The 288,358-nt window shown below is 35.3% G+C and overlaps 5 protein-coding genes across 5 annotated transcripts; 4 read left to right on the forward strand and 1 right to left on the reverse strand.

Annotated features, from left to right (window-relative positions):
- Positions 1–5,923: 5,923 nt before the first annotated feature.
- Cdc45 (cell division cycle protein 45) lies at positions 5,924–68,679 on the forward strand. The gene is made up of 14 exons (XM_081768619.1): positions 5,924–6,146; positions 17,670–17,822; positions 23,752–23,889; positions 26,109–26,180; positions 26,741–26,926; positions 28,431–28,492; positions 35,126–35,293; positions 36,444–36,575; positions 40,491–40,695; positions 44,459–44,514; positions 48,042–48,180; positions 52,472–52,677; positions 61,027–61,103; positions 68,454–68,679. Exons 1-14 carry the CDS (start codon positions 6,096–6,098, stop codon positions 68,516–68,518), a joined length of 1,710 nt encoding a protein of 569 aa, XP_081624745.1. The 5' UTR covers positions 5,924–6,095; the 3' UTR covers positions 68,519–68,679.
- Positions 68,680–78,396: 9,717 nt separating this feature from the next.
- Positions 78,397–179,145, reverse strand: LOC145691764 (potassium channel subfamily K member 15-like). Its single transcript, XM_081767078.1, has 3 exons — positions 178,843–179,145; positions 92,598–92,748; positions 78,397–79,675 (listed from the first exon to the last, which is right to left on the reverse strand). The coding sequence occupies exons 1-3, from the start codon at positions 179,120–179,122 to the stop codon at positions 79,141–79,143; spliced, it is 966 nt and encodes a 321-aa protein (XP_081623204.1). The 5' UTR covers positions 179,123–179,145; the 3' UTR covers positions 78,397–79,140.
- Positions 179,146–206,118: 26,973 nt separating this feature from the next.
- LOC145692155 (uncharacterized) lies at positions 206,119–207,669 on the forward strand. Its single transcript, XM_081767454.1, has one exon. The coding sequence runs from the start codon at positions 206,119–206,121 to the stop codon at positions 207,667–207,669; it is 1,551 nt and encodes a 516-aa protein (XP_081623580.1).
- A 998-nt stretch (positions 207,670–208,667) lies between these two features.
- On the forward strand, positions 208,668–209,879 carry LOC145692156 (uncharacterized). Its single transcript, XM_081767455.1, has 2 exons — positions 208,668–209,277; positions 209,335–209,879. Exons 1-2 carry the CDS (start codon positions 208,668–208,670, stop codon positions 209,877–209,879), a joined length of 1,155 nt encoding a protein of 384 aa, XP_081623581.1.
- Positions 209,880–210,050: 171 nt separating this feature from the next.
- Positions 210,051–211,460, forward strand: LOC145692157 (uncharacterized). The gene has a single exon (XM_081767456.1). The coding sequence runs from the start codon at positions 210,051–210,053 to the stop codon at positions 211,458–211,460; it is 1,410 nt and encodes a 469-aa protein (XP_081623582.1).
- Positions 211,461–288,358: the final 76,898 nt, after the last annotated feature.

Consider the following 288,358-nt stretch of genomic DNA (forward strand, 5'->3'; position numbering starts at 1 on the left):
CACAACCCACACGGAACATGCCCTGTACAGCCTTATGTGGCATCATTCCAAGGTGAAAAGTGCTATTCGTAATATCGCACCCATGCGGTATTTGGAACATATGCAGGGTGCGATATTCCGCACAAGTGGGCACGCTAACATGGCGCCTACTTCTACCAACACATTGATATCCACTTCGCAATAAACACGTTACACTATAACTACGTAGTTACACATACCATTTATGCACTAATTATATGATTATATGATACCTTTGACTGCAGAATATATCGTTAACGACAACCATGCAAAATATTTTGGCCTTCATCAAAATTACAACAGCTCGTGCTTTTCTTCCACCTGCACACAGCGCGGCGAAACTCCGTCTGCTGGAGTAGTTACCTCAGCCGATTATAGTACAAGCGTTGACACCAGAGTGCAGCACTTCCCGGTCGAAATCCAATGGGGTACGGAATTAGGAAGGGGTGTGATAATCGGCACTTCTCCCCTAGTAGAAAATTTCCTCGTCTTCACATTTTTTACGTTCATTTTCTCTCAAAGCTGTGTTTTCAGATGTTAAAGAAAGTATTATTTTAATGAGACGCGCCAAAAGTTCTCTCCAAGACACACTTTCTTCTGATATTTGATGTCGAAACCCTTATCAATTGTTTCATTTATCATCGAATTAACTCTGATCTTCATAGCATCTACGTGAATCACACTTCCCTCATGAACAGTTATTTTGTGAGAAAGATGATTCCAATCATCAATATCGTCAATCCATTCTGTCTTAAAATGATTTGCACTTTTATCACCAAACAATCAACAACTTTCACAGAACACTTTATATATGAAAGAGAATAACTCAACCATAGTCCAGGAATTTTAGTCCCTGATTTTGTTCTCATAAAGTATTAATCTTCAGAAAAACTTGCATTTTGTAATTTCATTGACAGAAAAGTTAATGTATGGTCGGGAAGGTCCTAACACAAAATGCTCCGCTTCAATCTGCCTTCAATCTGTTTTTCCTGAAGTGCCTTCTACTGTCCATATGTATCTTCATCCTATTAAATCGATAAAGCCAAAAACAACCGAGCATCGGCACGTCTGATTGGCTACTCCCGTTTCTGCCATTGTCTAATTGGATACTTTCGTTTCCGCCATGATTGTTGGCTCAAAACATTGCGATCCTATTGGGCGGAGTGGGCAGAGTAGGGTTGGCGAAACTGTGACGTATGGCTTCAAGATTTTGTTGTAAGGGCAGATCCTCTATTTTATAAGATCCTTGGTCAATGTTTACAATCAGCTGTTATATTCTTTTTAACTTTATCAGAACACAATGCAAGTCAGCGAAATCTGTTTTACTTTTTAACATAAGTTGCAATCAATTTGATATAGAAAGGATTTTTTTAAAAACTGTTATATCAAAGTTGCAATAGTAACCTAAAATTTTACAACGATTATTTCTTCTACATAGGAAATAAATAACAGAATATAGGTATTCAGTAATAAACGGGTTAGAGGAGCCACTGGGCTTAGGTGCCCCAAAACAGAAAATAATGTTACTAAAATTGTTAGTAATGTAGCATTTCATAATGATTAATTCTCACACATGAGAAATGAATAATAGAATATAAGTACCTATTCAATACTCTGAGTAATAAACGAGTTTAGTGGGTCCCTAGGAATGGGGGGCCAGAAACAGATTTTTTTAGAATCAAAATTATTCATAATCTAAACTTTTACAATGATTATTCTTCCACTTAAGAAATAAATCTTATATATAAAAGAGAACGTACAAATCCTTTGTTTCCTCATCACGCTAATACGGCTGAACCAATTTCTTTCATTTTTGGGGGGTTATTAGGATTTGGACCCTAGATGGTTTTTATCATATCACTTTAATTTTTAATTACCAGTGTCTTGAGATAATTGACCATTCAAGTGTCCATAACGTACAAATCCTTTGTTAGTTCATCATAGGTAAAAATAAACGTATTTATATGCAACCCGCATGACCGTGTCACTCGGCGGGTTAACATAAATGACAGGCGATATAATGTTAACATTTACTGCCACTTGAAAGCGAAAAAGTAAAAATTATCTAAGTAACAAAGTTTATTGCGTTCCGGGGTGACCGCAGCGAAGCGGGGCGGGTTAACATAAATGACAGGCGATATAATGTTAACATTTACTGCAATCTTCTATGGTTTTTATCATATCACTTGAAAGCGAAAAAGTAAAAATTATCTAAGTAACAAAGTTTATTGCGTTCCGGGGTGACCGCAGCGAAGCGGGGTGAACGCTGCTAGTAACAGAATATAAGTATTCAGTACCGAGTAATAAATGGGTTTAGTGGGGCCCACTGAGTTTAGGGACCCCCCCCCAAAAAAAAGTGACGAAAGCTACTAGTAATCTAGAATTTCATCACAATATTTACTTCTTACACATAAGAAATGACCCTATAGCAGTGCATTTTTTAAAGAAATCTCTACTGGGTATCCAGGAACAAAAAGGGCCCTTGACACCATAACAAAATTCAAACGCTATAGAACATGAGAAAAGTTTACAATTTGTTACGCCTTGTGACATAAAGGGTTCTTTTTAACAATGGAGGGGGTGAGCGCAACAGTGGTTTAACCCACATTTTTAAAAATGGAGAAAAATCAAGTTAAACATGAACATATGTGATTTTTTTGTACAATATGTACAATGTATGACACATTCAACTACTTGTGGTTGCTTTTGGTATATTGTACAAAAAGCACATGTGTTTAACTTTAACTTGATTTTTCTCCACTTTTTGAAAATGTGAGTTAGACCACTGTTGCGCTCACCCCCTCAATTTAACCATCGCAAACTTTCAATCATTTTGTAGCATCTCACTAATAGTAAAATTACCAAAGAAATTTAAACATTTCTGGCAATATTTAAGAAGCTGAAGAAGAAACGGAAAAATAGACAGTGATCTATAATCTGAGTATTAGAGCTTCTAATATCTGAGTATTAGAGAATAAGGAGATGGGTACAAAAGTAAACAGCCACAGATTTAGAAAAAAAAAAAATATTTTGGTAGGAGCTTCTCTAAGGAATATTTCGTGTTTAGAAATCCCAGAATTTTAGGTGGAGGGGTTTGAAGGTTTATGAGTAACATTTGATTCGTTTTCTATAGAAATCCTAAAATTTTGGAGAAGTTCAGGCCCCTTGCCCGGCGGCGTAAATCCGCCACTGAAACAAAGAGTTAAAAATTGTTAAAAATAGCGCTTTGTACTTAATGCATAATCCCTTACTTTCTTACATGTTTGTGCCATCTATTAATTATGTCAGAAAATGTGCCTGAAGAAATCTCAATTACCAATATTGCCCATAACAGACACGATTGTTTGGTTGCCAGGAAGTGTTAGGCCAGGATAAACCAGGTTAGGTTAAAGAGAACACTATTTGAGAAGGCTGGAATTGGGCGATAATGAGAATTGGGAATCTCTGGAAGGCGAACCAAATTACGAATGCACGAGTCTAGCTCAGGAATAGCTGAAAGCTAATCTCAACAGTCCTCTAAAATAACGACTCAAAATTATGTATGTATAATCAATGCACTCAATACAACCCTATCTAAGTAAACAATCAAAAGTAGTTTTATCAAAGTTTATAACTTAATATACATCGCATCAAATGAATATCAGCAAAATAGTGCATAGCAGATCGGTATGATGGTAGGATGTGTGTAACAATCATGTGCTGGTAAAGAATAAAAGGCAATCTGACTTTAAAGGAAAAATCGTCTGTGGTAGCTTCTCAATAAAACGGAAATGGATTCTAGGAAACTCGATATTCAATTGTCCCCAGAAAACATACAAGCTGCAAAAGAAAACAAACATGGCAAGCCTAACTAATTTGGTCGCTCTAGTTTCTTCCTATTTACCATAACCTCCTCTTCAAGAGACAGGTTAGCTTAGCCTCAAATATATTCCAACACGTGGGCCTCCCGTATACATGACAGACAACAGGCCTGGCTTTGACTTCACGTAGCTACATTAATTATTCGCCGTGAGAGATTAAAAAAAAAAAGGCTTCTACACTCTGAATCAGCTGCTCCTTCTTGCTCTACGTATCGCCGTTTTTGATCGAAGGTTGCCACGTCAGAAACACAACTGGCCAGCATCGTAAATCAGAAATAATCAGCCCGGCTTTAGGATTTTAATTTTGGGTCGGCTCGCACCCTCGCTTATGAATATATATACACATTTGATTGATTAATGAGAGTAGGAAATTATTTTTACAATAGTGGTTGATGCTATTTCTTAAATAATTTTCTACCATTAATATAAATACTGGAAAACATATTTACTCTTTATTGTATCTTTTAGCATTTACTGTATATATTTATCAAAATTTTTGGTTAGGCCCGTGCCTACCCGGCCTACTCGCTAAAGCCGCCACTGGAAATAATGCCTTAATTGTAACGAACCAAAACAATGTTGTAAGCTAAAGATAAGTAAAAATTCCATTTCATATAAATTAAATATACGAATAGCAAGTTGTTTTCTTCTGTTATTTTCCGTTATTTTATCTCAGAGACTATTCAAAAGGTATATAAGCCAAACGTCATTTAGAACGTCACATGCGAGAATTCGGCTTCAATCTTTCTACTATTTTAGTTGGTCTATTAACTTTCTCTGCATTAGAGTAGAATGAAAGTGCTAGCATCTAGAGGTAGACAAATGAGTACGCGAAACGAAGAACAGAGGAATATCTGAAATTTCAAGAATGAAGCTCTCCAATTTTATACTTACAAGCTAATGCATATAGTAACAAAACCAACATATATTGGAGTAATTTTAAATTTACAGTAATTCAAGTAATTTATTGTTGAAGTACTCTTCCAGTAATTTAAAGATTTATGAAGTGCACTGGGTATCCAAATTGGTGGACCTGAGTATCCAAGTGCTGGGCCTGGGTATCCATTTGGATACAAAAAGGTAGCTTAAAAAATGCCCTGCCCTATTGGCTTTTTTTTTTGGGGGGGGGGGGGGAACAACAACAACAAAAAATGCAGGCAATTTTAAAATTGAGAATGCTTTTTTCTCACACATAAGAAACAAATAATAAAATATAAATATCAGTAGCCTTAATTAACGGGCTCGATGAAAGCACAAGGCCCAGGGTGTCCCGGTGCGTTGCGCCGCCCATTGTTACAGCACTGTATATGCATAGACGCAACAAATAGGGTGCCAATCTATTGTGGAATACCGCTGTCCCTCTATTCGGGCCTATTACTTAACGGTTTGCGTCAACACAAATTCGCTTTATTTCGCGATATTAGGCATAAAAGTAATAGTAGTTTTTTCACGTTTTACTTTGTGTTACACTCTGCAATTTCTTGTGAAGGTAGGTACGGCACAGCTTGTTTGATTGTTCTTTGTTTCCCACTAAAATGAAGGGTAGAATAAAAGCTGGCAACAGTGGCTAGCAGAACCACATAATGCCACAAATTAAACATCAACCTATACTTTAAATCTACATCCACAGGAAAAACTCATTTAATCAAGTTTACTTAAATAAAATATGTTTTTTTATTAAGTTTACAATTACCAAAGTTTTAATTAAATTAGTTTACGCTTTATACATCTCAACCTGTCTAACAATGTTATCTTGACAGTGGTATTCACTGGCAATAAAGAAGAAAATGAAATGAAGAATCAAACTAGTGTTGCTAATTAATGCATTTTGTCGCTAAATCTTTTGATTTGCTATTATATTTTAGAGACAAGATCTGTTTCACTTACCGTTGTTAAACCTACCGTTGTTAAATACCGCCGTTATTTAGCGACTTTTGAAACCTCGTACAGCGAATAAACTAGCACTATTTCTACTACAATTAAGGTTTCTAGCGACTTTTTGCAGTACGTTTAGTAACATTATTTTTAACGTCATTGGCAACACTGAATTGCACTCCATATGTTGTGAGTTGTGGCGGGAAAGTGAAAAAAACTTTTATAAGCATTTATGTTTATGTGATAAGTACAAACTATATTTGTATATACAGTTAATTATATATGGATGAGTTCAACTTTATTATTTAAGCAATGTGTAAGTGTTAAACATATTGTTTGAAGATGTTTATAGAGGATATACGAAAAGACTTCTACAATCCTCTGATTGGAAAGGTAAGATACAAATATAACGAAACTTATGTAAAAGAGTACGAATTATTCTTCCGACGAGAGAATAAATATTGTCAATTATCATTGTAATGTGAGGGAAAGAAAACTAAAGATCTTAGAATATATATTAGCCACATGAAAATAAGTACAAGGGAGAGTCTGTGTGGTTGTGTAGAATTTGAAATCAGTGTGACGTCATGATGAAGTATTTACGTGAACTAAATCTTGTTTGTTAATTGCTTCGTAGTTGACTTTTCATTTCAGTGTCTGTATTTATTATACTTTGATAATTGTACATTTTGTTACTTTTTCAATCAGGAAATTGTCTTAATTCTGGGTATTACTTAGTTTCTCCCTCTGATCACTTGGTAGTGATTATGGTTCGTTATTTGTAATTGTGATGTAGTCTTGAGTATAAATATAGGTGGACGTATAACATAAATATAATGCATAAAACACATGACCACACGAATGCTTTCTAACCGAGTCAGAACAGGCGCGCAGTAGGGGACCCGAGTGTCAACTGTAGGATGCATCTGTATGGAACAGGCACGTGAACGACGGTAGGTATACGCGGTAACGGAACTAATATGGAAACTAATAATTACATAAATAGATAAATGTTGATGTGGGCTAGGTGGCATGTCATTATTTTACTAGTTGTGCAAATAAGTAAACATTACAGATAGCATAGCGCGTTATCAAGTAAAATCTATCCTCTTTTTTTTAAGTGTGTTTTTATGGATTTCATATGATTTCAACTGACCAAGGTGGTGAACCCTTGTATCATAAATCGAGAAGATTCACGATTATGTATCACACCAGTTTCACTATGATGTCCGGTCTTCTTCCTGGACAGATATGCATTCTACCAGTTTCCTTGACATGCATTGTGGAAACATCTGTTTCATGAACCCTGTTTTCGCCATCCTCAGAAATGTCCTTTACAGTTGTGCTATACTATTTACTTATGCTTTGCATTTGTTTGAGGAAATTTTATACTTATTAACACATCATACACTACATATAGATTGACCAATTCATTTTAGATTAATTTGTGATGAACCAGAACCTCAGAACAGTTTAGAGAAGAATATTTATTTGTTAGGATGTTACAATCGCTGACGAAGGATAAATTACAATAGGTTTCGTCCACATCTGCAGCTTTCTTGTTGCGATTCTCTGTTAAAAGCCTTCACCAAATCGATAAAGATTAAAGACAGTTCCTTATTTTTCTCTAGATATTTTTTCCCCATAAGTCCTATTGCAAAAATTCCATCTGTGTCCTCATCCGGATGTATATCTAATTTGTTCATTTCCTATTGCTGTTTCTTTTTAAATTTGCCTTTCAATATATATATTTTTTTTTCCAAATTCTTCATTATTAAAACTGCATACCGTACCGCGAAGTCCATATATTGCAATTTTAAGGGAAGAGTACGATTTCAGAGTTCAGTAACTATTTGCTGCCCTCTTCCGTTTTCCCTTCCTGCACTACGCTTTTTTCATGCGCAGGGTTTGCCCAAGTGCTCCCAGCCTGGAAAAAAAAAGAAAAAAAAAAACAGCTCGGTTTTTGAGTTTTTTGTTATTATTGGTACAACTAAGAATATTTTGTGAGTATATTATTTATACAACTAAGGTGATCAAATTGAAAGTTATTTTTATCAGATTTTGAACTTGTCTTGAGTGAATTAGATGCTTTCATGTTAAAGTATACAACAACATTTAACGTAAGACCTTTATAAAGTTCTGAATGCACTGAATGAATAAAAGAAACTTAGCTTGAGATAATTGTAGAACAATTTAATGTATGGATTATGCTTATAGCCTATTTAAAGTAAAATATGCAATTTTATATTTAAAAAAAAAATACTTTCCGTGAATAGTGTGCTCGACGACGCCGAGGGACGTTATCCTTCATACATTTGATGGTTTTAAGTCCATAAGTGCCGATACTACCAGTAAATATGTAACTATTGTACTGCCAAAATGTCTTGAGCCGTGGCAAAAAATGCGAACTAAAGCTAACACCCTGACACACCCACGCGTTGAGCCAATAAGGGTTCAGCAGTTGCTAAGCGAGGGAGCCTTAGCGAAAGGGAGTGGAATTCCTTCAACCGATAGCAGCGCCTGAAACGGAAGACTAAATGTCAAGTCTTCTATACATTAGCATATCTATACATTGGTATATCTATACATTAGTAAAACTATTAGTATTATTTCTTATCTTTGATATTAACAAAAGTATTCTTCAGTAAAATTTGGTTTTCCAACAACAACAGTTTAGTTCAGTCATTAGTTGCTACTCTTCAAATAAGATTTTGTAGAATCAACACCAGAATAGCTTAAAAATTCTTGTCAAATTTAAGAAACTTAATGTTCGGAGTTCCGTAGACTACGTAACGCTACTGTTTCAATTACTGAATTCAAACTTCCATACTAGTGGAAATTTCTATGTATAGTAAAGAAAGCTGTATTAGGAAAAGCCTGTCTTAAAAGAAGTGCTCGAGAAATTCCCACAATTGAACGCACAAAGCATCGGAAATGAACTTCAAGAATAGAACCATTTATTTTACGCTGGAAAATATTTATTTCATGTAAGACATTTTGAACCTTTACTTTATAAATTACACTGTTCAACAAATTTTGATCGAAAGTATGTAAATTCTTTGAAATTGCGATTTTTACATTCATTTAAGCATAATATGAAAGGAAATGATAATAGAAAAATTTTCTTAGCTCAGGTTGTGAAAAAAAAAAACACCCTTGTACAACAGTAGCTGTATATATACAAATGTATTAATATTTATAGAACATTTAAGCAAAATCCTTGTAAAAACCTACATTTAACTTTTTTTTTTTTATCTATTTCACTGTGATATGATAAGCTGGGGAGTTAAGAAGTACCCTAACCTATAGCTTTCTATACCCTTGTACTTCCTTTTTCAAAATTGCGCAAATACCAGTTTCACAGCGGTACAGAAAATAAAGTAACCTTGGTCAAGTTAAACATTAACAATTCCGTAATAAAAATCAGTATTAACATCAAAACATGAAAAATATGTACAAATACCTTTTTGTGCAAGAACTACACTGCAATGTAGACAAAAGTTTCAAGTGATCCCTTGTACAGGATTATGTTTATTTTATTTTGAGCGTCTTCGCTTGGCTTGCCTTTTGTAGGTTACATCTAGAGCATCCCTTGCAATAGTCCAACAGTAGTCGGCCAATATGTTAGAACTCCACTTTCCCTCTTATCTCTTCTCCATGGCTGCAATATCTTGCTGGAAACGCTCACCATGTTCGTCACTTACTGCTCCACAATCTTCGGGAAAGAAGTCTAGATGTGAATGAAGAAAGTGGAGTTTCAGAGACATATTGCAACCAAGATTTTCGTAGCACAATAACAACTTTGATACCAGTTGTTTGTAATTTGTTGCTCGGTGTCTTCCCAAGAACTGTGAACAAACACTCTTCAAGATTTCCCACGCAGCTTTCTCCTCACCTTGGAGAATTTCGTCGAACTTGTGATCTTTGAATAGTTGCCTAATCTGTGGCCCTATGAAAACACCCTTTTTAACTTTGGCATCACTTAATCGAGGGAATTTCCTCTTAGGTACTTATAGGCCTCATCCTCTTGGTTCATGCTCTTAACAAAACTTTTCATAAGACCTAATTTAATATGTAGAGGAGGAAGCAAAATACGGTTACGATCTACCAGTGGTTCATGCTGCACATTTTTCACTCCCGGCTGAAGTGTTTCTCTGGTACTCCAATCGCTTTTGCGGTAATGAGATCTACGATCTCTACTGTCCCATTCACATATAAAGCAACAATACTTTGTATACCCTAACTGCATACCTAACAACAGTGCTATTACTTTAAGGTCACCACAAATGAGCCACTGAAAATCGTAATATTTAATGGCTTGAAGTAAACGTTTCAATTTTTCATAAGGTTCCTTCATATGAACTGCGTAACCTACAGGAATTGAAGGAAATTCATTTCCAATGTGTAAAAAACACAGCTTTTAAACTCACCTTGGACGAATCTATAATGAGCCTGCACTCCGTAGGTTCGTAATTAATTTTAAGTGTCCTCATGAGACCATTTACATCTGTACATGCCACAAGTGTGTCTTCCATAGTAAAAAATGAAGTGAACATCTCCCTATTCCGATAAACTGAAATTTTTACTTTTTCCTGCAATAAGTGCCATTGCTTTAAGTGTGACGCTAAAATTTTGGCTTTGCTTTTCGAGAGGTCCAAGTCTCTGATTAGATCACTTAGTTCCTTTTGAGTAAGTCTATGTGGTTTACATGGAGGTTCTTCTACAACAAACGTAGGGTCCTTCGAAATACTTGATTCAGGAGCTTCAACTTCTTGATCATCATCAGAAAAAAGATCGTATTCTTTAGGTGGGTCAGGAACAGGTAGTCCTTCTCCATGTGGAACAGGGCGCATTGCAGAAGCAATGTTAGGATAGATCAAGGCCCGCTTCTTCTTCGTGGAAATTCCCTTCTTGGCGGAAGGAACCATACAAAAATAACAGTCTCTGATGTGCTCGCTTGGCTCCCTCCAAATCATGGGCACTGCAAAAGGCATTGAGCGCCCCTTCCCATTAATCCAATTTAGATTGCTGGCACAAGTGTTACACACAATGTGGGGTGCCCAAGATTTATCTTGGTCTCTAATTTTACAACCAAAGTAATATTGATAGGCTTTTCTTATTAGTGGTGTTATAGTCTGCTTTTGTGAGGAAAATTTCACTTCCCCACACACGTAGCTGAAGCTATCCGCACTATTTACACAATTTCGCGACATTTTTGTTTATTGAAATCCTCAAAACGTCACTTGAAATAGTTCCGACAACTATTTAAAAATATACATTCGAAATACCAGTATTTTTGCGTACTTGTAGTTGTATTTTTATGTCCTGCACTACACAAACGTCACACCCAAAACGCTGATAACTGCACTAAACCTGTCCTTTCTAACAATAGCAGAACACTACTGAGATAAGGAACACAATGAAACCAAGCGTTCATATAGTTTCTCCAGTGTTGCCGGATCAGTGTAACATTTTACCCCAAACGAAGCGAATATATTTATTTCTAAAGCGTTATTATTAGACATGCCTGTAAAACAAAAAGTAGAGCTAATATTCGAAAATAACTTTCAAATTCGTGATCTGCACCACAAAATCAATAAGAATTAGCTGATTTTGTTCAATTTACATTTTCGTTGTTGAACAGTGTTATGACTTATATCTTTGTTTTAAATTAATATATTTAGTATTCATATTTGGTGAACGTCACTAGGGCTCTGAGGCTCTTTGGATGACTCGATCTATATTCGTTGTCTGCTTGTACCACACACACTACAGGATGCAACTTTCGGTCTTTTAAATTTAAATTTTCATGGTACAATCACGAGACATTCTAAATTTCCAGTATAGATTTGGCTTCAAACCAACGCAAAAGTTTCAAAATGACGGTCATTTTTTTTTTCAAAATAACAAATTTCGACGCTATAAAGCGCAATTTTCGGTCTTTTAAGTTGAAATTTTCAAAGTAGAAGCACGAAACCATCTAAATTAACTCTAGTATTTTGACGGCGATCCAACTTAAAATTTCAAAATGACGGCCATTTTTAAAATAGCAAGTATGCACGCTACAAGGTATAATTTTCGGACTTTTAGGTTGAAATTTTGAGGAAAGAAACACGAGATATTCTGAATTTGCTGTAAAGGTTTTCTCGATGATCCAATGTAAAATTTCAAAATGGCCTTTCTTTTCAAAACAGCAGTGAATAGAAATTGTTGTAAGTTGTGACAGTGACATTCTTGATATATAAATCACATTTTAACACTTTTACCCCAGAGACATTGAAATATTTCGAAAAAACCCATATGAGCCCAGGTGGGTTGGGTTTTTTCAAACCCTGTTCATACGTGAATGGGAATATACCAGACAAGACATAGCTGGTTCTTGCCTGTAAACTGAACATTGATCACAATGTCTGATAATAGTTATAAACGGTCTTTTACAGTCAGTTGTAGTTGGAATTTGGCAAGTTCATGGGAACCTGGTATGTATTCAATTCGTGGAATATTAAATGACAAAGAAATATGAGGATGTTAATTTGGAAGGTACAGCCAGGTATCAGTTATTGTGAATCGCTAGCGTGAGTAATACGTAGTTGCTATTAGTGGATTTCAGTTTTTCAATAGGTATGCCTGAAGTAGGCATTTTTAGGAAAAGGAGAACGGAAAATTTTGTGAATGATTAGACGTAGCCAGGGTGTCTATCGGTCATGAAAAAGTCACGAAATCAGAAAACGACTTATGAAAGGCAAGAAATAGTCACGAAATTTAGCTTTTGGGTCACGACTTTTAAAATCTGTACAAATATAAATATAGATTGGAAAATTTTGTTCTATAAAACGTCAAAATTCACCACCAGAAATGTCTGTGGTCGGCTTTAGACGCTACCAAATCGCAAGCAAAGAACGCTTCTATCGCATGCATGAAAATTCTGCCCAATTCGCATCTAAATTCGCTTTTAAGAATGTTACTAAGTTGTATGTTTTGGTAAAGAAAAGATCACGAAAAAAGTCATGAAATTTCATTTTGAAATTTTAGTAGACATCCTGGTAGCGTGTATTCAACGGATTGTTCTGTAAATTGCATAGAACTGTGATTTCCGCGGAAGAATGTCATTAGCATTGCAAAACATAAATCTTCAGGGGCACGCAAATCATATAAATGCAAAGGTTCAGAACCTTCTTCAAACATTCACGAATCTGCATCACGTAGGAATAATAGTTTTGCAAGTGATCTCTCTGTGAAACTTTCATTAATACTGACAATGCTTTACTGAAGTTAAGAAATGCTATTAATTTCGTGTATAATTAGTTCTGTAGAATTGTACTCACATTAAAAAGGGTTTATGAAAAGTTACAGCTGTGTTTGTAAATGTGTAAGATTACATACTTTTTAACTTACTACACATTTACTTAAAATTCCTTTCCTCTTAAGCAGCAGCTTCATACCGCTGAGATTCACGTAGGTTTGCAGTGGCTAACGTTAACGTTCTTGTCTTTGGTGCGAGTTGTCCCAGGTTCGATTCCCGATGTGGACACTTGTTCGAAAAGTGTAAAAGCTTTCTCAGACCATCCATCTTGAGTGAGGTTTTCTTGGTTTTTTTTCATTCGGACTAGGCAAATGCCGATATGCAGCCTAATTTATCTAGGTCCTTGACCGAGGAATTTCATACCTCATACGTGACGGGCTAACATGGCCATAAATGCCGAAGGACCATAAGTCTAATTTCTAATCTTAATCATATAAGTTTGCCAGAGAAATTGACGAAGGCAACAGGGATTGCTGAAACAGTTTAATACAATTAAATTACAGTTGTTTGTTTTTGGTTTGCAGAAGACATTAAAAACCAGAATATTTATTATGTTCAGATCTCTCCACAGTGTTGCAACAGTTGCATTTACAACGTTTCTGTAACTTCATCACGGGAACCAGAAAGAAAGACGATGGAGAATCCTTTATTTTTGATTGTGTCTTTTCATCCTCTTTCTCTCTCCTTTAAGCTCAGCCTGCAAGTCAAAGGAAAGTAATAAATGCAGCTTCCATAATAGTGTGGTTTGGAATCAAGCAACAAAATGAATTTAATAAGTGCTACAATATTAGTTTTAAGCTGCTTTCTAAGTATCTAGTAGATGTGCTAATTTGTCATGAACATTAGTGATGAAAATTTTTTTCTTTGGTGATTCTGATGATTTTTGCATCTATCTGTAAAGTAATATTACAACGAGATACTTTGTATCGGTCGATAATTACTTGTATCTTGGGCAGAAAGTGCTTCTACACAAGCACTATACCTGATATAATGTTAACTAAAAATAACAAAAGAAGAATGTTTTAATATATGTAAGAAATATACATTATTATTGTATAGTTGGTTGCTATGTAGTTTGTTTATAGAGACTCATATATAATTAACATGTATGATTGCAAGACAGTTTGTGTGAATATACGTTAAAAGAGAATCAACAAATAAATTATCTAATACTTATCATGGACTTGTAATTTCAGTATAAAAGGTGATAATACTAGTGAATATAATTACGGAAGATATTTTAAGGTGTAAACGATTACTGCCACTAAAGATATACTTATATTATTAGCCGAACCAGGGTTAACGACTACCTTTGGTGAGTCGTTGTAAAATTTTTGGTTTACCTCACCCGGGATTCTTGTAAATTCATATCCTGAAGTCTAAAGTAAGGGTGAATTTACCTCTGTAAGAAGGTTCATGAATACGAACTCAACTATTCTCAGAAGTGGCAGAGTAATCACAAGAAAAATTATGATCGGTGAAATAGTAGAGAATGAAACTGTTGACAGTGTTAACAACGAGCAAAATATAGCTCCCATTACACCCGAAATGTTGACATTAGAAGACAAAATTTTAATGGCATTACAGCGACAGGAACAAAGCCGAAAAGATGATTTAGAAGCCATGAAACAAAATTTAACTCAGATGTCTAACGAATTAAAACAAACGGTCCAGCAAACGTCAGAAGAATTGAGTAAAGGATTAGAGCACATAGATCAAAAGTCAGAAGAATTGAGTAGAAGATTAGAGCAAATAGATCAAAAATCAGAAGAGACGAAACAATCTGTTATCCAGGCGGTGAGAGACATCACATTACAGTTTGATGAAAAGCTAAAAAGATTATCTGAAGATTGCCAGGATAATTACAACCATGTAATCCAAGAAGTCAATTGTGTAAAAAAGGATTTGGAAGTAATAGAATCTTCTGTTCGTCAGCAAAAGATTCAGGTCACAGATAATTCTAACCAAATACGTGCAAATACTCAATTGATATCTACCTTACAAGAGGAAATTAGGACGTTACAGATTAAGGACAACGCATACCACAACAACGTGGTTAATGATCGTTTGGAGTTCCCTTGTTCACAAGAGATGACCTCGCATTCACCCGCAGCAGATCAACGTGGACCTTACGTTATCTCTTCTTCAAGTAATCCATCCGATGAGGACATTATTTTGGAAAGAATTCATCCAAGGAATACAGATGGGCGGAAAAGAGATGGTGGAACCACGCATAGCGCAGTAGGTAGAAATTGTCATTCAACACGAACACGAAATGGTGAAAGGAATGTAAAGTTAAGTGTAAAGATGAGCGAAATACGTGCTATGAGTAAGTTTAGTGGTAAATGTAATGAAAATGCTACTTCTTTCCTAGAAAAATTTCAGGATGAGTGCAGTATAATGTGTATAGATAAATCGCAATATATGAAACTAATCCCTCATTTATTACTCCCACCATGTTCTTTATGGTTTAAAGCAGTACGGGATCATGTCAATACATATGAGGAATTCAAAGCCGCACTGATTGCAAATTACGAAAACGACTTTTTACTTGCAAACAGAGATGCCACGATTAGAAACCAACCTTTTAATCCTCGTTTGCACAAATCTGTTGTTGATTTTGTTGTAAATACGTATAACGAATTAAAAGTCGTAAATCCACTGCAATCGGAATCTAGAGTGATTGCATCTATTCGAAATCTACTACCGTTTAAATTACAACAAATCCTGTTTTCTACGCAATGCATGAGTTTTAATCACTTATTAATGCTTGTCCAATGTTATGAAACTCAATATCAGGCACTAAATCATCAAGCGGGATTAGGCAAAATTAAAAACAATTCAGATCACCTTGTACCTGTTCGGAATCTAAATATCCGTAATGTAAACGATACGGAACACAACCTAAATCGAGTAAATTTAAACAATCAGAACGAGCAAAATAGGCAAAGATATGTTGGGAATCCACCTAACCTAATTAACCGTGACAATCCTTATGTCAGACCATATAACCAAAGTAGATTCAAAAATAGACGAAATACATGGCGAAATTCCAGAAATACAGTAAACTACATGGATAGACGTAATCGTAATTCAAGAGATGGCACTTCATATCAAAATCAAAACAATGACGCAATTCATGTACAAAATAATGCGGAACATAATCACGATTGTGCAGTACAATGTACTTTATTAGAATCATATGCAAGTACGAATTTAAACTGACTGCAGTTGATGTAGTAAGGGTTAAGCCCATATAAGTTATAGATTCTTATAAATATTTATCTTCAAATTTATGTGTTAATGTCAATAATGAAAACAACCCTTATGACTCGTAGATACTTTATTACGTCTGTTTCAATAAATGATAATTTTCAAATGATTTTAATTCTTTCTTGTTAATGTGAAGAATTATAATTCGCTTCATAATTGATTAAAAGCAAAGGTTATTTATATTATATTGATTTGTGTTGAAACTTAATTATCAAGGATTATGTTAAGTATAAGGTTCATTCTATTAAGCTAGTTATTCGACGACTGTCTTCATGCACCACCTTATATGTTACTCGAATAAGATCCTTTTGTATCATGACGCCTTATTGATATAATGTATATTTTAAAATACCATCTAAAGTAATTACTATATAACGCGCCCTAGAAAGATCAAACATTGTTAACATCACCGTTTTTATTAATGATTGAAACTGTTGATCATTGTAATGTGTTTTAAAATGAAATTATTTCTTACGTTTTTGACTTCGCACCCTTCGTTGATTATATTAGTAAGCGACGACGTTTTTATAATAAAAGATAAATATTAATGAAAAAAAAGACTTATTATAAATGTATTTATATGAAGGAAACTTAATGAAGTTATATACGAGGGGCGATCAAAATGTAAAGGACACAATTAATAGGATACCATTATTATAAACGGACCAGTGGTTCTTAAATATAAAAGTCAAGCTACCGTGTAACTTTTATATTTAGTCCCATTATCGGGCGACATTTTATACAACGAGATACTTTGTATCGGTTGATAATTACTTGTATCTTGGGCAGAAAGTGCTTCTACACAAGCACTATACCTGATATAATGTTAACTAAAAATAACAAAAGAAGAATGTTTTAATATATGTAAGAAATATACATTATTATTGTATAGTTGGTTGCTATGTAGTTTGTTTATAGAGACTCATATATAATTAACATGTATGATTGCAAGACAGTTTGTGTGAATATACGTTAAAAGAGAATCAACGAATAAATTATCTAATACTTATCATGGACTTGTAATTTCAGTATAAAAGGTGATAATACTAGTGAATATAATTACGGAAGATATTTTAAGGTGTAAACGATTACTGCCACTAAAGATATACTTATATTATTAGCCGAACCAGGGTTAACGACTACCTTTGGTGAGTCGTTGTAATATTGTTGGGTGTTAGCATCTTGGTAACTTGATCATTTTAATACTAATTAGAATTTCTTTTATCACTAAATAAAGCCTTCAATATTAATATTTCTTATTTCTGCAATAATGTTCATATTTTTAGATGATAATATGTTATGATTTAAATAATTTTTATTATTTTTTATTTTATATCCAGAGGGTGTTAGTTCTTGTGAATTTTGATCCAGATGCGATATGTGCATGCAAGATTCTTCAGCATTTGTTCAAATGTGACAGTATTGTTTACACTTTAATACCAGTACAAGGAATGAAAGATTTACAGAAAGCTTATGAAGAGAACTGTGAAGAGGTAAGAAAAAGAATTCAGCTTGTATTGTTATAATTTGTGAGGATTATTACGAGATAGATTATTTAAATATGGAAAAGAAAAAAGAAAGAACTTAAGGATTCTTGGTATTTTGGTAATTACAAATAATGTTGGTGCATAGAAATTTAATACAGAAGAGCCTCGAAACAACCGTACGTAAGTGATTAGAATTTGCAACATTGGTTACTCATAATACATATACAAGCCAGTAAGCTTCTCCACTACTATCGAGTTATGTTAGAAGTAGTATCAGGGCAAACGCTAATAGACTGTTACAAAATAAACTTGTAGATTGTCACCCAAAATTTCATTATAAGGTTCCAGAAATTCCAGGTATGGATACTACATGAGAGATGTCAGTTTGAAAACTCGTATCCTTGTCTCTCTCAGTTGTGGCCCCCGCATAGCGTACTCGCTAATGCTATCGCCTTCGGTGCGAGTGGTTCCGGGTTCTATTCCTGGTGGGGGCACGGTCGATAAAGTGTAAAATGCTCTTTCAGGTCATCCATCCTGAATGAGGTTTTCCTAGGTTTTTTTCATTCGTACCAAGCAAATGTCGAGGTGGTACTTAACTTAAAGGTAGAGATGCAAGGGCTCGGAAAAAAACCGGCTTTTTTGGAAAAAAACTCGGTTTTTTCTGCTTTGCTTTTTTGCTTGGGAAATTTTGGGCTTTTTTCAAAATTCTGCTTTAAATCGATAAAGCAGACTTTGTTTCGCTTCTCTATAACACAGAAAGTCATTTAATTAGTGGTTGATGCCGATAAGAATATAAAACCTCGAAAGTAAACCATGAATTTCGAAAAGATATTTTAAACAATTTTACTTCAACATTTTTACATTATGAATTCCAAAGGATTAACCAATGTATATAATAAACACATTTTAACCTCCTATATACAAAAGTAAGCAGAGTTGGCAAGAACCATCGTTGTTTCTGAAACCCGTTTTGGGGGGGCAGTTTAAACTAGGCTTTTTTGGGGTTTAAACCAGGTTTTTTTGATTTAGATATTTTGCTTTATGTATTTGTATTACATATTCACAGAAATAAGTTTGTTTCGCCTTGGTGTTATTATTCAACAACGGGGTTATGCTGGAAGAGGTCCCATAAGCTTAAAGAAGTCCGGTCAGTAAATTTCTTAAATTGAGAAACTCCCGCCCTAGCCATCGGGAAAATCCCGTCATTCTTTTAAATGTAAAACAATAACGGGAAAATCCTGTAAAATTTAATTTGCATGTAAAATTTAAAGGTCAACGTCAGGGTCAGTACGCTAAAACTGAGTGACACACAATCATAGTCAACGTCTTGCGAATAAAATCAGAAAAATAAACACACTGCTGAACAAGACTGCACTTATTTAATATAAAAACACATTTACACGTGACGTTTCGATCTTCTATCCAAGATCCTCATCAGACGTACACTCACGTCTGATGAGGATCTTGGATAGAAGATCGAAACGTCACGTGTAAATGTGTTTTTATATTAAATAAGTGCAGTCTTGTTCAGCAGTGTGTTTATTTTTCTAAAACTGAGGTATTAAATTACAAATTTAGTATGTAGGTATCATTGAAAGTCCAATCCAAGCTAATGTTGGAAGCTAAGTAGGCAATCGATAAATTTTACCAATTTTAATCAATATATTTAAGCAACCTTCGGTTCTTTATAAAACAACAGGCATGCAGAAATATATAATTTGGTTTCGTTTTGTATGTTTAGGTTTAACATCCTTACGTAATACCGAGGTTATCAAGGAGAAGACTTTCGCTTAAAGTGACATCCGAAAGAGTACTTGGTTTACACATGAAAGAAGGGTTGTGGTTCGACCGACAATTGAACATGGGACACCTTGGTTAAAAGGTGAAAAGGAAATAAGACTAATACAGATGGTTTGACATGTGAAACGTCACTATGAAGTTCACACGATTCGCATTTTTGTTCTTTTAATTTTTTTAGTTTAAACCAGTTATTTTTTAAAAAAAACAGCTGGTGTAAACGAGCCAACCCTAAGAATAAAAACTTCTTTCAAAAAATACACAAATAACTAGCAAAATTGTATGTAGTATTTTTACTTCAAAATATTCCATACCCTCTTTTTGAAACAAAATAAAATTAAAATAAAACATAAGAGAAATACTTAGATTTGTATGATACAATTAAAGGCTGCACATGGTTCTGTATATTCTTGAAATTCTACAGTCAAGTTTTTCATAACCACCATCAAGGGCGCCCATCAGGGGGGTTAAGGGGGCGCTTGCCCCCCCTAGAGGAAAATGTACTTCAGAATATTGAAAATCCAATAGGATTTTTACATTAGTTACAGCAAAATTTGAAACTATTTTTGAAACGTCGCTTATACTTCCCCTCCTTGGAAACTACAACATGGGCGCCCTTGACCACCATCACGGTTTACCCAGTCCTCAAGTTTTCTGAATTTTTAACAAGAGGGATTCAACATATCATTACGGAAAAAAAAAAAAAAGACTACGGAATATATTTAAGTTAAGCTAAATACAACTGTACAACAAACGTGACTGACTGGTTGGCTTTTGCGCTTCTATCGGGAAGTCCGGGATTCAACCCAGCATTCGACCATTCTGACAAAGCCTTCCTTCATTCCATCTGAGAATGTAGAAATAGTGCGTGTACTGGCCGACTAGGAGTGTAGGAGTTGGCCGACTTCCTTTCTTATTGTTTTTAAATCGTTATTATTACTAATTACCAGCAGTGACGGTTTTGCGAAGGTTAAAGGATCGGTCTTTCGGACTGAAGCCTGTTCTCCAAAATTGTGGAATGTCTAAAACGAACGAAATATCTATTAGTTATGCCTTTACTCATAAACTTTAAGCTCCCGTCAAATAAAAATTACGAATGTTTAGAAAAACTAAACATTAGTAGTAAGAAAACCCCTCCCAAAACACTTTTTTAAATTCGCCACTGATTCTCAGTATAAAATGATCAAGGTTGTATCCGGAAGATTATTGCTAAACATATAAACGAAACGAAATATTAGTTATGCTTGTACTCATAAACTTCAAGCACCTCCCAAATATAATTAGGACTTTTTAGAAAATGAAACAATCAGAGAAACCCCTCCCAAAGTACTTTTCTAAATCCGCTATTGATTATTTGTATAAATTGGTATTCAAGGTTGTATCTGGAAAATTATTGCTAAATCATTGCACAACTACAGTATAACAGAAATGTGCAAATACGGTTTGACGGACATATTGAAAAACGTATGCTTTGACGGATATATAGAAAAACGAAAGTTTAACTTTCGTGCTAGAAGCTGGAGTACTAAGCTCTTAGAAATGAAACACGGATGACAAACTAAAATGATCTAGAGAAGGAAAAAAATGTCGATAACTTAAAAGTTAAAATAAAGTTAAATAACCTGTAAAATTGCCCTCAAATACTACATTCTTCATGTTAGCTTTAATTCATAAAATATGTGCTCCATCCATCTTGATGGTGAATTACAGAGCTAAATATGGCATTCAGGTCGTGGAAATCTTATCTAACTATAGAATATACTATAAGAAAGCTATTTGGATAGAAAAATCATGAAAATGAAAAAAGCCAAAATTTCCAAAATTCTCGGTTTTTTTCCAAAAAAGCCGGCTTTTTTGCATCTCTACTTAAAGGTCCCAGGCCACTTCCTTCCCTTTCCCCGGATAGTGCGCTCGCCGAGGGACGTCATCCCTCATACGTGACGAGCCATATGGTCAGAGATACCAAAAGCCCAGAAATTTAAAACCTAAATCCTTGTTTCTCACAGAAAGTTATTGCTGGAAACAACCGTGTAGTTATATAATTTCTCGTTTTCTGCTCATTTCAAAACATCTAATACAGTTGTTAGTTTATGCATATGTATTACTGGTAGTTAAGATTTGATGAAGTTAGAAAAAAATCCGTAATTTCAACATGTAAGAAAGTATTTTTTCAGAACCTCAACTGTTGTGAAAAATGGTCATAGCAGAAATTATTGGTGGATAAAAGTCGAAACTATTGAATAATTATGTCAAAATTGGTAAATACTTGTGTAATAGAATGTGTTCCTTCTGTACAATATCAGAACGACAGTTGTCAAAAAAAGCCTTCCTCCAAATATGTAGTTACATGCACTGATACACAGTGAATATACTGTCCTTCCGATCTGCAGGCTTGCTTTGGATTGCACATGTCAGTATAAGGATGATTTCCTTTTTCGGCAGATTTACTACATTTTCTATAGTTGTAGTCTATTATAACTTATTGTAATAATTTTGCCCATTCGTGGCTGAAAGGCATTGCTTTCTGTGTACGTAGTCCGAAGGAGAGGATACTTGTTTCAGACAAAAATCTTAAGAATGATTCGGATCTCACGCTGGCAGTATTCCCTACTATGCGTACAGTCTTAACACTGGAAAGGAATTTTAAATTCCAATTAATCAATAATGAGATGCAAATAATGTCGAGAACGAGAATGCTAGGTTATGATTCTTATAATCCCAGGATTTTGGGAGCATAGAGATGGAGTAGGATTTGGGGATCACATTCCTTAGTTACTGATACTTGTACGACTTCAACAAATTCAAAGAAGAGCACATGATCGGTCTTGAATTCACTTAAGGTGGTGTAGGACAGTCATATTCTGCTGTCCAAACGTATCGCCTGTCACTTTTTTATGGCACTGTCTAGAGGACAGCATCTAGCGGGATTGGCCCATATGCTTCTTTGCTGCAAAATGTTACATGTGGAAGGATTGGTTTAATTAACTTCATCGCGTTAGGAAGGGTTCGAAACGAGGCTCAATATTGTCATTACGGCTGATAATTTGAAACTCATTTGCGGGGCGTGGACCACTGTGTGGTTAGCGTATACCCTTTCAGCACGGGAGACGCGGGTTCGATTCCCAGTGGGAGTTTATGTGGTTCCGATTCCGCGTTAAAGTAAACGTCTCATATAGCTTTGGTACAGAACAGGATGCTAAACTACAAATCAACAACCACTCATTCATTTTCATTTTAACATTCAAATAGGTTAACTAAAGTACCAGGTATGTTACTAGTCTTCCAAAGATGTGTATTTGGTTTCAGTTGTATTTCCTTCTTTTTCTTTGGGAATGCGGAAAATATAGTGCTTATTGAATATGAGAATTGATAGCTAGCAGACTTGGAAAGCAACATTATTGAAATATCCTGATTCTTTGGGGAGATTTCCTTGTGGAGATGCAAAGGTCCGGAAAAAGGCTTTTAAAAAATTCATTTGAAATTACAGAAAATAACAATTTGTCCCATTATTCTTTTTCCATTATAATACGAAAAAATAGAGAAAGATTTAGTTTCTGACTATTTAGAATAAAAATATTGAACAATTTTCAAGAATGAAATAAAAGTAGATCTTTTTATAGGAAATAAATGACAAATCTTGAATGTGATGAGTCTCTCCAGTCAGTATTAACGAATATTTTGTAGCTTCTCTTTTGTAGAGCTGCTGAAGCTAGAGTAATGTTCAACGCTAAGAATCTTTTGGTCTAAAGAGTGATCAGGATTAGCTGTATTGAAAGTAAAATAACCATATTTCGTTACGTACATTTTATAGAATTATCATTTACAATTAAAAATTAAAACTTCACAGGTTTCAAAATTGAAGTCAGACATTTATATGAGAGCATAAACCAGGGACACATTTTGTGTCTTTTTATACGACAGTTAGAAGTTTTGAATTTGAAGGCTAACATATTTGTACATCATTATCAGTTTCCATTTCCTTCATATCGACTTGAAAAATCTTGTATGGCTATAACAATAAAGAGAGAAGTTCTATAATTAAAATAATTTCTACTACTGTGCTAGGCATACGATAAACTTAGAATGGCAGATTTTATGATGGCTAATTATATTGTTTTCTTCTGGGCATTAATTACAGGTGAAGTATGTGATCCTAATCAATTGTGGAGGGACCGTGGATATAGTGGAAATTCTTCAGCCTTCTGAGGATGTGATATTTTTTGTAGCTGATAGCCACAGGCCAACAGACGTTTGTAACGTTTATAGTAGCGGACAGGTAGATAGTGTAACGCTTTCTCTTTCATTATACTCGAGTTACTCAATGTGAGTTCCTTCATGAAATTATATGTAGAACAGAATCTTAATACACACGTAAGTGTGTTTATTTCTTTCGTTACCTTGTGCGAAAACATTTTTTTTTTTCAAAACAATAAAATACTTGTTTTCACATGTTAATTAGGCGTCTACTCGCAGACGAATCCAGAACAGTTCTAAAGGAAAAAGTAAGAATCATTGATTGTAAGTTTTAGAATGAAATACGTATTTACATATCGAATCATATATCTGTACTAGATATATTTTCTGTCTAATGCACATCAAATAGTTTTAACGTTGTATAGCCTAATTTAAAATACAATAAAATCCTTCAAGTTTGACATCATTGGTTTTGTTGAGAAAAAATGAGCAATCGAGAGAGAGATGACCAAGATAAGAGTGAAAACTATAAAATGCTATTCGTATCAATATAGCTGTAATATTCCATGTTTGCTTGGTAACATATAGTATTAACATATAGTATTAATGAAAGCTTTTGAGCATCAAATCGAGCATCTTGTTCGATATACTCATTGACACAAATTCGGGTTCACTGGAGTTCCAAACCCACTTTCGAAAGTATTTCGTCGTGCTTGCATGTATTGAATTCGAAAAAGTAAATGTTATATATTAATACCGAGGATCGAATTTGTACTTCTCAGTTGGCAGGTAGACTTCTTACCGATTACCCATGCTAGCGCGGCTGTGTATATACATATGAAACCACATGTCAAAGTTCGTACATGTGCCGAGCTGCTCAGAAAAATCTTTCATTGAATTCTATCCCGTCTTCAATGCGGAATTTCAAAAAAAAAAAAAAAAAAAAAAAAAAAAAGAGTTGTTATTTGATTATCAAAAGGCTTTACATCATGTTTCATTAATATCGAAATGTTTTGTAGTAGGTAGTCAAATAATGGATTGAGATTTAGCCCTTCACCTATTTTATTATAAAATGATACTTTTTGTGTCTACAAAAGTTCTTATAACAGAGTCTCTATTATGACCCAGGTTGAAGATTATGTCGTCTTCTGCTGAGAACCCTTTCACTTCTTAGCACAAGGGTTATTCAAGGATACGGATCTAGGAGATCTCAGCCCATAGCAGCCTTATTGAGGTACGGTATTATTAAAGGAAAACCCCTTCACTTCATAGCAGTGTCCATGGTTATTAGGATAAGTTTACGATCAGCGGTCAACTTCCCTCCTTTATATGTCCTCTTCGGGTGGCTCGTCTTCTTTCGGTTTCCTTCATGTGGTCGGTTTCCTTCGTGTCTTCCTCTTTAGTATATCGTCTGCTTGTTTGTAAATATCAGCACATGTTGTTATGAGCATGTGCTTGTGTTGTGATGTGGGGATCCTTACAATATATGTTCAACGCAAAAAACAAACATATAGGGCGGCTAGTCCAGTTTGCCCACATCCTTTTGGAGTGAATTGTCTAAAATTCGTTGGAAGGAATGATATATTCTTATCCTGTTGTACTAATGTTAAATCTGATAATCTTGGTAACTGCAAGTTCCAGAAAATTATCAAATTCTCAGGGAAATTGTGGATCAGTTTTTGTGACTTATTTTATGGATGACACGTGGTACCATCATATTGAAAATACAATTCACTCAACTCCATTTCATCCAGTTTATAACAAAATTCGTGAAAATGCGTTGGAATCTACGATGTTCGCCATTTCATCGAAGAAAGAATGTTCATACTTTTGGCTTAGTAGGCGCATCTAGTATACTTTTCGTTGATAAGTAGATACGTAACGAACGAATGATATGTGGATGTTATGTTGCCCAGATACGTATGTTTTATAAATTGAATCAGCGACAATATTGTACTCCAGATGCTTATGAGCAGCTGTCACCCTGTGCGGTTACTTTGGAGAATTTTACGAACACCAAGTTTCGCTGATATGTCTTTTGAGTAGCTGTTACACAATTTGTAATCTCGCAAATTTTTCACAATGAAGCCTATTACTGTGCCATGTACTGAAACATTGCGCGACTGAGACATTATGACTATAATAGCTAGCAGATCTTACACACTTGTGTCATCTCATGAGGAAAAGTGTAGTTATCAAATGTCCTATGTCGTGTGAAAGTAACATGAAATATCATTTTACCGCATTGCTCAAAAATACAACATGTATGTAATTGCATATTTATTGCTTTATGTATTTTAGGTGCGCCTTTTAGCAAAGGCGGCCGACGATGAAGACATTCCAAATTTCGAAGATATATTTAGAGAGGATGAGGTAAGATACGCATCTCTACTTTATATATGCTTGGTTTGACAAATGAAGGGTAAGGGGGAAAAAACAAGGGGTGTCCATGTGTGTACTTTAACGAATGCTTTGGTCTATCTGTTGGTGACTCTTGGTACTGTTTCACTGCGTAAAATAAGGAATGGACAATAAACTTTAACTTTATTAAGTGATCGTTTGTGTAATTCAACCCTATTCATTTTATACGCGCTTTTCAATATTAAAAAGCCGTTTTCTCGAAAATGTAGTTTTGTGACTTCCTTCTTTTTTCCCTTTACCCTTCAAATGTGATCAGTACGACATTTGAGTTATGCATATAGTCACACATATAGCACTGCATTATCAAACATGCTGAGAATCAGCAAAGAAATAATTTGTTTAACAAAATGTCTATTTGAATCAATCTTGTCACATGTGTGGTGTACAGTGACGTTAATTGTTATACATGCGGTGTACATACGCAGTGAAGTTAATTGTTATAAGAACTGTAATTTATTTTCCCTTTTTTTTTTCCTGAACACTTTAATTGTAGGGTGTTTGTGTTGTTTCAGTCTGGTGATGAAGATGAAGCAGAAGATGAGGATGATGACATGGAGGAAAATGAAGAAACACCACAGGAGAAACGGTTGCGATTAGGGGAAGAGGCCATAATGAAGAGAAGAGAACGGAGAATTTGGATGGAAAATAGACACAGAATTCTTTTCGATTATACTCAATTTAGTTACTATGGGCGATCAGTAAGTTTCTATTATTATTGTTATTTAGATCATTTTTATTTATTTTTTATTTGACTTTATCTACGAACGATTTCAAGGCACCCATTACCTCTTCTTCAGTGCATCTAAAGAAAGCTTGTTGTTACATAAAAGACATAATGTATGAAATTCTTTGCTTGTCCATCCTGTAGAGTAAAAGTAATGGGATATGTTTATAGTTCGATGGTAAGATTTCTTTCTCTTCTTAATTTATGAGTAGTGAGAATTCCATAATATGTACTTCTACGTAAGATCACAAGTAATAAACACGCAACTGATGACTTTGAACTAACGTTCAGTTAACAGCCTTAAACTGCGAATTACTTAAACTACTGATGATGTAATATTCATTGACATTTTTGTTTAAAATTAATTTGAAACATTTACACAAGTTCTTTAGATGCGCTGAGAAAGAGGTGAGAAGTTCCTCAAAATTGTTCTCAGAATTTGTCTTTCAGATGTTTTAACGTTTGACAATTTCTGCTTACTTACTGTTTATAATAGATAGACATTCTATCTATCAATTGGAAAAATAGTTTATTTGAACACTAGTTGTAAGCACTAGGACGTTAGTGCCCTACCTTTAGTTAAGGTATCTAACAAAACTAATAGGATTACGAAACAGTGGAAAAATTAAACATTTTGTGAGGGAAAATCAGGGAAGGTCAGAAAAAGAAAACTTCACAAAAATTTGCAGGAACCCTGTATTCCTAATTTTGGGCTAAGTCACTATCAATATTGTGTATTGGCTTTTTAATGTCATAACGAAAGCTTGATTAGTGTATAATTCAGCATCAGTTTCATCTTAATAGGAAGTGTGGTTATTGTACAACATCAATTTTTATGCTTTTCTTTTCGAAGATTGCGCATGAGGATTTACTTTCATATAATTTTTGTTCATCTCAATAAGAATGTTGATAGTATTTGTCTCATCTTTGGACTTTTTTTTTAAAAAAAATAGTTAAACACTACTAATATTGTATAATTGAGCGTCTTTTTAAATTTTGGTTTCTTGATATTGGGTATCAAATCATTGATGTATTATTTTTGATCGGGCATGGTAGCTTCTATTTCTTTGTACAGTCCGCAACAAAAAAAACCTGCAACATGAGCATGTAAGTTTATTGTGAAACGACGAAGTCTTTTGCTCCAAAATAAGTGTGCAGCGGAGGACGCCGAGATTTCTCTGACGTGATTCGTGCCATTTAGACATTATCTTGATTCCCTGCGCTGTTATGGGTAGTTTCATAATAAACTTACATGCTCATGTTGCAGATTTTTTGCTGCGGTTTGTACTTTTGGTTTATCCAAAGTGACCATTTTTTTTTTTTTTGTATTATTGGATTGTGACAGGTGATAATTTTTTTTTTCCCTTCATTTTAAGCCCTTTGTGTTTTAGTTTGATGCTTACTGTGCTTAGTAGTCATTTACTTCATTTACTTACTGTACACGTTCATTTAATTGCATTGGTCATTTTCTTTTATAGACGGCTGCTTTGATGTTCGAGCTAGCATGGAAATTATCCAAAGATAGTATCGATTTATTATGGTATGTGTTCTATTGTACATTTTGTTATTTTCATTCATTTTACTCAAATAATACAATTTAAAATTATTTTAGAAATGATTTCTCTTTTATTTTGTGCAGAGCAATGTTGAAAAATACTGAGAAATGCATGCCTCCCGCTTTTCTAGGGAGTGTTCTACTTAAGCGCTACTGACGTCATCGGCTTTCTTTGTTGGTTACGTTTCGGACTTTAAGTAGCTAGACACTTTCTGGTAAACTGTTCTCTTAAAGCTAGTTAGCCCATTTAAAATAAGTAAGCAGGATATGAATGCGATAGCTCAGTGTTGGAGCATGCATCTCTACCACAAGTCCGAGGCTACACCCTTGCAAATCCAGTGTTTTGCAATATTATGAAGGTACACTCATGTCCAAAATTATTGTCGTATGTCTGTAAATATGTTGTAGGAATATAATTTGATAATGAATTCGCCGGGTATTTCTTACAATGTTAGTATGTGTATAAACGGCAAAGACATGTATGTGGGAAATTTTATGTCAAAAGAGCAGTAAATAAGAACAATAAAATCAAACTAAAACTTTGTTGTCCATTTAGCAACATTTGTTTTACTCAGGGTGGAAAAAATCATGATTTTTTAAAAATCATTTTTGATTATTTTTTTTTTATTTAAATCGATTTTTTTGATTTAAATCAAATCTTTCTCCTCGTATAATGCAAGTCGCGAACTGAAGAAAAAGCATTACGAATTAGTATTAAATGGCAATTATGCCATTTATGTAAAAGTATTGGGGTTGAATTTTGAATTAATCCCCAATCGTTAACCTATATCAATCCCAAACAATGTTTCTTAACAATTTTAAATTATGGCTTTTTTTGGGGGGGGGGGGGGGGGGAAGGTAAATTATAGACTTTCAGTCAAGCATCATCCCCATTTATCCTAGGATCATTGTTCATACCTCATTCTCTTCAGAATAGAACAGTCTTTAAAACAGTAACATTCACATTTTTCCTATCATGTCCCTGAAGCGGAAAATTTTGAGAGAAGTCGGGATTTTTTTCAAATTTTGATCCCTCTGGACTCTTCTGTGTTAACTCACAGATCTCAAAATCAACTGGGAAATAATAAGACTGTACTAAATGTGTGTACAAAATTTCAAGCTTCTATCTTGAATAGTAAGGGCGGGAAAATATTTAACAATAAGCTAAGAACATCCCCACAATATCCCAGATGACCCGGATGTAATATAAAAATTTCCACAGAATCCCTATTTATCCTAGAATCATAATTTGTACATTATTCTCTTCAGAATAAAACAGAGTTTCAAAACGGTACCATTCAAATGTCTCCATCGTGTAGGCTATCTGGGGCTGGAAAATCACGAAAAAAGGGATTTTCTGTTAAGAAATATCCCCTTTTTACTTTTTCCCCCTCTGTACCGCCTCTGTTTAAAGCAGAGATCTGAAACAAATATGAAAAATACTAATGCAGTAAATGAGTGTCCAAATTTCAAACTTCTAGATTGAAAAGTAAGCCCGCGAAAAATAATATCCCTAGATCATTTTTCGTACATCATTCTCTTCAGAATAGAACCGCCTTTCAGATGGTACCATTCATATGTCTCCATCTTAGGAAAATCGCGAAGAAAGCTAATTTTTGTTAAAAATATTCATTTTTTTTTTTTTTTACATTTTTGCCCCTCTGGACCCCCCTGTTTTTACGCAGAGATCTGAAATCATCTGAAAAATACTAAGGGTTTACTGAACGAGTGTGCAGAATTTCAGTCTTCTGAATGCAAAATGTAGGCCCACCAAAAATAATAAAAATAGGCACAAAAAAAAAATGACGTCATCACATCCTATGTCTCGACGCAGAGAGGCGTGAAAGCATATGTAAAGTGTTCTACAATGCCTTCAGTCCTGAAAAAACGAAGTAAAAAGCTTTATTGGTACTTTTTTTTTAATCGAATAATGAAGATTTATCCTATCACCTAAAAATAGGTGAATAATTTAAAAGGTTAAGCGTTAAGGAAAAAATACAGCAACGCTTATCAAAGTGACACTTTTTTCCACAAAAGTTACTGATATTTGGCAGGGGCATATTTTTAAGAAAATTGTAACTAGCTTACGGCACGAAATACATAAATTTTGCCTAAAGTTATAAATTTTCGGAGAGGGGATAGGACACTTCCAAATACGCCCTATTATCTGGGAACAAATATATAGACGCGCACACAAAAGAATCTTCGTCTTAAATGTCGATGGTGATTTCCCCGTTGGAATAGTTAACGATTTACAATATAAACCTTATGTTACGAAGAGAAGAAAACAGGATTGCCCTGTTACCCGTTCAAAACGGGATTTTCCCTAATCATCATCTGCATGACACTTGTTTTCCTACTATGTTGTACATACTGTACATTTGAGTTTCATTGTATTATGATTATCATCTTCATAATCGAAATAACAGAACAGAAACGGGACTTTACTTATTTTCACTTCAAATTATTTCGGAATTTGATTTAAATCAACGATTTTTATTAAAATATCAAGTGATTTAAATCAGACTGATTTAAATCAATCTTCCCTGGTTTTACTCATTCGAATTTTCGCATTTATGATTCTTTTCCTATGAAATTTATCACAATATACATTTCCCGATTATACACACAGTATCAATATTAAAAGTACTCTGTAAAATCATTATCAAATTGTATTCTTACAAGAAGACAGTTATAGGTATGCGAGAATCATTTTGGACATGAGTGTACATTACGAAAGCTTTCGTTTTTAAATTTTAACGAGCAGTAGAAAATCTTTAGTTCAACGTTCCGCAATTATGCCCTATAGGGAAAGGACATCATACTGCAAATGAATAATTATAAAGGAATTGTAGAATGTGAAATCTATGAGGAATAAAGAAAAAAGAAGTGTAAAATCAACCTCAAGAGAGAAGTTTGCGTTCATCCCTGTTACTTCAAATTGAAGTATGACAATGATATAAGAATAGAAGGGTTTCACATATAATACAGTGAAATCTCTGAATAACAGACACCGATGGGATATGATTACTTTGCTGTAAGCGAGAGATGGCCATTACAGGGAGGTTACATAGATTTAAATTATTCACAGCTAAAAATGGAAAAAATGCTGCTTTGTCGGAAAAGAATGAAAATTTTCTCTTTGTTAATCTTTTTGTCTCTGTTTTTGCGACTTTTTCAATTTTGAGCCCTCCATTCGATAGAGCATCAAAAACTATCTGAGACAGTGATAGAATTTTTCGTATCACTCTTACCGTTCCCGAGATATGAGCCAAAACACTTCAGATTTCGAGAGATTTAAGGAGCTATATCTCGGGAACCGTAAGTTATAGAGAGATGATATTGGTGGCCAAAATTAACTGGTGGTCACTGTCCAACTGCTCACTGGTTTGGCCAGCGGTCAGTTGGCCAGTGACCACCAATTAATATCTGTACCAAAATGTTTACCATCCTCTTAGGTATTGATTAACACCAAATCATCTCTCTGTGACTTACCGTTCCCGAGATATTGGCCAAAAAGTTGTTCCGATTTTGGGAGATTTAAGGAGCCATATCTCGGGAACCGGAAGTCATAGAGAGATCATATTGCTGTTGATCAGTGCCTAAAAGGATGTTGAACATTTGGTACCAAATAGTAACCCGTGGCCACGTTCCCCAGATATTGACCAAAAAAGTTCGAATTTCGGGTGATTTAAGGAGCCATATTTCGGGAACCGTAAGTCAAAGAAAGATGATATTTTGCGAGAAACAGAAGAAGTGTGGATAAAAGGATTTACTTTTACATGTAGTAACAATCACAGTTATCCTTCCCGCTCCATATCTTCATTCTTTTAAGTTCGTTCTGTCAAAACTCTTCAAGCATTGAACAACTATTTTATGAATAAGTTACTGAAGTGTTGAAAGGTGCAAGGAGAGACTGCGTCTGTAAAAGGGAGGTTTTATCTCGTAATAATACAATGCCGAGACACTGTTAATTGAGGTTTCACTGTGTAACAAAATTTTCGTGAATATTGTTCGATTTTGATGCTTTTTTTTTTTTTTTTTTAAGCTATAAGATATTTGGGATTGAGTTAGCAGTCAGAGGCAAGCGGGTGCATTCATTCATTTTTTAAGAAAATCGTGTTTAACAATAACTTGCTTTTAAATTACCTGATTTTCATGAAATGTGGGTGTATCTGTTTTGAAGCTCCTTAAAGGGATCCCTTGCTTGAATGTAATTGCTTAAAATGGATAAGATTATTTTTAATTTTAAATTCCTTTCAAAGAAACCATGCTTAATGCTCTCGAAATTAAAGAATGGATTGCAAATGCGTTTGTAGTACATACATTGTCTGGAGTGCATCAAGATTGACCACTAATATTCACTGAAGCTTGAAAGTACAAATTAAGTCAAAATCCCCAGGACACAGTTCTGTCTCCGAAACGGAACTGTCGGCCATCGGCCATTCCGAGTTCGCTGTATATAGAGTTAAGGGTCCCATGTTTGACATACTTCTGATTCATGGGCGCTATCTTGAAACCAGCTATATTGGATCAAGGCCATTTTCTTCAAATGAAAAGGGGTTCATTTCTGGGATCAAATAATACTTGAAATCTCCCCTGAATCCATTTATGTAATCCGGTTTTACATGTCTTGTCATTTGAGAATTATTAGCACGGGCATTCACTAGAACTTTGCTTTCTTATGTGTAAACAACGATAGCACTGACAAGAGACGAGACCGTAATGTCTGGGGAACGGAGCTGTCACGTTATGACTGCTAACTTCTATAACAGCCATGCAAATACGACCCCAATTTCACATAGTACGCTAACATCCTTAATTGCCAAATTCCGTGAAAAGGGAAGTGTTGTAGTCAAGCCTACTAGTAGTGGTAGGGCTGAAATAGCTCCTGATGAGGGAACATCAACAATGTTCTTTATTCATTCTCAGAAAATCCAACGCCAAGTTCATGCAGTCTGTCTGCGCAATTAGTGGTCAGACATACATCAGTAATTGGTAGAGAATAATGAATTTAAATAACGGTAAACACATGTAAAATGTTATTAACGGCCTCCTTCAAGTGCGTTATGACCAACACCTGGCGTTCATTTCGTTTGTATGCTAGTTGCATTACTCGCAACACCGACTCCAAGAATAGAATTTCAAACAGTCGTTCCCCGAGAACAAGGAAATAGTTAGGCTCAAGACTTTAAAGACATAGGTAGAAAACTTTACAGTCAGAATATATCATGGATTTCAAGTCAGTTTTTCTTAAATCAAATATGTTACCATTGAAGTGAAAATAATAACTTTTATATAACAAGTAAGACTTCAAATCAGTTTTCATAGATTTTAGTCTGTTAGCTCTGCAAGATAGAAAAGCTATAGAGGTACAAGAGATATTTTGTTAAAACATTAAGCATTAGTTTTCTTCGGATTGAAGATAATGATGAGCCCTAAGATTTCAAGGGGACAGATTTCAAACTTTATAGATCAGAAGATGTCAAGGTTCTCAAGACAGTTTTAAATTTTGTCAGTTTTTTCTGCCAAGTATGTTCTGGTAAAGGGAAAAGAAACACAGGTGAAGCAAGTGAGGCTTCAAATTGATGTTCCGTTAATTACTAGTCACCAAAGTTACAGGATGTAGGTTAACGCACGGAAATACAAGATGTAGAGGTGCAAGGAGAATTACTACTGGAAGCGCATAAGTTTTTGTGTACAAGAAATGTTAAGCAACAGTATGTAGTTTGTCTAACAACGTTAGTTTTCTGAAAAAATCTGTATCGAGGGTGGCAATAATCTTAACCGAAACGTTCACGATAGAAATTGGTTCTCGGTGTTTTTGGTAAGTAAACTTCAGTTAATGTTTAATAACTGAATTTAACAATGAAAGGAATCACTTATTTCCTAAGGATAATATGCTCAGTGAAGAAGACTGTCAAAACCATAGGTATTAGATTGTCCGTAATATTCACTGGAGGTCGCCGTCAAGTGATTGCTTCAGATTGTGGTGTGGATATGTGACACCTGTCTTACTGGACAACTTTTCATCAACGATGAGCGATATATTTGGAAATGCTACAGGTGACATTGATTTCTTTTCTGCTAAATGAAGATGAGAGCTTTCCCTGGTACTTCCAACAGAATACAATCTCACCACACTATGATACGGTGTAAAAATCCGGGAAGATACTTTCAACAACGCATTTTGCACGCCTCTGACATTTCGTCTGAGATTCAACGACACGTGCAACTTCATTGGATCAAGTTGCGTGCTGTCATCTGCTGCAGCTTTGTTTTACATGACAGACAATACATCGAAAACATCCTTGTAATAGTGCATGTATGTAAACTAGTGTTTGACCAATATATACATATTTTTTTTCAGACTCGAACAACAGTGCAAATTCTGATGAATGTCAGTGCTTATAACTTAAATAGCAACTACGTAAAGCCTGATTACATAAGTAGATTAAATGATAAACTCAAGTTGACTGACATCTCCATTTCGATGTCTTCGAACTTTTGACTCATCCTGTACAATATTTAGTAGAAGCCATAAGTAATTTGTACTGGTGTATAATGTGAAACGTTAAAAATTATAATTTTGTAATAATAATAATCTGTTTTTTTCAGGTGGGCTATTGTTGGTGTTACGGAACAAATGATCATGCAGAAAACCGAAACTCAAAATTATGTGTTGGAGAGTGGAAATCTACAAAGTCATGCGTCTCGATTAAGCCATCAGGCAGAAAGAGATCCAACTCACAGTGCAAGTGGACTGAAAATTACTTTTGAAAAAGAGTATCCTTAAAGTGTTGCTAGAAATTGGCATAGAAAGAAGATAAAAGAAGTAGTGACTGGCATTATTTTCGAACATCTTGTAGCTAAAACGTAAATTGACAAGAGTAATGTGGGTTGTTGTTTTTACTTAACTGTTGGAAGGAATATTTGAATGTACTTCTCTACATGATTGTTTATCAATTCTTTAGGTAGCATATTTTAAATTACTTGAGTATTAATTAATCCAGATTTTTCTAATTGGTGTGACGCGTAATCTCATGGCCAAGGTTCTTACAAATCTGGAACTCAAGGAAATGTCAGGAAAAATGGTACCAGGAAATCAGGAAAAATTGGGAATTTTGCTTAGGAAATGAATTTTATTTTTATTTATTTATCTATTTATTTATTTATTTATTTATTGAGATAAGCCGATTAAGAAATGAAAACGTAGTGAGAAGAAGACATGTAGTTACGTCAGTTTTCTGTTTTTTTTTCTGTCAAATGAATTTACTTCAAGGGGACACGGTGGCTCAGTGGTAGAGCACTTACCTCTGGTGCATGAGGTCCTTGGTTCGATCTCCTGCCCAGTTAATTTGTGCTGGACAGTTGTGTTCATGGGCTTTCTTGGGGTCGTCCGTTGCCTCTTATATTCTTCTTATTCCACCAATTCTTCCATCATTAATTTACCTTAACCATCCATCTCCTTTAGCAGCCTAAAGGGTATATATAACGTGGGTTTAACCTGAAAGATTTCATTTTCAAAGAAAGATGAGTTTGCTTCTTCATAGATTAACTTAATAGAGATTGGTCCTTGACCAGGAATGTAATTTGGGAGCAGAAATAAAGGCAAGTTATTAGCTGTCCGATTATTCGGAGCCTTTTATATTTTCTGATTGTGTATTCAAGTATCCTATTCGATTTTTTGTTTGTTTGTTTTTTAGTAGAACATAGGTTCATTATATAAATAATGCCTGTAGGTTAATCAGAAATATTTTAAACAAAATTCGTAACTGCTACTTTCATGGGAGTAAATAAATTATATCATTTCATAGTTTTCTGCAAATCACTAAGTTAACTTGTTACTGTTAGGACTATAAAATGAAGATGATGTCTTTAACATGTTTGCGTTCAGTTACATTTAGTTCTTGATGTTTCCTTTACTTTAACCAAGCTTACATCTAGCTTTATACCGCCATTGGACGGTTGAAAACAGTATCCGTCATTCAATATATCCAGCATGCAAATTAAAATTATGGACTTTAAAAGGAGAAGGAAGGTTACGAGAGCTTCTCTGTGACATAGGGTAGGTATTTATGCTTTTTCAATTCAAGTATATTTGTAATCAATATAATAAGTATCACGCATCTTTCCACTGCAAAGAAAATTATTTCCGAATACCTTCCGTAGACATTGTCACTTTCAGTAGTCGGTAGTTTGAAAGTTGTGAACAAGTTTCCCTTCTCAGCTTGGTTTCAGAAACATGTGTCTGTCTTATTATTGAAAAGTATTTCCTAAACCTTACTATCTGTATGCTATTCCCCTACTTTAAACTTCATTTAGCAGAGATAGATTATCTTAATACCTATAATGTGCTCTGGGCGTCAAACACGATCTAGAAATATTGTAATTATGTCAATAAAGGAACTTAAATAATTTGTGAATTAATGTATTTATGCTGAATGAAATTTATCTCTAATCTCTTACATTTAAGAATTGAGTTTACAATATACACATGTGTAAGTTACCTCGTTTGATTGATTGTTTATTTCGCATTGAAGGTCCCATTCACAGCAGCGAGGGTTTAGTTCGCCTCATTCAGCATCGATTGTGTAGCATCGAGAATGTTACCATCAGTACTAGTCGTATTAGTTTGTATGGATTATTCTAGCTGTACAGTCGTGCACTAACTGGAATATACGATGGGGGTGCCTGGGGTGGACTTCTATCTGGGGGTGTCTGGGGTGGACCTTTTATAACTCAAAATTCAAGCTCCTTAAAATATTGATATACGTGTTTTTGCGTTTTATCATATTCTTAGTCGTTTCGAAGATTCACGGGGTGGCAACATATTTATGGACACGAAATGTGAACCCCCACCATTTTGGATGGGGTCAACATAGGGACTTCAAACTATCAGGAAAAGATTTCTCTTGTCAAGACCTTCCCAACGATATATTACTCGACCCCCTTTGCCATTTAAAATTTTTAAGTTGACCCCACGTACCCCTATAGGGGGTGTCTGAAATGGACCTTTTATAGCTCAAAATTCAGGCCCCTTTAAAAAATGATGGACTTATTTTTGCGTTTTCTCATATTCGCAGTCATTTCGGTGATACACGGGATGGCAACGAACTTTATGAACACCCTGTATATATATATATATATATATATATATATATATATATATATATATATATATAGATATATATAAGTTGTACCATGTGTTTCCCATTGGTACATATTTTTGAAGAAAATTATCTCGTATCCTACATATTTGGAAGGAAATACTCGCATTCCCACCACTGATATGAAATTCTCGTTTTGTGGGAACTTTTGTGCCACCTGCCAACACTGTTGACATGTTGTAGCATGTTGAGGGATTGAGGAAAGAATAGAAATGATCATTCGGAATGAGAACAATGGCAACAAATCGGACGGTGTGAAGCAGACAAGACAAATAAAATATCCTTCACGTAAACAGCGAAGACCGGGTCATTCAGGACTCAAAGAATTGTTTATTTGTGGTTGATAGTAATAGAGATGTTACTGCATGGTACGGAGGTTAAAAGAAACATACCTAGGCCGATGACCGGAGAAAGGAAGAAGAAATAGGATAAAAGTTAAGTTAAAATATTTATGAGTGAAAAATGACCCGATCTCCGTTGGGCGAGTGTTAGTAGTGTAAAAAGACATATTTTTCACTTTGTGAAATTAAGAAAGAAAGGTAGAAAAATTTGTAAAAGGCCTTGTTTATCGCCTGAAGTAGTACAGAACTTTCGTTTGACAAAGACTACAGTTGCTGTAGAAGATTTCGTTCCGAACAGCAAATAGAGCCCTGTATGTATGTGTGTTGGTTTCCCACTGTAATTCTGCCATACTCCATGCAAGCTGAGAATTTATGCTTTAAAATGTACAAACTGAATTCGATAGCGCAATGTTTGTACTGATTGTGAGTTTATTGCAAATATTCAGTCATTAGTATTGCATGTGAAGATTCGTAGAACTTTTTTTGTGTGTATAACATCATGATAATTACAGTAATTATTTATTTTATGTTTTTACACGAAACAAATATATAATGTAGTTCGATGAAGCTACGAATTTTGTTAAGTCTCAGATTTTACTCAGGTAATTCCGGTAGATATCCTGCTTTCTTTTGCTCTCTTTCGCTCGTACCGACGTACCCACCCGTCTCCAAAGTTCTATCTACTTTCTTTCACTAAACTCTGTTCCGCTTTCAGTCTGGTGATACTATCTAGTAACCATGCATTCAAACATCGTACACACACGCACATTGATACTTAAAATGTGCCTTATTTTCTATACCTTTCGTCCTTCCAGATAATTTAATGGCTGGCGCGTTGCTTGATTATGCGAATTCTGAATTCGATTCCAAGTGGGAAAGCATTGAACGGATTCCGGTAATTCTGATTCGACTTTAAGTTGTAAGTTCACGTCTTATATAGCCTTGGGCGCTGAGAAGTGCTGAGAGAAACATCATTTCTATTTTTTTTCTTTATGTATTATTTTCCTTACCTGATGAAATGTTTTAACGAAATAACTTGTAGAGTATTCTTTTCAGTGTGTTATTGTGTGTTGACTGTTTTCTGGTAATATATTTATTTTACTCATTATTGTGTATTTTACTACTTTAGGTAGTTATGAAAGAACAAACAATATTCTGTATATCATGAATAGGTATATAATGACAAGCCAAGCAGAAAAAAGTGATATGACGTATAATAGTTATATGTAGAAAAAATTACAATAATTTTATGGATGGTCTTTGTGCCCGTATGATTTTTTAATTCTGAGCGTATAATGTGGAGAAATGATGAACTAAAATTACGCAGTGTATTAAGTGAACCTTCAATTCTATGGCAAAAATAATTTTTTTTCTCAAATGTTTATTTCCTAATTCATACTGTAGCGTAGTGCTATGCAAATTCATTTTTTTTTTAATTTCTAAACTAGACTCACTTTTTTGTCGTCATTTCAATAAAAAACAATAGGGCATAGCAGAATATTTCTTCGCCAGTGATGGCCAATATGTATCGTTCCTCAATTCATGATTAGAGATTGAATCAACAGGAAAATGATAGAACAGAGAATCGTCTTTTTCGTGCTGATTTAGGTCCTGGAGAGGAAAATAGACATCTAAAAGTGCGATATGACTGAAGACCATTGAGGCACTTTTCTTCCAGATACAGTAAGGTACCAAGCGCACATGGTCTCTTTGTTGTTACATCAAGTCTCCAGTAGTATGTTGGGTAATGTTGTTGAGAACTAGCAGACACCGAAATTGACAACGTCGGGCTTTCGGGAAGACATATCATTTACTAGATGAGAGATTAAAGGAGAATGCTATATTATTTTCTGTTATAGAAGTAGTTCACATTGGTTGTAAATCATGAGCACAGGTGCATTTCATTTTGTTACCCAATTTTTCATTTTTATCGCACTTCTCTTTTGTAGTCGATGTGATATAATGTTGTTTTCCTGTAGTTAAGTTTATTATATATATATATATATATATATATATATATATATATATATATATATATATATATATTTATTTGTTATCTGCTGATTTGATAGAAAACTGACAGAACTGTTCTGTTTTTACCGTACTACAATCTCAATAGAATCAGTTATGTGAAAAAATTAAAAAAAAAAAAAACTTTTAAGGAACCTGATTTTATTATTATTATTATTATTATTATTATTATTATTATTATTATTATTATTATTATTATTATTATTATTATTATTATTATTATTGTTTCAATTTACATATTGTTAGTTCACAGTATTGAATCCCCATCTATAATCAACATAGTGATCATTATAAGGTACAATTATGTTTTATCGTCGTTCTCTTTGATTTGAAGGAAAATAAATTACGAATATGCTACTAGTCTGCAGTATGCGCTACGTGTTTGCACTTATTCCTTTTATTTATACCAAAATTTGATTACTATATCATATATTTTTATAGGTTTCCATTAACACAATGTCGACAGAAGTTTTCTTCTATGGACTTGGTTTTACGCCAGGAGTTTCGAGATGCAATGGAAACTCATGCTGAAAAATATGGACTTTCGAATGTAATATACGCTTCCTTTCTGTTACAATATGGCTTTAAATATAGATTCAGTGCTTCTGATGTAGTCTATGGCATGATTGGTTTACTGGAATCCAGTGTGAGTATACTCTATTTATGTTGTTAGTTAATTTAAATTATATATGGATAAGGTAACACAGCCCTTGAGTATCTTGTTACGTTGTTGCGTAGATTATTTGCGGGGCGTGTATCCTACTTCGTAGGAAAATGTGAAAGATACGAAAGTTGCAATTAAAGCATCTCATCTTATGATGAAACAAAAGCTTCAAATGATTTTATAAAGCTTCATTTAAGCAATTTTCTTTGTATGAACATACAGATACAAATATTTATATTTGTTCGTTTGTTTTTGTAGGACTAGTCTTATTAAAACATATTTCTGGCTCCCTGGTAAAAGTATTTGTTGTATTTCTGTAATGAATGACGTGGGGACGGAAACAAAATAAATCAATCCTCTCAAGCAAGTATCTGCAAGAATGTTGACTTTGCAGTTGTGCAAAATTAAATAGAAGTATCGCGAACTTCCTATTGAAAATGGAACTTACCTGATTATATGGAATGAGATCCCGTTAGCCTGTACAACAGCTCTAAACTCGTCGTGGAGTGGAGGCATATAAGTTATAGATGAGCTATACCATTCCTCCTCAATTCCGTCAGAGGATGGAGGAGGATATCTGCTTCGGAGTCTAAACTACAGAACTGACCAAAGATGTTAAATATTGTTAAGGTTTCAGAGTTGGGTGGGCCAGGGGAGGTGGTGTAGTTCATTTTGATGTTCATGAAACCATGCCTCCAGAGCTCAGTAGTATGAATTGGCTACTTGTCATCTTGGAAAATTACTATTGGCCGAAAACATCTAGACCATAGAATGCACTTGATCAAATAAAATATCTACATGATCACTGGTAATAGTGCGTCCTGTGAGCGTAATTACAGGATTCACAGAATATCAGGAAATTGTGGCCCACAGCATCACTGAGTCGCTTCCATATTTCACTGTAAGGATGAACAATTCTGAGCGTAAGCTTCTTTGGGCGTCTGCCATACATAAACACTGTCTATTTTTGAAAATAAGATGAAAAAGGGAAGTCGTCGGACTACATTACACATTTCCAGACATATGCGGCGCAATTTGTATGTTCTTAGTATCATTTCCTTCGCGCTAAAGCTTTGTTGCCGAAGATCAGCGATTTGGATTTTGTAACGTAACTGTAGATTTTTCAGGTTATGCAACTCGTATTTGACTGTGATCGTCACAACAGGCTGTTTCAGGTTCTGACTGAGCTCAGCAGTCATTTATGCCAGCGTCAAACTTCTGACTAAGCAAACAACGCAAGATGACTAGAGGCGCACAACTTAAAGGGACTGCAAAAGAAAGAAAAAATTAACATTTGGAATAAAGGAAGTTATGCCTACGCAATCCAAAAAATCATATTTCAGCAATGACGTTCGTTGCAATCATGGAAGTGAAGGGCCACTCAGATTGGTCTTCATCTTTTACACTCTTCCTTTCTTTATTGAACACTACACACCAGCGTCCAACCATTTGACGGTACATAACGCTCTGTAGGCGGCGATAAATATCTGAAACAGTAGTCCGACGTGCCCGTTCATAGCGCACGACAAAACGTACTTCTATTTGTGGCCACGTTTCCAGCACAAGTCTTTCTACCATATTACTTTGCACTCAACTGAGCTCGGGCAAGTCGCTCTGCTGCTTATTTCTACTCTTCGGCACTCTGCGCATGCGCCATTGCTCCTGTGCTCTCGCTCCTCCTGTCGTGACTAGGAAAGATTGTCTTTTGCTATGGCAATGTATTTTTCCACTTTGTAATGTAGCTCCCCTGTGGAACATGTATATGAAATTTATTTTCGAAATGTCTCGTACATCTAAATGTCGTGATTGATGGTAGGTCTCTTTCTTGGGGGATCTGCTTCAACCGCGAGTTATGGCTTACTTTTGAGGTTGGTCACCTTTAATGTAGAGAAAAATAATGTATGAATTTACACATATCGTAGTGTATAAATATTAATGCGTAAAGACCTGTTGAAAGTGTGATAAATGAATTGTTTAATAGTAGTACACATTGGACGTACATGTGCAAGGAAAACACCATGTAGTATGGGACTTTTTTATAATTGTGAACATATTGGTCTAAACGTACGTCTAAACTTGATAGTAACTCGGGAGGGCACTCGGTCGAAAAAATGTAAAACGTTTTTCAGGCCAGCCATCCTGAATGAGGTTTTCCTGGGTTTTCCTCAGGCAGACCAGGCAAATGACGGGATGATATCTAAGTTATAGGTCTCAGGCCACTTCCTCCCTGTCCCAATTCTTTCTTCCCTCCCTTTCCCTGGATAGTGTGCTCGCCGAGGGACGTCATCCCTCCAACATGACAGGCTAAATGGCCATAGATGCCAAAAGCCCAGAAATCTAAATCCTTGATAGTTGCCGTGTTTGAAAAGGTAAGGAGAATAAAAGAAAAAGAAATTTATAATTTTCTAAACTTCGTAAATCTCAATTTGTCGTTGGAAAAATCGGAAGTCAGAATTTTTTTGTTGGATTCATTATTTTAAACGTTATTGAATTGGTCCATTTGTGGCAAATTGGTTTATAGGGTGAGTCAGAGTATATTTTTATGTAGAAAAACCTAATTTTGGATTCGTCGAAATTGACAGTTATAAAACTCCGATTAGTAAATAAATATTTTAAAAGCTATATTCATTTTGCGTTTTGTTTTTAAGTAATGAAAATCAGAAGAGATTTTTAAGCGAGTTTGTTTTTGATTTAGAAAGTTTATTCACATTATAGAATTATTGTATTTGACTATAGGCGGGGTGCTATCTTGACAAGAGTTAATTATATTCCGGATTTGAATCACACAGTAATTAAATAGAACTGTTGCTGAAGAGAGGAGTATGTTTCTTTTCTTTTCTTTTCTTTTTTTTAATTTTTCGTAGTTTAATTTACAAATATTCCTTTCCTGTTATTTGTGTACCGTGTTTTTCTTAATCGAGACTGTATTCCTGAAGGAGAGGAATATTCTGGAGAAAGAAAAAGAAATGCATTTTATGGGCCACCAAAAAGTAGTATCACGTCATTTGTTCGGCGAGGCAGAGTCAAACAGTAGCCATTAGTGATGTTTGCTGGTTTGAATAGGATCGAAAAAAAATATTTACTTTCGAACTTAAAGATGAGGATATCAGTATTATCTCAACTCAGTATTTCATAATTTTAGTAGTGTACAAAAATAACCCTTTCACTGTTGAATCTATACAACATTCACATTCACCACGTCAAGTATAATCAGTCTGTTTTTCTTTGAAATATTAACTTAGACAATTCATATTTCCGGGGAGTAAAAAATAAATATAATTGATTTTACACTGTTTATCGTTGAGTGTTGTTTAGAGGAATAAGTCTGAATTGTGCAAAATCTTTGAAAACGATTGACAGTGTTGTTGTTTTATAACATATGTGGTCCCATAGTACACACTGTTTAGAATCCTTTACTTTTTCAGGTAAGCTTCTGTTTCTAGATCATTTTTTATTTGTTTACAAGTTTGTAACTTGTATTGAAGACCCGGGCTAGCACTGTTCTCCTCAGTATGTTTCAAATTAGACATATAGACGATAAGATAATAATAATATAGAAAATATTATTTGTTGTAGTATATAACTTTACTTATATGTGTATCTTATAAACACCCACTATTTTAAAAGAATAAAAAGATAGACGAATGTAGATATAGGAAATGTTAACCGTTTTCCTTCTGTTCATTTTCTAATAATTATATTGATTTTGCACGAAATATAAAATATTTTTATTCATTTTTTTCAGGGTAAAGACATAACTTCCGAGGACTGCTTTCTAGAAGCGTTAGATTGCCTTTCAAGGTATGCATCTCATTACCTTAATTTTTCTTTAATGTACAGTCCGCAGCAACAAACCTGCAACATGAGCATGCAATTTTATTGTGAAACTACGCCTAACAGAACAGGGAATCAACATAACGTCTAAGTGGCACCAATCACGCCAGGAGAAACCTCGGCGTCCTCCCCTGCACACTTATTTTGGAGCAAAAGACTTCGTCGTTTCACAATAAACTTACATGCTCATGTTGCAGGTTTTTTGCTGCGGACTGTACAAGATTTGTGCTGCGGACTGTACAAGATTTGATAAAGTTTCTGGGCCGATGCTGGTATGCGGTAACTGCTAATGACAGAAAATTGTTTATCGTGTGAGATTAATGATCCATTGCAGATATATAAAGATTTGGTAAAGAGAGCGTCTGTGTCCTTTTAAACATTAGTCATCGACAATACCATGGTATTGTTCCAATTGTTATATTCGACTCCCAACGCTCGAATCTCTGAGCTTTTTGCTCTTTAGTTGAAGAATGAGATGCAGATCTTGCACAGATCTTCCTTTTTCTCAAGATCTTTCAAGAGATTCCGGATCGTTTCGCGGTTGATGTGCAGCACATCTTCTACGACAGTCATGCGACAGTCTGGCTGCAACACGTTCCACATTATCCTTTGATGACTGGTTGATGAACATCCACTTCTGAGGTCGTCAGACATTTCTTCGTGTTCATCACGAAATTAGGCATACCATTCAAATACACAACAACGATGTAGGACATTCTCGAGGGAAACAGTTCTAATCATCTCGTAATTCTCCATTGCTGATTTCTCTGACTTACAGCGAAATGATCGCCCTTTGTTCCATGTAAGAGTTGAAGACAGTGGGGATCAGTGTGTCTTCGATGATGAATATTTCGAAGGGCACAGATGCTGTCTTTGCCAAATCTTCACATTTCCTGCAAAGGAAGAATATCATAGCGTTAGTCTCATGTGATGAACAATTTTGTCATTAGGAGTTACAGAGTAACAGTATTAGTTTTGAAACTGTATTTTCAATCCTTTATGTGTTGCCGACAAAGTCGGAAATTAGGTATTGTTTACAATGTCCTTTCTAAAGTAGAAAATCTATACATTGTATTCAATGTCGTGATAAAATAGGAAGAAATTTTGGTTTAGCTTAAGTTAGTCTGCACTATATTAAGTAAAATAGATAAGCCAAAGCTGTTACAAAAAATAGCGAAGAAAACATTGATTTTACGTAATAATATTGCTGTGAATGTGTTCCAAATCTTTAATAGCGCTTTGTAAGTTTAGAAAGTTGAGGCGGAACTCTTTCTGATATGTTAAGGAAAATGTATAGGAGCAAGTGGTTGCAAGTAAAACATACCTGGTCCTAAGTATAAGAAAACGCTTCCTTACGAAAGGATGGTAATCACATTATAATAGTAATAATGCAATAATAATAATAAAACTTACTCACCGGGAATAAAATGGATGGGAATGAATTACAGTTAATAACTATATATATAAATATAGTATCACTCTTAAACAATTTTCTGTTGCAATTCATGTATTCGGATCATATACAACCATGTCTGATATAGTTTTGGTGCTGAAGAGGGACCTTAAACTCAACCAAAAATTAATTAAACAAACATCTTGAAGTTTTTAGTGCAGATTTTCACTATGTTCGAATCTTAAGCCGTTGTCTACAGTGCTCAACATTCTTTTGTGATTGGTAACGACGGCAAAGATATCAGTGATGTTTTAACATTTGTTCAAAGTGCTCTTTTTAAGTTTAATTTTGATTCCTTCTTTAGAATGTAAAAGATCTCATATGAATGTCTTTCTGTGGGCAATGACAATTTTTTGAAGACTATTAGTGTTCTGTTTTCCATCTTTAAAGTATGGTGAATGACCTGATGCATCATTATATTTATCTTCACGAAGAAGTCTGAGTGTTACATGTTTTGTGTGTCTTTGCACGTGGATAGCTTTGATAGACACATACGGAATTCAGCGGATTAATGAAGATGTTTGTATATCCCTTTAAATTTTTCTCTAATGTTCTTCAGTGACATTAATACCATTTTTAAATTATTCTTTCTGAAAACGAATAAAATAAAGCCACCTATCTATTTGTTATGTTTTGACACTGTCAGGTTTCAGCGATATTTCAGCTTGATGTAACTTTTTTTTAAAAATATTTATATATATATATATATATATATATATATATATATAAAATTTAGTTTGAAGCAAGATACTCTAACCATCATTCTTTCCAATGTTTAATGAAAGGATAAGAAAATGCTCCAATGGTAATGAAGAAATATCTAAAATCAACTTCAGAAAACCGCGGTTGCTCAGTAGTAGAGCCTTACTTGCGTGGGATCGCTGGTTCGATCCCAGCTCGCGCTAAATGAGCTTTGTAGTGAACAAACACCCTGAGTGTAGTGTGGGTTTTCTCGAAGTTCTCCTGCTTTCTTCTACTTCAATTGACTCCACCATTTCGTTCATTCTTCTCGTCACTGTCTCCTGTAGCCTACACAGTAACTCTGAAAGATTCAATGTAATTAATTTTAAAATCAACTTTTTATTGACCATCAGACAGGATAGTTGTCATGGTATTTTTACTTCTTAAAAAAGTTAGGCTGAAACATCGCTCAACAAAAGGAAAGCAGATACTAAAAAATGTCAGAGATTTCAGTCGGTGTCAAAAGAAGTTTTCAGAAAGAGTAACGTCAGTGCACCATATATGCCGAGAGAAAATAGATAAAAACATAACATAATATAAACGTTTCTTCTCTAATCCGGTGAATTCCTTATGTGTCTGTAGAGTCTCGTACACGTACCAAAATACTGTATATAGATGTGACGAAAAGGAGCACATCCATCAGATTGGAGGATCAAATGTGTGGTAACGATGTTCCAATTGCAGATCTTCCAAAACAGCTAAAAGGTACATAAGGCAACAATGATAAAGGAGAAGTTATCATGAAATTCTTCACCATTCATAGAAAAACAGGCATTTGAGACTTTCTCAGTTGAAAGTGGTAATCAGAATTATACTCCGGCAAGGATACTCTGGGTATAACATCTTTGATAATTTTATCGTCGTCACCAACTACAAAAGAAGCAGCACAATTTTTAAGATGTGTAATAATACAGTATGATATTGTGAAAATCCGCACTGGATGCCTCAAGATGTTCATATGTATAAGTGATACGATATGCTATAATTTTTAACAAGGTGAGATGATTTCGAGAACAGCTCGTGCTGACGTGCATTTTTTATTTTATTTTAACACTGTGCTGTACCATTCTATGAAAACGTAGTTGACTAATTAAACATAGCTGGCTAATTTAATACGAAAATTAGTATTTGAATTGATAACTAGATCAGTTCAAACAATGAAAATATATTAGGTTTTTCAAACAAATGTGGTAAGTCAAAGTGAATATTTTGAATGTATTTTTGTGATGTTAGTCCACTTTGATAATTGTTCTAACAATAACTAATAATGGTTTCTCTTATTTCTTTTTATTTTAATTAGATCGAATACAGCTGTTCTGGAGAAAGGTATTGAAAAAGCCAAGAGATTGCTAATGAGCATTTTCAAACAAGTTCAGACTTCTTTAGAAATGAATCAGATAATCTCCGCTGGGCCTTTCGTTTATATAATTTTACAAGAAGTAAGTAATTTATAAAACTTGTAATTAGTTAGGGAGCTGATATTCGAAGTCAATACAATAGTTTGTGTCAGTATGTAACTGATACACTTACATTTCTTCCGTGCATATAATGAATTGCAGACAAAGTAGTAGAACACTTCGCTTATTATTGTTTTAAATTTCATGCCGTAAAAGAAAAGCCAAACTTGTAATTTTGGACTATATGCCAGGGTTCCTACTGATCTGGAGAAATTATTTCTCTGACTTCTCCCTGAGTTTCCGTGACCTTTGCCAGGAAATTCCATTACTTTCGTGACAAGTGTCGGATGACATTGACATATAAATAAGAAATAAATAACGGTGAATATTTATATATGAGTACATTTATTCCATAGAGACAAGTAATAATCAATTGCTCATACGTACATTCCATTTACCACCCATAAAAATCTGAGCAACGTTCCATACTGTGATCATTAATGGTTGGCTAAGCTGAAATTGGTGTACAATTAATGTTAGAAAAAGTATATTTTATAAATCTCCCTGACTTTACCTGATTTCCAGTCTTTTTCCCTGAGTTTCCCTGACCTGCGTCATTTTCCCTGAGTTTTCCCTGATTTCTCTGAACAGTAGGAACATGTATGCACATTCATTTTAGCAAGTACATACTTCAAAATTAAATTATTTGTATTGGGATTTGGAAAAGGTACAACATTTTTTTTTTCGAAGGTTATTTATGTACATAAAGAACAAAGATCAGTCAATGAGATATTACAGTTTTGTTCGATAACCTTTCATCATCGAGCTTGATAATTCCTTGTTCATAGAAAGACCTGTCTATAAACAGGCGAATAACTGAACAAGATACTTATTTATAGTCTCATCTGAATTGAACGTTTTACCACACAAGAAGCTTTGAAGAAAGCGAAACAGGTGGAAGTCTGACGACACAAGGCCAGTAGTGTGCAAGGTGTCTATCGGTCACGAAAGTCACGAAATTTAGCTTTTGGGTCACGATTTTTTTAACTGTGCAAATGTAAGTACAGATTGAAAAAAATTGTTCTATAAAACGTCAAAATTCACCACCAAAAATGTCTATGGTCGGCCTTAGACGCTACCAAATCGCAAGCAAAATACGTTTGTATCGCATAGATGAAAATTCGGCGTAATTCGCACCCAAATTCGCTCTTGAATATGTTAGAAAATTTTATGATTTGGTAAAGAAAAGGTCACGAAAAAGTCACGAAATTTCATTTTGGAATTTTAATAGACACCCTGGTGTGGCACGGCAACACATTCCACCCAAGCTCCAATAGTTTTTGGAAGGTGATCAAATCGGGTGGTTTCACATTGTGATGAAACGTAACTCCTTAACGATTAACAAGCTCTGGACGATTCTGGGTGATGATTTCATTCAAACTGTCGAATTGCTGCGTCGATTTGATTGTTAGGTTCCTTGGTAGGAACTCGAAAAACAGCTTTTAAAATCCCACCATATTGGAAACATATTCCCTTGAATATGTGCGTTTGATGTCGTTTAAGGCGTGTCATTACGTCGGGATCAAGACTGTTTACACACCAAATTGTTGTAAACTATTTACTTCTCTTCACCAGTTAGTCGCTTCAGAAAAGGATACTTTTCCTCATGTTAAATGAGTGTATCTTAGATATTTGTACGCGGTGTCAGATTTATTTCTTTGAGTTCATGAAGGATCTAAACATTGAGCTTACATATCGTAGCTTTTTCAGGTGGTTGTGAACACTTAAATGATTAGTGTTAAATGTTTTGTCATATAACGTGGTTTGATTCTATCAGTATCTTAAGTTTTGTAGTCGTCGACTTCAGTGTGCCTCCCTGATAATCGTATCATTGAGATCAAAATCACCAGCGCGGAATTTCTTGTAACATCGTTGGCGCTGTCGTACCTGTAGATCATTATCATCGTAAACTTTCCACAACTTTCCTCAAGCTTGACAAACATTCTTCGATTTACGGAAGTAAACCAGTAAAATATGGCGAAAATGCGTTTTGGTCTTGTAAAGTCTGCAAAACTTGGCCAAATCACTGAATAAAAAATAAATAAATAAAGGTCAGCTATCAGATTACGAATGACTAGTACTTCCAAAAATAAATATAGCATCTACTGCAAAAGAACCTGATGATTTTCAACAGCTCAAAATTTGAAGTTGTACTTAATGCTCTCGTCTTTTTCACTGTTTTCTACTATTTTAAAATTATTGTGGTAAAACTCTGAATTGCAGTTCCTGTCGCTCTTGGTGCTCGAAGACTGGTAATAGATAAGGAAGAATAGTAGAGTAAAAATTGTTATAATTAAACATTGCAAACGATAAACAATATTTATAGGAGGGATATATTACTTATAGAATATAGATGATTGACGTGTGTCTTTCCAGTCCAGCTGGTAAAATAATTGCGGGTATAAATACAAACTTTCTGAACTATCGAGAACATAGAAAGCAGAACATAATAGTATCGTATTTGCATTGTGTGTAGGATGCACTTTTTTTATCCTTAAAATACACCTAAAATATAGAATGAACCTTACGTGCTAGTAGTCAAAATTTTAAGTTCAAATTTCAATCACAAACTCCTAGTTTGTATTACGTATGTAAACATTCTCTTGCATTTGTCCTTTTGTGATACAGTGGTTTCGAGTGAATTCTTTCCATTTAGTTTTCTCCTGTAAAGTAATGTTACGTGATATATTCTTTGCATCATTACTGAAAGAGAGAGAATTTCAGTGACATAGAATTAAGATTTAATCACATCTCAAGGTTAAGATTGAATCAATGTGCGCATGCATTATCACACTTTAACAATGTACTGTAATTTTTAAATTTTATCTTGCTAGGTTTATCCAAACATTATTGTTGTTCTGTATACGAGGAACCTCCGAAAATAAGTTTCGACATTTTTCCCACAGGGAATCTGTAATACAAAATGAGAAAACACATTACCGTAGCAAAAGACAATCTTTCCTCAAATCACGACGGAAGAAGCGAAAACAAAGGGGCAATGGCGCATGCGCAGAGTGCCAAAAAATAGAAATAAGCAGCAGACCGGTGTGCCCGAGCTTAGTTGAGTTCAAAGCAATATAACAGAAAGACTTGTGCTAGAGACGTGCCCACAAATAGAAGTGCGTTCTGTTATGCGCTATGAATGGGTTTTTGAGACTTGTTTCAGATATTCATCAACGCCTACAGAGCGTTATGTCTCGTAAAGCGGTTGGACAGAGGGTGCAATGTCATGTGAAAGATAAAGAGCAATCTGGGCGCCCCTCCACGTCCACGACTGCCCTGAACGTTGACAAAGTATAGAAAATTGTGTTAATTAACAAGCGCATAATTGTGGCTGAAGTCGCATTCCTGTTACAGGATTATTACAGTCTATGAGATCTGGATGCACAAATTAACTCGAGACCAAGGCCGCGTCAATGACATAGCTGCTTACTCGTCATGAAAAAATTTAGTGTTGCAATCCACAAGGAAGATTATGCTTACTGTTGGGAGTTGGTATCATATTGCTTGATTTTCTCGCTGCAGAGACCATCAATGCGGCACGCTATTGCAACACACTCAGCAAACCGAAGTGCATCATTCTACGCAAGGAACTAGGACTCTTCAGTCGAGGAGATTGTTTTTGCACGACAATGCAAGACCGCACAAAACAAGGGACACTTCAGAACACATTCTTCGTCTGAGATGGGAGAGATTGTATCACCCGACCTAAAACCTGGATCTTGCCCCATCAAACTTTCATCTTTATTTCTGCATTGAAGTTAGCTCTATCGGGACATCATTCTGAAGCAACGAAGCGGTGCAACAAGCTGCGAAGTATGTTCTTAAATCGCTGAACACTGATCTTTTTTATTTCAAGTGGATGTCTTGAAGTTGTTTTCACAATACGACATATGTATCAATGTCACTGACAAGTATGTGGAGAAAAGGCGAAAAGATTTATTTTGTTACGACATTATATTGTATTTGTTTGTAATCAAGTTTCCTTGTGGAAAAAAATGACGAAAATTACTTTCGGAATGTCTCTCATGTTTTGTGTTGAGATTAGTGCAGTAAATCATTATTGAAATTCATGAAAAAAAAAAATGTATTTTTTCTTTAAACTTAGAAATGTATTTAAAAAGCGGATCCGTTTTATACGCCGCTGCGTCCTAAACACCGGAAAATGTGATAACTATACTCTTGATTCTTCGTTTTAGATTTTTCTGCTAATTGTAAGCACGCCTTTAAAATTATTTTGAAATATGTATTTGAATATGATATTTGCTTTTAGTGGTCTCAAGATGCACGACTATTTTCCCGTCCACATTCCCTTACTTTGTTGGCGCATTTTTCACTTCGAGCGTATGCTGCTACTTCTCGGAACAAGAAGGCTCCGAATCTTCCTCTTCTAGCTTCAGCTCCAGCTCCACTAGAACATGGCGAAGGAATGTGTGTAGTTGTAGGAATTCCTCCGGTCAGTGAGGAGTCACCAAGGAAGTAAGTAATGGAATTATACAGATATACATATTTGTGTCAAATACAATTTATTAAATAAAATCTTCAGTGTAGCATTTCCCACAATGCTACCACATAGAATAGTGGATATTGTGTTCCAAATATCGGGTCCGGAACCATTTTGTGTGTTAAAAAAAAGTATGAATGTTTTTTTCGTCCACTGTAAGAAATAATTCCATTACCTTCTAAATATGTGGCTATTTTACGGCTTCGTTTTTACATATTAAATCGATATCCTGGGTTTTGAAAATCTTTAAAAAAAAAAGGTAGAAATCTGTATTTCTTGAGTAAGAGAACATGCTGATTTAGTCATCTGTTGTGCGATCGCTGGGTCGAACTTAAACCATCATGTAAGTTTGCTGCCTGTGGATTACCTCGAAATTTCCTGCTACTATCTTTACTTTACTTTCTTCTTTCATTGTCGTTTATTCATTTGTATTTTTAATCGTCTCCTTGAATCTAAAAGACATAACTGCTGGAATTCCTAAAGATTTATTTTTTCCTAAATCTTGATTGATTGCTAATCCGCAATACCTACGTATACTGTCTTGGAAGAATTTCCGAAACGAGGTGGGAATACGACAATCTTATATTGTCCTTTTACGCTTATGCAGGTTTTTGTATCTTGTATCATATATACAAGACTAACAAGTAGCGTGTACACCACGTGAAGGAGTTTGATTTGTATGATATGATATTTTCTTAATTAATATTGAAACCAAAAGTAGGTTTCTACCACTTCCGGTTTTAGTAGAGAAATTAGTAGATATCTATCATTTCCGGTTTTAGTAGAGAAATTAGAGTGGAGATGGAATATGTTCTTGGGGTACTTAAATTGATAGCAGAAAACCACTTCTCGGTATCTATTACCGTTTTTAGTCTGTAGCAATCAACGTTAAGACCAGAAGTGGTTGATTTCTGCCACTTCCGGTTTTGATAGAGAGATTAGGGTAGGGATAAAGTATATTCTTGGAGCTCTCAATTAATTACAGAAAAGCTGATTTTCGCTATTTATTACAGTTTTTTTTTTCCCCCTATAGTAATCAACGTTAAAACTGTGATTGATTTCTGTCATTTCTGGTTTGAAAAGAACAACAGAAGATAGTACCTATTCTTAGAACGCTAAATCGATTCCAAAAACCAGTTTCTCGCTATCTCATTGATTTTTCTTTATGTAGGTCAATATTGAAACAGGAAGCTGTAGTGGATGTTTATCAGTAGTAGAGAGTTAAGGATGGAAATATATTCCTGATATGCTTAATCGATTATAGAAAACTGCTTCTCGATATTTATTACCGTAGTGATCAGCGCAAGAACTGTAAATGGCTAATTTTTACTACTTTTGGTTTGAGTATCACCCCCATCAACGAAATCGATTTCTAACTTTCGATTGTTTTCATCCTGACCGTAATTGATGGTGATCTATCAAATGTTTTTTTGAGATTTGGGTCAATCCATTTTAAATCGCCCAATTTTAAACAAAATTGTTGCTCAACATTTTTTTATTTTCCTCATCTTTTGTATCATGAGCTCCCTATAGGTAGTCACAAAACATTGAAAAAAATTTATGTGCCATAGTTTTTTTTTCTGGCAGCCATTTTTAAAATGGCGGTTCGGCAAATTTTAATTCCGGAAACTTTAATTGCCAAGCCATCTTTAAAGATATCAGAATAATTAAAAAAAAAAAAAAAAAAAAAAAAGGTGTTCAGCATGAAATGAACTTCAGGTATACATTATTTTAATTTTTGTATCATGCAAGAGAGAGAGTCAAATTCTTTACTGGAGAAACTCGGAAAAAGTGTATAAATCGTTAATTTTGAAGACCATTAGTTTTATGAAGGAAAGGAGACTCACTAATGGTATGTTGTTTCTGTGTTGAATACTTAACCTGCAGTATAAATTTCAGTCCTGAAAATGCACTTTTTTTTTTTTTTTTTTTTTTTTTTTTTATAGCTTTTCCAAAGTGGCCGAAAACCTTAAAACGTCAATTTTCTCAAGTCAATATCTAAAAAGGGACTGAATGATAATAATTGAGAATTTTACAGAATGTTCTTTGTACAAATAGGAATATCTCATAAAAAAAAAAATTATGACTGAGACTCAACTACATTTAGAGTAATAGACCAGTGAATTTCAGTAAAAACGCTACCCTTCTACACGCTCGTGCAGTGCCAAAGTAGCAAACTAGGGCTTGTTTAAATCATTACTTGAAATAGTTTTCTCCAAAAGAATTAACTTACATTTTGTTATTTAGACCTACCTTATATTTATAATTAAAACTGATTTAAAACTAGAAATAATATACAGGGTGGTCCAAAAGTGTGGAAACACCCAAATAAAATCCAAACCCTTCAGAATTGGGAAAGAAAAGAAACAGTTATGATAACAGACGAGGGGAAAATGTTTTGAGACATGTGGCACCATCGGCTGCCATCTTGAAATGGCGGGAACTTTCTTAAATAGAAATCCTATCGTGTGATACATCAAATAGGACTTATCGTGTGATACATCAAATAGGACTGAATTTTTCAGGAGTCCCGTGGTGAAATGCTTTTGGCTCTACTTCCACCCCTTGCAAACTTTTACCCGATTTTCTGCACTTATCTGGAGATAACACTGCGAGCAATGTGTGGCCCACTGATCAATCTTACAGCAATTGTTCAATGTACCATCCCTTCTGAGCAATCGTTAAATGTATCCGCTGCTGCCAGTCATCCATTACCATTCCTATTGTCCTCAGGAATGCTGGCACACGCGTCAATAATCCTGCGTTGAAGTTGGCTAATGTCTCTGATCTTAGTAGAAGAGACAATGGATTTCGACCAGCCCCACAGAAAAAAAAATCCAATGAAATGGGTTCTGAGGAACACGGTGACCATTCCACAGGTCCTCACCGGCCTATCCATTTCTGTGGGAATTTCTTATTGAGGTACTCACGAACACACAATCCGAAATGAGGTGGTGCCCCGTAATGTTGATAGAACAAAGGGAAAGAGCCATCCTCTAATGCAACTGATGGCAAGATTTCCTCCTCAAGCATGTTAAGGTAGGTAATTGCATTTAAATTGCCCTCGATGAAGAATAGACCCACCACACGGGTACCCTACATCCCGCACCGCATCATCATTTTGTCAGATCCAACAACCCGAGAATCGTCGTACCAATGTAGATTGTTGTTACACCAATATCGGTGATTATGCTTGTTCACCTCGCACGACACAAAAAAATTTGCCTCGTTCGAGAATAGTATGCCCCTCGTTCGAGAACAACACATATGCGAATCAAGGATTCTGTCTGATTTGTGCCGCGGCCCACTCACAGAATTAGACTCGGTGATCTGGATCATCCTCAATTAGATGCTGGTATAGCTGTATGGGTGCCACTTATGCACAAATACTATTTTCAGGATGAACGTACGAGATACACTTCATTCTTGGGCTACGCGTTGGGATCTGCGGGTGGAACTTTTCGCGAATGGTGCCAACACAGTAGTGAATGTTGCTTCGTTGCTGTGCGAGGCCTGCCTGCTTTTGGTTTATTTTCCACCGACCTAATTTCCTTAAATTTCGCTAATAACTATTCATACTGCACTATGGGAAATGGGCCCTGGGCTCCCGTTCTTAGTGACAAGTGTTGAAATCGTTTCGATCTGCTGCTGCTATGCTCTCCTGAGATCAACACGATCTCTATCCGCTCATCCCTTGTTAGGGCCATTCCGTCCTACGACTCCTGAAACAAAAGAAAATCGGTTAAAAATTTGCAACGGTTGCTCGTAGAGCTAAAAACATTTCACCACTAGACTCTTGGAAAAAATCAGTCCTATTTGATGTATCACACGATAAGGTTCCCATTTAAAAAGTTCCCGCCATTTCAAGACGGTGGTCGATGGTTCCATATGTCTCAAAAGATTTTCCTCTCGTGTTATCATCACTTTTTCTCCTTTTTCCCCCAATTCTGAAGGGTTTGGATTTTATTTAGGTGTTTCCACACTTTTGGACCACCCTGTATATTATTTCTAGTTTTAAATCAGTTTTAATTATAAATATAAGGTAGGCCTAAATAACAAAATATAAGTTAATTCTTTTGGAGAAAACTATTTCTTCAAGTAATGATTTAAACAAGCCCTAGTTTGCTACCTTGGCACTGCACGAGCGTGTAGAAGGGTAGCGTTTTTACTGAAATTCACTGGTCTATTACTCTAAATGTAGGTTTTTTGAGATATTCCTATTTGTACAAAGAACATTCCGTAAAATTTTAAGTTATTTTCATACAGTGCCCTTTTAGATATTGACGTTTTAAGGTTTTCGGCCACTGGAAAGGCTCTAGAAAAAAAGAAGAAGAAGAAAAAAAAGAAGTGCATTTTCAGGGCTGAAACTTATACTGCAGGTAGTTATATAAGTATTCAACACAGAAACAACATATTAGTAAATCTCCTTTCCTTCATACAGTGAAACTAATGGTCTTCAAAATTAACGACTTGTACATTTTTCGAGTTTTTCTAGTAAAGAATTTGACTGACTCTTTTGCATGATACAAAAATTAAAATAATGTATACCTGAAGTTCATTTCATGCTGAACACACTGTTTTTTTTTTTTTTTTTTTTTTTAATTATTCTGACATCTTTAAAGATAGCTTGGCAATTAAAGTTTCCGGAAACCACGTTTTTTTAATTAAAAGTTCCTAATAAGATAGTGAAATCGGCCCTTGATCGAAATTGGGTCGCTATTGACCCAAAAGATTACCCTTGACCTAAAACTACGTAAAAAAAAAAAAATAACCCTCCACGCCCTCCCTTTACCGAATTATCGTATCATACATGCTCAAAATTGAATATTTTTAAATTTTGGTGGGGGTGATCGATAAATTTTGAAAGTTTCACAGATTGTAGATACTATTTAGATGTAAATGTGTATTTTTTCCAAAACTATCAATGCATATGTTCTTTATGTTTTTGCGTGTTGAAAATTTCAAAAAATTGTAGGAAAAAATTTTGGGGAGGACACGTCGCTGATTTTTTGGTTAAAAAATTGTTATACCCTTAGGTACAACATATATTTTTTTTTCGGGACCTGAAAGTGATGGCAACATTGTCAAAAATAAATAAAACTGAAAACAAACGTGTTTTTTTGCACAGTTTTTCCACCATTTTATTGCCCTCAAGGTGAGGGCCCCTTCAAACAATCCTTTGCCAAAGTTGACAATTTTCCTTTCTTTTGCGTCCCTTCTGCTTCTGTTGTTCTTCGGCTGCTTCGATTGGGTCCATTTCGGAATAGAAACACCAAATATCTCCGTAACAGTGCTTCCACTTCAACGACTCTTGCACGACAAAGTTACACTCAGCTCGCGGTAGAGAGCGCCACTGTGTGCGGCCAGTGAAGCAAGCACTGATAGATACGTTCAGCCGACGCGAGGTTTTTTGAGCCCGAAAAAACACGTTTGTTTTCAGTTTTATTTATTTTTGACAATGTTGCCATCACTTTCAGGCCCCGAAAAAAATATATATTTTGTACCTAAGGGTATAACAAATTTTTAACCAAAAAATCAGCGACGTGTCCCCCCCCCCAAATTTTTTCCTACAATTTTTTGAAATTTTCAACACGCAAAAAATAAAGTACGTACGTATCGATGATTTTGAAAATAAAAAAAATGCACGTTTACATCTAAATAGTATCTACAATCTGTGTACCTTTCCAAATTTTTCGATCACCCCCACCAAAATTAAAAAACATTCAATTTTGAGCATTATGTTACGATAATTCGGTAAGAGGAGGGGTGGGGGTCAAAAATTTTTTTGAGATAGTTTTAGGTCAAGGGTAACCTTTTGGGTCAATAGCGACCCAATTTGGATCAAGGGCCGATTTCACTATCTTACTAGGAAAAACCCTTTGCCTAACCGCCATTTTTAAAATGGCTGCCAGAAAAAGACTATGGCACACATTTTTTTTTTTTTTTTTTTTTGAACAGTGTTTTGTGACTATCTACCTATAGGAAACTCATGATAAAAAAAATCAGGAAAATTAAAAATGTTGCGCAACATTGCCTGGGTGATTTGAAATGGATTGACCCATTTTTTTGCTTCCCGTACGGACGGACATTTCTTCCTGCTGGTCTAGTGACTAGCACGTGGACCTGGGTTCGATTCTCGTTAGAAGAGCACAAAAAAAATAATTTCACAACCATTCACCTTTATTAAGCACTTTCTTAGCCTAAAGCGAGGACGTTGAGCTGAAAATTTCATTTTATTTTCGTTTGGATGGACGGACACACAGAGAGAGTAAATGTATAAAGGAGTTTTAGTAAACCAAACTCCTTAATACATTATGGCAGGATCTAGTAATTCACTTGATTTAGAGCACGATAGTTTAATGACTAAGGATCTGTTTTGTGTGAAATTATTTTTATGCTGATCTATGTACCAGATTGAGTATGAGTATGAGTAAGGGAGATTAATGGGGACGTCAGCAATGAGGCTATATGTCCCCGTCACGATTAATGTACCAGATTGAACCAGCCACTTGTAGCACAGAGTGGTTCGAAGCCCACAGAAATAGTAGATAGTCTTCAAAGATGTAAAGTAAATATAATCAACAAAATACTTACTTTTAGCGTCTAAGGATCAACTTCAAATTATAAATAAAGTTAATAAACGTAAAATAGTCTACAGTTTTATACTATTAAATACTTACACTAAATTAAAGCAAAAGTGTGATTATCTCTCTAACTAACTCTATGATGTATGGCGTGGTGGCTCAGTGGTAGAGCATTCACCTCCAGTGCGTGGGATCCTTCGTTCGATCCCAGCTCGCGCTGAATGATCTTTGTGGTGGACATACATCGTGGCGTGGGTTTACTCGGGGTTCTCCCATTTCCTCTCATTTTCTTAATTCCACCGTTTCATTCATTATTTTAATCATCATTCATTTCTATGACCTATGGAACCCGCAGGTTCAATGTCACGTTCACAAAATCTCTCCATTGACTTCTGTCCTTGGCCAACTGGATCCAATTTCTACTTTGCATTCCTATTTCTGCAAGATTCATCTTAATATTGTCCTCCCATGTGCGCCTAGGTCTTCGTAATGGTCGTTTTTCGATTGCACTTCCAGTCAAAACTCTAAAAGTGATTTTACATTCTTCCATTCTGGCCACCTGACCTGTCAACTCGCCTTCTAGATTTGATGACCTTAACATTGTTTGGTAAATGGTACAAATCATGCAGTTCCTCGTTTTGAAGTTTTCCCTATTCCCGTTCCTCTTTGGTCCAAATATTCGTCTCAGGATTTTATTCTCAAGTACATTCAGTCTGCGTTCTTCCCTCAGACTGCAGAAGCAAATGTGTGATATTAACATGAAGTAAGTTCCTTATATGACCAAAAATTGGCAATTAGAATCTAATTTTAATATACTTTAATGTACGTTAGTTATAATCAGCATAATAGCAATCTTTGAACTTACTGAAGGTTATGGCTGTAAACATGCAGGAACTAGAAAAATGATCGAATATTTACAATCTACACGAACTTACTTTTTAAAAATTAAAGATATAATTAGTTCGGTAAGATTTAAATGAGTCGTATACACACACAGTCGCAAAAATAAGTAAATCTGACAACAATGTACAGCAGCGATCTATAGAATTTTCAGAACATGTATAGAAAAAAAAATAACGTTGGTAATAGTTATAAATTTTTGTGTTTGTTCTCTTTTATAAGTATTTTATAGTAAATTTTCCTTTCGCATTTCGTTCTTTCGTTTTTCTTTGTGATGTATTTTACAGTTACACATATCGAATGTTGTTACACATATCGACCAAAATCACTAATCGAAGTACTAGCAAAAATATTTTTGTAAAAAGGGGCATATATCCAAATATTAAATTGTGTAATTCACTTATTTCATTCTCAATTATTTAATTTTTTTGTCTTAGTTTTGAGTACCATGGTGAAATCCTTAATTTTTATGTTGTAATATTTTTTTTTCTAAAAGAAGTGAGTACCATGGTAAAATCCTTAATACCTATGTTGTAATATTTTTTCTAAAAGAAGTAACAATGTATATGTTTCTGTTGAACAGATAAAATAGAGTATTAAAACATACAAAAGTCTTCAGCATGACAGTAGTTTCATAGCAAACTTTTAAACGAAATCTACAACACACAAGTGGCAACAGAGGTTAGCAATGTGTTAGCTAAATTAATATTGATATTTGCCGGTATTTGTCAGTATTGCTAATATTGGATGTAATGGTTAACTGAGCCTCGCATGTGTGTGTGTTTCTGAATTATACTTTATTTTCAGTCTAAAAATATTTTTTTATTCATTCTTTCGTAGTTTCTTTGGGAAAGCGTTCGAGCAAGCTGCGGAAAAAACACACTCAGTAGCGGTGTTCGATTATTTTGATACATCCGGTAAGTATAAATTGTGTTCTTATTTCTTCTAGCATCAACAAAGATTATTTTAGATTTTTTATTGAATAATATAGAACTATAATTGATTTCAAATTTAAATTAGTAGATCATGCATCTATGGGGTTCCGGTGCTTGTGAAAAGAGTTGCTTTCTTAGAGCTTCGTCGTTTTCCCATGGTGCTCTTTAGTTACAATCAGTGAATACATTTTAATCTTGACATCGATCACAATCAGCTTATATATATTTACCCAGTCTGACAACAAAATAATTAACTTTGAGATATGGTAGAGCAGCAACTTTCTGAGATTAGTTTCAAATGGTATGTTCGCAAGGTAGACCAGGGACTTTCTGAGACTAGTTACAAGTAGTATGTTCGCAAGGTAGACCAGAAACTTTCTGAGATTAGTTACAAGTAGTATGTTCGCAAGGTAGACCAGAAACTTTCTGAGATTAGTTACAAGTAATATGTTCGCAAGGTAGACCAGAAACTTTCTGAGATTAGTTACAAGTAGTATGTTCGCAAGGTAGACCAGAAACTTTCTGAGATTAGTTACAAGTAATATGTTCGCAAGGTAGACCAGAAACTTTCTGAGATTAGTTACAAGTAGTATGTTCGCAAGGTAGACCAGAAACTTTCTGAGATTAGTTACAAGTAGTATGTTCGCAAGGTAGACCAGAAACTTTCTGAGATTAGTTACAAGTTGTATATTCCCAAGGTAGACCAGGAAGTTCCTGAGATTAGTTTCAAATAGTATGTTCGCAAGGTATACCAGGAACTTTCTGAGATAAGTTACAAATAGTATGTTCGCAAGATAGACCAAAAACTTTTTGAGATAGATTACAAGTTGTATGTTCGCAACGTAGTTCAGGAACTCTCTGAGATTATTCTACTTACAGGTTTCTGTAATTCCTGAATCTTTAAATTTCCAAGCTTTCGACTCTCCCGTGGAGTCTTGGTCACGGAGGTTAAAAACAGGAAGAAAAAGAATAGAAACATCAAGAAATAAAAAGGAACGGACTTACCAAGGGAAAGAGCAGTGTGGAAAACACTTTGTGTGTTTTAGTTTGCTTCAAGAACATTTGCAGATCGCTGACGCACTTGACAAAGTGTTTTCCACACAGCTCTTACCCTTGGTAAGTCCATTCCTTTTTATTGCTTGATGTTTCTATTCTTTCTCTTCCTGTTTTTAACCTCCGTGACAAAGACTCCAGGGGAGAGTCGAAAGCTTGGAAATTTAAAGATTCAGGAATTACAGAAACCTGTAAGTAGAATGATAGTTACAATTCCTGAGTGTGGTTTTGCAATTTCTGAGATTACTTACAAGTTGTATGTTCGCAAGGTAGACTAAAAACTTTCTGAGATTAGTTACAAGTAATATGCTCACAAGGTAGACCAGAGACTTTCTGAGATTAGACATTGCAAAACCACGCTGAGGAATTGTAATTATCATTCTTCTTACAAGTTTCTGTAATTCCTGAATCTTTAAATTTCCAAGCTTTCAACTCTCCCCTGGAGTCTTGGTCACGGAGGTTAAAAACAGGAAGAAAAAGAACAGAAACATCACAGAATAGAAGGAACGTACTTACCAAGGGCAATTGCTGTGTGGAAAACACGTTGTCAAGTGCGTCAGCGATCTGCAGATGGTCTTGAAGCAAACTAAAATATGGCGGAGTCAGTTGGTGAGCCTTTTCTGTTTTTGTTGGAAGGTTGTCAACTTATGTTATTTTTATTATCATGCCAACGCTGTGAAAATTTTGTGATAACCGCCTCCCATTCGTCACTCAGCCATCCCTTGTCTAAATTTTTTTAAATAAATAAATAAATTTTCAAAAACCAGTGTCTACTTCATTTTTAGCTGCAAATAAAATTCTTGAATCTTCTACCCTATGTTGGGATCTGTGTAATAACTCTTAAATTTGGTGTTCTTTTCTAAAGTTTAAGGTGGTTTTAAAGCTGTACGTAAACCGTATTCCGTATAAATTCTATTTAATGCAGTTGTCAATCTAGGAGAAATAGACAATCCTATCCATCTTTTATCCTTCATGTCGGTTTCAGGTTTATCGGAACTTAAATTCTTTTCAACTCGATTATACCAATTATTTAATAATGGAGCTGGGTGTCCGTTCAGGTTACCAAGTTTCATCAATATTCAATCTCTCTCTGTAAATCTGTTTTTTAAGGAAGAAAGACGTATGGCTCACAAAAAAATTCTTCCTAATATTTGCTTTGGTACCTGCTGAATGTGTAGATTTATAATGAATGTATTGTGTACCTGTTGTTGGCTTGTGGTGGACACTGGTAATAAATTTGTTGTTATGCCTTTTTATATTAAGGTCTAGATACGTAAGATTGTCGATCTTTTCTTTCTTAACCGTGAATCTGAAATTCCTATGAATATTATTTAATTCTTTTAATAAGTAATCCAGTTGTGTATCGACCTTGTACAAGAAAAGTACATCGTCAATATATCTATAATATCGTATCATACCAAGTTTCCGTTCTTTCAAAATTCTACTTTCAACCATGTGAAGTTCTAGATTAGCTGACAATGGTGATAATGGGTTTCCCATAGCCAAACCTTCAGCTTGATGATATGTATTACTTTCAAATGAGAAAATATTGTATTTAAGGCAACATTCAAGAAGACTAAGAATTTCATTTACTTCGGGAGTACTAAGGTTTTTACTGTACAAGATGTTAGTAACCTATTCAAAAACTAATTGCAAAGGAATAGACGGATACGTGTCAACTACATCAATTGAGGCTAATATAAGAAGGCATAACAACAAATTGATTACCAGTGTCCACCACAAACCAACAACAAGCACACAATACATTCATTATAAATCTACACATTCAGCAGGTACCAAAGCAAATATTTGGAAGAATTTCTTTTTGTGAGCCATACGTCTTACTTCTTTGAAAAACAGATTTACAGACAGAGATTGAATACCTGATGAAACTTTGTAGCCTGGACGGTAGAGACCGGCACGAGCCGAATGTTTCGGCCCGAGCCCAATCCAGCCCGAATGTACCTAGGCCCGGCCCAGCCCGGGCCGGAAAAGGTTTGGAGATTTTCGGCCCGAGCCCGGCCCGGCCCGATAAGTTTTTTAAAATTCTTGGCTCAAGCCCGGCCCGGGCCCGATAAATTTTAAAATTTTTTGGCCCGACCCCGGCCCGATAATTAAAAAAAAAAAATTAGCTCGAGCCCCGATCTTTCTCAAAATTTAGTATTAAACTTGACCTAACCCTCAGAAATATTTTTTAAACTCTGGTTCACAACCTGACGCTTCTCTCCCGAATGGTACCATTGCCTCCTAGAACTTTGCCTGTCATCGAGAGAACAAAAACTCCATTTCCTGTAACAAAAATCTAACTTAATTGATTTTTAGCATAAAGTGAAGATGGCAATATTGTTTAGCGACAGGCAAAATTTTCCCACCCCTTGTCATATTTTGGGTTCAGTGAAAGTCAAGGTCAGAGCTCAATTTACCGCATAATGCCTGCAATCCTCTATAGTGAAAGTGGAGCCGCTAAGCAATACAAACTGTAAATAGCTATTGCATTCATTGTAACATTTTCACGGGCACACTTCTTCAACGTTTGGCTTTATTCCAATTATCCTTTAACGAAAGTCAATAATTGTTAAAGAATTGCAATTAATCGGCCCCAGCCCGGACCGACCTGAAGAGAAATCAGTGTCGGCCCGCCCAAGCCCGCCCGGCCCAAAAGAATAACAAAGAGTCGACCGCCCGTGCAGGTCTCTATTGGACGGACACCCAGCTCCATTATTAAATAATTGGTATGATCGAGTTGAAAAGAATTTAAGTTCCGGTAAACCTGAAACCGACATGAAGGATAAAAGATGGATAGGATTGTCTATTTCTCCTAGATTGACAACTGCGTTAAATAGCATTTCTACACAACACGGTTTACGTACAGCTTTAAAACCACCTAAAACTCTAGAAAAGAACACCCAATTTAAGTTTTATTACACAGATTCCAATGAAAAATCGGATATTTACGAAATAAAATGCAGTTGCCAAGAGAGTTACATAGGCAAAACGAAAAGAAATTTAAAAGTCCGAGTAAAGGAACATATTAGAGATTCGAAAGCGGAAAATCCGGTGTCAGGTTTATCGAAACATTTAGAAGAAACCAACACAGGGTAGAAGATTCAAGAATTTTATTTGCAGCTAGAAATGAAGTAGAGACACTGGTTTTTGAAAGTTTATTTATTCATTAAAAAAAAAAAAAAAATCTAGACAAGAGATGGCTGAGTGACGAATGGGAGGCGATTATCACAAAATTTTCACAGCGTTGGCATAATAATAAAAATAACATGAGTTGACAACCTTCCAACAAAAACAGATAAGGCTCACCAACTGACTCCGCCATATTTTAGTTTGCTTCAAGACGATCTGCAGATCGCTGACGCACTTGAGAACATGTTTTCCACACAGCTCTTGCCCTTGGTAAGTCCGCTCCTTCTATTCTGTGATGTTTCTGTTCTTTTTCTTCCTGTTTTTAACCTCCATGACCAAGACTCCAGGGAAGAGTCGAAAGCTTGGAAATTTAAAGATAATGTTCGCAAGGTAGACCAGGAACTTTTTAAGATTAGTTACAAGTAGTATGTTCACAAAGAACACGTGCCACCATTAGGAAAGACAAATAACAATCTGTTGGTTAACAGTTTACTTTGTTACATATACAGTATGGAAATAAGAATTTCTTCCAGCAAAACAAACTGTCAATTATTATTAACAACGATTGATATTTTTAAAGCATCACGTAAGTTATATTTATTTCCTCTCAAAAACCTTACGTGATAATATACCCTGAAGCATATTATCTTGTTTAGCTTACTTTAATGTATCTACTGATATGTCTTACATTTTAACGATGTTTTAGGTAAACAGAAATTAGAAGTTAAGAATACCTAAAAATTTTAGGCTATATCTCGATAACAATAGTTTGTACTATTGTCTTACGAGTAAAGGGTGTTTCAAAATAAATGTCGGGGTTTAAGACTTTGTAGTATTTAGTAAATTTAACGTACAATTATAAATAATGCATCAAATGAAAGAGCAACTCAAATAGTTTTTGCTACAAGCGTTCAATGTAAGCACCATTCGTCACACGGCACACATCGAGTCGATAAGCGAGAAAGGCCCATCCGCCGAGATATGACAGAAAACACATTTCATTTAGGGGAGTCTTGTTGCAACAGCACTATCTCTTGGGGATTTGCTGACTCCTAGATGTGAACATCATGAGTGTTCACATCGCCACTTAGGTGAAATGTCTATTCATTACTGAAGACGACATGATCTAGAAAAACTTCATCATCATGCAGTAGTATTTCATTTACAAATTTGGCACGTAAAACCGTAGTCTGTAGGCTTTAGAGCTTGTAGCAACTGCAAGCAATAAATTTGTAGTTATAAGCGTCTCCTTAAAATTCTCTACACAGACGGTTGCACTGTAACTATAGACCGAGTCTTTGTAAAATATAAAACACAAAAAGCTTCGTGCTCACTAGTAGCGACCTTTGCTACTAGCGCTTTCTAACGGCAGACAGAGGAAACACTGCATGTGCATGCGTGCGTCCAAAACTGTTTGAGTTGCTCTTTCATTTGATATTATTTATAATTGTAACTTAATTGTAATAAGTACTACAAAGCCTTAAAACTTCGATACTCATTTTAAAATACTCTGTATTTTAATGTATTTCACTATCAGTTTCACCCCAGTAAGTACCATGGATCTCGTACATGATCAGTTTGGAGGTTTACAAAGTAACCGTTTTTTCTGTCTAATCGAAGACTGCATGACCCACGTATATCCCTTTCTTCAGTTTAATAAGGTCTACTGATTGGTTTATGTCTTATCTTTGGACAATTTTTCCCGTTAAATGCTAATAAAATATAGAATTAGAAAGAAAATATACATTATGTGGTCAGTTATGATTAACATTGATACATGCTGTATAGCTTACGCATAGTTGTAGATAATATTCTTAAGTTCATTACTGTTTTTATTTCTTTCAAATAAAAGTTTGTTTTCCGTTTTCATTTACCAAAAACTATATAGGCTGTTAAATGTAAGTATCTGCCTGCTTAAGTGTAGTGACCCACATAAGAGAGCAGTATTGGCATAGTGTTTTGTTAATAACAAGTCATTCGTGAGTTGTGCTGGAATGCATAGTATTTAGTGCATCAGTGAAACTCAAAGGTCAAATTGGCAACATACCTTACTAAAAGATCCGCGTACTTGAGTTCCTAAGAAATCCGTTGTATTTTGATGCACATATTGCGCGCTGATTCCAGACAGTACACAATTCTTCTTTTTCTTTGGAAATAGTCATTTGTGGGTGACCTACTACTTCTGACGTGGCTTCCGCTCTGACTTATGAATAATTTAAAATATATGTAGAGTTATACCAGTCAGAAAACATCGTATATTATTTAGTGGCAACTAAATAGTAATTTAATAGCATGTCTGTTATTGTTTTTGTTAAATATTTTTACATGATTTTTGAGGCTTTTATCAGCCTTGACCATTGACTGTGACTAATCGCAACCAAAGCTGGCACATTACCTAACTAGGGTATCAGTCATCTTCGTGTCATTTATGATCCAGATCAGTCAAGCCACTCCAGAGAAAGAAAAGTATACAGATTGATGACAGGATGGAAGACAGAGTCGCTCACCTTAGGAGTCGCAAAATGTCGGGGCCTATATAATGAGAGTTTAGTTACTCATCACATGTACTTTTAAATGTCACTACTAGATCTTATTAATGTAGGATATGAACATTCCCTCCATGATCCATGACAATGATGCTTCTGCTTCTATAAACTTTTTTAAAGTAGTACTTTTCACTTAAAATTACTTTCTATGGTTTTAAGCTCTACCTAGGTAGTTAACCCCCGTCTTGGATAAGGCATGGTTTAAAGATTTTTTTTTTTTCGTGTAAGTGACAGTTTGTGTGCAAGAGTTTAGTTACTTAGTGGTAGTTTAATGTTTCAGCTATTTTTTCTCGGTTACTTTTTCCCTCCCCTTTATGGTCACCCATGTCATAACATGCCCTTTTTTTTGTGTGTGTGTGTATGTAAATAGGACATATTGTGTTCTAGCATATCTAAAAAGTATCAACGTGTACACTAGTACAAGGTCAGTTCATCATCTTCTAACTTCACATTAACAGGAAGTGTGAGAGTAAGTGTTACTGATACAGATTCTACAGGATCTGCTTCAATGGTTCTAAACTGAGAATTGAGTTGCATTGTTATACAAAAATCGTTATGCTAAGATGTTTTTTTCTTTTCTTTCTTCTTTTCTTTTCAGTTGTCGAGTTGAAAACAGAAGATAGAACAAAGTTCTTTGATGCACTTACGGTACTTTTGAGTTAACAAATTTTAAACACGTTATATGTGAAACATGTCTTTATCAATTTGATTTTAAATTCGCGGAAAAAGAGATGAATTATTTTGTATCATTTATATTTGTATGTATGAAAAGTATTTTACGAAATACATTTTTTGTATAATAAAAGTTATTTGATGGTTAAAAAGTTGTTTTTTTAATTTGTTTATTTTGTATTGTTTGGTTTGCAAGATTCATAAATTAAATAACACATCTATTGAAGTGTGTTAATAAGGTGTTACACAGGGGGCTGGGCCCAGGGTGGAAAATTTTCAGGGTCGGCATATTAAAAAACAAGATTAAAGTATGGTATGCGGAAAAAAGGGGCTGTCCAGGAAATTAAAATTCAAGGGAGACATACCTAATACAATGTAGGTACCACAGCGCAAACTAGTTTTCTCGTTATGATGTTACAGCGTAAGGAGGAGTTGAGGCTATTGCTTATTGGGTGCCAAAGTAATCTGCATTTGGTAACTGAATACGAATAAATAAGGAAAGCGGTGCACAATTTTCTTAGGTCCAGGGTCCTGTAATACCTAAATACGGTCCTGATTATACATATTTAGCCACTGATGTGGATAATATAACCCGTATTTGTTTTTTTAAGGATCTTGGTGTAGTTCTCAGATGAGAATAATTACTTAGTGCTTCTATAGTATGTTTGGAGTGTTTTGCCCACCATATATCACTGACATTATAATTAATTGTGTGTGTAATGTATTTGCTTATTACATACTGCATGCAAGAAGAAAGAAAACACTGATTATACATGAATTAAAAACTCCAACCGGAAGTAGGCTCAAATCTTGCAAAAGGTGCGAGATATTGAAAAAGTAATCGACAAAATCTCCCCTTTATGGCATCTCTTGCCAATTTTTATCAAGACGTCTTTCACTTGTGTCTGTAAAGGGACATGTACAGATGTGAGGAATAACAAGGAGATTCATGCTCATATGTGAATGATGCGCTGTGTAGATAGCACAGGTTCAGCTAGTCTATATATTAAAATGCTAGGTTTGTGTGTTTGTCTCTAATCCTTTCGACAAAGAGATCTCGAAAACCACAAGTGCTAGAAACGTGCCGTTTTCACTGATCGATTCTAAATGTTGTGAAGATTGTCCAGTTCCAATTGAATTTTTAAAAAACATGCCCATTATTTCTATATTACATGTTTTTGGGATACACTGGAAATGTTGAAATTTTATAAAAATAAAGCATTATATCCTACGAGTTATATATTGCAACACTATATAGTTGTATATAGGGGTTGTATTTCTCTCAGGTGTTTGTTTCATGGCTAAATGATAATTAAAAACAAAGGATTTCCATTTCTACAATCTAAAATAGATCTTTATTTGTTTGGAGTGTTTTGCCCAATGAACACTATATATCACTGACATTATAATTGTGTATGTAATGTATTTGCTTATTACATACTGATACAAGAAGAAAGAAAATACTGATCATACATGAATTAGAAACTCCAACCGGAATCAGTCTTCATCTTATACAGCATCGGTGCTGAAAGGGGTGATTAATTCAAATTCAACCAATCAAGTATATTACAGAAATCTTGGTTGCATTTTAATGGTGTTTTAATGAATATTTGGCATTTCTTAACAGTCTAATTTACTTTTTTTAAAAAGACATTTTAAATAAAGATTGTTGCAGGACATACCGAAATTCACAACTGCTTGGAGTTCTGCTTTCGTTAGTTCACGGTAGCCTCTGTTCCTTACATCAGAATTTCAGGATCAATTGAAACTGCGATATGATCAAGAGGTTGTTGATAGATGAAGGTTAAGAAGATAAAACAAACATAAGGTTGGGGTGTCAGTTAGATAGAAGATAAAAACGCAACCTGTTCTATTTTCTTTTTGAATACTAAGTTACATCGTTTGGGTTGTGTTGTTAACTGTTAACTGTATATGAGAAATCAGTACCTCTAATTTTTTTTTTTTTTCACTAACTTAACGAAACAACAGAACACTTAATCTTCGAATATGGAGAAACTTTAAAGCTAAAGAAAACATGAATCTGGTTGGAAAATATGAAGGAAGGAAGGAAATAGACTAAAGCCACCATAGAGGCTAGATTTTAAAGTAAACGGAAGGGAACTAAGTGAAAAGGAAATAGATAAAACGAAAGACTTACTGGAATTTTAGTGGAGAATAACAATGGAAATCAACAGCTAAGAATTTATATAACTATATTTTAACTTAACGATAAGTTAACACTTCCGAAGAGAAGGAAAGAAAATATCGTGATCCTATAAAAAATATTTTTGAAGTGTTCAGGACTTTTTTTAGTATTATTATTAAAGAAACGAAAGAAATTGTTTTAGGAGAAAAATAAAAAACGTAAAATGTAAAACTTAGGGAAAAATGTAAGATCCTGCAACTCTATGTGGAAAGAGAAATTTGACAGCAGTGCCAGCTCTTAAGAGAAGTCACACCATCAAAAATTAAACTTTCTTGCTAGAAGCTAAAGAAAGAAAGCTTCAGACAGTTTCAGAGAGCTACATACAAGAATTAGTACATGAATTTGAAATTTTAACGATGTGATTTCTCCCAAGAGCCACAACTGGAAAGAATTACGTATCTGCTCCTATTTCTAATAATTTAAAACTGTTCTAAGATTTATCCAGCTATTGCAATCTATTGGGTCGATGCATAAGTTCGTGCGGTTCTTATATTTTATATTTTTTTCTGCTGTTAATTCAAATACAAATCAACATTGACATAACATTAACATATTCTGCGACTGTAACAATACATTGCGCTCATTTTACTGCCACTCACATTAACTCACAATCACTAAGCGATGTATTCACCTCCAATATCTATGACCTGCCAACGTTCAGGTAGCAGTTCAATGCCTCGCCTGTAGAATTGTTTTGGCTTTGACTGGAAGAAATCTGTTAGCCATTGGTCAAAAGAAGCTTTTTCTGTGCTGTTATTTTAGCAATTGCTTCATTCCCGTACACTGCACAAATTGTTCTTGCATCTTCTGCTGCACTGGATCCTCGGTTAAACTCGAAGAATAAAAAGTGGCGGAAATTATCACATTTCTCAACTTGACATTCCATATTAGTTTTTCTGAAATATGTACAATAATACGTTCACAATCAAGAAAACCTGTGTATCACAACACACAAACTCCAAACTACGGTAAAACAACGGAATAACGATAAACAATCGCCGCATTGTTGCCAACTCAAAAGAAAACCGCACGAACTTATGTATTGCTTTTTGTCATATTTTCTGATCACTCTCTTAGAATATAGTTTATTTACCTCAGATATCCAGCTATGTGAATTTGGGCCTAATTATAATTTGATACATTATGTTCTGTGTAGGAAATAATGCTTACACTAGTGAATATAATTCCCATCCAAAATGTTGTCATTGTTTTTGCCAAAGATCTTCCCTTCAAGGTGATAATTTGATCTCAGGAAATGTACGATACGATCGTCAAAACTATCATGAAACTTCCACCATGCTTCAGTGTTTGAAGAAGACAAGTAGAATCGTACACCTCTAAAATACATCCTGCTGTCGTAGCAATAGCCTTGTTTATTTTAATATCCTCTTTTATCACTTTTTCTTCTTTCTTTTTATTCCTTATGTTTTGTAGACAAGAATTCGTATAACCATATATATTACACAACGATAGACCAGTCCTGAGTAATTTCTACTTTCGTTAGGATGTGTCAAGTAGCCGGCTCCAATGATTTCTTGAAAATCTGTAAGGTCAGAAATAAAAGCAATCATCATAATACCTAATTTTTTCGTAAATATTGCCAGAGATTTGGTCACAGTTTAACGATGTTAGGTATAAGTGAGTGCTGCCATCTGGATATTGTGCCCCTAAACTGTCTATTCCACGCTGAGACGCGTGGCAGTAGGAACGTGTAACGCTGGAGTAGGACGACTTAGAGAATCGTGTTGCACTTATAGCGCTACACAAGGTGGACATGCCATCACCACGGATTTTTGCCATCCGAAAACGTCTGCAAACAACGTACAGGTCACTTCCTGACTGACTCATTATTCAGCAGAGAATGGTGAAAGCCAAACGTCTCCTACGCAGGAAATGATCACAGGACAATACTGTTTTCTGACAAGAAGCTGCTCAGAGTTTAGTAGTCCAATGCCCAAAATGACCGTACGCGCGCATTACTGTCAGTGAAAGCTGCTGAACGTTGTTCCCACGATACAAAGATCCTATCACCAGCATCAGTAACGGTGTGAGCTTCAACGGCACAATGTGGTTTCATTTTTGTGAACAAAGGGTGAAGACATAAGCTACCATGTACCAGTGTTGGAATCTACTGTAAAATCACTGAATACCAACGGTGGACCTTCGAACAGGATGCTCCCGCGCACAACACACACGGTCAGCATAGGAGTGGCTGCGGGCAAACGCCTCAAACGTCTGGCTCCTTAGCAGCCTGGATCTGGACCCGCTCGGTTACAAACTGGTCAAGCAAGAAACACTAACGTGAACTCCCTGAAACGCACTCTGGTCGAAGCGGCCTGCCAGTTCCCCTTCGACACTGTTCGTAATTCCTTTGATGAGTAGACTTCCCCGCTAGACTTCAGGCCTGTATCCAGGCTCAGGTTGGACATTTTGAAAACTGGTTGATGCTCTTCATGCTCCACACTTGTGTGTATCTTCTTGCAAAGGAATATCAATATATCGTCAACACTGTCTGCGTTTCATTTTCAAACTTCTGACAGTTTTTATGAAATAACTAGGCACTGTTAAATTCCCAAACGTACTGATGGCAGATAATAATTAAACAAGCATCACATGTAACACAAGAAAAAGAGAAGATACCAACATTTTAGATGTATATATATAATAATAATAAAAAAAAAAAAAAACAGGTAAATTAGACATTGCAAATAGGAACTCATCAGTCATCACATTATTGTGTTCAACCCAGGTATTTTGGGAATATTTACAAGATACCACTCAAAACTTTCGAGAATTGTAATATTCCGTCCAAGCCAGTACCAGTATAAGCGCCACCTCTAGTTTCCTCATGGTATGTATTTCAACTCAATTGTGAGTCCACATGTTTCTTACTTTTAGCTGGTTTCATTACACCGTTTTCTATTGTCTCCGAATTTCGAAATGGCTGGAGTAAAGTTTTTGCACTAAATTTTGTATCAAACTAACGAAAACTGCAGCTGAAACCCACCGAATACTGAAAGAGACTTTTGGTGAGTGAGCTTTAAGCTAGGCAAGAATATTTAGGTTGAAGCGTTTCAAAGATGACCGGAAGCCTGTGGAGAATGAGAAACATTCGGTTCAACCATCACCATATACAACTTTGGAGATGATTCGGAAAAGCTCCTGAAATAGTCCTCGAAAGCAGGATGCAGACAATCCATGTTGTTTGTAATAGAGTTGAATTATACGGGACACATGAACTCATTCTAGCGCATGAAATGAATATAAGCTGAATTGCAGCGACATTTGTTCCTCGTGATGGACTTCCTGCGAACTATTGTCTCCCACCCACTCGACTCGTCTGACCTAGCCCATTGCTATTTCTACTTGTTCTTTAAAATGAATTTCCAATTAAAAACTGGCGTTTTAATTATATCGAAGAGATCCAAGCAGAATTGCAACAACTCTTGAATACACTATAGCCAGCCGTCCTCCAGCAATGCTTCAAAAAAATAAATAAAAAAAAAAAAAAATCACTGGAATCGTTGCATACGAATCCAAGGTGAGTACCTTGAAAATGGAGTGAAAATTAGGATTTAAGGCAAGTTTTCTGATTTTTATGGAAAAATCTCAGAATTTTTGGGTAACATCTTGTATCTGTTGGTTCAAAAAAAAATATTTAAAATGCCTACGTTTTTTATATTTAACGTTGTACTTTAGTACACTCGGAGAGATCTAACTTCGATTTTTAACAAAACTCGGTTTGATTTTGCAACTTACTGCCAGTCAAGTTCTCTAAGCACACTTTTCACAGTTCTCTAAGGAATCGAATTTAATTACATGATTGATCATATAATGTGTTTCCATTTATCAATTTAATTTCAACAAATTTTACATAAAATGAAGAGGGTATACATAAGTGTATAGAGTATGCAAGAAATGTAGTCAGTACTATGCGTAGAAATTATTTTCATACGTTTAATAATATTAGAAAACTTTTATAATAAAACATTGTTCATACAAAATCATATTTCCAGGCAACTATTTCTTTTTTTGCTCAGTTTGAAGTATTATTGGAATTTTCAATATTTTTACCCTTATATATACATATATTTTAAATGTTAGTATACATGGAAATTTGTAATTAAGCTTAACATGTTTTGACTACATGATTTTTTCTTTCTTTCTTCTCACCAGAACGAAAACATTGGCCTGTTAATCTGTTTTTGGTAGTTTGTAAACAGAAATTATGTGTGGATTTTAGGAGAAGAAAAGTTTAAAATTAACTTGCCACAAAACTGACAGATTTTTGAGTAAATTCGAAAAATCTTGAATAGAAACTCTTGGATGTCAGTTTATTGAGTAACATGGTTTCCCATGCAAATCATCGCCTCTGTTAAAGATAGTAAGTTTGAACATAATTATTGGTGTTCATAATTCATCTACATCGGAATTTAAAGAGAAATAATGGCCTTAAGGCGATATCATAGAAGACAGTTTGATTCATGCGCAGATGGTCCCCTTGTGATAGATTCTTGTTCTGAGCCTGATAATGTAACTTTCAACTTTGTATATAAACCAAGATCGTCACGTATTTTCGAAGAAATGAGACTTATTAGTTATTATCTGCTTTTAACATTAGTTGTTGCATTGTGTTATTGGTTGTGTTTGTTATGGGCCAGTGATGGCGGAAACGAACTGTATGCAAAATTAAGTCTCCTTGCTTTAGCAGTGCTCTTGGTGCGGTCTATGATTGGTAGCTGTTCGATTATCGTGACTTTTAACCAAAAAGTTGTAGCTTTTGTTTGTATTTTTATTCTACTGTTAGCTGGTTATAGTTTTATGTTATTAGTCACCCGCTACCGTTCCTCTAGGCGGAGCACAGGTTTACAATTTGATTCAGATGGTGGACATGCGGTGACTGAGTCAGAAGGAGGTCAATTGCCAGAGTCAAGTGAAAATGCCCTATTGCCTGAATCAAGTGAGAATAATCAGATGCTTGAATCAGATGAATATGACGAATTGCTCCAGTCAAATGAAAGTGACCAATTGCCTGCGCCGGATGATAATTGAGAGTTGTCTGAGTTGAAAGAAAATAGCCAATGATTTTATTTCTATGAACAAAGCAAACATGATGGTAACTTAAATTGCATTTTGTAAATGAAAACAAAACTCAGAAAGCTTTTCTGTCACTATTTGAAAAATAAATATGACATTTAAAAATAGTTAATGTTTATACACTTGGGAAAATAATATAATCAAATGTATTTTTTTGTAGTTTAATATATATTAAAAGTTGAGAAAGATGAGTTTGTTGTTTCTCGTATTTTTTTTTCTCGTTTGGTTGTAAATTATTTAAATATGAATACAGGTAACTTGCGTAGTCCGATTATTCGATTGTTTACTATAGTAAATACAAGTACAGTTGATTTACTTCTAACAATACCTTCAGAAATGTAACCAAAATTAAGATTTCTAAAATTATCAATTTTTTAAAGTACAATTTTGAAGTTGATAATAAAATAGTAGTGAATCAAGTATACTTGTCCCTGAAGGTTACTTTAAAATAAGTTACATTCATATTTGAATACTCTATGAGAGTAATTTTTTTTTTTTTTTTTTTTTTTTTTTTTTTTTTTTTTAAAGGAGAAAAGTTTGTTGTCCGTAAATGTACAATATATTCGAAGATATTTTTGAACTTCAACAATTCCGACAACGAAGCAAGTTTGCAATATTTTCTGATAATACAATTTGAAACTTTCTATTTTGATCCTTGAACCTTATACTTATTTGAGAAAAAACCCTCAGTCGAAGTATAAGAAAAGAATTTAGATTGCCATCTATATGTGTGTGAGGCAGTAAGACATTGTTTATCCATTTTTATTCGTGACAAACAAAAATTAACTATTAAATTTTATAAATAATAAACAACTGACACTTTATGCTCCGAAAAGGTTACATTCTCTAAAATGCCACTGCTTTTAGATCCTTGCTACGAACAAGAGTAAGTGAGTCAGCTTCACAGGAAATTATTCAGGTTTCATCGGCAACATGGTTATATATATAGTTGTTATGTAATTCATGTAAGAAACGTCGGGAGAGAATTCCTGACACTGAAATAAGCAAACAATGGTCCTATGAACATATAATATATTGGCAGTTAGCGAGGCCCGAAAGCATGGTAACATTAAGTTCGAATCGATAGATATCGAGAACCAATAAGCTTAGATATAGCAGTCTAGAAACTCTTGAGGTGACGTTGGTGTTTAATACCTACCTGCACGGTACATACACCGCTGGCACTTGTGTTCAAGACGCTACCGTACAGGTGTGCGGTCAGTGTGCTGCGAGTATTGAATAGAACAAGTGGCAATGCTCAACTAAAACATGGTGCGTTGTTCAAACCGCGAACAGGAACGCATGCTATTCATGTACGGTCGTACAGAAGGCAGTAGGCGTGAAGCAGCACGACAGGGACCGTACTACCTGCCCATGTGGATGCTGGTCGATTCTGTCGTGTACGAACACCTGTCATGGACGAACGTGTGTTGGAAGTTGTGGACAGTAAGCCAGGTTCGTGTACGATGGAACTTAGCCGTGAAATGCATGTTAGTTACATGACTGTGTGGTGTGCATTACATGAAAATGACTTGTACTCATACTACCTGCAAATGGTACAAGGACTGACAGAAGTGGATTTACAACCACGTGAATCATTCCGCCAGTAGTTCATTCAACAGACCATACACACAGGCATCAGTACTGTTCACTGATGAGGCCACGTTTGGAAGGGATGGTATCGTCAATAATAATAACACACGTAGGCAGATGCACAACCCCATGGTACGATCGTCACTCATCATCATCACCAATTTGGATTCAATATATGATGTGTATTGTCCATGATCAACTGATCGGCCCATATATGCTACTACGAAGACTGAATGGAGTACAGTACTTGACTTTCCTGCAGGATACACTGCCCGAATTACTGGAGAGTGCTCCCCTAGCAATTCGCCGCGGTACATGGGTCTCCCGCGCACTTCAGTGTAAATATTCGCCGGTGGTTGAACGACAACTTCCCAAGGCGTTGGATAGAGCGTGGCGGTCCAGTGAATTGGTCTACCCGGATTTTGGATCTAAATCCACTGGATTTTTATCTGTGGGGACACATGAAAAGTGTGCTCTATGATACTCCTGTCAACGATGTCAACTACTTGAAACAGAGTATCTATTATACCTGTACAACTGTTCGCCATGACACCTTCGAATGGGTTATCCAATCCATGATTGGGCGTTGACATACATGTATTACTGTCCATGGCGGATACTTTGAACTTCTTCTGCGATGTGCCCGTCGAACATATGTTTGTGTCTTTCTGCACGTCTACTTCGAACTTAGTGTTCTCACTTTTCTTCTCTCGCTAACTCTGTCAATATGTCCAATATTCTATATGTTCGCAGGTGCGGATCCATAGGGGTTTCTTATTTTATGTATACATGAAACCCACCCCAGAGTTTGGAGCTTTTAAAAGTAGCTCTACAACCTACCGCTCCCCCAAAAGTCCGTCCTGGATCCATCCCTGCATGTTCGTAGGATCTTTTTTTTTTTTTTTTTTTTTTTTTTTTGCTTATCTTGCATGAAATGTAAGAAATAACATTAAAAATCAATGGAATATTGAGAAAGACATTATGTCTTCACAAATAAGAGGAACCTGAGTAAGTCAAATTCGTATGATCATAGCTGTGACTACAGTTAGGGTTGCTAATGTAACGAAACGAGAAAATTTCGTGACGAGATACAAGAGGAAACAGACTTCTTCCAATATAGACAGATATACTTTCCGAGACGAGACGAAACAACCATGTCTTGGTAACCCTAGCTACAGTGTTATAGATTCATTGTTTGAACACACTACTGCAAACTCGTGTTTCAAAACTTGAAATTCATTTTTGAGTATGGCTGACATTTCAACGATATTTATCATAGTTGATGAAACACACACGTTTAGCCAACATTTATTAAACGGTTAATAAATCGATGTTCTGGAGGTGTTAATTTACAACCGTTAAAGTACAAACTATAAGATCTTAACATTAATAACCCCTATCGGCATGTATGCTATAGAAGTGGTAATAGATGTACGTACGGAAGCCGACAGTTGAGTCAGCTGAATACACTCTCATGAATGTAGGTATGTAACTCACGTGAAGTGTTTTTGATGGTGTTATTCTAGCATATTTAAACTCAAAACATTGAGCATTGAGCTGAGTTGAATTCATGCGTTTTGCTGTTTGGATTATAGCACATACCATATAAATAAACCAAGCAACCAGTCTATTTGCTGTTTTTTTTTTTTTTTTTTGTTTATTTTTTGTCGGTTACTAAAAACACATTTCGTGCATTGGAATTTAGAATTCTGTGTTTTTAAGATAAACTCGCGTCGTCACTTTCCCACAATTGTTTACGGATAAAGCCAATTTTTGAAAATACCATACGGATACTTGTGAGAACTTTTTCCTGCATTAAATGGAAGCACATTGCTAACAAAGCCATGCCCATTAATAGGTATACAGTACAAAAAATCAGTTCACCATCAACAGAGTCCACAATAGTCTCATTTTCTGGTTTATAGGCAGCATACCCAGGAACAATATCTCCAAAACCGATGGTAACAAGACTAATAAAGCAGAAGTAACAAGCGTCCAAGAAACTCCATCCTTCCCAAATAGAGAATAGCATGGCTCCACCTCCGATGAAGAGAGATATAACTGTTAAGCAGGCAACGACGGGGATTTGTCCAATAACTTCTGGAGTTGCTTCGTGTTGACGATGAGGATTGCTGACTAGTTCCAAAGCTCTTGTGGCAGCTGCTGCAACCACTGGTTTGACAGTATCATGTTTTCCATGGATTGAACTCGATGTGGATCTCTTTCCTGAAGTCGACTTATGTTTTGGACGCCTGAAAATAATTAGTACAAATTAAATTAGAACAATAGCCATACTGTAATTATAATAGTCACATTTGTTTTAATTTAAATTTATCTTGTCACAACTACTCTCTCCATTAGACTTGTGTGATTGGGATATCTTATACAGGGTGGCCCATAAGTAGGTATACACCCTTACATTGATCAAGTAAATCATTCTAGCTTATAGGTTTATTTACTTCGGCTGTTCCGAGCTTAAGGTATAAGTAAAAAGACATTAAGAACAAATATTAATGAAACTAACTAGGGAAGTACTAGAAGTGGTACGCGGGAATCTGCATGTATTATATATCGTTGAAAAGGTCACACCGAGTATACCTCACATGTATAATATCTCGCTTGAATGCGGCCTGTAAGGGGTGTGGCGACCACTTTAAGATCAAAACAAGGCACGCTTCGAAACACCAGAAAACGTGGATAAAATAGGAAGCTATGATGTAATTGTTTTGAGACGTGGCATATATAGATATAAAAGATAGCTTAATGTAAATCTGACATTAAATGTTTAAAAATGAAAATGGTGGATCCAACATGGCGGACACAAATTACAAAAAAAAAAAAAACAAGCTATGGATCTGAAATTAGGTATATAGAGATATTCAACTTTGCTATGTACGAGTCGGATACCAAAAGTGTAAAATTCAAAATGGTGGATCCAAAATGGAGGACAAAATGCAAAACCTGCTATGGAACTGAAAGCAGGTACTTTCCAGGTTTTCGTTTCCTAATCGCGGAGTACAAATTCATTGTTAAAAGTGCATAACGCATCCAATATGGTGTGCAAAAATTGCAAAAGTACAGAATGAACATATGTGTATGGATCTCGTCTCGATTTGGAAAAGCACATCTCGGTCTCGCATTAGAGACGAGACTGAGACTAGTCTCGGTGTCATTATCGATACTCATGAGAATGGACATTTGTCATACATATGGCTCACAAGTACACACGGCATAATATGAAACCGGAAAGACAGTTATGGAAGCATAACGATGTTTTAAATTCCAACGCGCACTTTTCATCTGTCATTGTTTGGATCTTGAAATGATATCTGCAAATATAGCAATGTACCCTACAGACGCTATTCAAGCGAGATGTTGCAAATGTAAAATGTACTTGATGCGAGCTTTTCAACTATATATAACGCATGCCGATCCCCGCGTATCTACTCGGGGGCGGGTGAGGGAGTTAGTGTAGTTATTGTCTATACTTGCAATCTGTTCGTATTATAAGACTTTCAGGAGCGCTACAAAACCTGCTCTGCACTCCTTGCCTCAATTTTGGCATAATTATACAGCAAAACGCGCTCCTTGTTTATTGTAAAATATCACCCGCCTCTCCTTGCCCCGTTATGTACTATAGGTATTTTTCTACTACATGTGTAAGTAGATTTTGAATCTCGTTTTGAAACAAAAGGTGATCATATTTTATCCAAGTTTCCTGGTGTTTCAGAGCGTGCCATGTTCTGATTTTTAAATGGTCGCCACGCTCCCTACAAGCCCCATTCAAGCAAGATATTTCATATGTAAGGTGTAGTCGGTGTGACCTTTCCAACGATGTATAACATGCAGATTCCCGCGTACCACTTCTAGTACTTCCCTAGTAAGTCTATCTGATGGATAACAATAAGATATGATATAAAAAGCAATGAGTTGATCAGTACGGGACGGTATACCTATTTTTGGGCCACCCTATATAATGTGAAAAGAAACTCTTCCGATAGTTGTGATTGGTTGATACAGAGAAACTACGTGCTATCACGTCAGAAGATTTTTACGCGACTACCGGATATACCACGATATGCAGTTCATCAGTATATACAAATATCACTATTGAAAATGGAGGCCTTAAAATGAAACACAGTCCACTCTCAACTGGGTAAGAAGTTTTTACCTTATAAATTTAAACATACTTTGCACAACCCAAGTCGAATAACAGTAACACAAGCTGAAATTATGTTTTTTATTTGCATATAGTTTTAAATAATAATGAAATGAAAATTATTTCCTGTTTAATTATGTACTCGGTGGTAAGTGAAATTCCGTATACAGGGGCGTCGTTAAGGGGGGTAAGGAGGGGAGCCTCCTTCCCAAAAGTTACCAATTTCTTTAACAAGTTGACAAATTAAAATACCTAGTTGGAAAATTTGAAGAATGCTGTTTTGTTCAATTGACTTATTCGGTTTAACATTTTTTTTTAGGTTCCCAGTTGCCGTAAATTATTCAGTTCTTTTATAGACTTGGCGTAAATTTTGTGTAGTTTCCTATCTTGAAATAAATTGATTTATTCATTTAAAGCTTCTTTACTTATTGCAAGTGATCACACTTCACTTTTGTTCATTTGATATTCCTCAACATTTTGAAGAATCCTTAATGAAAAATCGGGAAATTGTATGACTGACAAAAGCAAGAGGCCGTGCAAAATGAAAACAAAGTCAGACAGAAGAGACATTTCGGTAGCAGGTAGATCATTGGACCCAAAAGCATTTGATACAAGAGCATATACGAGGGCTGGATAGAAAAAAGTGTAAATACATAAATCATTCACGAACCCTTTATTGGACAATCATGAAACTTCTACAGGCCTTCAATGTAATCCCCTGCAGCATGTTGCACTCGTTGCCAGAAGTGGGAAAGTCGCAGGATACCAGCAGCGGTGCCCTCTTTGTTGATGTCTGCAAGAGAGCGCCCTATAGCTCGAAGTATGGCATCTCTGCTGCGGAAACGCATCCCTCGCAGTGGTTCTTTCATCAAAGGGAACAGATGAAAGTCACATGGATTCATGTCCGGTGAATGGGGTGGGTTCTCTAGAGCCTCCCACCCACATCGTGCAAACAGGTCCCTCACAACACCTGCGTTGTGACAACGGGCGTTGTCATGCAAAACAATGGGTAGATCCCTGATGAAGTTGGGTCGTTTCCTGCGGAGTGCAGGACGAAGATTTTCTTCCAGAAGCCTGCGGTAGTACACTGTATTGACGATCTGTTTCGGAGGAACTGCATGCCGTAAAATGATATCCTGTACATCGTATGCCACTATCAACATTACCTTCACATTCCCAGGTTCCTGACGCAGCTTCTTGGGTCGGGGAGATGATGGGTGGCGCCATTCATTTGATTGGCGCTTCAGTTCTGGCTCATACGAGCGCGCCCATGTTTCGTCAAGTGCGATAATCCTGTCCAGGAACGCGCGACCTTCCCGTCTGTACCGTGCCAAATGATCACCTGCTAGGGCGTATCTCAGCCATTTCTGAATGTCTGTAAGGTGGTACGGTACCCACCGGGATGCAGTTTTTCAGTACCCAAGGACATTGTGCAACACATTCAACACTGTGGTATGGGATGTTCCTACCTAGTTCGCCAATTCCCTCGCAGTCCATCTCCTGTCCACATGCAGCAACGATTGCATCAATTCAATGACTCAGTCGTCGACCACATGGCGTCCTCCACCTGGTTCCTGTTGCACACTGCCAGGTCCTGCACGAAACGCTGCTACCCAACACACTGCCACGTCCTGCTACAGTCCGATACGGCAATGCGTCATTCCCGCATGCTTCATGTAGTCCGGAGTGACATTCCGTGGCGTTTTTACCACGGGCCACTTCGATCTTTATTCATGAACGTTGTTCTAACTTGGAAAACATCACCTTTAGACTGTTGTGCTTTGCAAACCTGGATTCGACACACTTCACTATGATCACTGCCGCGTCTACACCCGCGTTGTATAGCTCCATCCATCCGCTACAAGTGTTGCAAACTGCAGCTCGCTCAAAATTCCCTGTGCGGGGATGGGACAGTGTTGCCACTTTTTTCTTTCCAGCTTATTTCAGCTTTCCAGCAACAATAGCTTATTTCAGTGCACAGATCGTACAAGACAACAAGCAGATTGTGGAGATTAATAAGAAAATAATAAGAATTGATATTAATAACACAAGAACAATGCAGGGACTGGTTAGTATAAACTTTTTACTATGTATATTATATAAATTTGACCAATTTAAGAGTTTTTTCTAATAGTAAAATGTCAAAGGGAAGTAGATTTTGATACCAGAATGAATATATTGTGTAACCGTGTCAGCTTTGTGTGTGAATAGACCTTTCGCTTTGAAACAAAAGGCGATCATATTAATACAGAAGACATCAATACAGAGATGCCAACCCGTGGGAAAATCCCATATTCCATATTGAGAAATATTTGACAATAATTTCTCAAAATGGGATAAAGGGATTTTTTAAATAAAGATTGGCATTATATATTGGCATTATTGGCTTGATGAAATAAAATGAAATATTCAGATTAAGGTCCCTTGATTCTGCACCGAGGCTAAGGGATATGGTGACCATGAGAAATGAATGATATGGTGGAATGAAGAAATTGGGATTAAACAGGAGAACCTCGAGAAAACCCACTACACGGCGTTTCTCCACCACAAAACCTACTTGGCACAAGCTGGGATCGAACCATGGACACCATGCACCAGAGATGAATTCTCTACCACTGAGCCACCGCTGCCCTGCTTGGGCTTGGTCGTCCATATACAATCTTTCTTTTGGCCTTGCTTAAACAACTTCTAGTTTTGTTCTAAATCCAGACTCCATATTGGCGTAGATATTAATATTACAGTCGATTGGTAAAATCAATCTTCCACATTGTAAAATGAAAGTACACACAAGTACAAAAATAAGCATTTACCATAAAAACACTAGCTGCAAGTGTTCAAATTAGTTTTATGGCTTCTATAAAATCAATTGAAAATTGCTATTTTTAATTAGGCAGCTAGTGAAAAACAGCAGCTTTCGACTCCAACCGAGTTTAAGCTCAACCTAAACTCAGTTGACCAAAGTGAATTGACCCGACCCGACCCGAATAATCCGACCCGACTGACCCGACCCGACAACCCGACTCGTTTGAGAGCACTACGTATATCCCATATAACGCTGGAAAATGAACTACCTTTACTAACCGAATTGAAGTTTGAAATGTGCTTTTCCAAGATATTATACACGTGATTTGCGACAAATTCACAAAATGAACCATGTCTATATTATAGCAGCAGCTTTATAACACATGCATGGTTGCTGCAAGAGTTGAAACACGTAAACCACGTCGTTTGAAAATGAGCAATTTAGTTACTATTAAGAATAATTGAGGGCTTTATTCGTACCAGCCATCGCAAACATTGCGGACGAACGCAAAACATGCAAAAATCGGTGGGCCTTGTGCAAAGTCGTTCTGACTCGTAATTAGTGCCATACTAAAGAGTTTGACTAAGATGTTCCCTGCAGTAGTCAGGCTTTTAATATGACACTAATCATACTTCAAAAGGACTCTGTATGTCTATTAAGCCTATTATCGGAAACTGAAACTCAGATTTTGCGATGGGTTGACACAAACCGCTACGGAATATCGTCCTGGGTGTATTGGAATACTCGTGCAAAAGTTACATATTCTACGACAATCGTGGATGATGAGCGCAATGATTAGATAATTTAATTTAAGCCCAGGGTCCTGTCCAAAACAATCTCCTTTGTTGTTCTGATTGCGATCTATAGATGGAGTTACTCATTATGATTTCTTCATCGGAGACAGACTAACATTGGTGATTTATTATTGTGCTGAACTGTAGGAAATGAACTCTTGACTTGCTCTCAAGCATGTGCGTTGGTCAATAGATACTTTAAGATAATGTTGCACAATATTAGGCTATTCATCAGCTCGTCCAAAGAGAGATTGTTCGTACTGGTTATGTTTTATACTATTCAATCATTCCTTAATACTGAGAAAATTCTGTCCAGACCAGTGGCGGATCTACTAGAAGATAAAAAGAGGAGGCCAGCCGGGGACCTAAACTTTGATAGTTGCATCATGTGTTTACTATAAATTTTCAAAAATATATAAATAATATCTTAAATTATTTTTATCCCAAAAACTGGCGGCCCTGGGCTAGATCCTCCACGGGTCTAGACAAAAAGTCTATCTTACTTCTGACCGTTTTAATAATAACAACGTTAGGTAGTTCGCTGCAAGTTTCAACTTGCCCTATGAATGACAAAAATGTGTTGATGCGGAGGCAGACTGTTTTGGCTGCACAAATATTGTTAGCTAGGATTATGCACAAGGGTAGGGAAGGCCTTAGGATTCAGGCCACCTTTTCCGTACTCTATACTTCCAAAAGTGCTGGTCATCCAGTTCTTGAGTATGACTCTGTTCTCGGCATTTACAAATGAGCCATACATATAGGATATTTCAATCATACAAATTCAGTAATCCAACTATAATACACTTCTTTTTAGTTTAACGTTCCACGATTATGCACCGAGGCCAAGGGAGATCGTCATGGTAATGAACGAAATGTTGCAATGAAGAAACCCACGCACATGGTATTTGTCCACCACAAAGCCCATTTAACACGAGCTGGGATCGACCAATGTACACCACTGAACATTCTACAATTACCAGAACTGAACATTCTACAACTAAGCCATCGCAGCCCATACAACCAGGCCGGTAGCCAGCCCAAAACTGTAGGTTGGGGCGGCAGAAGTTAGGGGGGGGGGGGCGATCCGACAATATTATAGTTCATCATTATATTTTAGTTAATTTGCAAGACTATCGTGAAAATTTTAGGAAGGACAGTAAACATTTAGGGGGCCGGTTCTCCCTAGACCCCATCTTGAACACGGGCCTGCCCAGGCCGGTAGCCAGCCCAAAAATGTAGGGGGGGCAGCTGAAGTTAGGGGGAGCCCGATCCAACCATTTATCGTTCATCACCATATTATAGTGAATTTGCAAGCCTACCGTGAAAATTGTAGGGGGGCCAGCGAAAATTTAGGGGGGCGGCCCCCCTAGACCCCTCTGGATACGGGCCTGGGCCTGCCTACAACTATAATACTGTATCAAATTATGTTTCACAAAGTACTACAGGAAAAGTCAGGTTTATCAGCTCTAAAAATGTGTATCCTGTAACGCAAATTATTGCCTTATTAGATTCGTAATTGAAACCAGTTTGGATCAAGTTTTCAGTAAGTAATAAATTACACAGCTTTTAAGATTGTATTTATTGAGACGGTACTTCCTTATCCTTATATGGTGAATTATTAGTCATTGAAAATTTCATTTAATCATTTATCGTTCCTGTCATATAAATGGAGTGTTGTAAATTATTCGTGACCCTTCGCAGCTATGTGTCTAACGTATTGTTTTGTATGCTCGTTGATGTCTTGCCTTCAACAAGCATACATACGAGCAATTTCATTCCCGAAAATTTAGGCATCTTTGAAATAATAAAAGGTATTTTCAGGGGTGTAGCCAGTAAGTTTATGTAGGAGGGGCCCGTCCTTTTTGAGGGGGGGAGCTACAATGTACAAAGTCAAAAGAAATTGTGTTGCAGCTAGTGTTTTTGAGGCCTAAAAAAACCGGAAAATTTTGGTTTCCTTCCGGAAAACTAAAAACACTGGTTTCAGATTATTATTATTATTATTATTATTATTATTATTATTATTATTATTATTATTATTATTATTATTATTATTATTATTATTATTCGCTTTTTCTCCATAAATTATATTTCATTTAGTTTTTATTATGTTTAACCAATAACTATTGTCCCGGACCAAGCGTTACACCTTTGTGCACAACGATTTTAGTTTACGCCCTTGTACACAGAACCTATCTACATAAGACTGATTTTCTTTGAAATTTCACTTAATTTCTTCAAGATTTCCTGACAAAAATATTTATTTTTTATTCCTGACTACAACAAAACACGATTATTTTATTAACAGCTATATCTTACTTGCTGTTTTAGGGGCCATAAACCTATTATATAACGCTATTTTTAACCAATTTTTACCCCCTTCCTCCTCCTTGTCACACTTCGGAACACAAGGCCAAACCCCTCCCCCTTTGTTACGTAACACTTTTTGATTGTTGTTTCACCAATTCTGATTATTTTGGGTGTTAGAAAAACTATTTTTAATCGTAGAACTTTTTTTTTATTACAAAATGCTAATATTATTGTGAATATATTTGTACCGTTTTTCGCCAACAAATCAAGGTATTAGAAAATGGTAGACCCGTAATAATATTTTAAGCCCATAAGGCTGTTTAATTAACCAATCCTAATTCTTCAAAACTATTGTCGTTTCCCCAAGGACATCGCAACCATCATTTTAGGTCACTGGTGATAGGCGAGGAGAAAGTACTACGGAAGATGCAGTTAAAACAGGATGTAAAGAAAAAAACATCGACCTCTTCTTCCGAGATCCAGGATGCTTCGTGCATTTGAAGTTCGCCAGTGTCAACGATCCGAAGTTCTGTTCCTCGACGCGTGTCAAGTTAGACCAACCACCAACACCTAAACGACCGGAACATATCTCAGAATTATGGGCTATTTATGAGCTAATTAGTTGCTCTAATCTCAATTTTTGGGCTCCTACTGTTTAGCGGGAAATCGGATTCAAAGTGGGCGAGTCTAGCTTGATATCAAGCTAGAACCCCCCATATGGTTAGAATGGTCCGAATCGAAAAAATTCAAAGGCCAGAATTATGGGCTATTTATGGGCTAATTAGTTGCTCTAATCTCAATATTTGGGCTCGTACTGTTTAGCGGGAAATCGGATTCGAAATGGGTGAGTCTAGCTTGATATCAAGCTAGAACCCCCAATTTGGTTAGAATGGTCCGATCGAAAAAATTCAAACGCCAGAATTATGGGATATTTATGGGCTAATTAGTTGCTCTAATCCCAATTTTTGGGCTCCTACTGTTTAACGGGAAATCGGATTCAAAGTGGGCGAGTCTAGCTTGATATCAAGCTAGAACCCCCCATACGGTTAGAATGGTCCGATCGAAAAAATTCAAACGCCAGAATTATGGGCTATTTATGGGCTAATTAGTTGCTCTAATCCCAATTTTGGGGCTCTTACTGTTTAGCGGGAAATCAGATTCAAAGTTTTGAGTCTAACTTGATATCAAGCTAGAACCCCCCATATGGTTAGAATGGTCCGATCGAAAAAAATTCAAACGCCAGAATTATGGGATATTTATGGGCTAATTAGTTGCTCTAATCCCAATTTTTGGACTCCTACTATTTAGCGGGAAAGGATTCAAAATGGGTGAGTCTGGCTTGATATCAAGCTAGAACCCACCATATGGTCAAGTGTAGAATGGTCTGATCGAAAAATTCAAACGGCAAAATTATGGACTATTTATGGGCTAATTAGTTGCTCTAATCCCAATTTTGGGCTCCTACTGTTTAGCGGGAAATCGGATTCAAAGTGGGCGAGTCTAGCTTGATATCAAGCTAGAACCCCCAATTTGCTTACAATGGTCCGATCGAAAAAATTCAAACGGCAGAATTATGGGCTATTTATGGGCTAATTAGTTGCTCTAATCCCAATTTTGGGGCTCTTACTGTTTAGCGGGAAATCGGATTCGAAATGGGCGAGTCTTGCTTGATATCAGGCTAGAACCCCTATATGGTTAGAATGGTCCGATCGAAAAAATTCAAACGCCAGAATTATGGGCTATTTATGGGCTAATTAGTTGCTCTAATCCCAATTTTTGGGCTCCTACTATTAGCGGGAAATCGGATTCAAAATGGACGAGTCTAGCTTGATATCAAGCTAGAACCCACCATACGGTTACGTGTAGAATGGTCTGAACGAAAAAATTCAAACGGCAGAATTATGGGCTAATTAGTAGCTCTAATCGCAATTTTTTTTGGCTCCTACTGTTTAGCGGGGAATCGGATTGAAAATGGACGAGTCTAGCTTGATATCAAGCTAGGACCTCCGATGCGGTAACAATGCTCCGATCAAAAAAAAAAAAAAAAAAAAAGAAAAACTCAAATGCCGGAATTATGGGCTATTTTTGGGTTAATTGGTGCTCTAATTCCGAGTTTGGGGCTACTACCTTTTAGCAGGAGTTCTTCATCAAATTGTGGGATTTGGCCTAACTTCTAGTTATAAACCTAGTGCTATAATACTCCGACCAAACAATTAAAATGCCGGAATTATGGGTTATTTGTGTGCTAATTAGTTACTCTAATGTCAAATTTGATTCTTCTATAGTTCGCAAGAAATCTCATGTAAGGTTGGTATTGATTTCTAGATAACGTGGGATGATAATTTCAAAGTTGCAGTGAGAAAATGTCGATGTCTATTAACTGAAAATTGATTTATTTGCATTCTCCGCGAATGCAAATATATATAAATTTTGGCTGAGCAAACAATATAACTTACCCTTTGTGAACCATGGAGATGAAACCTTGTTTGAGTTCTTTTTTTGAACAAGATTATCGATGAAAGCCATAAACGTGTATGGTGCAAAGTTAGCTATCCATACATAAAAAAGGCAAAATACAGATGGTGATCAGAAAAATGGAAACACCTGAACGAAATTGCAACTTACCAGATTAATATGGTGTCGGGCCACCTTTCGCCTTCAGAACAGCCTTGATGCGACGTGGGATGGAGGCATAGAAGTCGTGAATGGTAGCAAGTGGAATTTTACACCATTCCTCGTGCAGGGCATCGGCCAGTTCTGTGAGAGAGGATGGAGGTGGAAATCGTCGCCGGAGTCGTGTTTCCAAGACGGACCACAGATGTTCAATTATGTTGAGATCTGGGGATTGGGCGGGCCAGGGGAGGTGTTGAACTTCGTCCCAATGTTCCTCAAACCACGCTGCAACAACGCCAGCTGTATGAATGGGTGCATTATCATCCTGGAAGATGGCGTCATTGTCCGGGAACAACATCCGGACCATAGGATGTAAGTGGTCTCCTAAAATTGCGACATAATCGTTGACAGTGATTCGTCTGCTAAGTGTGACCACATGACGCAATGAAAACCATGATACGGCGGCCCACAGCATCACCGAGTCGCCGCCATGTTTCACAGTTGGGCGGAGACACTGCAAATCATAAGCTTCTTTGGGCGTTATCCACATATAAATACGGCCCGTGGTTGGGAGTAGGGTGAAGGATGACTCATCCGACCATATCACACGTTTCCAGTCCTCAACGGTCCAGTCGCGGCACCATTTGCGGCGTGCGAAAGCGTTATGGTCCCTGATGAGCGGTTTGGAGCATGCAACACGACCCCGTAAGTTCATGTCATGTAATTCTCGGCGGACTGTGATTGTCGAAACAGGGTGGGGGAGGTGCTGATTGAGTTCCTCCGTCACTTACTCCACAGTGGCACGACGGTTCTACGTGACAATGCGCCTTAATACCCGGCGTGACCTGTCACTCATGATTTTCTTGCGCCCACTGTTCCGCTTCCCCGATGTGGTTTTCCCGTGTGTTGTGTAGGCCGTCATCACCTTCGACACTGTCCCACGCGACACACCTAACACTGCCGTCACAATCACTCCACATAACCGCGCACCAACAATTTGCCCTCTTTGAAAATCTGGGAGGTCTCCCATTTTACACTACCTCCGTCTGCTGCAGCCACTGGACACTGCTGTTCCACTGCGCCTGACGTAGTATGGAGACCGACCTAACACACCACCACGAGCGGTCCGGCGCTGCGGGCGCCACGACACCACTGCTAGCCCATACATCTGACGTGTTGCCAACTACAGGTGTTTCCATTTTTCTGATCACCATCTCTATATGTTTGTACTAAAACTACTTTTTGCCTGGGTTTCAAACTTAGCTTCTTCACCACGTCCGTTAAAAGATTCCGAAGTAAGAACATCTTATTATAATAATTGCTATCCCCCTTTCACGTTGACTTTTTTTTAAACTTACTTAGTGCTACTTTACGTCGCAAAACCTATGTACTGTCCAAATTTCAAGTTTCTAGCTTAAGCAGTCCCGCCTATGTGTTGATCAACCAATCTGTCAGGACTACTTCTGTTATACGATATGTAAGTTACAATAGACTTAACCTTAAAGCCATTATACAGTATGTAATCTGCCCCACTATAATGCTTCGATTGATCTGAATTTTGTAAGTTATTTGTATTGTATATTGTGTATAGATATCCATGTACATGAAAATATGATCATGTACTACTAGCTTAAGCGTCGAGAATGACTTGGATGGTGATGCTGTTGCTAACTCATAATCAATTAATCAATAAGTTTCAGATTATGAAGTTACACACATCTTAGGAATAATACAACACTGCTGAATTTTCATAGACTAACGTAATTTTCCACGAACTTAAAAAGCTTGTTACTGAATTTTCTACGTCTCGGTGTGTGTGTGTGTATGCAGGGCCGTGCCCTGGGGGGGGAGGCGAGCGGAGCGACGACCCCGGGCGCCGAAGTAAGGGGGCGAAAAATTCGGGAGAAAAAAGGAAAAAGGATAGGAAAATTGCTTGGGATATATGTATGGGGGCGCCGTAGTATACTCTCGCCCCGGGCGCTGATTTTCCACAGCACGGCCCTGTGTGTATGTGTCTGTTATTTGCGAATTTTTCAATTTTGAGCCCTCCATTTGATAGAACATAAAAAACTATCTGAGAAAGTGATGGATTTTTTCGCGTCACTCTTACTGTTTCCGAGATACTGGCCAAAAAAAGTTCCGATTTCGGGAGATTTAAAGAGCCATATCTCGGGAACCGTAAGTCATAGAATATAGATAGTATTTTGCGAATTTTTCAATTATGAACCCTCCATTTCCAGCATGTCTCTCCATAAAACAACATATGATAGAACGTTTTAACAGAACAGAACCTTTAAACAAAACATGTGGAAAAATTGAGTACTCAGGGAAATTATAAATTGATATATATTACAAGAATTGTTTAATGAGTATAATAATAATGTACATAGAACAATTAGTATATAAAACCTATATAAGTTAATAAGAAAAATTAACTCTTGGAACATTCTCAGCTGGTCTTAATTATAACCACACATATTAAAAAGACATAGGCCTACCTGCAAATTTTGAAATAAGTGTACTGGAAGCTCTTGGCAAGAATATCTCCAATGTTAGCCATGTACAAAAGCATCAGTGGAATTCCAATTAAGGCATAAAATATTGTGGCCACTTTGCCAGAGTCTGTTTTCGGAGTAATACTTCCATAACCTACAAAGAAAAAAAGACATTAGGAATATTTAAATTTTCAATAGTAGTGTATTGAAAAGTAAAACGTGTAGTAATGTAATGCATATCCACACATGAAAAATATGTGTGGTGAATTACGAACAGCTATTTCTGAGGTACTTCTACAAGCTACTGCGAAAAATAAACGAATAGATTTAAACATAGAAAGACCTATTCTTCCGAATTTGTTAATATCAGAACAGTAGCACTTTTGTAAATAACAGTTTACAGAAACTTTTCCAGCAGCCCTACTATAAATAACTACATATACCAAGAATGATATTGACATTACCAATAGTACACCCATGCTCCCCATGCACAAGTGCCTTTGTGATGGACAAACATCATATGTGTGGGTTTTCTCGGGGTTCTCCTGTTTCCTTCTATTTTCGTAATTGCATCAATATCGTTTATCTCTTCATGACCGTCTCCCTTAGTCTCGGTGCATAAACGTGGGACATTAAGCTAAAAAATATTAAATAAAAAACTAACAAAAACATCCGGAATAACAAAAATGTCTACAACATTTTCATACAAATTTTGTGAAATGTTATTAGCAATGGTACTAACAAAAATATTGGTACCTTCTAATTAAGAATTTTAAAATATACTAATTGAGAATAACAACGCTGTAAGTAACATTTTTGTTATTAACATTTCACAAATTCCATTTGAAGTTCCTAGTAACATGTTAATAGCAACATAGAGATCTCCTCAGGTATATACTGTGAATTCATGGATTCAACGGAGAAGACAACTCTTGCTGCGGCCTGTGTAGAAATAACTGGCGCGGCAAGTAGATAGAGAAGGACCAATTTAGAGAAAATTACGCAGAGATTAATTCATGGAATTACCAGAAAGAGCTGTTGTACGGAATTTCAGTGAGTTAGCCAAATACGAAAAATTTACTGTTTAACAGTGCACTCAAATGTCTACAAGAATTTGACTTTCAACAGAATGGCCACATCCAGGGACGTATGCAGGATTTTCTTTCGGGGCTTCAACATGTTCGACTTGACACTAGTTTAGCAAATAAATATTCTGTACAACTACTACTACTTTTATTATTATTATTATTATTATTATTATTATTATTATTATTATTATTATTATTATTATTATTATTATTATTATTATTATTATTATTATTATTATTATTATTATTATTATTATTGGCACATTGAATAGAATTTACTAAAACTTCCCGAAGAGTGTTCACCGAAGTATCTGATGTGTTACCTCTATTTGCTGCGGCCGTGATACCTATATAGGATGTTTCAAAACAACACCGACAACGTTTGGAGGCTGATTCCTGAAACCAAGATGAGACGAAAAGTATAGACCAACATGGGTGCACTAATGCTTTCTTTCGGAGATATAGTCCGAAATGAAAAACATGAAAAAATGAACTTTAGAAGTCCATAGCTCCAAAACTATGGGGCCTACCGTAGTCGGGTCAAGACTTCACTTAGGAACTAATATGTGCCCTATTTAAAAATACATGTTCCGGAATCTTAAGGTACTCACGCAACAATGTTTATAGACAGAGTTTCGCTACGGGCATATAATTTGAAGTACTCACCAACTACCTCTATACAAATAGTTGCGGAAGTAAAGTAGGATTGTGAAACTTGGATACTTAGATAGAGGGCATACTAGTTAATAAGTGAAGTCTTGAACCGACTACGGTAGGTCTCATACTTTTAGAGCTATGGACCTTGAAAGTTTATTTTTTTCATGTTTTCGACAGCCTATAACATAGAAAGTAAGCATTTGTGCACCCAGGTTGGTCTATACTTTTAGTCTTATCTTGGTGTCAGGAATCACCTTTCAAACGTCGGTGTTGTTTTGAAACATCCTGTATAGGTATCACGGCCGCAGCAAATAGAGGTAACACATCAGATACTTCGGTGAACACTTTTTGGGAAGTTTTAGTAGTAGATGTATATTTCGTTCATTTATTTCATACTTTTTACTTTAGACCGACGAAAAAAGAAAGTTTGTTGATCATTAAAAAAAAAAAAAAATCAAGATTTCAACGGATATACACGTTTCGTGGCCCATAAATCAGAGGTGGATCTAGGTGAAAACTGGAGATGAGGGAAGTCGGAATCCAGACTATAGTTGGTATTTCATTAAATTACTATAAACTTCCACAATATACAGGGTGTTTCAAAACAACACCGTCAAAGTTTGGGAGGTGATTCCTGACACCAAGATAAGACAAAAATATAGACCAACCTGGGTGCACAAATGCTTCCTTTCGGAGTTACAGGCTGCCGAAAACATGAAAAAGTGAACTTTTTAAAGGTTCATAGCTCCAAAAGTACGGGACCTACCGTAGTCGGGTCAAGACCTAACTTAGAAACTAGTATATGCGCTATCCAAATATCCATGTTTCAGAATCCAGCGCTACTTCCGAAACAATTTTTATAAAGGTAGTTGTTGAATACTTCAAATTATATGCCTATAGCTAAACCCTCTCTATAAAAATTATTGCGTGAGTAACTTAGGATTCTGAAACATGGATTTTTGGATAGGGCACCTATTAGATCCTAAGTGAAGTGTTTATCCGAACCAAGGTTGGTTCCATAGTTTTGGGGACCTTTAAAGTTATTTCTTACTTTTACCCTGGTGTACCCAGGTAGTATACTTTTTGTCTTATTTTGGTGTCAGGAAACACCTCCCAAACGTTGTCGGCGTTGTTCTGAAACACTTGTTTAAACAATAGCTTAAATTATTTTTGTCACTAAAAAGTGAGGTCCCAGGTCCCCCGGCCTCGGGCTAGCTCCGGCACTGTCATAGATAACAAAAATGATTTTTCGACATCTATCCATCTGTTCATCCGTTCATCCTCATGGACACTCACGTATTAGTGCAGGGGAATAAGAAAATATTTCCTAGTCTGTGGGATTTTGAATGAAAAAATACTGAGACTAATCGCGATGCATTTGAAATGAAGTATATAATAATGTGCTACCAGGAGTTCTGCCTGACTCCATTGCAGACGGGCTGTATGACGTCATCATTTCAAGATGGCCTCCAGAATAGATACTAATGTCTTTTTTCTTCTGTATCTCATTTATGGTTAATTCTATGAAAATTTTGTCCATAACACTTTCTGTTCAGAATGAAAAAGGAAGAGAAAAGGTTATTATAATATTTTTGATATCTTTTACCGCTTCCGAGATATAGTTTTAAGGTTTTTCAGTTGCTTTCATTCAATAGAAAGGACATATATCAATATGTTTCACTCGAGTGGATTTTGAATGACGCAGTATTATGACTATTCGCGATATATTTGTAATGAATCATATAATCATTTCCTATAAGGTGTTTTGCCTGCTTCCATTGTAGACGAGCCGTAATATCTTTTTTCGTCTGTAACTCGCTTATGGTTAATGCTATGAAAATTTTATAAATAACACTTTTTGTTCGGAATGAAAAAAGGTAGAGAAAAGTTCATTGTAAATTGTTTATTATTTCTAACCGTTTCAGAGATGTAGGAGATATAGTCATAGTTTTAAGTTTTCTCACTTGTTTTTCACTCATATACGAATATATCTATATCTATATCTATATCTATATCTATATCTATATCTATATCTATATCTATATCTATATCTATATCTATATCTATATCTATATCTATATCTATATCTATATCTAGCTATCTAGCTAGCTTTATAACCCTTTTGGCCAAGGCTACAGCCTACAGGTGGAGGTAGTACAAAAGGAAATATGTTATTGGTATGAGTGTACTCATGTTATGCAACTCGTTTCATAACTAAGGAGAGCGAGGTTGCTGCTTTGAAAGGGTAATTTTTGAAGAGGAATGACAATGGGGAATTTTTGAAGGGCTTTTCGCCTCTTTTGGGGGCTTTTTCTCACCCCTTATTCAACCGAGTTACACCAAATTTGGTGGGTAGTCTTTTAAGGCCCTACAAATTTAAGGTTGTTTCGCCCTATAAACTTTGAAACCGATCGAATTAAATATACAGGATGTTTTAATTTTTTTGTATTTTCAACGCCTATTAATCTGTTGTCCGAGCTATTTCTCCGCCCCTATGTGAATCGATTTACACCAAATTTTAGAATAGTTTTGTATGAGTATGTAGTTGTGGCTCTCAGAACTTGAGACAGATCGGAGGAGAACTCCGTTTACAGTAGCTTCTACAATAAAAACAATTACAGCGATTTTTGTTAAATTTGAAACTCCCTGCTGCAATTCGATATATACATTATAAAAACTAGCCGGTCTTTGCACGACAAATGCACGAATTCTATAAGATTTCAAAATATATAATGTAAAAATTTATCAATTAAGCTTAGAGTTAAGAACATCATGAATGTCATTAAACACCTCAGCGACCACATCATCTATGGATTCAACAAGGTTTTTTCCGATTATTTTGACATGTTACATCCCCCTCCTCCTTCCGTCGTAAAAACCGTTCGGATCATTGTTCTAGCTGCGTTAACCTATATTTTGGAGGGTGAATATTCTAGTACCAATGCAAGGGGCATCTTCAGTGATTCTACTTTCTTGACCGGTGAGTACCAGGGTTGATGTGGGTATGTAGAGAGCAAGTTGGCTCTTCAGGCCACGAATACGTTGGTCTCGATGTCGCAAAGTGAGGTGTGTTTTAACTGGAGTCGAAAAACCGATCGACGTTCGTGACAATGTTGAAGTCACTTCTCGGGTCATCGTGCGCCGCTGAAGAGACTTCTGGTGGGGATCTTTGGGTTTATTTTCATCTCTTAACTCTGTTGTGTAATTCTACGCCACACGCTACCAATGAAACCACAGAGATCCAGCAAGATCCTTACAAGAAGTGACGGAGAACCGTCCCAAAAGCACGGATTGTTTCTTGTGGGGGCGCGTATCTCCGGTGACCTATTGACCTTTCAGACATTGTGGGTATAAGGACAACGGGAAGACACGCTCGCATTTGAAGTTGTTCCAATGTCAGAGCTCTAAACAGTCAGACACTGCTGATAGCTCTCTGCTATTTCGCCCTATGTGTCAATTGAGCTGGTTCTCGTCACTTCTTGTGGTTTCATGGGTAGTGTGCGGTCATATAATGACACAACGGAGACAAGAGATGAGGATAGACCCAAAGATCTCCACCGTAACCCTCTCAAGTTGCGCACGGTGACCCGAGCAGTGACTATAACACTGTCGGGACCGCCGATCGATTTTTAGACTCCTGTTCGAACACACCTTACTTTGCGACATCGAAACCAATGTATTCGTGACCTACAGAGCCTACCGGTTCTCTACTTACACATATTGACCTGGAACTGCAAATTTCTAAGTATTTCATGTATCAACCTACGTATAAACCTATGTATAGACCTTTCAACATATGAATATATATTCTTTTTTATTTTGTAATTAACACGTAAAACTATTATGTAAAGGAAATTTCACAGGTCATCTTCCAATTCAAAGGGTTCTTCATTATTGTCTGCAAAATCACTGTTATCGCAGATCTCTTCATCACCACCACACTTACAACCGGTAGCACGGTAAAGTCCGTATTTTATACATGCAATTTACAACACAACGTCCTTTCCCACAGCTACAATGCATTACTTACAGTAATAATTCTGGTTCACATGGCATCGAACTCATAACATAATACTTGTTTCCAGATTTCTTCCATTCATACTGTGATGATTCTGGAAGGTTTGGACGTTGCTTATCAGCATGAAGCATACAACGATATTGTATATCTATTTTGTGAATTTCTTTTTTCATATCTTGGTTTTGAGCAACGGTGCATAAAAGTACACAATCTGTTGTGTAGAAGAAGAAGAAGAAGAAGAAAAGAATATAATGTTGTTGATTCTAAATAGAAAGAAATAAGATATCATCGTAGTAGCTGAAGATAAATGTTGATTTCATATGTATAAACTGTACTTCGTTATCGTAACAGCAGATAGTTGTTCATTTAAAAGTTGCTATGACAACCGAAAAAGAAAAAAATATGGGAATAATTTAGTTTCCGGGGGTGGGATATAATCAGCAACCAAACATATACAATCTATATACCAATCGATTCAGCTTTACAAAACAAATCGATCGATACCAAATTTAACTACCTCAGGTTAACCACTTCCGGTTTACTGAGCCTAATTTAGTTTCCGGGGGTGGGGTATAATCAGCAACCAAACATATACAATCTAATTATCAATCGATTCAGCTTCACAAAACAAATCGATCGATACTAAATTTAAATATTTCCGGTTAACCACTTCCGGTTTACTGAACCTAATTTAGTTTCCAGGGGTGGGGTATAATCAGCAACCAAACATATACAATCTAATTATCAATCGATTCAGCTTTACAAAACAAATCGATCGATACCAAATTTAAGTACTTCCGGTTAACCACTTTCGGTTTGCTGAGCCTAATTTAGTTTCCATGGGTGGGATATAATCAGCAACCAAACATATACAATCTAATTATCAATCGTTTCAGCTTGACAAAACAAATCGATCGATACCAAATTTAAGTACTTCCGGTTTACTGAGCCTAATTTAGTTTACGGGGGTGGTTTATAATCAATAACCAAACATATACAATCTATATACCAATCCTTTCAGCTTGACAAAACAAATCGATGGATACCAAATTTAACTACTTCCGGTTAACCACTTCCGGTTTATTGAGCCTAATATAGTTTCCTGGGGTGGGATATAATCAGCAACGAAACATATACAATCTATATACCATTCGATTCAGCTTCACAAAACAAATCGATCGATACCAAATATAACTACTTCCGGTTAACCACTTCCGGTTTACTGAGCCTAATTTAGTTTCCGATGGGTGGGGTATAATCAGCAACCAAACATATACAATCTAATTATCAATCTTTTCAACTTGACAAAACAAATCGATCGACACCAAATTTAAGTCCTTCCGGTTTACTGAGCCTAATTTAGTTTCCGGGGGTGGGGTATAATCAACAACCAAACATATACAATCTATATACCAATCGATACAGCTTGACAAAACAAATCGATGGATACCAAATTTAACTACTTCCGGTTTACTGAACCTAATTTCGTTTCCTGGGGTGGGATATAATCAGCAACGAAACATATACAATCTATATACCAATCGATTCAGCGTGAGAAAGCAAATCGATCGATACCAAATTTAACTACTTCTGGTTAACCACTTCCGGTTTACTGAGCATAATTTACTTTCCAGGAGTGGGGTATAATCAACAACCAAACATATACAATCTATATACCAATCGACTCACCTTCACAAAACAAATCGATCGATACCAAATTTAAGTACTTCCGGTTAACCACTTCCGGTTTAATGAGCCTAATTTAGTTTCCGGGAGTGGGGTATAATCAGCAACCAAACATATACAATCTAATTATCAATCGATTCAGCTTGACAAAACAAATCGATCGATACATAATTTAACTACTTCCGATTAACCATTTTCGGTTCACTGAGCCTAATTTAGTTTCCAGGGGTGGGGTATAATCAGCAACCAAACATATACAATCTATATACCAATCGATTCAGCTTCACAAAACAAATCGATCGATACCAAATATAACTACTTCCGGTTTACTGAGCCTAATTTAGTTTCCATGGGTGGGGTATAATCAGCAACCAAACATATACAATCTATATACCAATCGATTCAGCTTCACAAAACAAATCGATGGATACAAAATTTAACTACTTCCGGTTAACCACTTCCGGTTTACTGAGCCTAATTTATTTTTTAGAGGTGGAATATAATCAGCAACGAAACATATACAATCTATATACCAATCGATTCAGCGTGAGAAAACAAATCGATCGATACCAAATTTAACTACTTCTGGTTAACCACTTCCGGTTTACTGGGCATAATTTACTTTCCAGGGGTGGGGTATAATCAATAACCAAACATATACAATCTATATACCAATCGACTCACCTTCACAAAAGAAATCGATCGATACCAAATTTAAGTACTTCCGGTTAACCACTTCCGGTTTAATGAGCCTAATTTAGTTTCCGGGGTGGGGTATAATCAGCAACCAAACATATACAATCTAATCATCAATCGATTCAGCTTGACAAAACAAATCGATCGATACCAAGTATAACTACTTCCGGTTAACCATTTCCGGTTTACTGAGCCTAATATAGTTTCCGGGGGTGGGTTATAATCAGCAACCAAAAATATACAATCTATATACCAATCGATTCAGCTTCACAAAACAAATCGTTCGATACCAAATATAACTACTTCCGGTTAACCATTTCCGGTTTACTGAGGTCAATTTAGTTTCCATGGGTGGGATATAATCAGCAACCAAACATATACAATCTAATTATCAATCTTTTCAGCTTGACAAAACAAATCGATCGATACCAAATTTAAGTCCTTCCGGTTTACTGAGCCTAATTTAGTTTCCGGGGGTGGGGTATAATCAACAACCAAACATATACAATCTATATACCAATCGATTCAGCTTGACAAAACAAATCGATGGATACCAAATTTAACTATTTCCGGTTAACCACTTCCGGTTTACTGAGCCAAATTTTGTTTCCTGGTGTGGGATATAATCAGCAACGAAACATATACAATCTATATACCAATCGATTCAGCGTGAGAAAACAAATCGATCGATACCAAATTTAACTACTTCCGGTCAACCACTTCCGGTTTACTGAGCATAATTTACTTTCCAGGGTGGGGTATAATCAACAACCAAACATATACAATCTATATACCAATCGACTTAGCTTCACAAAACAAATCGATCGATACCAAATTTAAATATCTCCGGTTAACCACTTCCGATTTAATGAGCCTAATTTAGTTTCCAGGGGTGGGGTATAATCAGCAACCAAACATATACAATCTAATTATCAATCGATTCTGTTTGACAAAACAAATCGATCGATAACAAATTTAATTACTTCCGGTTAACCATTTACGGTTTACTGAGCCTAATTTAGTTTCCGGGGGTGGGTTATAATAAGCAACCAAAAATATACAATCTATATACCAATCAAGTCAGCTTCACAAAACAAATCGATCGATACCAAATATAACTACTTCCGGTTAACCATTTCCGGTTTACTGAGGTCAATTTAGTTTCCATGGGTGGGGTATAATCAGCAACCAAACATATACAATCTAATTATCAATCTTGTCAGCTTGACAAAACAAATCGATCGATACCAAATTTAAGTCCTTCCGGTTTACTGAGCCTAATTTAGTTTCCGGGGGTGGGGTATAATCAACAACCAAACATATACAATCTATATACCAATCGATACAGCTTGACAAAACAAATCGATGGATACCAAATTTAACTACTTCCGGTTTACTGAGCCTAATTTCGTTTCCTGGGGTGGGATATAATCAGCAACGAAACATATACAATCTATATATCAATCGATTCAGCGTGAGAAAGCAAATCGATCGATACCAAATTTAACTACTTCTGGTTAACCACTTCCGGTTTACTGAGCATAATTTACTTTCCAGGAGTGGGGTATAATCAACAACCAAACATATACAATCTATATACCAATCGACTCACCTTCACAAAACAAATCGATCGATACCAAATTTAAATATCTCCGGTTAACCACTTCCGGTTTAATGAGCCTAATTTAGTTTCCGGGAGTGGGGTATAATCAGCAACCAAACATATACAATCTAATTATCAATCGATTCAGCTTGACAAAACAAATCGATCGATACATAATTTAACTACTTCCGATTAACCATTTCCTGTTTACTGAGCCTAATTTAGTTTCCAGGGGTGGGGTATAATCAGCAACCAAACATATACAATCTATATACCAATCGATTCAGCTTCACAAAACAAATCGATCGATACAAAATATAACTACTTCCGGTTTACTGAGCCTAATTTAGTTTCCATGGGTGGGGTATAATCAGCAACCAAGCATATACAATCTATATATCAATAGATTCAGTTTGACAAAACAAGTCGATCGATACCAAATTTAAGTGCTTTCGGTTAACCACTTCCGGTTTACTGAGCCTAATTTAGTTTCCACGGGTGGGGTATAATGAACAACCAAACATATACAATCTATATATTAATCGATTCAGCTTGACATGGCCTCGAAGTCGATGGTGAAAATGTTGCTTGTAGAGGGATAAATCTTTGAGGTCTTTTTAATTTGGCTAATCAGAGTGCTGTTGTAACACTGTTTATTCAACGATAACCATTTGGGATCAGATAAAATCCGCTCGCCATGTAATTTTATAACAAAATGACGCGATTTTCTTTATTTCATGATTCTTCCATTTTCACTTTCAAATGATCGGCGACAGTTGGCATCTAAAAAGTACAATTCTTTATCCCTAACTACGTAAATAATTAATTCTTCACACATGTATGATAGATTCATTTTAATATTTATTCATCAGTTATGCCATTTCTTTCTTCTACATTTATCTCCCAAATTTCTTGCATTTATTGCTACTTTTTTCTAAGCGATTGCGTACTAGGACAGAAAGTGAAGCAAAAAGCTCTAGAAACCATTGCATGTTACTGCGCATGAGCAAATGCAAAGAGCTGACTATCATTCGTGTGTCGCTGCAGATATCAATCATGTCATAAGTATCTGAAAAACTATGCACCAAAAGTAAATACCTCGAACATGAAAGATATATGTCCCAAGTGACGATATAAAAACAAATGATTATCACAGTGCTAAACTGAGCCAGGTATATAAATGCTACATTTGTGGTACATAGTCGTAAATATCAATTAGGTGTAACGAGCACCTAAAACTTTAGCTAGCTGAAGTACAAAGTTAACACATGAATACCATATGTACCAATTGTCGGATACCTAAAAAGTAGCTGAGACACCTAAATGGCACATGCCTAGCACATCTTGTATTGTTATGGTAGATATTTGAAACTATCCACTTTATTGGAAGAATTCTTTGAATTTTGACATTTCCATAACCCGATCCCGGAAATTAAATTAGGCTCAGTAAACCGGAAGTATTTAAATTTGGTATCGATCGATTTGTTTTGTGAAGCTGAGTCGATTGGTATATAGATTGTATATGTTTGGTTGTTGATTATACCCCACCCCTGGAAACTAAATTAGGCTCATTAAACCGGTAGTGGTTAACCGGAAGTACTTAAAATTTGGTATCGATCGATTTGTTTTGTGAAGCTGAATCGATTGGTATATAGATTGTATGTTTGGTTGCTGATTATACCCCACCCCTGGAAAGTAAATTATGCTCAGTAAACCGGAAGTGGTTAACCAGAAGTAGTTAAATTTGGTATCGATCGATTTGTTTTGTCACGCTGAATCGATTGATATATAGATTGTATATGTTTCGTTGCTGATTATATCCCACCCCAGGAAACGAAATTAGGCTCAGTAAACCGGAAGTGGTTAACCGGAAGTAGTTAAATTTGGTATCGATCGATTTGTTTTGTCACGCTGAATCGATTGATATATAGATTGTATATGTTTCGTTGCTGATTATATCCCACCCCAGGAAACGAAATTAGGCTCAGTAAACCGGAAGTGGTTAACCGGAAGTAGTTAAATTTGGTATCGATCGATTTGTTTTGTCACGCTGAATCGATTGATATATAGATTGTATATGTTTGGTTGTTGATTATACCCCACCCCCGGAAACTAAATTAGGCTCAGTAAACCGGAAGGACTTAAATTTGGTATCGATCGATTTGTTTTGTCAAGCTGAAACGATTGATAATTAGATTGTATATGTTTGTTTGCTGATTATACCCCACCCATGGAAACTAAATTAGGCTCAGTAAACCGGAAGTGGTTAACCGGAAGTAGTTAAATTTGGTATCGATCGATTTGTTTTGTCAAGCTGAGTCGATTGGTATATAGATTGTATATGTTTGGTTGCTGATTATATTCCACCCCGGAAACAAAATTATGCTCAGTAAACCGGAAGTGGTTAACCGGAAGTAGTTAAATTTGGTATCGATCGATTTGTTTTGTCAAGCTAAATCGATTGATAATTAGATTGTATATGTTTGGTTGCTGATTATACCCCACCCCCGGAAACTAAATTAGTCTCAGTAAACCGGAAGTGGTTAACCGGAGGTAGTTAAATTTGGTATCGATCGATTTGTTTTGTGAATCTGAATCGATTGGTATATAGATTGTATATGGTTGGTTGCTGATTATACCCCACCCCCGGAAACTAAATTATTCCCAAAAATATAATTAATGAAATTAAGTGAAAAGGAATAAAAGGTAATAATCACACAAGGTGGTGTGTCTTATTTAATGCAATTTGATCGTGTTGATATAGCTAAAAATTACGCGAACTGTGGGCTGGAATGTAACAAATATAACGTTACATGTATAAATGGTGTTTACCAACCAGGAGTATCTTGAGATTAGTTTGAAGTTTAGTAAAGCAGTCTCATCACAGCTTTCAAAACGGAGTATACTTTACTCAGAAGTAAGAAAATAATTTATAGAAACATCAAAATGGATGTTTCTGGAAGTGAAAATATAAATGAAGAAGGTGGTGATACAGAGCTATGTGGTATTAACTCATCAACGAACTTGGCTGATCTTATAAGACAGCTTGGTCAGCAAATGTCGCAACAACAGCAAAAAATGGATACCAAGCTGGAGCAACTAACACAATCCATAAATGTTAAGTTTGAACAAATAACTAATCAAATGGATAATAAAATGGATACCAAGCTGAAGCAACTAACACAATCCATAAATGTTAATTTTGAAAAAATAACTAATCAAAGGGACACTAAAATGGATATTAAATTGGAACAAATGAATCAACAAATACACTCCAAATTAGAACAAGCAGATTACAAGATGGAACAGATTTTACATCGATTTACTGACGTACAAAGTTCGGTAGAAGTTGTGGAAACCTTAGTTAATGAGCATACTAGTCAGATCCGGGAATTGCAAGAAAAAGTAAATGCGATCAAAAAGAAATTTAGTATTACAAATGGTGATCGAGTTTCCGCTGTCAACATTGAACCCATATCATATGGATCCAGAGGAGTAGTGGAGGATAGTAATTCATCCGAAGGATACTCAGACAATGACGATAGTGAAGCTAGTATGGAGAAAAATGGGAGAAGAAATCATTCATCTCACCGCCGGAAAAACATTCCCGTAAATTCCAAATATTGTAAGCATAATAGTAGAAATAATGAATTTCGGTTCAGCGAAATTAGATCCCTAACAAAATTTAGTGGAAGATCGGATGACATCCCGGCTAGCACGTTCCTAGAGAAGTTCGCGGAAGAGTGTGATTGAATGAAAATCAATAAATCTAAATTGTTGAAAATTCTGCCTCATATTTTATTACCACCGTGTTCCGTATGCTTCAAAGCAATCCGATGTAATTTACGAAATTATTTACATTTTAAAAATGCTTTACTTTCTAATTTTGAAAATGATTTCATGTTGGCCAATTGAGACGCCTTAGTTCGAAATAGACATTATAACTCAAAATTGGATAAGAGCCTCATTGATTTTGTAATATCTGTATACAATGAATTGAAGTTAATTAATCCATATCAACAGGAATCAAAAGTAATAGCGTCAATTTGAATCTTGTTACCTTTTAAGTTTCAACAAATGTTGACTTTTGCACAATGCGTTAATTTTAATCACCTTATTATGATAGTGCAAAATTTTGAAAGTCAATCTATGTTGCAAGCGAATAGTAATCGTAATCAAGCCAATACTAATCGTAATCAAGTTAGTTATGTACCTGTTCGCAACATTAACGTCAGGGAAGAAGGTGATCTTAATGTTAGAAATAATAATAAATTCCATTGTAACGAGAATAGAACTGAACCTAATTTTACCGGTAATAGAACTGAACCTAATTTTAGAAGGAACAGGAACAATAACCATAATACACTTAGGAATCAAGCAAACAATAAGTTTAGCTTTCCACGAAATGGATTTCATAATAGATTCATAGGTGGCAGAAATTATCAAAATAGAAATCAGAATGCTGTTGAAGTACATAATAGGCAGGACGGTACACAAGATTGTAGTATACAATGCAACTTAACCTAACCCTTTGGCAGTGTCACTTAAGCTAATGGGTATTTAGTTGCAGCAAGTTGTGGTATGAACACGAATATTGCTTACTAAAAGATATGATGCCCGAATAAATAAAACATATATCATATGCTAACCCACATAAGCTTTACTGATTCTTAATATGATAATTTCTTTATTTGTATTAATCCTTGTTATGATATTGATTATTTTGTTTCCTTTTGTGTATTGTTATAATTCCTTTGTAATTCGTACTTCTTCTGAATTCTATGTAATTTATATTTACGCATCGATTCAAATATTGTTTATCAGTATTGTACTTTTGCCTAAATGGAATAAGTTATATAGTATGTCAACATATACTGAGTTGATTCGTCAATGAGCTCCCATAATATTGAACTAAAGAATATGTCTTAGGACCTGAATAATTAAATAAATTAGTCGCGTTTTGAATAAGCCCTCTTTGTTGATAAGTTTATAAAAATAAAATGGAATTAATTGTTAAATGAATATAAGAATGAGATAAAATGAAATTAATATATATGTATTATAATATATATATGAGGGCTATTCGGAAAATATTGTAACCATATATGTAAAAATAAGTAACGGTCCAGGATGCTTTCTTAAATTGTAACCAATTCAAGAAGTCATCGTCGGGAGCCATATATACAACGATATTGTATCTATTTTGTGAATTTCTTCTATTTTTATACCTTGGTTTTGAGCAACGGTGCATAAAAGTACACAATCTGTTGTGTAGAAGAAGAAGAAGAAGAAGAAAAGAATATAATGTTGTTGATTCTAAATAGAAAAAATAAGATATAATCGTAGTAGCTGAAGATAAATGTTGATTTCATATGTATAAACTGTACTTCGTTACCGTAACAGCAGATAGTTGTTTATTTAAAAGTTGCTATGACAACCGAAAAAGAAAAATATAACTAATGAAGTTAAGTGAAAAGGAATAAAAGGTAATAATCACACAAGGTCTTATGTAATGTGTCTTATTTAATGCAATTTGATCGTGTTGATATAGCTAAAAATTACGCGAACTGTGGGCTGGAATGTAACATAAATATAACGTTACAAGCACTCCAACGTTTGATATGTACTCTTAAAATGTGTGGTGTCAGGGAAGATTTTTGGAGGTAAACTTTCACTGTGCACATCTTTTCTTGAAAACATCCACGAGCGCAATTCCCCTTTGTCCGATATTTTTTCCTGACAAGTAAACTTGGCAAATGAGTTGCTCGACTAGTTGCTCATGTTCTAGATAAAATTCTTCTAGAGATCCAAGTATGCCAAAGCCTGAAGAACTTCTTTCTCTGCTGTTTGAAAAGCTTTCCAAAAAGAAAGTTTGCCTTTATTCTTGATATTCTTAATATTCTGGCGGTAATATCGCTGCCAGAAAGCGCATGAAGAGCTAACAATGTCTGCACTTTTGTCAGTCCTACTGAAATAAACGAGATTGATATCAATAAATCGTTTATTAGCACCAAATCCGCTGACAAACATAATGTATTTTGCAAAATGTTGCCACCCCTACAGTGAAAGGATGAACACTTCTGTATCTGGTAAATGTATGTGCCTTGTAGTAGAATGAATATAGAATAATTTTGGTATCAGCTCCCTCTTGAGTGTTTTGAAGTTCTCTAACATCATTACCATCTGATGACTTTGCTTCATTCTTCCAACTAACTATCAGTTTTTGGTTAATCTTTTGTGCATCGAATATGGCTTTATTTGCGAGAAATGATGTTAGCGTATCCTTAGTTATTTAATGAGACAAGAGAGATCTTATTGGCAATCTTTGGATATTGGTAGAATCTGTAGTTTTGTACTCAACAGGCATTTCTTTCCCAGAAAACAGAAAAGAACAGAAATTTAATTTGAACAAGAAACAACTGAGAAAACATATAACTATGACTATATATCTGAAACGGTAAGACATATCAAAAAATATAATAACCTTTTCTCTTTCTTTTTTATTCTGGACATTTTTTTTTACAAAATTTGCATACAATTAACCATAAACGAGTTACAGACGATAAAAGGTATTACAATATGTTTTAGCGGCCACCTTGAAATTATGACGTCATACAGCTCGTCTGCAATGGAAGCAGGCAAAACATCTTGTAGTAAATGATTATATGATTCATTACAAATATATCGCGAGTAGTCATAATGCAAGGTGCCCGGAATGGGACTGACGGTTTTTAAAAGTGTATAGTTTTAATATGGTCAGAGATACAGAAGGAAAAAACATGCATTACAAAGGAGAACTCAAAAAGTTTATTTGGTCTTACTTACAAGTCATTCTAACTCAGTGTAACTGCACGTGAGCTCTATTTGTAACTCTTACAATATCTAGCCTGAACTCAATCTCTCTCCACGTATTCTGTAATATCTGAGGTGTAACTGAAGCAATCGCATTCCTAATACGGTTCTTCAGCCCATCAAGGCCACGCACCTTTTCACCAGAATGCACAAGGTCTTTCACATACCCCAACAATAAGAAGTCCAGGGGGTAACATCAGGAGAGCGTGGAGGCTACCTAATTGGCCCATCACGGTCTATCCAACGGCCAGGAAATTCACTATCAAGGTACTCCCTCACTTGTAGGCTCCAATGTGGCGGGGTACAATCCAATTGGAATATAACTTGAGGTTGCAAATGTTCTAACTGGGGAACAGCAAAGTGTTGAAGCATGTCTAAGAACACATTTCCTGTTATGGTTTGCTCGATGGAAAAGAAGGTGCCTATAACTGCATTATGTGTTAAAGCACACCAACCATTCAATTTGGAACTGTCTCTAGAATGTTCTATGTACGCATGCGGATTCTCAGATCCCCATATCCTAATATTGTGTCTGTTAACACAGCCAGGCAAGTGAACAGTTGCCTCATCAGAGAAATCAACGTTCAAGAGGAAATTATGGTCTCAATCAATCCTGTCCAGAATATCAGTAGTAAATGCTGCTCTCTGTGGCTTATCGTTGAGCTTAATTTCTTGGAACAATTGTACCTTATACGCGCACAAACGTAATCGTTTGTGTACTCCATTGTGCAATGTTGACTTTGGAATTGCCAATTGCCTGCTCGCTGCGCGAAATGATTTCCTCCGACTACTTGAGAAACACTCTCTTATTGCTTCAACATTTTCTTCTGACACATACGATTTATCACTGCTGTGTTGTTTCACTACACTCCCCGTTGATAAAAATTTATCCTTCCACGCCTAGACACTGTTGCGTGAGGGGGAATCCTTGTAAATACGTCGAAAGTTTAGTTGAACAACACTTTTGGTCTCTGCAATTTCTGTTTATCAGCGATACTAGCGCCGTCACCGGTAGTTGTTCAAGTATGGAAATTTGCTGAACAAAACTTTTTGTTTTTCTTCAATATGAATGTTTTTTCTTCTGTATTTCTGACCATATTAAAACTATACACTTTTAAAAATCGTCAGTCCCATTCCGGACACCCTGTATTTCGTCATTCAAAATCCCCTCAAGTGAAACAAATTGATATATGCCCTTGCTAATGCTCTCAGTATATTTTATATATATATATATATATATATATATATATATATATATATATATATATATATATATATATATATATATATATATATATATATATATATACGATGGGTGGCAATTAAATAACGAGACTGCCCACCTCCTGTCGCGCAGGATCGTAGGGGGAGAGGTAGCTAATAATGTGTTGTTGATCTTGAACCTTCGTGAGCAGCCACTATCTGTTTCATGATTCTGAATGCTTTTCTTTCCTTTGCAGGCTTGCATGAAGAGAACAGTGTTCTGTAGTAGTGCCGGAATCATAGTGAACAGTAAAGTTGAGCAGCGCATTAATATCAAATTTCTGGTGAAATTAAACAAAACACGGACGGAATGTTGTGCAGTGGTAAAGGAGGTGTATGGTGATAATGCTATGTCACGTGCGCGAGTTTTCAAATGACACAAACGATTTTCAGAAGGTAGGGAGGAGGTTGAAGATAATGAACGACCCGGCAGCCCTTTGAGTTCAAGAACGGACGAAAATGTTCAAAAAAATAATGAACTTGTGCGGAAAGACAGACGTCTGAACATTCGGATGATCATAGACATGACGAACATTAACAAAGAGACAGTAAGACAAATTTTGCATGACAATTTAAATATGACAAAAGTTTGTGAAAAAATTGTCCCGAAAAACCTCTCTCAGGAACAAAAAGATATTCGAAAGACCATTTGCTGTGACGTCATGGAGCGACTCAAAGCAAAACCAGACTTGCTAACACGTGTCATCACATGTGATAAAACAAGGATTTCCCAGTATGGCCCCGAGACTACGCGTCAATCCATGCACTAAAAGACTCCTACAACGCCAAGAATGAAAAAAGCATGAATGAGCAAGTCCAAAGTGGAAGCAATGCTCATGTTTTTTTTCGATATCAGGAGTATCATCATGACTGAATGGGTGCCTCAGGGTCAAACGGTGAATCAGACCTACTACAAAGAAGTCCTAATCAAACCGAGGGAAAGAATAAGGAAGAAGAGACCGGATTTGTGGCCGAACGATGCATGGATCCTTCACAAAGACAATGCGCCTGCCCATAATGCCCTTTCTGTTAAGCAGTTTTTAGCAGCCAAGCGAATTCCTATGCTCGAACATCCTCTGCATTCCCCAGACCTTTGACTTTTATCTATTCCCAAAAGTGAAAAGTGCATTGAAGGGAACTCATTTTCAGTCTGTGGAAGAGGTGAAACGAAAAACGGCAGAGTTGAACAGTGTGACATCTGATGACCTATAGCATTGCTTTGAACAATGGAAGGCACGTATGCAGCGGTGTATAGATAGAGGAGGGGATAACAGTCAATTGTAATTTTCTTTGCAATACATCACATTTATGACACCAGTCTCGTTATTTAATTGCCACACTTCGTATATATATTCATTAATACCTGCAGCACGACATGATTTAGTGTAAAGAATTGGAGCGAGAAAGTTTACTGCGGTGGCCCGTACCTTTTGTTAATATACATAAACTTATCATTGTACACGAAGAGATAAAAGTGAAAAATATTTAACAAAAATTTAGAGTAGCAGAAACCTTTTAAAAATAAACAACTTAATAAAATTCATAAAACAGGATAACATAACATATTTAGGCAAGAATGTAGTTCTATTTCAAATTCTTCCTAACAGAAAACTGATAAATCTTATTAAATTTAATATTACATACACACTTTCAAAAATGTAGAATTGCTACACTTAAAAATATTCTCTGAATTCTTATGAATAAAGCTGTTAATTGTTTATAAAGATCGACATCGCGGTTACAATTGGCAATAGATTCGAATGCATAAAATGTCATCTAGATACGAGGGTGATTGAGAAAGTAATGCATCCAAGCCCACTTCTTGGCCAATAATACTGCAAACATTCTGAACTGTTTATCATTAATGGACTGATGTTTAAGCTATAGAATGTTACTTGTTTCACCTTCCTAGCTCTTCTCGTTCCAGAATAATGGAGCAATCAATTACATCTAGATATAATGTCCGGTAGAAACAGCGACTATCATTGAATTTCTGACTGCGGAATGTTGTGCTCCCATGAACATTCATCGCCGGTATCGAATCACGGATATACCATTACGACCCGGAAACGAAGCATCAGTCGATGGAGTATCGTCGCACACATCCTCTCCTCCACCAAAAAATTCAAAGTTGTTCCACCTGCTGGCAAGGTGTTGTTGACATTCTGCCTTATCCTGCCTATAGTCCGGATCTTGCGCCCTGTGACTTTTGGCTCTTTCCTAAACTTAAGGATCACCTTGAGGGCCAACGCTGCAGTTGTGACGTGGCAATGATGTCATTAGCAGTCACCACAATTCTTTGCCAATGGCGTGAAAAACCTTGTTTCACATGTAGCCCATTGCCCGTAATGGGGACCATGTTGAAAAATGATGCCACCATTTATAGCTGACATTGCAAGCTTTCCACTGATACCTCTATCTGCCAAACACAAATTAAGATCACCTAGGAGGCATTACCGGTACTTTCTGAATCATCCTCGTAATGAATCTACATTGAAAAGAATCTACTTAAAATCTTCTTTAACCTATTCTTAAAAAACAAAAACAAAAAAAAAAAAAACTAGTAACTGTTTAAAGAAAATCAGCCCAATAATTTCAAAGGTAATCCTGAATATCGCTATATTTTCTACTCGTGTACAAAATAAAACCTTTGAATTTTCTTTAATAGCAAGTAGACTCTTTAATTAAAACCAACATTTTTAACCCTTTGGGGATCCCATGTGTACAATCTGTACCATACGGGGTGTTTCATGGTACATTGCGTTATAATTCTCCTATTTGAGCTTTTTCATCCGTTATTTTTTTTTCAAGTCCAGAGGCATTGTAGAAGACATTACGTATGGTTTCACACCTTCCTGCGTCGAGACATAGGAGGTGATGACGTCATAATTCTAAAATATATATTTTCGTGTAATATTTTTTACGGGGTTTATGTAAAGTATTTTTGGCGGGCTTATTTTTTCACGTAGAAGATTGAAATTTTGCACGAACATTCAGTCCGCCAAGTAGTATTTACCAGATTTTTTTTCAGATTTCTGCGTTAAAACAGGGGGAAACCAGAGGGTCAAAAAGTTGAAAAAAGTGATATATTTACCCAAAAAAATCCCGTTTTTCCTCATTTTCCCGCCTTAGATACATGATGGAGACATGTGAGTCATACCGTCTGAAAGGCAGTTTTATTCTGAAGAGAATGATGTGCAACAAATGGCCCTAGGGTAATTAGGGAAGTGTCAGGGAATTTTTATCAAAATATACTTCTGTATAGGGGAATTTTGGACATTTTCGGTATTGTTTTTTTGCGGGCTTATTTTTGCACCTAGAAGATTGAAGTTGTGCAAAAACATTCAGTCCACCGAGTAGTATTTACCAGATCTTTTTTCAGATTTCTGCGTTAAAACAGGGGGGTACAGAGGGGCTAAACGTTGAAAAAGGGAAATTTTTACCAAAAAATTTCTTTCACGGGATTTTCCCGCCTTAGATACATGATGGGGACAAGTGAATGGTACCACCTGAAAGACAGTTCTATTTTGAAGAGAATGATAGGCGAAACATGACCCTAGGGTAATTAGGTATGTCTCAGGGAATGTTTAAAAATTTCCCTCTGTATACGGGAATATGGGATATTGTCGGTATATTATTTTGGCGGGCTTACTTTTGCACCTGGAAAATTGGAATTGTGCATAAACATTCAGTCCACCGTGTAGTATTTACCAGATTTTTTTCAGATATCTGCGATAAAACAGGGGGGTCCAGGGGTGCTAAAAGTTGAAAAAAAGGATATTTTTACCCCAAAAATCCTGTTTTTCCTCATTTTCCCGCCTTAGATACATGATGGAGACGCGTGAGTCATACCGCCTGAAAGGCAGTTCTATTCTGAACAGAATGATGGGCGAAACATGACCCTAGGGTAATTAGGGATGTCTCAGGAATTTTTTTTTACCTGAGATCATGGTGTTTTACGGTAATTTGGGGCATGGTGGGAATTCCTGATAAAATTTCTCCCGCCCTTGGTATTCAGGATAGAAACTTGAAATTTGGCACACACATTCAGTATACCAAGTACTATATATCAGATTTTTTTTAGATGGCTACGTTCACAACGGACCGCTCCAGAGGGACCCAAAGTGTGAGGAAAAAAAATTCCCTCCGAAATTTTCCCTTTGACATCATTTTTCCCGCTCCTGGTATATGGTATGAACATGCAAGTGGTACCATATGAAAGCCAGCTTCATTCTGAAGAGAATGAGGTATGAACCATGATCCTAGGATAAATAGTGCGATGCAGTAGCTGCTTGACTGAAAGTCTAAAAAATAGCCCAAAAAACCCCGGATCCGGAAAGTGTTAATATAACCGTTTTTAAAAGGGAAATTCTAGAGTTCCACTTAGGAAGCTGCTGCTATTACGGAAACTAACTTAGATTCGCGTTAAATAGAGTTATTGCTTTTGAAATGAATCAGGCTTTCCAATGATATCATTTGCATGTTGTCACAATCCATAACATCACAAGGAATTAGGAAAAATCCCCCCCCCCCCAAAAAAAAACTTTGTTTTCAATTTTCGGAACCCACACCGCAGAATCAAGTTCATTGTGTACAGGAAATGTATCTCTAAAAATACTACGTGTTCTAGTTGGCAAATTTTATTATGTAGGATGATTTTTTTTTCAAATCATATATACACACACATTTCAAAAATCGTAAAAGAGAATTCAAGATTCTCAAGATTCTCCTAGGACTAAAATCAACTATTTAGTTTAATTGTTTGTACGTCACTATCTTCAAAATAAATAAGAGTTTACACAAAACGTCGAGTGATTATACGTTCGGGAAAAATGTTTTCATTTTTTTTTGGGGGGGGGGGGGGGAGGTAAAAACCAGCAAGCCAAGCAAGCCAAAATAAAATGTTTTCAACATCGTTTGATCCGAACCGCCTAAACAGCCATCGCGAAATTCTTGTTATTATCAACGTTATTGAAAAATGTTATCAATGTTGATAATAAATGTTATTTATGTTTTAAAACATGAATTTGAAATTCTGTTAGAAACATTCTTAATAATATGTATTATTAACAATGTTATCTCGGTGTAAACCAGCCTTAACAGAAATATCTACTTTTAGCCGGCCTAGCACAGAAAGGCCATCGAAACATGAGAATCATTATGTATAATCACCTTCTTGCATAATCATAATCATGGGTCGTCAAACTAAATAAAAATTAAGCAACTATAATATTTTGTGTACGGAAAGATTTTATATGAACTATATTTTATGTTAAACAATTGTAAACATGTAGTACAAGCATAATGGATTTTAGACGTATTTACTCTGAACTGAACCTCCGACATCCAAATATCTTTGTTATGTAAAGTAAATAAATAAAACGAAATGAAAAGTGGCATGAAAAACCTAGTTTTGTTTGAAACTTGTATTCGAAAAGAGGTTGTAGTAACACAGCTAGACAAAGCATCTTAAGTTTTTATTTATTGATTTAACCAATATTTAAGTATAGCGTCTAAACAGCAATTTAACCTTTTAGGGAATCAGTCTTTTTCTCAGGGACAAAAAGAAAGGAAGAAATTTCTAACAGTTTTCAAACTGAATATTTATTATACTGTAATAGATAGAATGGTTCATTTGACAAATTAAACACAAATAAGGCTATTAACCATTTCCATTTTTTCCGAGATGCTGTGTTTATATTCTGTACTAGTCCTAATGAAACGGTCAATTGCGTTTATATACCACGTCTGTCTCTAAAGCGTTTAGGGATGGCTATCAATCTTTCTTCAGAGACGAAAAAAGTAAATGCTGTAGAAACCATCGAAGTCTATGATTGGATATTGCTTGGCTTATTTAACAAACAAAAGAGCAAATGATACTTATATATCACGCCAGTTCTCTCCTTCCAAATGTTGTGTTTATGTACCACAGGAGTCATAGCGAAATGATCGGTTGAGTTTATATGCTACGTCTGTCTCTAAAGTATTTAGGGATGCCTATCAATCTTTCTTCAGAGACGAAAGAAGTAGATGCTCTAAAAGCCATCCAAGCCTATGATTGGGTATTGAATGCCTGATTTGACAAAGTAAATGCAAATGAGGCTCATAAACTACGCCAGTTCTCTCCGTCTAATGTTGTGCTTATATACCACAATGGTTATAAGGAAACGATCAGTTCCGTTTATATACCACGACGGCCTCTAGATGGTTTAGGGACGACAATCAATCTTTCTCCAGAGACGAAAAAAAGTACATACTCTAAAAACCATCGAAGTTTATGATTAGGTATTGATTGGCTTATTTGACGAAACAAAATAGCAAATGAGGTTTATAAACCACGCCAGTTCTTTCCGTTCAAATGCTGTGTTTATGTATCACAAGGAAACGACTGGTTGAATGATGCCACATTCTATTTCTAAAGTAACACTGGACGTCAGTAACGCTGGGGAAGATGAACAGTTCCTTTCCCTTGTTTCTCGAAAGGACATATAAGGAATTAGAAACTAGGGGAGCTGAGTGAAGTGAGACAACAGGAAATAGGATACCTTGTATGAGAAGTCAAAAGTTATTTCTTTATCATCCTCAATTAATATTCCTTAAAAACAGGAATTGATTTTTCTTATAGCGTCAAGAAGCTAAATCCGCTATAAAGAATAAGAAAGCTCTCTCACCCATTTCCGCGGATTATTTCCACTATTTGCAGATAGAGTGAAAAAAAAGTGAAAAGAAAAATGAGAGTGCCTGCAGAAGCATTCACAAAATCAATATGACGTATCGTAAGCTCAAGCTCACGATCTATTCTTCAGACGTCACTATCCTATCCCAGTTATCTTCAGATCACAATAAACTATTCGTCACCCAGTAGTGAGAGGAAACTGGGTTATCTTACAGACTCGGCATGCAGATTAAGACTTTCCAGGGTCTTTCTTACAGGTCCACATGCGAGTATAGTAAATCAATGTTAGATCCCTTGCCTTTGTAGCCTGGGAAAGTTACTGATGTGATGTCATATTCAAGTTAATTGACAATACTAAATTATTATGTGTGTGTGAATTTTCTCATAATTCTCACTTTCTTAACTCAATTCTTTCATTGAGAGTCACATTGGAGTGACGGGTCCCTGATTCGATCCCAGACAATATGTTTGTGATGGACGCCATATCCATAGGTTTTCTCTGAATTGTCTGTTTCTCTCACTATGAATGTCTGTTTCTCTAATCAATTATTTCGCTGTCATTCACTGCTATTATCTTCTTTTCTCTAAAATGTAAACGTAAGATATTAAATTGAAGATTTGGTTTGATTTCAATTTCATTACTTCATATGTAGGTTTTAGCCGTCTTCTTTAGTTTATGTTGCTGCCGCTTGAGTTCAATGTTTATATATACGTCGTAATCCGGTTGCTATGGTAACAGTAACCTTTACCATGGTTTTATTTATAAATAAATTTAATATGTAATTCAAAAAGACGCCATATACAGATGGAGATCAGAAAAATGGAAACACCTGTAGTTGGCAACACGTCAGATGTATGGGTTGGCAGTGGTGTCGTGGCGCCCGCGGCGCCGGACCGCTGGTGGTGGTGTGTTAGGTCGGTCTCCATACTACGTCACGCGCATTGGAACAGCAGTGTCCAGTGGCTGCAGCAGACGGATACCGCTCAGATTTTCAAAGAGGGCAAATTGTTGGTGCGCGGTTATGTGGAATGAGTGTGACGGCAGTGGTTACTGTGTTAGGTGTGTCGCGTGGGACAGTGTCGAAGATGATGACGGCCTACACAACACACGGGAAAACCACATCGGGAAAGCGGAACAGTGGGCAGTAGAAAATCATGAGTGACAGGTCACGCCGGGTGTTAAAGCGCATTGTCACGCAGAACCGTAGTGCCACTGCATAGCAAGTGACGGTGGAACTCAATCAGCACCTCCCCCATCCTGTTTCGACAATCACAGTCCGCCGCGCATTACATGACATGAACTTACGGGGTCGTGTTGCACGGGCCAAACCGCTCATTAGGAATCATAACGCTTTCGCACTCCGCAAATGGTGCCGCGACCATGCCACCTGGACCGTTGAGGACTGGAAACGTGTGATATGGTCGAATTAGTCATCCTACACCCTATTCCCAACCACGGGCCGTGTTTATGTGTGAAGAACGCCCAAAGAAGATTATGATCTGCAGTGTCTCCGCCCAACTGTGAAACATGGCAGCGGCTCGGTGATGATGTGGGCCGCAATATCATGGTTTTCATTGGGTCCTGTGGTCACACTTAGCGGACGAATCACTGCCAACGATTATGTCGCAATTTTAGGATCCGAACTTGCATCCTATGGTCCGGATGTTGTTGCCGGACAATGACGCCATCTTCTGGAATGATAATACTCCCATTCACACAGCTGGCGTTGTTGCAGCGTGGTTTGAGGAACATCGGGCTGAAGTTCAACAGCTCCCCTGGCCCGCCCAATCCCCAGATCTCAACATAATTGAACATCTGTGGTCCGTCTTGGAAACAAGTCGATTTCCACCTCCATCCTCTCTCACAGAACTGGCCGATGCCCTGCAATAGGAATGGTGTAAAATTCCACTTGCTACCATTCACGACCTCTATGCCTCCATCCCACGCCGCATCAAGGCTGTTCTGAAGGCGAAAGGTGGCCCGACACCATATTAATCTGGTAAGTTGCAATTTCGTTCAGGTGTTTCCATTTTTCTGATCACCATCTGTAAGTTAAAAGTGTATGGAATTGTTAAGAAGCAATTATCAGTTATTTGGAAATATAATTCTCCTAAATGATCAAAATAGTGTCTAGTTATTTGAATTATCATAATAGTAAATGGTAACAAGTCCTAATAAGTATAAAGGTGCGGAAAAAGCCCTGGAACGGTTCAATATCTATCGAAATATACAGATCAGCAAAAAAAAACAGAAACACGTGTTAAATAGTTTTGAAGCAGCTTTCCAATGATACTAAACGCAGCCTCCTATTCCACCTCTTTCGGGGTTACGGGGGTAACTTCAAAATTTTAAATGGGCACCACCACTTTTTTTTTTAATTGCACGTTTCGAATTTCCAGAAAAAGGGGCAGTGATTTGCCCCAGAATTGAAAACAGTGTTTTCACGGATGGCGCTTAAATCGACACATAAAACAAGAAGGACCAAAACATTATGAAAATGCGAATTGTCAGTTCCGTACTCTGTGGCCATACGGTTAACATACTGGACTGCGGAGTCAGAGGTCCTGACTTTGAATCCCGCGCAGAGTAACATTTTTATGTGTATATTTTTAGTATCCAAATAATGAATTCGTACATTTTAACTTCGGTAAAAGTAATGTATTTTCCCATAATTTATTAACTTGCAAGAAAATACAAATTGCGGCAAAATGGTTTGTTTTTGTTGTAAATAACACCACGAACTCTAACTCTAATAACCTATTACTAAGAACAACTTCATAAGGCTAGTTTGCAAAACATATCGAAATTTGTATTATATGTAACCTGAATAAATTACTAGTTGAAGTTAAAACGTAGAGACATATTATTTGGGAAATAAAAGACTATCTTGAGCGGGAATTGAACTCTGAGTTGAGTACGCTAACCGTGTGGCCACAAAGTACGGGACTGACAATTTTCCTTTTCGTAACGTTTTTATATCCCTCGTTTCTGTGTGTCTTTTTAAGCGCCATGAAGATTGTTTCCAATTCTGGTTCAAATCACTGTCACTTTTTCTGGAGAATCCAAATGTGTAATAAGAAATGGGGATTCCCATTTAAAACCTTAAAGTTACCCCCGTAACCCCGAAAGGGGTAGGAATAGGGGATTGCGTTTGGTATCACCGGATAGGTTTTTCGAAACTACTTAATATGTAATTTTGTTTGTTTTGCTGATCTGTATATTTCGCGAGTTATTAGACCGTCCCGGGACTTTTTATCGCACCCTGTATACTACAATTAAAATAAAATCAATCGAATTGGTGAGTGAGGTCATAAGTGAATGTGGGCCCAATGGCATTAATGAGTACGATTCTCATTAAAGATAGCGAGCTCGAGCTCAAGCGAGTGTGAGTCTGAAATGCTGAGCCTCATTGAGATTATGAGCTCCAAACTCCCTTTGAGGATAATGAGGCTGAGCCTGAACGATCCCGAATGAGCCAAATGGCCATCTCTGCGCCACTGTAGAGCTACAAATTAAAAAAAAAAGAGAGCTTATACGCGCACGCGCAAATTTCAAGAGGAAAGGAGAGGCTCTTCCAAATCTTCTTTAACTGATTGGTGCGAGGGGACTCACTATACATAAGCATCTCGAATAAGGAGAGGTACTGAGACTCACTTTAATCAAGCATTCCGCTAAAATAAAGGGGTTTCAAATCAATAGAAAGGAATTTCTAATCGGTCTGCAACCTTCTTGTAGTAGTCTCTGCCAACTATAATTGTTCTTGCCTAAGTGCAGAGTAATTGTAATCACCATACTAAATCCACCATTTTGAATTTTGACATTTTGACGTCAGATTCTGAATCAGCTGTCCTAAAAACCCTCCTGCCAGTATGTTTTCTTCTATATTAAATGATTGTTTTCTGTCTATGCTTGAAGACCACCCCTAACGTTCAAAGGGTGGTTTCTGCCCTTAAATCTTCACCATTGCCGAAACAAAAAATACGTGTCGATTATTTTTCGATGTTCTACAAGTATGAAAAGCTTCATTCAAATCGGTGAGTGACACTTCCGTCGGTCTCCATGTTAGTATGATGTACTTATTCCGTAAAAAAAAAGAAAAAGAAAAAGAAAAAAGAAAAGAAAAGAAAAAAGAAAAAGAAAACTTGATTTAGGGGCCGTTCAAAAATTTTGTTGCCCCTTATCCAAAAACTAATTATTGGCCGAGATCAAAATCTTTTGATCCATTTGGATCATTTCTAAAATTCTTGTTTACACATCTACTATCATAAACTATTACCTGTCAAATGGCATTAAGTCTGATCAGCTGCGACTCATACTCTATGATTTGGGACAATAATGCAATATTGTTCGTAAAAGACTAAACTTTTTAGACTAGTGATATATAGAGCCATTCAGGGAGATCTCGACACTTTTAAGGTCTGGCAAAGCTACTGATCATACACGCACGCGAAAAGAAACACTCAATACGTGGAAGGTTAGTGTCGGTTCTCAGTGACAAGTTGAATATCCAGAAAAGTTAATTTTGCTTGTTGCAAAGGAAGCAAAAGCCTCTAAAATAGGTACACAAAGCTTTATTTAAGAAAAATATCCATGTTATAAGTTTCAATAAGTCAAAAATGAGGTATAGTGATAATATATATTGATGAAAGGAGTGACAACTCTGCCAGCTTTTGTTGATTAATGCATTTAGGAGATAAATCGACGGTGGTTGTAGGGAGATTTCGACATGTAGTCCCTTTGCTATAAGGAAAGTCATTAGACAAAAAAACTACCGTCTGGCTAATCTTAGTGTATACATCATAGGCAGTGACGTATTTAGGGGGTGGCTATCGGGCTCAAGCTCCCCCCCCACCCCGAAATAAATTTAGTATATGCAAAACTTCATTAAAATTTGTCAGCACCCAAAAAGAAAAATATAAGTGCTTATTCATGTGCTGTGCATAGCCCTACCCGAAACAAATTCCTAAATACGCCACTGTTTAGGTTACATAACAAACACGCTTTCTCTGCTTCTGGGTCATTTAGTCCGGTGTAAGCCTAATGGTAAAATACCTTTGGTTTCAGATTAGCACAGTACAGGTGTCAAAAATTCTAATATATTAAAGAAGGTCTCTAATGCTCCCACTACACAGTACTCAAAATTGTCAATCGTTAATGTATCTTTCCTACGCGGTTTGAAATACAATTTCAACTTATCTTACGGCAACTTCGTTCGTACGAACGTTGGTAAAATGTTGTGAAGGAAGACTATGAGAAAGTCAGTTTCAGTTCGAAGAAATCAGCCTCTGTTGGATTCTTCGCATACGGATTCCGAAAATGATTGTGTTAAGTTGTGATTTTCGATTATTGATTATTATGGGTAGTGAAATATTGAAAGCAATTTGTTCTAAAACAGGTTAAAAACAAAGTTTGTTATTAACGAGCTTACATTGTTTCAGTGTTATGGTATTTTAACTTAGGCTAGTTGTAATGAATTGCAGCGAAGTTTGCAACTAAGTCATATATAGATAGTAGAAATCTTACATCTAGTATTTTATTGCGTTTTATGTTTGTTGAAAAGGACACTATTTTCAAAGATGTAAAGGATTTCATTGTTTATATAGTGTCGACATCTCCCATAGTAATTGTCGATTTCTCCCACAAGACTTCTAAAAATCTATTGATCCGCACCATTCCGTTTATGTGTTCTTGCATTTGCAAGTACTGCATTCACGGGCAAGATTTTGTGTTTTATAGCTAGGGCAAGGATTATTGTCAAGCATTATCGCTTTTGCAGAATAGAATTATCGTAACTTTCAGAGTAGTTTCGAGTTGTATCTTAACGTGTCGAAATGTCCCTAGGTCATTTAGGGACATATGATTGGTTAGAGTTTAATGCCTCATTATTTGCTATATGAGACACGGTCCTACAGGGATCCAAATTGCATGGACTTCTTCTGCTAATCGAACCCAGATCTCCTGCACCAAAGACGTGTACGTCAATCATACAGTCATTTTTGTATCACGCATATCTCATAAGATTTGCAAATCTGGCAGAAGAAAACTCATTATAAATCAGTGATTTGAATCTAAATTATGTTATTACGAAGATATAAATTTATGTTATAGTTGTAGAGGACAATATCAGTAAAATAACTCAAGAAGTTTTTCCACGGCCTAAAGAAGAACACATCAAGAGGCTGAATCGTATCAGTTGTTTCTGCAGAATGGTTTCTATTTTGAGGTACTCTTTCTTTCATAAAATAGGTTGAAAAATTGATGAATTGTGCCCACGCCACGATTCTAATAACAAAACGGACTTTATATTAGACATTGGGAGATAAATCTCTTGAAACCATGATTTCACAAGACCTCATGTTAATTTTCCCGAATTTGATGCTTTCACAAGGAAATATTCAGATCAAAAGAGGTTGTTTTGGACTATAGGTCCGAATGTTCCATTTTTTTCCTGCAAAATAATTAACAACGGCGATAACAGAACACCATTTTCAGAAATTAAAGGTTGTATGGTGTAGCTGTGAGTAACAGATTTATAGCTTGTGCCACACTTTGTACTGTTTGTGTGTCTGGAAACGCCACAGTGAGAGGTGCAAGGACTCACTTTAATCAAGCATCCCATTAAAATAAGTACAAAAAATGGTTTCAAATTGGTCTGCAACCTCGTCGCAGTAAACTCTGCCAACTATAATTGTTCTTGGCTCATTGTAAAGAATTTCAAACCAGAAGACATTTTGTAATTGTAATAACTATGTTGGATCCGCCATTTTGAATTTTGTAATTTTGACGTCAGATTCTGAATCAGCTGTCCTTAAACTATCGTGATAGTATGTTTTCTTCTAAATTAAATGGTTATTTTCGGTCTATGCTTAGTGACCCCCCTAATGTTCAAAGAGTTGTTTCCACCCTTAAATCTTCATCATTGCCAAAACAAAGAAATACGTGTTGATTATTTTTCGATGTTCTACAAATGTGCAAAGTTTCATTCAAATCGGTGAGTGACAGTTCAGTAAGTCTTCTTGTGAGTTAAGTGATAGTTTGGGTTTGGCTACACTATATATAGTTCTCCAGATATGAAACGTACAAGAAAATTTTTGATTGAAATATATTCGAATTTTTTTTTGGATCAGGGTTCACAAAATTTTTGAATGGCTCCTAAATCGATTTTTTTTTTTTCGGAATAAGCATATCATACTGAGTTAACTGATAGTTTGGGTTTGGCTACACTATATGTAGTTCTCCAGATATAAGGCCTGGAAGAAAATTTTTGCCTGAAATGTATTTGATCTTTCGATCCAAAAATGATTGAATTCTTATAGCCTGGCGTAAGGTATTGCGCCGTGAAGATGAACCAACTTTCGCAAAACTGCTTTACATTTTATAATTGTATTTTGACAAAGGCACAAGTGCTGCGCAGACCCGTGAAGAAATTTGTGCTATTTATGGGCAAGATACATTATTAAAAGCAACAGCCAAAAGATGGTTCAGTCGTTTTCGATCTTTAAATTTCGATTTCAAATCTGGTCCTAGTAGTGGGTAACCAACATAAGAAAGTGTAAACCATATTCTGGCAAAAGTGGAGCAAGACCTGCGTGGAAGCAGTCATGATAGCACCAATGAATAGCATCTATCATCGAGCAATGTTAAACCATTTGAATAAAACTGGTTTAAAAAAAAGCTCGACGTTTGAGTGCCATATGATCTGAGGAAAAAAACATTTACTCGATCGAATTTCTATCTGCAAATCTCTATTGAAACTTAACGAACTCGAACCATTTCTGAAACAGTTGTTCATATTTGATGAAAAGTGGATAACCTACCCCTAGGCGAAAAATATCGTGGCCTAAGCGAAGAGAAGATCCATAATCTGGAAGGTAATCCGGAAAAGCACAGGAAGGTTATGTATGCTGTTTGTTTGGTGGGATTAGAAATTCAAAAGAAATGACCAGAACTAGTCAACAGAAAGCGTATGGGATACTATGCTGACAAAACCAAATCGCATACATCTTTAACGACCCCTCAGACATTAAAAGAACTTGGCTGGGAGGTGTTAATGCATTCATCGTATAGACCGGACCTGGCAACGCCAAACTATTATTTGTCTCAGTACTTGGAGAACTCCCTGAATGATTTTACATTAGTATTAAGGGGGAAGCGTGTGAAAAACCACGTGTCACCTTGTTTTATATATATATATATATATATATATATATATATATATATATATATATATATATATATATATATATATATATATATATATATATATTTAAATATATATACAGAAACCACAGAAGTTGCGACGTAACCCTCGTATATAGCGGCGGGATTATGGTATTGAGGAAAAATAGCACTATATCGAACAAAATGAAGCATATGTGGTTTTATAATGTTACCATAAGAAATTAGAGTGGCAACATAGTCAAGTTTTGTGAATTTCTCCAATCTTCTGTTAAACGCGTTGAATAAATTTCAGCTATGGTCATGGGCACCAGGAGGGGGAGACAGGGAGGGACTCGGACCCCCATCTGGCTCACGAAAATGTATTAAATTTCCTAAGATTTTCTTAATACAAATTAAAAAAAAAATACTAAACGTAATATAGCAACCAGGGAGATGAGCCCCCAGAATTTTTTTTTGGGCGCCCACGGCTATGGATGGTAATTCTGTTCACATTACGCTAGAGGTCAAAATTGAAAATACCTTTATTGTGATTTGAAAATACGAGGGTAAGTAAAAAATTACCCGCAATTTTTACATAACTCTTCTTACATTGTTCATACTGACCTCTGTCCTCGTGTATTTTATTGTTATGTTGTTGTGGTCATGCTATGAAAGTTTAATCCTAATTCCTCCATTTGTCTTCCTTTTGTTGTAGATAGATCGTGGTCACTCTATTAGAAGTTTTGCACCAAAGAGGTACTTGTAAAACAAGCAGTGATCCTATTTTTGTGGTCGGAGGTGTATCAGAAAGGTAGCACAAGTGTTACGCACGAGAAAGGAGCCGGACGAACGGTGAACCGTTTTTGAATTTTTCAATACATTTGTGGACACTCAGTTGAGGTGGGTCTCTGTTCCCGTATTGTGCGGAAAGTCTTGGATGGATTGCTGCCCCTGATACACTTTCCGACCACAAAAACCGGATCACCGCCCGTTGTTCCTCTTTGATGCAAACTTCTAATGGAGCGGCCGGAGGTCCATACTAAATTTATTTCGGAGGTCCATACTCAACATGAAGGTATTTTATATTAAAATTCCTAAAATTGCCCCTAAAATTAGGTTAAATTTACACAAAAGTCGAAATTTTGGGGGGTCCGGACCCACAGGACCCACTCGTTGCGTAGTCTCTGGGAGCAATCATGATCTATCCGCAACAAAGGAAAACAAATGGAGAAATTAGGATCAAACTTTCACAGCATGACGACAACATAATAAAATACACGAGGACAGAGGCCAATATGAACAATGTAAGAAGAGTTATGTAAAAATTGCGGATAATTTTTGAGTTACCCTCGCATTTTCAAATGACAATAAAGGTATTTTCAATTTTGACCTCTAGCGTAATGTGAACAGAATTACCGTCCACAGCCATGGGCGCCCGAAAAAAAAATTTCTGGGGAGCTCATCTCCCTGGTTGCTATATTACGTTTAGTATTTTTTTAAAAACTTGTATTAAGAAAATCTTAAGAAATTTAATACATTTTCGTGAGCCAGATGGAGGTCCGAGCCTTACACTGCCTCCTCGTTCGGGCACCCATGTCCATAGCTGAAATTTTACAACGCGTATAACAGAAGTTTGGAGAACTTCACAGAACTTGACCATGTTGCCACTCTAATTTCTTAGTTAATAGTAATATCTAAACGTTTAAAATTTCAGAACTTATATGTTGAAAATATATTAAAGAAAATAAGTAGTATTCAAGCAGAACCTTTTGTCTTTGCTCCTCTCCCTCATTTTTTTCCAAACACCAATTATATCTTCATCATTCCATTTCATTAACCGTTACCTCTTAACCTAAGAGTATGATCGTAGATCGTCAAACCACGTTTCTACATAAAGGTTGAATGGACTATAATTACTGGGGGTTACAATATTTTGGGAATAGGTTCCACACATCAAAATAAGAAAAAAAAAGTTCATATGGACCTGTAGTCCAAAGTGCATAGTCTCGTACTTATAGGGTACCAAAAACGTGAAGAAATGAACTTTAAAGGTCCATAGCTCCACTATTTATAGGATCGATCGAAGTTGGGTCAAGACATCACATAGAAACTAGTATGTGAGGAATTAGTATCCAAATATCCATCTTTCAGAATCTCTGGCACTTGCACAATCACTTTTAGAGAGGCTGTTTGGGAGTACTTGATCACTTAACACCTACCTCTCTAAAATTGGTATAAAAGTACTGGAGCATTTTTAAATATGTATATTTGGATAGTTCATATACCAGTTCCTCAGTGATGTCTTGATCTGATTACTGTAGGTTCCATGACTCCGAAAATATCCACTTTTGAGCACAGGGCCATATGAACTTTTTTTCTTATTTTGATGTGAGGAATCTTTTGTGACACGTTTTGTAACACCCTGTATATATTTTTCAAATTAGCAACACTAGAAATACATTTACCATCGAATACTCGATTTTCCCACATAATTCTTCTCGCTTGTCTTGTGGCTAGGGTGCGTGCTTTTGGCGTTATGTGGTCCGGATTTGATTCTCGGTGAGTGAGGGGAATAGCATTATTGTCATTCGGATTCCAGCTTAAACTGTAGATCCACGTCTCATATAGCTTCGTTGCTGAAAAAGGACATTAAACTTCAGAAATCAAATGAAACAAAGTCGATTGGCCAGTGAAAGATTTGTATAGTGTAGAGGGGCGCTCGAAGAAAATTTTCTAGAGGGGGGCCCATCTCCATGGTTGCTATATTAGGCTGTATTTAATAAACGTAGTTTGCTATATTACGTATACATTTTCGTGAGCCAGAGGGGGTCCAGATCCCACCCTGCCCTCCCCTTCGGGCGCCCATGATAGTGTACAGTCGAAGTTTGTATTTGAAATGAAATGAAATGAAATTTTGAGTTTTACGTCCCACGGTTATGCCGGTTAGGCTAAAGGAGACGGTGATGATGAGTAATGAATGAATGGTGGAATGAAGAAAGTGGGAGGAAACGGGAGAACCCCGAGAAAACCCACGCACACGGTGTTTGTCCACCACAAAGTTCACTTGGCGGGAGCAGGGTTTGAACCCGAGACCCCTAGCACCAGAGGTGAACGCTCTACCACTGAGCCACCGCGGCCCCCAAGTTTGTATTTGTTTGACATTAGTTATCATAAGTAGAAATACTGGTAATTTACTGAAAATGAAATGAAATCTTTAAGTTTTACATCCAACTGTTATGCCGGCTAGGCTAAAGGAGACGGTTATAATGAGAAATAAAGTCAATGGTTAAATGAAGAAAGTGGGAGGAAACGGGAGAACTCCGAGAAAACCCACGCACATGATGTGTGTCCACCACAAAGCTCACTTGGCGAGAGCTGGGATCGAACCAAGGACCCCGTGCACTAGAGATGAACGCTCTACTACTGACCCACCTCGGTCCCACTTGTGATTTAATGTCTAAAGGATTTCTTTGGGGAAGGGGAGAGGATTACCCATCTAGTTTCAACGTAATGTGAACAACTGTATTATAATTAAAGATAAGGGTGTACTCTTAAACAACAACGGAAATTCAATTAGGTTGCTTTACAAAAGACCACAATTTGCAACGCATTTTTTCCCTCTTAAAAAAATAGGGCTTACTTACAGTACGAAATGAGTTTCTCACCTTCCCGTATTGTATGAGAAAGCAAATCTAAAAGCGAAAATGTGAAGGTAGTGAGTCGTAAAACTTCCCCCGCGTAACACTCTTAATCCTTGGGAACAGTTACGGAGTCTCCTTTCTTTTCTTTTTTTCTTTTTTTTCTCCTTGTACTAGATTTAAAAGTGCAACAACGGAAGTGACAATCCCTCGCACAAAGAAACGGTCGCTTTCGATGGTCCCCAAGGTACTTATATGTTTCTTTACAAGTCTACCCTTTTCCGAAAGGTTAGTAACTTTTCAGTATTAGCTTTACCACCACCACAAGCATCTTTTTCCTTTCTTTTTCTTTCTACATTCTATCGTTCGATTTCCAGCGTATAAGTTATGTTCACCATGGGAGTCCTCAATCTCTTCTGATTTTGCTACCACTCAATTCCTTTATTCTTTTCCCTTTCCTTTCTTTCTCCCTTTCTTCACTAGCTTCGTTTTCCATATTACTTTCCCAGCTGTTGCATCTTGAAAATTCCTTCTGTTTCTATTCTACTCGCACGCCAACCAATCTCTCTCTCTTTCTTTCGCTCGGTCCAAAAACTGACTTTTAATAATAATTAGAAACAGGAAAATGCGATACAAGAATGTAAAATACGAGCTTAGCTTATAAAAGGAAGAAATTGCACAAGCAACAGGTTAAAATTAAGATAAATTCTCTCCTTTCTCCTTAGTTTATTAATAAAGTTTTAAATGCAGATTAATTTTTGTGGCCCTCCGTCTGACCTAGCTTATGAAAACTGCAATTCATCCTATCGGCAATATGGATAAATCATATCCGTTTTCCGTTGAAAATCCTTAAAGATACTTTGAAAAGAATATACAATGAAACCTGTTTATGTTGTCCACCACCAATACCATTGAAAAATGGCTAACTGTAGATTGCAACATATGCATTTCTAATCCAGTAACTAATTATTCGCTACAAATTGGTTTGTATCTTGTAAATAGGGCCTAATCTACTTATTAAAATGCTAGGTTTATATGTTTGTGGTCAAGAAAAGTTTATATGTTTGTGGACGTTTATATGTTTGTAGCCAATTCTTCTGACAATATCTTGGAAACCACAAGCTCTATTCCCTGTTCAGCGTAAGCTCTAAACTCCGATAAACAAAATATTTGTATCCTTCCGCTTGTCACAAATACGATTGGCTAGTGATGTATGACTCCCACTCCCCACGGGGAGGAGCAAAGTTTACACGTGTATTTTGACAATTCTGTCTCGTGTTGTCCAGATACTTACAGCAGCAGCAGAAAAGAAAGAAAAAAGTCGAAAGATTAATATATATATATATATATATATATATATATATATATATATATATATATATATATATATATATATATATATATATATATATATATTTGAATTTCGCTGGTCAACAATTGTTGCTTAGTGAGTAAAGGTTTACCTTGTTGGTGTTTCACCACAACATTCGCGGAACCCGGATTCATGCCAGCCATCTTTCAGACTTTAAAAGCAGAAAGCGCGTCCATAGTTGAATTGGCGCCATAATTACTGCGCATGCTTACTGTTTATTTTTATTGTTTCATTAACCACACTCGATTGCAGTATTATTAGACAATTCGTATTATATTTTTGTCATTTATAATAATGTAGCAGTTTCATATGGAGCTTCATAGTAAATGTAATAATGAAATCATATGAACTACTTTGCGGAGGAGTACTAGCGTCGATAGGCCAACAGCAAATCAGCGAGATATAGTTTCACGTGGCTTTGTTTATCGTAGTTTAGAGCTTACGCCGAACAGGGTTTAGTAATATGCCGTTTTCACTGATCGATTGCTAATTTTGTGCAGACTGTTCAGTTCTTATTGAATATTTAAAAAAAAATGGCCGTTATTTTTTTATTACATTTTTAGGGGTTCGCTGGAAGTATTGAAATTTTAAAAAGTAAGGTCTCATATCCTACGAGTTATACATTTCAACACAACACATTTGTTTCATGGCCAAATGATGAAAAACAAAACGAAAGGTAACCATTTCTCCAGTCTAAGACGAATCTTTATTTTTTGGAGTGTTTTGCCCAACGAACACCATATGTCACTGACATTATAATTAAATATGTGTGTAATGTATTTGCTTATTACATATTGCATGCAAGAAGAAAGAAAACACTGATCATACATGAATTAGAAACTCCAACCGGAAGTAGGCTCAAATCTTACAAACGGTGCAAGATACTGAAAAAATCTCCCTTTTGTGGTATCCCTTGCCGATTTTTTAAAATCAAGATATCCTATACTTGTATCTGTAAATGAACATGTACAGATGTTGTGAGGAATTGACAAGGAGATTCATAAAATATTTCTACAATATAATACGTTATGTGTAATGTGGTTTGGGTACGTGCTTCCGCCACAGAAGATTCGGATTCGAATGTATTCTGGTTGGAGCTCGTGTGGTTCGGATTCCATGTTAAGCTGTATGTCTACATCTCTTTAATCTGAGTAGAGAAATGATATGTCAAACTTCAACAATATTTATCTTTCAAGGAGACTTACGGAAGTATCACTCACCGATTTGAATGAAACTTTGCACACTTGTAGAACATCGAAAAATAATCGACACGTATTTTTTTTTTTTTTTTGTTTCGGCAATGGTGAAGATTTAAGTGTAGAAATCACCCTTTGAACGTTAGGGATGGTCTCTAAGCATAGACCGAAAACAATAATTTAATTTAGAAGAAAACATACTGTCAGGGTTTTTTAAGGCAAGCTGATTCAGAATCTGACGTCAAAATTACAAAATTCAAAATGGCGGATTCAATATAGTGATTACAATTACAAAATTTCTTCTGGTTTGAAATTCTTTACAATTAGCCAAGAACAAATTACAGTTGGCAGAGATTACTACGAGGAGGTTGCAGACCAATTTGAAATCTCTTTCTGTACTTATTTTAATGGGATGCTTGATTAAAGTGAGTCTTTGCGCCTCTCACTGCAGAGTTTACAGGGACACAAACAGTGGAAAGTGTGGCACAGTCAATAAATCTATGACTCACAGCTACACCATACATCCTTTAATTTCTGAAAATGGTGTTGTTATCATCGTTGTTAATTATTTTGAAGGAAAAGAAGACATTTGACCATATAGTCCAGAACAACCTCTTTTGATCTGAATATTTCCTTGTGAAAGCATCAAATTCGGGAAAATTAACATGAGGTCTTGTGAAATCATGGTTTCAAGAGATTTTTCTCCCAATGTCTAATATAAAGTCCATTTTGTTATTAGAATCGTGGAGTGGGCACAATTCATCAATTTTTCAACCTATTTTATGAAAGAAAGAGAACCTCAAAATAGAAACCATTCTGCAGAAACAACTGGTACGATTCAGCCTCTTGATGTGTTCTCAGCCTTCTATTATTGAGTATGTGAAGAAGGTTACAAAATAAATATAGACATTATAAATTTTACAATATTATGCCTGTCATGGAGGAAGACCTCCATCCACGAACTTCTTATGTTGTGCTTCTTAGCATATTAGCGAGGTACTTATAAGAAGGTTGGATGAATGAGATGGAGGTCCATTACTGTCAAAGTTCTAATGGTCGACTCTGTGTTGTTCTGACTGACTGCCAATGAATGACCAATAACTGACCCATTGTTTACAATTTCTTACGTTTATATACTCTGTTTTTGTCTTTTCACCTGTATGCAGTTCCTTATTTTGTTTTTATTTATTGACAATTTCACTTTCAATTTTTAAATTTCACTTTCTTGAAAGTGAGTTTACGGAACCTCAGCCTGTTTGTTTCTTTTATCTTTAATTTTAGAAGTTTTTAATATTCATTGAAGATTTAAAATTATGTTACACTCTGACCCTTGTAAATGACGAGCCTGGTTCCCTTCGAAATTTTTCTTTCATGACCCTTGGAAATGATTCATCCCTTTACCCGTATCACCGTTCCAAACGTCCTTATGTGAAGAGGAAACAAAACCAGCTATTTGGTTGCTTATTGTATGACATCGTAGAAGTATTGGTAACTTCTGTGTACAGCGAAAGGAAACATATGTAAGACTTGACACACAGACTGATTGGTTTCTTTGCGTTTGCCTGCTTTGTCAACAGCGAGATCATACAGGACAAGATGTATAATTTAAAATGAAATCTCAGTTACTGTAATGCATTCGATGTTTTAACACCGGGCGAAGTATAGCCAGCAGCGTCTTTTCAGAATTTTTTTGGAGAAGGGGGCAAAACAGTCTGTCGTTTTTTGATTAAGATTTATGCAGCGTCGTACCTTGGAACTTTTCTTGGGAGGGCAAGCATCAATATTTGGGCCCACATAGAATACTATGAAATTGGGTCCCTAGAAAATATGAAATATGAAATTTGGGCCCTATAGAATTTAAAACTTTGGTAAACATATTTATTACTTCTAAGAACCGTAGTTCAAGTTCTATTAAAGCGGAGTCCAGATTACATTAACGCTTCATCTGAGAGAAATAGAATTTGTTCAAATGATATAAATAATTTATTTATTTTCACACAACCCTGATATAGATTTCATTGCTATATTTTTATATTATTGAGTAAACCGATGCATATATTATTGTGAGTACTATTGAATAATATAAATCTAACTCAGAAGGGATTGCTTCCTCCACCATGAAAGCCCAAATGACATCTTATCATACAACGAAATAAATCGCTTTATGAGTATGTGTAGAGTACTGTCATAACTGCAAATTTACTACGATTTACAAACTGGGGAAAATTTAACTGGAAAGGGGACATTTTGTGTCGTTATTGTGAAATTACCCTCCGAGAACCTACAAACACTACGTTACGAGCAATACACCATTTACAGAGCATGTTACTACACGCATCTGGTTACCTGTCCTCGTATTTCCATTAGTACAGAAGTATATTTCCCTTTTATTGAATGATCCAAAAAGATTATTTTCTTTTTGCAGTGCACTTACATGATAAATAAATGTATTAAAAAATTGGATGAATCAGATCAGCTAGTATTAATTAGAATCCATCAGAGTCACTAGTAAAGGTCATTGAGAACCAAAGACCCATACCTGACCCTCTTCCCGGATCACAGCATCTGTGCCAAGATTGACTTTGCCTGTGTCTTCAGGAAGAAGACGGTGTTTATCTCTTTTGAACGAAACGAACGCTGTCGCTTTAGTCTTTCAAGAGTAACTAGAAAACCTCAATGGCTGAATGCCAACGAAGAGGAGATCTGCTTTAATGAACACTTGTTCACGAAGCCACGCTTTAAAGCAATGTCAAATTCCTGTCCCTTTCATTTCGTTGAGAGAAGAAGTGGTGTTAACTGCTAACGAACGCGATGTTGTTGGCTAGTTCTTTTGAAAAATTGTTTAATTATTAATTTGCAAGAAGTGATGCTAGAACACAAATCACGCTGGAAATACAAGAACCAATGGAATGATGAATATAACGACAAGGAGAGGCGCCCTCGAGAAATGTGTTATGGTACGAAATGTGGTTGAGGTAAAAACAAAAGCCGAAACATTTATATCTGTTATAGTGCTAACTATCGTAAAAAAAGTTTCAAATGATGTATTTATGCAAGAAAATTATATTTTCTTAATCAATGCTACATTTGACTTTTTCCGCTGGTCTAGTGGCTAGCATGTACGAGGCTTTCACCATATGGTTCCGGGTTCGGTGTCTCACTGAGAAAAAATGTATGAGGCGTACGTAAAATCATATATTACATTTGTCAATCCTGTAGTTTTTGGACTTAACGTACAGCAAACGTATTACTGAAAAAGCATGTTTTATAATACTTTCTGTATAAGTGTCCCATCTGCACGTACTTTCCGTATGAAACAATGTAGGCGGTCAGGATCTCACATACAAATGGACGTATATAACATGCAGCTGAGGAATGTAACATAAGTATATGCATGTGATATACGGAAAACTGTTAGATGTCAGACATCCTGCAACGGTATGATGTAACATCTAAGGCCAGTGCCTATGTAGTATAGGGATAACGTATGCTCCGTACCGATTTTTGTAGTAAGCAAGGGGATTCCGTATATTTGTACAACATACCTCTGTCCAAAGAACGGATTTTTCTCAGTGCAGTAGCAGAGCATTGAACGTTTTACAGTGGTTCGGATTAGGATTAGGAATTAGATTTCTGGGCTTTCGGCATTTATGGCCATGTTAGTCCATCATACATATGAGGGATGAAGTCCCTCCTCCCTCGACGACCACACTGCCCAGGAATTGGAGAGTAAGGAAGAAATGAAGAAGGTAGGAAGTGTCCTAGAACTATTATTACATACCGTACCACCCCGGCATTTACCTGTCGTGAATGAGGAAAACCTAGGAAAACCTCAATCAGGATGGCTGGCCTGAAAAAAACTCTTACACTTTTTCGACGGAGTGTCTCCACCGGGTAGTCGAACCCGAGTCCGCTCGCACCAAAGGCGAAAGCGTAAGAGTACGGTGATTCGGATTCCACCTTAAAATGTAGACCCACATCTCATGTAGTAGGAAAGACAATACTACATTTGAGAGCGGAGGTTAAAGATCAGAACCATTGAATACAATTTTCTTTGAAGGGAGTAGAGATGTCAATAGCGGAATTTTTGGGAGTGCATAATAGATCCCGGGAGATAGACACACATGGTGACAACAATAATAAAATTGTAAGCAATCATTGCTGATTGATTGGAGATTTCATTATCCGGTCTATATGAGAAGTTAATATACAGTTTAAGCTATAATCTGAACTACCGCAAGGCATTCAAGCAAGGCATCTGAACTACCGCAAGGCAAGAATTTCAAACCTCTCCTATCGAAAATCGAACCCGAGACCCTGTGCAGTGCATCAAAGGAGTGCATGCTAGCCACAAGAGCAGCGGGAAGAGCTAATCTATTCATTATACTTACATTATTATCTATTCATTTTACATGCTATTCATTATACTTACATGTAAAAACATATGTCTATCGACCGCTTACAGTTATTATTTTTCAGTTTGTTTTTGGAATAAGTTCCGGTAATATTTTGCTACAGCAGTGATTTAATACGACTGAACAACAATATGGGTATTGTAACTATGGGTTGTTTCCGAAGTACCTATTCTGGCGTGTAAAAAGCACAAATTTTCTCAAAGAATTGGCTTTTATTAGTTTGGAATTTGGAATTAATCGTTTCTTTTCAATACCGTAGCTATATAAGACATTGACCCAGAGCTTGGATTACAAATCATATGAATTCCCAACAGAAATCGAACTCGGGTCCCCGTTGGGATTTCTTAGACACGAAGGAGGTCTGGGTAAAAACTAGATGAGTGGCTAATATATGGATATTTTATATATATATATATATATATATATATATATATATATATATATATATATATATATATATATATATATTTATTTATTTATTTATTTATATGATTTGTTGACCGAGAAAGTGATAAATTAGATCAATAGTTTAAGAAACCTGGAAGTCCATCGCCGCAGACACAATCATACTGCATTGAATCCGTTCTTCAGTCAAACCAAACGATTCTGAATTGCTGTTTGTAGACAGGAATGTTAAGAACTCGGGAAAATACTATTGTATGTCACATTTACTAACTTTCGGTTAAACTGGAGCAGAAATTTTCAATATTTGTGAAAATCCTGCTTATTCTTTCTGTGTATAAAACGTTGCCACGTGTTCGCTATGTGGTCGGTTATTGGTCTAATTAATCTTTTTTGATGAGCCTTTAATATATAATACGGTTGAATACAGGATTCAATTATCTTCATGAAACATGGATACATCGATGCTCTCATTTTATATTTTAGGAAGGGTACATTAAATTTGGGAATTGTCAAAAAGTAAAATTTGATAAATGTTCTCTAGGACACGAATATATAATTTTATAAGTTGATTGATCCCGCTTGTTCCCTTTAGTAGGTTAAAAAATGACCAAAAAGTCAATATTGGGAGGTTTTTGACCTATTTATATCCTCTTTAATGAGGGTTTATTGTATAATATCGTTACATATTTACTAGAGAAGTTAATTCTCTTTCATAAGACATGGATATATTGATACTCATCTTTTCGATTTCGGATCGTGAACTTTGGTTGACTCCTTTTAACCTGAGAATTGTCAGAAAATAAATATTGGTAAATGTTTCTAGGAATGAATACAATATCCCATTGTCTTTTACTGAACAAGAATACCTTGAGACCCGCAAACTAAGGTCATTGGTACAAAGTTACTCTTGGTGCAATCTAATTGACTGATCATTTCTAATGCTTTGTTTAAAGTTTTTGAAAAGTTTTGTGTAAAATGTTTAGTTTAAAAGTTTTGAGCCTTAGCATTGCAGCCTAAGATCATTTATGGAAATACATTCTTGATGCAATCTGATTGGCTGATTACTTTTTAAGCTTTGAAAGTATTTGAAAAGTTTTGTGTAAAATTTTTAGTTTGAGAATATTTGACTCTTAATATTATAATTAGAACCCATAGTTTAAGGTCATTTGTGGAAAGTTATTCTTGATGCAATCTGATTGGTTGATCACTTAACAATTTTTGTTTCAAATTTTTAAAGAAAAACTTTCACAATTTCTACTTAAAATTCTTTGATCACTGTTTTAAAATTTAATTTGAAATTTTTTGAACCTTAAGATTGTAGTCTAAAACTAAAACTAGAAAAAAATTAGGACTTGAAACCTGACAAGCAATTATTAATGTAATGTACCATTACAGTTGAAAGTAATGGCAACTTTTTTTATGCACCCTGTACCTAGTAATTTTTTTTACTTCGATTTCGGTTTAATTACACAATTTATTTATTCTCCTTACTTCAAATTAAATGTAATGAATCGAAAGGTTTCGTTAGTAATCATATTTTAACTGAATAATATATTTATTTATATTTTGATTAATTGTAAATCCCATTTTCGCATATACAAGTTGAATAGTTACAAGGTTTACCATTCTGACGTCATACCGAAACATAGTTCCGTCATTGGATATAAATTTTCTTAATTTCAGACCAATGTAGATTTTGGTCAGGTACCTAAACATTCCCTCACCCCCTCTCACTAGTCCATAGTCACTTTCAGATCCGGTTATATCTGGATTTGCCAAATTTCTATTCGCATTGTAATTTCCGCGGCTGAAAGACTCCGACCTCATTGGTGGAATTTTCCAATCCCTCTCGTTTTCGGGGCAATATTATTATTGAGGACACGTCGAGGAGCACCACTGTTCATCAACTGGACTGACAGTTTAATTACATCAAGGTTAAATCTAAGTTAATTTAATAGTTAAGAAGATTGACGACCGTTTAGGAGCACCAAAATATGCATTTTTTATTAAATAAACAGTTCATAGTAATCCAGTGAAATGTCAGACAGATTCCGGATTTCTGTTTATTAGGACGCCATGTTGCTACCCATATATGATAGACAGTATAGGAAAGTGATTTTTGATCTGTTAAAACTCAGTTAGGGATTAGGGAAATACGACCTGGTTTTGTGCAATTTGTTCGTGTATTCGGTGGATGATATTTTTTTTAAGTGTATGTACGTAGTAGGTTTAATACTGTAATACTAATCAGCAGAATGGCAGCTTAAGCTAACAAAAAAGGGGCTCCTATTTCTCTCTCCAAATTGAACCAGTTCTAGCGGGGGATGGGTTAGTTATTGTTTGTTTTAGGGCCTTTTCCCCTCTCAGGGGAAGGGTCCCTCAATAATTAAAATGCCCCCAGGGCATCAATCTTTAGCAATCATTTTGTAAACAATTGGTCAGGTCAATTGGACCTAGGGTTAACTCTTCTAATTTTTGCCCCCCTAAAGTTTAATAGAGCCAACTCTCTATACCGACAAGGGAGTATTTTTCCTCAATACGCATGTAATTAAATGGTGCTTGTTTAATTAGTATTTATGTGTAATATTTATAGTGGTGTGTGTAGTTAGTAGTTCTGTGTGAGTGCGTGATTTTTACTATTAGGACAGTGTATTAAACATGCGTCAATTTAGTACCATTTTTCTAACTAAAAATAAATAAACCAGAATAAATATTATAGATTTGATTAGCAAGTGTAAGGCTATATTTTAGTACACAGCGGATTATTCCTTACTACAGCGCCATCGCGTTCGTTTTATCTAATCAATTGTTTGTTGACATTACGTAATCGCCCAAGTTAGTGATCTAGATTGTTTGATTTTGGCCCCTTATTTCTAAATTACATCCCGTGGACATGGTTTTCGGTTCAAATGAGTGTACGTTTTGATGAAATAGCATGAGATCTCGTAGTTCTGAAAATTACAGCTTGTTATACTAATGCCACATTGACTTGAGCCCTAGTCTTCCGTTACAAGCGCTGCTATCGGCTGAAGGAATTCCACTCGCTTTCTCTCGCTTAGCAACAGCTGAACCCTTATTGGCTCAACGCGTGGGTGTGTGAGGGTGTGAGCTTTAGTTCGCATTTCTGCCACGGCTCAAGACATTTTGGCAGCACAATAGGTCAATTAGCAATCGAAATATCCACTGAAATCAAGAACGTCTATTTTCTTAATATAAATAGCCCACATGATGTTACTGTTTGTTTCAAAATGTAATATTAAATTCTCTTTTCTCGTGGCTGTAGAAAAATTCCATTGTTGCTTTAGTTTTATCAGCAAATCAGAAATAAAATGATCGTTGACAACTTAACTTTCAGTGAATACACGTATGATTTTTTTTTAACTGCGAAGTAAATATAATTTGGGTGCTTTGAAACAAAGAGTCCGTGGTTCGATAAATGTTATCGTGTAGTAGTTTAAGTGCGACAGATTGTGATAAATATATATTTATTAGTGTGTATTATAAATATGTGTACGGCCTGCGTGTAAAATGTATGAAATAGGGTGTCTGTAAAATATTACTTCGTGTGGAAACGAGTAAATAATAATTAAATGTAACGATATAATAATAATACGATTATAATGTGAAATGAACGAGACGATATGACACCTATATTTAAATGGATAGGCCTAGTGTATATTATATGGTGAGAATATGAATATGTTTACTAAAAATCTCTCGCGTTTTGACTTCTACACCAGTACATTCATCCAACCGAGTTTGCTATTGGATAGTAACGTGTAGTCGGGAATTGTATGTCACTTCGCATTTAAGTACCTCATACTAACAGCCCCGGATCTTAAGCCTTTCAACAGATAGGGTAGCATCATGTGGGAATTACTTTTAAAGGTTGACAGAAATGATAATTAAGAAAAATAACTGCTATATCCTGTGATCATCGAAAAGTACAGGTTTGGTCATTTGTACCTTTAACATTCATTGACTCTCCGATATTTTTTTTCTTCGTTGCTTCTCTTATTTATTGTGCAGTGTTCATATAGCTGACAGCTCAGTTCGGACTATCCGATTAAATCAACCGCTACTAAATTAATATTTATGCCCATCGCGTACCCGGACGTCGACCCATTACCCTCTTAAGTATTTTCGTTTCTTTTCTCAGTTTAATTAGTTGATGGAAATTAACGACGTCCCAGACTTTGGCATGTCTGCGCAGGGTAGCCATCGGTGATGTTTGGTCACTGAAATCACCGATCCAAAATTTAGTTTATTTTAATTTTTTTTTATTTTGGCAAATTACTAGTTAGGGATATCTTAGCTATTATTTTACTCTAGTTTCATTACTATTCTGGACTCTCTTACTTTCCGAGAGGTCGGATGGTTTTTTCTCTTTGAAATTCTAAATTAGCGCCTTCTCTAACCTTAGGGTGGATTCCGGGATCTGCAATGGCGTTGACCGGATACGGTGAGTGGTGGGATTTCCCTAAAACCTTTGTCTTTCCGAAAATCCCATCGAGGACACAGACTCGTCTCGACGTTGCAGACTTGTTTTTCGGCTATTTATTTGGTAAGCCGAACCCCCTTTTGGCATAAAAGAGAATATTTGGTTATAGTATGTTGTATACGTAAATTCGACCACTTATCTTTCGTAGTTGTAGTGTTCTGTCTCCTCTCTGTTTACCTATCCTTGTTCTATTCCTTCTCTAAAGTTTATTTTATTTTTTTTATTTCAACCTTCCCCCCCCGGTTCTGAAACTCATGAAAACATACAATATTCATATCACTTATTTCGATGGTATGTACTAACTGAGACATCGAGGGATACAGTTCGTGGAGGTATTGCAGCACAACTCAGGACCATTTTCGCGATATTCAATCCACCATGGGAGGGGCTGACGAGAAGGTACACCATGGTTTCAGATTCCTAGAAACTTACTTGTTATTCATCGATCGTACAAATTATATCCATTGACTACTGATTTCTGGTTTTCTGTCTATTGATTGGTTATATGGTATGTATGTATTAGTAGTTTGGGCCCACTAGTTTCAAATAATCTTGATTTTTTTCTTTCTCTGTATATACATATATATATGTACTTACATAGTTTGAAAAGTTACGTGCCTGCTCTATTTGTTGTATTTCCACCTCTTATGTCAACTTATTAAATAACACCAACTATTTCTTTATACGCGGATTTTAGTAAATTGAGAATTATTATTGATTATCGGGTTTATATATATAAAGTCCAATGTTGCAACCTTATGAAAAAAAAAGAATTTTGTTAGTCAGGGTTTTTGTTTATTTTGAACCAAACAAGCGTGAATACTTGTTGAATATAAAAAGGTTATGTAGAATTTAAACGTCGACGAAATACTAAGATTGATATTAGAGTGAAATTTATTATATTGAGTAAATTGAATATATATATATGCGAGTATGTATGTAAAGGGCTCGGTATTTACCCTGGTTGTTTTAGGTTGCCATAGATTTTTGACACCCGACATTGACCAATTATTTGTGATGTAAAGTATTACCGCGTAACTTATAATTAATGACATCTTACTGATTTGTTAATAACGTTAGTAACTATTAAATTTTTAATAACATGTTAAATATTGCATGTAAATAGAAAAAGTAGCAGGTCGTAAGAAAACAAAACCCTAACCCTTATCCAAATTTATTTTGCGAGATCATAGTGAAATCAGTAAACTTCGAAACAGTGCGCCCCACCAACAAATCCTTCTATCAGTAAACTATGAAGCAAATCCTTCTCCTACGATCGGAACCATTACCATTTGTCGTTCGTCAGTTCAGTGACTAAAATCTCTTGACTCCATGATCTATACTACAAATAGAAATTCAGTGATCTTAATTTGAACCGATTTTGGTTAATAATTTACTAATGTGGATACGGGACCTAGATAGGTCCAAAGACCTAATTCCATTGAAATATCATATAGCATTATGGAAATATGTTCCTAATGTCTGTGACTGGATTTGATATTTTTTTTATCTTAATAAATTTTGAAATTTTTCTACCAAGTGCGTCAAGTGACGAAATGGAAAATATATATAATATGAAGAAACTATTTTTTCTTTCGTCTGTAGTTAAGACAAACGATTAAATACTCTCATGGACACCAATCACAGTGAATAAAGAGAGTTAAAAAAGGAGTTACTATCGACGTGAGAACAAAGACTCATAAAATTGTCGAAATTTCTCCTCTTGGGACAGAGACTCAATAAAATGCTACCAAAGTTTTTTTTAAAGATTAATTAACCAATTATATTTTTTTCTTTTTCACCATGATATGTATTCATTGTACTGAACCTGAAATATGTTTAATGTTTAACTTTGATTTATTTCCTTCTCTCTTCGTCTTTCGTTTTGTCGATTTTTTTTTAAAAAATGTAATCCAATTTTTTAATATCTCTACAAGAGAAATGTGTTATTTGATATTGTTGAAAGTAACAGATTTCTGTGCATGCCTATGTATTATTATTAATATAAATTTTTTAAAATTCATGTATCAAACTTTTTCTGTTATGTCAAACTAAGTTTTCTTGAAATGTAATAAATGTCTATAGAGATGTAGTTAGGTTAGTTTAATTACACTAAATGCAACCTTAAGTATACATTGTCCTGTATGAATGTGTGTGTGAGTGAAATGTAGGTTTAGTTTTAAGTGCACCAATTCTTTTGACATATATGTGTGACTTACTATAATTAATGGTAGTTGGCAACAAGTCGTTGAAAGTCAATACTAACCTAATTTAAGTTGGCTCTATAAAGGAAGCAAAAAGGACCGAAGTAGCCTGAACGAATGATCATCATGAGAGAACTTTGAAAGTCAAAATCTTCGACAAATATATGTATTACTTTGATTTTTTTTATTCTTCTCTGCAGTCAATTCTAGCATGCCGTCCACTTCATCGTTTATACTTCAAGTACTGGATACTCGTCAAGAATTTCGGAAATATTGAATAAACTGTTAAATCCAACTTTCTCATCCATCTCAGATCTAGATTGGGATAATTCGGTAGTTGGGGTTACATGGATCTGGGTCTGGGAAGTATGGGTTGACATGTGTCTACCTTTGATCACGTTAATACCAAATACTCACCCAATAGCTCTTGGAAATAATCCCAATTCGATAATTATTCACTTTCCTTTACAATATTTCTCAAAAATATCCAGTAACAGTTCCCTTTTTTTATCTTCTTACTTTCTCTATTTTTATTCTCTTCTTATCCCAACTTTCTTTTCTCTTCTTTACTTCTTCTTCTATTTTAATACAACTGAAAAGGGAGTCGTGACTGGGAGTTCCATATATAATAAACACGGCCATGTATTTAGTTATTTTATTTTATTTTCTTCAGAAGTCCGATAAGAAGTTTTCTCATTTCGATCGAACCTAGTATGTTCGAAATTAAGAAATGGATAATATATTCCAATATAATTAGACATAAGCCTATAGCTTCATGAATATCCCCGCCAGGGGTGAAGGGTTCCCACTCACGACTTACTGCATACATCTCTTTTGTTACAGAGCTTTCTCTTTTTTTCTCTTTTCTTTTTTCCCTTTTCATTAACACCATTTGATATGTAACAAGTATTTCACATTTTGAACTTTATTCACAGCTTATAGTATAAGTCCAATTGTGAAAAGTTATCCTTGGTTAAATATAATTCATTGAGCATTTCAAAAGATTTCGATATTTTATGTTTAATTTTTCATCACTGCTTCAATTTTTCATCACCTTTGTTTAAAAATGTTTTCAGGTGTAAAAATTTCGCACTCGTCAAAAGTTTTTGATTAAAGTTTCCATTTTAAAGAATTCTTGCGCTCATTTAAATTTGAAAAATTTTTGAAAAGTTTTGTTTAAAGTTTTTTTACCATTATTTTTAAAAATTTTGTTTCATCTATTTTTAAAATTTTTCAAGTTTAAAAATTTTTGGAATTGATTTTCTTTAAAAAAAATGATTAATTATTTTAGTTAAAAATAGTTTGCACTTGTTAAAAGAAGTTAATAAATTTAGTTTGAAAAGTTCGTTTCAATTTTTTTCACTACCTTAAAATGTTTTACTGTAAAAAAAATACACGTTGAAGTAGTCATAATGAAGAGCTTGATGACGGTATACTGTCTTAACAGTTCCATCTAAAATAGATGGCGTGGTTATCGTACAGGATACTTCTTTAGGATTACAAAACATTCGTTTTTCTCAACTTTGTCAAAAACTACACATGAGGATTTACACCTAATGTGAAATAGTGGAATGAAGAAAGTGGAGGAAACGGGAGAACCCTGAGAAAACCTACGAGCACGGTGTTTGTCCACACGGCACGAGCTGGGATTGAACCAGGGACCCCAAATATCGGAGGTGAATGCTCTACCACTGAGCCACCGTGCCCCCGTTAGGCTAAAGGAGACAGTAATGATGAGCAATGAACGAAAATGGTGGAATGAAGAAAGTGAGAAGAAAACGGGAGAACTCCGAGGAAACCCATACACACGGTGTTTGTCAACCACAAGGCTCAATTTGCGCGAGGTGAGATCGAACCAAGGACCCCATGCACAAGAGGTGAACGCTCTACAACTGAGCCACCGCGGCCCACCGTTACTCGTGTATTAGCCTATATAAACATAGCGTTCACAAATAAATGTTTCAAAGAACAAATGTTACACAGAATGATTAGGTACACAGAATAGGTATTGATGGTTGGTTAGCTGGTTTGGAATTTAATTTTTCTTTCAGCACAGACGCTATCCGTGGCAATTTCGAGGGATAATAATATATTATTAGGACTATATTAAAATTCTCTAATACTCGTAGTATCCACTACCTATGTAACTTTTCTGAAACAGGTTCCCTTTTAAACAATATCCCTTTTTAAGTTTAATTTTCCCTAGTTTGTAAATGGTGATCTTTCTAAATTTAGGACAATAGTTTACGGGTGATTATGAAAAGATGCGAGCTTCCTCGTGGGTATACGCTTAACTTATTGGAATATGGTGTGGGAGAGCCGGGTTAAATTTCCGGCGAAAGCTCATATTATTTCGATTCCACATTAGGCTACAGGTCCATACCCCATATAGTGTTGCTGCTGAAAGAAGTACAAATTTCAAATCAAACTCAGCAATCAATGAAAACACGATTTTCGTTATATCATAAAGAATGTACGAAATACAATACTTCAGGAAATAAAATAATCAAATTATACGAATTTCCCAATATCATTCCTTGCAAAATGACAATGAAATAAAATGAAAGTTATACCATGCTGTTTGTAGATACATAGTGTTTACCGAAATTTCTAAATAAACGCGGTCAAATAAGCAAAAAAGGAACGATCTTTTTTTTCTTCTTCAAAATGTGCGGAACACACCAAAGCTATAAAAGTATTCTACTTTTCTGCTTCCTTCATAATCATAAGTAGTGTAAATAAGAACTTCCATAAAAATATACAGACAAAATTATAATAATCTGTAGGTAGAGTCAATAACGTACATAGTATTTTAAGTCCTTCATCTTTTTATTATATAAATGTCGTATATAAGTATCGTACAAAGTTTCTATAAGCTTTTTCAAAGTCTGTAAATACTCTAAACAAATGTTTTCAGTGTAGGATTTGAATGGACACCTTCGGCATACGATGTTGCCTCAGATAGATAGGATATTGCCTTAGCCCAAAGCAGGCTCAGATGGGATAGATAACTCCGTAGCCCATAGCGGTCTCGGAAGCAGGTATTAAAGTGTTACACTCCATAGCCCATAGCGGTCTAGGGAGTAGATATTGTAGGTTGAGTCTTCGTAGCCCATAGAGGCCTTGAGAAAAGATATTATAGATTAATGATCAGTACAAGACACCAACGGCGCCGACTTCCCAAAATTTATGTGGGTGCTTATCAATGGCGAGTCGTGTTATATGTTATCAGGGGAGTCTCGATATTTTTTGATTCATGTGTGTGTGTGTTTAGAGGTTAGAAATTTTAGCTTCCATCTCAATGTTTTAATTGCTTAATATTTTTTGATAATGGTAAGTGGGAAATATTTATTTTATTTTGTTTCTATCAAACTAAAAATCTTGTGAGTGCACCAAGATTATTATTGTGTGGGTGCTGGAAGCCCGGAGCACCCACGTAATCGGCGCGCATGCAAGACACTGATGATTTCATGGTTCCTACGTCCTCTGTTATAGCCATCCTTTGGAGGGAGAACCTGTGGAGGGGCTGTCGGATTTCTTCGTGGATGTTCGTGTCCCCTTTGTCTCTTCCTGAAAGTGTAATTCTGTTGTCTGCCACAATTTATTTACATATTAGGAAAACACATGTTTATAGTAAAAAAGCATGTGTGTTATAGTACGAGTGGATGTACGGATCCTTGCAATATTAAGGGTCTTCACAGGCACGTAGCCAAGGGGTGGGTCCGGGGGGTCCGGACCCCCCCCCCTTCGAGACCAGAAATTAAAAAAATAAGGAAGGACGAAACAAAAAGAAACAAGAAATAGGAAGAATCAGCAATAAAAATAAAGATAAAATATAAAGATAAAAATAAAGCTAAAAATAAAAATATTTTTTTATAATCGCTTCCCTGTAGTATCAAACATGTTATTTCAGAAACTGTCTTCTACTGCTCCTTTAACTTGTCATTTGGAACAGACAATAATTGACTTAATAAGGAAAACAAAAAGTTATGTGGAAAGCAAGTCCTATTAATATTTGATTCAACAGAGAAAGGAACGCAGATATAAAATATTTTACAAGCCATTATTAGATACGTACTTTTTTTTTTTTTTAAAAAAAAAAAAACAATAGTTGAGGTCATAGTGAAAGAAAAATTGTTACATTTGGATGAACAGAAGAAGGAACGTAGATATTGTAATTTTTTAAAAATATTTTTATAAATATTCTTTTATTCGAGATTTCTTCATAGTTTGTTACTAAAATACTTACTAACATGGATGGGCACCGATCCTGGGGGGCCAAGGGGGCCCGGCTCCCCAAAGGCCATGTGGGCCCCCTTGTTGTATTTATGAATATACAATATATTGGCATAATTTGAATGCAATTTATCTTAAAATCCTCATATATGCCCTCTGCATCTGAATGAACCCCTCCAAATTTACAGAGAAATCGGCGCCCTTGCTAACGTGTCCTAATTTAAAGTCTTAACAAACCAATATATGTTGCTAGTAAAATAGTTTAAATTGATCAAGGCCCTGGTGTGATAACCACAATATTTCATATCAAACTCTCCCCCCATCACGAAATCCTGACTAAACGAACCAATAAAATAGTTTAGAATGTTACCAGTAAAATAGTTTAGAATAATCGAACTCTGGTATGATAAGCACAGTATTTCATGTCTCGGACCCCCCCTATTACGAAATCCTGGCTACGTGCCTGGTCTTCACTACAGCAAAATTAAACTATCCCTACTTTTAGAGTTTTTCTGTAATATCTTCAAAACAAATAAAAATATTCGAAAAGCAGAAAGGTAGTAAACTAGACGATACGATTTTGCATGTGATACCTTTACCACAATTCACCTATCTTCTTTTGGTGTGTCGCTATTTACAGAACCCGCAAAAAATGCTGAATCTATCTACAGTTACAAATCGAAGAGTTGTTATAACGGTATCATACGCAAAATCGTATTGTCTAGTTCACTGCTACTATTGTATGTTTCTGCTTTTCGAATACTTTTATTTGTGTTGAAGATATTACAGAAAATCTCTAAAATTACCGGTAGTTTAATTTCGCTTTAGTAAAGATCCTTAACATGACAACATTAAATATTACTAAATATAAATTTTCAGCGTTAATTTTGAAAGGGGATTGATTCATTAGAAGAGATCTCAGAAAAGGAGGACTTCGAATCGAACTGAAAATAATCCAAATGAAAATAAAATGACATTTCTAGTTTTATGTCTCACGATTATGTGGTTTAGGCTAAAGGGGAGAGGACATTAATGAAAGAAATGATAAAATGAAAATGGGGGAAGAAAGGGAGAATATCGAGAAAACCCACAAATACGTTGTAGTCCACTACAAACTCACGTGACCTGAAATCGATCAGCGACTTCTTGCATCAGAATTGAGCACTCGAAAGCTGAGCTACGTGTCCCATGGAGAGAATCGAGAGTTACAAGTTCCTCTCAACAGAGGACTATTCCTCTATTATGATCCTCTAAATAGGGGTTATGACTTCATTCTCCAATTCAATCCCATAATTTAATTGGTTTTCTGAATTTTGTTTTTAAAATTCTCTTTTTACCTATATGCTAAATTTTGTTATGAAATTTCTTTAGATTAGAGAAATTTCTCTCAATGTATGAACACTAAATATTCTGTCTTAAGAATAAAACTAAAACCCTACTGTCCCAAGAAAATAACTGTAAGAGCGAAGCCATGGGTATTGGCAGTGAGGGACAAGTATCAATTTCTGGATTCTTTAGCCTTTTGCTACTTGTACAGCTATTTCTTGTGCTATCTATTGTTACTATTATTACTATTTATTGCTGAATTTACGTGTCTCTATTGTTACCATTACTATTTATTGTTATTGTTATCTACTTATTATTTATTGTTATTGTTACATATTTCTTGTTCTCCTATATTTATTATTCTATTTCTTATGTTTTTTATTTCTGACTAGCAGATTGCCCGTTCTTTGCACGAGGAGAATACGTTTCATTTTGAACATAAAGAGCAATGGGGTTGAATTTGGGTTTAAACGGCATCGGAAGTGTCACTATTCGTCTTAGCGATCCCGAAAACTATGGATTCAACATTAATGACGGTTATTTTAGATCATTTTTATCTAACTCCTCCCTCCCTCTCCTCCAAGTTTCGAGGCTGAATTTGGATTTAAACGGCATCGGAAGTGTCACTATTCATAGCATCAACTCCGAAAACTATGGATTCAACACTAATATCGACAATTTTCGACCATTTTAAATATCTCCCCCTCCTCTATCGTCAAAGTGAAATGACAAAAATATTCCAGGCCCGAATCTTATCTATGTTGAAAATTTGATCGAGATCGGTCAGGTGGTTCAAGAGTTATTAAGTCACGAACATAGTCACTTTAATTTTATATAATGGATATGAAGCATTTTTCCTTATATTTTACTATATTTATTTTTAAATTTTATTTAAGGCAGTCCGTTTTTGAGCAATCGTGTTGATCGTGACGGGACAAACAGCCTTGATGCTGTTGTCCCCATTAAACCTCATTAAATTGTCCAGTATGGTCTAATTTTTTATTTTATTTATTTATTTATTTATTTGAGAATTTACAATCATCTCAATTGCTTGCAGTTAAGATGGGCACATAATAAGGAGGTGTGTTCTCTCCAATTTCATATAACGTTTTCCTGAATATTTATTAATCCCAATACAATACACTACGTGTTGAAAAGGGTACAAAAAAATGAGTACAAAAAAGTTAAGCTATCAATACAGTCAAATTCTTCAGCCAAGGTAAGTTATGACAAATCGTGGGAAATAAGGAAAAGCTTGAAAATGTTCCGTCACATCTTGCATATGTGCCCTAACTATTCCATGCAAAACATGCATTGTTTAGTTTAGGAATCGAGACTTTCGATTCGATTCCTGGTGGGATCTTATGTGGTTTGGATCTCACATTCATAAGTTTAGAATGTTGTGGTCTCCAAACTTTAATATTGCTTTTTTTTTTAAAAAAAACTTTTATGTTTATTTTGAATAAAATAAAAAGGAGAAAATATATTGGGGTGAATTTGAAAATAATACTATATCGCATTAACTTACTCCAAGTGCTTTTTTTTATTTTCAAAATAAATATCTCCCTAGTTCCCGTCTGGCATTTGATACACGAAACTCATTAGTAATGTACATAAATGAATTTCTATATATGGTTCATTTCTATGAGAGAAGACACTTATACGATCAAAAATATTTTACAAAACTATAACTTCTGCGTTATTTATTTGAAAGATATAAGATTTGAAATTCTAACACTGTCACATTAAAGTTGAATAAATTATGAAGAGAATGATAACTAATGATATAAGATTTGAAATTCTAACACTGTCACATTAAAGTTGAATAAATTATGAAGAGAATGATAACTAACACAAAGTGCTACAGAATAATTGTACTGGGCTCAAAGTGCCACAGAAGGTTGCACATAATTTAATTTGAATGTTAAAGGACCGCGGTGGCTCAGTGATAAAGCGTTCACCCTTGGTCCCTTGTTCGATCCCCGCTCACGCCTAGTGAACTTTGTGGTGGACAATCATCTGTGAGTGAGATTTCTCGGGGTTCTCCCTTTTCCTCCCACTTCCTTTATTCCACTATTTCATTCATTTCTCATCATCACCGTCTCCTTTAACATATACTGCATAACCGTGGGACATAAAATTGAAATATTTTTGAATGCTTAGTTGTTATGAATCCTGAAACAAGATATATATTCTTGTTGGTTTGGTATACTCTCTCTTTAGTAATTGGGCCGCGGTGGCTCAGTGGTAGAGCGTTCACCTCTGGTGTTTGGGGTCCCGGGTTCAAACCCTGCTCCCGCCAAGTGAACTTTGTGGTGGACAAACACCGTGTGCGTGGGTTTTCTCGGGGTTCTCCCGTTTCCTCCCACTTTCTTCATTCCACCATTTCATTCATCTCTCATCATCACCGTCTCCTTTAGCCTAACCGGCATAAGCAAGGAACGTAAAAACTTTAAAAAAAAATTAATTTCATTTCATTTCTCTCTTTAGTAAGTGAATCACTCTCTCAGGAATATACGAATGGCGAATAAAGAAAGGAATCTACAATTATCAGTATCCTTTATGTTTTGCAGTAGTGAGGTCACTAAGGCAAAAATCTACATGTACGGAACGAAATAATAGATTCTAATCTTTCACATAATGTTGTGTTATTGACACAGTGTATAACACCCTTAGAGAGTATTTAACAGATTCCAAACATATGTACCCGTATGTGGGATTTAAAAGCCCGATTTAAAGCGTGACAAAAACGTTTACATTTCGGCATGTCTTTATACGTATAATTAGCGTATGATGTATTACGTTAAACTGTATTCAGTGTATTGCTGACATCTGCATATTTTAACTGGTGTTCAGCACGAGTTCTGGTAGACTCCCGCACTGGTCTAATAACTGGAGTTCACGCTTTTAGTACAACGGTCTCGGGTTCGATTTCCGGTGGCAGAGCTTTGAAATTTGAAAGTATTTCGGTGGTTCTGACTTTACCCTTAAAATGTAGGCCCTTGTAACTCATATATAGTCTCAGTGCTGAAAATGGGTGCTAAATCCCTGAAAACAACAGGCATAACATCAATTTTGAACAAAACTTTTAGAAAATCTTGAGTAATTTCTCAGCGTAGTGTACTTCAGTAGAAAATAAATGTCCACTCTCTTCATGTCTAATGAAGGAGTAAAACATTTTGTTCGTATCTACATATAGCAGCGAATTTAAATCCATAAAGAACACAATGTTACGAGAAAAGAAATTTGACTTGGAGCGACAAATTATTCTTGGTCATTGCCAATACATATGAATAAAGGAAGAAAAGAAGAATATAAGAAAGGGAGCAAAAATCTTAACAACACTTGAGACATTTAGCATTATAACAATAATGTATCAGAAACAGGAAGTTGTAAACGAAATTCTCTATGCGGCTACCAAGGGAGATATGCAAGAACACATACTGTGACTTGATCCCATCACAGCTGATTTAGTTGGCACCAGAATTTCCTTAGCAACTTATTCTTCGCTAGAAGACTACGGATCGAGACTGTTTCTCTAGTATCCAGCGCGTCCAATCCCTACCATTGTTTTGAGGCAGGTCGTCTGTGTTTGTTTATTTCCTTACCCATTTTATTTTAATTGGTTCTCCTGTATCGGTGCCAACTCCGTTTTTTCCCCCCTCTTTTCTTTCTCTGCTGACACTTTTCGCAAAGAATGCCCCCAAGCAGGTCAAACCAAGTTTACGTCTATAGTGTACTATACTTTTGCTAAGACGTAAAAATAGCTTTGATACCGGAAATCGCATGCTATGCTTTTGAAGTATCTGAGAAGACGCTCAGTTTCATCAAAATATCTCTGTGAGGACAAAAGCTCCCGTTCTTCCTTTGAATTCAGTTAGGATGCGAACAAAATCTTAATATTATACATTCCTACACTTGACTGGCTTTGATATCATAACAAAAATAAAATAATAATAATAATAATAAAAGAATGCCGAAGTCTTTTTCATATCGTAGTTTCTTTTATTGTTCAGCAACTTTGAAGTCGGTTACAATAGTTCTGGTTCTGTTGACTGAGAATGCAATATCTAATGTTATTTTCTTATCTGTTCAAGTTCGTTATTCTTAATATATGCTGTTTGGACATCTTGAACTTCCTTTTAAACCGAGTTACAGCATTTGAGACGAAATATTTGATGGCAATATCCTAGTACAGTGATTCTCAACTTTTTTGACTCAAGAAACAATTTATTGAAGATCTAGAACATCGTGACATGATAATTTTATTATAAATAATAATAATAATAATAATAATAATAATAATAATATCTAATTATAATAGTGAAACCTTAATTTTTATAACGACTTTCACTGAGCATTATTGTTATCGCTGAAGGTGTTGATTGGTACAGCCTGTCTCGATTTCAACTAATCATTATTAAATTCTTCATGATTTTTTAAATTTTAAAAGTTCGCTACACACTTTTGAGGACTGCGTGGTACACGGTTGAGAACCACTGTCCTAATAGAAGTAATTCTTCCCCGGATTCATATCTTCGTTTATGCTCAACTAGTAGAACTGTCCTTCGCACGAATAGAACAGTAATGCAAAATGCAATACAATAGAGATGTTTGGATTCTAACTCAAGGAGCTTCTGGAATACTCTACCATTGCTTAAGAGATGTCTTTTTTTGTTAAGGACAAAATGCAATTATAAAATAATGAAAAGTAGATATGATTTATTATAATTAAGTCACTTGCCCGTGAGAGGTTACACTTTTCTTCTTTTATCTTTGCCACATATCTTAAGATACAATTTTCCTCTTGTTATAGTTCCTGCTAATTTCTTTATTCGTGTACATGGTTTCGGGTTCGATTCCTACTGAAAGTATTTGCCTAGGATACAAACTCGATTAATGGTTCAGAATCCCACTTGAAATATTAGGGTCCGTCTCATATGGCTTCAATGGTGGAAAGGGACCTTAGACCTAAGTTAATCCAATTTAATTCTTCACTGCCATTTTCTCATTGGATTTTCGTCCCATCTTGTTAACTTCTGAATTCTTTTTCATATCCATATTTCCAAGACAATTTTTCACACCATTTTTACTTGATACGAAACACTGTTAATCTTTTATTCAAAGGCCAACAAATACAAAACTAAGAGTTTTTCTAGCTACTATTCACCAGTAAAAGAAGATCTCTCAAGTTTGCTTAACGATGAAATGTGCTGAAATATCTTACTGTGAAAGACTATATTACAACTATATTACAAGACTATATTACAACCGAGTGGGACTTTCAGTACACGGGATGTAAAAAGTAGTACTGCACGCAAATACTGGGAAACCACATCATTCTAATAATATTGCAAGGATCCGTGCATCCACAAGTTCTATAAACCACATGTTTTCAGTATAAACACGTGTTTTTACCTCTTATAAACAAACAGTAGCAAACGACAGAAGGAAACTGCACTTTCAGGAAGAAATTAAGAGGACATAGAGCACCACGAAGAAATTCGACAATCCTTTCACAGATTCTCTCTTCAAAACGACGTATATAAAAGCGAACGACAGGACCAAGAAATCATCAGTGCCAGTGCTGATCTTTCACCTACAATACCTGTTCCCGAGGGCGACATGGGCTACGGAATGTAAACTTTTAATATCTTCTCCCAAGGCTGCTATGATCTACCTATCCCGTTTGAGGCCACTATGAGCTAAGACAAACTTCCTTTCTACCTGAGGTAACGTTGTGGGTGAAATGAACTGTTCCTACCCTACATTGAAAACATTTATTTAGAGTATTTAGAGACTTTGAGAAAGACTTAAGAAACTTTGTAGAAAAGTTATATATACTTGTAAAACATTTTTTATAATAAAAGAGTGAAGGACTAAAAGATTCTCCCGAGCTACCCCCTGAAATTGTCAGTGATTAGAAGCATATTTTGTTATTGCTTTTAATTCATCCAAATAATATAGCATATGGCATACAATCTGTTGCATTGATGTTAGATATACTAATTTTGAATCAAAATTCTTTTCACGTTTTTTGAATGAACCAAACCATATGGTGCATTCGGTCTTTCATCGAAGGAAGTAGGGAGAAAGAAAACTGGGCAAAAGTACTTGCTTTCGATTGATGATGTATTCGCATAAACATTTCTGACACTATTTTAAACGTTGCGTCCATCACCATCTACGGAGATATAAGCATGTTTCTTCAGCTGTTAGTAACGCGGAACCGAGAGCTTTAATAAAGGTCTTAGAAGAAACTTACTGAACCAAATTGTAATGAATGTAATGCTGTTTTAGTACTCATGACAAAATACGGGAGCCAAAATTGTGGTTTCTTACTCTTCATTCAAAGAAAGGTTAAGATTGAAAAATAAGAAAATGTTTTTAAAAATGTTTATTTGTTTATGCTATTTACGCTAAGATGTAAATTTTCTTTTCTTCGCATTCCCTGCCTGTGCTCAGAAACAAAGAAATCGAATGATGTGCTTGCATATTCTCATTAATTCTTGTAATGGTCTCAGCATGCTTTTTCCAATAAATAAAGACTCCTCAGTATTTCTTGGGATATTTAAAGACCTTGTTAAGGCTTAAGAGAAGTAATATTAATTGAGTCTTGTTTCGTTGTGATTCACACGTAAAAATAATTTGGAAGAATTAAACGTATTTTTGTAAAAAGTACACAGCAATAAGGAGAATATGTAATCATTTTCATCAATGTCTTGTGCCAGGATGTATATATATATATATATATATATATATATATATATATACATATTTCCTAAACACAACAACAAGCTGAGCAAGACTGTGTGATAATATATATAAAACACACAATCACGTTAACAGTTTCAACACAATAACTATGTCTTCATGTGTAGTTTCCATATTTCTGTTATGTGATTGTGTGTTTTATATATATTAGCACATAGCTTGCTCGGTACATTAGGTCTGCCAATATGGAAACAAGGTCTGAGGAACTATCTTCAAAATTTTCCTGGAAAATGTTCATTCATGACCAAAATCCTGTTTCATAGTCTCTCAGTACCCTTATTTTTTTCCTTTCCAGTCTAATTCGAAATTTATGTATCAATACGAGCTACATAAGGGTACCGATAAACAATGATAAGTTCAGTTTTCACCGGGGGTAGTGTTGACCACTCGATGAGAAGTTTCTTGTCTCGAAAGCGAGAAGAAAAGCAAGAAGTGTCTTTTTAAGTTCAGGACGATACGAAAAATGACAAGTCTCATGTTATCTTTGAGACGAGACGAGACGAGACGTGAAATTTCACCAGCCTCGAGGGCAAAACTAGTTCATCTAAAGCTTAAATATAGAGATGCGCACGAGACAAGATTTGTGTCTGTCTCGTCTCAAAACTGTGCTGTAAAAGTGATGTCTTGACTCGAAAAATGTATATTTCTCTATTGGAAGAGCCTTGTCTTGACTCGAATTTTGTCAGGAAAATCCTGTTTCGACTCGTCTCGTGCACATCCCTACTTAAATATCAGACACTGTTTTAGTGTTACAATTTTTCATAGCATAAAAACTATAAAATGATTAAATGATTGTACAAATGCAGTGAAGAGCATTTATCAGGTTTAAACACACGCAAATCATTACTCAACATAATCCAATAATAAATACGGTTTAAATGTTGTTACATCACACTCTTCGTGAATCATTTGTTATGTGGAAGGATACTGATAACATCCAGATGAAATTAATTTTAAAATAATCAGTGCAGACATTTTGAACATACATTTACAAGACGAGACACAAAAAAGAACTTTTCGGGAATTGAGACGAGACTTGTAGAACATTTACGAGACGAGACGAGACGAGAAAACCTTATTTCTCGTCTCGTGAGTAACATTATCTGGGAATCTTAAAGTACACAGGAGGTGAAAGTATTACTGGAAAAACACTGGAAACTCATGTTCAGTACGAATTTTGTAGCTAACCGGACCACTCCCTGAACTAACTGATCCATACTAGCTGTGCTATATTCAATAACTAACACCAAAATACAAATGCTGAGCAAAGCAACGTTTTACTATAAAATATTATAATAAAATATTAATTGTGACAGTTTCGGATATCTAACATATCCTTCTTCAGATACTATCGAAAATAAATGAAAACGCCTGAAATTATTATTTTATAATAAAACATTGCTTTGCTCAGCATTTGTATTTTAGTGTAAGTCACTCCCTGAAATAATCACTGCAGATAGAGAGCCCTTAAATAAGAACTAGGCGTTCAATATTTAAAACCACAACTGTATAGGAAAGCAATTTACATTAACAACTTTTCAAATTACTTTCCCTCGACTGGTGTTCAAGTTCACCAAAGTTCGTGAAGTTGTTGGAAACATTTTCTAGAGACTAATTGTTCGAAACGTAGGTACACCAGCTGCTTCGCCACTTGCGAATGATCGTACAATTACATGTTTTACCGAAACACAGTTTGTTTCAAGTCAATATCTCTAACAAGAATTTCTGAAGCAACATAACTTTAATATTTCAATAACCCCCATAATAAAATGTGAATATAGGATGCTTGGATGTTTTAACTATATTATGAAACGATATCTATGGTCTGTGGTTAAACTAATTCTGTGGAACGAAAGGCCTAACCTGATTAGCCGCCGATTTTTTTATTAGGAATGTGTGGTCATCGCCATTATTACTGGTCCGATTTGTTTTACTTTTTTTATACCCTTTTTTATATAAAATCTTTATGTTATTTATACATCAGGTGCCCACCCAGAAATTTTTGTTGGGAGAGGTAAAATACTACAAGGCACTACGTCTATGTAGTATTAAACGAGTATTATTCTGTACCCGAAAAGACGATAAGTAATTGTAAAATACTTCCACCTATATTATCTGAAAAATGATATAACTAGATTTTTTTATGAGAGAAAGATACAGATGAAGTGTAAGATCAAATTTTCATGTTACATGAATATTTTTTTTTCTGTTAAACAGGAATAGTTTTTATTGAGAAAGTATACAAGTGTATGTTGAATTAGGAAGATTTAGGGGGGAGGGGAGTCCGGACCGATGGTCTCTCCCGTAGGTGCGCTTCTGTGTTACATGGTTGTCAAGAATGATTAAGGACTATTAACATGCACATAATTAGAATCTAAATGCTTTTCTCTGCCACCCGATTTGCTCATAACCACGCGATCTTTCTCACTCTCTTTCTTGCCATTTCTCTTCAAGTCACATTTGTAACAAAAAAAAAAAAATACCCTTCCTTTGAACAGCTTTTAGTCTTCATCTCTATTATTCTTATTTGAGTAAAACTTAGTAAATATATACAGTCTGGAAATGATTGCAATTTTTGGAAGTACATTCTGTGCAGGCATTTGTACCTGGGATCCCAATAGGGGCACACAAAATAATAAAAAAAAGGACTTTTCTTATGTAAACGTAAGGAGAATCTCCCGAATTTGTGAGACGTAATGCACTGCTGTATACGCATATTTTATCATTCAAATGAATACTGAGTGGACGGTACTTGGCGCCCGTGGAATGGTTCGCTTCAAGCGTTAATTTCTGACTTTTTGTTGATTTTTTAAAACCACTATTATCCGCTGTTTTCTTTCTCTTCTGCTTTCTTTAATTCTCTCCTCTCATCATGACTAATACGATGTTTACATAAACCAGTAATGGGCAATGGGAGACCTGCCCAGCAGATAAACCCACTGAAAGATTCCATCTCGCCCATGACGGGATTTATAATCTAAGGGATAGGAGAATATGATTACTTCTAAAGAGTTGCATTAGAAACTCCTTGACCGACGACCATTTGACTTCAATTCTAAGAACCAATGCATTCCAATTCGAAATAGATTATGATAAACTTCAATCACTAACAGAACTTCGTATTACATAAATTTTGTAAGATATACCAATGTTTCATTTAATAAATTATATTGGCCCGCCTAAAGTTTTTTTTGGCCCTCTCCTAAAAAAGTTTGGCCCTGACCGCCATAGACTATCTAAATTATAATAAAATATAAAACAACAAAGAATTTCACCGCGAAAAACACGGTGTAATTGTATGTGGAAGGCATAATTTTTTATAAAATATTACAGGCAAATTTTTGACTATATGTCAATGGCCTGTATGCAGTTTTTTATTCAGGTTACTTAAAACTATGTATTTTTTGTCATTTATCTGAATTTTCTCGAAAAAAAATTTAGACAGTACATGTTGCACGCCATCTACAGAACTCATACAATCTTGACGAAACTTAGTATGATGGGTGACCTTGACTTCCGTAATAGACATTTGACCTATTTTCTTTACAGGTCTTTGGCCATCAAATTTGGCTTTTAGACTTAGCCAAATTTTTATAAAGAAAGTAATTACTTGCTATTTAACTCTTTAGGGACGATTATTTTAAGTCAATCATTCTTCAGAGACGAAAATGATTTAAACTGAAATTGCAAATACAGAGAATGAGTTATTTCTTGAATTAAATTCTAATGAAGCTTATAAACCACATTCGTCCTCTCTTCTCATATTTTGTATTTGTATACCACTCCAATCCTTAGTTGACCGATCCACCGTGTGTTTATATCCCATTCTTGTGTCTAAAGGGTCATTGAGAGACGTCTATTAGTTTCTCTTCAGGACCGTAAAACATGAACGCCCTAAAAACCAATCTAAGCCAATAATTGGGTATTCAATAGTTTATTTGACAAATCAAATGCAAATAAGGCCTGTAAACACTGTCTTCTCCATCTAGGTGTTTTGTTTACATACGACACCTGTCCTCAATGGAACGATCATCTGTGTGTGTTTATATCCAGGCCAAGAGATATAGCATGAGCTATGACCTTGGAAGGGTAGGAAGAGCGTTAGTGGTTAGAAAGGTGGCAGCGGAGACAGATGGGGACTTTTTAGTAGTGTTTCTAACCAACGCGGATTCTAACGTTTAATATAAGTATTACTTTAACAATGAATGATAAACACTCAACGTAATTGATACATGCAGGTTGAAATATTTATGAACGCTCAATGCCGTTCATATCTTCTATTTAATCATTTCCATCTTCTTTTCTTCTTTGCTTTCTTCTCGAAATTTTAAGGATCGGATTACTTTCTGTGAATATCAAGTACTTCCAATAAAATTAATCTTTTTTGGAAGTACTTGCAACAATGCTTTTACGGAAGATTGTTGATTGTGAACAAGTTCGACGAAGAAAACACTTGTCAAAATCATCCAGTACCATTTTTGTTTTCCTTTGTGCTTGCTTCTTGTTCTCAAAAAGTAACAAAGAATTTGAATCTTCAAACAAGGGAAAGAAATCTCAATTTGAGTAAAAGTTCCTTTTAAACAAAAAGGATACGGACCACCGCACTAAAGTTTCTCTTTACCACGTCTTTAATTGAATCCTATCATGCTGTAATTGTTACGGAAACATTTATTTAGGAAGTTGTAATACGCGTTTTCGGAAAACCTTATACCAAAGGAAAATCACTTCACGAACAAACTATCCCTTGTGTTGAAAAAATGATTTATATCACATTGGAAATTTGGTAATGCTATATTTATTTATGAAATAATTGCCTGAGTCGTTTTTGAGATAATCGTCTAATAAAAACTTACCCCCTAGAATAGGCATTTGCAAGTTGGAACAGGGAGTGGGCCAATCTCAGAGAAGTTAGCGCACGAGACAATGTATAAAATTTTCACAAGAATTGAATAGCCATATTCAATGAAGAAACTCGTTCATAATACACTAACATCACAGAAACACAAAATTATTATAACGGTAACAAACATACTAAAGAAAAGAAGGAAAAATCTATTTATTTACAATTTTAGGGGAAATCTTGAACTAGTTTGTCAATGTTCGGTTGTGGTACATTGGATGTTTCAAACGCAGGATATTTTCAATGTGGACATCAGTTACCTAGGAAAAAAATTCAAATCAGTTTAAGACAGGGTTTCTTAACCTGTGGTACCCATGCCACTTATAGTACGGGAGCCACTTTTGGTGTTACATACGGTTTATGGTGGTATCAATAATTAATATGCTTTGGTGGCACGCCTGTGGAAAAGGTTGAGTACTCCTGGTCTAAGAAATTATGTAAGAAATATATTCTCAATAACGGGCGAGGAGAGCCGAATTAAAAGGTTCAGTAGGCTGGGACTGGCCGAGGGGCCGGTTATTGCACATGGCTGCCCTAGAGTAAACTATGCTTGTGAACTTCTTTAAGTGGAATAATGATTTATGCAATAATTTATACCATATTATAGATTTGTTAATTAAATATTGTCAATGAAATATTAATACAATTGCTTGAGTCGTTTGTGCGAAAATCGTACAAAAAACTCAGTTTCAGAAGTAAACTACATCTTTTGGAGTTTTCCAGAGAAACGGCTTATACTCTATTAGAGTGTTGTTAATTATATATTGGTCTATGAAAAAAAAGAACAAAATCATTAGAATCATTTTTGAGAAATGCACAATTTTCTTTTACCATCCTTCAATAAAGTACCATTATTTCAGGGGCTGCGAAGAAAATTGGAGAAAGCCATATGGAAAATCTCTAAAAAAAAAAAAGAAAGAAAGAAAGAAACAAAAAACAACTTAAAATTTGCTGCAGATATGTATGTGGAACAGTATTATTTCTAGGCGAGTGTACATAAGGACAAACGGAAGAATAGACGCAAGGACATTGACAGACTACTTTCTCAGTACGTAGGGACTACGAGACATGTAAATTCGTTGAAACAAATTTGATTTTTGGAGATCACCATACTCTCTCTCCTATAGTCGTTCAAAAGTAAAATATTATTTTCTCAAATACAAAGATTTTTTTCTTGACTTCGAGAAACCACTTTTAACAATGTACTTAGATTAAGTCTGAATATTTTCACACTCCATACATTATTAACAACGTAATGTTTGTCATAATCTCTTCATGAAACGTGCTGAGAGGACATTCGTGAGTGCAAAATAAATCTCGAAATGCGAATGGCTCCATTCAATTGTTGAACTTCAATGCATCAAAAGACTAATTATAACTGAAACAGAGTTATGGATAATATTCTTATTTGAATTGAGCATTGCTTTTGTATAGTTTGGGAACAATTATAGTTAGCTGTTTCAAATCGGAAAAGTAATATCTTTCGCAACAGCCAGAGATTCTCCACTGAGCCAGGTTATCTGTCTTCAGTGATTCATGATGTAACAGTTTTCATTTTTCGCTATCATATTTTATAAAAGACATAATTTATCACCTAAGCTATGGTACAGGTACAATGTTAGAACAATCTCATGTTTAACAGAGATTTTCTCTATTTGAAAACAAGATAACTTGAAATATCATGGATGAACTCTGGCTCACTAGCCGTGGCAGTTGAAACAGCAAGTGGCCAAATCTTGCATGTGGACAAAAAATAAAAATAAAAACTTTTTTTGAACTGAAACAGCTCTCGTAAGTGACTAGATTATTAACGAGTGCTTTTTGAGCTGTATAAGCCCAAGATCGATTCCACAGTTTTCGAAGTTGATTCAGCATAATAAAGCCAAGAGTTAATTAAAGCAAATTGTGAATCAAGAAAGCCAGAAATAACAGTATTGAAACTGGTGGATTGACCATTCACCACGCAGTTGAATGTATGACCACTTTTCCAGACAAATCTCTTCAATTGACAACAAGGTAATAGTTTGCAATTATTTTTCATGTTCAGAACAAACTAAATAATGAATTTTGAAAAGAGAATTTGAGTTATTTGTTGTTTAAAAGTGAGCAAATTCTTTTAATTCTTTGTTTGATAGTTGCAGTTGCCAACATACAAAATCAGTCACGCCCCCATTTCTTCACTTTTTTTTAAAACAATATTGTTTAAATACGTATAATGTTTAATGAAATATCTTGTGTTGCATATCAAAGAATATGACTTCAAACATTTCTGATGCTATTTGATTGAATGAGGAACTAAGTAAGAACAAAGATTGAAAATACACTAAAGAGTTTAATTGTAAACTTTTGTGCTTACTACGAAAATAACAGAAAAAAATAGTTTCGTCTTTTGATTGCTAAATATTTTGAAAACAATGAAAAAATGTGGAGAAAACTGATGGCAATGAACGACTATTTTATTTCCTCTTAACGCCTTGACATATGCAACCCTTTCTACGTTGTTGAAATGTGTGTTCCGTGCTCTACAGGGGAAGTTGAACAAATTGAAATAATATGAAAGATAGAACTTGTTCCTCGGACACTGAATCCATATCAAACAGCCATTACTCCCTATTCATTACTATTTTTGTTATATGGCGATAAGGGTTGAAACCAAAAATAGGTTATGTCAACAACTTCCGTTTTGAATATAGGGTTAAGGGAAAAAATAGAACGCATTATTTGGACAGTGAATTGATTGCAAAAAGCCGTATCTTGATATCTTGTTCTGCGGATATCAATATTGAAATCAAAAGTAATAGTAAATTTGAACGACTTCTGGTTTTGGTAAAGTGTTGTAGAAAGCCATGATATCATCGGTAAAGGCACATAGGCGCGTAACTCGCATAATTGTGATTTTGAGTTATGAGCACAATGCATGCTTATTTAACTCTATCAACCAAAAGAACTTCCAGAGCTGAATTCCTTATATAAATGGCGATATGAGTTGTCCGCAGATGGTGTACCTTGAAATTAAGCGTGTAAAAACATCTGCGAAGAGGCATAACTAACATATAGCTATTCGCCCGTTGATTAGTTCCTTTGTGATTTCTATTTCTGAACGAGTGAACTGGCATAACTTCTTTCTAGAAAGAAAAGAAAATAATAGAAAAGAAAAGAAGAGAAAAAAGAAAAGAAAGTCAAACACACTACATATTATTAAAGCGATAAGAGAATTTGCTCGTGACCTTTTTTCAGTCGTGCTTCGCAATGTGTTGCTCAAATCCAAGAATTAAGTGAGGCGCTGAGAATAATAACGGCAGATCATAGCCAAAGTTCATTTTTGAGAAAAAGATGTCATTACCTCTTACATGCAAATGATCAATTGCACTACTTGCGAATTTTAAAGGTGGAATATGAGAGTGTTAGTGATTCTATTTTTCTATTCTTAAGAACCTATGACATGTTTTGATGTGAAGTTAGTTCATACTAGGATCATTAGCTTCTATAACATTCAGTTTGGTGAAAAATAGAATGCTGAATATAAAACAGATCCTTGTTTCGCTAGGTATATAATAAAAATATAATTTAATTGTTCCCAAAAATAATGGACACCGTATTACTCTTGGTACTGTCAGCAATTGCAATGTGCAGGATTAGTTTAAGTTGCATTAAAAACAATATATTTCTGTAAGGTTCTTACTTTGTTATACAGTATTCTTATTTTGTAACACCAATTGCTAACTAATAGATATATTCTCACTGAGTTCAAAATACGAGTATAATGCTACAAAATTATTTTACTTAAAATATAACGTGCTGGGATATTGCCTAACATACAGATCTCAGGACACTTCCTTCTTTCCCTTTCCTCAGATAGTGTGCTCGCCAATGGACGTCATTCCTCATATACGTGGCGAGCTAAATCGCCTTAGATGCCGAGAGCAGAGAAATCTGATTCGTAATCTTAATCCTAAGAAAGGATTGATTTTTTTTCAAAAAGCTTTATTTAGGAAAACTTCTTAAATAAGTATCACATAGATAGTTTACAATACGCATAGAAATTATATTGCCATATGTAACAATTTGAAATTTCAAACCGATCCAAAGACATGACAAACATTAGTAAGTTCAAAATACTGCTTAAGACGATTTTTGAGTGCAAAAGCCCTCACCCGAAAATTTGAAAGTGAACGCCAAGGGCACAGGAAGAAGTAGACTCAAGCGAATGAAATTGCGCAAAGATGTAGTATATATATATATATATATATATATATATATATATATATATATATATATATATATATATATATATATATATATATATATATATATATATATATATATAAGACTATGTGTTTGTGTTTCCTTGACAAAACGGTTATTGGGGACAAAAGCCATCAATGGAGAATTGTGGCACCTAGCGCCAACAACGAGAAGAGAGGATGAAGAAAGCGGATGAAATGTTTATAGAGAAATAAAATGGACAAGAGACAAGGATGAGGTTTGTAGTCAAGCATACACACATAGGCCCAGACTCTTTAATATTACTGTACTCAGTGAGAAATTTACCTGTCATTTCTAAGCTTCTGCTCTTTCTAAGTATTGTAACACCAGCAGTCCTAGGGATTAAATGAAAATTAAAATAAACTACTTCCGGTCAGTCGGTGGAACATTTGCTCCTGTGAAGGAAAATGCGAAACATGTCTATTACATATGTGCACAATTTCATTCGCTTTGGTCTACTTATGCTGTACTCTTGTTTTCAATTTTCAAACTTTTGGGTGGAGATTTAGCCCCCAATAACAGGTTTTCTACAAGAAAATAAGAAACATGTATTCGTTTATTTTAAGCACACTGTCTCTATTCGAAGTTTTGTCACAATACTTAATGTATTTTTAGGTACTTATGGACTACCTTAATTAGCAATTTTGACATTTTGTGGTCATAAGTTCAGAGGAGCCCACCTAACTCTTCTGCTCCATCTAACCGTTTTGTGAAGACAAATACGAAATATGTATTCCCTCAATATACATTTAACTAAATCTGTGAGAAATTTAATTTGCTTCGGTCTAATTCTTCTAGCAATCTTTCAGTCGACTTTCAAGTTTTTGGGTAGGGAATTTTGCTCCCAAGAAACAGTTTTTCACAGTTAAGGAAAGAAAGCATCTATTTGCCCCTTTAATGTGCACTATCCTTGTATGCATCTTCCTTCATATACGTGAGGTACTTCTCAACTACTGTACCTTCCATTACCAATTTTAACAATTCCTGATCATAGTTTATGCTCCACTTAACCGTGTTAAGGAAACTACGGAACATGCATTCCCTTATTTTACATTTACTATTTATGCTCAATCGAGCGGAGAATAATACACGAATGCTACATCAACATAATGGCTTGTAGCATTGGACCATCTCAAACCTTGGATTCCACCCACCAAAAATTTCTGGGTGCGCGCCTTTATACTGTTTTTGTGCTTTTGATTGTTTTAGAAAAATCAAATCAACAATAAGGAGAAATCTACAAGTGGAGCTCTTCAAGCATATGATGAAACCCATTCTCTGCTACGTCTATCTACATGGCTGTGAGCAGGCCCGTGCTAGCCCACCGAAATATCACAGCATAAATTAAGGTACTAGTTTTTAGTAATAAATTCTTATAGTTTTATTGGTAAATAACCCGTGAAAGGTGCAGTGCACCCTTTACATTAGGCGCGCTTGTGAAACCACATCAAAGATGAACGATTTTATTCACTCTTCTGTATACCACGTTTCTGAACAATAAATACACACAGTTACTGTTGATAAAGAACCCGTGAAAGGTACAGTGCGCCCTATGAAACATCACATTATAGATAAGTGGTATTAGTTATCCTGTATACCAGCTTTGTATAACAAATTTAAATAGTGACTGTTAATAAAGAACCTGTGAAGGATACAAGCTATCCTTTACATAAGATACCCTGAGAAATATCACATTACATTTTTTAAAAAATATTCTGTATTTCAGTTTTGTATTATAAATTCATACAGTTACTATTGGCAGAGAACAGGTAAAGAGTATAATCACTTACAAAAATGTAGGTATAAAAGTTAATGTAGCTATAAAACGAAACAATGTGATACATCAAGAATAGTTCGGATAGTCAAACGTACGATGCATTCATGAAATACTTCATTAACACTAGTCTCTAATTTACGATTTTTAAGGCATCGAATCTTTCACAGTCTTAATATGCATCTATATATCCGAGCATATCGATTGTTCCTGTGGGTTTTAAAGCAGTGTTCGGATTATCAATACCTATTGTATTTCTAAAATATAGCTATATTAATTTCGGTCAAATGTGGTCCTTTTGTCACCTCAGGTTGTGAGTCGAGGAGAAGGCCTCTAGATATAGAGCTTATCTGCGAATATACTGAATAAGCAGTCGCACACAGACGACAAGTGGCGATCCTCCAACTTCGGGATTTGGTGTGGGGCTAACAATTTCATCCTGTATTAAAAAAAGTATTGTTCAGATATTGTTCAGAATCCTCGGATCAGAACTGATAACTTGGCACGAACTCAGCAAAGTAAAATCAACATGATATTTGAAACATGGAATATAAGAAGTCTCTGTAGGGCAGGCGCGTTAAAATTTGTAACGAATCTGTTTAGAAATAGAGGATGGACCTAGTGGGATATCACAAAGTTAGATGAGAAGGAAATGGAGGAGTGAAGTTGGGAAATTTTACGTTCCTTTACGGGTAACGAATTAAAAATTACCAACTAGGAACAGGCTTTTTCGTTCACAAACGAATAATATCAGCAATTACGGGTTGAATTTGTTAATGATAGATTCTTTTTCACTTCTCTTAAGGGTCGGTGGTGTAATATTTTTGTTTTAAATGCACATGCTCCAATAGAAAATAACGATGACGATAAAAAAAGACAGTTTTTACGAAAGAATGGAATGGGTGTTTGATCATCTCCCACAATACCATATGAAAAATCTGTTAGGCGGTTTCAGTGCGAAGTAGGACGAGAGGGTATTTTTCAAACCGATTATAGGGAATAAATGTCTGCATAAGGAAGGTTGTGACAATGGCGTTAGACTCGTGAACTTTACAACATCCAGAAACCTTATCGTGAAGATTCTAAAACTCCCACATCACGACATTCATAAATATACTTGGACTTCATCACATGGAAAAACACATAATCAAACTGGTCACGTTTTAGTAGACAGAAGAAAACAGTCTAACAGAACTTGTTCGGTCGTTCAGAGGAGCTGATTGTGATACTGATTACTACCTGGTAGCAGCGATGATAAGAGAGAGACTATCGTTGAATAAAGAAAATATTCAATATCTGAAAACGGAGCGGATTAATTTAAAGAAATTAGAGAAGTGAAACGGGAGCCAGATTGAAATGTCGAATACATTCTCGTAGGGATGCACGCGAGACCCGAGAAGTCTCGTCTCGTCTCGCATTTGCGAGACGAGACACGAGACGAGACTGAAAATTTTATGCGAGACGCGAGACGAGACTAAACCATGCGAGACGAGACGCGAGACGAGACTCAATTAAGTCTAGCACGAGAAGTCTCGTTGAGTAAGTTGAGCGTTAATGCCTCCAGGAACAAAAAAGTGATTGGGGCAATAGTCATTTTATGAAATTTATTATTATTCAAGGTTGATTTTCAGAATTAAAGCCTTCTTTAGTTTCTAAACATCATTAAAAAAGAAAAGCTTTGTAAATTGGAAATTTATTACAACATCGATTTAGGACTTTATTTTGCGACACAAACACATACACGCGAGCGCTCACGAATACATGAACTTCTGTTTTTTGGTCTGAAAAGCGAATAAGACTCCCTATTGCTGCAGAATGTGATATTTCTGTTGTTTCTGTCTTTTTCACATTACTACTAGCGATTTATGTTGGGGGATGGCGGGGAAATCCCCTCTCGTCAAAGTTTATCCCGGGTCCGGCTCGCAGAAATAACATGATATTTTTACATGGAATAAGTATTTTCTTTCTATATATTTATCAAAAACATCCCCCTCTAGTTCGGAAGTTTAATTCAAACACTGGTTTGGTAGGATGGCCCTATAGGTTTGATGCGAGATGGTAGGAATGGCCCTATATCTGTCAGTAATTTTATTTTCTAGATTATGGCAACACTATATAAGTTGAAAGCGAAAGTTGATAAAATGCGATAATGCAACATTGCTACAAGCGCGAACGAACCAAAAGAATTGGGTCGTATTGTGTTGTGAGGAGTTCTTTTGTTGTCTACAAGCGCTTTTGGTGGAATAAAAACATCTTTATAATGGAAAATCACCCTTCAAGGAAACGACCAAAACGTGTAAATGTTGATAGTGGCGACGATATTTTAGAAGAGCCAAATATTGCTGGAGACCTCTAAGCTGGAAAACAATGTTGGATCCAGCAACAATTTATGCTGGTTTTGCTGTAAATTATGCTATTAATTTGACGAAAATTAATGGTCCAGGAATCAAATTCCAGCACAACTTTTCTTTTAATTTGGAGCGGAGGGGACACAAGTTCGGATACCATGTTGAACTTTAGGTTCCGTCTCCTTAGGATGTTATGAACATTCATCCCATGGAAAGCAATGGCAAACCACCAAGGATTCAGCTTGCCAAGGGACTTTTAGGTCAAATACCTGCCTTCGGACAGAATATCACATCATCATTCATTAAGAGCCATAGAATAACACATTGCAAAATTTTGACCAGAATATATGCGAGACTGCGAGACCATGCGAGAAAGTCTCGCGCGAGACGCGAGACGAGACTCAAAATTTTATGCGAGACGCGAGTCGAGACTTCACATTTGCGAGACGAGACGAGACCAACATTTGAGGCTGCGAGACGAGACGAGACTTTTCCATTTCTCGTCTCGTCTCGTCTCGCGTGCATCCCTACATTCTCGGTTTTAGAAGATTCGAAGTGCACTAGTGTTCAGGATACTTGGTTGAAATTACAGATAACATTAAAATTTCAAGAAAAGAAATATTGGGGCACGCAGAAATACATAGGAACAAACCATGGTTCAACCAGGAATGCACTAAAGTAGAAGAGAAGAGAAAACAGAAGAAACAGGGTTGACTACAAAATCTGAACGAAGTAACTACATAAAACTTCATTGTCTTCTGTTCTAAAAACTTCCAAAACTTTTAGAACAAAGAAATGCGATTTTTGAAAGCTAAAATTAATTAACTTGAAGATAATACTAAAAACGAAAACATTCGGGACATATATAAATGCATCGACGAACTTAAGAAAGGTTATTAACCTCGTGCTTATATGTTAAAGAAAGCCAACGGAGGAGTTCTCACTGATCAGGATAGCATCTTAAATAGATGATAATGGAAAGATATCTTTGACAATATGCTTAACACATAGCCAAAAACATATGTTCGTGGAGAAAGTGAAATGCATACAGCATAACCGTATATTCCAGAACCTAACCAGACAGAAATAGAAATCGCTATTAAAAAATTAAAGAAACACACATCTCCCGGTGTAGACAAAATTCTGACTGACTTAATTTTAGCTGGAGGGGAAAAATTGTAGAGCAAGATACACAAACTCATTGTCCTTATCTGGAACAAGGAGGAATTACCACAAAAGTGAAAAGAATCAATCATTGTTCCAGTTCAGAAGAAAAGCAACAAAACTGATTTAATAATTATCGATTCATTTCTCTTCTGTCAACATCTAATAAATCCTCTTAAATATTCTATTAGCAATATTAACTCTATATGCATATGAAATTATTGGAGATTATCAGAGCGGATTTAGGGAAAATCGATCAACTATCGACCAGATCTTTACCATTCGACTAATACTTGAAAGGAAATGGGAATACAATATCCTGGTACATCAATTATTGACTTTAGACTCGTGTAGGAAGGAAACATTGTACAGCCAGCGACAGTAGAAAATGGAGGTTGGATACATAAGATATGATAGCTTTTTCCAGTATCAGAATAGTTTCACTCGATGTCTGATAGTTGGACAACCAACATGACAGCAAATACGTGCCCGAAAACATAACATGCCAGGATATTCCTCCACTCGGAGGAAAAAGTATTACTATCTGAGAGCATCATTTAGAGAAACAACCACGAGATAAATCTGCAGAAATTCCATTCACATTAAGTTCAAAGAGATAGGAATTAATGCAAAGAAAATGAAAGCAATAATACGCTTCATGCAGAAACCGAAAAAGTACGGATAGCTAAACAAAATGAGAAAAGAAGGAAAGAGGGAAAGGAAAGAGCAAAAGATATGGGAATAAATTAAATTTTAACACTTAAGGATAAACAGTTTCCGTCTTTCCCGCTGCCCCCATCTTGGGTTTTCTTCCTTCATAGGATAAATCTCTTTCAGTATCAAACGGGAACATCATTTAGTGTTGAATTCCTTGAAAAAAAAATTAACTCAGTTTAGGCCGAGACTCGAACCCCAGACCCTTAGAATGACAGTCTCACGCGGTACCCATTTACCTACACAGGCTCTATCTACCACGTTTATAAATCTGCTATTACCCGCGCTGTTATCAAACGTGTTAAATGAGACATTGTCGGTAAGCCACCCAAGTTCCATTTGAAGTTTAAATTTTATTTACCTCACTTAGCCATCTATGTGTAGCAGTCCCCTTGCTTTCATAAAAAGCATTTGTTCTGTAGATTAAAATCAAGAATGAATTAATCTGTACTCTTGTGAGCTTACTGGTGCACCAACATATCTATCTATCTATCTATCTATCTATCTATCTATCTATCTATCTATCTATCTATCTATCTATCTATCTATCTATCTATCTATCTATCTATATATATATATATATATATATATATATATATATATATATATATATATATATATATATATATATATATATATCTGTTTGTATGGGTATCACCTCCCTCATTCGTATCCCAGCACGGGTTTGGCTGTGAGTGTTGTGGAAGTAAAGAGTTCCGACACTGTAGAATGAGTGTACTTCAAGGATCGAAACTCTAGTCGGTACCGCAATTATGAGCAGTAAGATATTTTCTTTTAAGGAAGGCCACTGTTTTATTTTATTCCTTTTTATTGGTCCATCGGATTGAAAAACAGATAACAAATTGTCCGACTTGTCAATGATTGTCCATACATACCAATATCGTAAGAAACATTAAGAAGGAAGTGACATGTGGCGAATATGAAACATATACTAGAACACATTTATTTTATGAAACATATACTAGAACCACAAAGCTTTACATTTTGGGGAGTTGAGAACACTAAAAACCTTTACTCTTTGGAGAATTAGATATGCTCTAGGGATGCCACTACTATTGTTAGAAAATATATTTTATTTAGAATCTTATTAAATGAGAAATGAAATGAAATCTTTGAGTTTTACGTACCGCGGTTATGCCGGCTAGGCTAAAGGAGACGGTGATAGTGAGAAATGAATGAAATGGTGGAATGAAGAAAGTTGGAGGAAACGGGAGAACCCCGAGGAAATCCACGCACACGATGTTTGTCCACCACATAGCTCACTTGACGCAAGCTGAGATCAAACCAAACATCCCATGCTCCAAATGTGAGCCATAGCGGTCCCCTATTAAATGATGTAATAACTATTTCCAAGTCACATTTTCATGCGCAGCTTATGACGTCACAGTCACCGAGAACTCGATTTTCTACCTCACATCATGGTTTTGAAAACAATAATTACAGGTGGTATGTGCGTTAAAAGTATATGTGTCACGGTAAAGAAGGAATAAACAATGATCTGCTAATTGACAGCATATTTTGCTAGATGCAAGTATATTATAATACTAAATGAATAATTCCTTCCAGCAAAGTAGAAACTGTCAATTATCATTGGTATCCAGCGAGATACTTTTTAGCGCCAATAAAATTCGTTTTTTTATTTTTTTTTTAAACTCCACATGAGAATTTACCCTCCAAGTGTGTTATCTTCTTCAGTGTATTGCGATCTATTGATTGATTGGTGTCTTATATTTCAAGGATATTTTAGTTAAATGAAAATTAAAATTTAAAAGTTAATGACAAATTTAAGCTGTACCTCCTTGACAATACCAAATATTGTCGTCTTATTAACATTATAATGAAGAATTTAATGAGGTATATTTCAGCATCAGTTTCACCTGAATAAGTGGTATGGTTCTTACATAGCATCAGTATCTGTTTCGCCTCAATAGATGGTATGGTTTTTATATAGCATTAATATCAGTTTCAGCTCAATAAGTTGTATGGTTCTTATACAGCATCAGTATCAGTTTCACCTCAATAGGTTATGTGGTTCTTATACAGCATCAGTATCAGTTTCACCTCAATAAATGGTATGGTTCTTATACAGCATCAGTATCAGTTTCACCTCAATAAATGGTATGGTTCTTATATAGCATCACTACCAGTTTCACCTCAATAAATGGTATGGTTCTTATACAGCATCAGTATGAGTTTCACCTCAATAGGTGATGTGGTTCTTATACAGCATCAGTATGAGTTTCACCTCAATAATGCACACAGGCACGCACCTAGAAATTTTTGTCAGGATGGGTCCAATACTACAAGCTACTACATCTATTTAGTATTGAATGGCTATTATTCTACACCTGAAAAGACGATAAGTAATTGTAAAATACTTCCATCTATATTTTCAGAAAAAAATATAGAACTAGTTTGTTTTTATAACAGAAAGAGTACAGATAAAATGTACGATCAAATTTTCATGTTACATAAATCATTTCCCTGTTAAACATGAATAGTTTTATTGAGAAAGTGTACTCTCTGCCAGAAAAGTGAATGCATATCTCTTTTTAGAGTCTGGCATTCCTGCGCTCTTATAATAATACTTGTATTTCATCACTCTTTATTATATCTTTATTTGTATTTGTGGGCAAAAGTACTTTTAAATTACGCACAAGCTGCTCTAGAAAGGAAGAAGAAGATTATGAAACAAAAGAAAAGATATAGATGTAATTTCTTTTCAAGTTGTCATAGCAACGAAGAATAAATATATATAAAAAAGGATACATTTTGTGTACACTGCATGTACAATTTTTAAAGAGTGTAAAAGTTTAATGTGTCACATACTATAATAAAAGGTAATATCATGATGTCGTGTGTAAAATGGATTTTGTTAAATCAGTAGCCTTAGTTATATATAAATATATGAACTGGTGATTTCGTCGTTATATAATTTGATGGTCCTCGCCGCAGGATTGTCGTTATAAATTTGGTGGTTTGCCGCCAGGACCTTAGGAGTTTGTATGAAGTTTAGTAGACACCTCCTAAATAATAAACTCCAGGTGTGCAGATTGACTTTAAGACTATGTAGTGATTTTGTTAAAATAAATATCAAAACAGAGTATACTTTGTTAAGGAGTGGAACAAAAATTTTCAGAAATATCAAAATGAGTCTTCCTAATATCTATATATATAAAAGAGAACGTACAAATCCTTTGTTAGCTCATCACGCTAATACGGCTGAACCAATTTCTTTCATTTTTGGGGGGTTATTAAGATTTGGACCCTAGATGGTTTTTATCATATCACTTTAATTTTCAATTACCAGTGTCTTGAGATAATTGACCATTCAAGTGTCCATAACGTAGAAATCCTTTGTTAGTTCATCATAGCTAAATCTAACCGTATTTATATGCAACCCACATGACCGTGTCACTCGGCGGGTTAACATAAATGACAGGCGATATAATGTTAACATTTACTGCAATCTTCTATGGTTTTTATCATATCACTTGAAAGCGAAAAAGTAAAAATTATCTAAGTAACAAAGTTTATTGCGTTCCGGGGTGACCCCAGCGAAGCGGGGTGAACGCTGCTAGTTGGAAATACATCTGAATCAGATAGCAACAGGGAAATGAACTTTTCTGACCTAGCCGATCTCATTAAACAAATCAAGACTTTGGTAATCGAATGGATCAACAAGCGGAACAAATGAAACAGCAAATGGAACAAACGAACCAACAAATGGTACAAATGAACCAACTTTATAGTAAAATCGATCAACAGATGGGACAATTAAAGCAAGATCTTGGTAAAAAAAAAAATGGAACAAATGAATCAGCACATGGAACAGATTATACGTAGATTTACTGAAGAAATGTCATCACACGTTAACATGAATGCTCCAAATGAACCTGAACCTTCCATAGAAACAACAGAAAATACAGATCTCGAATTTGCATTGGTGAAATTTACTGAGTTTTCGCAAAAACATAATGCGGTGTTGGTTGGATCGGATTATCCCAACTTCTCTCTTCATTCTAATGTTTTTGATTGCCTTACTGATACTGCGTGTAATGAAGATTTTGGTATGCATCAATATGCGAAAAGTTATGGTCATCTTCGTCTAGTGAATGCTATTGACTGCTTGTATTCACGATATATTCAACATGATATTAATCCTGAAGATGAAGTAATTGTAATAGAACCGTTTAATGATATGTACGCGACATTGATTCATGTAGCAAGAAGAAAGTTGATTCCAGTATTCGTGAAGTTCAGAAAGAGAACGTGTGTTCCCACCAATGCTTGTTGTGATTGGTCGATTGAGTTGGAGCTATTGAAATATTCACTCAACGAAAGGACTAAAAATGATAGTAGTGAACAATCAGATGGTGATTTTACCGAACGCGGTGCAGTGCGTTGACTTCAATCATCTAGGTATGACATTGCAAAATTTTGAAATCCATCAATGGTGCAATATCGTACTAACCTGAACCATACTAACCTAAATCGAAACCAAATTCGAAACACCCATGTGAGATTAAAGTGTGATCCCAATGTAAAAGGTGATGTTAAATTCATGTGTACCGGTAATGTAACCGAATATAATTGCAGAGGAAACAAAAACCGTGGTAGGACAAATTACCGTGAATATTGTGGAAGGAATAGGTACAGATCTGTTAGGAGACACGATATCTCGCCACCAGTAAAACGAATGAGAACTGAACCTAATTTTACTGGTAACATAACCGAACCTAACCTTAGTAGTAACAGTAATAGTAATCGCGTAACCGAACCTAATCCTAGTGTAGTACGATTACTGACACTTAAGCAGCATGTAATCACTAGATCTAATTTCCCTCGAGTGGATTTCGTAGAAATTCCATAGATGGTACAAATTCTCAAAGTAAAAAACAAAGAACTGTAGAAGTAAATTACGCGCAAGACTGTATTCCGGTTTATGACTTTCAATGCAACTTAAACGAATTCATTGGTCATGTAACCTAACCTAATGTTGTGGCCTCCGAAAGAATATACTCAATCGGTTCTTGCTTTATTTCACTGTAAATACCGTTATGATTTCGTTTATTATTTGTACTTTATTTGAATTCTATGAAGATAATATAAATAATCGTAACACATTTAGGTATCAAACAAATTAATCCTAAACTTTTCGAATTTTGGGTTTACGCAATATTGATGAACTTAAGTTATGGAATCCTTCAAAGTATACAGAAAGTAAATGGATGCAATTAGTTAAAACATTAGTCCTTTCTGAGATTGTGACTAAAGTTAACATAGATAACACGTAATCTTTGAACTTATTCTTAATATGATAATCTCTTTACTTGTGTTAGTTTTTGTTGTAATGTTAATTATTATGTTATGTTCTGATTATTATCGATATTTCAATTTTAATTTACATTTTGTTTAACTATGTTCTATATTTGATTCTTTCTTATATAAAATAGCAATTATGTAAATGTCATATCTTTTTCACATTTTTGTTCTGCCCACTAAAATAATATAAATTTTGTTAAACTCCAACTTATATTACGTATCATTGGCCACCAAAGGACCTTCAAATTAAATTACATCTATGTCGTAATCTGAATGTACCCTTATATTATCGACGTTAAAGTACATAAATATTTTAAATAAAATCAAGAATTTAAGATAAAATATAAAAAATTGCTATAAAAGTGAAATATAATATATGTTTATATGAATTGTAATTCTTATATATATATATGAGGGTCATTCGGCAACTCAAGTAACTAGTATGTAATAGTTAACGGTCCAGGATATCTCTTTTTTTGTTTTTTTAAAAGGTCCTTTAGTTCAAGGCGCCGTATATAATAATACTTGTATTTCATCACTCTTTATTATATCTTTATTTTTATTTGTGGGCAGAAGTACTTTTAAATTATGCACAAGCTGCTCTAGAAAGGAAGAAGAAGATTATGAAAAAAAGAAAAGATATAGATGTGATTTCTTTTTAAGTTGTCAAAGCAACGAAGAATAAATATATTTAAAAAAGGATCCATCTTATGTACACTGCATGTACAATTTTTAAAGAGTGTAAAAGTTTAATGTGTCACATACTATAATAAAAGGTAATATCATGATGTCGTGTGTAAAATGGATTTTGTTAAATCAGTAGCCTTAGTTATATATAAATATATGAACTGGTGGTTTCGTCGTTATATAATTTGATGACCCTCGTCACAGGATTGTTGTTATACTCTAACCGTGGAGAATATGAGAATTATAAATCAATCAAAATTAGTGAAGGGTAAGGAGAAAAGTCTTAATCTGAATAAGACAGTGAAGAGGGGCACAAACTAGTGCTTGGTGTAAATAAAGGACGATACCGAAAGAGAAATCCAGAAACAACAGATAAACGAAGAAAAAAAGAGTAAAAATTGTCAAAGTGGGAACATAAAATACAAATGCGAACAAATATGCCAACAACTAAACCCTTACCAAGCAGCGATCTTGGTGTAGTGGTTAAGACGTTAGATTGCAAATCCAAAGGCCGTCAGTTTGAATCCACTCCAATTTTATATTTGTTAATATAGCATACAGCACATGAGAGATGGCAAAAGAGAGCGTATTATTCATTTAATATGTTAAGTGAAAACTAGGTAAAAATTCCAGTGACATTTATTAGAAAAGTGAAACAATGATAAGAGTAAGCAGGTATCTGTAATCAGGGGTATGTACCAAAGGGCGGTGATCTGAAAAACGAATTTTTTCCAAATTTTGCGTATGTGAGTCTCCACAATAGGCAAATTTCTTGATAAATGTGCCTATAGCAGAGACCATCATCTCAGAAATGCAGTAACATTTCTATGCACTTCTGTTGATCATTACCCTCTGAGACGAAAACCACCTTCAGTTCGAAAGTTTCTCTCTCTCCCGCTGTCTGTATATATATGCATACAGAGAGAGAGAGAGAGAGAGAGAGAGAGAGAGAGAGAGAGAGAAATGCTGCCGGAACTGAGGGTGAGATGCGTCCCTTCAAATCGACAAGATGACAAATAGACGCTTACATAATAAGAATGCCTAATACAAACAGCTATGTAACATGAAACTGATTATTGCAAGCATTGTACTAAACTATTCGTTCGCCTAAGGTTCCAAGATCCACATCACATACCACTCTTATCCAGAATGCCAAAACATTGTGATTCACACACCTCCCCATCTCCCCAAAAGTGTCCTGTGCAAACAATTACAAGTTTTGGGATGAGGGACCGTATTGAGACAACAATACTAAGCTATATACGTTATGAACCATCAAAATCTGGGGTTTGGACTTGGTCAAGCCCCCCTGCCCCCAAAATTCAGTAATTTCTATTTAGAACAAGAGTTAAAGGGAAATACATGGAACAAATACATTAAACGTTAATTTGAGGTAAAATATTTGCAGTGTGTACTTAACAATAATGATTTACTAAAACCAATGAAATTCGATATTTTTTCGTCGGAAAGTTTGTTACTAGTTTATTTGGACTTGATAAATGTAGAGAAACAAATGAACAATTGGTCATTTCCTAAAGTTAGGGTTATGATTTAGATTTCTGGGCAGGTAATACTGCAAGAAATCATTCTCGACATATTAATCCTTATTAGAACCACGAGCGGAATATATATTAGATGGAATTTGAGCCTGACACAATAATGTTTTTTCTATCCTTATTGAATTACGTTTTTAAGGTTATATAATATGCACTTTTCCCAAAAAAAATTACATGTCTAAAAAGTAGTGTGTGCAGTATAGACAAGTTTTTTTCCCGAAAGCTATACGAAACCGCTCATGCTTTCGATAAGTCATTGCATATAACACGTAAATTTCACGAAAAAAATGCATGAATATAGAAGTAGTAAGTTAAGTACGGTACTTGAAATAATTGCACTTTCGTAGTTTATGTATTATGCGCAAATACACAGTAATTACTCACTTCTGTATCTTCTACCAAAACTACCGAAAAGCAGTGATATTTTATTTCTGTCTCATTTATTAAAATAATATGCTGCATCTTATATATCAGACTAACATCTTTTTTCCGTTATTTCTTGTCAAAACAGGATGCACATTGTACACTCGTAAGTACGCTATTTACTACAATAGTGTTTAGTAGGGTTATTAGAATTTAATATCCTGTAGAGTATGGAAGTAATTTCTTAGATTACGTAAGCTACATCAAGTCTTGAGGAAGTTCCAAAACTGAAATTGGGTGGGTAATTACATTGTGTTTGTAATCAACTTAAGACAACACAAACAGTAATAGAGTTATACTCACCTATTGTCGTGTATACTGTTAAGGCATACATCATAGAAGCCGAGAAGGACCATCTTGTTTCAGTTATCGCCGCACCGTCATATCCTCCTCTTTTGACTTCGTTAACGAAATCATCTTGATACATTTTCAACACCTCACTTACATGATTTCGCCACGTATCTTCGTGCAACACATTCAAATGATACGTAACATTCCATAAGGACGCTGCGTGACGCTTTCGCATCCGCATTACACGACGTGTCACAATATGTTCTGTCGGGCCCTCTAGATGCATGAACATGAGGGCTCCAAGAATAGTATATAAAATTACTAACCCACACACTCCGACGTGAGAGAAGAGGAATGCTATGAATTTGCGAGCACACTTCTTGAGACGTTCCTCAAAAGTTGGTTGGTAATCTTCTTCGTGGTGATGTGTATGAACTTTCTTCCGAGCTAGTCTTTGGCGCTCAAGCGCCATACGAACATATGACGTATGCATTTTTTAAAAGCTAATTTATTCTAAAAATCACAACCTAAATTTCTAAATGTAAATAAAAATATTTGAATTACATCAAACTTTATGTTGATGCACTTAATACATATTTTTAAAAAAGATATCTTCCAATATCAGAAACAAAGTATTTGCGTTTGAAGGTTTGCAGAACCACAATCAAAGCTCATTACGAAATTATAGTTAACGTAATGATTTTTATGTAAGTAAAACTCATATCATATATTTTGCTTAAAATAGCAAACCAAACAATCTAAAAAATCAATCAATGATTTTGATATCGATTTTTATCTTTTCAACTTTTTTTGGTTTCAGTTTCGAGATAAATAAATACCAAATATGTTTACTAAATAATCAAAAATGAAAATGGTAAAATTTATTATTTTTAAATAATTGTCTTGATTAAATCATGCATTCCAAATAAGACATATGGAGTAATAGAAAACATAAAAAATATGAACAAGGGTTTACTTTTGTTATAATCATGTCCTCGTTAGCTTCAAAAAAATTATTCTCATAAGAAGCCATTCATTATATAAAGAAAAAATGGAAAATGTCTTTCTTAACAATTTACGCGTTTTACCAAATACGAATTCGAAATGACTATGTTTATGCGAACTATCACTCAGTTGCAGTAAGATATATAATTTAACATTTCACTTTTTGACTTAGCTCAGCATTCCGTCTCCTTCTTCTTACTCGCATTCATACTTTGATTTCAAAAACGATATATGAAGATTTTAGCCTATAAAATTTAGTCTTCTTGTCTTGGTTTTTCAATATGATTACGATTCAATTATAAATAACATTTACTTTTAGTTAAAGTTGACACAGCAGTAATTAACAACACATTGCAATAACAGTAACTTATCCGGTAAAACTGTAAATCCATACTTGAAGAAAATAGAATAAATAACTTTCTCAGTAACACATTTCAATTACTGCAGAGTTGGTGCAATACGCCGAAATATGAAAAAAAAAAATGATTGTACGTACGCTGACTAAACCACTAACTCATAGAAACACAAAACAGACACTAGATAAGATAGAAACTAATCTTCTATTTCTAATTAACTGAAATAATTAGAAAACAATTTTTAAATGAGTTTTGTTCCACTACTAAATCTTTAATCACAACCTGCTGTTTTATGCTTCTTGGTTCATTACGGAACACATGTTTATAATTTCTCCGCAGCGCCCGAGCGTCTCGCAAAGAGAGAAAAAATCACTTTGTAACAGATCCGACAGCAGCGTAAATACACAGTTGCACACAGTTCGCGGCGTCTTCAACACTCGGATTGAAGCGGCGACGAAATAAATAGCCGGTAGCTAAAAGGAAGCAGCTCAGAGGGCAGCTGGCGAAGAGGAGGTGCAAAGGGGGAGGGGGAGGAGGAACGGAATGAAATCACATGATTAAATTAAATGTTCGTCAAAATTTTTTTCTTTTTTGAATATTAAATGTTTATATGCTTATGTTTCATTTGAGAAAAAAACTCAAGGACATTTCAGTCATAGCTATGTTTTGGAAACGGAAATTGAAATATATTTCTCATACACAAACAAGCACGCATTTCATTTTCTGCCGATTTGCAAGTCAGTAAATCAAACAAGATTTTACAAAGAACTTAATATAAATACTTTATGTCTGTTCCTTTGAAACGGGAAATAAATCAGTATATCATATTTTACTCTGGATTTTTGACGTTTACTTGCCACTCATTTTTACATATCTAGGGCAGTCAACTGGCAATTTTTTTTGTTTGCTTCACTTTTCCAACTTTATTGACTGAAATTGTAAGTTAACACTTCAAAATAAGAACTATTTCCACCATCATCGTTTAAAGTTAAAAAAAAAAAAGACATTAGAAATTTAATTAAGGTTTTCATACAACTTATAATTAAGATGTTTGTTCAGTACTTTTGTCTTCAGTTTTGTTCATTAATTTAGGTTTGGACCTGGAAATGTTTCTTCCACTTTTCGATCTTCAGCTTCCTCTTGTAACTGCCAATATCTTCTTCTATTCTTTAAATCATCGATCAGTTATGCTTTTCTACTTCCTATACCTCACTTTCCTTCCATCTTTCCTTCTATGGTGGTATGAAGAAGACAATTTCTTCGTAAGATGTGTCAAATCCAACTGGTCTTCCTATGAAGGATGCTAGGTACAATCGTCCTCTTCTCTCCTATCCGTTTTAAAACATCTACGTTTGTTGCTCTTTTTGTCTATTTTATCTTCTCCGTCTTCCTCCAATATCAGATCCCGAAGCACTCTAAATATTTCCTCTCTAACTTTCGTAATGTCCAAGTCTCTGAACCATACAGACCAATACTCCATATGTAGCATTTCACCACCTTCTTCCTTACTACAATATTAAGCCTGCTAGTTAAGAGTGACCTTTTCTTGTTAAATGCTTCTTTGGCTATGGGAACTTTGGATCTGATCTCTTTGATGCAATAAGCGTCTTTTGTCAAAATATTCGAAATTATTGACTACTTCAAGTTCTTCTTTTTCTACCCTGTAAGGGTTCGTTTCCACAGTATATGCTCATAACTTCTGATTTTTGGATGTTAATTTTTATTCCATATAGTTTCCTAGTGTCAACTGTTTTGTCAATCACCTCATGTAGTCTTTCTTCAGTTCTGGCTATACTAATTGTATCATCTGCACCTAATCTTGTTAAACATCTTACCCACAATCTCGAAATCTCCAATTCCTATTAATGCTTCCTTCATTACACATTCACTGTAAATATTGATAATTGGGTCGACATATATCATATATGTATCGTACGTTATCGACGAAACTAATCCAATCGTGACCAAATTGACATAGCAGTAGATCTTGACAAGTGTAGATCTCAAATTATTGCGCTCAAGTCTTCGGTTTGCTGTTCAATATAGATTAAACTTGTTCTTAATTAAAAGCTCAAAGCAAGGGCGCCCATGAGGGGGGCAAGGTGAGGAAATTGTACTTGGGAATATCGAAAACCCAATAGAATTTTTACATTAATTACAGCAAAATTTGAAACTATATTTGAAACGTTGCTTATACTTGCCCCCTTGGAAACCACATGGACACCCTTGGCTCAAAGTGTTTACATTTAACTTTATTTAAAATTAGTTTACTTACGAACTACCTAAACTTCGCACATATTTATGCAAGTATTTATAGACTTTCTTGTACAGGCAAGCGACATGGAGCAGCTAGCGACATCTATTAGCGTGACTATTTATTATTAGGATTTTAGTATCACACATAAATTGAGAAGTTCATATTTCATTATTAGGATGTGAAATATTATGGTATGGAGGCCTTTGGTTCTCGAGTCAGTCAAACTTGGGAGTTCGGTTCTCACCAACTCGAAACTTGAAATCTGATAATCAATAAATCCAGAACCAAAATCCCGTTTTAAATAATAATTCATATGCCTACCAAACTCATTAAAAAGTCTACCACTATGTCAGACATGGTCAAAGTAGAGACCTTTGGTTATCAAGTTAATAGACTTCAAATTTGAGACGTATCAGGTGTGATCCATGTAACTCATCGTATTGTAACCAAATTTTGCATGGTGGTAAATCTTTATGGACTTACCGTTAGTATGCGTACGAAATATTGTGATGTGCAAATGTTTGGTTCTCGAATTATTTGCTATGCAAGTTGATATTTGCATTTTATTTGAGTACAAAACCCCAAATTTGAGATCAATGACTCAAGAATCAAAGACCTGCACACCACAAAATTGTATATGCGTATTAAGATTGTTAATGTCTACCAATATTTCAAATTTAGGAGCCACGGTGACTCAGTAGTAGAGCGATTACCTCTGATGAGTAGGGTTCTTAGTTCGATCCCCTGCTGGGAAAATTTGTAGTGGACAACTCGAGGTACTCCCATTTCCATCCACATTCTCATTCCACCAATTCTTCCATTATCATTCACTTACCTTAATCATCCGTCTCCTTTAGCCTAAAGGACATAATGGATGGTGGGACGTTAAACTGAAATATTTCATTTCAATATTTCAAATTTGGACGAGTGGAGATCTTTGATCTCCACATTATTTTTGGCTTGGTGTTAACAAACCTGTTAATTAATATTAAGAGCAGTGTGTATTTATAACAAAGTTACACTAAAATCAATGAGTTGTGTTTTTTCTCTCGCTATTTCAGTCTGTGAGTAATGCTAATTCCTAACGGTTAACAATCACCGTTGTGTCTGCTGCCTTCCTTTATTTGACAGTGATGGTGAGTATGAACTAGATTTATTATTATTTATCATTAAATGTAAACAAGGTTGGAATTCCACATATAAAATCCACAAGTATTTATTTCTTAATCAGTATATAAACCATAGGAAGTTGTTACTATTTACCTTTAGGACAGTGCAATATTTAACAAGAATTACCACCACTGCAATGAAGTGTAGTATCATTAGCACTCACTATTAAATGCGAATAAAGTAATTATTTCTATGAAATCCGCAAGTGATCAATATAGGTGTATGGTGATCAATATAGAAATCGTAAATAGTGGATTTACAGTACTCCTGGGTGGAATGGAAAGATAAGGGCGAAGACGGAACCTATTCTTCGGACACTGAATCCATATTAAAAAATGAAAAAAAAAGTATCTCACTGTCTTTTTATCATTTTCACTTTATGGCGATCAATGTTGAAACCAAAAATTGTGGAAATCTACCATTTGTGGGTCAAATAAAGGGATAAGAACTGAGAAGGAACCCATTCTTGGGACTCTGAATCCATATCAGAACCATTTCTCGCTATACTGTTGCCATATTTGATCTATCGTGAACAATGATGAAACTTGAATGGTAGATTTTTACCCGTCTTGAGACAGTTTTTCACTATCCTTTTACCGTTTTCACTCTATCGTGAACAATTTTGAAACCGGAAATATAGATTTCTACCACTTCTGGGTGCAATAGAAGGTTAAAGACGGAGACAAAACCCATCCTTGAGACACTGAATCCATCTAAAAAAACAGTTTCTCTCTATCTTCTACCGTACTTGCTCCATGGTGATTATCTGATCAAGTTTGAAACTGGAAATTGTATGTTTCTTTGACTCTCGCTTAAAGTACGTGGATAAGAACGAGATGAAATTTATTCTTGGAACACGTGTATTTATATCAAAGCAGGTATTAGTGTCAAATTTACACCGCGTGAAGGAATTTTGTTTGTATGGCGTGATATTTAGTATTGAAACCAGAAGCGGTAGTAAATTTCTACCACTTCCATCTTTAGTTGTAGAAATATTATAATAGAGATGGAAAATTTGATTGTAACGCTTAATTGATTGCTGAAAATAGCATCTCGATATATATGACCGCTGTTGCTCTACAGTAGTATGTACTATTGTTTAATGAATCATAATTTAGCTAGTTGCTAGTAATTGGGGTCAAGATAACTATATTCATCTATCTTGTACATCGTGAAATTACTACCAGTCTTACACTACCTCAATATAAAACGAAATAACTTATAACTTTTCTATTACATGATTTAAATCACACACGTGAATCTTTTAGAGAACAATTATTACTGGCTACAAATATATTAATACTAATACTAATACTAATACTAATACTAATACTAATAATAAAAGGCAACGTGAGGTGAGAAGATACTTACGGGGAATAATACTTTGACCACAACAACGTATTTAATAAGCCGAGATTCTCATCTGAAATCCGACGACACGACTCACCTAATAATCTAATACTTCTCATATATATCTGACATCTCACAATGTAGTGATCAATATATTCCTGAATAAAGGGTATAGGTTAGCGCACTAAACGTGCTCGGTACAATCTCCTTGACTAAGTCAAGTTATGCTGCTGTTATTACTGAATCATTTATTTGTCAAATACGAATAAAATTATAAGATATTCGGAAAACTTCGTTCGAAAAAAAAACTCACTCCTAAAAGTAAGCTATTATTTTTGGATATTTTCATATATATAATTAACGCTTTATTGTAGGTTATTAATAGTATATGTAGTTATGAAATATGAAGAGAATCAGTTGAGTCATTTTGTTTTTAAAGCGTTCGAAAAGAAGTATCCTCAAGAGTAAATATCCCTTTTGGATTTTCTTTAAACATCCCTTGCGAACAAACGAACTATGCTATATTGTCAGGTTATTATGAAATATTGTTACTTGGCATGAAAAAATAACCTAAGTCAGTTTTGAGAAACCAGATCCGCTAAAAAAAAACTCATTCAAAAGAATAAGCTACTCCTTGTGAACTTTGTCAATAAAATGAATTATAGCATATTTATAGGTTATTAATGGAAAAAGTTTTTTTGTGTGTGAAACATTAACATAGTCATCGTCGTTTATTGGAAAAACCGCAACAAAAAAAAACACTCATTCAAACAGTAAAGTACCCTTGTCGATCTTTTCAGGACAAGTGTATTATACCTTGTTATCAGGTTATTAATTAAATATTTATTTGTGAAATATGAAGATAAAGGCCTGAATCGTTTTTAAAAAAAAATCACCCGGAATAAAACTCACATCAAGAGTAAACTACTCGCTATGGAGTTTTCCCAGACGAACGACTTATACCACATTATGGGGTTGCTAATGAAACATTGATGTATGAAATATAAACAAAATTGTAGAGCCGTTTTTGATAAAACAGTAATTTTTGATTTTGACCCTTCAATAAATTTTTAATTTTGGGTGTAGAAAGAGAATTCAAAATCTCTCCCTTGGAGAATCTTACTAAAATCGTAAGTTTAATATTTGATATGGATACTTTGAATTGTATGGTCGTTAGACGAGAGAATAATTTATTTATTTTATTTATTTAATCTTATTTTATATGACGAAGTTAAGGCTAATTATGCCTTGTCTCCCACTTGACTATATAATGATCAGGATAATATGACAATATAAAGTATTTAGAGAATAATAATTGAAATGACAACAAAAATTACACACCCACACACGCGCATATATATATATATATATATATATCACGTGCATAAATAAATACATAATATATTTAGACCCATTTAGGGAATAAAGAACAAATAAAAGGTAAAAGAATAAAAATCAGCATTTTAGTCATACATCAGTAAACCTAGAGAGACTCATGAACGGTCTGTTCCACCGACTTCTTGAATAGATTGATTGACTGAAATTGTTGTATAGTAGTGAAGGGAAGGCTGGGATTTACTGAAGGACAAACAGACGGACGGATATCTATAAAAAATCATGTTTTCGGCTTTTAGAGGACATGAAAAATGTAAATCTGTTAAAGTCTCGACTTCGCCATCACCATACTTTTTTCTCTCCTGTCTTCGCTCAAAAGTATGAAAAAAAAAACTGAATTCTGTTTACCAGGTATAGAATTTTCAGGTATGCTGAAGTTAAATGTTGAATATTGATATTTTCAACATAGTTAACAATAATGTATTTGTTCATGATTTGAAATCGTCTGAATTTTCTTTATTTAGGCTATTGGCGTGTTACATGTTAATAATCTCAGGACACGACACGACTTCTTATGTATTGTTAAAAATCTTCAAGTTTTACGTCCCATGTTATGCTGGTTAGGCTAAAGGAGACGGTGATGATGAGAAATGAAGGAAATGGTGAAATGAAGAAAGTGAGAGGAAACGGGAGAACCCCGAGAAAACACACGCACACAGTGTTTGCCCACCATGAAGTTCATTTGACGCAAGCTGGGATCGAACCAAGGTTACCAAGCACCAGAGATGAACGCTCTACCACTGAGCCACTGCTTCCCAGAATGTTGTTAAAATATTTTAATATCTTATTAAGAACACAGGCCTACAGAAAAAAAAATTTTCTTGGTGCCTAAAATTTTAGAGCTGATTTTAACTATGTGTGGGGCGCTGAATCCAATAATGTAAGCAGTTTTTTCTATCAGCTCTACTTTGGTAGATACAGGCTACTGTACCAGTAGTGTTATTTACGTTACAATGTATGTGGAAGAAATATTACAATCCAAAATAAATATGTAAATTATAAATGATGTAACCACTATTTCTGCATGCTTCTTGCAATAGTATACAAAATAAGCAAAAGAAATACAAATATTCTCGTAATAACAAGTTTGAATATGATCTTATAAACTCTGCAACTCAAATAAATCCTACTGTGCTCTATAGAGATTTCTATTTGGAAGAACGGCGCTCTTTTCTCATTAGTGCTGCTATCTGTCGGTACTAAACGGAAACTAGTCATATAGTAGTTCCAGGAACGTCCACTAGATTGCATTGGTATTCTACTTGGCTAGTGGATCGTAGTTGTTGTCTTGCAGGTGGAGTGACATGTTGGAACATGTGAGTTTTGTTCTGAAATCATAACTTGTATCGCGTATACTAAGGCTTTATATTTAACATCCGTGTTAGTGGCCTGAACATAAAATGAGTTCAAGTCGAAGAAGTTGTGTTAACCATCCTGATGTGTTTTGCTACATATGTGGTGAGTACACATTTAAAGACAATAGAAAACATATCAGTGACTTTGTAAAAAAAGCATATCATGCATATTTTGGTGTACGCCTAGGGGACCAAGATAAAACGTGGGCTCCACATATTGTGTGTAAAATGTGTACTGAACACTTGCGACAGTGGACAACTGGAAAAAGAAAAAGTCTTAAGTTTGGTGTTCCAATGGTTTGGAGGGAACCCACAAACCATGTTGATGACTGTTATTTCTGCCTGGTAAATGTTACGGGTATGAATAGAAATAACCGGAACAAGTGGACATATCCTGATCTGCCTTCAGCAAGACGTCCAGTTGTTCATTCCGATGAAATACCAATCCCAACGTTTCACCACTTGCCAGAGCTTTGTGAGACTGAAAACGAACGTAGTGAACATTCTTGTGACATGGATGATGGAAGTGACAGTGATTATGAGGGAATGTCAACAATTCCTCAACAGTTTAATCAAGATGAGCTAAATGATCTAGTTAGGGACCTTAATCTTTCAAAAGAATCGTCTGAATTACTTGCTTCCAGATTGAAGGAGAAAAACGTACTAGAACAAGAAACTAAAATCACATTCTACCGAACAAGGGAAAAGGAGTTTTTACCAATTTTCACTGAAGACACAAATCTCGTATTCTGTCACGATGTTAGAGGTCTCCTAGAACACATGGGTCTTCCAGAATACAATCCAGATGATTGGCGCCTGTTTATTGATAGCTCCAAGCGAAGTTTAAAATGCGTCCTTCTACACAATGGCAATAAATATGGCTCAATTCCAATCGCTCATTCAACACGACTGAAAGAAGAATATGAAGCAATTGCTTTGGTTATGGAAAAAATTAAATATCAGGACCATCAGTGGGTGATTTGTGTGGATTTAAAGATGGTGAACTTTCTTCTTGGACAGCAAAGTGGCTACGCAAAATATCCTTGTTTTCTATGTCTGTGGGATAGCAGAGACAAAGCAAACCATTGGTCAAAAAAAGAGTGGCCGCAGAGAGACGACATGGTTGTTGGTAAGAAAAATATTATTAACATGCCTATTGTTGAGTGTGACAAAATCATTTTACCACCTCTACATCTCAAGCTCGGTTTGATGAAGCAGTTTGTAAAGGCGCTAAATAAGGATGGGCCGTGCTTTGCTTACATGGGAAACAAGCTACCTCAGATCAGCACAGAAAAATTAAAAGCTGGAATATTTGATGGTCCCCAAATAAGACAACTCATGAAAGATCCGGCTTTCGTGGAGTCCATGAATGAGACTGAACGTAGAGCTTGGACCTCATTTGTAGAAGTTATCAAGAATTTCCTTGGCAATAATAAAGCTGATAACTATGTTGAGCTAGTGAACCAGATGCTTAATGCATTCCAAAAACTTGGATGTAATATGAGTATCAAAATTCATTACCTGCACAGCCATTTGGACCGTTTCCCAGACAACGTAGGCAGTCTGAGTGAAGAACAAGGTGAAAGATTTCACCAAGATATTAAAACAATGGAGGACCGCTACCAAGGAAGATGGGATGCCCATATGATGGCAGATTACTGCTGGAACCTAAAAAGAGACTGTGCAAAGAAACATTCAAGGATGTCACGAAAACGAAGCTTCCGAAGTGTTGAATAGATCGTTTTGAACAAATTATTTGATTTTTTATTCATAAAAACTATTATAAAATGTAGTTACAGAGTTATTATGTACTTGATGTTTGTGTTTATATGGTTTTCATTATTTTCAAAGTGTTCCAAATAACAGATTTAAATGTCATAGTTTTCTTTTCACTTACAGTAAAACAGCACCTATGCAATTTTCAACGTTGTAGCAGGTCAGTCTTGCAATTCCTATATCTCAAAAACTAAAGCTGTTAGGGGAAAACTAACGCCATATTTGGATTCAGCGTCCCAATTCTACTTCAAATCAGCTAAGAAACACCCGGCACCAAAACCACTGTAAGCCAGTGGAATTAATTCATTATAATAGTGATCAACGTTAAAACCGGAAGTAGTTGTTTTCTACTACATCTGGTAGATGGATCACCATCATCAACGAACTCAAATCTTTAATTCCCACCCTTACATTCTTACTAAAATTAATGGTGATCTCTCTAGGGGTGTACCCACGGGGATCCACCGGGTTCGGAGACTCCAAAAACTACCTGGCTCAACATATATTTGTACACTTTGTCAATAAACTATACTTTTTTTTTTAACAGGGAAATGATTGATGTAGCACGAAAATTTGATCTTACACTTCATCTGTGCTGTTTCTCTTATAAAATCAATCTAATTCTTTCATTTTTCTCTGAAAATATAGGTGGAAGTATTTTACAATTACTTATCCTCTTTTCGGGTGCAGAATAATATCTGTTCAATACTACATAGAAGTAGTGGCTTGTAGGATTGCCCCCTCCCAAAAAAAAAAAAAAAAAAAAAAAAAACTTGGACATCTCCCAACAAACATTTTAAAGAACCGTTTTAAACATATTTCGTCTTTAAGTTGAGTTGAGTTGATTTTGAGTTTAACGCCCCTTTCAGCAGCAAGGCTATATGAGACGGAACCTACTGATTAACGTGGAATCCGAACCACATGAACTCTCGCGAGGAATCGAACCCGAATCTCCCACTCCAAAGGCGCGTACGATAACCGCTTAGCCACAAAGGAGCTCGTTTCGTCTTTAAGATCTCTATGTAAAACTCCGTTTAGAGCTTAAAAGATTCATATCCAGACATTGTAAAGAAATCTTTTAATGTAAAAAAAAACATCTTATAATGCTAACTTTTCCATGTATTTAAGCGCGAGTACAAACTTTGTCTCTTTTTCTCACAAATTTGGTAAGTGGACTTTACAGGCCCCTGTCCACGGGGGTCTAGGGGTCCAGGTTCTCCTAAATTTTTTACTGAACCCTTAAATTTTCACGATAGGCTTGTAAATAAAGTATAATATGGTGATAAACTATGATATGGTTGGACCGGGCCCCCTCCCACTAACTTCTACCGGCTCCCCTACATTTTTGGGCTAGCTACCGGCCTGGGACTTGATCTCTTCGTGCTCTGAACGTAATATATATATCACATAAAAGAGTTCTGATAAACCAAAATTCTCGCTACTTCTTACCATTTTTGCTATGATACGCTACATGATGTCAGACGGGCACACGGATGGACATAGTCGTTTTGATTTCCCATTCTTGAGCATAGCATGGTTTGGAAGTTTAAAAGTGAAAAAGGAAACAGGTTCAGATGACCAAAAACTATTTAAAAGTCAAAACTAAACTTTTCGTCCAAAGCAGCGGCCAGGTGTATCGAGGTAAGTAATTACTAAAAGAAAAAAATACCCATGCAATAGTAGTAAACGGAGAAGCATCTTTAATGATCTTTTCACCTGTAAAATTTGTTAAATGACGACTAGGTGGTTCTTCCTCTGGTCTTCTAATTTATTATAGTATGCTTATATACACACCTCACTTTTCTTATATTATTACAATAGTTTCACAAATATATTTCTGAATTGTCACAATTTACTTTACTCATTGAGCAAAATTCTGGGCCTTAATTTGAAGTTCACAATTTATACAATCAAAGCAAAATGAAGCTTAAGCATGCGCCAGTTATGTAGATAGAGCGTGGCCAGTGAGGCCTCGTTACTACCTTCATACTCTCCGAAACTTTCAGTTCCTTGTCTTTAGAAATATATGAGAACCTGTTCAAATCACAACCTGTCCTAATTGTTCAATGCATTTGACAATTTTTACATAGCTTATTAAGAGTGGTGGATCTAGTGGATCGGGGCGGGGTGCCTAGGCTCCCCAATTTTTTGAGTGACAAAAATAATTTAATGTACGTATTATTTATATATTTTTGAAAGTTCATAGTAAACTCATGATATACCTATCATAGTCTGGGTTCAGAATACCCCCCAGTTTTTACCTTCTAGATGCACCACTGCTCATTAAAGAAAATGTTATTTAATGATAATAACATTTATGTGTTAGGGGAATTTGTATGTAAGATGAATTCAAAGTACACTCACGCCCCAAAAACCAGAAAATGTCGGCTTTTATCTTAGTTTTTTGGCAACGAACGTGACATGTGCAAATGCATGTGACAGGGTCTAGGTTGCTTAATTTCACTAAAATGTACCAAAAAAATCTTCAGCATTCAAAGTCGTATTGAAGTTCTCTAGTAGTGCGAATCGAGTTAAATATTTTAATGGATAGGTTGTAAGAAACATGTGTAGGTGTATGTGTGTGTATGCATGTAATGGTGTACATATTCATATATATATATGTAAAACTATTATCTTTACCGATAAGAGTCAAAAGAGAGGCGATGTTAATTTTGGAATCACAATTAGTAAAGAACCTGTATTAAAGATTCATTCAATTTTAGAAAAGCGATACATCCAACTGAGAAAGGCCTTTGCTAGAGACAGCGAATACAGAATGCAGCATTTTTGCAGCCCAAAATGTGTGGACGTTAGGTGTAATTCATAAAATCCTACGAGGTCGACGCTGTATACTGTACTACCATGAGCAAAATAAATGACGCGTCTCTTTATTTTGAAGTTTTTTTGAAAATATCTCCGTTTTCTTTATATGTTCGAAATCTCGGAAGGTTTCCCCAGCAGGACAGGTTAATAACAAACCCGTTTTTAATATTTGTGTTAGATATTAGCTTAAAATAAAGAAATTAGAAGCAAAAAACATTAAATCGACAGAAATCTCGAGAATTACCAACTCTGCTAAAGTGGGAAATTTTCAAGAACGCGAGGGAATTCTGCAGTTCAACACGAAGCAGCGACACCTATGTCAGTGAGAGAAGCGTGGATTAGATCTACAAACGAAAATTTTAACGAAATATTTCTAGTATGTCTTATTATATGCATTATCAGCGAACTCCAAATATATGAATCTATGCTAAGTATTAACGTATAGATAGTGCAAATAGTGGAAATTACCTATGGAAAAAGACGAATTGTTAGCCCAATCGTAATGAAAAATCGTCTTTACTGTAGAACAGATTCAGCTTACGTAAGAAAGCAAATAGCTCAGTTAGATAAAGCAACGAGTTTGTATACCGAAGGTAGACGGTTCGAATCCCGTGAAGGACTGTTGTCATTTTTATCACTAAGGTTATTTTATTTATGTTTTATTTGGGAAAGAATCAAATTGTAACATATGTGTAAAACTCATGACGATACCAAAAAAAAAAAAAAGAGAAAATATCGTCGCATTTGCATTAGTGTCTCTAATTTTTGTTTGCAAACAGATTCGTAATTATTTCCCCTGTGCTCACTGATGCATAACGAATGTTTTCCAGTAAATGTTAATTCTAATTTGGAGAATTTTATAGTTTCACAATTCCTCACTACATAGTCTTCTATCTACGTGTTTGGATATTTTGATAACAGATTTCCCTATTAAATGTTTAATTTTCTCTATAAATATTTGTCTTAAATTGAAATTGTTTTGAATTTACTACATAAGCAAAGTTGCCCGAAGGAAAAGAGCTCAAGTAACAGATATTCTACGTAAAAGCAACCTATTGTAGAATGACCACTCATCTTAAAGTTCTACCTATAATGATTCGTGTCACATACTTTCGGCTCTCCAAAGACATTCATATTTATTATTATTATTATTATTATTATTATTATTATTATTATTATTATTATTATTATTATTATTATTATTATTATTATTATTATTATTATTATTCCTGTGACTTTTTGGCGCCCTTCCCCTAGTAGTAGCCTATATTTTACATTTTATCATAGTGTTTTTAATAGTTTACCAGGAGCGTCATTTCAGATTTTGCTTTGGGGGGGGCAAGACCTCTTGATATAAGTAAAATTTCGCGTTTTTCACTGATTTACTACTATTCTAATGATAAACTCTATATACATCTCAAACTCAGGGGGGGGGCAAATGCCCCTCCCTGCCCTCCCTAAATGACGCCCCTGTTTTAAACCCATTTTCAAAAAGAAATCCTTACCTAGGAAAACTTTACAAAGAATATGGCCCGCTATAAACAATACCAACTCCACCCCCCCTGGTCTAGTGGCTAGCACGCCTGCCTTCTGTGGTACCGGGTCCAATTCCCGGTGGATTACTGTTGAACGATAAAAGTGGTTCGGATTCCACTATAATTAGTATCCACATCTCCCTTGCCCATTAAGGCATAACCGTGGAACGCTAACTCAAGCAAACAAACAAACAATACTTAATTCCCGGCACTCTTTATTCTACATGCCATCTCTCAATTTTTCGATACAGCCCCCTTAGTACTATGAAACTCTCTTCTTCCATAGTGAAATGGAAAAAGATCATATAATTGCCACTACTTTACAAGAATATAAACCAAAAACGTCAGTAGAAAGCACATTATAAAATTTACTTTTTGAGGCTCGTTTTGGTGCCCCTCTTTCTCTGGCGCCCCGGGCAGTCGCCCGGCCCTTAGTCCGCCCTTGAAAGTACGGACGCATAACTAAGGACTGCGGAGGAGAGGTTAACCTTCATGTTATGCCACTGGTTTGACGTGTTTGAAATGTTCAGTAAGTGATCGGTTAGTGAAATAATTTCGACAGTTACTGATGTTTAAAGTTTAGCTAAGACAAAGCTACCTAATCAAATACATTTGATATCGGGATGTCACAATTTGATTTTTCCTCACATAAAAAAGATAAAAACAATAGTAATAAAAACCCTTACTCGTACTGGGCTCCTAACTAACTAACAACCTAATTCTTACAGACTAGTTGCTCTGACCAACTGAGTTTCGATTTCTTACGCGAAAGAAGTCTGTTATATTAAGAGGCATGCTTTTCATTATCAAAACTGTTCGAAGTAATACGAACATGGCTTAAGAACAGAGACGAAACTGAATTACCACTCGATTGACCTTGAGGGCAAATCACCAAAGCGTAAAGACGTAAGTTCAGCATGCATTTCTCTGGAGTTGTGTTCAGTATTCCTATCTGCCAGTCATGCTTGTTCGTAGGAGTAATATGTTACAAACCTGACCTTTCGATACAGCACAATAGCAAAAGAATAAAAGGGAAGGAATTCTTGCCCTTGTGAACGTTGGATACCACCATGTGCAATAAAACTGTCGCGTCTCCTTGAAGTGATATTTTATCGAAAATAACTCGTTTTCCTTTATATAGTCTATCCGAAGTTTTTGAGGGTTTCAAAATGAGGAAATGTTACTGACAAACAAGGACGCATTCAGGGGTGGGTACAGGGGGTCCGGACCCCCTCTGAAACCCCAACTTTTCTGTAAATTTAGCCTAATTTTGGGGATTATCTTTTAAAATTTTATTATAATTTATCCTAATATTGAAGTCGGACCCCTCCCGAAATAAATTACTGCATACGTGTCTCTGACAATTTTCAATATATTCGTTAAATAATAAAGTAAAATAACTAAATTAGGAGCAAAAAGCTTTAATAATAATAATAATAATAATAATAATAATAATAATAATAATTGAAGCGAGCTTAACGAGTTTCAACCGTACGACTCAACCAACGTTTGGGTGTCTGTTCGTTCGTCTGCTCCTCTCATAAAAGACATTTCATTTTAATGAAACTAGTAAGTGCCTTCTTTTAGCTCTGCGGAGTAACTATTGCTTGGAATATGAATCTGCAAAACATAAGAGGTAAAATTAACCAAATGGTGCAAGTTTCCACTTATATATATAAAACAATTTTGCAATATCAACTACGTGAATCTTGTCCCATAAAGAAGCCGAAACCCCTACACCGAAGAGCCCTCCGAGATTTGATCATTGTCCACACGGACTGAAATTGTCATTTGAAGCCAAGACTTTAATATGAAGCCAATAGTTTCTTTAAAATAGACGGAAAATTCGGAAGTTATAAGCATTTTCATATTTTTGCCTTTTCCCATAAGGGAGCCGTAGCCCCCTATACTGAAGAGCCCCCCCCACCCCCGGAGATTTGATCATTGTCCACTCGGACTGAATTTGTCATTTGGAACCAACACTTTAATACGAAGCAAAATATTTCTTTAAAATAGACGAAAAATTCGAAAGTTATAAACATGTTAACAATTTTGCCTTTTCTCATAAGGGGGCCGTATTAGCCTACACTGAAGAGCCCCACGAGATTTGATCATTGACCACTTGGACTGAAACTCTCATTTGAAACCAAAACTTTAATATGAAGCCAAAAATTAAACTTTTACATCAATTTAAACTGACTGGGTTCCGGTTCCCCCCACTATTGTTTAGTTTAGTTAAGTGGTAATTTGTGACAGCTTCACATCATCAAAAGAATGTTTCACTTCCCCTCCCCTCCCCCAGGAGTTCGTGCTGGATCCACCACTGGAATCAATAGACACTCTTCCTATTCTTTTTGTCACCCTTGATTGTGTAGGGGCTCCTTCGTACAAATAAAGAAGCGGTAATATTACAATCAAGGGGCGCTATATATTAGGTATTTTTTTAGTTACCTACCCCTAACCGCACAGGGCCATCTTTCGTAGAATAAAAAATATTACGTGATATTCCAATCATGAAAGGGGAGAGGATGCTGTAAATATATTTCTTATTCATTTTGTCTGTCCTGCTTATCAAAAATTACTTTCTGTTGGAAGGGTACTGAAATGAGAGGGGCAAAATAAAAAGTCGTACCCCCTCCTACATGGTTGCTCAAATAAGTACTAAAGAAAGCATTTTAAACTAAGATATTTAAGATTTAAACTAGGAAACTAAGATATCCTTACATTATGTAAGGATGGCATATTCAGGATTATTATTATTATTATTATTATTATTATTATTATTATTATTATTATTATTATTATTATTATTATTATTATTTGAATGTTTTTGGAGCACCGAAATTTTGTGAGACGAACAACGATATGTAGAGGTTTAAGATGGGTGGTCATAGAGGAGGAAAAACAGGATTTTTCTCTGTCTGACTCTCTAACGTAAAGATTATGTGCTGAAGGTAAGAACCATCATAATTCTACAATAGGTTGCTTTTACGTAGAATATCAATTACTTGAGTTCTCCTCCTTGGGTCTACTTACCTTATGTAGTAAATTCAAAACAATTTCAATTCAATACAAATACATTGTAAAACTTTTCCGTAATTAAACATCTAGGGAAAATTAAACATTTAATAGGGACATCTGTTATCAAAATATCCAAACACGTAGATAGAAGACTATCTAGTGAGAAATATTGTGAAACTTTATAAAATTCTCCAAATTAGAATTAACATTTACTGGGAAACATTCGTTATGCGCCAGCGAGCATATGGTGAGCAGTGAGCACAGGGGAAATAATTACGAAACTGTTTGCAAACAAAATTAGGGACGCTAGTGCAAGTGCGACAACGGCATTTTTTTCTTTTTTTGGTATCGTCATGAGTTTTACACATACGTTACAATTTGATTCTTTCCCACATAAAAAAATAAATAAAATAACCGTAGTGTAGTGATAAAAATGACAACGGCATTTCCAGGGGATCGAACCCGCTACCTTCAGCATACAGACTCGTTGTTTTAACTAACTGAGCTATTTGCTTTTTACGTGAACTGAGCCTGTTCCGGTAAAGACGATATTTCATTACGATCGTCCTACCAATTCGTCCTTTTCCATAGATAATTTCCACTATTGCTCTATCTTTATGTTAATACTTAGCATATATTCATATATTTGGAGTTTGCAGATAATGCATATAATAAGACATACTAGAAATATTCGTTAAAAGTTTAGTTTGTAGATTTAATCCACATTTCTCTCAATGACATAGATGTCGCTGCTTCGTGTTGAAATGCAGAATTCCCTCGCGCTCTTGAAAATTTCCCACTTTAGCAGAGTTGGTAATTCTCGAGATTTCTGTCGATTTAATGTTTTTTGCTTCTAATTTCTTTATTTTAAGCTAATATCTAACACAAATATTAAAAACGGGTTTGTTATTAACCTGTCCTGCTGGGGAAACCTTCCGAAATTTCGAACATATAAAGAAAACGGAGATATTTTCAAAAAACTTCAAAATAAAGAGACGCGTCATTTATTTTGCTCATGGTAGTACGTGCATACAACCGTAAGTCAAAAACTGAAATAAATCACTTTGAATTTTCACATGCGCTTGGAAATGATGTATATATATATATATATATATATATATATATATATATATATATATATATATATATATATATATATATATATATATATATATATATATTCGTGTATACGAATAAGCGAGGGAAAGAGGAAAAAGAAGAGAGAGAGAGAGAGACCGAAATAAACGACGGACATTATATCTTGTTTCTCACAGAATCTCAAGGAGGATACAGCTATTAACATAATTAATTGCCACAGGTGCAAAGATACAAGTTTTTCATCTGGAAAAATATGACCGAATGTTTTTGAAGAGATTCAAGGGAACTGCTTCTGAAAAGATTTCTTTCTTTCTTTCTTCCTTTTCAAGTTCTGCAATTGCGTTGGCTGTTAAGATGTACAGCCAGCACTGTGTAATGAGTCCGTAGACTTTGCTTTTAATGTCCAAGAATGTAAATGAGGTATATCGTTCATATATTTCCTCATGTCTCAATGATACTTTGTGGGGATATAGTACGTATGAAGTTAAAATGATTAGATACTAATGATAAAAAGGTAGCGTGCTTTGAAAAAAACGTTATTCGTAGTTCGTGTGCGTAAAAAAAAGGCACAGTGAAACTATTCATAGTACAATATTATTAAAGGGGACATTAAGTGATGAGATCATAATCTGAAAAATTCTTTATAGTGATCTCTAAGGCTAAGATATTTTAGTGCAATTGATGCCCATAGGAAGTGATGTCTTCTTTTTTATATAGGTATAATACATTTGGTAGACATTGTGCCAGTATTTTAATGAAAGATAACACAATTTCAATACAGTACTAAGTCAACATTCCCTGAAAAAAATTATAATTATCTAGTAACTCTAGTTGTTACTGAAATACTAGAATATTACTGGAATTCGATAATGAAAAGAGAAAAAAATATTTAATAGATTCCTAATACAGCTTGAGTGACCAATGTACACTAATAATCAATGACTGAAATTGAAAACATAATTTGAACTAACTCCATCAGGAAGTCGCGGTCGGAAGACATTCTGAAAACATCCTGCGTGTTATAGAGTCTCAATAAGGTGTTTATAATTTTCTGCTTTGTGATTGCCAAGAAAGCTACGAAACACCACAACCACATCCAAACATTTTTTCAGTAGGTCTGACTGTGTGTGAGGTTTGTTAGGAATATTCTGCGTTCCATTTTTTTTTTTTTTAATTTAGGTTCCAAAAAAGACATCAGCTTTGACTTTTGCCTCCGACAACTTAAGGAAAAATCTCTTCTTTTCAAGTGCTATTGCTAATTATTTCATGAGATTCAATTTCAGGTGTAATGTAGAAACAGTACTACCAATGTTTCTCACTTGACATAATGTTTCCTCTCAGAGAACCCCGTCCGTGATGCTCAGTGTCTTTTATGGTATTGTGATGCGATATCTGTGTTCTCTTAAAGCACACACAGCAGGGGAATTTTGTGAAGCCACCTTGTAGACCCATTAAGAATGACACTATTTTGAAATACTGAATAACTTCTTCTGTTATCCTCAATGATCTACATTCATCTTAATGGTGGGTATGGCGATAGATATGGTGTCAGGAAAGAAAGGGAGAGGACGAAGGAGATTACAGTTAATGGACGATATTAAAACAGAAAAGCGGAAGATCATGGAACTTGGGAGCTTCTTACTTGTTAGTTGCGACAAGTGATCTGTCAATAATGACAGAATACCTATGATGATGATGATTATGTTAGGGTCATCAAATCTAGGAGGCAGATGAGCAGATTCACGTAGCCATAATGAATAAAAGTAGGAATGGCTTCAAAATTTTAACTGAATACCCAATCGAAAAAAATAAAAACATTAGGCAAACTTAGGCACAGATAGGGGGCAATATTAATATGAATCTCGCAGAAATAAGAATAGAAAGTAGAAATTGGATCCAGTTGACTAAAGACAGAAGTTAATAGAGAGCTTTTGTGAATGTGGCGTTGAACCTCCAAAGCTTATTCGAGTTAGTTATTTTTTAGTTAATTTGGACGTAATAAGTACACTAGGACCTCGATTATCCGACAAAGTTTCCGGGCTATTTCTCAGCCTCTATTCAACCGGCCTGTTTTACATTTTGGGGGACAACCAGGAGCGTCGTTTCAGATTTTGCTTGGGGGGGGGGCAAGACCCCTTGATATATGTAAAATTTTGCGTTTTTCACTGATTTACTATTATTATATTGATAAAATCTATATACATCTCACACTCAGGGGGGAGGCAAATGCCCCTCCCTGCCCCCCTAAATGACGCCCCTGGGGACAACTAGATAGCTCTAGAACCTTACTCTCAAAATTTTCTGCAAATCGGTTAAATAGGGGCTGAGAAATATTCCGAAAACTATGTTGGATAATTAGGGTTGTACTATACCGAGGACATTTCAAATTTAGGTGTTGCTCTCATATATAATGTGCACATTTCCCGATTAGGGAAGAATTTTTACAGCTGAGGTAGTTGAAATAAAAAAAAAGCTCGTTCTGTTTAAAATTTTATATTGCTTAATATTTGCAGAATACTAAATCTTTAGAAGAAGACATTTGTTCTTCCTTTATTCCATTCCGCACACACATGCTTCCATGGTTGTCTGCCTAAATCAAAGCGTACAAAATAAATACAAACACTTGAAAAACCTTAAGTCAATATGGAAGAGCTAAGAAGAGCCAGAACTGCTTTACAATTTTTCAAGACATCTACATTCACCATTAGGGCTTTCACTATGTATAATTTGACGTTTTATATGCAAATATTTTTATACAAGTTTCCTTTAAGATGTGTCGTAATCCAAAGCGTTTCCACGCATAACCAAGCAATTATATAGCGCACTACACCAACGAAAAGTGCCGGAGAGCATTTCACTAACCAGATGTTTTCAAAATGAATGGTGACAGCAGTGCTATCTATTGGCCACGTCGTTAAATTGGCAAAGTCGCTGCGTCGACCTTAATGGTTACGGGACATGTCTCTTGTTTTAATTAAAGAGTCGCTGGGAGGCGGTAGGGGCTGTGACGAATGGTGTCGCTGAAGAAATTGGTTAGTTCCAGCGTTTTGTGAGCTTCTGGAATTACTCTGAATCAAAAGAATTAGATGGAATCGTTTCAAAAGAAATGAAAGTGAAACAAGTGGAAATCTTCGGGAGGGTTGATGTCGATTACAATGCATTCGTAAGGAAAGACATTTATTTCGAGTACAAATTCTTTCGCAGATTTTGCTTTGGTTGTACATTACCGTCATTCTAAGCTTTGCTTCTATAAAATGCTTGAACATTAATATACTTTACTGTGTGTGTGTGTGTGTGAATTCTAAAACAATATTAGAATATAACATAAAAATGGATGTCTATAGGTGAGAGATATACACACTATATCCAGTAGCGTCTATTCAGGTTCCGCCAGGGGGGCAGGATTGTATACGGATGTAAGATTTCGCATATCTTTTATTAGTACACAGCGTGGCCCAAAAGTAGGTATACAGTCCCCTACTGATCGATCATGACATTTTATACCATTTACTTATTATTATCCCTACAGGTATTCATTAATTTCTTTCTTATCTATTCTTTTCACTTATACCTTAAGTTCGGAACAAACCAAATAAATTCATTATATTAATAAATTAAAATGTCATTCTTGATCGATGCTGGTTTGTATACCTACGTTTGGGCCACCCTGTATTAGTATACAATTTGTTGAAAAGCATGTATTTTCAAACGCATGGAAGGAAGGTCAATTGTCCCCTGCTCTCCTCAAATGACACACCTGGCCAATGGCGTATTTACGATTTTGTTTCGGGAGGGGCTTTGGTAACTTTCGGGGGGTGCTTTGCCTCAAAATGTGAAAATTCTGCAAGATATTTCATATACTTTACTATAGTAAGTAAGATTTCGGGGGGGGGGGTTAAGCCCGGTAGCCTCCCTAAATACGCCACTGCACCTCACTATACAAATCAATAAATTGAATTGAGTTGTACAAAATGATATGGATGAACGCTAATCCTCATTGCGTAGTTTTCGAGAAAGTTGAAAAAAAGGACAATTTTAAAAAAAATGCATGAGAACTGCGTTACCTATGAAGATGAAACTGATTCTGAAGTATTCATTCATCAAGAATTTCATTATGACCAGGCGAGCACCCAAAAAAAAAGTTAGGAGGGGTCCAAGTTTTGGTGATGAGGGAGGAGGAGTCCAATACTGTAAGCCACTACGTCTATTTAATATTAGACGGGTGTTATTCTGTATTTGAAAAGAAGTAATTGTAAAATACTTCCACATGCATTTTCAAAAAAAAAAAAAAAAAAAAAAAAAAAAGATAGAACTAGATTTTTTTTTTAATAAGAGGAGTGCAGATGAATTATAAGATCAAATTTTCATTCTACATTAATTATTTCCCTGTTAAATAAGTATAGATTTATTCGGAATGTACGAATGTATGTTAAGTTAGGAAGTTTTGGGAGATGGGGTTCGGACCAGTGAACTCTCTGTATGTACGCCCCTGATCATGAACTATAGGATGACAGTACACAGAATAGTTAGCTGAAATAGAGCCCAAAATTATGATTAACTCTTAAACTTTTGATTAATGAGATACAGCCCAAAATTATGATTAACTCTTAAACTTTTGGTTAATGAGATACAGCCCAAAATTATGATTAACTCTTAAACTTTTGGTTAATGAGATATAGCCCAAAATTATGATTAACTCTTAAACTTTTGGTTAACGAGATTAGCCCAAAATTATGATTAACTTTTAAACTTTTGGTTAATGAGATATAACCCGAAATTATGATTAACTTATAAACTTTTGGTTTATGAGAAATAGCCCAAAATTATGATTAACTTTTAAACTTTTGATTAATGAGATATAGCCCAAAATTATGATTAACTTTTAAACTTTTGATTAATGAGATATAGCCCAAGATTATGATTATCTTTTAAACTTTTTGTTAATGAAATATAGCCCAAAATTATGATTAACTCTTTAACTTTTGGTTAATGAGATATAGCCCAAAATTATGATTAACTTTTAAACTTTTGGTTAATGAAATATAGCCCAAAATTATGATTAACTTTTAAACTTTTGATTAATGAGATATAGCCCAAAATTATGATTAACTTTTAAACTTTTGATTAGTGAGATATAGCCCAAGATTATGATTAACTCTTAAACTTTTGGTTAATGAGATATAGCTCGAAATTATGATTAACTTTTAAACTTTTGGTTAATGAAACATAGACCAAAATTATGATTAACTCTTTAACTTTTGGTTAATGAGATATAGCACAAAATTATGATTATCTTTTAAACTTTTTGGTAATGAGATATAGCCCAAAGTTATAAGTAACTCTTAAACTTTTGATTAATGAGATATAGCCCAAAATTATGATCAACTCCTAAAATTTGGTTAATGAGATATAGTCAAAAATTATGATTAACTCTGAAGCTTTGCTAATGAGATATACCCCCAAATTATTATTAACTCTGAAACTTTATTGTTTTTTAACTATAATATTGGGTAAAGATGAGATATATTAATCGATAAATGATATGGAACTGATTTAACTGACATGCATAATGTTGACTTTAGATTTTCCTCTGCGGAGGAGATTTCTATAAACAGGGGGTGAAAGTAGTATTCTGAAAATACTAATAATCCAGGTTGAGGAAATCGGAAAAATAATCCAGGGGGAACTTCCTGAAATCATCACTGCTTGAGGGTGTTATTATTATTATTATTATTATTATTATTATTATTATTATTATTATTATTATTATTATTATTATTATTATTATTATTATTATTATTAAGTATTCTTCTTTTTGGCAGGTTCTGAGACTCATTATTATTTTTAAATTTTAGGTTTGGGTCTGGAAATGTTTCTTCTCCGTTTCTCTGTCTACAACTTCCTTTCTTAACTCCCAATATTTTCTTCTATTTTTCAAACCATTGACCATTTGTGTTCTTCCTATTTCTGACTTTCTTTCCATCTTTCCTTCTATGGCGGTATATACAAGTCAATTTCTTCGCAAGATGTGTCAATCTAATTGGTCTTCCTACGAAGAATGCTGGCTAAAAGTGTCCTCTTCTTTCCTATGCGTTTTAAAACATCTTCGTTTGTTACTCTCTCTCTCTCTTTCCATTTTATCTTCTCCATCTTCCTCCAACACCACATTTCGAAACTCTCTAAATATTTCTTCTCTAACTTCCACAATGTCTACGTCTCTGAACCATACACTCCAATACCCACATATAGCACTTGACCAACTTCTTTCTTAGTCCAATATTGAACCTGCTAGTTAAGTGTGATAAGTTCTTATGTGTATTTACAAAGAAGAACGACAATATGTCATTCGTTGCCTTATCAAGTATAATTGATAACCTTTACTCGCCTGAAACATGTAGTTTGTTACGTATGATCGAGTAAGTAAAAATATCCTGTTAACTGGTAGATTATGTCCGTTGTTCATCCTCTCCTAGTGATGACATACATCCTCTCAACACTGGCACATATGTATTACTTCTAATGAACTGATATTACTTAGTAATCAATTAGTAATTAATATGTAAATTAACACCAAATTCGTGACAAAGAAGAAATTAAATATCGACTGAAAGCAGAAAATTCTCGTTATTATTCAGTCCATTTTTTTTTTTTTTTTTTTTTTTGAGTACGCAGGTTCTGTCGAAGAATTTGAAGCTTAAAGTACGTTATATAAATAAAGATAATTATGCCTGCTGTTCAGTATAGTTGAGAAATGTGACGCTTACAAGGAGGGAAGAACGCAGACTGAAAGTATTTCAAACTATAATCCTGAGACAAATGTTCGGACCCAAGATGGATAGAAATGGAGAATGGCGGAAGCTTTATAACGAGAAGGAACTATAATTTATACGGTTTTTTAACATTGTTAGAATCTTTGGGACCTATGCAGAGTCAGTTTTGACTAACGTGTGATGCTAACTTCCGTTTTTAGAAACATGTGCATGAAGTTAACAACGATTTATATTGAAAGATACCAGCCATAACGTTTCCACAGGGTTGTCCAAACACTTTAGAAAAAATCAAGTTGAGAAAGATATGTTTTCCCTTATACTGATTACTCCTATTGAGTTTGGACAACCCTGCGGAAAACTCGTGGTGGATGGCCTTTCTCGATATAAATTATTGTTAGGTTCACTCACTTTGTTTTTAAATACGGAAGTTAGCATCACACGTTAGTCAAGCTCCTAACATAGTGCTAGAAACGACTCTGCATAGGGCCATTAAGTTTAGGAGATTCAGGTGGCAGATCATTTATCAATAATAGAAGAAAGTAATAATTTCACAATTTTAAATAGAAACACAACCAGAAATAGATCATTAAGAAGATCTAGCAGCAAATGAGAGGACAATATTAAGATGGATCTCGCAGAAATAACAATACAAAATAGAAATTGGATCCAGGTTAAGGACAGAAGTCAATGAGGAGCGTCTGTCCAGGGTTGTAACTTGTAGGGGGTCAGGTTGGAAAACGACCTCCCAATTTCAGTCCCCCGCCATTCGAGGGTGGCTTAATTCAAGGTACAACATTTTTACACTATACGATACGATACGAACATGAATGTATAAACGTAGGATATATAGGTTCACCGCATTAAGAAAAAATGTGATGGAAGCTGTTCAGAACTGAGCGTTCTTCTCAATAAAAACTAACGCCAGTAAGTAAATGAAGAGGCAGCAACATAAAAACTAATACTTTTTCTCCCCAGCAGGGGTGAGAGAGTGTGTGTAAAAACAGGACACCAAGAAAGCAACGGTAGCTACGTTTGTTGTGTTAATATCGCATTAATCCACATATAATAATGTTCATTTAGCAAGTTTGTTGGTATTTTTGAATTCATATAATCTTGTGTGTTAGGAAATGCAAATATATTGAACAGTCTCAAAGCAACGTTGTAAATTATTAAGAAACCAGCGCCTACACAAGGGTTACATCGACCAAATGGTCCATCCACGCCGGATCAGGATTCTACAGTGCAGTTAACAAGGTAGGTAGTGAGTGCATATTTCAATATAATATTATCCTTGTATCACTTATACAAAATAAGCCTGTACTAGCAAAGCCTCATTTAGAACGTAAGTGTTAAAAGTGTATTTAATTTGAGTGAAGCATGACGGACAGAATGAAAGAATTAGTTTTCAAGAGAGGTCAAATTAAGGCCAAACTCACTCGTTTTAAACCTTTTGTAGATAGCTTTACAGCAGATGAGAATATTACGCAGTTAGTGTTACGTTACGAGAAAATAAAACAGTGCTATGATGAATTTGATGCAATACAATCCGAAATAGAAATGTTACAGGGTTCATCAGAAATTGATCAGGAAACGCAAGAAAGAGAGCAATTCGAGAATACTTATTTTGATTTAGCAGCTAAGACGGAAGTGTTCATAAATCAACACAGCTCCAGTGCAAAGAAAAATGAAAACAATGAAGCAAGCAATTCTAATCCATCAGTTAGGTTGCCGGTAATAAACCTTCCGACCTTTTCTGGAAGCTACGATGAGTGGTTGTCGTTCTATGACACGTTTCAGGCATTAATACATAACAATAGCACATTGCAGCCAGTGCAAAGGTTTCATTATTTACGTTCTTCTCTACGTGGGGAGGCTCTTGAAGTAATACAAGCCTTGGAAATTTCTTCTGAAAACTATGACGTAGCATGGACTTTACTCAAAGAACGTTTTGAAAACAAAAAGTATATTGTTAACAAACACGTCAAAGCTTTATTTGAACTGCCAATGGTGGAACGTGAGTCGGCTGTTTCGCTTAAATCTCTTTTAGACAGCACAGTAAAACATTTGAGGGCTTTAAAATCATTAGGTCAACCGACAGAAAGCTGGGATGCATTACTTATTTATTTGATTGCGACCAAACTAGACAATACAACACATAAGGAGTGGGAGAAAACACAATCAACGAATGAATTACCGAGCATGTCAAAGCTGACACAATTTTTACAACAGCGTTGCCAAGTTTTAGACGCAGTTGATAATAAGCGTAGACCTAAAGAGACACCCTCAGTTCCAAATAACAAATATCAACAAACAAATAAGGCAGGTAAAAAGAGTTCTTACTCAACGACAGCACACGTAACGTGTTCCAACAACAATGCATGTCCCAGCTGTAAAGGCTCACACAAATTATTTCAATGCCAGTCATTGTTGAGAAAATCTATAGGAGATAGAATTAAAGAAGTTAAACGTCTTTCTTTGTGTATAAATTGTCTCAAACGAGCGCATAAGGCAAATGAGTGCTTATCAGGTAATTGTAAAATATGCAATAAAAAGCATAACACATTACTGCACTACTCGCGTTGTCCATCGCCCACTAGAGCGAATGAACCACAAGATGAAAGGGAAATAGGCCAAGGTCAAAACACGCTCGCTGCGACCACATCACTCGGGCAGGAATGTGAAGATAAGAATATTCGTTCTACAAACAGTGTACCGCAGAATCTTAGGAGACCACCAAGCGTTATGCTATCCACAGCTGTAGTATATGTTAAAGATAAACAGGGTAATTTTCAAATGTGTCGAACACTTCTTGATTGTGCTTCTCAGTCCAATTTTCTAACAAATAGAATGGTTCAATTATTGGGACTAACAAAGAGTAATAGCGTTGTACACATAAATGGTATAGGTAATGCTAATACAAGGTCATGACATAGCGTTCAGGCTACAATTAAGTCAAGACATAACAATTATTCAGCCACATTAGACTTCATCATATTGCCGCAAATATCACAAGATTTGCCTATGGTTCGTGTAGACACGTCATCGTGGGAAATACCTTCCAACATTGAATTAGCAGATCCTAACTTCAACATACCACAGCGTATTGACATGTTGTTGGGGGCGGAAGTATTCTTTGATCTACTTTGTGAAGGACAAATAAAACTCAAGGCAGGGTATCCAACCTTGCACAAAACATTGTTTGGCTGGATTGTAGCTGGAAAAATAGACAATCAACCACACATTTCGACAAATGTGTGTCACCTCTCCACAAAAAAAAAAAAAAAATACACGAGCAATTACAAAAATTCTGGACGATAGAAGAATGTTCAACAAAACATCCATTAAGTCAAGAGCAGGCAGAATGTGAAAGACACTTCAAAGAAGCACACCGGAGAGACGAGACTGGGAGATTCGTCGTCAGACTTCCCTTTAAAGAAAATGTGGGGAATCTTGGTAAATCCAAGGAGATTGCAACGAGAAGACTTTATTCAATGGAAAAAAGGCTTATGAAGGATACTGAAAAAAAAAGGCATATATAGCGTTCATGAAAGAGTACGAAGATTTGGGCCATATGGAAGAAATAACTAGAGCAGAGAGCGATACAATGATGCCAGACTACTATCTTCCCCATCATTGCGTAATGAAGGAGAACAGTAATACTACCAAACTCAGGGTTGTATTTGATGCATCGCGCAAAACAACTTCTGGACTTTCATTAAATGACACGATGAGGGTCGGGTCTACAATCCAAGAAGAATTATTTTCCATAACAGCAAAATTCAGGCAACCTCATCGTGTCATTTAATGAAAGTCCAGAAGTTGTTTTGCGCGATGCATCAAATACAACCCTGAGTTTGGTAGTATTACTGTTCTCCTTCATTACGCAATGATGGGGAAGATAGTAGTCTGGGTTGTATGTATACGTCATGACAGCTGATATAGAGAAGATGTATCGCAACATTAGGGTACATGATTCAGATGCAAACTACCAGAAAATACTGTGGAGAGAAAACCCTCAAGAAGCAATAAAAATATATCGACTCAAAACTATAACATATGGTACTGCAGCAGCTCCTTTCGTAGCCACTAGATGTCTTCAGCAATTTGCCATAGAAGAGAAGAAGAATTTCCCTAAGGCAGCAGAAGTTGTAATGAGGGATTTCTATATTGATGATCTTCAAACAGGGACAAACACGAAGAAGGAACTACATGAATTACAGGGCCAACTCACAACTCTTCTGCAAAGAGGTGGTTTTTGTTTGAGAAAATGGTGTAGCAACGACACTTCACTCCTTTCAAAAATACCCAGTGAACTTCAAGAATCAAATTTCACCATTCAACCAAATGATGATTGCATCACAAGAAGTTTAGGATTGTTGTGGAATCCCATTAAAGACACATTTTCTTTCTCTGTCAAACCAAGAAACAACCCTCAACAAATCACAAAGAGGACTATTTTTGCTACAGTAGCGAGCATATTTGATCCCTTAGGATTAATAGGACCAGTTATTCTTAAGACAAAAATATTTCTGCAACGTTTGTGGAAATTAAAATTGAATTGGGATGAAGAAGTCCCAGCCCCATTGCATTCAGAGTGGGAAACTTTTGAGCAGCAACTTCAAGATTTGGAATCACTACATGTTCAGCGGAAGGTTATTCAAGAAACACAATCGCAGGTAGAAATTCATGGATTTTGCGACGGATCTCAGAATGGATATGGAGCTTGTATATATGTAACATCTAGTACAAAAAATGGAAAATTCACAGCAAACTTACTATGTTCAAAATCTCGAGTAGCACCTTTGAAGAAGACAACTATTCCTCGCCTAGAACTTTGTGCAGCTTTCTTACTTGCACAGCTAACTCAGAAAGTAATACAAGTGTTACATTGCAAGATCGATAAGGTTGTTTTATGGTCAGATTCCACCATTGTATTGGCATGGATAAGAGAACCTTGTTCTCAATGGAAGACGTATGTTGCAAATCGTGTAGCGGAAATTCAACAGTTGACTTGTAACTATGAATGGAGACACATCAGAACAGAGGAGAATCCAGCAGATCATATATCGAGAGGATTAACACCGTCAGAGATTCTTGATAATGAATTATGGTGGCATGGGCCTTCCTGGCTATCTTAGAAATTAGACTCACAGACGAGGGAAGATGTTTGTGACCTAAGCGATGTTCCCGAGCGACGAAAGAATACAGCAGCAATGTTTTCTACAACACCGTGTCAACTCTTAGACAGATATTCATCATTAAGAAGATTGCAACGTGTAACTGCTTATTGCCTACGATTCACACACAACATGAGATCTAATTGTGACAGACAGCATGAACATCTTACAGTAAGTGAATTACATGAAGCACTCGAATGTCTTATTAAACTATCACAGCAACAAGCATTTCACAAGGAATTAAATGCGTTGAGATCAGGAAAGGAAGTCGACAACCAAAGTCAACTGAGAAATTTGAACCCATACTTGGATGAGAGGCAAATCATCAGAGTCGGAGGAAGATTAAATGCAGAAGATCTTACTGAAGGACAGAAACATCCTATTGTACTTCCAGCTAACTGCAACTTGACAAAGTTAATCGCTCAAGAAGAACATAAGAAGCTATTGCATGCCGGGCCTCAATTATTGTTATCATCCTTGCGACAATCATATTGGCCAATACGTGGACGAAACTTGGTTCGTCAAGTTGTGCATCAGTGTGTCACATGTTTCAGAAACAATCCTAAAGATGGTAAACAGATGATGGGAGATCTACCAGCTGACAGAGTTCAACCAACAAGACCATTTCTTCACAGCGGCGTTGACTACTGTGGGCCCATTTACCTTAAATCGAGTAACCGACGGGGAGCCAAACTCCATAAGGCATATATAGCACTTTTCGTGTGTTTTTCGACTAAGGCGGTTCACATTGAACTTGTTAGTGATCTAACTACAGAGGCGTTTATTGGAACATTAAAGCGATTCATGGCTCGTCGAGGAAAATGCGCTAAACTGTATTCTGACAATGCAAGTAACTTCGTTGGTGCAAAAAGGGAACTACAAGAATTGAAGACTTTATTTGAATCAGAACACCATAAAGAAAAATTACATAATTTTCTAGCAGCTGATAACATCACGTGGGTTTTTATTCCAGCAAGATCACCAAACTTTGGAGGCTTATGGGAATCATCAATTAAATCTCTCAAATACCATTTAAAGAGAGTTGTGGGGAATGCTTCACTCACCTACGAAGAGATGAACACTATTTTGACACTGATTGAGGCTTGCTTAAACTCTAGACCCCTAACACCATTATCAAATGATCCAAACGACCTACATCCTTTAACACCTGGTCATTTCCTAATAGGCGACGCACTCACTACCATGTCAGAACCTAACTTGAAAAATATTCCTGTCAACAGACTTTCGAGATGGCAATACATACAACAACTTCATCAGCAATTCTGGTCCAGATGGTCAAGGGAGTATCTATCAAGTCTTCTAGAACGATCCAAGTGGAGAAGAAAATTTCCCAATCTTCTGGAAGGTGATTTGGTGCTCATCAAAGAAGATAACATTCCACCTCTAAAATGGAAAACTGGACGTATTGTGCAATTGTTTCCTGGGAAGGACGGAATAGTACGAGTGGCGACAATGAAAACTACCAGAGGTACAACAACAAGATCTATTCGTCAATTGTGCCCGCTTCCTAAGGAGAGTTAATGTGTTGGTGTATTCATAGTGTGTACATTGTGGGATTCATAGTGTGTTGTGTTGTGTGTGCATTATTCTGTTTATGTTTATATCATTCATTCATAACTTGTGTTATCTATTGTTGTGTATATTAAGTTCATGAACCAATTTAATCATTCATAGATTTGTTGAAGAAATTCCTTCAAGGCGGGCGGTATGTTCAGAACTGAGCGTTCTTCTCAATAAAAACTAACGCCAGTAAGTAAATGAAGAGGCAGCAACATAAAAACTAACGCCAGTAAGTAAATGAAGAGGCAGCAACATAAAAACTAATACTTTTTCTCCCCAGCAGGGGTGAGAGTGTGTGTGTAAAAACAGGACACCAAGAAAGCAACGGTAGCTACGTTTGTTGTGTTAATATCGCATTAATCCACATATAATAATGTTCATTTAGCAAGTTTGTTGGTATTTTTGAATTCATATAATCTTGTGTGTTAGGAAATGCAAATATATTGAACAGTCTCAAAGCAACGTTGTAAATTATTAAGAAACCAGCGCCTACACAAGGGTTACATCGACCAGAAGCATTTCAGTAAATTGTCTACTATTGCGGCCGGCACAATATATTTTCAAGTATTGATGTTACCTCATCATCTGAACAAAATACCTTTTCGTAAGATGAAATCTGAGATCTACCTCAATAAAATGCCAATTTATGCCCCTAAGAAAAATAAAAATTTTTATTATGGTTTTTAATTGTGTCAAATATGGACCCCACAATTTAACTTACAATAAAAGTTTAATAAATGCGATAATTAGAAAAAATGATAGGAGAGGAGAGGTTAGGCAGAGGAGTAATGGACTCTTGGGATGCTGAATCGCAGCCTCTCGATATGTCTGACCATTTTTACTGTTATACTTGTTGACAGACAGTCAGCTGCTCTGTAATATTCCCCATGCATAACGTTGTTTGGAAATCTAAATAAAAAGAATTGAATGTAAACAATTACAATTTTAAATTAAGGTTGATTTTTACCTATAGTGTACAGCAAGGTGAAGGGTTAGAGGTAACAACTAGTAATAATAGAATATAGTTTAAGAGTTCGTAACAGGTTGGCTTATCAAATGTTTTCTGTGAATATTTCACTATACGAAGAACAAATGTGGATATTATGAAAGTGACATGCAAAAAGATAGAAATTATCCTAAACGAATTAAACTAGAAACTTTTTCTTGAATTCTCACTACTAAAAAAATAATAAAGAATTTTTTGCTTATGTAATCTTTAACTCAACATAAATATTTTCTTAGTGGAGGCGAATGAACATAGGACGTAAAGAATGCGGCTTCCATTAAAAGGTTATTTGAGCAACAATAGTTCCCTATATGGAAGCACCCACGTGGGGGGCCCTCCCGGTCGCATATTTTCGAAATACACTCAGCCCTAGCCAGAAGGCATTAGGTTTGGCAACATTGCACGGAAACGAATGCTCAATTGCATTCTAACCAGTTCCTACTACTACTACTACTACTATTATTATTATTATTATTATTATTATTATTATTATTACTGCTACTACTACTACTACTACTACTACTACTTTTACTATGGATCTGTATAAGTACAAGGGCAAACTTATTTTAAGGAAAGAAGTTTAATGAAAATTTTAAAAAATAATCGTTAAATCACTTTTTCAATATTATTTTAATCTTATTTTAACGAAAGAAGTATTATAAAAAATTTTTTAAAGTAGTAAAAAAAACTTTCCTAAAGCAGGACTTGAACCCACGCCAACATCGATCTTCCTTACTAGTATGTTGCGCTAACCCACTTTTTTTTTTTTTTTTGTTTTTTACCCACTCGGCTACCACGACCGACACCAGCTGGCGTTTACTTTGTGGTATATGTAGGTCATGACTCGTGATCGCGATATAAACGTCATTCATTTTTCCTACATTGTTGCCAAGCGTAACCCCGTTCACAATGCCTTCTGGCTAGAGTTCAGTGTATTTCGAAAATATGCCTCCGGGTCCGGGTCCCCCCCAAACTTTGTAACTTGACACATATTTGTATATTTTAACAAAAGAAACACTGACCAAAGCTTAAAACCCACTTTATTTTAAATTATAATTTGTGGCGGTTTCGGATATCTAACATATCCTTCTTCAGACACTATCGACAAGAAATGAAAATACATATATATATATATATATATATATATATATATATATATATATATATATATATATATATATATATATATATATATATATATATATATATATATATATATATATATACATTATTATGACAAAGTTTAAATTCTTTACCAGTCATATATATAGTCATTGTTATGAAAAAATTCTTTGAACAGTGTTTCTTTTGTTAAAATAATCAACCTAAAGCCATAGATAGTCTTACTATATTTGTATACTTTCTTGATGAAACTATACTTGTTTAACATAAAAATAATTGATGTAACCTAAAGATTTGACCTTACACTTCATCTATACAATTTATTTTCTTATAAAAACAATCTGGCTCTATAATTTTTATGACAATATAGCTAGCAGTGCTTATTGTCCTTTAGGTGGGGAATAACACAGGTTCAATACTGCACAGATATAGTGTCTTGTAGTATTTGAACCTTCTCTCTAAACTTTCGAACCTTCCCAACAAAATTTTCTGAATGCGCACCTGCTGAGACATGTCATGATTTTAGGGAATACCCAATATTGTATTAAACCATGATTGTAGGAAAAGTTTGTTTCTTTCTGTATTTTGCTTTTTTTATTTAAAAAGGAGCATCCATCTCATAAATTAGAAAAAAATCATGTTCAATCCAATACAATTGGCTATCGTTTACATTCTGGAATAATCTAGAAATATTGAGGGAACCATTTTATGGTTGCTTGTAAAGCAGGAAATATTAACATTAAATAAAATAATAGGTGCAATTAGGTTTACTTTAAATCTAACAGTTTTTTTTTTAGTGTGTGGAAAAAGAAAATCTCCCTTGGAAATGGAATTTCCCCCACTCCGCTTACTTGATCATTCCATTCTTCTGGAAGTGCAAGACGAGGCAGAAGAAGAAAAGAAGAAAAACCGGTTCAACAACTTCCGATAACGTCAGAAACCGGCAGCGCCCTTCATGCTGACAGCCTATTCATCTTAGTCCTACGACTGAAATCAATGTTGGAATTTGGGGGACACATTCTTTCACAAAAGACAAGAAAATATATTATGAGAGAAGGCAAGAAAGGGTTATAGCAAACATTCGAAACTTGTGTAAAGGCTGGTTCTCAAATATTCATATAAAATAGAAGGGTGGATTGCTTCACTGGAACACTATTAGAATTTAATTTTGAGTGAAAACGAAACTAATGGTCCTGTTCATGAGATAACAATTGGTGCTGATATTTGAATAACAATGCACAGATATGACACAATTTATGTTTAAGTTTGTTGTATTCGGCTTTCAGGTTTATCTCTAAATAAAATTGAAGCATTGAGAAATTTATCAATTATATTAATGTTATATAAAAACATCTAAAGATTTATATACATATAACAATCAGGGTCGCGGTCCTATGCAATTTACCGTCCCGTGCAATGACATCATATGCCCCCCCTCTTTCTGGAGAAAGAACGAATTCTACGCATCAGAAACAACGAAGGTGAGGGAAAATGCACTCAGACTCAGAAAGGTCTAAACGCTACAAACACAATCTCGTTGTGTCTGTTTTTTTCTTTAAATAATAATCTATTAGTTAGTGAAAGATAAAGTCTGCAGAGGAAAGATTGTAATCCTTTTTATATAATTCACTATAGAGCTTCAATCTCAATATGCCAGTTTGTAATGCCAGTAGAACTACCTCTTTTATTTTTATTTCTTGATTTTCCTTCTATATCTGTTAAAAATAAAAAAAAAGACTTATTTTCGCTTTCAATGATAAGGAACTTGTTTATGACAAATACACTACTAGTTTCTACCAAAACTGTGATAACTAACTAAATCAAACAAGTGTTCTCTACTGTTCGTTGACAAGAATCAAGCAATTCATGCCAGGGTATGTTTGACCATTTCCTTTAGCTCTGTCCATGTGACCTTAAACTAATGTGACCTAACATGCTTTATGAATGTAGTATTCCAATAGAAGCTCAGCTTAGTAAACAAGAAATATTTATTTTAAATAATATAGCTTATTACAGATTTTGCAGCCGCTCCGTGCAAAGGCAAATGTTGCAAATACTACACGGTAGAACCGGCTCTGATACAAATCGATAGATCATATAGCTCGCATTGATCTGAACAAATTATATGAAGGTTTAAATTCTCATGTGTATATTTCGAGAAATTTAACGAAAAACGAGCTTTTCTTTTATAAACCCGAAAATTGATACACTGTGTGATATCTATGCCACTTACTAATGTGAAACTGATTCAAAAGGTACACTGTCATCAACCTTTTCTTATATCAAAACAAGAAGACAGTATATAGTACTCTTAATGATATATAACTCAAAATTATGACTAATTTTGTTTAACTAGTATAATAGTGTTCAAAGACATATATGAACTGGTAGGCCACATTGGTAACAATTAATATACGGAAAGCCTACATTACTTAGTTTGAAACGTATTAGTGATCGATTGATAAAGGTTCTTTCTTTCTTGTTTCAACAGTGTCAACAGCTATTGTGCTTCTGAATAATAAGCGTAACGCAGACTGTCTACATCTGTTCAAAAATGAAAAGAGGTTAATAGAAATAGTATTGTTTGCACAATCTTTGAAGACATCACCCAGTTTCTAATGTTCTTTCTTCTATCAATACTTTTTTTTTTTTTTTTGTTAAAAATGATTTGTCTTGTGACAGAGTTGTAGGAATGTGTATTGATGGAGCTCCAGCAATGTTAGGTTCGCGGTATAGACTTATAAAGTTGTCAAAGGACAGAAATTCTACAATTATTGGTTCGCAATACTTAATTCACAGGCAAGCCTTAGATGCAACTCTATCCATCACGACTCTGGAACTCACTAAAGGAATAATAAACACTTCTGACCAGAGTATATACAATTATTTATTAAAACTAAATTACAGTGTAAAGGTTTGGACAACTTAACGTTGTCTTCATCAGATACTGAAAACCAAATCTCCAAGAATCGGTTCCTCGCGGAACCGGTTTCACAGGAACCGGAACCTTGTGGGCGGAACCGGAGTTATTGTCTGATGTAGACAACGTTAAGTTGTCGAAACCGTTACACTATAATTTAGTTTTAATAAATAAGTGTATATACTCTGGTCAGAAGTGTTTATTATTCCTTTAGTAAGCCTTAGCTGCAAGCAAAAACTTTACCAGAGAACTTGAAACACTCATTATCCTTGGTTATTAAAGTTATTAATTTTGTAAAGTCAAGTGTTCTGAATACTCGTCTCTTTGAGGCTTTGTGTGACGACCTCAGTGCTGAACATAAAACTTTACTTTTCCATACCGAAGTTCGTTGGATGTCGAAAGGTAATATGTTAAGTAGGTTGTATGAGCTCAAATTATATGTGAAAATATTTCTCTTAAGTGTAGGAAAATATGTCATATTTGTATTTTCTGTTTCATATCTTGTTGACTTTTTAAAAAATATTAAATAATTATCTCAATATCAAACCCCATGTGAAGGAAAAGCAATTTCAACCATCACACTGAGCTTTTTCCTTTGCCCTTACTTGATATATTTTTGAACCCCAACTTATACACTGAAAAAGCATTTTATTTTAGATCATTTTGTATAGAGAATGTGTAATTATTTAGTTTTTAATAAAGTGGAAATCTTAAATAGGAATGGGAAAGATAAAATGTTATACTTATTAGGGAAGGCCACAAAGTTCCAGTTCTTGGAGATCCGGTTTTCAGAACCGGTTCCAGAACCGGTTCTAGACCTGGGTCCGAAAATTCGGTTCTAGACCTGGATCCGAAAACCCTGTTCCGGAACCGGATCCGTTCACAACCGAAATGAATCCATGAGGAATCGGTTCCGGCCATCTCTAATACACATATATAGCGTTTTGAAATTTGCTAAAGCTAAAGTATAAATGCTTATGATATATTGTGTTTTATTAATAAATTGATATTTTATTTCTGCCATTGCTTGCGCAACTTTTGCTCGCTCTTCACGCCTCCAAGGCTGAGAATCAATGTTTTAAAGTAAGTCAAAGGACACCAGAATCAGTAATGCAAAGCTGGAACCTTATAAAATCCCATCTTGTAAGGCAGAAATTACCATTTTGCTCTTAAATTTTCCACGCGCTATACTAATTATATTTTCAAAATTTACAATGGAAATTGACTCTACTGTATGTCATATACTTTCTTTAATATTTGAGTGAGATCTTCTAAAGTCTTAATAAGTATTGGATGTAGCTAAACGAGACTATTGAAATTTCTGATGAAAACAATTGTTTATTTTGTTATCAGAATTTCCATCACGCTTTTGTGAAATAATCTTTTACTTAATGTAGTGCAACTAAACAAACTTCATTCTCCAATTATTTCGTCTGAGGCGTTTTAGAAATATTATGTTTTTTGTTTGGAAATTTGCTTTTCTCCGTTCATGTCTTAAAAAAAGAAAAAACTCAGCAGTACAATTTACGTTCCTTGATGCTTAGTTTTTTAAAAAAATATTTAAATCACTTTCATACTAACATGCACTTTTCAACAATAAAATTTGACATTAGCACTGATTTCACGTTCAGCTTACTTCCTGCTCAGAACTTTGTTGGCGTCGATGAAATAAATATATGGAAAATCTCAAATACAGAGTATACACTGTCAATTTTGACGAAAATTCCCTTTACCCCAATTCGAGAAATTAATGCCAAAAATCCCACTAAGTGGGATTTTTCCCCACGAGTTGCCATCACTGACCAGAATTGAGCTAAACGTATTGTGAGCGCTGTACGCTGTAATGCGCTTATGCGCGGTGAGTGAGAGGTAGCTTCTGATCAAAGTAGTTCGATTGAAGTGCCAACTGTTGGAAGAAAATAGAAACACAATAAATCACCAAGAGTGCCTAGATAAATCACAATACATTTAAATCAGTTTTAATAATGATTTTACTTTTGTAGTGTTAAACTTTACAATTGTATAGTTTGTTTAACAAAATTACTTTCTCTTTACATTTTTTATTTGAAAATGTATTATATTGATAAGTCGAAATGTAATTAGATAAAATTATGTTTTATAAACATAACTATACATGGAAAAGACATTTTTAAAAATGTTTGAGATAACACACTTTAAATGGATGCTTGAAACAAGTGATACTTCGGAGGGGAGTATAATTGCAACTGTACCATTTCATGGGGATTTGCTGACCTCCAGATGCGAACATTATGAGTGTTCACATCGCCACTTAGGTGAAATGTTGATTCATCATTGAAGACGACACAATCCAGAAAAATCTTCATCATTATATAGTAACACTTCATTTGCAAAGTTGGAACGTAAACCGTAGTCTGTAGGCTTTAGTACTTGTAGCAACTGCAAACGATAAGGACGGAATTGTAAGCGTCACTTTAAAATTCTCCACACAAATGGTTGCACTCTAAATTCAGTCTTCGCAAATTCAGTCTTTGCAAAATGTAAGCACGGAAAGCTTCCTGCTCACTAAAGCAAACGCCAAAAATATAGGCGGGTTGCGCGCGCAACAAAAAGTGGGTGGAGAGAGCAACAGCCAACTAGCAACGTACGCACTTGCCACATTTACATTTGCCTTGCTCAGTCACTGTCAAGGTTTCATGTTTCGCGCGCTTGTTGGAGATTGGTTACGACAGAACGCAGGCTTTGAGCTGTGGCTAGGTAAATGGCTGTCGTCTGCTTACTCCTGCAACAGGAGGGGAAGCAGGTGGCACATGACAAGGGAGAGTTGACAACAGCGAGCTGTAAGGTGCGCGCGCAACCCGCCTATATTTTTGGCGTTTTCTTTAGTAGCCATGTTTGCTACTAATTCTTTCTAACGGCAGACAGAGGAAACAGTATGTGCGCATGCGTGCGTACAAAACTATTTGAGTTGCTCTTTCAATTGATGTATTATTATAATTGTACGCTAATTGTAATAAATACTACAAACGTTAAAGCCCCGAGATTCATTTTCAAACACCCTGTAGATAATATTGTAGAAAAATAATATACACCGCACTATATTAAAATCAAATATTTTTTCAGGAATGTTATCCTGTAACATGTAAAAAATTGGAAGGGAATTATTGTCTACTAATTTAAACCTTTAAACGTATGGAAATGGCTAGGAAGCCTTAAAAATACATCATAATAAAGTGATTTTGCAGAAAGTTATTTTTTTTCTAATAATACGATATTATTGAAAAGCAAACGTTTGACTTCGGAGAAAAGTATCAAACTATATCCTGTTATCCCTCACTAATTGAAATTTGTTGAAATTTCGAATTCAACATTTTGACTCTCACAATATATTACTTCAATCCCACCAAAAATTTAGAAATGAAATATATGGAAAAATAGTTGAGTGTAGAATAAAGTGTAGATGGTTAATTCTGAAATATTTGTTACGATGTTTGACTTATGGAGTGAACCCTGTAAAGCGTATATACATATTTTCATCTTTGTTTTTCCAAAAACAGTCGCATATTATCTATTAATTATTCGATTTAATGGCCTATCCATACAGTTTAGTACAATCCAAGATAACAATCAATTATTCAGAAGAAAATCTATAAATTAGTACAATATACACTTGATAGCAAGGATGTTATGAAATAGAGGATCTGAATATACAACAAAATCGTGAAGCCGTAAGTCACAGTTTCGGCACACCCACTCCGCCCAATAAGATCACAATATTTAGAGTCAACATTCATGGCGGAAACGAGTGGCCAATCAGGCGTGCCGATGCTCGTTTTTTTTTCTGGCTTCATTGAGTAAATAGGATGAAAATATATATATGGGTAGATCATCTATTTTATAACATCCGTGCTTGATGAAATCGCAAAAATTAGATTGCACATTGCTTTTGTGTAAAGTTGTGTTATTTTCTTCCTATCAGATTGAAGTGCTCGCTCATATACATACCAATGCTATTGTATAGGAAAAATGATATCTTTATTTTAACATTCACGGTTTAAGGAGAAGGATAATTAATGAAGTGAATGATTAAAAAATAATTGTGGAATTAAAATGTGAGAGGAAAAGAAAGAACCCTGAGTGAACCCTCGGATACGACGTTGTTTACAACACCCTTTTTGCCTGGTAATCAACCAAGGACTCCTTCGCAACAGAGGAGACCTCTCTATCACTGAACCATCGTATCTCTCGGTAATGTTTTCAAGTTTGTATTGACTATAATTGCAGATGAATAATTTTGCTGAACTTCCATGATCAAATCACATTAAGTGGCAAAACAAGTCATTATTGCACATACAAGGAATCGAAGTCGAAGCTATAAATAACAAAAACACGGAAGGGGTTCGGAGACTTTTATTTGATTTATCAATTTTTTTTTTTTTTTTTAGAATTTGTAGTATACAGTTTATATTACTTAGATAATAATTAGTGTTGTAAATAAAAAAAAACACGTTCGTATTTTCTCAGAAATGTACGTTTTTTAAAAAAACATTGCCTCGTTTTTTTCTAAATTTCGTTTTTTTTTCAAATAGTCATTTGTAATGTATCTAACGTCTATTTAAGTATGAAGCATTTTTATGTAGGTGTAATTACCGTAAAATGCAACAAGTTAAACGCTGATACGGTACAAATATTTTACAATATATATGACTAGCATACCTACTAATAATTCGGGTTTCAGCAGTGTTTCAATATCAACTAAGAAATAAAAGTAGAAATGATTTTTTTTTGTTAAAGAAGGAATTTAATAAGTACGAATATAATATCACGTACAATACGTATAAAATGCAAATAACTTGTAAGGTAAAAACTAATTCTAATTTGCCTACTAGTATTTTTCTAAATATCACACATGAATAATTTGTCAACTAGACATATGATATGCAGGGCCGGCTCTACCATATGTGCAACAGATGCATTTGCAGGGGGCGGCAATATCTGTCATATGTACATTATTTAAAATAAATATTTCTTGTTGGAAACAGACTTCATGATAATGGTAGTTAAATTTACTAAGCTGACCTTGCCACCTTTATTAATCATGTTTAGGTTGCATTAGTTTAATTTCACATGGACAGTGCTAAAGCAAATGGTTAAATAAATCCCAGCATAAATTGATTAATTGTTGTCAAATACAAGAACTCGATTCTCAAACACCTCTTTCATTTAGTTAGTTATCACAGTTTGATATGAAAACTAGTTGTGTCTTTGTCACAAATAAGGTCGTTATCATTGAAGGTGGAAACAACTTTTTAAGAAAAAATAACATATATAGAAGGAAAATCAAGAAATAAAGATAAAAGAGCTAGTTGCACTATAATTGCAAACTGATATATTGAGATTGAAGCTCGATATTGCATTCTGGGGCCGCGGTGGCTCAGTGGTAGAGCGTTCACCTCTGGTGCTAGGGGTCTTGGGTTCAAACCCTTCTCCCGCCAAGTAAACTTTGTGGTGGACAAACACCGTGTGCGGGGGTTTTCTCGGGGTTCTCCCGTTTCCTCACTCCACCATTTCATTCATTACTCATCATCACCGTCTCCTTTAGCCTAACCGGCATAATCGTGGGACGTAAAACTCAAAAATTTCATTTCATTTCATTTTCGATATTGCATTCTATAAAAAGGTTTAGCATTTGTCAGGTGTGTTTGCTTTATCTTTCACTAACATATAATAGATTAATATTTAAAGAAAAAACAGACTCATCGAGATTGTATTTGCAGTACTTAAGCCCTTCTGAGTGCGAGTGAATTTTCCCTCCCTTCGTTGTTCATGCTAGAGTAGCATACTTACAATTTTGACTTTTGAGATTTGTTATTTCTGGAGAAAGGGGCAGGTTGCAAATTATACCATTGCACGGAGCGGCAAATTGCCTAGAGCCGGTCCTGATGATATGTACATGCGAGACATGAATATAGGATGACATAATTTGAAGCAATGCAGGGTATTTCAAAATTAATATTACGGTTTTTAAACTTTGTAGTGTCTATTACAATTAAGTTACAATTATAAATAATATCAAATGAAAGAGCAACTCAAACAGTTTTGTACGCACGCATGCACATTCACTGTTTCCTCTGTGTGCCGTTAGAAAGAGCTAGTAGCAAAGATGGCGACTAGACAGCAGAAAGCTTTTTGTGTTTTCATTTTGCGAAGACTGAATCTGTAGTTACAGTGCAACCGTCTGTGTGAAAATTTTAAGGAGACGCTTACAATATGTCTTTACCGTTTGCAGTTGCTACAGGTCTAAAGCCTACAGATTACGGTTTACGTGCCAATTTTGCAAATGAAATATTGCTGCAAAACAATGAAGATTTTCTGGAACGTTTCGTCTTCAGAGATAAATCGACATTTCACCTAAGTGCTAATGTGAACACTCATAATATTCGCATCTAGCGGTCAGCATGTCCTCAGGAGATGGTACAGTTGCAATGAGACTCCCCTAAATTGAATGTGTTTTGTGCCATATGGCGGAAAGTTTATGGGCCTTTCTCGCCTATTGATTCGATGTGTGCCGTGTGACGAATGATGCTCAGATTGAACACTTGTAACAAAAACTGTTTGAGGTGGTCTTTTATTTGATGTATTGTTTATAATTGTACGTTAAATGTAATAAATACTACGAAGCCTTAAAACCCCGATGTTCATTTTGAAACACCCTATATTTCTCATTAACAGTATTGGAACTAAGATGTAAAAAGGAGAGAAAATTTTCCTTATGAAGTTATTGTTTACAATAACGATACTATTATTACTCGAGACTGTAACTACTACACGAGTTATTAGCCCCCCCTCCCCCCAAAAATGTAATCAAATGTACAATAACGCTTTCGGACCGAGGTGACCAAAGTGGCACACACGTGTGTGTCACTTTTTAAATCCGTTGCTGTGTGGACACTAATTAAGATATCTTGATATATATATATATATATATATATATATATATATATATATATATATATATATATATATATATATATATATATATATATATATATATATATATATATATATATATATATTTTTTTTTGCCAAATATGCCAGGATATATATTAGTTTCTTTTTCTTCTGGGGAGAATTTTCGAATTTGGAATTTCTTTTTTCTTTTTTTCCCTGTAGCTTCCTTCGTTGTAGAGAGACTTGTCAGGTAGATACCTCGGATGGATACCTAATTGCTGACGTCAATTGGACGGGCCAGCGCGCATTGTTGCCAACTAGGAAAATTAAAGTTTTCCTAAATTTGGACAAAAAATTCGAAATTTTTGTTTAAAAGTCCGTACCTATACGTCCGAGCGCAAGTCAACTTACGCCCGCAGAACATAGGTCCTTGCTGAAGAAGAGCGGGTACAGATTGTTACAATGGGGTAATTAGAGGTCGCACGAAAAGTTCGTATTTTTCCTACTTTCCCTACTTTCCTGTTTACCGTAATCTGTTTTTTGTAGTTAGAAGCATTGTTTCTTAAATATCACCATGGTACTTGTAGGATATATTAGTGGTGTACCAATGTTAGTTTAAGATAGTTTGCGTCTGTCTGGTAACAGTGTTGCCAGCTACAGAAAATTTTAATTCCCGATTTTAGGGGGGAAGTTTGGAAAAATTCCCTGTTTTGTCTATTATTTAACTCTTGTTGGTTACATCGGGACAAAAGTACTAATATCCGGAAGTCTCGTTCTTGCTCTACACAGCGCACTATAGAAAGTTGCAATAGGATAATTAGGGGAAGTACAATTGAGGCTTACAGTAGACCTTGTTCTCTAAGTGGAAAGATAACTGTGATTTTTTCAGGTAGACGAGATATTTTTTAATGACATGCTTACTCTATTAGATATCGCCACGTTACTTGTAGGATATATTAGTGGGGTACCAAGCTTTATTTTTCGATAGATTTCATCAGTTTATTGGCAGTGTTTCTCGCCAAAAAATTAATTCCCGATTTTAGGTGAAAAATTCGAAAAATTTCCCTTTTTCCCCTCTATTATCTCTCTCTGTTGCTGGCTACATTGAAACAAACGTACCACTATATGAAAGCCTTCTTTTTCGCCTACAGGACGCACCATAAAAAGGTTTCAATAGGATAATTAGGGAAGCTGTAGCCCCGGCATATCTGTTGATTTTGCTTTTGAGGTGTAAAAAGTGTCAAAATTTCATGCGTATGATGACAGATTTTTTCTACCTCCCTTTGTATGGAAGCCAGCGACTTCAGGTTTTCACTGTACCTTGTCAATACACAAAAGAATCTTTTAGGTGACTTGGACCCTTGTTGCAACAGTGGTAATAAACACAAAACATCTTAAAATTCGGTTAGAGAATTTTTGGTAAATTTTCACTCCTACATTTCCCTCCGTTGGCAACACTGCAATGTAACTTACACTATAATAGCCACATCGCTCTTCTAAACATCAAGGCCTTAACGTACCATATCCATCGGGTAAATGGTATTTGAGCAATAAATCACTAACTGAAAATGTAGGAAATCGCCAAAAATGACCTGGGTCCGAAAGGGATAATCACACAATTTTGCTCATATAGGTACAAAGAAACAAACTATTTGTAAGTTTACGAGGGATTCGACTTTAATTCTACTGATTATTTCACTTATCTGTAACATAAATCAATAAATAATGTAAAAAAAAACAGACATTTGAAAAAAAGCATGAAAAAGAACGATGTTTTTTAATTGAAAAAAATTCACAAAAAAAAACGTTTTTTTACAATACTAGTTAATAATATAGTGTTTATTGCCCTTCAAAAGTTACAAATCGATAAATGCATCAAATAGAATGCAGCAATCACTCAATTGGCAACATTAATGCGATTAGACACATTTTCATTATATTGGAGAGGAGGCAGCAACATTTAATTCAATTTAGCAAACAAATGAGTAATTGAAATGAAATGAAATGAATAAATAAATATATGAGCGATTCGAAGGAACATTTTGGAAGTGAAAGGTTATCACATGGTTATCACATACGAGGGTATTTCTAAAAGTTTACGTCCTGACACTGAAATATCCCGCCACTGGTGATAAGCCGTTCATGGCACACAGTGCCATCTGTGGAGAAAATAATTGGTATATTTCAACTTTCTAGCGGCGTCAGTTCGTTGGAGGCAGTCATTTGAATCAGTCACTGTCCGTTTGAGTTCGCATACTGCGTGATAATGCTCCAATTCATAAAACTGTTGTTCCCAAGACTACAGTGACAAATGGATGAGATTAAATTTACATTGAAGTTGCACCAGCTAATAGTGATGTAATGTCACGTGATGTTATCATCGTGATAAAGGTGGAATAAAACGAGCCCTACAGGGCTTCTGACCCCCTTCGCTCGCTGACGCTTGCTTAGCTATGTTTCATAGTATTAGCAACTGAAATCACTTTTTTAAATCAATAAAGCTGTGTATGGAAAGTAGACTAATACCACGAGTAATTTACCCTTCCTCGTGATAAATCTGGGCTGTGGGGTGGGGGAAACAATCTCTTCGAATCTTTAGTGCAATACTGCCACCAACGAACTGACGTAGGTAGAGAGATACCTTATTTCTTTCATAGATGGAAGAAATATGTCATAAACGGCTTATTACCAGTCATAAGATATTTCACTGCCCGAGGAAGGAAGGCCACGCTAAGTTGTTGAAACTGTAACACTTAATTTTAATTTTAATAAATAAGTGTATTACTCAGAAAGTTGTTGGTTATCTAATAAGTTCCAGAGTCTTAATGGATAGAGTTATGTGAAGGTAGCTATTATAAGATACGTTCAAGTTCTAAACTTTCTTACTTTTCATTCTATTTCGTAGCCATGTCTTAAGAGCCTGACATACTAAAAATACTACAAAATTTACCATTTTTCTTTTTCTTGTTGTTTATTCATAGGTGAAAGGAGATAATAAATTGCAACATTCTACAATCATAGATAATGTTATTCTACAACAGAAAATATGAACCTGAAGAATTTTCAGTGTTGCCATTCATAGCAATTACAGTGTTGCTAGAATAACAATTTCCCCAAACTTTAAGTTAAGGTAGCGACTAGAGGAACGAAGTCAGCTGTACTTAATTACGTATTACATTGTTCCGGTATCCTACTTTTTAAATAACATTATTATTTAATTTCAATAAGTGTATGTTAAAACTATTTTGTTTATTACATATTAAATACAACTATTATTTAAAAAGTATTTCACAGGATACCAAAACAACATGATACGTAATCAAATACAGTTGACTTGTATTGTGAAATTTGAAGAACTAGTTAGAGAAGTGTGTTACTTTGCACAATGACTACGTGGAAAAGAACAAATATCATGCATCAGTTTCTAACTTCTTGTTCAAATCTCTCCATGAGTGGGCAAAAACCTATTGAGAGTCCTTGGTATTATCGTTTTTGCTGGATAATTAATAATCTATCAGGATTTTCTCTATATTTCTTAAGAAAATATTATGCAAATTTCTGTTTTATTTATACGTGGCCTCGCGTAGTGTAGCCGCTGTCGTTTTCGTCTTTGTACAAGCGGTACCGGGTTCGATTCTCGATATAGGGACACTCGGTCGAAAAAGTGTAAAAGCTTTTGGCAAGCAGCTATCCTGAGTTACGTTTTGCTCATTCACACCAGCAAATGCCGATATGGTACCTAACAAATAAGTCCCAGGCTGCTTCCTCCCTCCCCAATCCTTTTTCCTTCCCTTTCCTCGGATAGTGTGACCGCCGAGGGGCGTCATCTCTCATACGTGACGGCCTAACATGGCCGTAGATATCGCAAGCCCAGAAATCTAATTCCTAATACCTAATTCCTGTTTCTTTTATACATAAGGAAATGTAATCAACCACATGTTTCGTAAACATAAAGTGCAAAAATATCTTTATAATAATATTTTCTGAATTTGAACCCTAATTAAGCATGTTTTCTTCTCCAGTTGGGGAGCATGAAGGCTGAATGGTAGAACGGGTTACCTCTGGTACATTGGGTTCGTGGTTCGATCCCCGGGACAGTAAGTTTGTGGTGGACAATATCGTGTCCGTGGATTTTCTCAGGATACTCCCATTTCCTCCCACATTCTCATTCCACCAGTACCTTCACTATCATTCACTTGCCTTAATCATCCTTCTTCCTTAGCGTAACAGGCATAATCGCGGGACGTTAAATTGGAAGATTTCATTTAATTTTTTCTTCTATAGTTCTTGAGCAATAGTTATATAATCTGTGTTGCTTTTAGACAAAGAAACGGTGTAATCTACTTTTATACCTCCGGAATTAGTGGTATTTACATCATTTGAACTTGTTATTAACCCTGTTATTTGCTATTAGGGATTTTCTTGCGGTACGTAATAGTGATTCTCAGACACTCACTCGTACATCTCTGGAGAAATGGTTTCAGACATATATATATAAAGTTGTATCCCATGTTCCCCATTCTCTTAGCTTTCCCATAGTTTGCAGCTTTTCCTCGCACCATGAAGTTGCTTGGTCATAAGGAATTGTTGATCCCTATGGACTCACTGTCTTCGTAATGGCGATAATAAATTGATAGAGAAGTGGGAATTCTGTTCTGTGCTTTTCCCCCCTTTTCGTTTTTCCTTTTCTTTAGTGCGACTACGTGGAAGATGTCATTATATAAGACCAAACGCACGAATGTAACACGTGTGTGCGAGAAAGAGAGCTGTTAGCGAGGGAGAGAGAGAAACTGAGATTGGAAGAATGAAAGAAAAATAGGAAATAATGCAATGAAAAGTACACAACAGTAAAAGTAAGATAAATTCTTATGAGTCTGAACTATTTTTCTGTGAAGGAGGGGATGGCGTGTGTGATAGCAACCTAATATTGGAGTGAAGAATTGCAGATTTAATTCTAGGCCTGCTTGTGAACGGTCATGTTTATTGGTTTCTCTCTAGATTGTTCATTTTCTGGGACACTTTGGCTCGATGGAAAAGCTTTCACATCTGGTGGGCGGAATCCTTGTTTCGATCCCAGGTCTGTGAGTTTATGGCGGACAACATTGTGTCTGGTGCTTTTCGAGGTTCTCATGTTTCTCTCCACATTAATATTCTATCAATTATTTCACTTTCATTAGTCATCTGTTTCCTTTAGGCTAAAGTTCATAATCGAAGGACGAAAAACTAGAAGTTTCATTTCAATTCGTTCAGTTAATTCTTCCATCAAATCTTACTAATATTTAAGATCTCTTCGGTTTAGCATAGAGTCCATAACAATGGACGCTAAACCAGTGTTTCGCAACCTTTCTTGACTGGCAACACATTTTAATCGCGATACACTTATTTTCAATTATAATAATAATAGAGTAGTGACTGTATAATACTGAGCATTGTTAATATCGCTGGAATTGACTTGTAAAGTCTGTCTAAGAAACGGATTTTAACTAATTAGTGGCATCAATTACCCGCTTTGCTGCCTTAAAATAAGAAAAATTAGTGATATGTTCCGTTAGTCACTCACTTTTTACTATGAATTCGACACTAATATCGGTCATTATTGATTTTATCTATCTATCTATCTATCTATCTATCTATCTATCTATCTATCTATCTATATATATATATATATATATATATATATATATATATATATATATCACATGCACACCTAGATATATATCCCCTTCCCCCAAGCTGAGGGACTGAATTTGGACTTGAACGGTATCGAAAGTGTCACTGTTCATCTGGATAGATGGAGTACATATGAGAGAAAAGCTTGTATACCAATACATGCTTTCCCCTCATACCTATTTTGTATATTAATACAACACTTGGTACACACATTTCTTATCCCTTATAGTATTATTTGACATACATTTAGATTCTATGTTTTTACACGGGGCCACTCCAAAGGGGTCCAAAGTTGATGGGGGAATTTCTGGAGGGAATTCCATTCTCCCAATTTTCCCTATTCAAGTACGTTATAAGCACCTCTGGAATATATAGCACTTCTAGAAAACTTGTTTTATGCTGAAGAGAATGAACTATAAACTATGACTTTCCAATGAACAGTGTTGATGCAATAGCTATTTCACTGCATGTCTACGATTTTCTTTATACTAAAAGGGTTAATTGGCCCCAGCGACTTACTCCGTTGTCCATGGCACCTAATTTTTTGTGCATGAATATATCTTCGTTATGTTTATCGAATGGACTAGGTTTGATTCGGATGCCCGGATGACAGGTTCATGTCCGTTCTTTGTAAGTTTTTTGAACATGACTATAAACTTCTGATTGCCTAAAGACAAAGTAAACGAATTCTCATATTCAGTGGTCATTCAAATAATTTTAACAACCAGTTCTAAGATTGGGATAACAAGCTGACTTGTAGTTAATATTGTCAGGGATACATACAAGACAAGGGTTGAAGTTATTTCATCTCGAAACAAATGTCGTGAAAGAGACGTTTCGTCTTGAAAAATGACTGCTCTTTCTATTGAAAGAGTTCTGTCTTGTCTCGAATCCCATCGCGAATATTATGTCTCTTCTTGCCTCCTGCGCAACTCTTAAGTCCTACTATATAGCAGAAGCTACAATAAACCTCATTATTACAGAAAGATAACTGTTCTTAAATGAAATGGCAGAACTGTAACACATTGTTGTCATTTTTGTAATAGCAAGTTTCCCGTCTCCACCGTCACCAATGCAATTTCACGATTTGATGCAACATTTTCCGCCAACTAAAGTACAATAGATATTTCATCTGGGCATTGAAACCAAGGACGGCACCAGAAACACTTGATGGGGTGGGCGGAAAGAGGCGGACCTAGTTGCCTGGTGGGCGGACAATGAAAATGAGAACTGGGTAATGTAGATATTTTTTGACAATTAAGTTTCAATTTTTATTCTCTTTAGTTAGCTAAGGCTCAGACTGAAATAGGGGAGGAACAAGGATGTGGAAATAGCTGTCTTGGCCTTATAGAAAGTACAATTCCGGCATTCGCCTGGTGGGACTGAAGAAATGCAGGACTTAGGATGGGCTGCGGGAGCTTGTAGCTATATGCTCGACCTACCGAATTTCGCGTGGAAGACACACTACCTCTACTTCCATTTTTTTTTAAAAATGATAATAACGGTGTGTGCTGTGTAGTTGATGAAGTTCAAGACAGCTTTACCTCCTCTCTCTTCAAGAATGCACATGAATGCATAGAAATAAAAGAAGATTCAAACAATACAGACTAACAGAACACAAAATACACAGTAAGTAGGTAAAGCAAAACAAGGATAAAATAGGCTACTGCAAACATTTTTTTTATCTTTGAATGATTTATTACAAGAAAGCAAAAGACAAAGAAATATATATATAAATCATTTATATTTTCTCTAATATATTCTTAATTTGTGCACATTAGATTTTTTGACGTGATCTCTATATGCAACAGTCAAGACCTATGTTATTTCTACTAAAAGAATAGGAAAATTCGATAGCATGATTGTTTGATCATAGCTTATACAGAAATCTTTGAAACTGAAGCAAGTTAGCAAAACAAAATGGATAAAGAAGTAAATAGCAATTAACAAAACTTCATCATGATCCACAGAAACAACAATGTATTTTAAACTATGAAGGGCTGATCACATGGTACGAACAAGCTTACAATAAACTCTTATACCTGCACTTTAATGAAGTGCAATGCGTCTATTTTTATGTACAGCATCGAATGCGTTTTCCACATCCTCTACAGCAATATTCATTACAAGTTTTCTTTCTATCGAAAGGAAACAAAGATCGCTTAGGCAACCATTTACCATTCGATTTTTTAGATATGTTTTAACCCATCTAAGACACGAGAAAGAACGCTCACATGGTAAACTAGATACAGTAATGGTGACAGCAATTACGGCTAATTTGTGAATTTCATGAAAAGCAATTTTGAAACGATCCATCACTTCAGTAAACTGAGAAACGGAGGTAATTTTGCATTGCTTTTCCTCCTCATAACGTTTCAAAACTTTCGGGAGAAGTTTCAGTTCCACCTCTATACTATCGACATCATATTTCATAATGACGTGCAAGTGGTTCAATTTTCTGAAATGAGAGGAAGTGTTCACTTTTAGGGTGAAGACTGCATATCTCACATAGAATACCTGTATTTTCTGTAAAACGCCTATTCATTTCTGAAAGTATTCTGTCAAGTACAGGAAGAAATATCCTTCCTTGGGATTTGATATATTCTTCCTCAACCGATATTTTCTCAGTCGTTATATACTAACGTAAATGATGGGGCAATGAACGTGTTCTGAACGTAGACATCCACAATAACAAGGTTTAATCTATGGTTCATACAATGGATATACTCGTAAATGGCTTGAGGTACTTCTTGCTTAATTAGTGCTTTAACTCCACGAAATTGACCAATCAAAACGTTGGTTCCATCACATGTTTGACAAACACAGTTTTCTAGAAGAATACCCAACTGCACAGAGTTTCTTTCACATACCGATACAGTGACTTGGAATTAAATTTTCAGCAGGATGGAAACCAAGGAATCTCTCATGCACTATTCCTTCAAAGTAATATCGTACAACAACCGAGAGCTGTTCCACTTTACCTTTGATTCATCTATCAATAGACTATAATACTTTGCCTGTTCAACTTCACCCTTAATTGTTTCTTTAGCTAACTTACAAAAAGCCACCAGCAATTCGCCCTGGATTGATATATACCCCTAAATATTTTGCGTTTTTTTGAGCATTAAGCAATTTCTAATGTAGGATCTCATCAATCTTAGCAACTAACGAAACCAGTTCGAGGAAATTTACCCTACTTTCACTATTTTCCTCCTCTCTGTCACCCCTTTGTGCTATTCCCTGCACCGCGGTGTAGCCTAATAAATCAGCAAAACGCGCAATATACGGACGGTTTTCCCTTACTTGGCGGTCATACACTTCACTTACACATGTGGCGACAGATACATTTCTATCTTTGGATTTCATTTGTTTGAACGAAGCCCAAGCAATCTGAGAAGATTTGTGATGCTCGCTGTTTTCGTGCTTTCGAAACCCTGAGTCCTTCTACATAGCTCTTTTCCAGTTTTTGTAACCAACTGCTGTAAATATATCATTCTTCCCTTTCTTTTTGTTCGGTAATGAAAACATTCTACAAGGAAAACAAAAAGCTGCATTTTCCTGTACACTGTACTCAATACACGGAAATCTTTTTTACCAATCACTTTTGAATGATCGACTGTCCTTGCCGTATTTTGTTGTTGGATTATGATGCAAGTGTGTTTGGCGGGGTTCCGCGAATGGAAATTCTGCTAAATCGTTGACACGATTAATACAACTTGGGCTTTTGGTTTTGTACAAAGGTCCCTCTGTTTCCACTAATAAGTCCTTAGTAGTATCTTCAGAAGCAATGCTATCGTCTTCGCTCTCTCCAGCATCTAGTTCATTTTCACTTTCTTCGAAATCGAACACTTCAAATTGCGAATCCTGGTTGTCATATGTATTTGTATTTTTTGTCTTTTTCTCCATTGAAGAAAGATTATCACTAACGTCAACGGATTGAAAATCATTCTTCTTTGAACACGAGGAAGACACTGAGTCTGAGAAGAAATCGCTGATTTTTTATTTATTTATTTATTTTTTACATAGCTGAATAAGCACCGACCGCCGAGACTTCTGAACGCAACAGAGATCAACTCAACAATGCTATAATAAGGGTTTTTACAAATCTGTTTAATGCCACACGCGCAAGACATGCGATAAGTGGTACATTGCTGTAAACAGTTGAAAGTTGCAACCCTTTTTTAAGAAGCTATCGCGCCGACACAAAGCACTACTCCTCTCCCTCTCTTTCTGAAATGAGATAATAGACAATACTGCCCAGTCTTGTCCATTATTTAGTCGTCTTTTTAAAAAGCACTTCCTTTTTTTTTCAGCGCAGCACATACAAACACCGGCGTTTCAATAGCTTGATTGTGTATGTGTGCAGGCTGTGTATGTGTGGGGGGGCGACGGCCCCGGGCTCCGCAGTAAGGGGGGCGAAAAATTCGGGAGAATAAAGGAAAAAGATAGGAAAAATGCTTGGAATATATGTATGGGGGCGCCGTCGTATACTCTCGCTACGGCACGGCCCTGTGTAGTGTAAAATTTTAATTCATTAACCACGACTTTTGGCATCATTATATTACTACAAGTATTTGTCTTAAAATAATTGTTAATAGCAGAGTTAAACAGAGTCCTAGAACCTATTACATTACAATTGAAAGTAATACCTATTGCTTTTGAAGTACAGTGTCACCTTCTTCAGCAATCAACAAATGTTTTACTTAAATTGATGTCCATCACCTTGTAATTCAATAAGTAAAATAATGTTACTAGCCACCACTCAAAAGAAAAAAAAAAAAAAAACTTGGTGTTGACACACAAGTAATACGATAAAGTGGTAGTCATTTTGTGTTGTTTCAACACCTCATTTTTTGCTGTGTAGGGTTCACGAAAAATATTTGCACAAAATTTCAAGCTCTTGTGCCCAAGAATTCCGAAGATCTGGTAAAAGACGACATACTTGTTCAATTACACATTCTGCCCAGTATTTTGTAAGTTTCCTTTCTTTCCCAGTTTGGGATATATGAGAAAACTTTAAGGTTCCACGCCTAATAGTTTCTGAAATCTGGATAGGTAAACATATCTTCTCTATATATACATAGTAAAAATGAAAGCGAATATCTTTGTAACTTCATAACCCTTGAACTATCATACCGATCTCGATCAAGTTTTCAATATCGATGAGGTTCAGGCCTGGGACGGTTTCTATCATTAAACTTTTATAGTGCAACTTAGAGGAGGGAGAGTGATGAGATATATAAAAAGATCGAAAATGACGGATGCTAATGTCGAATCCATAGTTTTCGGGGTTCCTGAAATGAACAGTGATACTACCGATGCCGTCGTTTAAATCTAAATTCATCCCCGCAACTTAAGGGAGGGAGGGAGGAGAAATATAAAAGAAATTATCGAAAATGACCGATATTAGTGCCGAATCCATAGTTTTCGTGTTCGCTGATATGAACAGTGACACTTCCAATACCGTCGTTTAAGTTCAAATTCATTCCCGTAGCTTGGAGGAGAGGGAGATATATAAAAATAATCGAAAATGGCCGATATGAGAGAGATCTTTAATAGTAGTAAAAAGTGAATTACAAACAGAACATATTACTAATTTTTCTTATTTTAACCCAGCAAAGCGAGTAATTGACGCTAGTAAAGTAGTAGGGGAGAGCGGGGCAAGTTGTGACAATTTTTAGTTACAACCTTGTAACTTCTTAACAAAATTAATTTCTAAAATAGTAACACTTGCTTACTAAAGCTTAGACCTTCCGATATCCGCCAAACATAAAAATCTCGGAATTGACAAAATCGTTTTACAGTAAATTATTTTCATACACAACCATATCATTTGGCACAATATGCCCCCTCTATGGGGTAGGTAGTGACACACATGTGGCAGGTAGTGACAACATTTATACATACCACTGTAATATATTATTTACTGAAAGAAAATTGTTTTTTCCACATAACAATATAAACCAATGAATACTTTTCAAAGAACACCCCAATAAAGTGGATCTTACAGTGTAAACTGACTATTGTTCAGAGGTTGAATATTTACTTGTAAAAGAAAAACTAAATCCAACCACAATTTAGTATAAAAGTTAAAATGCAGAATTTTAAAGAATTGTGTGAACAACACAAGCTTAAAAAAATAATAACTCAAGGACATTTATTATGAAATCTTGCCTTTAAAAATAATTCCGTATATACAGACTGTTTTTTGTAAACTGTCAATTTAAACATCAGACTGGCAATTAAGGCAAACATAATAAGGATCATTATTTGTGCAGTTCACATGAGCCCGCTTTTTACAATCCAAGCATTGAAGCCATTCATCTGTATGTGCTGATTTGCTGAAGGGTTTAAGCAAAAAGAATCATCATCTTCACAAGACTCGGAGTCATCTAATACAGGATTTCTTCTGCATTGTTCTTTTCCAGTGCCCCTAGTTTCAAATAGTCTTTTAAACTCCTTACTTTTAATTCTTTTTCTGTATTTAATTGCTCTTGTCTAAATTTCTTAGTTCACGAGGACCAATCTCATAAAATATCTTGGTAGCTGACAGTGCATAATCGCACAACTCTTTTCCTTCAGATTCTGAGAAAACCATACGTATCCCATAGTGACAGCATCATTTTGCTGGTTGTTCTTCTTCATATATCTAAGTAGGGACATTCTAGTCACATGGAAGATTTCCTGTGCCTTACGTAAGCTGCATGCACCTGATTAAACTTTCTTCGCAGCTTTTTCATAGTCCTCTACAGTTGATTTAGCTCTCTCTGTTTTCCGTTTATAATTACGAACCATCTCTGAAAATGAAACAAAAATCGAACATAAGTTCACAGGTGGGGTAAATGGTGACAATGTCTCATGCCCCATGCCACGTGTCACAACTACCCCCACTCCCCCTTTTTTTGTTTCACAGTGAGATGAACTAAAACAACTACGTGTTTTCAACATATCATATGAACTAACGTAGGAAATACTATTGCCTAAAGATATAATAACAAATTTTACTTACCTCATCATAAGCTTGAACTGACACTGTTCGAAAGGGTTCCCTAAATTTTACTTTTGTGCACTGAAAACACTAAATTCACTGTAGTATCAACGCGCGACGATGTGTTGACTCCAACTTTACCTCGATTACTCTGCACCAAACTCTGCATCTTGCAGTGGTGTCACTCATCGTTGCCACCTAGCAGAAGAGAATATATCTGATTTGTCACTACTTGCCCCTGTCACTACTAGCCCCACCCTCCCCTAAATAAGTATAGATAGGCAAGTAATAAAGTAAGATGATCTCTTTAAATTTACGACACATTTAAAAAAAGAGAAAAATAACGTTACTAAACAGTCGTCACCAAAGTGGATTTGTCAGCATGCATTTTTTCTTGCTCAGTAACTTTCTAATTAGTAAAGTGGTCCGAATCTATTTCTCGGTAACTTAAAGACATCCCCATTATCATCTCTGATCTAAATTACAATAAAATATATTCCATACATTAGAGCTACTTAAAGGTACAAGTATTGATTATACGCAAGATACAACTTTTGCTGCCGGCGGCAGTACTGATACAACATTTATTAGCACTGTGACTGACATCAGGTAGATCCCAACAACCAGCAAATGGAGGAAAGAAATAAAAAGGAAAAATAAATAGAAATGATTTTCTTTTCACTTTCGTCATCAGCAGAAAATTAATTTTCTGTTGGATGGATCTGGAACTGTAGGATGGAACTGGAAATTTCTGTAGGATTTTTGGTAGAGAGAGAGAGAGATTGATTTTCACCTCGCTTACTTATTTATCTTCAGAAGGTGTTTTCAGTTTGAGTTAGAACTGATGCTTTTCATCTGGTTTCGTATCGGAAACCCATAAAACCATTAGAAGAAGATGTTACGGGAGAGAAAGAAAGAGAGAGAGAGAGAGTAAACTTGTTGCTCTGTAAATGACAAATGAAGATGTATTGGAAGAAAGTTGTTGCGCGTAGGATGAGATGGGCCATTGCAGAAATAACAACAGTGGCGTAAAAGTGTGAACATATGCTTCCTTCTACGATCAAATATATTGTGAATCTGATAAGGAAAGTAAATGAGTCCATAACAGAATTTACTGTCCAGTGAGCTTTGTCTCGCGATAAAGCTTCTAAGTGCTGGCTTTGAAAGGAAATTAATCGTAAAATATCCTTACTGTTGTAAAATATATGACTGTTTAAGCAACTACCGATATTATTTAAAATTTTAAAGCGATAACAAACGCTCGTGAAGCATTTAATCCTCTTAACAGGGTGTTAAGAAGGATTTAACGATGTGTGGATGTAAGCAGTGTGTGCGAATTATGTTATTGATATTGGGTGGGATAGAATGATACCCAACAGGACACAAAGGCTTGAAGGTGCAATAATTCGAATGATACAATAACGCCATCTCTACCCCAACACACATACAGGAAATATGATTATCTGATAACAGCAATATAAAGAAATAAATTTACTAACTCAATAAACTTAGAAAAATAACTAAGTTAACTATACAGGGTGAACCAAAAAAGATGTTAACATTAAATGAGCATTCTTTTTATTTTTATTTTGCAGATTAAACCATGGCGCGCGAATATTCCATTAAAGAACGAAGGGATATAGGTGCCTGGGTGGAAGCGTTTCAGTCCCCAAGCATCGTACAAAAAGAAATTTACAGCCTGGACCGGACAGGATGAACCTTCGAGTATGACAATTGGTAGCATCTACGAGAAGTTTGTAAGGACGGGGTCCGTTCAAGACAATTCCAAGGGAAACAGTGATAGAAGCAGATTTGTCTGAACTGAAGAGAATATCATCCTCGTCCAGGGAGCGATGGTGACCAGCCCAACCAAGTCCTCGCGCACTTGCCATTCTCCAGCAAGGGTACTTTCAGCAAGACGGCGCCCTTGCACATTACAGTCAGATGGTTCAGAATTACCTGAACGATGTGTTCGGTAAACGTTGGATTGGTAGAGGTGGTTCTCTCCCATGGCCAGCGTATTCCCCGACCTGACGCCATGTGATTTTTGGTTATGGGGCATGGCCAAGGAGTGTGTGTATGCCAGCAAAAGTAGCAACTTGGACGATGTGAAGCACCGCATCACTCAGGTCATCGCTGCTATCTTTGCCCAAATGGTCAAGAAGGCCACACAATCAACAATGAACAGATTCCGTAAGTGCATTAAGCGGGACGGGTGCCAAATTGAAACTCTGTAACCAAATTCTTGCCTTGTAATTTCACGTGAGTAAACATCCATTTAATGATTACATGTTTTCGCCTCACACTGTATATTGCCTGAGAAATACTCACCTCACATTTTCGAGTGTGTTTGAGTATATAATTGAAACTATGTTACATTGTATATATAGAATATAAGACGTTTGCAGATCCATAGATGACTTCGTTATGGAGTGCGATGTTGTCATCCAAATTTACCTTCGATGACAAATTGAAGGATGCCATAACATATAATTGCAAGTGATAATTAAAGCACAACATAATAAGCTGGGTGAGGGCGAAAACGGGAAAATAATGTGTTAATTGATGTAGCTGTGACTATAAGATTAGAATAAGCAAAAAAGTTAGTTTATATCTTTTAGTTAGGAATGCAATTAGGAGAGTAAAATTACATGAAAGTACAAAAACCAGTAGAATTTTACAGCATACTCAACCTTGTTTTTTTTTTTATCACTAAACATAGTTTTTAAAAAAAAAACACGCATCCTTGCTGCTATATATGCTGAACTTTTCTATTTTGTTTGAAATAAAGTGAAATTTTAATGGTTCATTTTTAATGATTTGTTCTTCAAATATACTTAAATATATGTTATTTCGTAAAACATAAATCATTGTGTATTGTAACGTATGGTAGAGTAGCGGTTTGCCCCTCACCTTTTTATTATTAAACTTTCTATTTAAGTTTATATACATTGAATTACAAATAGGTAATTTTTCTAATTATATTTTTCTATGAGTTAGAGCTCCTGCCGAGTGCAGCGTGGAGATTGGAAATTAACCACTTTCCCAGACGAGCGCAGGGTTAGGATGGTGTCTCCTGCCCAGTGCATCGCGGAGATTTGAAAGAAACATCTTGCTCAGAGCAGCCCAGAGGTGGTTGGTATCTCCTTCCCAATGCAACGCGGAGATTAGGAAGGAACCCGTTACTCGATGCAGCACAGAAGTAAAGTTAAGGAGCTTTTCCAGCTCATAGCAGCTTGGAGAGAAACGTAGGAATTGATCAGTTAGAGACTGATACTTTCGCCTCTTTAATAGCCAGTTTTGGAGACCGTGCTTGTGGAGGGGTTCACGGGGTCTTCTTCGTGACTCTTCGTGTCCTTGTACTTTTGCGAAGACAGCACCCTTCGGTAACTTGGCAATATTTGTGCACAAGCCGGTGGTGGTGTGCTCTTTCGCAAAATTGTTCATCACTAGAAGTATTACTTTTTTAAGACAATAAAACAGTATTGTACGTATACATGAGCTACGATAAACTTCTTTCTGCAGCCAGTTCAACCGTGTACTCAGCCGAATCGAAAAGCATGTTAAAATTTGCGAATCATGAGAAAGAAGCATAGTTAGCTAATCAGGTTTTTCGAATAAAATAAATATACAAATACACTATTTTTGTATATTGTCGTATAGAAATAAGAAGAAACAGAACACAGGTTTTATTCACGACTGTGTCCTGAGAATGAGTTGAAGGACAGAAGGACGTTAAGTACAATAGAAAAAAAAATTCCTATTCAATACGTAAGATGGATTTAGGGTAAAAGCCATGGGTATTGAAAAGATAGATATCCCTGTTTTCATGAATAATTAACGAACAGCTTCAATATGTAGAGAATAAGGTGAAATGGTAAAGCCATAAACATAATTAGTGTAACATAATTAGCTTTTAGCATCACCTCCGTTGTATTCTGTAAGTCAATTTCCCTCCGAGGACCCAACAACACTGCACCGATTGTCACGAATCCATCAAGAGAAACGTGATATCTTAGGAAAACATAAAACAAAACAAGGTGCAAGAAAGTGCAACAAAGAATGTTGTTGCGTCTGTCCTGAAGAAATCAATGAAAGATAATTGTGACTACCATTAGATAACAGCTGAAATAGAAGTACCATTGACAGTGTTGCCAATTGAACTCTAATTTGGCTCCTAGATAAGGTGAGAAGGGGATAAAAAGTGGTATCCAGCGTCGTAATTTAAACTTTTCCGTAAGAGCAAGAAATAATATTTGGGTCGCCCTAAGAAAATATGAAATTTTAGTCCCTCTCGAATTTAGAACCTTAATAGACCTTTTGACGTATTACTTCTAGGAGTTCCAATTGGGGTTTTACTGAGGTACGGCTGAGATTATACTTATGCTTCATTTTACGGAAACATGTATTTTGTTCAGATGATGAGGTAACAGTGTCACATTAAACTATTTGTATTACTTTTGGAAATTGATGGTGGGGCCATTTCATGAATCAGAAGTTAAATTGATGGGACAATATTTAACAACTTAACGGTTTAAGAAATATATACTATTTAGGGGGACTCTAATAGCAGACATTTTAATGAAATGTGCCCAGATCACATTTTTGTTTAATTTAATAGATTTTTTCCTTTCTTGTTTTTGAGATGTAATAAACATATTCCATGTTTCTTCCATATATATTCATATGTATAAATATTGGAAGTTTTATATAACGACTATGTCCGTCTATTGACAGTTATCAGAAACAACGGTGAGAGATATGAAGAAACTTCCTTTCTGTAATCGATTCAGCTTTCGAAGGTTTTTTAAGATGGATTGAGCGTGTCAGGGAAACATAGGCCTATCGTCACCAACCGAACACTCTGCCCTAATCAAAAGTGGTTGAAATTTACTTCTTCTTTACATGGTGCGATGTCATGACGCAACATCCAAGTGCGTGCAATGCTTGGTTGTCCATACTATATATTTCTCCTGAATCTTTCAAGAACTTTTTGAGTCTTTCTTTTTAAGTTTGATTGACAGTTGGTGTCACAAATTCCTTGTGAACGAACCCTGACTGTCAAAAAACGATTGAGCATGAATTTAACTTTAGGATTGCTCATTCTCACTTTCTGAGGACGCTTATTCTCGTTTTCTTCTAGAAAAAAAGGGACTCCTGCCATCTGAACGCTTATGCCCTGAATAGAAAATATCCTCCATAAGCCTTCTATGGAATAAAAAAACAAGCACATCGCAGATAGATATTGGGTCTAGGTACCCCCGTATGTTCGATACGGTCTTGATTACGCTTATCTGAAACTTCCGTTCTTAGTTGAAACTTCCGTTCTTAGTTGAAACTTCCGTTCTTAGTTGAAACTTCCATTCAACTATCCATATCGGTTCGGGCTAACTCACATAGTTAAGAACTCAAATATCTGCACGGTATGAAACCTGGACGACAGGAAAGATAGTTGGGTTGCCTATCTCGTAGGCATTATGGTACATTGTGCACACACGTTTGCATATTTTTTTAATCTTCCCGATCCCTCCCTTGAGACGAGAATTGAAGAAACGGTTTCGTATATGGTTAGATTTGGAGGTCTGTCTGTATATATATATATATATATATATATATATATATATATATATATATATATATATATATATATATAAAGTACCTATAGGTGTCTCCTGCCTATGTGAAAATCTGATAACATATACGCCATCTTCTCTATACTACATGTGATTGGTCATGTAATTCGTGTTCCTTGTTTGTATATATAAGAAGCTTCGAAACAATACCGACAACGTTTGGGAGGTGATTCCAGACACCAAGATAAGACAAAAAGTATAGACGAACCTGGGTGCACAAATGCTACCTTTCAGAGTTATACGCTACCGAAAACATGAAAAAAAAATTAAGTTTAAAGGTCCATAGATCTCAAACTATGGTACCTACCGTAGTCGGGTCAAGACTTCACTTAAGAAGTAATATGTGCCCTATCCAAAAATCCATGTTTCAGAATCCTAAGATGCCCACGCGACCACTTTTATAGAGGGAGTTTGGCTACGGGCATATAATCTGAAGTACTCATTAACTATCTCTATAAAAATTGTTGCGGAAGTGACGAAGGATTCTGAAACACTGATATTTGGATAGGACACATACTACTTTCTAAGTGAAGTCTTGACCCGACTATGGTAGGTTCCATAGTTTTGGAGCTATGGACCTTTAAAGTTCATTTTTCCATGTTTTCGGCAGCGCATAACTCCAGAAAGTATTTGTGCACCCAGGTTGGTATGCACTTTTGCCTTATCTTGGTGTCTGGAATCATCTCCCAAACATTGTCGTTGTTAGTTTGAAACAACCTACGTAAACAATTATAATAATAAAGAAAAAAAGAAACATTGATCCTCTTGTGCTTATTTTAAAATGTTGACCATTAGATGAGAGGGCAGGAACAACATTACATTAATGAATTAATTTATAGATAGGCACACACTCATACTTACTCACACTAACACATATACACAAATACTGACATATATTGTATATACAATACTACGGAAGAGTTCACCGACGACTACGTTCGCTTTAGCTGCCAAATAAATCCGAAGCTTTCGGTTAACCGAACTGCATTATTTGTGGTTGTCCTTCTCCCGTATTTACTGTGGCCAACCGCTTTTAACAGTAAACCATTCCTGTATTAACTTTGGACACGTTGTTTTTGTCTATCTAGCCACAACGCACGCTTTTAGTAATAGACCATTACACGTAAAAAAGAAAAGAAGAGAAAAAAGAAAGAAAGAAAAAGAAAGAAAAGACCTGACTCAATCAATAAGGACAGAAAAGATCTTGATACCCTTTTGTAATGGTGAAATTTTAAAATAATTATTTCATAGCTTTTGTTTCTGCAATTTTGGTGTTAGTTTTTTTTTAAGTTTCAAGTACAATCATATACACAAAGAATATATCATGCAGGAGACCCGAGTTCTATCACTAGTTGCGTTACATATGGTTTTGAACCCATGTTCTTAGATTCTGTGTTTCTGTAGGTTCATTTCACGTACAGCCTAGAAGCTGAAACGGAGTGGTTCATTCTAACCAACCTAAGGATAAAAATTCCATTTGAACCCATTTGGAAAGTAATCATCATCATAATCATTTTAACAAAAGAGACACTGACCAAAGCTTAAATCCCACTTTATTTTAAATTATAATTTGTAACTGTTTCGGATATCTAGCATATCCTTCTTCAGACACTATCGAAAATAAATGAAAATACAGACATATATATAAATATTGTTATGACAAAGTTTAAATTATTTAACCGTCATATATATAGTCATTATTATGAAAAAGTTTAAATTCTTTTAACAGACAGATAGTGTCTGAAGAAGGATATCCTAGATATCCGAAACAGTTACAAATTACAATTTAAAATAAAGTGGGTTTTAAGCTTTGGTCAGTGTCCCTTTTGTTAAAATAATCAATCCAAAGCCATGAATAGTCTTACTATCATCATCATGGATGTTCTGCCAGTTTGGCAGGACACTTGTCGCAGCTGAGTAGCTTCCATGCTCCATGGTCTTCCGGTAACCGTTTACTTTTCACGTACGATTTTTCTGTTTTGATATTGTTCATTAATTGTAAACTCTTTCGCCCCCTGCCTCCTTTTTCCTGCCACTATACCCTCTAGCATGTCCCTCATGATACAATTCCTTCTTACCAGTTTTACTTGCTCTTCTTAATATCCAAAATTGTTCTTTTCTCCCCCACCGTTTATAACACTTTGGGAAAAATGAACAAAATTACGTATATAGAAAAGCATACATGTACTGTATATATTTTTAATATAGCATTGTGACACACCGTATTAAACTTAATTATTACTACATGGGACCTCCCTTACCCTGAGGAATAGCTATAGTTGCTGGAATATAGGCATATAGGTATATCATTAATGGTTTCAAGAGGAATATTCTACCGTTACTCCCTCATTTTAGCACTCAATTCCACCAAAGACGAGAGAGGAGAAACTCTGGAATATGGGCTCCAAAACTCACCACAGGTATTTAATAATGTTTAGGTCTGGAGATTGTACGGTACAGCAAAGGAGATGTAGTTTGCTCCAAAGCTTATGAAACTACGCCTCAATAGCTTTAACATTGTGATCTTAGAAAACTGTGCCATTAGTTGGAAATAACATCTAAACTATAGATAGCGTATGATCACCTAAAATTTTAGGGGGAGCTAGTAAAAATTTTGGGGCCGGCCCCATAGACACCCCTGGATACGAGCCAGGGCTATATTATCACTTATAGGAATATTTTAGGTTTCTTTTCATTGGTACATCACTAAAGATTACCTGAGATACCTGCTATTTCTTTCGCACGGTCTATATACTGTAGATGATCCAAATCAATTTCTTTTAAAAAGTACTTCCAATATCTTATTTTAAAATCTAAATTGTTGCATTTAGTTGAAATAAATAATTTTGCTTTATCAATACCCTTGAGAAAAGTTTGCAGATGGGAAATGAAAGAATTTCGATGGCGTTTCCAAAAGAAATTTTATTTAATTAATTATTAATTCTGTGATTATTTTCTGTAGAACAATCCAGATAGAATATTTGGAAAACAACTCCAGAGCCCTGAACATAAAATAGCAGGTTGTTAAACATTCTATAATTGTGTAGTTATTTAAAAGAAATATATAATTATGTTAAGGGCTTTTAAAAATGAATCGATTTCTGTTAAAAGGGCATATGTGCAATAAACACAATTTTTGGGAAATGACAAAAAACTGTTTCTTCACGAGTCGATTCGGTTGATGAAGAAAGAAAAAATATGTGTAAATGTGGATAGTTACTGATCGTTTATTAGCTATATAACATGTAACTGTGAATTATGGTTTAATCTAAAAAAAATATTAAACTTTGGACACATACAGAAAACATGGTGACATAAAATGTGAAACCAGGTTTTTTTTTCTAAAATATATCTAAAATTTTAGACACTGTTACATTGGTAGTATATTCATGAAAGACAGAGATACTAATAATAGTAATTAGTAATAATAATAATAATAATTAGTAATAATAATAATAATTTGAAAGCAAACATTTTTCTTCCAAATATTACTTTTTTTTGAAAAAATAATCTCTGTCAGGATAAGTTCTGAATTAACACTTGTCGTCACTGTTTGCCTTACTCCGACACAGTGGCGTATTTAGGGGTGCTTCCGGGCTTAAGCCCCCCAGAAATCTTACTTATTATAGTAAAGTATATGAAATATCTTGCAGAACTTTCACATTTTCAGGCAAAGCCCCTCCCCGAAAGTTAGCAAAGCCCCCGAAACAAAATCGTAAATACGCCACTGCTCCGACTTGTAAAGTACTTTGAATCCATATCGGAAAATACTGAGCTTAATGCTGGAATATACCTTGGACACCTTTTTCATAAATAAAAATCCTGCAAACCTTAATATTGTGCCAGAATAAAAGGTGAAATTTTCTCACGGCATCTTTTACGGGATCTAAAACTGTGGCTAGGAAGTTGAAATTGATCTTCACCTGGTCTAATGCCAAAGCAGGCAATTATAAGTTTAAGTGGATTTTATTTGTTGTGCGACGAGACATAATTGGGAATTCAAGGAAGTAGCTTTGCATAAGAAAATATTATTTTAATTGTAGGATTTGTATTTTTAACCCAAGCGAGTTTTCTTTAAGTTTTATTCTTCAAATTCCTGAGCATTTCTCCAGATTCTAGTACAGCTGATAGACCGACCAACAAAGCACATTAATATATTATATCATAATATAATATTATAATAATATAATTCAATGGCTTATATTTTCAACACGTTCCAAGGAATACACTTCCTTTTAACACAAATCGTTGTATCTACCTCTAAATTACTCAATTTTGAGTAATCGTAAAAAATGTTACATATGCCCTTTAACAGAAATCAGTTCAAATGTGCTACGAGTTCACTGAATAAATTAAATGCAATCTAATATTCAAAATATGATTATAAACGTTTTGAAGCATAGGTTCGAATTATGGTGCAAGTTCCAACTCTGTTAATCTGTATTAACAACAATATAATAGAATGTGATGAAATTTTATTTTAGCTATTCAATGTTTAGCACAAATTACATTTGAAACTTGGAAAGAACGAAATAGGCTTTTCAGACGGAATAACAAACAACTAATTTTTTCGTTTAATAACATTTTTTATTTAATGAAGTATGACTTAAATGTGAGATTGATATATCATTATATCATTTGTAAATCTTTACTGAATCAAATTATGTTTCTTTCACTGACTCAGACTCCATAATTTTGGTTCCCTTTCCTTTCTTTCTTTTCTTTTCCTTTATGTATAAACGTATTATTCGTAATACTTTTGTCTTTCTTAGAACATGCGGAAGATACTAAACCTAGGATTTATGCATTTTAAGTTATATCAATTTTATGACTTATTTTTGGATAAATGAACTGACAGGACGAGAGCAAATATCATTACGAGAAATGTGGTTCCATTTTCTAGCAGTAAATATGGTCACAATTATATAAAATGCTTGAGACATATTGAAGTCGCTTACTGTTTCGTTATAAAATGACAGAAAGGAGAGGAGAAGAGCTTTCTACTATTTAATTTCTGTTTTATGTCAAGCACTGAGAATCAAAATGTCTTTGTTGAGATTATACGTCTGTATGTAAAGAAAGAAAGAAAAAATAATACAGTCCTCAACAGAACTAGGTCTTAATATTATTTATTCTTTACGAAGAACCATTTTCTACATGCATCTCTTCCTCTACTTGCATAAAAATGAAATTGTGGGTGAATACAATATTATAGAAACATCACAAATGCAACTTATTTCACACCCACCAACGGTTGAAGATTGTGTATTCTCAGCGATTGTCTTTCCTTGTTTATAATATTTCATCTATGATGTTATGCAACTAACTAAACTAACTAACTCTATGTCCTATGGAACCCGAAGGTTCAATGCCGTATTCACAAGAGCTCTCCACTGACTTCTATCCTTAACCAACTGGATCGAGTTTCTACTTGTATTCCTATTTCTACGACCACTTTCTTCATTCCACCATTTCATTCATTTCTCATTATCACCGTCTCCTTTAGCCTAACCGGCATAACCGTGGGACGTAAAAATCAAAGATTTTTTTCCTATTTCTACGAGATATTGTCCTATTTAGACCTAGGTCTTCCTAATTGTCGTTTTTCAATTGAATTTCCAGTTAAAACTTTGAAAACGTTCCTACTTTCTTCCACCCTGGCTACATGATCTGCCCCTTCCTGGTCTTCATGGCTTCCGATCTTGCTCTACTACTGGTGTTGTGGCATCCTCTGGGTATTTTCTTGGGAGCTGCCGATCTTGATCTCTCTTGGCTTCCAGTAGTGACGATGATACTTGCGTGTTTCCCCTGCACTCTTATGAAAAATACTACAGGGCTCACCTTCCTGACGAGCTCGCCTTTGATAAACGTCGTTAAACATCTCGGGGATATTTCACTTGGACCACTTTGTTCTTCTCTTCTTGGTTCACTTCTTTTCTGTCTTTCCTTTTCGTGTTCAAGCACTTCCTTTAATACTACATTAAATATCGTGAGAAGCTGGAAGCTTAACATCAATTTCACTGATGGTTTCTCTTTTTTGGTGTAAATCTAAGTATGCATATTTCCTTCATCTTATGCTCTCTCAATCTACAGTCCAGTGCTGTTTAATTGGCCAAGTGCTGTTTCTTTAAATGCTGCTTTACTATCTGCACATCTTTCCCAACAAAACTATTGCAGTCTGGGTTATATGATTGTGTGAACACTGCCTTGATGCTTCTTTCCTTTAAATATGTATTGAATTCAAATGATATAAAAGGAGGTCTGTTGTCGGAGCTTAAGTCTTCGGACACTCGAAAATTTGGAAATATTCATCTAACTTTTGTTTAGTTTCAGCTGCTGTAATTGAGTTTACATTCTACATTTTGATCGATTTTGAAAAACTGTCCATGAAAACAATAATTTTGAACCAACACAATCAGATTTCCAATTACCATATTCAGTCTTTCTACTAGGCATGTATCTACAACATGTGCTACAATGTGTTTCACAAGATTCACTTATTTTCTTGATATTACGCGCCAAATTTGGTCACCAAAATGTTTTCTTAGCTACCGCTATCATTCTCCAAGCACCTAGATGATTCTTATATATATATGTCCCAGATACTTCTTTTAACTATGCAATACTAATCACACATTTGTTCACAACCGAAAGTTTTTGTCTGTTCCAAACTATGTGATAGTACAGTATATTCTTCACCCAACTTCCTGGGCCAGCTCTTCACTATCCATTCTCTCTCCTGACTTAATACCTGATCTTTTTCCAATGCCTCCATGTCGTCTCGAGTCGTTAATGGTCCTGATTTATTTGACATATGAATTCTTCCTCGTCTATACTTACATCCATTGGTGGTAGATTTATCGGTAGTCTGGATACAAAATATGCTACTTCTACTTGCTTACTGTAAAGGATTTTAAAATCATACTGAGACAAAAGCAGCATCCATTGTTGAAGTATTGACGAAGCTGCGTTTGTGAATAGCCTTTTCTTCAAAAATTATCTTAACCGGCATCGAATCCGTAATAATCGTGAAGAACCTACCCAGAAAGTATTTATGAAATTTCTCTGCTCCATGCATCACTACTAATGCATCCCTTCGATACTGTGCATGGATACGTTCTGTGTTGCTCAGTATTGCGGATCTACACGTTGTCGTCTTCAATTTATTATTCACTTTGTTATAGACCAGAACACCGACTTCATCTTATGATGCATCCATTATTAGAATCACTTCCTTCTTCTCATCAAATTGGGGGCCGCGGTGGCTCAGTGGTAGAGCGTTCACCTCTGGTGCTTGGGGTCCCGGGTTCGATCCCAGCCTCCGCCAAGTGAACTTTGTGGTGGACAAACACCGTGTGAGTGGGTTTTCTCGGGGTTCTCCCGTTTCCTCCCACTTTCTTCATTCCACCATTTCATTCATCACTCATCATCACCGTCTCCTTTAGCCTAAGCGGCATAACCGTGGGACGTAAAACTCAAATATTTCATTTTTTTTCTCATCAAATGGATGTCGTATTTTCACATTCTTCAAGGTTTCTTTCTCTTGCACAAATCGTTGTGTATATTATCTTCTCAACACCAACAGTTCAACAAAATTACACTTTCAAGAAAATTTACTGAACTTACCAAAACTGCTAAAGTTCAACAAAATTACACTTGCAAGAGCGCAGCTAGCAGTGCTTTATCCTTAGTAACATCTTCCAGTTAAATAATGCGTCCAGTCCAGATCCAGTAAAAGTATGTAGTCATTATAAGACATTACCAGCCCTAGCGAAGCTGGTAGGACTTATTTTTCAAGAATATTTTGTTCATATCATAATTATTTTGCCAATTATCTTTGCCTTTCTGGTTTGAATACGATGCATCATTGACAGTAGACTAGAAAAATTACATGTGCCGACTCGACCATAACTGGAATAAGTAGCCTAAGTTCAATAAATGCTTCAAAGGTAACTAAAGTTATTACATTAGAACTCCGAATTGCTCAATTTTATGTGAAGTATCCACTTTCAGGTTCACATTTTTGACGAGTGTGAGGTTCTTAACAATCTTAAGGATATATGTTCTCCAGGAAGATGTCCGGTATTTCAATTTTCAGAAGTTGGTACCCTTACTTTCAGCATCAGTTGACAATAGAAATTCAATTATTTCCCACTGCTGAAATCATTTGTTTAAATAACACATATACCTCTTTGGATGTGGATGTAGATGTGAACTGAATGTGAATACGAAGTGAAGATTTATATACCATTAGATAATATAATTTACGCAGCAGTTATATATATATGTATATATGAAAAGGCACAGTATAAAAAGAGAGAAAGAAAGCGAAAGAGTGTGTACAAAATGAAAAGACATCTGTTACGGAAACGTTAAGAGAACGACAAACTAACGTTGTTAGACCGTTTGGGTGGAATGCTTATCCAAACAGCCAAGTGCAAATGTTGGTCTTAAATTTTAAGGGCTGTTCATTTTCACAGTAGAAAAACGGAGTGTAAAAGTAATCTCTGTCTTAAATTGTTACCGAGAGAAAGAGTTTTTCAAAAAACACAGAAGGGATTGTTGCGGGGTGGGGAGAGAAGGAAAGGAGGAGCGTTTTGTGTAGTCATCTTCAGTGCTTTTCATACGATTAAACTTGCATGAGTTAAGTCTTGCGAAGGAGAAGAAGCGGGGGAGGGGGAGGAGAAATATTAAATATTCATTGTTACAGAATTCGTTTTCTTTCTCATGCGTTGGTTCTTCCTCCATTGTTAGAAGACAAAAGAAGAGAAGGAGTCGACAAATTGTCCTTGTTCTTTGTACCCTCTGGGTGCTTTTAATGGCAAAAATATCAACCAGAAATATATATGTATAATGTGCAGGCATTCTTTATACTGTAGTTATATTGCAGTTTGCTTAAAAAGAAGTTATAATTGGACGTTTGTACTGCAAATAACTACCGACGTAATACTTACATAGTATTTCGAAGTAAGGTAACTAGTGGCTTCGAGCAAGTCCGTATTAATAGAAGTGATATTGGAGTTAGCGTTTTTCTAATGCAGAAATTCTTAAGTTTCGATGGCTCGAGTGATATTTAACCCTCCAAATAACGGAGACTTACGATATGAGTATAATGTTAAAGGCTGAAGATGGAACCTATTCTTGAAACCATGAATCTCTTTAAATAAAACTTACGCTTCTCAATATATATATTACCTTTTTGTCCAATAAGAACCAACGCTGAAATTGGAAACACTTGATTTCCACCACTTTTTCAGTTTTAATAGACGGTTAACAGAGGAGATGAAACCAATTCTTGGGACCCTGAATCGATCCCAAAAACTACGTTTCTCGATACCCTTTTCCGCTTTTGCTCTATGAAAATGAGCACTGAAACCATATATACTAATAAATTTCAACCATCTTGGGTTTCGGTAATGTATTATGGGTGTTAATGATATGTAATTTTAAGAATTGATTGCAAAGGAAAAAAACTTCCGCTATCTATTATCGTTTTTGTTTTATGACTATAAACGTTGAAACCGGAAAAACTTGATTTTACCACTTCCGATTTTAATAGGTTAACGGAGGATATGGAACCTATTCTTTGAGCTACGAGTCTCCTGAAAAAAAAAAAAAAACGCTTTTCGATATCTTTTTGCTCTTTGGAAATTAGTGTTGAAACCGGAAGTACTACCAAATTTCAGCCACTTGTAATTTTGATAGATTATTTATTACGAGTGGTAATGGTATCTTTTCTTGAGACGCTGAATCGATTAAAAAGCTTTTCTTTATCCCTAGTTTTCGTTCTATGGTGATAAACGTTGAAACCGGAAATTGCTTATTTGAATCACTTCCAGTTTGAATAAAAGGTTCACGCAATAAAATTTAGCCTTCTTTTCGGATTCTGAATCGATTGAGAAAAATCACTTCTACGGAAGTATTAATGAATTTCAACCATTTCCAGTTTTCGTAGAATATTGCATGTAGTAATGCTATGTTCTCTTAAGATGCTAAATTGATTGCAAAAAACCGTTTCCCGCTATCTGTTACCGTATTCATTCAAAGGCGATAAACGATGATTAATTTTAATCACTTCCGATTTGTTTTTTGTTGTTGTTTTTCAGTTTAGCTGCTAGGTTATGTGAGAGGTGGACCTACAGCTTAACGTGCGCTCCGAACCTCATGAGTACCCACCTGGAATCGAACTCGGATCTCCCACGCCATAGGCGGGTGCGATAACCGCTTAGCCACGAGGGAGCTCCTCTCTCGATTTGATGAAAAGTTAATGCAGGATACATAGCCTACTCTTGGGACGCAGAATTGATTGCGAAGACCCCTTTTTGATATTTTCAAAACATTTTTTTTTCTCTTTGGAAATCACTATTGAACCGGAAGTAAAAATGAATTTCAACCACTTCCATTTTTTTGTAGAGTATTTCGGGCGATAATATGTTCTCCTTATACGCTGAATCAATTGAAAAAGAAAAGCTTCTCGGCATCTGTTCCAATGTCGATCTATGGCGAACAACGTTGAAACCGGAATTGGTTAATTTAAATTACTTTCGGTTCGAGTTGAAGGTTAATGAAGGAGACGAATTCTCTTATTTGGACCCTGAATCGATTACAGAAAGCAATTTCTCGATATGTCTTACCATTTTCTCTCTGATACCAGTCGACAAATAGACGAACGGACGGACATTGCTGCTCTTTAAGACTTCTGACACTTGTGCACAGCATAGTTTGGAAGTCTGAAAGGGACCTTCAAGAGGAAAAATTAAAACAAACGGAAACAACGTTTTACAAAACCTAATAATTTGGTGTAACACAAACAAATTTAAACTTTTAGAAACAAAGACCAAATATATGATATGCGTAGCTAAATTAAATAGAAACTCTACTCTAAAAGTAGAAAACAAAAACATTGGAAGAGTAGAAAATTTTTAGTATTTGAGACTATGGATTGATAAAAATTTAAATTTTAAAAGGCATATTATAAGCAAGTAGTAGAAATGCCAACAAGGTTGAACATAAACTGTTAATCGTAGCCAAAAAATAGTAGAACGATAGAACTAATCATTAATGCTAATCAGTGATCATCCTAATTATACATTTTCGTTCTGGGGTTCGGACACACAGGTAGTTCACAAACAACAAACTAAGGTAACAGTTAACAGAATCCAAAGAGGGATCGTATTAATAACTAATAAAATTAGTAAAACAATTCCAAATTTAGAAAAAACCTGCACATCTTTTAGTATTGGAAAACTCAATTAAGTCATGGGTAAAATATAACGAAATTATGAAAATAATCGTAGTTTTAGGAAAGATACCGAAAAGTGATGAAGAACTTCAATAACTAACAGATGAAAAATAGAACGAGGAATGAACAGACACATCAAAGGACTCTAAGGAGCGCATTGAAACAGTGACTATGCAATATCTTTCGGGACATTGACTCTTTAAAACACACTCTGAAAGGTTAAATATTGTATTGTACCATGTGCTTGTATTTACAAATACCCAATAGGTGCTTGTGTTTGCAAAGGTTCTAGTCGTGCTTCTATTTATAAACAATAACCACATGCATCTTACTATGGAGTACTACAGTTGCAGACTACAGTCAACTGGAGCGCCTAAATAATCGAGAGAATTCCCTGGACAGTTATCAGTTTCGGCTGGTCAATCCCTCCTTTAGCTTACCCGGAGCTCTAGAAACTACCTAATCCAAGGCCTCTAGTTTGCTTCGTAACTCTAGGCTTCCTTTCCTCCAGCTTAGCTTGCTCGGAGTTCTGTGGCTCTTGACCCCCTCTCTGTTTGCTTCGGAGCATTGAGGATTCCTAATCCACTCCATCAAGCTTGCTTCGGAGCATTGAGGATTCCTAATCCACTCCTTCGAGCTTGCTTCGGAGCATTGAGGATTCCTAATCCACTTCATCGATTTTGCTTCGGAGCATTGAGGATTCCTAATCCACTCCGCCTAGCTTGCTTCGGAGCATTGAGGATTCCTAGTCCACTCCGCCTAGCTTGCTTCGGAGCATTGAGGACTCCTAATCCACTCCGCCTAGCTTGCTTCGGAGCATTGAGGATTCCTAATCCACTCCGCCTAGCTTGCTTCGGAGCATTGAGGATTCCTAATCCACTCCGCCTAGCTTGCTTCGGAGCATTGAGGATTCCCAGTCCACTCCGCCTAGCTTGCTTCGGAGCATTGAGGACTCCTAATCCACTCCGCCTAGCTTGCTTCGGAGCATTGAGGATTCCTAATCCACTCCGCCTAGCTTGCTTCGGAGCATTGAGGATTCCTAATCCACTCCGCCTAGCTTGCTTCGGAGCATTGAGGATTCCTAATCCACTCCTCCTAGCTTGCTTCAAAGCTCTGTGGAGAGCCTGCTCTAGGCTGCTCGGGGCTTGGGTCACCTTTCTCAATCTTATATTAGAAGAGTTACATTATTGAAATATTTCTGTAAAATGCTTTTTACAAAGGCATTTTTATAATAAAAAAACTGTAGTGGAAGACGATTCCAGACTATAATTTACTGTACCAAGTTCTATCTACCCGTACATAGGAAGAAGTTTACAATAAAGATAATAACGACACATATGAATGTGTGTAAATTCAGAACCCAAAACCAATTCTACAAACAAAATTTCCCAGACAGAATTTTGATAACCTTAGAAACATATTAAAACATATAAATAAGAAGAGCATAGGAAAAAAAAGGAAAATACTATCAACAAAATTAAAATCAACTACAAAACTAAAATCGACTAAAGAAAATTTAATGACAATGCGTAAGTCCCAGATTAAACAAAAGACAATCCTGATTATAATCCAGAAATAGATGAACACTTTCTTTGTAAATGTTAGCGTTTGTGTAGTAAATATTGTTTTATTTGAGTTCAGTCTTGTGTAGTGCAGATGATTTATGGGTGTGAAGTAGATACTGATTTCAAATCTTCCTAATAATTAAGTGAAAAACCAAAAGTAAATGCTAAATTAATGAAAATGTCAAACGAAAATGTGTGAAAAGCAGAGAAGATAAAGGCATAAAGTGTGTAAATGGTAGCAGTGAATATAATAATAATAATAATAATAATAATAATAATAATAATAATAATAATAATAATAATAATAATAATAATAATAATAATAATAATAATAATAATAAAACAGATAAAAAGCCTAAGGGCGAAATATAATGAAGAATCTTAAGTAAAAGCTTAATATTACAAATATATTATAAAACAATTTACTTAAAGAGATACAGATGAAAATCATAGAGGAAGTAAGCTTAACATAATGCGCATGAGAACATCCATACATAAAGGACGAAACCACAGAGAGAAATCGTAAAGAGAAACCACAAAGAGAAATATGTGAAAGATGACAACCAGAGTGAGAAACAAAAAGAGAAAAGAAATGGGAAGATAAAAAGATGCCGATAATATAACGAAAGACAAAAACATTAAACTAAGAACACTAATGCTATTCAAAAGACTAACAAAGGCAGCACTTCTACTAAATATATTTTTATTTGGTTGTTGTTTATTTGTTTTTGTTTCATGTATGTTTTTTTATTTGGATGGTGGAGGGAATTATATTCTTGTTAAAAAGGAGCAAAAATAATAATAATTAAAGAAGAGGAAAAATATGCACGTTGAACAATATATAAGGTAAAGTGAGACAAAAGAAGTGCTTTGCCCCCAGCTAAAGGGGGTTAAATTAAAAATAGAGAAGACCGAACACGAAAAGGGTGCAAAGAGAGTAAAAGAGAGTAAGAGGCAGTAGCGACTTCCATATAATAAGTCCTGAAGATTACAGACAACAGCAGGGTAAGTGGAGGATTTTAAAATAAGAAAAAATCAATTTGGTTAAGAATGTGTAAGTTTAGGGACTATTGCAGCAATTAAAATTTAGTACTCTGCTCCTCGTCTTAGTGTATGGCTATCCGGGAATGCGTTTGCCATGCGTTACCCCCCCCCCCACAGTGAACGTGACCTAGATGACTACTCGGTAATTTTACATTCGCCAGAGTTATAAATCATACTGTGAGCCAGTCAGGGTTTCCAGGTCTTTTTCTCCGGGTCCAGATCTATAATAGCAGAGTTCCAATACTTTGCACAAAACATTTTCCAAGGCCCTGTTTCTTGCAAAAATCGCCTTGCCAGGCAACACGTCTTTTCTTTTTTCCCTTCCTTCAGACATCTTTTAAACAGAAGGTGATGTATTGTTCCGAAACGCACCAAATACTCTTGAGCCGACGTTTTCCGCTCGTATTTTTAATTACTTTCGCGTTTGCAGTGCACTGTGATTAGCCACCGACATTTAAATACATGGTCAGCGTATTCCAAGCGTACAATGAGCAATAAAAATGCATTGCGAACGCTTCGAATGGCCGCCCTCTTACTGCAGAACAACATTGGCCTTGTGACAAAGAATGTTGTCCTCGTGAATGATGCAATTCCCAGCTGCAAATATGGTCCACGTGAATGGGTGTACATGTACATGACCAGGGATGACTTGTCAATAGCTAGAAGCTATCATGGTGTCCTCAACATGTTCTACCGAGCTCATAAATGGCCATGTGAAGACTTTCCAAATCATAGTGGAGTCTCCACCAGCCTGTTGTGGCCCTATTGTGCACGTCTGTTACACCTGTTGTTCTCTAAAAGATGACAGATTCTGACCCGCTCATCGATGTGATGAAGGTGGTATTCGAAGGGCTTGGACAATGCAGCTTTGCGCGATTGCTTGGCGGTCTAACGGCAATGTATATGTTCCGACCTGTGAGGTAAACATTGGGCCTATATCTGCAAGTAACAGTGTACGGTGAACTGTATGCTCATACACACTCTTGCCTTGTTCACTAGTGAAGTCTGTTAAAGTCTGCTGTTAATTGTGCCACAGTTTGTACCCTATCCTGTTGTACCAACCTCGACAGTCAACAATGTCCAACATTTTTAATGAGGTGGGGCCACTACACTTCTTGTGGTTTGGTGCTGGTTTTATTGTCCATTTTTCTCCTTTGGAATACTCTATAACCAAAGCAACTTGCGAACACCTGAGAAGTCGCACTGTTTCTGAGATGCTCGTTCCTAGCCCTCTGGCGATTGGAATCTGATCCCCCATCAAACTGTGACATATCGCCGGCATTCTCCATTCTACACTCAAGCATTACAGTAACTGATCGAGTGAGATTCCTGGCACCGTCTGGTGAGCGGTTCTGCTGTGCCCCGTATCTACATCAGCCCAACGATTCGTTCAAAAAGTAGCGTGTTGTTACAATGTTTTCTCTGGTGAGTGTATATACTTTTATGAACGAAGCCCAGTTGAAATGTTAAATAAATCACTAACGTAGAGGATGAGTGCAACTTAAAATAAACTCACGAAAATGAATGTTTATGGACAGTGGCGGCGGTTGGACGTTGAAAGTGGGGGGCAAGACATGGTGTGAACAATTGTACCTAAGTATATCAATGTTAGATTTCCTGGTTGTTTCTAACACTGTTTGATGAAAGGTTGTATAACTAATAGGATACTATGTTTTTTCACTTAAAATACCGTATATCGTATTTCTATTTTATTAAGTAAATGCATAAGAGCAATACAGATAAGTACTAGTCCTTTATACTCTAAAACAACGAAAGTGTAAGAAGAGATTTGAGTTCTTGCTCATGAACATCTTAAAATTCTTTCTGGAAAATTGTGTGATCAGATTGTTTAATAAATTTGCAAAACAAACAAACAGAAGGGATATTATTAATCATAGTAATGAATAATGACGCTTGTTTTGCAGAAGTTATATTGAAACTGGGAATTAGTGAACAACTTATACTTTTAATTTCACACATGCCATTAAATGAATGTTTTTACTCTTAGAAAATGAAATACAGTAAGTACTGCAAACATATGCTATGACATATAAAGAAATATGCAATTGCAATATTAATTGCTTTGTATAACCTTCTCCTCTCATTAGACAACATAGAGGATTGTTACATCAAATAAAGGGTTCAGGACATCGCTTCTCCAGATTCGCCTTAGATTGGAATCCCTAACTGTGAATGGTATTTTGTATTACTAGGCGTTGTCTTTAAGCATAGCAGAATTATTCGACGTCAGCATAAAGTAAGCAGACCAGGAAGTGTGCAGTCACATAATATAACATCTACATGTACAAGGGCGAACATCAAAATAAGGTCAACAGCGTGATTCATTAAGTACATCGGATTCCACACCAATCATTATTTTATTCAGTTCGGTATAACATCGGCTCGAACTTGAATTATTATTTATAAGTGGAATCCACCTGTAATATCACTAGTCGACTCTCATATATCTCCTTCAGCCATCCAGTACACGTTAGGAAATATATACACATATCTACACTACTTCAGGATTCTATAAATCAAAAGAACAACAGCTCCAACGTCAAAACTTAATTTCCTTACTTGCATTTTATTACGCCTGTATATAGATATACCAAAATAATAAGATGATCCATTTTAAGGTGAGGTAAAGAAGAATAAGTTGAGGGGACCCGTAACTAGTTTACTCACACATATTTATTATTATCTCCATGTCACAATAACATTATTTTAACTATATCCATTTGTTAACAACTAGATCCATTATCACTTTACTTCTTCTAATCAACAACAGTATATCTCTTTCCTTCTTTTCTTCGAATAAGTTAGAACATAGTCATAGTCATAACATTCCACATAGGTTTACAATCATTAAAAGAGAACATTAAATTATATCATATGACAATATTTAAATACACGGAAATATTCATAAGTAAAAAGGAAAGAGATTTAATAAGTATAAATTTTTTAAATGTTAAAAATAATCCGAATTTATATATTTATAGCCTTTCTGCATATAAAATATCTTTGACACAAATAAATAATTCTACAAATTCTTTTTTGTTATAGAACTATCTATTTTAGGAGATGAAAACTATGTTATTTGTTAAAGTATTAAAAACGTCTGTAACTAACAAAATCTAAAATTTTGGTCCGTTACATTTGAATTGCAATTAAAACGCAATTCCTGTAGCTTTCTTAACTCCACGGGAAGACAAATAACCAATACGTACTCACGCAACGGTAAACATCATATGTCACCATTTTTTCTATGAAACACTAATACATACAAAACCTTTACCAGGATGTCCACATTCTGGAAAATAAGTGAAAGTCAGGGAAAGATCAGGTACTAAAAATGTATCAGGTGAAGTGAGGGAAATGGCAGATTGGTTAGGGAAAGTCAGGGGAAAATCAATTTAGGTCCATTGTTCAATTACTGAATTTATGAAATAGGGTTGATTTCTTTACTGTTACTGGATGCAAAATGTGGTGTTCTCAATGATGATATTGAGGTAGTCAGTGTTCTCTGATATAGTTGTTGAAACTAATTTTTTTGCGAGAAACACGTCTAACTACATCCTGGCATATTTGCTCAAAAGGGTAGACACTGTTCTAGAAGAATTGCATGGTGCCAAGAGGATATCTGGACAAGTGGCTGAGAACGCGAAAAAATAGTATCTCCAGCTCACAGTGAAAGCTCATACTGAAGAATTTAAGGAACACTCGAATTCATAGCCAATGATAGAGATGGTATTGGACTTGATGAGTTTTTTACTTAGTCTTAGGAAATGGGAAGAACTTCGTTGACTTATGGTCAGTTATGAAATGTGTTTTATCTTCTTTCACGGAAACGCATTTTTTGAAAGTGGTTTCACAATAAATAAATTCTAATTGTTGACAACTTACAGGAAGAATCTCTGGTGGTTCAACGGATCATATATGATTCTGTGATGAGAATAGTGGATCATCAGGATTAATAATTATAAGAGGTATGGTAAATTCAGTGAGAAGTTCAATGAGACAATATCATGTGTATTTGGAAAAGAAAAAAATAAATGCTGGAGACGAGAAGAGGAGAGAGAAACGGAAGATTCAGCAACAACTAAAGGAGCTGGAGGAAGAAGAGAAGAAAATTAAACTGGGGAGACAACAAGAAGGACATTCAGATCAATGAGAAGAAAACTATGGGAGAAAGGATGGAAAAAAATTCTAAATGGGTTGCATTTAACAACTGCATCAGCAAAAGTATGTGTTACATAATGTGTGTGCTTTTTTTTCTTTAATAATCAGTAAAATCACGTATTAACTGTTTAATACTATAGGCAATATTATAATGCTGTGTAATTGGTATTATAATGTGTAAGCATATAATGTGTAATGTTTTCCATATCTTAAGTACTCTGTATACTGCACACTTTCGTTTGTAACTTTACATTTTGTGTAATATTTAAATATGTAGGCCTAATCAATATCGGCCTAATGCACGTTTGTAAATTTACATTCCTTTGGAAAGAAAATTGAAAAAAGAAAGAAACAGAAGCGGAAGAGAACAAGGCCAACTATTATGGGGAGTATGGAGGCTGGGGTTTCTTTCTTTTTTCTAAATTTTTAAGTTATTCGGGGGTCAGGGAAATCTGGAATTTTCGTCATGGAAAGTCAGAGAAAAGTCAGATTTTTTTCTCTAAATTGTGTGGACACCCTGTTTACATTTCCAAATGAAACTATATAAATTAAGGCCTCACTTCAAAAAGTGGGGGGGCAACTGCCCCCTCTTGCCCCCCCTAATCGCCGCCCATGTTTATGGAAGTGAAATTTAATAATATATACTGGAAGAAGAGTATTTTGATTGATTGTGCAACATATTGAGTTTTATTTCAATGAACAAATAAAAATAAATAATACTATATATAAATTACACTATTATTCCTGTCTTATTACGAAATATTCTGGTTTTGTCACTTAAAAATGTATTTATACTCAAGATTAATTAAAGGATAAAAGAGATAAGCTAATATATTACAGTAGTTACTCAAACAAAAGAGCTTTATATCAGATTGTCTAACAGGTATTGAGCCTTTGAGGTTAAAATTGAGAACACGTTTATCGTGGTTTAGAAATAAATTTTATGGAACCACGTTGAACCATTTTGTAGCTTTTACAGTAACACCGTAATTCGTCACTATAGAACTTCGATGGTTTCTGGTCAAAAAATTGTAACACGTGGTTTTCACAGCCCTTTTTTCGAAACTAGCTTAATTCCATTTATAAAGTTCTGCAGACACCAAAACAAATTATAGTCTCGCGATGCCAGATATAGGCTATACAGTGGATGTATTAAAACCTCCCAGTTAATTTCTGGCGGGTCGTTAAAGATAATCTGACTTCGTCGGCGTGGTATATGACGTCCTATTTGCTGACCAGTTTCGGCCGTTTCTTTTAGACTTGCTAGATGCACTAGTATTAATTGTCGACAGTACAGGTCCGAGCCTATCGTTCTGCTCGGCAGTAGCACTTCGTGACACGCAATGCCCTTCCAATCCACCAAATACACATTATAAGCATTATAAGCATCCTAATCACCAGTGTGGGCTTCGGCATAGACTATGGAACTACTTTTCGCTTTCATTACGATTTTTTACATATTTTTATCGTAGGTTAACCAATTTTTATCATTGATAATGACCCACTTCAGAAATAACTCGAGAATATTACGTTTCCGTAGAGATTTGCAGATAGAAATTTAATCCATTAAATGCTTCTGATTCTAAAAATGACGCACTCAAACGTCAAGCATTTTATGTAGCCATCTTTCTTCAAATAGTTTGACAGAGTTCGGTGATTGCGTTTCGGTCATTTGCGATATCATGACTGCCTATATCCCGGTTTTAGTTCGACTTTTGCTAGAATATTATCCACTTTTGCTTTGAAAAGTCGCCCACTGTGAACAGTCAATATTTTCAGAATTAAAGTGACTGAACCATCTTCTAGGTCTTGTTTTCGATAACGTATCTTACACTTAAACAGCACAAATTTCTTCACGAGCTTGGGCAGCATATGCGTCTTCATCGAAATAAAATTGTAGCGCAGTTTACGGGAAAGTTAATTTATTTTCATCGTGCAACACTTTCCCTTCTTATTCTGAAAATTCCAACATTTCATTTGCATATCTACTAGTTTCAACTATTAACTGTCAAATGACGTTTGGCTTAATCCGCTGCGACTCATGTATTCTGAGATTTGGAACATTTACACCATTTCGTCCGCAAAAGACTCAATACTTTTTAGACTACCTGACATTTTAAAGGGAATACAAAAACGACTCGAGTCAATGTTATCCATTATTGATCTGCTCATCATTTTGGTAGAAAGTACTAAGAGAAAGTGAAAGTTCTCTCTGCATCTGAATTAGATAATATAAAAAAAAGGAAGTACGAGTCTGCATAATTTGTTATTGAAATAAGGTGCAGCGCCTAAGTGGTCTATAAAAGGTTTAGCACTGTACCTGAAAGCTTTTTACATATTTGAATAGTAACAAGACTTTACGTAAATATCAAAGTATTAGAAACTTGAAGCAATTTTTTTTAATGCACTTCCATTCACGCCCACTGAACGATTATGTAAGATTCATTCTACTAATATGTTTACATCTTTACATCGCCGTCTTTCACTTAGTGTATTTAATCACATTTGTTTTACATTTTAAATTTAAATTCAAAACTAGTTAATGAATTTTTGATCTTGTGGTTTTATTTACTTCTTGGAGATCAAATTGATACTGATGAATTATTATTATTATTATTATTATTATTATTATTATTATTATTATTATTATTATTATTATTATTATTATTATTATTATTATTATTATTATTATTATTATTATTATAAACAGTCTTATCAAGTGTAGTTTACAAAAACAGGTACAAAATTTAACATTTCCCATCATATACAGCTAAAAATTAAAATTACAATACCGCGAAGAAGCAAACCGATCAACCTGATATTTGTCGTTGCATGGGGGAATAGTGAAATTCTTAGGAGATGAACTCCTGCCGTACAGCACTAGGTACACCAGAATTTTTCCTGATAACAATAAGGAAGCAATTGGCACGGATCTGTAGTTACATAGTGGAAGTATGTTTACTCGACGATAATATATCTTGATGGTTGAAATTCATCTCATCGGCAACTTTATAAGCTTTTATGCTTTGATCGTGGGAGAATTGCGCCATAACCAGATTGAAGTTTTATTCTTAAGCTAAATTGTTGTCATTGTGAATAAATAAGATGTATCCACAATGATGCCATTATAGAATCCATGGCGTCAAAAAGCGGGAACACACAGACATAACGAATTGCAACTGCTCCGTCACATTAATAACCGAAAGGAGTGAAAGTGACTGGCAGTGACTGAAAGTGAGTGAAAGTGACTCGTAATGCATCAGGAACAATCATAAAAGATATACGAATTCAACAATTATTAATTCACGAACACAGCGGATATAATTGCTCTATCTATCTATTGTGAAAAAACTGAAGAATAAATAGCTTTCGTTTAAGAGTTATCGTGTGGAGTAACGGACAGACAAGAATTGACGTTATCCGTTAAAATGTTAACTGATTGATTCCATTCACGAACTCGGCAGAGACAATTGCTCTAGCTATCTATTGTGAAAAAACTGAAGAACAAATACGTTTCGTTGAAGAGTTATAGTGTGGAGAAACGACGGACGCAAGTCAACGTTACCCGTTTATGAGTTTTCTTGTGGAGTAACGACGGACAAAAGCCAACGTTACCCGTCTAAGAGTTTTCGCGTGGAGCAACAACCGACTAGAGTCGACGTTACCCGTTTAAGAGTTTTCGTGTGGAGTAACGACGGACGTAAATCGACGTTACTCGTTTAAGAGTTTTCGTGTGGAGAAGCGACGGAAGTAAGTCGATGTTACCCGTTTAAGAGTTTTCGTGTGGAGAAACGACGAACGTAAATCGACGTTCCCCTTTTAAGAATTTTCGTGTGCAATATCGGCGGACGTAAGTGGACGTTGCCTGTTTAAGAGTTTTCGTGTGAAGAAACGATGGAAGTAAGTCGACGTTACCCGTTTAAGAGTTTTCGTGTGGAGAAACGACAAACGTAAATCGACGTTCCCCTTTTAAGAGTTTTCGTGTGGAATAACGGCGGACATAAGTCGACGTTACCCGTTTAAGATTTTTCGTGTGGAGAAACGACGAACGTAAATCGACGTTCCCATTTTAAGAGTTTTCGTGTGCAATATCGGCGGACGTAAGTCGACGTTACCCGTTTAAGAGTTTTTCGTGTGGAGAAACGACGGACGTAAGTCTATGTTACCAGTTAAATTGTTAACGGATTGGCTCCGTTCACGAACTAGCAGAGATAATCACTCTAGTTATTTATTGCCAGAAATACAATTCAAAAATTCTTTCGTTAAAAGTTTGTAGTGAGGAGTGACTGACATACTAACATTATAACCATTCTAATAAAAATAGCGTCATTATAATAAAACATTAAAGACTATATAGAATATAAGGATAACAATGCCACTTGTAAAATAACTAAATTCGCAAGCTTACACAAGGAATTATGGTTGAATTGTGAAAGGCGCTTTGGAGAAAGTAGGTCATTCAAATAATAACATTTTTTTAAAAGATAAAAGCTTGTTGAAAATGATGGAATAAAAATAATAAATTCTACTTGTAATACGTATAGATATATGGGGCATTTCTCATTCATATCAGATTATCAAATTGCTCTCCAGCACTTTATGTATATGTAAGAAGTAAAATAAAGTTATATACATCCTTCTAAATGCGTAGCTTTCAAGAGTTTTTATTGCCAATGTATGAGGCATCGTATATTCCTTAGGCAATATGTCATGCTTATTAAAATTGCATCAGACACACAAGCGCACATCGTCCTCTTTCCCACTACGGAAATCACTTTGTGCAGCACGAAAAGCCCGAGATGTGCTTAGTATGGATACCAATACTTGTTTGCTTAACAAACAAGATAACAACATGGAAAACTGATACGCTAGAGTCTAAAACTCCCTCCCTGGCAACACTGCATTATGGTATATTGATGAAGGTGGGTGTCGCTTGAGTGGAAGTGACTGTAATTTAAATGATGATGTTATGGGCGTCGTAAAACTCAAGAATTGTCTTTCATAAAAGCGGGGAGGGAGAAATCATATCTTCCGCTAGGTGGCGGTAGGGGTAGGGCATGAAAATTCCTCTCATATTTTACGTCCTCGCTTTTCTTCGAGTGTCAATAAAACACTTTCAGCTCCAGCGCACCCACCGTGTTCCTCGAGGTTAAGAAAAAAATACCCTTTTCCTTATAGTCGTAACATTGTATGTATATTTCTACGTATTACAAGAACAAATGTCTCTCCTAACCTTTTATTTTATCTACTTTATGCTATTCGGTAAGTAATACTAATACTTATAATAATAATAATAATAATAATAATAATAATAATAATAATAATAATAATAATAATAATAATAATAATAATAATAATAATAATAAGAAGAAGAAGAAGAAGAAGAAGAAGAAAATTAACCCTTTGACTACTGCTGGGTTGGCGTTTCAGCACTTTCCGCACTTAGTAAGGAAGTGTTCCTGCGCAAACGGTACTCATTCCGTTCATAACCTACCTGCCATCTACCGGATGATCGGGTAAGTATCGAATGCGGTACTAAGTTCGCATATTAGTCCGTTGCAATATCCTCTGCCGGAAGTGGGCTGAACAAATAAAACTTGGACTTTTTGTAAGGAAAACATGTAGCATAGGGAAAGGGGGTTAGAAACCTATAAAAGGCCAGTAATCAAAGGGTTAATGACCTTTTCAGCACCGAGGCTATACAAGACATGGACCTACAGATTAACGTGAGACCTCGACAACAAAAAGTTCTTGGTCATACGAAGGCGCATATGCTGATCATATACCTGAGATTATTATTATTATTATTATTATTATTATTATTATTATTATTATTATTATTATTATTATTATTATTATTTGCTGGTATATCTACATGACTTTATAGGAGTAGGCATTTTTTTGTAATTACAAGAAATAACCATGCCTAGATTTCTATTCTATTTGGTTGGATCATATAGTACGAGATGAATTAAATAAATACCTTAAGAAGAGTAAAGAAATGTCTCTTTACTTCAACGAAAAGTTACGTATACGCTATTGTCCGTTTCGTTCGTTTACCCACGACACGATGTTACAGCAAGGAAGTAATGAATATAGAGGTAAGTACTTTGGCTCAGGCGAGTCTCCTTTTGGTTCGTTTACCTGACAACGTTAGCAAGCTCAGGAGCAAGTTTGAGAACTTTGTGTTGAGTCGACGACATGTAGAAACATGGACTTGGTCAATGTCAGTTTTGGGTAATCGACCACGCTCAGGAAATCTTGTGGTGTCACCATCATCTCATTCTGACGTAAGAGGGACAGTCAGGTCAAAAGCAATTGAGAGAGCACGATCTTGGTCTTTGGATCTCAACCACGACGCGAGACACATCGGAGTCTCCCTGCCTTTGGGGTCCGGCATTCAATGCCATGGTTGATTGTCGGTCAAATATTCAACATGGACTTCATCAGGACAGCCCAAGCTGCAAGTCACTGGAATTTCGAGGACAGCGCCTAAAGATCACCTACAAGTAAAGGAGAAGAATGGAACGACTTCGAATTAGGGTGAGACTGTTCAAAGTTAGTTGCTATTCCTTTCCTCTACCATCCATTCCTTAACACCCTTATTGCTACCAATTTACAATAAAAATGCATTGGTTATTTTCAAATTATTTTTACACTAAATTCACATTCATTACGCTGTCTAATTTTGCTCATGGTTCTAGTCACCTAAGACTAGTGGTGGAGACGCCCCACTTGGTATGTGCTTTCTTGCTATAAATTTGGTATTGTTATCCCGCACCTCTTAGGCGCCTCTCGTTTCTATCCCGACAGTTGAGCGGTATCGGAACAGTATGGTCGAGATCTCAGCGTGAACTCACTGAAGCACTCGACATTGCTGTGCCACCTCTGAAGTTTTCTTTATACTCTAAGTTTAAATAATACGCAGAGTATTATTTAAGTACCACCTGCAAGTTATGGAAGTATTGATTTAAATGTTCGATCGAGGGATTCAGTCTCATAATCTTTCATTTCATCCAATTCATTGTAGTAGATTCTAAGGAATTTATTTAGAATTATTCAGTGTCGGTTTTCTTTAAAAGAATGTTTAGGAAATCTATGTTCTTGACTTTATCGCATTCGACGAAGTACCACAGTATAATTTGATTTTACGATTTCATTTGTTTTTGTCTCCATGTGTACGGGATTTGCGTAAGTGGAGGATCTAGAAAAAAAGAAGTTAGTTGTATAATTGAACATAATAAAAATTCACGTGATTGAATTCAGACGTTTTCTGTAGTTTAAAATAATATTAATAATAGAAGAGTCAGTGGGTCAGTTCTGCATACCAGCTCTCTTAGAGATGAGGTAGTGTGACAGAGAACGGTCTCTCAGTGTAAATACAAAACAACTTTTTTTTTTTTCTCCTCTTTCGAGGAATTAAAATTTAAGGCACAGATCTTATCTTATCCCAGTTTGCCTATGTCCTGCTATTTTGATTAATTGTTCCTGTAATAAAGTCTTGAGTCGAAAACTTCTTGTTCAAACACTGGATTCTTCTTGTAACTAAAATCAAAATAACAAACGCAAGATCAAACGTAAAGATTATGAAGGATATATATATATAATTTTTTTTTTTTTTGAGAAATTTTGAATTCCAGTATGCTTTGTAATCTGTCATCAAACTGTTTGAAAAATATATTATTAGACTTTTTTTTTTATATGTTTAAATTGTTTTGTTGTAGAAATTGCAAAAAGATATGTAAAAACTCTTGATTTATGCTTGTTAAAATAAAATTAATATTAACTGGTATTGTATGAAAATATTTAACAATTTGTTCCATAAATTTGTCTCGATTTTTGTTGAATAATTCGCATTGAAATATCAAGTGATTAATTGTTCCAATGGATTTACCACACCAGCAGGTATCTGAATCTCTACATTTAATCTGCCACAGTTTTCTGGGAGTTAACGTAGTATGTAAAAGTAACCTAAGTAGTATTATAGTTTTTGATCTTGTCCAAGAATTTATGATTGTTGAGATTGGGCGCGTGTGACATTCTGTTATTTTCCAATAATTCTGTCCTGGACCTGTTTCACTCTTCTTTCTCCATGCCAAAATTTGTTGGTGTTGATATTCCTTGATTAAATGTTTAAAGTTATGATGTGGTATTTTTATGTTAGTTGTTATTCCTGACGTAACTGCTTTCCGGGATAAGTCATCCACATATTCATTATATTTTATGCCAACATGTGCTTTAGTGTAAAATAATGTAATTTGATAATTTTGGCGTCGTAGAGTATCGTAACAGGATTTAATTAGCATAATATTCCATGTCGTTGTGGTTGTCCATTTGGGATTGTTAATTGCAGTTATTACACTTAAGGCATCAGTACATATGCATGCTATCTTTATCCTTAGTTGTTTAATTAAAATCATAGCTTGTCTTATTCCAAAAGCTTCCGCTTCAAAGATGGAGGTATTTTTTGGCAATTTGTATTGACGTTTTATTTCAAGTTGGGGAATTATGACTGCCACACCTACTGGTAATTTTTTTTGTTTTGAGCCATCTGTGAATAGTAAAATACAGTCTTTCGGAAGTTGCTCTTTATGATATAGCCAAATATTTTTATAAACAGGTAAATATTCTTTGTTATGAAGTTGAATATAATTTGGGATTATGGCTGGTATTTGAAGTAAGTTAATGTGATATTGAAACAGATATGGTGTGATAGTCGGAGCTTTAGATATGCACTTGCCAATAGGTCTGAGTACACTATATAAATGGTATATCCATGGCAATCTATCTAGATATGGTAGTTTCTTTTTGTTATTTATTAAAAATAGCTTCTCTAGTGCTTGACATGTGTTAGACGAAGATTTGCCCATTCTCGATAGCAAGTAATTTCCTGTTGATTTCAAGATTTGAAATTCGATGGGATAGTTTAAAGAAGTGTCCAAAAGAGCATTTTTTGGACAGTAGGACGGTTGTGAAAAGATAATTCTGGTTGCTTGATATTGTAATTGTTGTAATTTGTTATAAAAGTAGGTTAAATTTTTGCTATAAAACATACTTCCATATAAAAGTTTTGCTATTAAAGTTTGGTTCAGAATTTTATTTACTAAGTATGGGTTAAGACCCCATTTTCTGGCACATAGACTTTTTAATATGTTTTGATATTTGTGAGTTTCATTAGTGATATATTGTAAATGATTTTTCCAGGTTAATTTTTGGTCCAAGGTTATTCCTAAATATTTAATTTTCGTCGTATATTTTAAATTATTATTCTGTATCTTAAGACTCGGGATCTTTTTAATTCTTTTTTTGGTGAAGATTATGTAAGATGATTTTGACCAATTGATTTCTAGACCGTTCCTGAAACTCCATTCTTGTAAATTATATAGAATTTTACTAAGATGATTAATTCCTGATTCTACTGATGAATAAATATTCCAAATTAGAATATCATCTGCGTAACCTTGAACATTTATCTGTGATTGTAACATTAATAATAAATCTCTGAGATATATATTAAAAAGCAAAGGGCTAAGCTTGCTGCCTTGCAATAACCCTAATGAAGTGAATCTTACTTTAGTTATTATTTTTTGTAGTTTGATATATACTTGTCTATTGTATAGAAGATTATATATAATTCTAGTGAATTTGTTAGGAATTTTGACGTTAATCATTTTCTGAAGTAATATATCCAAAATTACTGAATCGTAAGCCTTTTGAAAATCAATACTGACTGCAATTAAAAATTGTTTTTGTTGGTAAGTACGACATATATCTAAGATTAGAGGTCCTATTGCGTCATATGTACTACTATTTTTCCTGAAACCAGACATATTTATTGGAAGTAGATGATGATGTTCCACATACCACTGAAGTCTGTTCAAGACCATCTGTTCAAAGATTTTTAGACTACAGGAAAGTAGAGCAATGGGTCTATAACTTGTTGCCACATGGCATGGTTTGTTATGTTTTAACACTGGTACAATTAATGATTTTTTCCAAGTATTTGGGATTATTCCAGTATCCCATATGTTATTATATGCATTAAGTAATATATGTTTACCTTCAGTAGAAAGTTGTTTATAATGCCAATATTGTATTCCTTCTACGCCAGGCGAAGATTTCTTCTTAACATTGTTCAAAACCAGATCTAGCTCTTTTAATGTAAAATGTGATTCAAGATTTGTATTATTTGAAGTATTTAAACTAACCTGTACTTTTGCATTGTACATATTCACCGAATCAGGCGCTAGTGAGCGATGAAAATCCTGTATCCATGAAAAATCATCGATATGCGTTGTATTCGAGTACGTAGAGAATTTATTTAGGTGTTGTTTTAAAAAATTCCAAATTATAGGTTTCGGTGTTTGAAACGAGAGTGAATTACAAAATGTTTCCCAGCTCTTTCTTTTAATTTTCTTGAGAATTTGAGTTGTACTTGCTTTAATTTTTACATAATGTAAATAATCTGATGCTAAGCGTGTTTGCCAAAATATGCGGAATGCTTGTTGTCGAAGATTGACTGCTTTTTGAGCTTCTATCGTCCACCATGGAGGTTTATTGCAGTTTTTATTTTTTTGGATTTTTTTACGACTGGTCTGTGAATATATATCAGTAGATTCGTGTTTAGTGATAGCTACTGTCTGAATTATTAAATTATTCAATTCATTTAAGTTGTCTGGTTTGACATCTTTTCGGGATAATAGACGTGAGAAATTTATACTGTATAGTGACCAATTGAGATTCGTTTCTATTCTGGAAAGTCTCTTGAATCCTTGAAGGTGTTGATCAGTTGTCATTTGATTAATTTGGTCAAATTTTCGTGAGAGAAGTGGATGAGTACTAGTTATAATGGGTAAGTGATCGCTACCAAACGCGTCGTGATACACTTTCCAAGAAGATTTTATGTAATGAGGTATTTTGCAAAGTGTTATGTCAGGAACACTAATCCCATCGACCGTAATTCTTGTGGCTGTTCCATCATTTAAAAGTAGATATTGAGAAGTGTGCAAAGCTTTAGAAAAATTTTTCCCCGCCTTATTTGGTTTTGTACTGCCAGTTAGAGTTGTTTGTGTATTAAAATCGCCAATAATATAGTCAAAGTTATTTTTATGAAATAATTCTGTCCAAAATTTAATACTAGGAATAGTGTCAGGAGGGATATACATATTTAAAAGTTTGACCGATTCTATTTCTACACCAAACATTTGAATATCCTGATATGTTGTAGACATTTGAATATGTATATTATTATATTTTATATTTTTATGAATACAAGTTGCTAATCCTCCATATCCATCTTCCCTCAAATGTTCTATGACGTTATAGTTCTGAATATTAATAGGGAAGTTTGGCTTGCCCCATGTTTCTTGTATAAAAATTACATGAGGGTGGAAGTTTTGAATGAGGTGCCTGATTGCATACTGTTTAGAAAAAATACTTTGTGTGTTCCACTGTAAAATAATTAAACTCCTCTTATTGTTACAATCCATTATCACTCTTAAAATGATTATTTGTTGGGGGAGGGATGGAACAGTGCACAATTTTTTTTTTTTTAATATTGTAGTGAGTCTATGAGACTATAGAATGGTTGTACTAATTGATCTATTGAATCTTTGGAGATATTACTGTTAACAGTAGTTATTACATTCCCCAAGAGTTGTTTTATTGCTATTTTAATTTTAGATACATTTTCTTTCGATATATTAATTTTCTGTAATCGTTGTTCTTGTGATTCTTGTGAAGGTTGGCTTGAACCGGATGTCCCAGTACGTGAATCCCATTCTGTATTAGTAAACTGTTTCCTTCCAGATCTTTCTTTATCTAATTTATTCATATCCCCTTGCTCTAGGCAGAATGGAGACTCATCTTTGGAAAAGTGTCCTTGTTCGGAACTAAAGTTACCTTGATCAAGGCTAAAGTTGAATCTGTTATTTCTTGTTAAAGGATTAGGTTTGTAACTTTTGTCAGATTGAGAACTAGATACGTAGGTCTTTTGTATTGAGTTCTTAGAATTGTTTTCATTAAATATCGAAAATCTAGGAGATCTCGATTGTACGCTTATGTTCATATTGTCTGTGTTCCTTCTTTTCTTCCATGGTGGTGGAGCTGCTTCTAATTGAGCAGATGAAGAACTATTTACAGTGTATGATTTTTCGATTAGAACAGGTGAGTTTAAAGTATTGACTTTATTGATTACAGAGTTTGTTTTATTCGTAACATTGGGTCGTAAAACAGTGCTATATTGTAATGTGCCTTGGTTAGTCTTCGACCTCCTTAATTGATTATTGGCTTCGTTGAATGAAATATTTTGTTCAGCCATTAATTGCATTATTTTCTTCTGTCTTGTTCTTTCTGTACAATCTTGAAAAAATGCTCCGTGTGGTTCTCCACAGTGGAAACACTTAGGTGTTGAAGTACATGTCTGTGCATTATGTTCCAGTGAGCAATTATGACAAAAATGCTTTGTCGACTTACACGTGCGTTCAGTATGTCCGTATCTTAAGCATAGTTTACATTGTCGAATAGCTGGTATGTATGGTTCTATTCTAATTCTTAGGAAGAAAATTTTAATATCAATTGGTAAAATTTGTGAGTTAAATGTTAATATTATAGTTGAAGTGGGGATTTTTTGACGTTCTTCATTTAATCTGTATATACGACGAATAGATACTATTGGAACATCACATTTAATTTCCTGTAGCAGTTCATCCATTTCCACCGTGGGGTCCACCTCTTTGGCTACTCCCATAGTGTATATTGCATGATTAGGAATATATGCAACCCAATTCTGTTCCTTTAGAATAGGATGGTCTAGAAATTTATTAGCAGATGTTCCTTTGTGGAAATGTACTTTTATTAGATTTTTACCTATTGTTTCGAAGTTTTTGATGTCTTCGATACCTGCTAAGTATAGTTTACGACTTATGGTCATGAGATGTTTTCGGCCCAGATCTTCTGTATTAGATTTAATGAAAACAAAATATGGACCCGTGTGATTACCATTATATTGATTTCGAATAGTAACATTAGCTTTGCTAGCATCATTTGAACTTGTTTGGTCCTGAGTAGAAATAATTGTTTGTGGGACTGGTGTCTTTTTAGTACTGTACATTTTTGTATGTTGATTGCCATTTACATTAGGTACTTCATGTGTATTCTTGTTTTCTGATGCATTGCAATCATTCGTATTAATAACTATTTCCATAACATTACTATCCTCCATGTTAACTAATGCTTATATTGTGTTACAAGATATTATGAAATGTTTCCACGAAAGAAATTACAATTAAATTATGAATATTTAATTTCGAATAATTAATTATTTTTCACCTCTTTTTAACACCACAATTGCACTAATAAATTAATTAAGATAAAAAAATTAAATAAATTGGTAAGATCTCACCAGGTACTGTTCCTAGGAGATTGAAGAGTTTATTTCTTCTTTTTAAATTGTAGAACACTGATTAAGTGTTTTATTAACACTAAAGACAGTTTAGTTCACTAAATTATGTTCACTAAAAGATTACAGAAGGTAATTGCGATTTATACACATATCACTTAATCCATTTTTCCTTTTATTCTAACACTCCTTTCCGTATACGACCATTTTCAATTCAATCCACAAAACAACTTAGTACAAATGCTAATGTTAACAATAGAAATAAATTGACGTTCAGTAGAACGAAAAAGAAATTTTTTTGACAATGAACAATAATGCTCTTAATAACACGTGTGTAAACAGAGATTACACAACACTGATTGATCAACTGAAAAAGTTGTTTACTAACATACTATAAATGTTCAACATGCAATCCACGAGTTACAGAACACATATCTATTCTATAATCAAGTCCCTGCCAAACTCTTCCTAGCATGTCAGGGTCGATAATTGGGCATAGCTGCGCTCACATAATTCAACCATAGTTGTATCGAGTGGAGGCACAAATACTCTAAATTTTCCACAGAAATGTCGTTGAACTTGCACAACGGACTTAGTCGCATGAAAATCAAGCACACAGAACGCTCTGGGCCGTATGCAGAGTCATATAGACGCATGATCAGTGCCATACTAAAGAGTTCGACTAACATAAGGTTCCTGTAGTAGTCAGACCCTTAGTATGACGTTAATCATATTTCAAAACGACTCTACATAAGGCGATCTGTGACTTGTAGAAACCATACAGTGCCTCCTGGTGGACATCTACGCAATTATGTCTCTGCAATAGAAAGAAAAAAGAACTTTTTGAGATTATATTCCAGAAGAAAATTATATTGGCAAGAAAAGCTCATTACTGCTCGAATAATAAATTAACTAAATCGAGAACATCATTTAGACTCACCTGGTACTACTTATGCTACTACTATAAGTGATTATTGTTATCTTGAAGTAAATATATATATATATATATATATATATATATATATATATATATATATATATATATATATATATATAATTGTTATTCAGATATTTGTAGTAATATAATTTGATTCGAATAGACAAGACCCTAAACGTCATATTTTTGAAACCATTCTAACATTAACAAAGAAAGAAGGAAGAGATGAACATGTAAGCAGATTTTTATATATATTAAGTTAAGCAAGCAGAACACATTTAGAACTCCATGAAAAACAAATCAAGAGAAAGATTTTTTTTTTTTTTTGTATGGAAAATTCTTGAGGTGGAAAAGATATATAGGCAAGAGTATACGAATCTCAGGAGAAGCATCTGTATAAAATAATAATGTATATATTATAGAATATATATATATATATATATATATATATATATATATATATATATATATATATATATATATATATATATATATATATATATATATATATATATGAATTTACCAAAGTTTTTCTCTTCACTATCTCCAATCTTACGGCATCTCTGCGGTCTTTTACTGGAAAAGGAAACTGGTCTTTTTCTTTTTCTTTTTTTCCGTTTTAATCCATTGCAAGTCTTGTGTCGGGTGGTGTTATCCCTGCGGAAGGCGGTACATTCATCACAGCATTTCATCCTGCGCTCCAAGTTCACACATTAATCTTTTTGGCTAGATTCCTCCCGCCGTTCTCTCAAGCCATGGATGATTCCCTTTTTCGCAACTGCAAGGAACACACTGTAATAAGACGCATACTCTCTTTCTCGACGGACGAATGGCGTAAAAGCGTGAGTCGATGTTGTTGAAGTGCGCGTAGGATACGTACTGTTACTTCGTCTTTCCTTCTCTGTTTCTAGTGTTGTATTTCCTGGTTTCAGAGAAGAGATGTCTTTCATATATATAATGCAAGTAAAAATGCCGCGGTATATGTGACTTGATGAAATGTTCGGGTAAATTAGCTGTTCTATGTGCGTGATAATATATTTTTTATTTCTGTTTTTATTCAAGTGTTATTCATACTTAAATAATTATTTGGAGCATAAATTTAGTTAGTGTATTATTTTTTTTCTAATTACAGTGGCTTTAAGATATACTATAAATACACAATAAGGATGTTAAATTGTTTACAAAGTAAAAGTTGGCTGTTAAATTAAAAGCTGGGAGGACTTTTCTGTATTATACTATGCCAATAGTAAGATGCTTTAAGCAAAAGTTTCCTCTAACATGTTCTTAAAGAGACTTACCGATTAATTGCACGATTAATCGATAGCTAGTTTCAGCTAGTTAAAGAACTTGTGATATAATATATCGTGTATATACCACTTGAATTGGGCTTTAAAATCCAACTTATTCTACAAGGTGACCAAATAAAGCTCTTCCCACATCTTGATCAGCTATAGCGCGGTAAGTGAAGAGGCGACAGTGACCATAGCTTCGCTCATCACTCTTTTGCTGTTTTCAGCCGTTATTATGGTTTGGTTCGAAACTAATCGTGCCTACGCAGCCGATATGTTTTTCAAAATTTATGATTACAAAATAAATAAATAAATAAATAAATAAAACACAAAAAATAAAAATAATAAATAAATAAATAAAATAAAAATAAATCTTTCAGTTTAACGTCCCAAAATACCTTCCACAATTACTCCCTTTAGGATAAGCGAGAGGAATGATTCTGGAAGTGTGGAATGATGAATTTGGGTGGAATGAAAATTTGGGAGGAAATGGGGGTACCCCGAGAAAACCCATGGACATAATTGTCCACCACAAGCCTACTTGGCCGGGGATCGAATCAGGGGATTCACACGCCAGAACCACCGTGTCCCCTTCTGATTACAATGCAAGGAGCTTTCTGTTTAAAGTTTTTTTTTACGTAATAAAAAATGTTCCAGATAGGAAGACCGTCTTGCTGTGGCGTGACAAATTTCCAAACCACGGGCTCAGCATTGAAAACAATTATCTGGCCTACCTATTAGTGGTCGTACGCCTGAGAATATTTAGGCTGTGAGACAGTCTGTTTCGCAGTCCTCAAAACATTTTGCAAGTAAGCATGCTGCAACTGTTTATCTTCCTACGGACAAAAAAAAATTTTGCAAGAAGATCTGCACTTTCACCCTGCAACGAAGATTACAAAATTGTTTTCAATACTATTTTATACATTGAAGATAAAAACAAGATCATTCTATTTGGAATAGGTTTTGTTTCATTGGCCTTTAAAATGTGGAAGGTATTATTAGGTCACTCTGTATTTATCATTAATGTTAAAGCGTCTCTATTAATCTAATTATACTTTTAAAATCTTGTTCGCTTAGTTGTTTCCAACTAGTACACGTAGGACATAGCCATATATGATATCTTAAATTCCCTCACTTAGTCGCGCCATTCTTTTGAGTTGAATATTATATATATATATATATATATATATATATATATATATATATATATATATATATATATATATATATATATATATATATAACTCAATGGCCTATGGAACCCGGAGGTTCAATGCCGCGTTCACAAAAGCTCAAAAGCTCTCCATTGACTTCTGTTCTTAGCCAACTGGATTCAGTTTCTACTTTCTATTCCTATTTCTGCGAGATCCATCTTAATATTATCCTCCCATCTGCGCCTTGGTCTTCCTCATGGTCATTTTTCCGATTGGTCTTCCAGTCAAGACTTTGAAAGCGTTTCCACTTTCTACATGCCGTGCCCACCTAAGCCTCCTAGACTTGATGACCCTAATAATGTTGGGTAAACCGTATAAATTATGTAGTTCCTCGTTATGAAGTTTCCGACATTCCCCATTCCCGTTCTTCTTGGGTCCGAATATTCGTCTCAGGATCTTGTTCTCAAATACTTTCAGTCTATGTTTTTCCCTCAGAGTTAGCGACCATGTTTCGCAACCATACAGAACAACAGGCATGATTATCGTTTTATATATTTTAAGGTTCAAATTCCTCGATAGAGTTAGCGACGACAAGAGATTTTGAAATGAATAACACGAATTCCCTGCTTTTAGTCGACATTTAATTTCTTCGTGAATATGGTTTTCGTCTGTTTATACTGATCCTAGATTATTAAAATATTCACTTTATCAAATGTAGGCCTATTGCTTGATATTTTAACGCATCCATCATTTGTCGTATTACGATCGCGAAGAACTTCCATGTATGCATATATATATATCTTCCAAAATACAATTGGGATGGTATTTTATACTCTGGATATAATTAAAAATAAAATATGAGAAGAGCCTATATTTCGAAGTAAGATCTCAAAACATTCTCCTGGCAGAATGAGAATCTGGTCCGACCAAAATAGTTCTCAATGGGGCTTGCACTCCTAAGACTGGTTATGATACAAGGGTTCTGTGTTTTGCATCTAGTCCGATTTTAGGGAAGCTAATTGGTTTTGTTCTTTATAATTTGAAGAGATTTCTATGTCCGTAAGAGTTCATAGAAACATCTTCTAAAGGTTCAGAAGTAAGAAAATCCTTTGTCATGAGGCACAGGTAAACTCGCACAGGTTATATTACATGTAGAATACATGTTTTTTTAAAAAAAAACATTCTCATCAAGGATATACAATTCTTAACGAAGAAAACCATACAAACATAGCAATCAGGAATGTGACTCCTACAATTCCATTAAACCATGCCTGCTCCAGATGGCACATAACGTTCTTTTCCAATAATCCACGCGTACAGTTCCGAAGAGAACGTAGTGCAGTACAGGTGAGTTCATTTATTGTTTTGTTTGTTTATCCAAGAGACAAAATACGCATATACAAAACGCCAATTTTTTTTATAGAGGCCGAAATTAAACAATTCTCCAAAGTGAATGCTGCTTCACCGACAATATGCCAGAAAATATTCGAAATATTGAAACACTTCCGTACCATTGTTCTATTCTTACACAAGAATACCAACTTAAACTATCACAATGCAATTGTCTTGCAAACACATCACAACGCCACTATCCACATCACAATTAAGCAATTTTCACTCATATTATTAAATTGAAGATTCTTATCAGACGAAAATGTTACCTATCAAGTGTTAAACACATATACTGTGAGAGTTCTGATAATGTACTTCTGTAAACATCACCGTACTGTGAAAAATATAATACACACTTTGCAATGTTGCCAACTGATTATACAGGGTGTTTCAAAACAGCACCGACAACGTATGGGAGGTGATTCCTGACACCAAGATAGGATGAAAAGTATAGACCAACTTGGGTGCACAGAAGCTTCCTTTCGTAGTTATAGGCTGCCGAAAACATGAAAAAAATGAAGTTTCGAGGTTCATATCACCAAAACTCCCTAACAACAGAGGTTGTTCTAGGCATGTGCCATTTAGGTGTCCCAGCTACTTTTTAGGTACCCAACACTTGGCACATATGATATTCATGTGCTAAGTATTACTTCAGCTATCTATAATTTTAGATACTTGTTACACTTAATTGATATTTGCAACTAGATACCACAAATATAGCATTTATATACCTGGCTCGTTTCGCACTCTAAAGTCATTTGTTTTTATGTCGTCACTTGGGACATATATCTGTCATGTTATAGGTACGTCCTTTAGGAACATACTGTTTCAGATACTCTAACAGCACAAGATGTGCTAGGCATGCTACATTTAGGTGTTCTAAATTCATCTCCCACATTTGATGCATTTGTTGCTTCTTTTTCTAAGCGATTGTGTACTAGATGCAACAAACGCATCAAATTTATTCAATGGCCATTGTCGCCGATCATTTGAAAGTGAATGTGGAAGAACCATGAAATAAAGTAAATAGACACTCGTCATTTTGTTATAAAACTACATGGCGAGTAGATTTTATCTGATCCCAAACGGTTATCGTCGAATATATGCGGTTAAAGGAGGACTCTGATTAGCCAAATTCAATTACAACCTCCTCAACAATTTATCCCTCTTTAAGCGACATTATCTTCCTAACAAGTCGGTAGAGTACGCGGCTAGTAATCCAAAAGTTAATGTTTCGCGCCCATCTCAGGTGTTCGCTTTTTTCTTTACTTTTTAAAAGTGTTTTGTGGACTCACCTTAATATAAACCCATTACGCATATAGGCGAGGACATATTTTGGAGGAGTAATTTTGTGGTTCATTGACGCTTACGGCATGGGAAACATACCTAGAACATAGCAACTAGGCACGTTCCCCAGGTACATGTCAGGCATGTGCTTAGGGGCGCACATAGCCTGTGACTATCACTTGCCATCCATGTGTTTTCTCTCTCAGAGTACATAAAGCACATACTGGACACATACCCATATACCTGAAGAACATGATAGACATATGCCTGCTATGTGATTGTGCTGTTAGGGCTATGGGACCTACCGTTGTCAGGTCATGACTTCACTTAGGAACTAGTATGTGCTCTATCCAAATATCAAAGTTTCAGAATCCTGCGGTACTTCCGCAACAATTTTTATAGAGGTAGTTGGTGAGTATTTCAGATGATATGCCTGTAGCCTAACTCCCTTTATAAAAATTGTTGCATGAGTACCTTAGGATTCTGAAACATGTATTTTTGGATAGTGCAGATATTAGTTCATAAGTGAAGTCTTGACCCGACTACGGTATGTCCCATAGTTTTGGAGCTATGGACATTTAAAGTTCATTTTATCATGTTTTTGGCAGCCTATAATTCCGAAAGGAAGCATTTGTGCACCCAGGTTGGTCTATACTTTTTGTCTTATCTAGGTGTGAGGAATCACCTCCCAAACGTTGTCAGTGTGTTTTAAAACACCCTAATATGGGAAATCTAAAATTTAATTCAAAAACCGTAATTAAAGGCATGGGCTGTAATTTGTAAACCAGAGCTAACCTAAAAATGTCCATGTAATTTTCGAATTCAGTGGCCTCGAATTAGAAAAATTTAGCTAGTCTTGTTTCTGTAACATTTTGTGTATTGAACAGCGTTATTTACAAATTGAAATTCTGAATAATTCATACTATTTCCATAACTTTTCTTGTATTATGTGCATGAACTCATTTTAGGGAGGGGGACGATTGCTCAGTGGTAGAGCGCTTAACTCTGGTGCGTGAGGTCCTTGATTCGATCCCCGGACAAGTATGTTTGTGGTGGACAACATCGTCTCCGTGTGTTTCCTCTCACATCCTCATTCCACAAATTATTCCATCATCATTCACTTGTTTTATCATCGTCTCTTTTAGATTAAATGGCAGCAACGTGGAACGTTAAACTGAAATATTTCATGTCATAAACTTAATTTAAAAAAATCAATTCTGTAATGGGCCAATCTTGGCGTAGTTAAATTATCAAAGAAAACTTAAGATATCATTATTACTATTTCCATTACATGAGAGAAATCAATCAATATACAGGAATAGTAATAAGGCCGAAGACCTTTCCTAGTCAATGACAGGAAATAACGATATTTCATGCTTTTGATCTTTCCCTTCTTTTTATACTATGGAGGAATTCTTAGTTCTTTTGAACCTACCTTTCTTTTCCAAAGCAGAAAAGTCTCTCTCTCTCTTTTTTCCCCCCCCCGTAAACTTTCTACACATCCACGCGTAGGCTGCGTGTTACTTAAAACTTTCAACGATTTCTGGCAGAGCATTAGAACAAAGGAAGGAAAAAAAAAATAATAAGATGAGGAACAGCCCGTTATCTTTAACTTCCGCTTCACTTAATTTCGATTCTCTTCCTTCACAAGGGTATTTACACAAAATGTCCTCTAGAGTCTCCGGCGGCACCAAAATCCAAATATTGTTACAAACCAAGACAAACATCACAAACATTTCTATGCTATCTGGTAAACTAAGACAATATTGAGAAACAAAGGAGAATTAGGCTTTGTTAATTTCTTTCATTGAAAGTTACCGTATTATAAAGAAAAAAAAATATATATTACATAGCGGTTAGCAATCATGACACAAAAAAAGTATGAATTTTAATTATCGTGTTAAACATAAATCAATGTATAGGAGATAATTAATTCATGTCTAATAAAATTATTATTAATACTCTATGTAGTAGCCAATAATTTGCTTTACACTGTAAAAAATAAAACAGCATTTAAACACTTTTATTACAGATGTTGAGGGGGAAATATATCAGGTTTGCAATGTTGCCAACAACCTCTGAAGAAAATAGGCTAATTGGCCTTCAGAAATAAGCGTTTTTACGCACAAAATGGCTAGATTTTGAACTGGTAACCTATAACCCACATTGTAGATTTTAATCCCCTTTTTTGTGTGTAAGATTGTGTGAGTGAGTTATAGTAAAATTTGAAATGTTGACTTTTATTATTGAAGACTAACAAGCAACATACATAGCTTTAAATTTAAAAAAAAAAAAAAAATCCAACAACTCATCTGATTCGTGAAAAACAACTGCCGTATTATTAGTTGAATTGAAATAAGTCATTATCGATGACACCACAGTAGCCGAGGCGCTGGAACTGGATACCATCGTTGGATTGTGGATTGGTTGTGTTTCAGGCCCGTATCCAGGGGGGTCTAGGGGGGCCGGCCCCCCTAAATTTTGGCTGGCCTCCTAAAAATTTTACAGTAGGCTTGCAAAAGAACTATAATATGGTGATGAACTATCATATGGTTGGATCGGGCCCTCCCTAACTTCAGCCGCCCCCCCCCTAAGTTTTTGGGCTGGTTACGAGCCTGCTGTGTTTGTGTAGACTGTCATTGTCTAAATTTTCAGTAGTACTTCTTTCAGCAGGCCATAATCCTTACGAACACTTCTTATTTCTCCGTACATCCACATGAATCATCATGATTGCATTGAGAGTTTTCAAGCTAATTAGATGTCCTATTTGTTTCCTATAATAAACAAAATCAATCTCTGTGACTTGAAGAACCGAACAGTTCACAAAATTTGTGTTAGAAAACTATAATTCTTGCAATGAAATGCGAAAATTAAAATAACTAAAAAGTAGCGAACGGAGCCGTCGCGGGAGCGACATTAAAATTCTTTCTGAGTCGATAAGTATTGTTAAGTAGTTGTAAATCTGTGGGTGGGGAGAGAGAAGAAGACTGAAAAACACGTGTTTGTTGCGTAACAAAACACCCTCTGTCTAGATAAATCAATTAATACGTTAATATAGAATGATAAATAGGCTAATTTTTAAAAATTACACTTTATTTTCAGATATAGTATTTTTTAAAAATTAATTTAGCGGGTAAAAAGAAAGCCAAAACTGGCAAAAGAGTTTCATAAAATAAGCTTTATTTAAGGCTATAAGCATTTCGTAGATTTGAATAGCTAAATGCCTCTCCAACTTGACTAGATTTAGCCAAAAACAGGCTAACTTGGCATCACTGCAGGAGTGTATTTATAAAGTATGCTTCTCGTGTCCAAAAGCGTTCATCGTCTGAAAACAGTCTCTACTATGACATATTTAAAACACTTCTTCTCGGTAAACAGTCCGAAACCAAAGTGATGACATACATTTTGCACATACTGTACATGCATCTGGGACATACTTGAACAACACAGTATCTACAAGAGACGAATAATGTGTCGTGTGGAGATGTTCAAAGAGTGTCGGCAATGTGTACCATTGTCTAAAAGTACAGACGTTACATCTTTTGCAGTGTAGATGCAACTTGTTCAAAACTTTTAATTTTTTTTTTCATAATAGTAACGTTTAGCGTTTTAACTATTGCTTTTTTTTTTTTATTTTTAACTCTTTATACTTAAGTCGGCTGGTATGTTTTACAAAAAGCTCCTATAGTGTATGTAATTTAATTTTCAGATTATTCCATGTGAAACCGTCATACAGATTAATGTTTATAATAAATAAAATACCACATTGAACATAAGGCTAGTTAAATGCCAAAAATTAACGTTGTACCAAATAAAAATATAAAAATCTCCACTACTGATATGTACAATAGTAAGGGGGTGACCTGATCGCACTCTTGATTATCCAATTTGGAGCCCCATGGACCATAGCGTTAATGCGAATGAGTCACGGATGCTTTGGCCCGGGATTGGGTCACCCATTGAAATTTTGCTTATGCTAACTCAGGGGCCATGCAGGCTGGTGCGATTCAGTCAGAGGTACCTTGGCCCGGCTAACGCGTTTGTATGATGTCATTGAATTGGGATTTTTGGATCAGAGGTTATGATGGTTCTTTTATGGGTATAAAATTATTAAAAACATTGTCTTTGATCTCTTTCTTGATGATTTATTTACGTTATGAATTAATACAGAGTTTATGTATGCTTTTCATTTTCGTTCCCTTTTATGGCATAAAATTTGGAATTTTTATCCTCTTTGATGAAATTTTATTACCCTATATCTTTATATATTTGGACTAACACTGGTGCGAATGAAAAAAAAAAAGAATGAAATGAAATCTTTAGTTTTACGTACCATGCTTATGCCAGTTAGGCTAAAGGAGACGGTGATGATGACAAATGAATGAAATGGTGGAAAGAAGAAAGTGGGAGGAAATGGGAGTACCCCCAGCATAATGTTGTTCAACAAAAATTAACTTGGCCGGGGATCGAGCCAGGAATCCCATGCACCAGAGGATAGCGCTCTACCACTGAGCCACCGCGCCTTCACTGGTGCGAATGAATTAGAGGCATTTGGTCCGAACTAATGTGTTCGTATGAGGTAACTGAACTAGGATCTTTAGCTTGGAGATTATGATGGCTTGTTTCGTTTCCTTTTACGAGTATAAAATTACTAAAACAAGGTCTTTGATCTCTTTCTTGATGATCTATTACCTTATGAATTAGTAGACCCCAGTAATAGTATGAATTAGTATTAGTATTAATATGAAACTCGAAAACTCCGGAGCTCCTTTGTGGCTAAGCAGTTAGCGTATGCGCCTTTGGCGTGGGAGACCAGGGTTCGATTCCCGGCGGGAGCTCATGCGATCCGGATCCCACGTTTATTAGTAGGTTTTATCATCGTTGCCGAACGGGACGTTAAACTCAAAATCAACTCAACTAGAAAAATTTGGGAGGAATACTTAAGTTTAGGTTAAGGTTTAGTTTTCATTCGCGGGACTTCTGGGACTCGAACCACGATATTCAATTGTTAAAAAGTGTGTCCAGGAAAGCATACATTTATTGAGGCGCATAAAAGAGGGAGAGGGGCGATCCCGGACCTGGTTACCAAGAATAATTTATATCATATTCGTTTGTGGATTAAATAAAACTGCTGGAAAAATTTAGAAAGTTTTCCTTGTCTTTTCGACTTATAATAATGTTTAAAAGGAAACGTCAACTATATCGTGTTACATATGCTTAGGTATTCGTTGTCACAGTATCGTTGGCATTGATTGTTCCAACAAATACAGTGTTTAATTGTCAAATAGTGTGTAATGTTTTATTTAAAAAGATATATTCATTCTTTGAAAAGGAGAAAAGGGATGGGATAATGTGGTCTTGGACCTAGTTAGTACCTCTCGTTTTCGTTTGTGAATTAAAATAAATGACGTCACATTTACTTTTTGTTTAAATCTGATTGGTTCATTGTAATAACGATTAATCATACTTATGTAACGAGATAACATTGAGGAGTTATTTCTTACGACAAAACAAGAACATATATGTGTAATATTTTACTTTGAAAGAATACATTGATTCCTACAGAAGGTAAAAGAGGGAAGTGATGAGCTGACTTCGAACCTAGTTACTACCTTTCGTTTTCGGTCGTGGATAAATAATAACGACGTCACATTTACTCTTTGCTTAATTGTGATTGGTTCATTATAATAACTCTTACAAAACATTGTTATTAGTTTGAGCGATTTAAACGTTCAGCGTTCCAGTGTTTAGTTTAATTAGTAAGGGCTTAGCTGATGGAAACTGTTCCGACAGCACTTGTTATATGTTGTTTAGGTTCATGAATAAAATGTTCTCAATATTGTGTAATATTTGTAAGCTTGATTGGTTCTTTATTACAGTATATGGATGAGTATAGGCTTTTATAGAGCAAGGGTAAATGAACGAACGTGATTGGTACCAACTTTTTGTGGGTTGATTTGGCAGAACCAAAGTTATGGTCTCCAGAACTACTTTTAGTATTTGATCACCTAAAATTGCTAAAGATATAATTTGGGAAGGTTTCTTACCTCGTGCTATGGCTTACCAAACGGTTCATCGTCTGAAAAACTTAGTCCTGAATATGTCTTCAAGACAATTTATATTTTAAAATCAGTAAACGGCTATAGTTATGCCTTTATGACCAAATAGATCATTGGTATTTTTTTTTTAATATGGGGTTTTCTCCTTATCTGAAATGGTGAACTTTTAAGACTATAATACTTGAATATAAGTAGTTATTGATGTAAAAGTTACCTTTGCCCAAAATTGGTTAATCTCTACCTCTACCTTCTAATTCGACCTTAAAATCTGGTAATTAATTTTACACTTTGATTTTAAGACTATGAGATTCAAATCAGATTATAAATGTTGTCGACAACTTTCATTTGTTGAAAACCGTTTATTTCTAAGGTGTAATCTGATTAAGTGATCACTTTCAAACCATTGCTTAATTTTTCAAAAAGTTTGTTTGAAAATTTTGAATGTCCGAATTTTGTTTAAAACTTTCAGTTCGACAATTTTGGTTGAAAAAATTTAGGTTCAAAAATTTGATTTGAAAATTTCACGTTATAAAATTTTTAGTTTATAGTTTGAAACTTTTAATTTGAATTTTCAGTTTGATATTTCTCGTTTGAAAAATCTTGATTACATTTCTTTTTGTACGAAAATGTTAATTTCAACTTTCTAGTTCGTCGAAAATTTTGATTTCTTTTGGTTTGAAAATTTTGATTTCATGTTTCGAAAATATCAGTGTGAAATTGTTTGATTTGAAAAAATTGAAATCAAAAATTTTTATTTCATTTTTTGTTCGAAAATTTTTAGTTTTCAAAATTTGTTTCGGAAAATTTTAATTCGAAAGTTTCAGTTTGAATTTTTTTAGTTTGAAAATTAGAATTCGAAAATTTTGATTTCAATGTATTTTGTTCGAAAAGTTTACTTTGATTTTTTGATTCAAAAAATTTCAGTTTGAATATTTTTGATTTTAAACTTTTGAGTTCGGCAAAACTTTAGTTTCAAAGTTTCACTTGAACTTTTGTAATAACTAGAAATTAGTGATGACTCAAAATTTAATCGAATAGTTAAAAACCATTTATTTGGTAATCGAATAGTTAAAAATCGTTTATTTTTAATTGAATAGTTAAAACCGAATAAGATTTGATGGTTAACCGTGAAACAATTCCCTTTTTTGCATTCACTGAAAATTTTTGGCACGTACTAAACTATTTTGAGATGATAATTTAAACAAAACCGTCAAGTTATTTAAGATATAAATTACACGAGCTAACACCAGGACCGAGAAGGTGACCTTAAAGTATTGTGGTTCTCTCTTATCAAAAGCTTAAGAGGAGTGCATTAAGGTACGCATTTCCTCATATTTAAATTAAGTGACAGCAAACTTTAGTTTGAGGAGCTCACACAACTAGGGCTGTGCAATATCGAAATTTCGATATCGACATTCGAAATTTTTCTGATATCGATATCGAATAGATATATCGATATCGACAATATCGATATCGGATATCGACAATATCGATATCAAATATCGACGATATCGATATCGAATATCGACAATATCGAATATCGATATCGATAATATCGAACATCGATATCGATAATATCGAATATCGATATCGACAACATTTAATATTGATATCGAGAACATCAAATATGGATATTCAACATATTGATTGGTCTTGAATATTCATGTTGATATATACAATCTGGTCTCAAAACGTTTCAATGGGAGATATCTCACAAGTAAACCTTACGTTTGGGTGAATCGAGTTGCTGACTGAGACACATATGAGAAAGTAGTACTAAATGTGTTCAGTATTTCAGTGAAGTTGTAGGTGCGAAGCTCCAGGGGTTTAGAAGATACAGCTACCAGAACATCACATGGAAGTACAGAATAGTTGTCATACAGTTGGAGGTGAAAGCTCTGTAAGACCTCTTGTAACGACAAAAGGTGAATAACAAATATATGGGTACATATCAGGACTAGGAGGAAGTCATATAGTAAGGGTATACCTGACGGCGGCCATCTTAAAATCCGCCATTTTGAATTAAGGTTAAGTTTTTAAAATAGGAATAGGGTCATGTGATACATGATTTAAGGCGCAAATTTAATCAGAAGAACAATGGTGACGTTAATTTTGATTTACGAGCAATTGGTAAAAAGTTACAGGGAAATTAAATATTGTTGCAGCATATATATTAGTCCTTTACCCCACTTTGTAAATTTTGTGTTAATGATAATAATTAAATAAAAAGCAGGTGGATAAATATTAGATCTATGGTAAGAGTTGCCTTGATGGCGGCCATGTTCAAATCCGCCATTTTGAATCAGACAAAGGTTTTAAACAAAACGCAGAACAGTGACACTTTATTAATAGCAAATTTTACCATAACTCCAACGGTATAACCATTTTTGTTTTATCATTAACCAGCACAAAATTAAATGGATCGCTCCTTACGACTACTGCTTTGACGGAATTATTAACGACAAATGTGTCACTCCGCGAGTGTAACTCGATTGCCTTTGTCAGGTGTGCTCACTGTGAGCATAGCATTTGTGCAAGTCATGCACTCTTTTCTGAACTACATATTGATTGTACTAACTGAGGACTTTTCTGGAAGAAAGACCCAAGTTCAATTATGACTCAATTCCACTTTGGTCATTTTTTCTTCAATTAGCAACTTGTATATGCGATAACAAATGCTGGTTAATGATAAAGCAAAAATGGTTATACCGTTAGATTTACGGTAAAATTTGCTATTAATAAGGTGTCAATGTTATGCGTTTTGTTTAAAACTTTTGTCTAATTCAAAATGGCGGATTTGAACATGGCCGCCATCAAGGCAACTTTTACCATAGACCTAATATTTATTCACTACTTTTTATTTAATTATTATCATTAACACAAAATTTACAAGGTGGGGTAAAGGACTAATACATATGCTGCAGCAATATTTAATTTCCCTGTAACTTTTTACCAATTGCGCGTAAATCAAAATTAACGTCACCATTGTTCTTCTGATTAAATTTGCGCCTTAAATCATGTATCACATGACCCTATTCCT

The sequence above is a fragment of the Thermobia domestica genome, chromosome 8 (genome assembly GCF_964235325.1).
Source record: "Thermobia domestica chromosome 8, izTheDome1.hap1.1, whole genome shotgun sequence".
Lineage (NCBI taxonomy): Eukaryota > Metazoa > Arthropoda > Insecta > Zygentoma > Lepismatidae > Thermobia > Thermobia domestica.

Bases quoted from the DNA above. Each gene is read 5' to 3' on its own strand.
- LOC145692156 (XM_081767455.1), top strand. From the start codon at position 208,668: ATGACAGCTGATATAGAGAAGATGTATCGCAACATTAGGGTACATGAT. The intron at 209,278-209,334 runs GTTTGTGGAAAT...CATTGCATTCAG, and splicing joins GACAAAAATATTTCTGCAAC to AGTGGGAAACTTTTGAGCAG.
- LOC145692157 (XM_081767456.1), top strand. From the start codon at position 210,051: ATGAGATCTAATTGTGACAGACAGCATGAACATCTTACAGTAAGTGAA.
- Cdc45 (XM_081768619.1), top strand. From the start codon at position 6,096: ATGTTTATAGAGGATATACGAAAAGACTTCTACAATCCTCTGATTGGA. The intron at 17,823-23,751 runs GTAAGAAAAAGA...CATTAATTACAG, and splicing joins ATGAAGAGAACTGTGAAGAG to GTGAAGTATGTGATCCTAAT. The intron at 61,104-68,453 runs GTAAGTATAAAT...TTTTCTTTTCAG, and splicing joins CGATTATTTTGATACATCCG to TTGTCGAGTTGAAAACAGAA.
- LOC145692155 (XM_081767454.1), top strand. From the start codon at position 206,119: ATGACGGACAGAATGAAAGAATTAGTTTTCAAGAGAGGTCAAATTAAG.
- LOC145691764 (XM_081767078.1), bottom strand. From the start codon at position 179,122: ATGTTCATGCATCTAGAGGGCCCGACAGAACATATTGTGACACGTCGT. The intron at 92,749-178,842 runs GTGAGTATAACT...TTTTCTTTGTAG, and splicing joins AACAGTATACACGACAATAG to GTTATGGAAGTATTACTCCG. The intron at 79,676-92,597 runs GTAGGCCTATGT...AATTATTTTCAG, and splicing joins ACTTATTTCAAAATTTGCAG to GCGTCCAAAACATAAGTCGA.